At 45.1% G+C, this 287,657-nt stretch overlaps 7 protein-coding genes and 2 long non-coding RNA genes across 16 annotated transcripts in view; 2 read left to right on the forward strand and 7 right to left on the reverse strand.

Annotated features, from left to right (window-relative positions):
• Nucleotides 1-85,873, reverse strand: part of LOC110531049 (piezo-type mechanosensitive ion channel component 2) — a 220,057-nt gene extending 134,184 nt beyond the window's left edge. Inside the window, exons 1-7 of the mRNA XM_090182937.1 lie at nt 85,181-85,873; nt 64,152-64,247; nt 49,825-49,950; nt 36,872-36,914; nt 20,179-20,341; nt 14,509-14,764; nt 12,211-12,424 (exon numbers count right to left, since the gene is read on the reverse strand). Of these exons, the coding sequence (XP_090039063.1) occupies nt 12,211-12,424; nt 14,509-14,764; nt 20,179-20,341; nt 36,872-36,914; nt 49,825-49,950; nt 64,152-64,247; nt 85,181-85,244 (962 nt within the window). The 5' untranslated portion in view covers nt 85,245-85,873. The remainder of the gene's footprint in view (nt 1-12,210; nt 12,425-14,508; nt 14,765-20,178; nt 20,342-36,871; nt 36,915-49,824; nt 49,951-64,151; nt 64,248-85,180) is intronic.
• A 16,022-nt stretch (nt 85,874-101,895) lies between these two features.
• Nucleotides 101,896-125,870, forward strand: LOC110510807 (cathepsin Z). Of its 2 annotated transcripts, XM_036986671.2 has the most exons (6): nt 101,896-103,298; nt 117,611-117,774; nt 118,108-118,287; nt 119,517-119,664; nt 119,987-120,152; nt 123,766-125,870. In XM_036986671.2, exons 1-6 carry the CDS (start codon nt 103,159-103,161, stop codon nt 123,877-123,879), a joined length of 912 nt encoding a protein of 303 aa, XP_036842566.2. In that variant the 5' UTR covers nt 101,896-103,158; the 3' UTR covers nt 123,880-125,870. The 2 variants fall into 2 exon arrangements, with proteins under 2 accessions (XP_036842566.2, XP_090039072.1); XM_090182946.1 differs by lacking the exons at nt 119,517-119,664; nt 119,987-120,152; nt 123,766-125,870 and adding an exon at nt 118,571-118,660.
• A 2,237-nt stretch (nt 125,871-128,107) lies between these two features.
• LOC110510805 (metallophosphoesterase 1) lies at nt 128,108-145,340 on the forward strand. The gene is made up of 9 exons (XM_036986672.2): nt 128,108-128,626; nt 128,875-128,983; nt 130,309-130,412; nt 132,933-133,013; nt 133,864-133,975; nt 136,015-136,092; nt 138,931-139,053; nt 144,413-144,553; nt 145,028-145,340. Exons 1-9 carry the CDS (start codon nt 128,370-128,372, stop codon nt 145,214-145,216), a joined length of 1,194 nt encoding a protein of 397 aa, XP_036842567.2. The 5' UTR covers nt 128,108-128,369; the 3' UTR covers nt 145,217-145,340.
• Nucleotides 145,341-152,943: 7,603 nt separating this feature from the next.
• Nucleotides 152,944-232,159, reverse strand: LOC110530889 (guanine nucleotide-binding protein G(olf) subunit alpha). Of its 2 annotated transcripts, XM_036986677.2 has the most exons (11): nt 231,414-232,159; nt 231,079-231,151; nt 227,081-227,135; nt 226,613-226,732; nt 202,738-202,835; nt 175,047-175,175; nt 173,415-173,473; nt 167,919-168,039; nt 156,023-156,153; nt 153,448-153,518; nt 152,944-153,215 (listed from the first exon to the last, which is right to left on the reverse strand). In XM_036986677.2, exons 1-11 carry the CDS (start codon nt 231,559-231,561, stop codon nt 153,069-153,071), a joined length of 1,152 nt encoding a protein of 383 aa, XP_036842572.2. In that variant the 5' UTR covers nt 231,562-232,159; the 3' UTR covers nt 152,944-153,068. The 2 variants fall into 2 exon arrangements, 1 of the variants encoding a protein (XP_036842572.2); XR_016482713.1 differs by lacking the exons at nt 152,944-153,215; nt 153,448-153,518; nt 156,023-156,153 and having other exon boundaries at nt 167,959-168,039; nt 175,067-175,175.
• On the reverse strand, nt 188,810-197,600 carry LOC149982181 (uncharacterized). The gene is made up of 3 exons (XR_016482714.1): nt 197,486-197,600; nt 189,440-189,587; nt 188,810-189,116 (listed from the first exon to the last, which is right to left on the reverse strand). It is a non-coding gene; the product is annotated as an uncharacterized LOC149982181 (long non-coding RNA).
• Nucleotides 197,758-198,777, reverse strand: LOC149982182 (uncharacterized). Its single transcript, XR_016482715.1, has 2 exons — nt 198,699-198,777; nt 197,758-197,818 (listed from the first exon to the last, which is right to left on the reverse strand). It is a non-coding gene; the product is annotated as an uncharacterized LOC149982182 (long non-coding RNA).
• Nucleotides 232,160-238,715: 6,556 nt separating the features above from the next.
• On the reverse strand, nt 238,716-242,867 carry LOC110530888 (transmembrane protein 14C). 2 transcript variants are annotated; one of them, XM_036986688.2, is made up of 4 exons: nt 241,499-242,867; nt 241,256-241,357; nt 241,047-241,134; nt 238,716-238,961 (listed from the first exon to the last, which is right to left on the reverse strand). In XM_036986688.2, the coding sequence occupies exons 1-4, from the start codon at nt 241,572-241,574 to the stop codon at nt 238,904-238,906; spliced, it is 324 nt and encodes a 107-aa protein (XP_036842583.2). In that variant the 5' UTR covers nt 241,575-242,867; the 3' UTR covers nt 238,716-238,903. The 2 variants fall into 2 exon arrangements, with proteins under 2 accessions (XP_036842583.2, XP_036842586.2); XM_036986691.2 differs by having other exon boundaries at nt 241,256-241,312; nt 241,499-242,844.
• Nucleotides 242,868-251,380: 8,513 nt separating this feature from the next.
• pak1ip1 (PAK1 interacting protein 1) lies at nt 251,381-262,772 on the reverse strand. Of its 3 annotated transcripts, none has more exons than XM_090182950.1 (10): nt 262,431-262,772; nt 261,752-261,914; nt 260,995-261,115; nt 259,175-259,249; nt 259,024-259,076; nt 258,610-258,755; nt 257,595-257,692; nt 257,351-257,447; nt 255,938-256,067; nt 251,381-252,137 (listed from the first exon to the last, which is right to left on the reverse strand). In XM_090182950.1, the coding sequence occupies exons 1-10, from the start codon at nt 262,506-262,508 to the stop codon at nt 252,007-252,009; spliced, it is 1,092 nt and encodes a 363-aa protein (XP_090039076.1). In that variant the 5' UTR covers nt 262,509-262,772; the 3' UTR covers nt 251,381-252,006. The 3 variants fall into 3 exon arrangements, with proteins under 3 accessions (XP_090039076.1, XP_090039075.1, XP_036842588.2); XM_090182949.1 differs by having other exon boundaries at nt 261,695-261,914; nt 262,431-262,766; XM_036986693.2 differs by lacking the exons at nt 261,752-261,914; nt 262,431-262,772 and adding an exon at nt 261,638-261,717.
• Nucleotides 262,773-281,490: 18,718 nt separating this feature from the next.
• Nucleotides 281,491-287,657, reverse strand: part of LOC110530885 (uridylate-specific endoribonuclease C) — a 17,958-nt gene continuing 11,791 nt past the window's right edge. For all 3 annotated transcript variants that reach the window (XM_090182952.1, XM_090182951.1, XM_090182953.1), the window contains 2 exons: nt 284,408-284,548; nt 281,491-282,673 (listed from right to left, as the gene is read on the reverse strand). In XM_090182952.1, the coding sequence (XP_090039078.1) occupies nt 282,554-282,673; nt 284,408-284,548 (261 nt within the window). In that variant the 3' untranslated portion in view covers nt 281,491-282,553. The remainder of the gene's footprint in view (nt 282,674-284,407; nt 284,549-287,657) is intronic.

Consider the following 287,657-nt stretch of genomic DNA (forward strand, 5'->3'; position numbering starts at 1 on the left):
CTCTGTCTAGTACTGGTGTCAATATGAGAGCTTCTCTGCTCTGTCTAGTACTGCCAATATGAGAGCTCCTCTGCTCTGTCTAGTACTGCCAATATGAGAGCTTCTCTGCTCTGTCTAGTACTGTCAATATGAGAGCTTCTCTGCTCTGCCTAGTACTGTCAATATGAGAGCTTCTCTGCTCTGTCTAGTACTGTCAATATGAGAGCTTCTCTGCTCTGCCTAGTACTGTCAATATGAGAGCTTCTCTGCTCTGTCTAGTACTGCTGTCAATATGAGAGCTCCTCTTCTCTGTCTAGTACTGTCAATATGAGAGCTTCTCTGCTCTGTCTAGTACTGCCCATATGAGAGCTTCTCTGCTCTGTCTAGTACTGCCCATATGAGAGCTTCTCTGCTCTGTCTAGTACTGCTGTCAATATGAGAGCTCCTCTGCTCTGTCTAGTACTGTCAATATGAGAGCTCCTCTGCTCTGTCTAGTACTGCCAATATGAGAGCTTCTCTTCTCTATCTAGTACTGCCCATATGAGAGCTTCTCTTCTCTATCTAGTACTGCCCATATGAGAGCTTCTCTTCTCTGTCTAGTACTGTCAATATGAGAGCTTCTCTGCTCTGTCTAGTACTGCCCATATGAGAGCTTCTCTGCTCTGTCTAGTACTGCCCATATGAGAGCTTCTCTGCTCTGTCTAGTACTGCCAATATGAGAGCTTCTCTGCTCTGTCTAGTACTGGCCATATGAGAGCTTCTCTGCTCTGTCTAGTACTGCCCATATGAGAGCTTCTCTGCTCTGTCTAGTACTGCCAATATGAGAGCTCCTCTGCTCTGTCTAGTACTGCTGTCACTATGAGAGCTCCTCTGCTCTGTCTAGTACTGCCCATATGAGAGCTTCTCTGCTCTGTCTAGTACTGTCCATATGAGAGCTTCTCTTCTCTATCTAGTACTGCCCATATGAGAGCTCCTCTGCTCTGTCTAGTACTGCCCATATGAGAGCTTCTCTTCTCTATCTAGTACTGCCCATATGAGAGCTCCTCTGCTCTGTCTAGTACTGCCCATATGAGAGCTTCTCTTCTCTATCTAGTACTGCCCATATGAGAGCTCCTCTGCTCTGTCTAGTACTGCCCATATGAGAGCTTCTCTGCTCTGTCTAGTACTGCCCAAATGAGAGCTTCTCTTCTCTGTCTAGTACTGCCCATATGAGAGCTCCTCTGCTCTGTCTAGTACTGTCAATATGAGAGCTTCTCTGCTCTGTCTAGTACTGCCCATATGAGAGCTTCTCTGCTCTATCTAGTACTGTCAATATGAGAGCTTCTCTGCTCTGTCTAGTACTGCCCATATGAGAGCTTCTCTGCTCTGTCTAGTACTGCCCATATGAGAGCTTCTCTGCTCTGTCTAGTACTGCCCATATGAGAGCTCCTCTGCTCTGTCTAGTACTGTCAATATGAGAGCTTCTCTGCTCTGTCTAGTACTGCCCAAATGAGAGCTCCTCTTCTCTATCTAGTACTGCCCATATGAGAGCTCCTCTGCTCTGTCTAGTACTGCCCATATGAGAGCTTCTCTTCTCTATCTAGTACTGCCCATATGAGAGCTTCTCTTCTCTATCTAGTACTGCCAATATGAGAGCTTCTCTTCTCTGTCTAGTACTGTCAATATGAGAGCTTCTCTGCTCTGTCTAGTACTGCCCATATGAGAGCTCCTCTGCTCTGTCTAGTACTGTCAATATGAGAGCTCCTCTGCTCTGTCTAGTACTGTCAATATGAGAGCTTCTCTGCTCTGTCTAGTACTGCCAATATGAGAGCTCCTCTGCTCTGTCTAGTACTGTCAATATGAGAGCTTCTCTGCTCTGTCTAGTACTGCCCAAATGAGAGCTCCTCTTCTCTATCTAGTACTGCCAATATGAGAGCTTCTCTTCTCTATCTAGTACTGCCCATATGAGAGCTCCTCTGTTCTGTCTAGTACTGCCCATATGAGAGCTTCTCTGCTCTGTCTAGTACTGCCAATATGAGAGCTTCTCTTCTCTATCTAGTACTGCCCATATGAGAGCTTCTCTTCTCTATCTAGTACTGCCCATATGAGAGCTTCTCTTCTCTGTCTAGTACTGTCAATATGAGAGCTTCTCTGCTCTGTCTAGTACTGCCCATATGAGAGCTTCTCTGCTCTGTCTAGTACTGCCCATATGAGAGCTTCTCTGCTCTGTCTAGTACTGCCAATATGAGAGCTTCTCTGCTCTGTCTAGTACTGGCCATATGAGAGCTTCTCTGCTCTGTCTAGTACTGCCCATATGAGAGCTTCTCTGCTCTGTCTAGTACTGCCAATATGAGAGCTCCTCTGCTCTGTCTAGTACTGCTGTCACTATGAGAGCTCCTGCCCATATGAGAGCTCCTCTGCTCTGTCTAGTACTGCCCATATGAGAGCTTCTCTTCTCTATCTAGTACTGCCCATATGAGAGCTCCTCTGCTCTGTCTAGTACTGCCCATATGAGAGCTTCTCTTCTCTATCTAGTACTGCCCATATGAGAGCTCCTCTGCTCTGTCTAGTACTGCCCATATGAGAGCTTCTCTGCTCTGTCTAGTACTGCCCAAATGAGAGCTTCTCTTCTCTGTCTAGTACTGCCCATATGAGAGCTCCTCTGCTCTGTCTAGTACTGTCAATATGAGAGCTTCTCTGCTCTGTCTAGTACTGCCCATATGAGAGCTTCTCTGCTCTATCTAGTACTGTCAATATGAGAGCTTCTCTGCTCTGTCTAGTACTGCCCATATGAGAGCTTCTCTGCTCTGTCTAGTACTGCCCAAATGAGAGCTCCTCTTCTCTATCTAGTACTGCCCATATGAGAGCTCCTCTGCTCTGTCTAGTACTGCCCATATGAGAGCTTCTCTTCTCTATCTAGTACTGCCCATATGAGAGCTTCTCTTCTCTATCTAGTACTGCCAATATGAGAGCTTCTCTTCTCTGTCTAGTACTGTCAATATGAGAGCTTCTCTGCTCTGTCTAGTACTGCCCATATGAGAGCTTCTCTGCTCTGTCTAGTACTGCCCATATGAGAGCTTCTCTGCTCTGTCTAGTACTGCCAATATGAGAGCTTCTCTGCTCTGTCTAGTACTGGCCATATGAGAGCTTCTCTGCTCTGTCTAGTACTGCCCATATGAGAGCTTCTCTGCTCTGTCTAGTACTGGCCATATGAGAGCTTCTCTGCTCTGTCTAGTACTGCCAATATGAGAGCTTCTCTGCTCTGTCTAGTACTGGCCATATGAGAGCTTCTCTGCTCTGTCTAGTACTGCCCATATGAGAGCTTCTCTGCTCTGTCTAGTACTGCTGTCAATATCAGAGCTTCTCTTCTCTGTCTAGTACTGCCAATATGAGAGCTCCTCTGCTCTGTCTAGTACTGCCAATATGAGAGCTTCTCTGCTCTGTCTAGTACTGCTGCCAATATGAGAGCTTCTCTGCTCTGTCTAGTACTGGCCATATGAGAGCTTCTCTGCTCTGTCTAGTACTGCCCATATGAGAGCTTCTCTGCTCTGTCTAGTACTGGCCATATGAGAGCTTCTCTGCTCTGTCTAGTACTGGCCATATGAGAGCTTCTCTGCTCTGTCTAGTACTGCCCATATGAGAGCTCCTCTGCTCTGTCTAGTACTGCCCATATGAGAGCTTCTCTGCTCTGTCTAGTACTGCCAATATGAGAGCTCCTCTGCTCTGTCTAGTACTGCTGTCAATATGAGAGCTCCTCTGCTCTGTCTAGTACTGCCCATATGAGAGCTCCTCTGCTCTGTCTAGTACTGCCAATATGAGAGCTCCTCTGCTCTGTCTAGTACTGCCAATATGAGAGCTTCTCTGCTCTGTCTAGTACTGCCAATATGAGAGCTCCTCTGCTCTGTCTAGTACTGCCAATATGAGAGCTTCTCTGCTCTGTCTAGTACTGGTGTCAATATGAGAGCTTCTCTGCTCTGTCTAGTACTGTCAATATGAGAGCTTCTCTGCTCTGTCTAGTACTGCCCATATGAGAGCTTCTCTGCTCTGTCTAGTACTGGTGTCAATATGAGAGCTTCTCTGCTCTGTCTAGTACTGCCAATATGAGAGCTCCTCTGCTCTGTCTAGTACTGCCAATATGAGAGCTTCTCTGCTCTGTCTAGTACTGTCAATATGAGAGCTTCTCTGCTCTGCCTAGTACTGTCAATATGAGAGCTTCTCTGCTCTGTCTAGTACTGTCAATATGAGAGCTTCTCTGCTCTGCCTAGTACTGTCAATATGAGAGCTTCTCTGCTCTGTCTAGTACTGCTGTCAATATGAGAGCTCCTCTTCTCTGTCTAGTACTGTCAATATGAGAGCTTCTCTGCTCTGTCTAGTACTGCCCATATGAGAGCTTCTCTGCTCTGTCTAGTACTGCCCATATGAGAGCTTCTCTGCTCTGTCTAGTACTGCTGTCAATATGAGAGCTCCTCTGCTCTGTCTAGTACTGTCAATATGAGAGCTCCTCTGCTCTGTCTAGTACTGTCAATATGAGAGCTTCTCTGCTCTGTCTAGTACTGCCCATATGAGAGCTTCTCTGCTCTATCTAGTACTGTCAATATGAGAGCTTCTCTGCTCTGTCTAGTACTGCTGTCAATATGAGAGCTCCTCTGCTCTGTCTAGTACTGTCAATATGAGAGCTCCTCTGCTCTGTCTAGTACTGTCAATATGAGAGCTCCTCTGCTCTGTCTAGTACTGCCCATATGAGAGCTCCTCTGCTCTGTCTAGTACTGTCAATATGAGAGCTTCTCTGCTCTGTCTAGTACTGCCCATATGAGAGCTCCTCTGCTCTGTCTAGTACTGCCAATATGAGAGCTCCTCTGCTCTGTCTAGTACTGCCCATATGAGAGCTCCTCTGCTCTGTCTAGTACTGCCAATATGAGAGCTCCTCTGCTCTGTCTAGTACTGCCAATATGAGAGCTCCTCTGCTCTGTCTCGTACTGCCCATATGAGAGCTCCTCTGCTCTGTCTAGTACTGTCAATATGAGAGCTTCTCTGCTCTGTCTAGTACTGTCAATATGAGAGCTCCTCTGCTCTGTCTAGTACTGTCAATATGAGAGCTTCTCTGCTCTGCCCATATGAGAGCGTCGGTAGAGAATGTGTGAACAACAAATGGTATGAGAGTAGATATGGACATTATATTTTCTAAAACAGTTAGTCCCTGTTAAGATACTTTGATTGTAAAACCCTCTAGAGTCTAAGCAGTGGGGGGGGGGGTTAACATATGGGATTGTTTTAAAAAATGGTCACACCAAGGATCATTTAGCTACAGCATTTGATTAGGATTATTTTTTATTAACCCTTTAATGTATCGATTTGTTTTTTTAAAACTGCTACCTAACAGACTAGTCTTGTGAGGCTTGCTGAGAGTCCTACTGAGAGACTCAGCTTTCCACGGGAGCGAACGATGACGGTTCAAACGCCCCTGAAGTGTTGCAGACGTCGACAGATCAGATATAACCCGACTTTAAAAGTGTCCCCAAGACGCTTTGAGCGAAACGGAGAACCCCACCGTGTTCGTCTCATCTTTCATAATAGAGGTCATCATTTGTGGGGCCAAACCGTTCGCACGCTACGAAAGGTTTCTTTTTGTGAGAAGACCAATTTTCGAGATGTCTCACGGTCTGACAAACACCTCTCTCGTTCTGTCACCTTTCACCTCAGAAGTGGAAGTGCGACATCAGCAGATGAGGTGGAATCAATGGAAAACAACAGATATCTCCAGTTTAAACTGACAGATTTTAAATTGGGATATTTTTCATTATGCTAATTAGAACTCCGCGGTCCCGCGGACATTGTTTTTGTTGAAGGAGTTTATCTAGCTTAGCAACTTTGGTCATTTGACTTTTGTTTGACTGGCGTTATAGCGTTTGTGTTATTCTATGGCTGGGGTGCACTCTGTGCATCCTGAGAGTTTGGACAGGGATCTGTTTATTAACTTGGCTTTCGAAGACCTTAGAAAAACAGGGTAGGATAGATATAGGTCTGTAACAGTTTGGGTCTAGAGGCAGGGCAGGGCAGGGCAGGGCAGGGCAGGATGGATATAGGTCTGTAACAGTTTGGGTCTAGAGGCAGGGCAGGATGGATTTAGGTCTGTAACAGTTTGGGTTTAGAGGCAGGGCAGGATGGATATAGGTCTGTAACAGTTTGTGTCTAGAGGCAGGGCAGGATGGATATAGGTCTATAGCAGTTTGGGTCTAGAAGCAGGGCAGGGCAGGGTGGATATAGGTCTGTAACAGTTTGTGTCTAGAGGCAGGGCAGGATGGATATAGGTCTATAGCAGTTTGGGTCTAGAAGCAGGGCAGGGCAGGGTGGATATAGGTCTGTAACAGTTTGGGTCTAGAGGCAGGGCAGGATGGATATAGGTCTGTAACAGTTTGGGTCTAGAGGCAGGGCAGGATGGATATAGGTCTATAGCAGTTTGGGTCAAGAGGCAGGGCAGGGCAGGATGGATATAGGTCTGTAGCAGTTTGGGTCTAGAGTGCCAGCCCCCTTTGAAGAGAGGGATGACCGCGGCAGAGTGCTCTGTGTCCAGATAACCTACTGCTAAAATGCAATACATTTGCATGTTATTCATTTAGCAGATGCTATTATCCAGAACGACTTTACAGTCAGTGCATTCATCATTCATCGAGGAACACGGTAACGCTCTGAATTCATGACCGGCCTGATTTGCGTATTCATAACAATGTCATTGGCCACCAAAAGACAGTTACTTAGATCGTTACTACAATTCATTTGCTCTGAAAAACTTGACATATTTTGTTGCAGACAGGCCGACAAGGTGATGCAGAGCTCCCCCCTCTCTTATTTGGGGAGAACCCTGGCATATCTCGGTTTTAAACACTTTAAATGGACACCTCCAATATTCATTTTTTTTACATTTCCCAGAACTCCCTGGATAAATATGAATTATTCCCGGTAATTGAAACTTATAATTCACGAATACATCATCCTTAGTGCAGACAGGAGCTTTATGTAAATGTGTCGGGGGTCACACACAGTCATAACTCCTTTCACCTGCCCAGTTCTGTTACGTCAATGCAGATGAAGGACAGGAGACAAGGAGATGAAGTCACTCTAGAGTATTGAGATGCAGCCCCCTGTGGAATACGAGTTACCGGCAGCTATACCGCCTCACCACCTCCACGCTACTTCCTGCAGCTGGTAATAGCAGGTCACATGACCTGAGTGTCCCACTCCCTTCCTCCCCCTTTCCTCCCTGAAGTGTGCACACGTTCTCTCTCCCCTTTTCAAAACGATATATTAAAAAAGCTATGTGATTTGTTTGTAACTAAGCATTCACACCAATCCGTCTTTTTTTAAACCCATGAAGTGCACCAGTGTTCACTCCAGGGAGACGTGGGAAGGAATCAGAGGAAGAGGATTGGTCTATTGTAGTGTAGGGTTGGACAATATCCCCTAGGACACTGTTTCCCCACACTAATGGTTAGGGTAAGGTTTGGGGGAGGTAAAGCTGATCCTAGATCTGTAGCTAGGGGCATTTCACTCCAGATTGGTCTATTGTAAGCTGAGGAGGCAGGAAGCGATGTGAAAACTAAGTCTGTCACCACCCTTCACTCAGCACCGCCACACAGTCAGCCAGGCAGCAAGGCCAGGCCTCTGTCAACACACACAATTAGGACTCCCACAGGAGCCGGAGATGTTAGCCTATTGTATCATGGGGACCAAACAACACTATACCAGACCTGGGTTCAAATAGTATTCATAACAATTTGAAATACTTTATATGGGCATGATTCAGCTTAGCTTGCGCAATGGATCCAATAGAATTGTCGGGAAATTCCAAACCACGCCCATATGGTACTCCAGGAAGTAAACGTAACAGTATTTGAAAAATGTCAAATAGTATTTGAACCCAGGACTGCAAAGCACTTATTTAGGGGGTGGGTGAGTTTCCCTGGTAGGCTAGGACACGGAGGGCTGGGTGTAGGGTAGAGTACGGTACTGTAGTATTGTGCACTGTAGTGTACTGTACTGAAGTATAGTATAGTGTAGTGTACTGTAGTATTGTGCTGTGTAGTGTAGTGTACTCGACTGTACTGTACTGAAGTATAGTGTAGTGTACTGCAGTGTAGTATAGTGTAGTGTACTCTACTGTACTCTACTGAAGTATAGTGTACTGTACTGTGCTATGGTATAGTATAGTGTAGTGTACTCTACTGTACTCTACTGAAGTATAGTGTACTGTACTGTGCTATGGTATAGTGTAGTGTACTGTACAGTACTGAATTATAGTGTAGTGTACTGTACTGTACTGTACTGAAGTATAGTGTAGTGTAGTATCGTGTAGGGTAGAGTACTGTACTGTAGTGTAGTGTAGTGCGCTGTACTGTACTGTAGTGTACTGTGGTGTACTGTAGTGTACTGTAGAGAACTGTACTGTACTGTAGTGTACTGTACTGTAGTGTACTGTAGTGTAGTGTACTGTAGAGTACTGTACTGTACTGTACTGTAGTGTACTGTAGAGTACTGTACTGTACTGTACTATACTGTAGTGTAGTGTACTGTAGTGTACTGTACTGTAGTGTAGTGTACTGTACTGTACTGTACTGTACAGTAGTGTGGTGTAGTGTACTGTACTGTAGTATAGTGTAGTGTACTGTAGTATACTGTACTGTGCTGTAGTGTACTGTATTTTACTGTAGTGTAGTGTAGTATAGTGTAGTGTAGTGTACTGTAGTGTACTGTACTGTACTGTACTGTACTGTAGTATAGTGTAGTGTACTGTACTGTAGTGTAGTGCGCTGTACTGTACTGTGGTGTAGTGTAGTATAGTGTAGTGTACTGTAGTGTACTGTAGTATAGTCTACTGTAGTGTACTGTACTGTAGTGTAGTATAGTATACTGTACTGTACTGTAGTGTAGTGTAGTGTAGTGTAGTGTAGTATAGTGTACTGTAGTGCAGTGTAGTGTAGTGTATTGTAATGTAGTGTAGTGTAGTGCAGTATAGTGTACTGTGGTAAAGTGTACTGCAGTGTAGTGTACTGTAGTATAGTGTACTGTAGTATAGTGTAGTGTAGTGTGGTTTACTGTGGTGTACTGTAGTGTACTGTGGTGTAGTGTGGTGTCATGTAGTGTAGTGTACTGTAGTGTAGTGTACTGTACTGTTGTGTAGTGTAGTGTAATGTAGTATAGTGTACTGTACTGTCCTGTACTGTAGCGTAGTGTACTGTAGTGTAGTATAGTGTAGTATAGTGTACTGTAGTGTGGTGTACTGTAGTATAGTGTACTGTAGTGTAGTGTAGTGTACTGTACTGTAAATTGTGCACTATATAGGGAATAGGGTGCCAGCCCTGGTCTAAAGTAGTGCACTATATAGAGAATAGGGTGCCATTCTGACACAGCCATTGGTACTAGGCCTCTGTTATCAGCTCATTGGGGTGGCAACAATTTCGGCAGATAATTTTAGAAAGAAAGGATCCAAATTGTCTAGCCCGGCTGATTTGTAGGGGTCCAGATTTTGCAGCTTTTTCAGAACATCAGCTGACTGGATTTGGAAGAAGGAGAAATGGGGAAGGCTTGGGCGAGTTGCTGTGGGGAGCGCAGGGCTGTTGACCGGGGTAGGGGTAGCCAGGTGGAAAGCATGGCCAGCCGTAGAAAAATGCTTATTGAAATTCTCAATTATAGTGTATTTATCAGTGGTGACAGTGTTTCCTATCTTCAGTGCAGTGGGCAGCTGGGAGGAGGTGTTCTTATTTTCCATGGACTTTACAGTATCCCAGAACTTTTTTGAGTTAGTGTTGCAGGAAGCAAATTTCTGCTTGAAAAGGCTAGCCTTGGCTTTTCTAACTGCCTGTGTATAATGGTTTCTAGCTCCCTGAAAAGCTGCATATCACAGGGACTGTTCGATGCTAATGCAGAACACCATAGGATGTTTTTGTGTTGGTTAAGGGCAGTCAGGTCTGGGGAGAAGCAAGGGCTATATCTGTTCCTGGTTCTAAATTTCTTGAATGGGGCATGCTTATTTAAGATGGTTAGGAAGGCATTTCAAAAAAATAACCAGGCATCCTCTACTTTAGGGATGAGATCAATATCCTTCCAGGATACCCCGGCCAGGTCGATTAGAAAGGCCTGCTCGCTGAAGTGTTTCAGGGAGCGTTTTACAGTGATGAGTGGAGGTCGTTTGACCGCTGACCCATTACGGATGCAGGCAATGAGGCAGTGATCGCTGAGATCTTGGTTGAAAACAGCAGAGGTGTATTTGGAGGGGAAGTTGGTTAGGATGATATCTATGAGGGTGCCCATGTTTAAGGCTTTGGGGAGGTACCTGGTAGGTTCAATGATAATTTGTGTGAGATTGAGGGCATAAAGCTTAGATTGTAGGATGACTGGGGTGTTAAGCATGTTCCAGTTTAGGTCGCCTAGCAGCACGAGCTCTGAAGATAGATGGGGGGCAATCAGTTCACATATGGTGTCCAGAGCACAGCTGGGGGCAGAGGGTGGTCTATAGCAGGCGGCAACGGTGAGAGACTTGTTTTTAGAGAGGTGGATTTTTAAAAATAGAAGTTCAAATTGTTTGGGTACAGACCTGTATAGTCAGACAGAACTCTGCAGGCTATCTTTGCAGTAGATTGCAACACCGCCCCCTTTGGCAGTTCTATCTTGTCTGAAAATGTTGTAGTTAGGAATGAAAATTTCAGAATTTTTGGTGGCCTTCCTAAGCCAGGATTCAGACACAGCTAGAACATCCGGGTTGGCAGAGTGTGCTAAAGCAGTGAATAGAACAAACTTAGGGAGGAGGCTTCTAATGTTAACATGCATGAAACCAAGGCTATTACGGTTACAGAAGTCATCAAAAGAGAGCGCCTGGGGAATAGGAGTGGAGCTAGGCACTGCAGGGCCTGGATTCACCTCTACATCACCAGAGGAAAAGAGGAGGAGTAGGATAAGGGTACGGCTAAAAGCAATGAGAATTGGTCGTCTAGAACGTCTGGAACAGAGAGTAAAAGGAGGTTTCTGGGGGTGATAAAATAGCTTCAAGGTATAATGTACAGACAAAGGTATGGTAGGATGTGAATACAGTGGAGGTAAACCTAGGTATTGAGTGATGGTGAGAGAGATATTGTCTCTAGAAACATTGAAACCAGGAGATGTCATCGCATGTGTGGGTGTGGCCATTAGCTTATCCTCTCCATCCTTGTGCAAAGTGAGAGGAAGGAAATGGACCATCGAGGTGACAGTTGCAATATAAGGTGATGCTAATGGTATACAAGGTGATAGTTGCTATATAAGGTGATGCTAATGCTATTCAAGTTGATAGTCGCTATATAAGGTGATGCTAATGGTATACAAGGTGACCGTTGCTATATAAGGTGATGCTAATACTATTCAAGTTGATAGTCGCTATATAAGGTGATGCTAATGGTATACAAGGTGACAGTCGCTATATAAGGTGATGCTAATGGCATTCAAGGTGATAGTTGCTATATAAGGTGATGCTAATCGTATACAAGGTGACAGATGCTATATAAGGTGATGCTAATGGTATACAAGGTGACAGATGCTATATGAGGCGATGCTAATGCTATAGATAGCCATAATAGCATTGGACGTGACACACTGCTGTAATGCAAGGCCAGCAGACTAAAGACATTGGAATCAATAGTCTGCAGAAACACCAAGGCTATCTTGCCAGGGACATAGTGGCAAGGGCAACACTGCTAAAATACATTGTCTAAATAAGTAGTTATGTTATAATAGCAGCGAGGACAACACTGATGAGTAGCTTCTGCAATCATGGCACAGACTGGGTGGGAGTTTACTATATTGCTAACAGTGAACCAATTGTTTCAGATGTAAAGTGGGGGTTAAGGGGTGGATTAGGAATTCAACCTTAACACTTATCCACAACCTTCCACATAAACAACTAATGATCTCCCTATCCCATCCCTCCTCATACATGAATTAAAATGACAATCTATGTTACAGCCAGTAAGTATTGAGGAACGAGAATACACTACGTTTAAAAGCCTGATGGATTTCTACAAGTGGATTTTGGCTTCTGCTTGGATGTGGCGATACTGTACATATTTTGGATTAAAATGGTGAAAGTTCATATTTACTGAACGCACACAGTTAACTGGAGTTGAGCTGTATAGTAAACACCTAGCAGCCACAGTAACCAGGGTAACTAAATATCTGTCATCATAAAAGACAGACATAAAGAAAGAAAGACAGAAAGACAGATCTAACCTGATGTAGCTGTCCTCTGGAGGGATGCTCTCTTGGAAGAACTGAAACTGATAGAGGTAGAGGACGACCAGGTGTCCAGCGCTGAATATGGCCATGAGGACACACATACAGCTGAAGATGAGGGTGTCGAAGGTGCGGCAGAACGACCACCACGTACACAGGAACAGGAACACGAAGAAATAGACCGCCGACGTCAGGGAGGGCAGCGTGATACCTGGTGGAAACAGTACAATAAGCATTCCGATATATATAGATAGATGCAAACGGATACAGTGATATTTAAAGATCTATAGGAAGACAAAGAACTAGGCCGCAGATGTCAGCGAGAGCAGTATTACACCTGGTGGACACAGATACACTTAGATATCAATCAACCAATCAACCAATTAGAGAAGCAGATATATATATATACAGTGGGGAGAACAAGTATTTGATACACTGCCGATTTTGCAGGTTTTCCTACTTTCAAAGCATGTAGAGGTCTGTCATTTATATCATAGGTACACTTCAACTGTGAGAGACGGAATCTAAAACAAAAATCCAGAAAATCACATTGTATGATTAATTTGCATTTTATTGCATGACATAAGTATTTGATCACCTACCAACCAGTAAGAATTCTGTCTCTCACAGACCTGTTCGTTTTTCTTTAAGAAGCCCCCCTGTTCTCCACTCATTACCTGTATTAACTGCATCTGTTTTAACTCGTTACCTGTATAAAAGACACCTGTCCACACACTCGATCAAACAGACTCCAACCTCTCCACAATGGCCAAGACCAGAGAGCTGTGTAAGGACATCAGGGGTAAATTGTAGACCTGCACAAGGCTGGGATGGGCTACAGGACAATAGGCAAGCAGCTTGGTGAGAAGGCAACAACTGTTGGCGCAATTATTAGAAAATGGAAGAAGTTCAAGATGATGGTCAATCACACTCGGTCTGGGGCTCCATGCAAGATCTCACCTCGTGGGGCATCAATGATCATGAAGAAGGTGAGGGATCAGCCCAGAACTACACGGCAGGACCTGGTCAATGACCTGAAGAGAGTTGGGACCACAGTCTCAAAGAAAACCATTAGTAACACACTACGACGTCATGGATTAAAATCCTGCAGCGCCAGCAAGGTCCCCCTGCTCAAGCCAGCGCATGTCCAGGCCCGTCTAAAGTTTGCCAATGACCATCTGGATGATCCAGAGGAGGAATGGGAGAAGGTCATGTGGTCTGATGAGACAAAAATAGAACTTTTTGGTCTAAACTCCACTCGCGGTGTTTGGAGGATGAAGAAGGATGAGTACAACCCCAAGAACACCATCCCAGCCGTGAAGCATGGAGGTAGGAACATCATTCTTTGGGGATGCTTTTCTGCAAAGGGGACAGGACGACTGCACCGTATTGAGGGGAGGATGGATTGGGCCCTGTATCGCAAGATCTTGGCCAACAACCTCCTTCCCTCAGTAAGATCATTGAAGATGGGTCGTGGTTGGGTCTTCCAGCATGACAACGACCCAAAACACACAGCCAGGGCAACTAAGGAGTGGCTCCGTAAGAAGCATCTCAAGGTCTTGGAGTGGCCTAGCCAGTCTCCAGACCTGAACCCAATAGAAAATCTTTGGAGGGAGCTGAAAGTCCGTATTGCCCAGCGACAGCCCCGAAACTTGTATGGAGGAGTGGGCCAAAATCCCTGCTGCCGTGTGTGCAAACCTGGTCAAGAACTACAGGAAACGTATGATCTCTGTAATTACAAAGGTTTCTGTACCAAATATTAAGTTCTGCTTTTCTAATGTATCAAATACTTATGTCATGCAATAAAATGCAAATTAATTACTTAAATATTATACAATGTGATTTTCTGGATTTTTGCTTTAGATTCCGTCTCTCACAGTTGAAGTGTACCTATGATAAAAATGACAGACCTCTACATGCTTTGTAAGTAGGAAAACCTGCAAAATCGGCAGTGTATCAAATACTTGTTCTCCTCCCTGTATGTATATACAGTTGGCTACACAGTGGTTGAGATGGCAGCATTGAAGTATACTGTATTGGATAGGACCAGGAGTTTTTCCTGACAACCTGACCTGATCAAGAACATCTGTTGGCGCTAGTTTGGGTATGAGGTCATTCAATTCAGCAAGCCATGACACCCACCAACACCCACCATGTCAGATTTATCTGAAATCGTTTCTGTAGTTACAACGTTTTGTTTGTTTAGCTTTTTTTTGAGGTGGAACGACTCTACAGTCAATAATACATAAATAACAGTAAAAAAAAAAGTGTTTGTATACACTGGAAAATACTGACCTGTGACTCCTAACAGTATAGTGACCACCACTTTTCCCGCGGTGGTGATCAGATTCCCAATGATCTCCTTCACTTTAGACGCCACACCCGCAATGTGACGCAGAATCTTCATCTTGTTGCTCTCCTCCTCCTCTTCATCATCTTCCCCCTCTTCCTCCTCCATCTCTTCCTCCTCCTCTTCTCCAGCCTCGTACCCAGCCTCAAAGTCCTCATCCAACAGGACGTTGTCATCAAGGCTCAGCTTCTCCTCTTCCTCCTGGTTGGTAGAGAGAGGAGAGTCATTTATCACAAATAGTGATTAAACCATTTAAAGCCAACCATAGTTGTTCCTGCCAAAACCAGAGCCTGGTTCTAGACACACTGTCGTACGCAGGTTCTATTTTTCAACCTTTCAGTCTTCTAAGAAAGGGGTGGACAGCCGTCCTAATGGACATCTATCCTGATAGAGAGCTTGGACAGCCGTCCTAACGAAGAGCTAGGACAGCCGTTCTAACGGAGAGCTAGGACAGCCGTCCTGATAGAGAGCTAGGACAGCCGTCCTAACGGAGAGCTAGGACAGTCGTCCTAACAGAGAGCTAGGACAGTCGTCCTGATAGAGAGCTAGGACAGCCGTCCTAACGGAGAGCTAGGACAGCCGTCCTAACGGAGAGCTAGGACAGCCGTCCTAACGGAGAGCTAGGACAGCTGTCCTAATGGAGAGCTAGGACAGCCGTCCTAACAGAGAGCTAATGGTACAGTGGTACAAACCCACTGTGGTACAGTGGGTTTATTAACTGAGCCGTTGTCCATGGTTCTGAAACACGATCTGTCCATGGTTCTGAAACACGATCTGTTCATGGTTCTGAAACATGAGCTGTCCATGGTTCTGAAACATGAGCTGTCCATCATTCTGAAACATGAGCTGTCCATGGTTCTGAAACATGAGCTGTCCATCATTCTGAAACATGAGCTGTCCATGGTTCTGAAACATGAGCTGTCCATGGTTCTGAAACACAATCTGTCCATGGTTCTGAAACATGAGCTGTCCATGGTTCTGAAACTTGACTGAATCTGATGTCACCAGGAGAGGACAAATAGAATACAAAGGTCTATTATACAACCGTCAGTAAATCTATTTTATATGGCAGTAGTAGGTGTCATTACCATGTGTGTGAGGGTATCTCTACCATCTGTGCCAGTCTGTTTGTGGTTTTAATTAACTTAGAGTCGTAAAGAGAGAGCTGGACAGATGCCAGGGATGGGGCTTAATGGCAGGGGGCCTTCCAACTCTATCATCCCTCCTGAGGAATTTGGAGACACAGAGAACCCCCCAAAAAAATCAAGGCAACAATATAGAAACGAGGAGAGTGAAAAATTCTTGTTTAGCCCCTTAGGATCCACAGAGTCTCAGGAATGCTGTCAGAATGCCTCCCTTTGTTTAAGTTTACGTACGATGTCACTTCCTCTTGGTGAAATCTGAACGTGTTCTACGGCTACAAAGTGCAGAGAGGAATGCAGCCCTGGTTGGCTTCGATGCAGTGGCGTGAAGTAGCATGGGACATGTTTTTATTGCTAATTGCAGCCTTACGTCCTGCGATGCCAAGTTTCAATGCTTGTTTAGTTTGACCAATAGAAGCAGCCCTGCAGATGCATTTGAGAATGTATATTGCCATTTGTGGTGCTACAATTAATGAAGCTTTGGATTTAGTATTCTTTACCTCTTCTCGGGGTTTACCTCTTCTCGGGTTTACCTCTTCTCGGGTTTACCTCTTCTCGGGTTTACCTCTTCTCGGGTTTACCTCTTCTCGGGTTTACCTCTTCTCGGGTTTACCTCTTCTCGGGTTTACCTCTTCTCGGGTTTACCTCTTCTCAGGTTTACCTCTTCTCAGGTTTACCTCTTCTCAGGTTTACCTCTTCTCAGGGTTTACCTCTTCTCGGGTTTACCTCTTCTCGGGTTTACCTCTTCTCGGGTTTACCTCTTCTCGGGTTTACCTCTTCTCGGGTTTACCTCTTCTCGGGTTTACCTCTTCTCGGGTTTCCCTCTTCTCGGGTTTACCTCTTCTCGGGTTTACCTCTTCTCGGGTTTACCTCTTCTCGGGTTTACCACTTCTCGGGTTTACCTCTTCTCGGGTTTACCTCTTCTCGGGTTTACCACTTCTCGGGTTTACCACTTCTCGGGTTTACCCCTTCTCGGGTTTACCTCTTCTCGGGTTTACCACTTCTCGGGTTTACCTCTTCTCGGGTTTACCTCTTCTCGGGTTTACCTCTTCTCGGGTTTACCTCTTCTCGGGTTTACCTCTAAAAAAACGTGGTCATGTTGTCACAATGTACACAATGACCACACTTGTAATTGCCATTGGGCGGGCCTGGGAGCCAAGTGTCCTGCCTCTTGGGTAGCTGCGCGTAACGGAATAGGCTGAGATTGCTTGCAATGCGAAAACAAACGAGAGGGGGGCAATATTGTGAATTCTGGTAGATTTGGATCCCATTTGAGGATGTTCCAGTAGCGCTAAGCGATTAACCTTCATTTCTGTCATTATTCTGGATTTTAAACAACTAATTAACCCAGGTCAGTTGAATTATTTAAATTCCATTTCATTCTGTTTTTTTCTGTGAGCTCGATGCACACAACACCGGACACTTTCTGTAGAGATAAATCAGATCCAGTCGGAGGGGTGGAGAAAAGACGGAGAAAAAGGGGGAGTATATATCTTGTGTTTCGCCGAGACGCGGCGGAATGACGACATGGATAATATAGAGCTGGCTGGCTTCTCCGTGCTTCGGCAGGACAGAGCAGCTATGTCTGGTAAGACGAGGGGAGGGGGTCTGTGTCTATTTGTCAATAACTGCTGGTGCCCAATGTCTAATATTAAAGAAGTCTCGAGGTATTGCTCGCTTGAGGTAGAGTACCTCATGTTAAGCTGTAAACCACACTACCTACCAAGAGAGTTCTGATCTATATTATTCATAGCCGTCTATTTACCACCACAAACCGATGCTGGAACTAAGACTGCACTCATCAATCTGTATAAGGCCATAAGCAAACAAGAAAATGCTCATTCAGAAGTGGCGCTCCTAGTGGCCGGGGACATTAATGCAGGGAAACTTAAATCAGTTTTACCTCATTTCTACCAGAATGTTAAATGTGCAACCAGGGGAAAAAACTCTAGACCACCTTTACTCGACACACAGAGACGCATACAAAGCTATCCCTCACCCTCCATTTGGCAAATCTGAACATAATTCTATCCTCCCGATTCCTGCTTACAAGCAAAAAACTAAAGCAGGAAGTACCAGTGACTCGCTTAATACAGAAGTGGTCAGATGACGCGGATGCTAAGCTACAGGACTGTTTTGCTAGCACAGACTGGAATATGTTCTGGAATTCATCCAAGGGCATTGAGGAGTATACCACCTCAGTCAGGTGGCTTCATCAATAAGTGCATCGATGACATCGTCCCCATGTACATTTCCCAACCAGAAGCCATGGATTACAGGCAACATCCGCACCGAGCTAAAGGCCAGAGCTTCCGCTTTCAAGGAGCGGATCAGGGGCGAGGAGCATTAGTGAGAGTCTCTGGAGATTTGTTGATCACCGAAAGTTCTTGTTGTATTCTGATTGGACCTCCTCAGGCGGGCTGGCGGTGGACTTCCTCCCCCTCGAGTCCTGCCTCGTCTTCCTGCGGGTTGGCCCCTAAAAAAACGGAGTTGGTTTGGGAGGTTTCAGAGGTACTATTGCTCTGAAGAGTCTTGCTCGGTGGCAGAGGACTGCTCCCTTTTAACCAGACGTCATCTTGTCTGGTTAAAAGAGGGGCAGAACCTGGAGTTGAATCTCACTCGTCTGCCTTGCCAGTCATAGATGGCCAACCATGTCTACCTTCCTCCCTGTGCTTTGCATCCATAGAACATCATCCACATTTCACCAAGAGGAGATGACATCGTCCACATTTCACCAAGAGGAGATGACATCATCCACATTTCACCAAGAGGAGGTGACTTCGTCCACATTTCACCAAGAGGAGGTGACATCGTCCACATTTCACCAAGAGGAGGTGACTTCGTCACATTTCACCAAGAGGAGATGACATCATCCACATTTCACCAAGAGGAGATGAAATCATCCAGATTTCACCAAGAGGAGATGACATCATCCACATTTCACCAAGAGGAGGTGACTTCGTTCACATTTCACCAACAGGAGGTGACATCGTCCACCTTTCACCAAGAGGAGATGACATCATCCACAGTTCACCAAGAGGAGGTGACATCATGCACATTTCACCAAGAGGAGATGACTTCGTCCACATTTCACCAAAAGGAGGTGACATCGTCCACAGTTCACCAAGAGGAGGTGACATCATGCACATTTCACCAAGAGGAGATGACATCATCCACAGTTCACCAAGAGGAGATGACATCATCCACATTTCACCAAGAGGAGATGACATCATCCACATTTCACCAAGAGGAGATGACATCATGCACATTTCACCAAGAGGAGATGACATCATCCAGATTTCACCAAGAGGAGGTGACATCGTCCACATTTTCACCAAGAGGAGGTGACATCGTCCACATTTCACCAAGAGGAGGTGACTTCGTCCACATTTCACCAAAAGGAGGTGACATCGTCCACATTTCACCAAGAGGATATGACATCATCCAGATTTCACCAAGAAGAGGTGACATCATCCAGATTTCACCAAGAGGAGATGACATCATCCAGATTTCACCAAGAGGATATGACATCATCCAAATTTCACCAAGAAGAGATGACATCATCCAGATTTCACCAAGAGGAGATGACATCATCCAGATTTCACCAAGAAGAGATGACACATCATCCAGATTTCACCAAGAGGAGGTGACATCATCCAGATTTCATCAAGAAGAGATGACATCATCCAGATTTCATCAAGAAGAGATGACATCATCCAGATTTCACCAAGAGGAGATGACATCATCCAGATTTCACCAAGAGTAAGTGACGTAAACTAAAACAAAGAGAGGCATTCTGACAGTATTCCTGAGACTCTGTGGATCCTGAGGGGCTAAACTCTCCTCGTTTCTATATAGTTGATGCCTTGATTTTTTGGGGGGTTCTCTGTGTCTCGGGATTCACAGACATCAAAAAGATGAACTATGTATATTTCGACATGGCCTGTTGATTAACCAGACACACTATTTCCCTTGTATTTGTATTATCTGGTTCTATAATTTGCCATTTACCTTGAAACACATTATCATTATAATTTGTTTCAATTGTTGTGTCTCGAATGGGCCCCTAGGCTAGAAATCGGGTCTAAATGCAACGGTCAGGTCACTCTGAGGAAGACATGGAAACGCCAGTCACTTGTTCTCATCCTGTCTAATGGATTAAAGTGAGCTAATTAGTCCTTTTGGAAGTTTTTCTTGGGAAAGCCACTCTCATCCTTTCCTTTGGTTGCCGAAGCCAAGCCCCACCTGAACTAGTGAAGTCATTGTTAAGATAATCAATAAATGCAGATTAAATAGATAAACAGATTTTATAACAGAAAAGTAGGTTTTATTGAAATAAATAACTTTTTTCTCCCATTTTAACAAAAGTGTAAGTGTGTGTGTGTTAGCGCATGTTTTAGTCTGTGTATGTGTGAACACGTGTGTGTGTGTGTGTGTGTGTGTGTTTGTGTCTGTGTGTCTCCCTCCACTCACCTCTCCCTCCGGTTCGTAGTCAGTGTTATCCTGGGCCATGTCCTCTGGCGGTCTCTTCTGAAACAGACTACGACACAGCAGCCAGCAGGCCAGCCCTGCTAGGAACATCCCTATGTCAGGGAGGAACACACGGATACCGTTCCCTGCATCTGCACCTATCACACTGGACACAGAGAGACAGAGAGACAGAGAGACAGAGCGAGAGAGAGACAGAGAGACAGAGAGAGAGAGAGACAGAGAGAGCGAGAGAGAGAGAGACAGAGAGAGCGAGAGAGAGAGAAAGAGAGAGAGTGACAGAGAGACAGTGAGACAGTGAGAGAGAGAGACAGAGAGAGAGAGACAGAGAGACAGAAAGAGAGAGACAGAGACAAGAGGGAGAGAGAGAGAGAGAGAGAGACAGAGAGAGAGAGAGAGACAGAGAGACAGAAAGAGAGAGACGAGAGAGAGAGAGAGAGAGAGAGAGAGAGAGAGAAAGAGAGAAAGAGAGAGAGAGAGAGAGACAGAGAGAGAGAGACAGAGAGACAGACAGTCAGACAGAACTGGGAGAGACGACACAACGAGTCTCTCCAACCACAACCCAAAAGAGTTACCCTTCATTCATAATGTCTGTCTTTTATAACCTCTCTGGGACGTGTAGACAGTTCAACACAACAACAAAAAAACAATTACTCCTCATAATGTCTGTCTTTTACAACCTTTCTGGGATATGGAGACAGTTCACCAGGTTCATTGAAAGATTTATGACGGTTGCTTCCCTTTCTATAACATTCCAATGTGATTATCAAGTAGGGAGGCTTCATAATGGAGAATGGGGTGCTCTACCAAGCTAATACCCCTTTAACACTACTAAAAGCGCAATAGATATTTAAACTACAATGTTCCAGTGTTCGCCGAGACGGTAAACATTGCACATGTCGGCTCAATCGGGGGACAATGGACGCCTTTAAATTTCACTCGCGCTATAAAGCGTATCCTTCCGCGCTAAGATGGATTCTAGACCCTAAATAATAGACCCTAAAGTCTAACACTTTATTTGGGTGCTTCTCCACGTTTTTATGGTTTTGGGAGGTTGAGAAGAGAAAAGACTCGGGTGTCAGAGCATCTACCACGCCAGTAACACAGTAGGAAGAACACCTTAACCAGACCGTCAACATCATTATATGTGTTTAATTAGTATGTGTTACAATCCCCAACCCACCACCCGTTAGGTTGAATGCATGGTGGGAATCAGAAGACTTTTCCATATACAAGACATATGCTGTATGTTATATATATATATATATTTCCACAACCACTGTAATGAAATCAAGCCCCGTATCAAATACTCCTCATTAAAATGTCATTCATTAAATTCCAGATAAACAACGGACTAAAAGTCATGAGAAGAGAGCATATTATCTGTGCCATATGGCACCCTATTCTCTATGGGGGTCCTGGTCTAAAGTAGTGCACTATATATATAGGGAATAGGGTTCCATAGGGCTCTGGTCTAAAGTAGTGCACTATGTAGGGAATAGGGTTCCATAGGGCTCTGGTCCAAAGTAGTGCACTATATATAGGGAATAGGGTTCCATTAGGGCTCTGGTCTAAAGTAGTGCACTACATAGGGAATAGGGTTCCATTAGGGCTCTGGTCTAAAGTAGTGCACTATATAGGGAATAGGGTTCCATAGGGCTCTGGTCTAAAGTAGTGCACTATATAGGGAATAGGGTTCCATAGGGCTCTGGTCTAAAGTAGTGCACTATATAGGGAATAGGGTTCCATAGGGCTCTGGTCTAAAGTAGTGCACTATATAGGGAATAGGGTTCCATAGGACTCTGGTCTAAAGTAGTGCACTATATAGGGAATAGGGTTCCATAGGGCTCTGGTCTAAAGTAGTGCACTATATAGGGAATAGGGTTCCATAGGGCTCTGGTCTAAAGTAGTGCACTATATAGGGAATAGGGTTCCATAGGACTCTGGTCTAAAGTAGTGCACTATATAGGGAATAGGGTTCCATAGGACTCTGGTCAGAAGTAGTGCACTATATGATAGGGAATAGGGTTCCATAGGGCTCTGGTCTAAAGTAGTGCACTATATAGGGAATAGGGTTCCATAGGGCTCTGGTCTAAAGTAGTGCACTATGTAGGGAATAGGGTTCCATAGGGCTCTGGTCTAAAGTAGTGCACTATATAGGGAATAGGGCCCCATAGGACTCTGGTCTAAAGTAGTGCACTATGTAGGGAATAGGGTTCCATAGGGCTCTGGTCTAAAGTAGTGCACTATGTAGGGAATAGGGCCCCATAGGACTCTGGTCTAAAGTAGTGCACTACATAGGGAATAGGGTTCCATAGGGCTCTGGTCTAAAGTAGTGCACTATGTAGGGAATAGGATGCCATCTGGGATGCTGACATATGGTTTTTCCCTCTCAATGCAACAGCGAATGTAGAACTGGGCGAAACATGTTTATATTCCCTAAGGACTGAATCATTCCGTCGTAATCTTTGTTTATCTGGCAGACTCACCAGAGCCATACAACACACAACAAAGATTCCCTTATTTGTGTGAAATGGAGACATTTTAAATGGTTTTGGGGAATTACTGTTTTTATTTTCAATTATAAAAATATATATATATAAAAATATGCTCATAAATGTTATGACGAGTAATACCCATTTTCATGACTTAGTTGAAATATGGAATGGTCTAGAATTGAAATATGGAATGGTTTAAGAATTGAAATATGGAATGGTTTAAGAATTGAAATATGGAATGGTTTAAGAATTGAAATATGGAATGGTTTAAGAATTGAAATATGGAATGGTTTAAGAATTGAAATATGGAATGGTTTAAGAATTGAAATATGGAATGGTTTAAGAATTGAAATATGTGATATAATGGACATGTTCACGCCACCTTGAACTGATGAGGCTATTAGAACAACACATCTGTCCCTCACCTACACCAACACACACACTATAACACATACACTGAGCTCTATATCCGGTGGGGTAAACACTAGATCCGACAGGACAGGAAGTTCACCAAGAGGACCGTGGGTAATTGGTGCCCAGAAAGCTGTTGATCGAAGTAGAAGCAGGCCTCTAATGGTGTGTGTGTGTGCGTGCGTGCTCGTGCGTGCATGTGCGTGTGTGTGTGCGTGCACGTTGATCTAGGAAGCAGCAGGTCTCTAACAGACCTGGGTTCAAATAGTATTCTAAATCTTTCTTTAGCCTGCGCGGAGTGTTAGAAGGTTGGCGTTTACATTGTTTCCAACTAGTCTATTGGTTCCATTGCACCAGGCAAGCTCAATCAAGCCCAGGTAACGTTTTTGAAAAGATTCTGAATAGTACTTGAACCATGGTCTGGTCTCTAATGGTCCAGCCCAGTACTACTAGACTAGAGGACATGTCTGGTCTCTAATGGTCCAGTCCAGTCCAGTAATTCTAGACTAGAGGACAGGTCTGGTCTTTAATGGTCCAGCCCAGTCCAGTAATTCTAGACGAGAGGACAGGTCTGGTCTCTAATGGTCCAGCCCAGTCCAGTAATTCTAGACTAGAGGACAGGTCTGGTCTCTAATGGTCCAGCCCAGTCCAGTAATTCTAGACTAGAGGACAGGTCTGGTCTCTAATGGTCCAGCCCAGTCCAGTAATTCTAGACGAGAGGACAGGTCTGGTCTCTAATGGTCCAGCCCAGTCCAGTAATTCTAGACGAGATTACAGGTCTGGTCTCTAATGGTCCAGCCCAGTCCAGTAATTCTAGACGAGAGGACAGGTCTGGTCTCTAATGGTCCAGCCCAGTCCAGTAATTCTAGACTAGAGGACAGGTCTAGTCTCTAATGGTCCAGCCCAGTCCAGTAATTCTAGACTAGAGGACAGGTCTAGTCTCTAATGGTCCAGCCCAGTAGTGCTAGACGAGAGGACATGTCTAGTCTCTAATGGTCCAGCCCAGTCCAGTAATTCTAGACGAGAGGACAGGTCTGGTCTCTAATGGTCCAGCCCAGTACTGCTAGACTAGAGGACAGGTCTGGTCTCTAATGGTCCAGTCCAGTCCAGTAATTCTAGACGAGAGGACAGGTCTGGTCTCTAATGGTACAGTCCAGTCCAGTAATTCTAGACGAGAGGACAGGTCTGGTCTCTAATGGTCCAGTCCAGTCCAGTAATTCTAGACGAGAGGACAGGTCTGGTCTCTAATGGTCCAGCCCAGTCCAGTAATTCTAGACGAGAGGACAGGTCTGGTCTCTAATGGTCCAGCCCAGTCCAGTACTGCTAGACTAGAGGACAGGTCTGGTCTGTAATGGTCCAGCCCAGTACTGCTAGACGAGAGGACAGGTCTGGTCTCTAATGGTCCAGCCCAGTCCAGTAATTCTAGACGAGAGGACAGGTCTGGTCTCTAATGGTCCAGTCCAGTCCAGTAATTCTAGACGAGAGGACAGGTCTGGTCTCTAATGGTCCAGTCCAGTCCAGTAATTCTAGACGAGAGGACAGGTCTGGTCTCTAATGGCCCAGTCCAGTAATTCTAGACGAGAGGACAGGTCTGGTCTCTAATGGCCCAGTCCAGTAATTCTAGACGAGAGGACAGGTCTGGTCTCTAATGGTCCAGTCCAGTAATTCTAGACTAGAGGACAGGTCTGGTCTCTAATGGTCCAGCCCAGTCCAGTAATTCTAGACGAGAGGACAGGTCTGAAGAAGGGCTATATAAATACATTTCATTGATTGATTAATGGTCCAGTCCTACCCAGGCTATAGTGTTTGTTTAAATGTACTTTGTTTACAAATATTGTTATAAAACAAGCTTGTATTGTGGGTTGTGGTAGGGTACGACAGTTAAACTAAGCTCATGAGGCATTAATAAGTTGTATTCTACAAGAATCAATGGGAACATATCATTCATTTTCCTTCTAAAAAACATGTTGTTATCTCTTTCTTCACGCTGGGTTCTGAGTAGAATTAGTAAAGCTGTTGCAAAGGTCGTTGTCACACAGCTTTGCAGAGTAAATGTCAACGTAGTCTCGCTGGGGTATCCAACGGAAGGAATGTGAGGCTGGTTCTGAGTCTAATGGAGGAATGTGAGCCTGGGTCTGAGGCTAATGGAGGAATGTGAGCCTGGGTCTGAGGCTAATGGAGGAATGTGAGCCTGGGTCTGAGGCTAATGGAGAAATGTGAGCCTGGGTCTGAGACTAATGGAGGAATGTGAGCCTGGGTCTGAGGCTAATGGAGGAATGTGAGCCTGGGTATAAAGGCTAATGGAGGAATGTGAGCCTGGGTCTGAGGCTAATGGAGGAATGTGAGCCTGGGTATAAAGGATAATGAAGGAATGTGAGCCTGGGTCTGAGGTAATGAAGGAATGTGAACCTGGGTCTGAGGCTAATGGAGGAATGTGAGTCTGGGTCTGAGGCTAATGAAGGAATGTGAGTCTGGGTCTGAGGCTAATGGAGGAATGTGAGCCTGGGTCTGAGGCTAATGGAGGAATGTGAGTCTGGGTCTGAGGTAATGAAGGAATGTGAACCTGGGTCTGAGGTAATGAAGGAATGTGAACCTGGGTCTGAGGCTAATAAAGGAATGTGAGTCTGGGTCTGAGGTAATGAAGGAATGTGAACCTGGGTCTGAGGTAATGAAGGAATGTGAACCTGGGTCTGAGGCTAATGAAGGAATGTGAGTCTGGGTCTGAGGCTAATGGAGGAATGTGAGCCTGGGTCTGAGGCTAATGGAGGAATGTGAGCCTGGGTCTGAGGCTAATGGAGGAATGTGAGCCTGGGTCTGAGGCTAATGGAGGAATGTGAGCCTGGGTCTGAGGCTAATGGATGAATGTGAGCCTGGGTCTGAGGCTAATGGAGGAATGTGAACCTGGGTCTGAGGCTAATGGAGGAATGTGAGCCTGGGTATAAAGGCTAATGGAGGAATGTGAGCCTGGGTCTGAGGCTAATGGAGGAATGTGAGCCTGGGTATAAAGGCTAATGAAGGAATGTGAGCCTGGGTCTGAGGCTAATGAAGGAATGTGAGTCTGGGTCTGAGGTAATGAAGGAATGTGAACCTGGGTCTGAGGCTAATGAAGGAATGTGAGCCTGGGTCTGAGACTAATGGAGGAATGTGAGCCTGGGTCTGAGACTAATGAAGGAATGTGAGCCTGGGTCTGAGACTAATGGAGGAATGTGAGCCTGGGTATAAAGGCTAATGAAGGAATGTGAGCCTGGTTATAAAGGCTAATGGAGGAATGTGAGGATGGGTATAAAGGCTAATTAAGGAATGTGAACCTGGGTCTGAGACTAATGAAGGAATGTGAGCCTGGGTCTGAGACTAATGGAGGAATGTGAGCCTGGGTCTGAGACTAATGAAGGAATGTGAGCCTGGGTCTGAGACTAATGGAGGAATGTGAGCCTTGGTATAAAGGCTAATGGAGGAATGTGAGCCTGGGTCTGAGACTAATGGAGGAATGTGAGCCTGGGTATAAATGCTAATGGAGGAATGTGAACCTGGGTCTGAGGCTAATGAAGGAATGTGAGTTTGGGTCTGAGACTAATGAAGGAATGTGAGGCTGGGTCTGAGGCTAATGGAGGAATGTGAACCTGGGTCTGAGACTAATGAAGGAATGTGAGCCTGGGTCTGAGGCTAATGAAGGAATGTGAGCCTGGGTCTGAGGCTAATGAAGGAATGTGAGCCTGGGTCTGAGGCTAATGAAGGAATGTGAGCCTGGGTCTGAGGCTAATGAAGGAATGTGAGACTGGGTCTGAGACTAATGAAGGAATGTGAACCTGGGTCTGAGACTAATGAAGGAATGTGAGCCTGGGTCTGAGACTAATGGAGGAATGTGAACCTGGGTCTGAGGCTAATGAAGGAATGTGAACCTGGGTCTGAGACTAATGAAGGAATGTGAGCCTGGGTCTGAGACTAATGAAGGAATGTGAGGCTGCGTACGAGGCTAATGCAAAACGAATGTTTGGGTGTTATGCTGAGATGTGAATAAGTGCCCAAACACCCTCAAAGGTCAGTGAAAGCAAATACCAAACCTCGTCCTAAACTTGGCCCTCAGTGGATAGTCGCCTCGTTAAAGTTAACAAAGTTTAAAAAACAGAGTGCTAATCAAACACTATGGAAAATGCTCACTCAAATAAAATACAGTCTAAACTCTTGGCTCCTGTAGAAAAGCCTAATCTAATCAAGACTCCTATGGGTGAGTCTCAAAAGGTATTCTCCCTTTTCTCTATCCTGTGCACTGCGTAGGGCCCTGGTGAAAAGTAGGGCTTTATATAAGGAATAGGGTGCCACTCGGGACACGGTCTTTGTTTCCACTAGATGGAAGATGTTATTGTTTTGAAGCTCTGTTCATCACAAATGGATGAAAGAAACGGAAAGAAAAACTCTCATCCAACAACACCAAGTCAAGCCAACAACTTTCATTTTTATTTTTCCCTCTCCTGTTAAAAGAGAGTATTTATATTGTACCAGCAGTGGTGAGACCTTCCTGTTGAAAAGGCAACTGAAAACTACTGACATGCAACACATTTACATCTGTACACGCACACATTAAGGATCTATAAAATTCATTTAGGGTCTGTTTCCTGGACACAGACTCTACTGAGTCCACAGAAGCCTATTCATTCAACATCATTTTGAGTCCAGGTGTAGTGTTAATCTGGGTCAATATGTAGTGTTAATCTTGGTCCAGATGTAGGGTTAATCTGGGTCAACATGTAGTGTTAATCTGGGTCCAGGTGTAGGGTTAATCTGGGTCAACATGTAGTGTTAATCTGGGTCCAGATGTAGTGTTAATCTGGGTCAAAATGTAGTGTTAATCTGGGTCCAGATGTAGGGTTAATCTGGGTCAACATGTAGTGTTAATCTGGGTCAAGATATAGTGTTAATCTGGGTCCAGGTGTAGGGTTAATCTGGGTCAATATGGAGTGTTAATCTGGGTCCAGGTGTAGGGTTAATCTGGGTCAATATGTAGGGTTAATCTGGGTCCAGACGTAGGGTTAATCTGGGTCAAGATGTAGGGTTAATCTGGGTCAAGATGTAGGGTTAATCTGGGTCAATATGTAGGGTTAATCTGGGTCAACATGTAGTGTTAATATGGGTCCAGATATAGTGTTAATCTGTGTCAACATGTAGTGTTAATCTGGGTCAACATGTAGTGTTAATCTGGGTCCAGATGTAGGGTTAATCTGGGTCCAGATGTAGGGTTAATCAGGGTCCAGATGTAGTGTTAATCTGGGTCAACATGTAGTGCTAATCTGGGTCCATATGTAGTGTTAATCTGGGTCAATATGTAGTGTTAATCAGGGTCAATATGTATTGTTAATCAGGGTCCAGATATAGGGTTAATCTGGGTCAACATGTAGTGTTAATCTGGGTCCATATGCAGTGTTAATCTGGGTCAATATGTAGTGTTAATCAGGGTCCAGATGTAGGGTTAATCTGGGTCAACATGTAGGGTTAATCTGGGTCCAGATGTAGGGTTAATCTGGGTCAACATGTAGTGTTAATCTGGGTCAATGTGTAGTGTTAATCTGGGTCAATATGTAGTGTTAATCTGGGTCCAGATGTAGAGTTAATCCGGGTCAATATGTAGGGTTAATCTGGGTCAATATATAGGGTTAATCTGGGTCAATATATAGGATTAATCTGGGTCCAGATGTAGGATTAATCTGGGTCCAGATGTTCAGCTGTTAATATCATCAACACCTGTCCTGCACGTTCTGCTACTGTCTGTCTGTACAGCTGGGATCCACACTAGCCAGCCGGCAACCCACTGTCATTCTGACCGGATGTGTACATAATATGCTTTTCAGATCTCACACCTCTTTCTCCCCCATCACTCATTCAGATCTCACACCTCTTTCTCCGTCCATTCATTCCTCTTTCTCCCCATCACTCAATCAGATCTCACACCTCTTTCTCCCCCATCACTCATTCAGATCTCACACCTCTTTCTCCCCCATCACTCATTCAGATCTCACACCTCTTTCTCCCCCATCACTCATTCAGATCTCACACCTCTTTCTCCCCCATCACTCATTCAGACCTCACACCTCTTTCTCCTCTATCACTCGTTCAGATCTCACACCTCTTTCTCCGTTCATTCACTCCTCTTCTCCCCATCACTCGTTCAGACCTCACACCTCTTTCTCCCCATCCCTCGTTCAGACCTCACACCTCTTTCTCCCCATCACTCGTTCAGACCTCACACCTCTTTCTCCTCTATCACTCGTTCAGACCTCACACCTCTTTCTCCCCCATCTCTCTCTCTTTTCTCTCTTTCTCTCTCTCTTTCTCCCTCTCTTTCTCTCTCTCTTTCTCTCTCTCTTCTCTCGGAGGACCTGAGCCCTAGGACCATGCCTCAGGACTACCTGGCATGATGACTCCTTGCTGTCCCCAGTCCACCTGGTCATGCTGCTGCTTCAGTTTCAACTGTTCTGCCTGCGGCTATGGAACCCTGACCTGTTAACCGGACGTGCCACCTTGTAACGGAACTGCTGTTTTGGACTCTCTCTCTCTATCGCACCTGCTGTCTCTAACTCTGAATGATCGGCTATGAAAAGCCAACTGACATTTACTCCCGAGGTGCTGTCCTGTTGCATCCTGTGCAACTACTGTGATTATTATTATTTGACCATGCTGGTCATTTCTGAACATTTCAACATCTTGGCCATGTACTGTTATACTCTGCACCTGGCACAGCCAGAAGAGGACTGGCCACCCCTCAGAGCCTGGGTCCTCTCTAGGTTTCTTCCTAGGTTCCTACCTTTCTAGACAGACAAGCCTAATACAGACAGACAGGCCTTATCCACACAGACAGACATGCCTTACACAGACAGACAGACAGACAGACAGGCATTATCCAGGCATTATCCATGCAAACAGCCAGGCCTTATGCAAACAGACAGGCCTTATCCAGACAGACAGACAGACAGACAGACATATAGACAGGCCTTATCCAGACAGACAGACAGGCCTTATCCAGACAGACAGACAGACAGACAGACAGACAGACAGACAGACATATAGACAGGCTTTATGCAGACAGACAGACAGGCCTTATGCAGACAGACAGACAGGCCTTATCCAGACAGACAGACAGGCCTTATACTGACAGACAGACCGACAGACATGCCTTATGCAGACAGACAGACAGGCCTTATGCAGACAGACAGACAGGCCTTATCCAGACAGACAGACAAACAGGCCTTATCCAGACAGACAGACAGGCCTTATCCAGACAGACAGACAGACAGGCCTTATCCAGACAGACACAAACAGGAATTACCTAAGAGAGGCTTTAGACAGACAGACAGACAGACAGACAGACAGACAGACAGACAGACCAGACAGGACAGACAGACAGACAGGCCTTATCCAGACAGACAGGCCTTATCCAGACAGACAGACAGGCCTTATCCAGAGAGACAGACAGGCCTTATCCAGAGAGACAGACAGGCCTTATCCAGACAGACAGGCCTTATCCAGACAGACAGACAGGCCTTATCCAGACAGACAGACAGGCCTTATCCAGACAGACAGACAGGCCTTATCCAGACAGACAGACAGGCCTTATCCAGACAGACAGACAGGCCTTATCCAGACAGACAGACAGGCCTTACCCAGACAGACAGACATGCCTTATGCAGACAGACAGACAGGCCTTATGCAGACAGACAGACAGGCCTTATCCAGACAGACAGACAAACAGGCCTTATCCAGACAGACAGACAGGCCTTATCCAGACAGACAGACAGACAGGCCTTATCCAGACAGACACAAACAGGAATTACCTAAGAGAGGCTTTAGACAGACAGACAGACAGACAGACAGACAGACCAGACAGGCCAGACAGACAGACAGGCCTTATCCAGACAGACAGGCCTTATCCAGACAGACAGACAGGCCTTATCCAGAGAGACAGACAGGCCTTATCCAGAGAGACAGACAGGCCTTATCCAGACAGACAGGCCTTATCCAGACAGACAGACAGGCCTTATCCAGACAGACAGACAGGCCTTATCCAGACAGACAGACAGGCCTTATCCAGACAGACAGACAGGCCTTATCCAGACAGACAGACAGGCCTTATCCAGACAGACAGACAGGCCTTACCCAGACAGACAGACAGGCCTTATCCAGACAGACAGACAGGCCTTATCCAGACAGACAGACAGACAGGCCTTATCCAGACAGAAAGACAGACAGGCCTTATCCAGACAGACAGACAGGCCTTATCCAGACAGACAGACAGACAGGCCTTATCCAGACAGACAGACAGGCCTTATCCAGACAGACAGACAGGCCTTATCCAGACAGACAGACAGGCCTTATCCAGACAGACAGACAGACAGGCCTTATCCAGACAGAAAGACAGACAGGCCTTATCCAGACAGACAGACAGGCCTTATCCAGACAGACAGACAGACAGGCCTTATCCAGACAGACAGACAGGCCTTATCCAGACAGACAGACAGGCCTTACCCAGACAGCAGACATGGTAGGAGTAAAGGCATCAATAGGAGAACACACTCACTCACCTCTCTGGGATCTAATTATCTGTGGTACAGGAATGTCCAAATGCAGCCAACTTCTTTTGTCACTACTCTAATCTAAAGTGTGTGTGTGTGTGTGTGTGTGTGTGTGTGTGTGTGTGTGTGTGTGTGTGTGTGTGTGTGTGTGTGTGTGTGTGTGTGTGTGTGTGTGTGTGTGTGTGTGTGTGTGTGTGTGTGTGAGTACAGATAGACAGGGGCACTGGGCTGAGCAGTAAAGGCTGTGAGAGACGTTATGAGGTTAGCATCAGATAGGGCTTGTTGACAGACTGCAAGACACAATGAGGTTTAACATGCATCAGATAGGGCTTGTTGACAGACTGCCAGACATAATGAGGTTTAACATATATCAGATAGGGCTTGTTGACAGACTGCCAGACATAATGAGGTTTAACATGCATCAGATAGGGCTTGTTGACAGACTGCCAGACATAATGAGGTTTAACATATATCAGATAGGGCTTGTTGACAGACTGCTAGACATAATGAGGTTTAACATATATCAGATAGGGCTTGTTGACAGACTGCCAGACATAATGAGGTTTAACATATATCAGATAGGGCTTGTTGACAGACTGCTAGACATAATGAGGTTTAACATGCATCAGATAGGGCTTGTTGACAGACTGCCAGACATAATGAGGTTTAACATATATCAGATAGGGCTTGTTGACAGACTGCTAGACATAATGAGGTTTAACATATATCAGATAGGGCTTGTTGACAGACTGCCAGACATAATGAGGTTTAACATGCATTAACTGAAACCCCAAGTTGAGAAGTACAGGTCAGAACCATCAAGAGTCTTTAGAAACCTAGGGTTGCGTCCCAAATGGCACTCAATTCCCTACATATAGCACGACCAGAACCCAATCGGACCTGGTCAGAAGTAGTGCACTATGAAGGGAATAGGGTGCCGTTTGGGACATATAGCCTATGTCAGATCTATGGCCACACGTATACATTACATTAAGTGGTGTGTATTGGTACATATTGGAGAACCCGGCTCGCGCTACTTAAAGATATTTGGGAAGTGGACTGTATGCAAGCCTCCAAACTCAATCTGTGGTGGCTAGTGGCTGGAAAAACGGGAGGGTGGAATAATGGTTCGGGTGGAATCAAATGGAACGGTATCAAACACATTCCTCAGATTTAAAGGCACACCAGCCGCCACTGAATACACGGAATGGAGAAGAAATACGTGTGAGATCGTTCACTTGTATCACCCAGAATAAAACGAGAAGTGTGGGAATTTCTATGGGACAAATCGTTTACTGAACCCTAAACCTCAAATAAATCTTCTAATAGATAATGTGGGCATTGTGCAAGTTGAGGTGACTAAACTACTTGGAATAACCCTGGATTGTAAACTGTCATGGTCAACATATTGATACAACAGTAGCTGAGATGGGGAGAAGTCTGTCTATAATAAAGCGCTGCTCTACCTTAACAACACTATCAACAAGGCAGGTCCTACAGGACCTAGTTTCTACCTTCTTCACAACACTATCAATAAGGCAGGTTCTACAGGCCCTAGTTTCTACCATCTTAACAACACTATCAACAAGGCAGGTCCTACAGGCCCTAGTTTCTACCTTCTTAACAACACTATCAACAAGGCAGGTCCTACAGGACCTAGTTTCTACCTTCTTAACAACACTATCAACAAGGCAGGTCCTACAGGCCCTAGTTTCTACCTTCTTAACAACACTATCAACAAGGCAGGTCCTACAGGCCCTAGTTTCTACCTTCTTAACAGCACTATCAACAAGGCAGGTCCTACAGGCCCTAGTTTCTACCTTCTTAACAGCACTATCAACAAGGCAGGTCCTACAGGCCCTAGTTTCTACCTTCTTAACAACACTATCAACAAGGCAGGTCCTACAGGCTCTAGTTTCTACCTTCTTAACAACACTATCAACAAGGCAGGTCCTACAGGCCCTAGTTTCTACCTTCTTAACAACACTATCAACAAGGCAGGTCCTACAGGCCCTAGTTTCTACCTTCTTAACAACACTATCAACAAGGCAGGTCCTACAGGCCCTAGTTTCTACCTTCTTAACAACGCTATCAACAAGGCAGGTCCTACAGGCCCTAGTTTCTACCTTCTTAACAACACTATAAACAAGGCAGGTCCTACAGGCCCTAGTTTCTACCTTCTTAACAACACTATCAACAAGGCAGGTCCTACAGGCCCTAGTTTCTACCTTCTTAACAACACTATCAACAAGGCAGGTCCTACAGGCCCTAGTTTATACCTTCTTAACAACACTATCAACAAGGCAGGTCCTACAGGCCCTAGTTTCTACCTTCTTAACAACACTATCAACAAGGCAGGTCCTACAGGCCCTAGTTTCTACCTTCTTAACAACACTATCAACAAGGCAGGTCCTACAGGCCCTAGTTTCTACCTTCTTAACAACACTATCAACAAGGCAGGTCCTACAGGCCCTAGTTTCTACCTTCTTAACAACACTATCAACAAGGCAGGTCCTACAGGCCCTAGTTTATACCTTCTTAACAACACTATCAACAAGGCAGGTCCTACAGGCCCTAGTTTCTACCTTCTTAACAACACTATCAACAAGGCAGGTCCTACAGGCCCTAGTTTCTACCTTCTTAACAACACTATCAACAAGGCAGGTCCTACAGGCCCTAGTTTCTACCTTCTTAACAACACTATCAACAAGGCAGGTCCTACAGGCCCTAGTTTCTACCTTCTTAACAACGCTATCAACAAGGCAGGTCCTACAGGCCCTAGTTTCTACCTTCTTAACAGCACTATCAACAAGGCAGGTCCTACAGGCCCTAGTTTCTACCTTCTTAACAACACTATCAACAAGGCAGGTCCTACAGGCCCTAGTTTCTACCTTCTTAACAACACTATCAACAAAGCAGGTCCTACAGGCCCTAGTTTCTATCTTCTTAACAACACTATGAACAAGGCAGGTCCTACAGGCCCTAGTTTCTACCTTCTTAACAGCACTATCAACAAGGCAGGTCCTACAGGCCCTAGTTTCTACCTTCTTAACAACACTATCAACAAGGCAAGTCCTACAGGCCTACAGGCCCTAGTTTCTACCTTCTTAACAACGCTATCAACAAGGCAGGTTCTACAGGCCCTAGTTTCTACCTTCTTAACAACACTATCAACAAGGCAGGTCCTACAGGCCCTAGTTTCTACCTTCTTATTAACAACACTATCAACAAGGCAGGTCCTAGTTTCTACCTTCTTAACAACACTATCAACAAGGCAAGTCCTACAGGCCCTAGTTTCTACCTTCTTAACAACGCTATCAACAAGGCAGGTCCTACAGGCCCTAGTTTCTACCTTCTAAACAACACTATCAACAAGGCAGGTCCTACAGGCCCTAGTTTCTACCTTCTTAACAACACTATCAACAAGGCAAGTCCTACAGGCCCTAGTTTCTACCTTCTTAACAACACTATCAACAAGGTAGGTCCTACAGGTCCTAGTTTTGTCACACCTGGACTACTGTCCAGTTGTGTGGTCAGGTGCCACAAAGAAGGACTTAGGATAATAACAATTGGCTCAGAACAGAGCATCACGGCTGGCCCATGGATGTACACAGAGAGCTAATAATAATAATGTCAATCTCTCCTGGCTGAAAGTGGAGGAGAGATTAACTTCATCACTACTTTTATTTGTGAGAGGTATTGACATGTTGAATGCACCAAGCTGTCTGTCTAAACTACTGGAACACAGTTCACACACCCATGACTACCCCACAAGACATGCCACAAGAGGTCTCTTCACAGTCCCCAAGTCCAGAACAGACTATGGGAGCTGCTGCCTTGACAGGAACTAATGGGGATCCATAATAAACCCCAGGAAGAGTAGCTGCTGCCTTGACATAACTAATGGGGATCCATAATAAACCCAAGGAAGAGTAGCTGCTGCCTTGGCAGAACTAATGGGGATCCATAATAAACCCCAGGAAGAGTAGCTGCTGCCTTGACAGAACTAATGGGGATCCATAATAAACCCCAGGTAGAGTAGTTGCTGCCTTGGCAGAACTAATGGGGATCCATAATAAACCCCAGGAAGAGTAGCTGCTGCCTTGACAGAACTAATGGGGATCCATAATAAACCCCTGGAAGAGTAGCTGCTGCCTTGACAGGAACTAATGGTGATCCATAATAAACCCCAGGAAGAGTAGCTGCTGCCTTGGCAGGAACTAATGGGGATCCATAATAAACCCCAGGTAGAGTAGTTGCTGCCTTGGCAGAACTAATGGGGATACATAATAAACCCCAGGAAGAGTAGCTGCTGCCTTGACAGAACTAATGGGGATCCATAATAAACCCCTGGAAGAGTAGCTGCTGCCTTGACAGGAACTAATGGTGATCCATAATAAACCCCAGGAAGAGTAGCTGCTGCCTTGGCAGGAACTAATGGGGATCCATAATAAAACCCAGGAAGAGTAGCTGCTACCTTGGCAGGAACTAATGGGGATCCATAATAAACCCCAGGAAGAGTAGCTGCTGCCTTGGCAGAACTAATGGGGATCCATAATAAACCCCAGGAAGAGTAGCTGCTGCCTTGGCAGGAACTAATGGGGATCCATAATAAACCCCAGGAAGAGTAGCTTCTGTCTTGGCAGGAACTAATGGGGATCCATAATAAACCCCAGGAAGAGTAGCTTCTGTCTTGGCAGGAACTAATGGGGATCCATAATAAACCCCAGGAAGAGTAGCTGCTGCCATGGCAGGAACTAATGGGGGTCCATAATAAACCCCAGGAAGAGTAGCTGCTGTCTTGGCAGGAACTAATGGGGGTCCATAATAAACCCCAGGAAGAGTAGCTGCTGTCTTGACAGGAACTAATTCTGTTAGTTTAGTCTTATTAGTTGCACCTGTTCCTTTTGTGTTTCTTGATTTTTGGTCTATTTAAGCCTGTTAGGCCCGCTTAAGGTGTGTGCGGGATTATTTTGTGTTCTCTGTCGATTGTGGATGTGGTTTTGTTCTCTGGATCGTTTGCCCTGTGTTTTGGGTTGGTCAGTGTGTTTGGCGTGACTGGGTGTGAATACTTCCTGAAAGCCCTGTATTCTACATCTACAATATCTCTATAATATTAGGGTGTATAATAATAACTTAGTTTGTTAAATCTATATTATGTGTAGTGTACTGTAGGTTTGTATTTACAGTATGTTTGAATTGCCTTACCTTTCGAAGCCAATCTGACGTATAGATTTCTCCCACGTTGAACCTGAACAAAATCACAAGAGCATTTCATAAGGTCAGGTACAAACTAACAGCGTTTCATAAGGTCAGGTACAGACTAACAGCATTTATAAGAGCAGGTACAGATTAACAGCATTTCATAAGAGCAGGTACAGACTAACAGCATTTCATAAGATCAGGTACAGACTAACAGCGTTTCATAAGAGCAGGTACAGACTAACAGCATTTATAAGAGCAGGTACAGATTAAGAGCATATCATAAAATCAGGTACAGATTAAGAGCATATCATAATAGCAAGTACAGATTAACAGCATTTCATAAAAGCAGGTACAGATTAACATCATTTATAAGAGCAGATATAGCACTTGGTTGATTTAGACACTGGATTTAGCTACTTTCACTACTAGTTTGAAGTATTCCTGAGTACCATTGTGTGTAACTACTAGTTTGAAGTATTCCTGAGTACCATTGTGTGTAACTACTAGTTTGAAGTATTCTTGAGTAACATTGAGTGCTTAAAGACACATTTCCAGGTATTCTATTATTTTCTATTCACCTCATAGCGAAAATGATCCACAGTGGATAATACACAAAATGACCCACAGCGGATAATGCACAAAATGACCCACAGCGGATAACTCACAAAATGACCCACAGCAGATAATGCACAAAATGACCCACAGCGGATAATGCACAAAATGACCCACAGCGGATAATGCATAAAATGACCCACAGCGGATAATGCACAAAATGACCCACAGCGGATAATGCACAAAATGACCCACAGCGGATACCTCACAAAATGACCCACAGCGGATACTGCACAAAATGACTAACAGGGGATAATGCACAAAATGACCCACGGCTGATAACGCACAAAATTACCCACGGCTGATAACGCACAAAATGACCCACGGCTGATAACACACAAAATAACCCACGGCCAATAATGCACAAAATGACCCACGGCAAATTGTGCAAAATGACCCACGGCTGATAACGCACAAAATAACCCACAGCCAATAATGCACAAAATGACCCACGGCTGATACCGCACAAAATAACCCACCCCTGATAACACACAAAATTATCCATGGCTGATAATGCACAAAATAACCCACGGCTGATAACGCACAAAATGACCCACGGCTGATGACACACAAAATTATCCACGGCCAGGGCCTCCCGGGTGGCGCAGTGGTTAAGGGCGCTGTACTGCAGCGCCAGCTGTGCCATCAGAGTCCCTGGGTTCGCGCCCAGGCTCTGTCGTAACCGGCCGCGACCGGGAGGTCCGTGGGGCGACGCACAATTGGCCTAGCGTCGCCCGGGTTAGGGAGGGCTTGGTCGGTATGGGTGTCCTTGTCTCATCGCGCCCCAGCGACTCCTGTGGCGGGCTGGGCGCAGTGTACGCTAACCAAGGTGGCCAGGTGCACGGTGTTTCCTCCGGCGCATTGGTGCGGCTGGCTTCCGGGTTGGATGCGCGCTGTGTTAAGAAGCAGTACGGCTGGTTGGGTTGTGTATCGGAGGACGCATGACATTCAGCCTTCGTCTCTCCCGAGCCCGTACGGGAGTTGTAGCGATGAGACAAGATAGTAGTAGCCACAACAATTGGATACCACGAAATTGGGGAGAAAAAGGGGTAAAATTTAAAAAATAAAATAAAATAACCCACGGCTGATAACACACAAAATAACCCACGGCTGATAACACACAAAATTATCCACGGCTGATAATGCACAAAATAACCCACGGCTGATAACACACAAAATTATCCACGGCTTATAATGCACAAAATAACCACGGCTGATAACACACAAAATTATCCACGGCTGATAATGCACAAAATAACCCGCGGCTGATAACACACAAAATTATCCACGGCTGATAATGCACAAAATAACCCACGGCAATAAAACACAAAATTATCCACGACTGATAATGCACAAAATAACCCACGGCTGATAACACACAAAATTATCCACGGCTGATAATGCACAAAATAACCCACGGCTGATAACACACAAAATATTCCACGGCTGATAATGCACAAAATAACCCACGGCTGATAACACACAAAATATTCCACGGCTGATAATGGAAAACACATAATCACCTTGTGACTGGAGACTACAGACTAATCTAGAATAATGACAAATCAATTTAGAGCTGTGTGTATGTGTGTTTTGTCAATTCCTTAGCAGAGTATTTAGGTGTTGAATATCACACTGATGGAGGTTCAGTTGTTCTGATGGCCTTTGAAAGACAATCTGACTTCAGAGGCAGATGGTCTTATAACTAACTAAACCGGCCACGTCACAGACATCAACGTCTTGCTTCCAGACAAACTAAACACCATCTTGGCCCGCTTTGAGGATAATACAGTGCCACCGTCACGGCCCGCTAACAAGAACTGCGCCCCCCCCCCCCTAATCTGTGGCTGATGTGAGTAAGACATTTAAACGTGTTAACCCTTGCAAGGCTGCTGTCCCAGACGGCATCCCAAGCCGCGTCCTCAGAGCATGCACAGACCAGCTGGCTGGTGTGTTTATGGACATATTCAATCACTCCCTATCCCAGTCTGCAGTCCCCACATGCTTCAAGATGGCTACCATTGTTCCTGTACCCAAGAAGGCAAAGATAATTGAACTAAATGACTATCGCCCTGTAGCACTCACTTCTGTCATCATGAAGTGCTTTGAGAGACTAGTCAAGGACCATATCACCTCCACCTTACCCGCCACCCTAGGACCACTCCAATTTGCTTACCGCCCTAATAGGTCCACAAACGATGCAATCGCCTTCACACTGCACACTGCCCTAACACATCTGGACAAGAGGAATACCTATGTAAGAATGCTGTTCATTGACTACAGCTCAGCATTCAACACCATAGTGCCCTCCAAACTCATCATCAAGCTGGAGGCCCTGGGTCTCAACCACGCCCTGTGCAACTGGGTCCTGGACTTCCTGACGGGCCGCACCCAGGTGGTGAAGATAGGAAACAACATCTCCACCTCGCTGAACCTCAACACTGAGGCCCCACAGGGGTGCGTGCTCAGCCTCCTCCTGTACTCCCTGTTCACCCACGACTGCGTGGCCATGCACGCCTCCAACTCAATCATTAAGTTTGCAGAAGACACAATAGTTGTGGGCTTGATTACCAACAACGACAAGATGGCCTACAGGGAGGAGGTGAGGGCACTCAGAGTGTGGTGGCTGGAACCCTTACCCTAACCCTCTCACTCAACATTAACAAAACAAAGGAGATGATCATGGACTTCAGGAAACAGCAGAGGGAGCATCCCACTATCCACATTGAAGGGACAGCAGTGGAGAAAGTGGAACGTTTTAAGTTCCTCGGTGTACACATCACGGACAAACTGAAGTGGTCCACCCACACAGACGGTGTGGTGAAGAAGGTGCAACAGCACCTCTTCAACCTCAGTAGGCTGAAGAAATGTGGCTTGTCACCAAAAACACTCACAAAATTTTACAGAGCCACAATCGAGAGCATCCTGTCGAACTGTATCACAGCCTGGTACGGCAACTGCTCCGCCCTCAACCGCAAGGCTCTCCAGAGTGCGGTGCGGTCTGCACAACGCATCACCGGGGGCAAACTACCTGCCCTCCATGACACCTATAGCAGCCGATGTCACAGGAAGGCAAAATATATCATCAATATCACTTGAATAATGTATTCATATCTCATATTACTCATATCCCATGTATATACTGTATTTTGTACCATATATTGCACCTTGTCTATGCCGCTCGGCCATCGCTCATCCATATATTTATATGTACATATTCTCATTCACCCCTTTAGATTTGTGTGTATTAAGTAGTTGTTGTGGTATCGTTAGATTACTTGTTAGATATTACTGCACTGTCGGAAGTAGAAGCACAAGCATTTTGCCATTAACATCTGCTAACCGTGTGTATGTGACCAATAAAATGTGATTTGATTTGAACACAGGCCTAGAAACATCCATCAATGTTTGGTGGAACCCGAAAAGGCAGCTCAGACATTTATTTTTTTGGCGGAGGTGTTTAACGTTAACAGGAAGCCCAGCAGCTGTCCATACTAGAATAATACGTCTACTGGCTTTACCCTGTCAGACTACTGGCTTTACCCTGTCAGACTACTGGCTTTACCCTGTCTGACTACTGGCTTTACCCTGTCTGACTACTGGCTTGACCCTGTCTGACTACTGGCTTTACCCTGTCTGACTACTGGCTTGACCCTGTCAGACTACTGGCTTTACCCTGTCAGACTACTGGCTTGACCCTGTCTGACTACTGGCTTTACCCTGTCTGACTACTGGCTTTACCCTGTCTGACTACTGGCTTTACCCTGTCTGACTACTGGCTTTACCCTGTCAGACTACTGGCTTGACCCTGTCTGACTACTGGCTTGACCCTGTCAGACTACTGGCTTTACCCTGTCTGACTACTGGCTTTACCCTGTCAGACTACTGGCTTGACCCTGTCAGACTACTGGCTTTACCCTGTCAGACTACTGGCTTTACCCTGTCAGACTACTGGATTTACCCTGTCAGACTACTTTACCCTGTCAGACTACTGGCTTTACCCGGTCAGACTACTTGACACTGTCAGACTACTGGCTTTACCCGGTCAGACTACTTGACACTGTCAGACTACTGGCTTTACCCTGTCACAGTACTAGCTTTACCCTGTCAGACTACTTGACACTGTCAGACTACTGGCTTTACCCTGTCACAGTGCTGGCTTTATCCTGTCCGACTACTTTACCCTGTCAGACTACTTTACACTGTCAGACTACTTGACCCCGTCAGACTACTGCTGTAGACAGTTTCATTGCATTCTTCTCTCTCCCTTGATCCTGATAGTCTAGTGCTGCATGTTTTTCCACTGGCCCCATTTAAACGCTGTCACATTTACAGTGTGACTATAATATATTGATAAATAATATTACGTATTAATAACATCATGACTCTCTATCTGCCCAGGGAGGGAGGTGTCAAATTTAGCAGGAGGGCCTTGGTGGTGGTGGTGAATGTATATGTGGCTGGGGACGAGCTCTGTATTTAAACCTCAGCCCAAAGCAGTGAGGAGAGAGAGGAGAGAGAGAGAGAGAGAGAGAGAGAGAGAGAGAGAGAGAGTGAGAGAGAGAGAGAGAGAGAGAGAAGATCCAGAACAGGAGGAGGAACAGGAGGAACAGGAGGAGGAGCAGGTGGAGGAGCAGGAGGAGGAGCAGGAGGAGAAGGAGCAGGAGGAGGAACAGGAGGAGGAGGAGGAGGAAAAGGAGGAGGAGCAGGAGGAGGAGCAGGGGTAGGAACAGGAGGAGAAGGAGCAGGAAAAGGAGCAGGAGAAGGAGGAGGAGGAGCAGGAGAAGGAACAGGAGGAGGAGCAGGAACAGGAGGAGGAGCAGGAGGAGGAGAAGGTACAGGAGGAGGAGCGGGAAGAGGTACGGGAGGAGCGGGAGGAGGAGGAGCAAGAGGAGGAGGAGGAGGAACAGGAGGAGGAGCAGGAGAAGGAGGATGAAAAGGAGGAGGAGCAGGAGAAGGAGCAGGAGGAGCAGGAGGAGAAGCAGGAGGAGGAGCAGGAGGAGGTACATGGGGAGGAGCAGGAGGAGGAACAGGAGGACAAGGAGGACGAGGAGGAACAGGAGGAGGAGCAGGAGGAGGAGGAGGAGCAGGAGGAGCAGGAGGAAGAGGAACAGGAGAAGGAGGAGCAGGAGGAGGAGCAGGAGGAAGTACAGGAGGAGGAGCAGGAGAAGGAACAGGAGGAGGAGCAGGGGGAGGTACAGGAGGAGCGGGAGGAGGAGGAGCAAGAGGAGGAGGAGGAGGAGGAACAGGAGGAGGAGCAGGAGAAGGAGGAGGAAAAGGAGGAGGAGCAGGAGGAAGAACAGGAGGAGGAGGAGGAGCAGGAGGAGGAGGAGGAGGAGGAACAGGAGGAGGAGGAGGTACAGGAGGAGGAGCAGGAGGAGGTACAGGAGGAGCGGGAGGAGGAGGAGCAAGAGGAGGAGGAGGAGAAACAGGAGGAGGAGCAGGAGAAGGAGGAGGAAAAGGAGGAGGAGCAGGAGGAGGAGGAGGAGCAGTAGGCGATACAGGAGGAGGAGGAGGAACAGGAGAAGGAGGAGGAGGAGCGAGACAAGCAGGTCTGCTCCTGTCTGCTCCTGTCTATTAATCTCCGTTCTCCCTGCTCTGCTCTGTAGCAGCTGTCTGTCACCATGTTAGCTTAGTGAGGTAGCCCATTCATACATGTCAGGTTCTGACCCTAATGGCTTATTTGGCTCTGGCCAATGAAGAAGCACAGGAAATGATGTACACTATCCTGAGATAAGATCAGAACTGTTTCAGAATGAGGGAAAGCTTCTTGTCCATATCCCCGTGGTCTAGCCAAAAGGAAAGAGGTGTAGAGATGTTAGATCTGGATAGATGAATAAAAATTGATATTTGTTTTGACGGGCATTAGTAACGTACAGTACTAAGGAAATACCAACATCTTCCCCTATTATTTGGAAGACTCGAGTCCTGTATCTGAACTGAGACCTGTAATTCAGAACCAGCTATGCAGTGACGCGTCATGTGTACATCCGCGACCTACAGAGTTAATAAGAAAGTCTCCTACGTAATTATATCATTTTATAATTCCATTGTACAGTAAAAACATTTTTTTTAACTTGATCTGACTTTAAATTTATCTCGGAAATCTGGAACTAAAATCTTGCGGACATTTGGTCCGAATAAACAAAAAAACAACAACGTTCTGTTCAGATGTTAAAAGTCTTTCAGTCTAAAAAGAAGAACAAAAAGGAATATGGCTTCCTTCCTTCCTTCCTTCCTTCCTTCCTTCCTTCCTTCCTTCCTTCCTTCCTTCCTTCCTTCCTTCCTTCCTTCCTTCCTTCCTTCCTTCCTTCCTTCCTTCCTTCCTTCCTTCCTTCCTTCCTTCCTTCCTTCCTTCTATTCAACGTGTTAAATAAATAAAACCTCTAGACATTCATGCTGCAACGCAGAGCAATAAAGAAATGTACAGTTTCATATAGGTATTTCTGTTTAATGTTACGGGGTAATTATAAAGAGAGAAAAAATAAAAAATGTTTCTAATTGCCCACCTCCCCCTTCAATTCTTTCCCTCCCTTCACACCCATTGATTTCCTACCTTAAAGCTAATGTTGGCAGTTGGTGGCAGCTGCTAGTAGCTACCAACGCATACTGCCTACTGTGCTTGTACAGTGTTGCCCAAGGCGGTATGGTCATTATAGCCATCGGAGGAAGGAAAATTGAAATGGAAAATTTATTTAGCTCCTGTTAAAGCGTGAGAGGCCATTAGAACAAAGGGGGGGGGGCAGGGTTCTGCCTTGTCTAGACGCAGTGGAGTTTCACAACTGATAGGAAGTCTATTGAGTGTTCCAGATGTTCAGTGAAGTCCACAACTCCCAACACCTCCACAAAATTAATCCCTCACGTTGTTTTCCTGTTTCAGCCTGTAAAAGTTGTTCCCTTCGCTTTATTTTCCCTACGCGATGTGAGTTTTACATTACTAAACATCTCTGCCTCATCATCTCAACAACAAGAACAAAAAAGACATTGAATATCCCTTTGAGCATGATGAAGTTATTAATGACACTTTGGATGGTGTATCAATACACCCAGTCATTACAAAGATACAGGCGTCCTTCCTAACACAGTTGCCGGAGCGGAAGGAAACCTCTCAGGGATTTCACGGTAAAGCCAATGGTGACTTTAAAACAGTTACAGAGTTTACAAGCATTTCGCTACCCCTGCAATAACATCTGCTAAACACGTGTATGTGACCAATAAAATTTGATTTGGCTGTGATAGGAGAAAGCTGAGGATGGATCAACAACATTGTAGTTACTCCACAACACTAACCTAAATGACAAGAGTGAAAAGAAGGAAGCCTGTACAGAAAGAAAAGTATTCCAAAACATGCATCCTGTTTGCAACAAGGTACTAAAGTAATACTGCAAAAAATGTGTCCAAGCAATTCACTTTTTGTCCCGAATGCAACTTGTTGTTTGGGGCAAATCCAATACAACACATTACTGAGTACCACTCTCCATATGTTCAAGCATAGTAGTGGCTGCGTCATGTTATGGGTGTGCTTGTCATCGTTAAGGACTAGGGAGTTTTTCAGGATAAATAAGAAATGGGATGGAGTTAAGCACAGACAAAATTCTAGAGGAAAACCTGGTTCAGTCTGCTTTCCACATGACACTGGGTCATGAATTCACCTTTCAGCAGGACAATAACCTAAAACACAAGGCCAAATCTACACTGGAGTTGCTTAGCAAGAAGACAGAGAATGTTCCTGGTGGCTGAGGTACAGTTTTGACTTAAATCTGCTTGAAAATCTATGGCAAGACCTGAAAATGGTTGTCTAGCAATGATGAACAACCAATTTGGCAGTGCTTGAAGAATGTTGAATTCCCCCCTTCTGACACCCAGGTGGCGACACGCATCTCTGCGTGCCCGGCAGATATTTCAGGTTGGATGTCGGCCCACCACCTCAAGCTCAACCTGGACAAGACGGAGCTGCTCTTCCTCCCGGGGAAGGCCTGCCCCGCTTAAAGACCTCATCACGGTTGACAACTCCACAGTGTCGCCCTCCCAGAGTGCAAAGAACCTTGGTGTGACCCTGGACAACACCCTGTCGTTCTCTGCAAACACCATTCCTGCAGGTTCACGCTCTACAACATCCGTAGAGTACGGCCCTACCTCACACAGGAAGCTGCGCAGGTCCTAATCCAGGCACTTGTCATCTCCCGTCGTGGCTACTACAACCCTCTGCTGGCTGGGCTCCCTGCTTCTGCCATCAAACCCCTTCAACTTATCCAGAACACTGCAGCCCGCATGGTGTTCAAACATTCCCAAGTTCTCTCATGTCACCCCGCCCCTCCTCACACTACACTGGCTTCTAGTTGAAGCTCACGTCCACGTTGCTTACCTTTGGAGCAGCATGAGGAACTGTCCCTCCCTACTTTCAGGCTATGCTCAAACCCTACACCCCAACCCGATCACAACGTTCTGCTACCTCAGATCTCTTGGCCTGTTGTTGTCCCTCCTAGCTATCTTATTAAGATTAATACATTAACTTTAAGTCGCTCTGGATAAAAGTGTCTGCTAAATTACAAAAATGTTTTTAAAAAATATGTAAATGTTGAACAATCCTGGTGTGGAAAGCTCTTAAGAGACGTACCCAAAAAGACTCACAGCTGTAATCAATGCCAAATGTGATTCAAACATGTATAGATTCACAGGGTTGAAACCAAGATATATGAGTGTTTTATTTTTTCATAAATGTTTTATAAATGTTAGAATTTTTCTTACACTTTTACGGAGTATTTCGGGTAGATCGTTGACGAAAAATACAATAAATGGGTTCAGTAAGTCTATGTTGGAACATGTTAGTGGGTTCAGTAAGTCTATGTGAGAACATGTTAGTGGGTTCAGTAAGTCTATGTGAGAACATGTTAGTGGGTTCAGTAAGGATATGTGAGAACATGTTAGTGGGTTCAGTAAGTCTATGTGAGAACATGTTAGTGGGTTCAGTAAGTCTATGTTGGAACATGTTAGTGGGTTCAGTAAGTCTATGTTGGAACATGTTAGTGGGTTCAGTAAGTCTATGTTGGAACATGTTAGTGGGTTCAGTAAGTCTATGTGAGAACATGTTAGTGGGTTCAGTAAGTCTATGTGAGAACATGTTAGTGGGTTCAGTAAGTCTATGTGAGAACATGTTAGTGGGTTCAGTAAGTCTATGTGAGAACATGTTAGTGGGTTCAGTAAGTCTATGTTGGAACATGTTAGTGGGTTCAGTAAGTCTATGTTGGAACATGTTAGTGGGTTCAGTAAGTCTATGTGAGAACATGTTAGTGGGTTCAGTAAGTTTATGTGAGAACATGTTAGTGGGTTCAGTAAGGATATGTGAGAACATGTTAGTGGGTTCAGTAAGTCTATGTGAGAACATGTTAGTGGGTTCAGTAAGTCTATGTGAGAACCTGTTAGTGGGTTCAGTAAGTCTATGTGAGAACATGTTAGTGGGTTCAGTAAGGATATGTGAGAACATGTTAGTGGGTTCAGTAAGTCTATCTCCTAACTTAGCCCCCAGAACCAAAGTGGTACATCCCCTAACTTAGCCCCCAGACACCAAAGTGGTACATCTCCTAACTTAGCCCCCAGACACCAAAGTGGTACATCTCCTAACTTAGCCCCCAGAACCAAAGTGGTACATCCCCTAACTTAGCCCCCAGACACCAAAGTGGTACATCTCCTAACTTAGCCCCCAGAACCAAAGTGGTACATCCCCTAACTTAGCCCCCAGACACCAAAGTGGTACATCCCCTAACTTAGCCCCCAGACACCAAAGTGGTACATCCCCTAACTTAGCCCCCAGACACCAAAGTGGTACATCCCCTAACTTAGCCCCCAGAACCAAAGTGGTACATCCCCTAACTTAGCCCCCAGAACCAAAGTGGTACATCCCCTAACTTAGCCCCCAGAACCAAAGTGGTACATCCCCTAACTTAGCCCCCAGAACCAAAGTGGTACATCCCCTAACTTAGCCCCCAGAACCAAAGTGGTACATCCCCTAACTTAGCCCCCAGAACCAAAGTGGTACATCCCCTAACTTAGCCCCCAGAACCAAAGTGGTACATCCCCTAACTTAGCCCCCAGAACCAAAGTGGTACATCCCCTAACTTAGCCCCCAGAACCAAAGTGGTACATCCCCTAACTTAGCCCCCAGAACCAAAGTGGTACATCCCCTAACTTAGCCCCCAGAACCAAAGTGGTACATCCCCTAACTTAGCCCCCAGAACCAAAGTGGTACATCCCCTAACTTAGCCCCCAGAACCAAAGTGGTACATCCCCTAACTTAGCCCCCAGAACCAAAGTGGTACATCCCCTAACTTAGCCCCCAGAACCAAAGTGGTACATCCCCTAACTTAGCCCCCAGAACCAAAGTGGTACATCCCCTAACTTAGCCCCCAGAACCAAAGTGGTACATCCCCTAACTTAGCCCCCAGAACCAAAGTGGTACATCTCCTAACTTAGCCCCCAGAACCAAAGTGGTACATCCCCTAACTTAGCCCCCAGAACCAAAGTGGTACATCCCCTAACTTAGCCCCCAGAACCAAAGTGGTACATCCCCTAACTTAGCCCCCAGAACCAAAGTGGTACATCCCCTAACTTAGCCCCCAGAACCAAAGTGGTACATCCCCTAACTTAGCCCCCAGACACCAAAGTGGTACATCTCCTAACTTAGCCCCCAGAACCAAAGTGGTACATCCCCTAACTTAGCCCCCAGACACCAAAGTGGTACATCTCCTAACTTAGCCCCTAGACACAAAAAGTTGAACATCTCCTAACTTAGCCCCACCCAGACACCAAAGTGGTACATATACTGACTGAGCGGGTTGTGGAAACTAACCTAACCCTCAGGTGAGAGAGAGAGCTGAACTACACCTGTACTGGGGTGATCAACAACCCCTCTTTCAACACTGAGGGTCAAAGTTCAAGCACACATACAGTACACAACTACTTATTCCAGGGTATTCACTAGAATAATAGCGAAGACATCAAAACTATAAAATAACACACATGGAATCATGTAGTAACCAAAAAATTTTTAAACAAATCAAAATATATTTTAGACTTTAGATTCTTCAAAGTAGCCAGCTTTGCACACTCTTGGCACTCTTGGCATCACATGGAATGCTTTTCCACCTATGCTAAGCACTCGTTGGCTGCTTTTCCTTCCTCCACTCAACTCATCCCAAATCATCTCAATTGGGATGTGGTCGGTGATTGTGGAGGCCAGGTCATCTGATGCAGCACTCCATCACTCTCCTTCTTGGTCAAATAGTCCTGACACAGACTGGAGGTGTGATGGGTCATTGTCCTGTTGAAAAACAAATGATAGTCCCACTAAGTGCAAACCAGATGGGATGATGTATCGCTGCAGAATTCTGTGGTAGCCATGCTGGTTAAGTGTTCCTTGAATTCTAAACAAATCACTGACAGTGTCACCAGCAACAACAACAAAAAACACACCGTCACACCTCCTCCTCCATGCTTCACGGTGGAAACCACACATGCGGAAATAATCTGTTCACCTACTCTGCATCTCACAAAGACACGGCGGTTGGAACCAAAAATCTCAATGTGGACTCATCAGACCAAAGGACAGATTTCCTATGCTTATTTCAAGCCAGTTTCATCATTGCGCTTGATGGTTTTTGCGACTGCACTTGAAGAAACTTTCAAAGTTCTTGACATTTTCCGGATTGACTGACCTTCATGTCTTTTCTCTTTGCTTATTTGAGCTGTTCTTGCCATAATATGGACATGCTCTTTTAACAAATAGGGCTATCTTCTGTATACCACCCCTAACTTGTCACAACACAAATGATTTGCTCAAACACATTAAGAAGGTAAGAAATTACACAAATTAACAAGGCACACCTGTTAATTGAAACGCATTCCAGGTGACTACCTCATGAAGCTGGTTGAGAGAATGCCAAGAGTGTGCAAAGCTGTCACTAAGGCAAAGGGTGGCTACTTTGAAGAATCTAAAACATAAAATATATTTTGATTTGTTTAACACTTTTCTGGTTACTACATGATTCCATATGTGTTATTTCATTAGTTTTGATGTCTTCACTATTATTCTACAATGTGGAAAATAGTAAAAATAAAGAAAAACCCTTGAATGAGTCCAAACTTTTGACTGGTACCGTACATGTAACGAATGGAACAGGAACATGATCTGTACTCAAAGTTGAAGCGGGGGTCAACAGAGTTAGAGTTAAGTCAGGGTACAGACTCAGTAGAGGAGGTCAACAGAGTTAGAGTTAAGTCAGGGTACAGACTCAGTAGCGGAGGTCAACAGAGTTAGAGTTAAGTCAGGGTACAGACTCAGTACTCACAGTTGAAGGCGCGGTCTATGTTGTTCCCGGCCAGTAGACTGTTGACAGTGATTTGATAGATGATGTGGAAGAGCAGGAAGCTGAGACTGCTGAAGCACAGGGACATGAGCAGGCGCCCCGTGTGGCCTGGAGGACAAATAACAACAAGGAACTTTAATTTCTTACATTTATTGCACAGCAAGGGCCTCAGAACTGAACACTAAAGCACTTTCTCCCCCTCCCCCTTCCCTGCCAAACTCCCTCCAGCCTATGCTTATTTCAACCCAATTGAGGGGAAGTCAATGAGTATACACATTTGGAAGAAGGGGGATGAAGTTAATTAGTCTACATTGGGAAATTTTTAAATGCATTCACTAGTGCCTCTGGAACACAGAGACAGAGAGAGCGCCAGAGAGAGAGAGAGAGAGAGAGAGAGAGAGAGCAAGAGACACAAAAAGAGAGAGAGAAAGAGAGAGAGGGAGAAAGAGAGAGAGAGAGAGAGAGAGAGAGAGAGAGAGAGAGAGAGAGAGAGAGGGAGAGAGAGAGAGAGAGAGAGAGAAGCTCCACAGCTGCTCCACACATGAGCCAGGTTTTATTACACACCTACAGGTATTTGGGATAATTGTTGTTAATAGCTGTTATGGTGATAATAGAATACAGTAGGATGAACAGACCTCCCGTCACACAGAGGAAGTGAACATTCTCATCCTCAGGGGTCAAAAACGTTATTAAAATAATACCACCACCATTTTGACATTGATGTTGCAGTGAAGTGTAACCGGGGTGATTCAGCAAACCATGCTGGCATTATGAGTAACCTTGCCTGTAGACTTGTGATAGAATTCCTCAGTTCATGCATTTACTATAGTTTAGAGGGCACAGTATTGAGGCAGGGGATATGAACATGGGTTTATTCGCTTCGAGGCAAGCAACACTGAAGCATGCATGAGAGCACCAGCTGTTCCGGACGACTGTGTGATCACGCTCTCTGTAGCCGATGTGAGCAAGACCTTTAAACAGGTCAACATTCAAGTGTCTTCACTGACATTTTCAACCTCTCCCTGACTGAGTCTGTGATACCTACATGTTTCAAGCAGTCCACTATTGTCCCTGTGCCCAAGGAAGTGAAGGTAACCTGCCTAAATGATTATTGCCCCCATAGCACTCACGTCTGTAGCCATGAAGTGCTTTGAAAGGCTGGTCATGGCTCACATCAACGCCATTATCCCAGAAACCCTAGACCCACTCCAATTCGCTTACCGCTCCAACAGATCCACAGATGATGCAATCTCAATTGCACTCCACACTGCCCTTTCCCACCTGGACAAATGGAACACCTATGTGAGAATGCTATTCATTGACTACAGCTCAGCGTTCAACACCATAGTGCCCTCAAAGCTCATCACTAAGCTAAGGACCCTGGGACTAAACACCTCCCTCTGCAACTGTACTTCCTGATGGGCCGTCCCCAGGTGGTAAGGGTAGGCAACAACATCTGCCACGCTGATCATCAACATGGGGGCCCCTCAGGGGTGCGTGCTCAGTCCCCTCCTTTACTCCGTTCACCAACGACTGCGTGGCCACACACAACTACAACACCATCATTAAGTTTGCTGGCGACACGGTGGTGGTAGGCCTGATCACTGACAACGGTGAGACAACCTACAACCAGTTTGTCTAGCCCAGTTGATTTGTAGGGATTCTGATTTTTTAGCTCTTTCAGAACATCAGCTGTCTGGATTTGGGTGAAGGAGAAGCTGGGGTGGGGGTGTCTTGGGCTAGTTGCTGCAGGGGGTGCTGAGATGTTGGCCGGGGTAGGGGTAGCCAGGGTGAAAGCATGACCATCCGTAGAAAAATGCTCATTGAAATGATCAATTATTGTGGATTTATCTGTGGTGACAGTGTTTCCTAGCCTCAGTGCAGTGGGTAGCTGGGAGGAGGTGCTCTTGTGCTCCATGGACTTTACAGTGTCCCAGAACGTTTTGGAATTAGTGCTACAGGAAACAAATTTATGTTTGAAAAAGCTAGTATTTGCTTTCCTAACTGACTGTGTATATTGGTTCCTGACTTCCCTGAAAAGTTGCACATCGCGGGGGCCATTTGATGCTAATGCAGAATGCCACAGGATGTTTTTGTGCTGGTCAAGGGCAGTCAAGTCTGACCGTGGACCCATTACGCATGCAGGCAATGAGGCAGTGATCGCTGAGATCCCGGTTGAAAACAGCAGAGGTGTATTTAGGGGGCAAGTAGATCAGGATGATATCTAAGAGGGTGCCCATGGTTACGGATTTAGGGATGTACCTGGTAGGTTCCTTGATGATTTGTGTGAGATTGAGGGCAGCTAGCTTAGATTTTAGGACGACCGGGGTGTTAAGCATGTCCCAGTTTAGGTCACCTAACAGTATGAACTCTGAAGATAGATGGGGGGCGATCAATTCACATATGGTGTCCAGGGCACAGATGGGGGCTGAAGGGGGTTTATGGCAAGCTCGAATTGTTTGTATACTAGGCGGTACTGGAGCTCCAAGTCTAGGGCCAAGCCATAAGACTGCAGAACAATTAATCAATGGCCACTCTGACTTTTTACATTGATACACCCCTCCCCCCCTTTGTTTTTACACTGCTGCTACTCGCTGTTTATTATCTATGCATAGTCACTTTACCCCTACCTACATGTACAAATTCCCTTGACTAACCTGTACCCCCCGCACATTGACTCGGTACCAGTACCCCCTGTATATAGCCTCCACATTGACTCGGTACCAGTCCCCTTTATATAGCCTCCACATTGACTCTGTACCGTAACACCCTGTATATAGCCTCCACATTGACTCTGTACCGTAACACCCTGTATATAGCCTCCACATTGACTCGGTACCAGTCCCCTTTATATAGCCTCCACATTGACTCTGTACCGTAACACCCTGTATATAGCCTCCACATTGACTCTGTACCGTAACACCCTGTATATAGCCTCCACATTGACTCGGTACCAGTCCCCTTTACATAGCCTCCACATTGACTCTGTACCGTAACACCCTGTATATAGCCTCCACATTGACTCGGTACAGGTACCCCTTGTATATAGCCTCCACATTGACTCTGTACCGTAACACCCTGTATATAGCCTCCACATTGACTCGGTACCAGTCCCCTTTATATAGCCTCCACATTGACTCTGTACCGTAACACCCTGTATATAGCCTCCACATTGACTCGGTACCAGTCCCCTTTATATAGCCTCCACATTGACTCTGTACCGTAACACCCTGTATATAGCCTCCACATTGACTCTGTACCGTAACACCCTGTATATATCCTCCACATTGACTCTGTACCGTAACACCCTGTATATAGCCTCCACATTGACTCTGTACTGTAACACCCTGTATATAGCCTCCACATTGACTCTGTACCAGTACCCCCTGTATATAGCCTCCACATTGACTCTGTACCGTAACACCCTGTATATAGCCTCCACCTTGACTCTGTACCGGTACACCCTGTATATAGTCTCCACATTGACTCTGTACCGTAACACCCTGTATATAGCCTCCACCTTGACTCTGTACCAGTACCCCCTGTATATAGCCTCCACATTGACTCTGTATCGTAACACCCTGTATACAGCCTCCACCTTGACTCTGTACTGGTACCCCCTGTATATAGCCTCCACATTGACTCTGTACCGTAACACCCTGTATATAGCCTCCACATTGACTCTGTACCGTAACACCCTGTATATAACCTCCACCTTGACTCTGTACTGGTACCGCCTGTATATAGCCTCCACATTGACTCTGTACCGTAACACCCTGTATATAGCCTCCACATTGACTCTGTACCGTAACACCCTGTATATAGCCTTCACACTGACTCTGTACCAGTACCCCCTGTATATAGCCTCCACCTTGACTCTGTACCGGTACACCCTGTATATAGCCTCCAAGTTGACTCTGTACCGTAATACCCTGTATATAGCCTCCACATTGACTCTGTACCGTAACACCCTGTATATAGCCTCCACCTTGACTCTGTACCAGTATCCCCTCTATATAGCCTCCACATTGACTCTGTACCGTAACACCCTGTATATAGCCTCCACATTATTTTTTTAATTTAATTTAATTTTCATAAAAACTGCATTGTTGGTTAAGGGCTTGTAAGTAAGCATTTCACAGTCATGTTTACACCTGTGTTAGTCAGCAAATGTGACAAATAACATTTGAATTGTACAACAAAAAGTGTCCAGCCTACTTATCGGAACAGACTTCCTGACAGTAACAAGAGCAGCCACAGTCTCAAACGGTTCCTCTTCTGCCATTAAATATAATGTACCTTACTGGGAACACTTTGGCCTTTACTACGCTACGGCACCATACCCATATCGCTGGTCTGGTGTGTGTGTGTGTGTGTGTGTGTGTGTGTGTGTGTGTGTGTGTGTGTGTGTGTGTGTGTGTGTGTGTGTGTGTGTGTGTGTGTGTGTGTGTGTGTGTGTGTGTGTGTGTGTGTGTGGCACTACCACTGAGCAGCAACAGTGGACCATCATAAACTGCTAAATACTGCCTACCTACCAACATCTCTCCTAGCCAGCCTTATCAAATACTACCTACCAACAACTCTCCTAGCCAGCCTTATCAAATACTACCTACCAACATCTCTCCTAGCCAGCCTTATCAAACACTACCTACCAACATCTCTCCTAGCCAGCCTTATCAAATACTACCTACCAACATCTCTCCTAGCCAGCCTTATCAAACACTACCTACCAACATCTCTCCTAGCCAGCCTTATCAAATACTACCTACCAACATCTCTCCTAGCCAGCCTTATCAAATACTACCTACCAACATCTCTCCTAGCCAGCCTTATCAAACACTACCTACCAACATCTCTCCTAGCCAGCCTTATCAAATACTACCTACCAACATCTCTCCTAGCCAGCCTTATCAAACACTACCTACCAACATCTCTCCTAGCCAGCCTTATCAAATACTACCTACCAATATCTCTCCTAGGGTTTTTCTTTATTTTTACTATTTTCTACATTGTAGAATAATAGTGAAGACATAAAAACTGATGAAATAACACATATGGAATCATGTAGTAACCAGAAAAGTGTTAAACAAATCTAAATATATTTTACATTTGAGATTGTTCAAAATCGCCCCCCTTTGTCTTGGTGACAGCTTTGCACACTCTTAGCATTCTCTCAACCAGCTTCATGAGGTCGTCACCTGGAATGCATTTCAATTAACAGGTGTGCCTTGTTAAAAGTTCATGTGTAATTCCTTTCCTTCTTAATGCATTTGAGTCTATCTGTTGTGTTGTGACAAGATAGGGGTGGTATACAGAAGATAGCCCTATTTGGTAAAAGACCAAATCCATATTATGGCAAGAACAGCTCAAATAAGCAAAGACAAATGACAGTCCATTATTACTTAAGACATGAAGGTCAGTCAATCCGGAAAATGTCAAGAACTTTGAAAAGTTTCTTCAAGTGCAGTCGCAAAAACCATCAAGCACTATGATGAAACTGGCTCTCATCAACTGGCTCTCTCGCTGCAGAGGATAAGTTCATTAGAGTTACCACTACCACAGAAACTGCAGCCCAAATAAATGCTTCACAGAGTTCAAGTAACAGACACATCTCAACATTAACTGTTCAGAGGAGACTGCGTAAATCAGGCCTTCATGGTGTAATTGCTTCAGATGGGATGGTGTATCGCTGCAGAATGCTGTGGTAGTAGCCATGCTGTTTAAGTGTGCCTTGAATTCTAAATAAATCACTGAGTACGTCTCCTACTCCTACTTCGGAGGAATCCACGTTTCATTGGGTTCTCCAACTACTATCGCCGGTTCATTCAGAAACTTCAGTTCTACTGCCGCCCCGCTCACTGCCCTTACCAGACAAAAGACCCGGACCCTTCAATGGACTGATCGCACCCTAAGTGCTTTCAACAACTTGAAATGCCTCTTCACCTCAGCTCCCGTCCTTCTCCAACCTGATCCGACCCGTCCTTTCACCCTGGAGGTGGATTCCTCCGAAGTAGGAGTAGTAGACGTACTCTCTCAGCGGGTGGGAACACCTCCAAAATCACATCCCCGTGCCTTCTTCTCCAGGAAGTTATCCTCCGCTGAGATGAATTACGATGTGGGGAACAGAACTCCTTGCCATCCAGCTGGCCTTTCGAGTGGGTTGGCAGGGGCACAACATCCCTTTCTTGTCCTAACAGATCATCGTAATCTGGAATAAATCAGAGATTAAACTCCAGACAAGCCCGCTGGGCTCTCTTCACATGCTTCCATTTTCATGTTACTTACATCCCTGGAAAGAAAAACGTAAAAGCTGATGCTCTCTCTCACCAGTTTGACCTTCCGACCAGTAACTCAGACCCTACACCCATTCTTCCTTCCTCTTGCTTTATGGGACCAGTACAGTGGGAGGTTCACTCTGCCATAGAAGAAGTCCTAACCTCTGACCCGGATCCTCCTGAGACACCAGCTGGGAGGAGTTACATACCAGCAGCTGTTATACCCCAGACTGATGCAATGATGTCACACGTCCTTGGGGTCAGGACATCCGGGCATTACACGAACCACCGAACTTCTAGCCTGTAAGTTCAGGTGGTCCTCACTGGCATCCAACGTAAGGGATTACGTACTCTCCTGTTCAGTCTGCGCCCGAACCAAAAGCCCTCGCAATCCCCCTTCCAGGAAAACTTCAACCTTTGCCAATTCCTCACAGACTGTGATCCCACATAGCTGTTGACTTCATCACAGACCATCCTGAAACCTCTGGTTTCGACCTTCCACCACCCTTGTCATAGTAGCCCATTTTTCAAAAATGTATCGTCTGGTTCCTCTTCCTCATTTACGTAACGCCATGGAATTGGCAGAGTGTATGTTCCATCAGGTGTTCCGTCTGTATGGCATTCTGGAGGACATCGTCTCTGACCGCGGGCCCCAGTTTGTCTCCCGGGTGTGGCAAGCCTTCTGTGACCGACTGGGGGTTGCCCTCAGCCTCTCCTCTGGGTACCATCCCCAGACCAACGGGCAGACGGAACACCTGAAATAGGGAAGTACCTCCTCCAACAATGTTTTGCCTCTCCACACGACTGGAGTTGGTATATGGCCTGGGCCGAATACTCTCAGAACTCACACATGCATTCATTCCTCCGCCTTACTCCGTTTCAGTGTGTGCTTGGTTACCAACCCCCCACCATGTTTCCCTGGAAGGCAGAGCCAGGTACTGTCCCAGCTGTCGACGACTGGGTTCAGTGTAGTGAGCGGGTATGGGAGAGACCGCTCATCGGCATCTGCAGGAAGCCTCTAATACCCAGAAACGCTTTGCCGACAGACAACGCCAACCTACGCCACTGTTTCACCCCGGACAGCGTGTGACTCTCTACCAGAGACATCCGCCTCCCCTGCAAAAAGTTCTGTCCTCGCTTCATTGGTCCCTTCAAGATAACCCATCGCATCAACCCTGTCACCTACCGCCTCCAGTTACCCCGTCGGAATAAAATCTCCTCGTCCTTCCATGCGTCTCTTTTAAAACCAGTCCTCTTCATCCTCCAGTCCTCTTCATCCTCCAGTCCTCTTCATCCTCCAGTCCTCTTCATCCTCCAGTCCTCTTCATCCTCCTGTCCTCTTCATCCTCCAGTCCTCTTCATCCTCCAGTCCTCTTCATCCTCCAGTCCTCTTCATCCTCCAGTCCTCTTCATCCTCCTGTCCTCTTCATCCTCCAGTCCTCTTCATCCTCCAGTCCTCTTCATCCTCCAGTCCTCTTCATCCTCCAGTCTCAACCCGCAGTGCGCCCCCACCATTGGAATTCGGGGGGGAACCTGCCTACGCCATTCAGGCCATCCTTGATTCTAAATGCCTGAGGTCGCATCCACTATCCAGTGGACTGGGAAGGTTATGGGCCTGAAGACCGGTCCTGGGTCCCCGACTAGGACATCCTCGATCCAGAGATGATTCAGGCATTCCACCGTAACTGTCCGGATCGTCCCTCTCCCAAGGTAGGAGGCAGCCTCTTGGGTGGGGGGGGGGTTCTGTTTTTTTGTGTTCTTGAACGTAGCCCTGTCTTTCAAGGCAAAATTAACACGTGCCGTGCTCTGCGCGTGAATCTACACCGTTTTCTCCCAGAGTATTCATTACATAGCATCCAAACATTTGACTTATACTGTATATAAATAATTATACAGATTTTTTTTATTACTACAGTATTTACCCTATAGTAAACTTTAATACTACATTATTTACACTATAGTAAACTTTAATACTACAGTATTTACACTATAGTAAACTTTAATACTACAGTATACTACAGTCATGTCCGCAAAACTACAGTAAATATCACAGTATTCACTGTCGTGTTTTTGCTGACTTCAGTCCAGTGAATACTATAGTATTTAACCATAGTATACTATAGTATTTAACCATAGTACACTATAGTATTTAAACATAGTATACTATAGTATTTAAACATAGTATACTATATTATTTAACCATAGTATATTATAGTATTTAACCATATTATACTATAGTATGTAACCATAGTATATTATAGTATTTAAACATAGTATACAATCGTATTTAATGATAGTATACTATAGTATGTAACCATAGTATACTATCGTATTTAGCCATAGTATACTATAGTATTTAACCATAGTATACTATAGTATTTAACCATAGTCTACTATAGTATTTAACCATAGTATACTATAGTATTTAACCATAGTATACTATAGTATTTAACCATAGTATACTATGGTATTTAAACATAGTATACAATAGTATTTAACCATAGTATACTATAGTATTTAACAGTAGTATACTATAGTATTTAACCGTAGTATACTATAGTATTTAACCATAGTATACTATAGTATTTAACCACAGTACACTATATTATTTAACCATAGTATACTATAGTATTTAACCATAGTATACTATAGTATTTAACCATAGTATACTATAGTATTTAAACATAGTATACTATAGTATTTAACCATAGTATACTATCGTATTTAGCCATAGTATACTATAGTATTTAACCATAGTATACTATAGTATTTAAACATAGTATACTATAGTATTTAACCATAGTACACTATATTATTTAATCATAGTATACTATAGTATTTAACTATGGTATACAATAGTATTTAATCATGGTATACTATAGTATTTGACCATAGTATACTATAGTACTTAACCATAGTATACTATAGTATTTAACTATAGTATACAATATTATTTAACCATAGTATACTATAGTATTTAACCATAGTATACTATAGTATTTAACCATGGTATACTATAGTACTTAACCATAGTATACTATATAGTATTTAACCATAGTATACTATAGTATTTATTTCATGTGGATACCTCCAAACAACATCTCTCCTAGCCAGCCTTATTAAAATACTGGAGAGAAAGTTTTGGGTTCTTGTTTTCCCTAGAATTTCCCCTGACGGTCACCGGGAGAGAGAGAGAGAGGAATGCTCGTTAATAGGAAGTGGAGTTATAAGGTTCAAATTGGTTCTTAACTTCTGGACAAGGCACTACTTTGGCTCTTTCCTCACCCATAACGTCTCAGGAAAAAAATGTAATAATCGGACCACATATTCAGCAAGGGGCAAATAACAGCTTGGAAAAGGACTCTGTCTTTTACCAATAATTGTCCAACGGTGCCAGACAGAGAAATATTATCGAGAAATAGTATCTATTATCGAGAAATAAGACACTATTTAGATTCAACTAAAAATGGTACGTTTAAACTATGTAACCCCTTCCCCACCCCCCCACCCCAACAACAACAACAAAAAACGGTATAACTTTAAGCTTTGTTGGTGCAACGTTACGTTACTCAGGAAGTGGTACAGCTGGACCCTAAATGATTTGACACCCTTGATAAACATGAGTAATAATGACTGTAGAAAATAAAACAGCTAAAATACTGCGCTAATGGGGGAAATTATAACATTTTATACTGATACAATTGCTCAGAGAAAGTTAAAGTTGTCTGTGTCAAAACAGACAGACATGCTAAAGTTAAAGCAAACTACATTTTTGTTGGTGCTTATGTTCATCTGTACCTGTGTACATGAACGTACGTGTCTGTCTGCCTGTGTTTGTGTCTGTCATTGTGCGTGGTATCCTTTCAGTTGATCATTTCTCCCCAAGTCTGAACCTCTGCAGGCTCAACCCCCTAATACCACAGACAGTAGAAGCAGACAGACTAGTATATATGTAGAGGATGGGGGTAGGACCAGGATGTTCAATAGAGAGGATGTAGAGGATGAGGGTAGGACCAGGATGTTCAATAGAGTCTATATGTAGAGGATGAGGGTAGGACCAGGATGTTCAATAGAGTCTATATGTAGAGGATGAGGGTAGGACCAGGATGTTCAATAGAGTCTATATGTAGAGGATGAGGGTAGGACCAGGATGCTCAATAGAGTCTAAATGTAGAGGATGAGGGTAGGACCAGGATGTTCAATAGAGTCTATATGTGGTGGATGAGGGTAGGACCAGGATGTTCAATAGAGTCTATATGTAGAGGATGAGGGTAGGACCAGGATGTTCAATAGAGTCTATATGTAGAGGATGAGGGTAGGACCAGGATGTTCAATAGAGTCGTTGTGTAGAGGATGAGGGTAGGACCAGGATGTTCAATACAGTCTATATGTAGAGGATGAGGGTAGGACCAGGATGTTCAATAGAGTCTATATGTAGAGGATGAGGGTAGGACCAGGATGTTCAATAGAGTCTATATGTAGAGGATGAGGGTAGGACCAGAATGTTCAATAGAGTCTATATGTAGAGGATGAGGGTAGGACCAGGATGTTCAATAGAGTCTGTATGTAGAGGATGAGGGTAGGACCAGGATGTTCAATAGAGTCTGTATGTAGAGGATGAGGGTAGGACCAGGATGTTCAATAGAGTCTATATGTAGAGGATGAGGGTAGGACCAGGATGTTCAATAGAGTCTGTATGTAGAGGATGAGGGTAGGACCAGGATGTTCAATAGAGTCTATATGTAGAGGATGAGGGTAGGACCAGGATGTTCAATAGAGTCTATATGTAGAGGATGAGGGTAGGACCAGGATGTTCAATAGAGTCGTTGTGTAGAGGATGAGGGTAGGACCAGGATGTTCAATAGAGTCTGTATGTAGAGGATGAGGGTAGGACCAGGATGTTCAATAGAGTCTATATGTAGAGGATGGGGGTAGGACCAGGATGTTCAATAGAGTCTATATGTAGAGGATGAGGGTAGGACCAGGATGTTCAATAGAGTCAATATGTAGAGGATGAGGGTAGGACCAGGATGTTCAATAGAGTCGTTGTGTAGAGGATGAGGGTAGGACCAGGATGTTCAATAGAGTCTATATGTAGAGGATGAGGGTAGGACCAGGATGTTCAATAGAGTCAATATGTAGAGGATGAGGGTAGGACCAGGATGTTCAATAGAGTCTATATGTAGAGGATGAGGGTAGGACCAGGATGTTCAATAGAGTCTATATGTAGAGGATGAGGGTAGGACCAGGATGTTCAATAGAGTCTATGTGTTGAGGATGAGGGTAGGACCAGGATGTTCAATACAGTCTATATGTAGAGGATGAGGGTAGGACCAGGATGTTCAATAGAGTCTATATGTAGAGGATGGGTGTAGGACCAGGATGTTCAATAATAAACAGCAGCGTTGCAGTTCTTGACACAAACCGGTGCGCCTGGCAAAGGGCGTTAAATATTTAGTTTCACCCAGTCATCCCTCTGAATGGCACACGTACACAATCCATGCCTCAATTATCTCAAGGCTTAAAAATCCTTCTTTAACCACCTGTCTCCTCCCCTTCATCTACACTGATTTGAAGCGGATTTAACAGGTGACATCAATAAGGGATCATATCTTTCAACTGGATTCCGCTGGTCCGTCTATGTCGAAAGAGCAGGTGTTCCTAATGTTTTGTCCACTCGGTGTATGTGATATTATGTGATCCTGAAGTCAACCTGCTGTCAGCATCATACATTACATGACATTAACATTAAGAAGTCTTCTTCTCTCATTACCTATTGATGAAAGGGTAAGTGGTACACTTTAAAGACTCTCCTCTCCTTCCTCCATACCTCACTCTATCCCTTCCGCTCACTCCATCCCTTCATTCCATCAGCCCTTCCTCCAACTAGTCCTCCTTCCAACCTACTTCTATCCCTTCCTATCTTCTGTCCTCCCTCCATCCATCCATCCATTCCCTCCTTCCTACTCACCCTCCATTCCATCCTTCCTTCTCACCATCCAATCCCTCCTTCCTACTCACCCTCCAATCCCTCCTTCCTACTCACCCTCCAATCCCTCCTTCCTTCTCACCCTCCAATCCCTCCTTCCTACTCACCCTCCAATCCCTCCTTCCTTCTCACCCTCCAATCCCTCCTTCCTACTCACCCTCCAATCCCTCCTTCCTACTCACCCTCCAATCCCTCCTTCCTACTCACCCTCCAATCCCTCCTTCCTACTCACCCTCCAATCCCTCCTTCCTACTCACCCTCCAATCCCTCCTTCCTACTCACCCTTCATTCCCTCCTTCTTTCTCACCCTCCATTCCATCCTTCCTTCCCTACGTCCATCCATCCCTCCTTCCTTCTCACCCTCCGTCCCTCCATCCCTCCTTCCTTCTCACCCTCCGTCCATTAATCCATCCTTCCTTCTCACCCTCCATTCCATCCTTCCTTCGCTCCGTCCATCCATCCATCCTTCCTTCTCACCCTCCATTCCATCCTTCCTTCCTTCCCTCCGTAAATCCATCCATCCTTCCTTCTCACCCTCCATTCCATCCTTCCTTCCCTCTGTCCATTCATCCCTCCTTCCTTCTCACCATCCATCTCTTATCTCTTCTTCTTTACTTCCTGATTGACAGGCTGTTTTTTCCCTGTCTTCATCCCTTTCTCCCTGCATCTTTCCCTCCCTGCTCCCTTCCTTCCTTCATCCTTCCCTCTCTTCTCCCCCCTTCCCTCCCTCCATCCCTCCCTGCTCCCTTTCTCCCTCCATCCATCCCTCCCTGCTCCCTTTCTCCCTCCATCCTTCCCTCCCTGCTCCCTTCCTTCCTCCATCCATCCCTCCCTGCTCCCTTTCTCCCTCCATCCATCCCTCCCTGCTCCCTTTCTCCCTCCCTCCATCCCTCCCTGCTCCCTTTATCCCTCCATCTCTCCCTGCTCCCTTTCTCCCTCCATCCCTCCCTGCTCCCTTTCTCCCTCCCTCCATCCCTCCCTGCTCCCTTTATCCCTCCATCCCTCCCTGCTCCCTTTCTCCCTCCATCCCTCCCTGCTCCCTTTCTCCCTCCCTGCTCCCTTTCTCCCTCATCCTTCCCTCCCTGCTCCCTTTCTCCCTCCATCACTCCCTCCCTGCTCCCTTTCTCCCTCTATCACTCCCTGCTCCCTTTCTCACTCCATCCCTCCCTGCTCCCTTTCTCCCTCCCTCCTGCACTCCCTGCTCCCTTTCTCCCTCCATCCATCCCTCCCTGCTCCCTTTCTCCCTCCCTCCATCCCTCCCTGCTCCCTTTCTCCCTCCATCCCTCCCTGCTCCCTTTCTCCCTCCATCCCTCCCTCCATGTTCCCTTTCTCCCTCCCTCCATCCCTCCCTGCTCCCTTTCTCCCTCCATCCCTCCCTCCCTGCTCCCTTCCTCCCTCCATCCCTCCCTCACTTTCTCCCTCCATCCCTCCCTGCTCCCTTTCTCCCTCCATCCCTCCCTCCTTGCTCCCTTTCTCCCTCCATCCCTCCCTGCTCCCTTTCTCCCTCCATCCCTCCCTCCCTGCTCCCTTTCTCCCTCCATCCCTCCCTGCTCCCTTTCTCCCTTCATCCCTCCCTGCTCCCTTTCTCCCTCCATCCCTCCCTGCTCCCTTTCTCCCTCCATCCTTCCCGCCATCCCTCCCTGCTCCCTTTCTCCCTCTATCGCCCTTGTGTCTTTTATTCCTGGTGGACACCGTCAGAGTCCTCTCCTCCTCTCCTCTCCTCTCCTCTCCTCTCCTCTCCTCTTTTCTCCTCTCTTCTCTTCTCCTGAGCCAATCTAGCTATATGTATTATTAAACAGTGTACGTGGTCTGCTCCAGGAACCACAGTGTTGAGTGGTTTGGAAGAGGAGGAGGAGGAGGAACAGGAGGAGGAGGAGAAGGAGGAGGAGGAGAAGGAGGAGGAGGAGGAGGAAAAGGAGGAGGAGGAGGAGAAGGAAGAGGAGAAGGAAGAGGAGGAGGAGGAGGAGGAGGAGGAGGAGGAGGAAAATGAGGAGGAGAAGGAGGAAGAGGAAGAGGAAGAGGAGGAGGAGGAGGAGGAGACTTACCCTGCATGGTTGTGCTGGTGGGCTCAGCGAAGAGGGGGATAAGGAGGAGGTAGATGAGGTAGACGAATGATAGCCCATTGTACCGGAACAAGCAAGCTGTAACCACGCACACACACACACACACACACACACACACACACACACACACACACACACACACACACACACACACACACACACACACACACACACACACACACACACAGAGAGAGAGAGAGAGAGAGAGAGATTAGTAATTGAATCAAAAGTGACGATGATAGTAAAGTAAAACAACATACTGTATTTAACATCCTCTGGTTTAAGTTCCACACAGTATGGATCAGAGACATAAAGAGACATGCTGATATGGATTAGATATCTCTACATGGCTGTGGTGTTTGGTCTGAACACACACACACACACACACACACGTACCATACAGATATGTGGACATGGCTATGATGCTATTGATGTTTGGCCTGTACGATATCAGCCTCGCAATCCTCTTGATGTAGTTAAAATCACGCTGACAATCTCTGGATGTCAATGTGAACTCAGCAGATGAATTAACTGGCTGAGGTCTACCATGTCAACAATGCGAAGGGAGCCCAGCGTAGAGACGTGGCCATATCTGACCGTGTGCTGGGGAGTAGGATTTCAGCTCATAAAGGGTTCAAATAATAAAGTTGACAAGTGTGTTAGTGCTGGAATTGGCACATACTGTATATATGGAATGGACGAGGTCGGGAACACTGCACTAGTCTGATTAAATGTATTTTTAAAGACCGGGTTGGGAACACTGCCATAACCCTCAAACCTCTTGGTCTTTGACCTGACCGTAACTCTATCTAGACAGAGCAAAGCAGAGGTCTGGACTATAATCAACTGGGCTATCATCAACCTTTACTATAATCCACTGAGCTATCATCAACCTTTACTATAATCCACTGAGCTATCATCAACCTTTACTATAATCCACTGGGCTATAATCAACCTGACTATAATCAACCTGACTATAATCAACTGGGCTATCATCAACCTTTACTATAATCCACTGAGCTATAATCAACCTGACTATAATCCACTGGGCTATAATCAACCTTTACTATAATCAACTGGGCTATAATCAACCTTTACTATAATCCACTGGGCTATAATCAACCTTTACTATAATCAACTGGGCTATCATCAACCTGACTATAATCCACTGGGCTATAATCAACCTTTACTATAATCCACTGGGCTATAATTAACCTTTACTATAATCAACTGGGCTATCATCAACCTGACTATAATCCACTGAGCTATAATCAACCTGACTATAATCCACTGGGCTATAATCAACCTTTACTATAATCAACTGGGCTATAATCAACCTGACTATAATCCACTGGGCTATAATCAACCTTTACTATAATCAACTGGGCTATAATCAACCTGACTATAATCCACTGGGCTATAATCAACCTTTACTATAATCCACTGGGCTATAATCAACCTGACTATAATCAACCTGACTATAATCCACTGGGCTATAATCAACCTGACTATAATCAACCTTTACTATAATCCACTGGGCTATAATCAACTGGACTATAATCCACTGGGCTATAATCTACTGGGCTATCATCAACCTGACTATAATCCACTGGGCTATAATCTACTGGGCTATCATCAACCTGACTAAAATCCACTGGGCTATAATCCACTGAGCTATAATCCACTGGGCTATCATCAACTGAGCTATCATCAACTGAGCTATCATCCACTGAGCTATCATCAACTGAGCTATCATCAACTGGGCTATCATCAACTGAGATATCATCAACTGAGCTATCATCAACTGAGCTATCATCAATCTTTACTATAATCTACTGGGCTATAATCCACTGGGCTATAATCCACTGGGCTATCATCAACTGAGCTATCATCAACTGAGCTATCATCAACTGAGCTATCATCAACTGAGCTATCATCAACCTTTACTATAATCCACTGGGCTATAATCCACTGGGCTATCATCAACCTGACTATAATCAACCTGACTATAATCCACTGGGCTATCATCAACCTGACTATAATCAACCTGACTATAATCCACTGGGCTATCATCAACCTGACTATAATCAACCTGACTATAATCCACTGGGCTATCATCAACTGGGCTATCATCAACCTGACTATAATCCACTGGGCTATAATCTACTGGGCTATCATCAACTGAGCTATAATTCACTGGGCTATCATCAACTGAGCTATCATCAACTGAGCTATCATCCACTGAGCTATCATCAACTGAGCTAGCATCAACTGGGCTATCATCAACTGAGCTATCATCAACTGAGCTATCATCAACTGAGCTATCATCAACTGAGCTATCATCAATCTTTACTATAATCTACTGGGCTATAATCCACTGGGCTATAATCCACTGGGCTATCATCAACTGAGCTATCATCAACTGAGCTATCATCAACTGAGCTATCATCAACTGAGCTATCATCAACCTTTACTATAATCCACTGGGCTATAATCCACTGGGCTATCATCAACCTGACTATAATCAACCTGACTATAATCCACTGGGCTATCATCAACTGGACTATAATTCACTGGGCTATAATCTACTGGGCTATCATCAACCTGACTATAATCCACTGGGCTATAATCCACTGAGCTATAATCCACTGGGCTATCATCAACTGAGCTACCATCAACCTGACTATAATCCACTGGGCTATAATCCACTGGGCTATCATCAACTGAGCTATCATCCACTGAGCTATCATCCACTGAGCTATCATCAACTGAGCTATCATCAACTGAGCTATCATCAACTGAGCTATCATCAACTGGGCTAGCATCAACTGAGCTATCATCAACTGAGCTATCATCAACTGGGCTATCATCAACTGAGCTATCATCAACTGGGCTATCAACTATCAACTGTCAACTATTTTATTATATTATATTCTGTTCTATTCTATAAAATTCAATTATATTATCTTATTTTCTATCATATTCTATTCTGTTCTATTTTATCATATTATATTCTGTTATATTTTATCATATTCTATTCTATCATTTTATTCTATCATATTCTATTTTATTCTGTTCTATTCTATCATATTCTATTTTATCATATTCTATTCTATTCTGTTATATTCTATCATATTCTATTCTATCATATTATATTCTATCATATTCTATTCTATCATATTCTATTTTATTCCGTTCTATTCTATCATATTCTATTCTATCATATTCTATTTTATTCTGTTCTATTTTATTCTGTTCTATTCTATCATATTCTATTTTATTCTGTTATATTCTATCATATTCTATTTTATTCCGTTCTATTCTATCATATTCTATTTTATTCCGTTCTATTCTATCATATTCTATTCTATCATATTCTATTCTATCATATTCTATTCTATCATATTCTATTTTATCATATTCTATTTTATTCTGTTCTATTCTATCATATTCTATTCTATCATATTCTATTTTATTCCGTTCTATTCTATCATATTCTATTCTATCATATTCTATTTTATTCTGTTCTATTCTATCATATTCTATTTTATTCTGTTATATTCTATCATATTCTATTCTATCATATTCTATTTTATTCTGTTCTATTCTATCATATTCTATTGTACTCTGTTCTATTTTATTCTGTTCTATTCTATCATATTCTATTGTACTCTGTTCTATTTTATTTTGTTCTATTCTATCATATTCTATTCTATCATATTCTATTTTATTCTGTTCTATTCTATCATATTCTATTGTACTCTGTTCTATTTTATTTTGTTCTATTCTATCATATTCTATTTTATTCTGTTCTATTCTATCATATTCTATTCTATCATATTCTATTGTACTCTGTTCTAATTTATTCTGTTCTATTCTATCATATTCTATTTTATTCTGTTCTATTCTATCATATTCTATTCTGTTCTATCATATTTTATCATATCATATTCTATTCTGTTCTATTCTATCATATCATATTCTATTCTGTTCTATTCTGTCATATTCTATTCTGTTCTATTCTATTCTATCATATTCTATTTTATTCTGTTCTATTCTATCATATTCTATTGTACTCTGTTCTATTTTATTTTGTTCTATTCTATCATATTCTATTCTATCATATTCTATTTTATTTTGTTCTATTCTATCATATTCTATTCTATCATATTCTATTGTACTCTGTTCTATTTTATTTTGTTCTATTCTATCATATTCTATTCTATCATATTCTATTTTATTTTGTTATATTCTATCATATTCTATTCTATCATATTCTATTGTACTCTGTTCTATTTTATTTTGTTCTATTCTATCATATTCTATTCTATCATATTCTATTTTATTCTGTTCTATTCTATCATATTCTATTCTATCATATTCTATTGTACTCTGTTCTATTTTATTTTGTTCTATTCTATCATATTCTATTTTATTCTGTTCTATTCTATCATATTCTATTCTATCATATTCTATTGTACTCTGTTCTATTTTATTTTGTTCTATTCTATCATATTCTATTTTATTCTGTTCTATTCTATCATATTCTATTGTACTCTGTTCTATTTTATTCTGTTCTATTCTATCATATTCTATTTTATTTTGTTCTATTCTATCATATTCTATTGTACTCTGTTCTATTTGATTTTGTTCTATTCTATCATATTCTATTGTACTCTGTTCTATTTTATTTTGTTCTATTCTATCATATTCTATTGTACTCTGTTCTATTTTATTTTGTTCTATTCTATCATATTCTATTGTACTCTGTTCTATTTTATTTTGTTCTATTCTATCATATTCTATTGTACTCTGTTCTATTTTATTTTGTTCTATTCTATCATATTCTATTTTATTCCGTTCTATTCTATCATATTATATTCTATCATATTATATTCTATCATATTCTATTCTATCATATTCTATTTTATTCTGTTCTATTCTATCATATTCTATTTTATTCTGTTCTATTCTATCATATTCTATTTTATTCTGTTCTATTCTATCATATTCTTTTCTATCATATTCTATTCTGTTCTATTCTGTCATATTCTATTTTATTCCGTTCTATTCTATCATATTATATTCTATCATATTATATTCTATCATATTCTATTCTATCATATTCTATTTTATTCTGTTCTATTCTATCATATTCTATTCTATCATATTCTATTTTATTCTGTTCTATTCTATCATATTCTATTTTATTCTGTTCTATTCTATCATATTCTTTTCTATCATATTCTATTCTGTTCTATTCTGTCATATTCTATTCTATCATATTCTATTCTGTTCTATCATATTTTATCATATCATATTCTATTCTGTTCTATTCTGTAATATTCTCTTCTGTTCTATTCTATCATATTCTATTCTGTTCTATCATATTTTATCATATCATATTCTATTCCGTTCTATTCTATCATATTCTATTCTATCATATTCTATTTTATTCTGTTCTATTCTATCATATTCTATTCTATCATATTCTATTTTATTCTGTTCTATTCTATCATATTCTATTCTATCATATTCTATTTTATTCTGTTCTATTCTATCATATTCTATTGTACTCTGTTCTATTTTATTTTGTTCTATTCTATCATATTCTATTCTATCATATTCTATTCTGTTCTATCATATTTTATCATATCATATTCTATTCTGTTCTATTCTGTCATATTCTATTCTGTTCTATTCTATTCTGTTCTATTTTATTCTGTTCTTTTCAATTTTATTCTGTTCTATTCTATCATATTCTATTCTATCATATTCTATTCTGTTATATTCTATCATATTCTATTCTATCATATTCTATTCTGTTATATTCTATCATATTCTATTCTGTTATATTCTATCATATTCTATTCTATCATATACTATTCTATCATATTCTATTCTGTTATATTCTATCATATTCTATTCTGTTATATTTTTTTCTATTCTATTCTACCACCCAGCTGGATGAAAACAGAGCTGTCCGTCCTCTGGCCACTCTGTCTTTAAAGTCCCCATCTGAGGAGTTTAACTGGAGGAATTAAAATGACATGAACCAAGCTATTGACTCACAGTGAGAAGGATGATTAAACGGTGTGTTACTCACTGAGACAGTGTGTTGTTATGGTGTAACCCTGCCATTCACACATACACAGGGCTGAGACAGGGTGTTGTTATGGTGTAACCCTGCCATTCACACATACACAGGGCTGAGACAGGGTGTTGTTATGGTGTAACCCTGCCATTCACACATACACAGGGCTGAGACAGTGTGTTGTTATGGTGTAACCCTGCCATTCACACATACACAGGGCTGAGACAGTGTGTTGTTATGGTGTAACCCTGCCATTCACACATACACAGGGCTGAGACAGGGTGTTGTTATGGTGTAACCCTGCCATTCACACATACACAGGGCTGAGACAGGGTGTTGTTATGGTGTAACCCTGCCATTCACACATACACAGGGCTGAGACAGGGTGTTGTTATGGTGTAACCCTGCCATTCACACATACACAGGGCTGAGACAGTGTATTATTTACAGTGTAATATAAATATTAGATGGCGCTTACCCAAACACACTTGTCTAAATTGATGTGAAAGAAATGCTATAACCACTGGTGCAAAAAGTCATAAATTGTCATACTTGATTAAAAGTGTAAATCATTTCAAATTCCTTATATTAAACCAGACGGCACCATTTTATATTATTTATTTTTTATTATTGACGGATCGCCAGGGACACATTCCAGCAATCAGACGTAATTTACAAACAAAGCATTTGTGTTTAGTGAGTCCTCCAGATCAGAGGCAGTAGGGATGACCAGGGATATTCTCTGTTTAGTGAGTCCTCCAGATCAGAGGCTAGTAGGGATGACCAGGGATATTCTCTGTTTAGTGAGTCCTCCAGATCAGAGGCTAGTAGGGATGACCAGGGATGTTCTCTGTTTAGTGAGTCCTCCAGATCAGAGGCAGTAGGGATGACCAGGGGTGTTCTCTGTTTAGTGAGTCGTCCAGATCAGAGGCAGTAAGGATGACCAGGGATGTTCTCTGTTTAGTGAGTCCTCCAGATCAGAGCTAGTAGGGATGACCAGGGATGTTCTCTGTTTAGTGAGTCCTCCAGATCAGAGGCAGTAGGGATGACCAGGGATGTTCTCTGTTTAGTGAGTCCTCCAGATCAGAGGCAGTAGGGATGACCAGGGATGTTTTCTGTTTAGTGAGTCCTCCAGATCAGAGACAGTAGGGATGAACAGGGATGTTCTCTGTTTAGTGAGTCCTCCAGATCAGAGGCAGTAGGGCTGACCAGGGATGTTCTCTGTTTAGTGAGTCCTCCAGATCAGAGGCAGTAGAGATGACCAGGGATGTTCTCTGTTTAGTGAGTCCTCAAGATCAGAGGCAGTAGGGCTGACCAGGGATGTTCTCTGTTTAGTGAGTCCTCCAGATCAGAGGCTAGAAGGGATGACCAGGGATGTTCTCTGTTTAGTGAGTCCTCCAGATCAGAGGCAGTAGGGATGAGCAGGGATGTTCTCTGTTTAGTGAGTCCTCCAGATCAGAGGCAGTAGGGATGAGCAGGGATGTTCTCTGTTTAGTGTGTCCTCCAGATCAGAGGCAGTAGGGATGACAAGGGATGTTCTCTGTTTAGTGAGTCTTCCAGATCAGAGACAGTGGGGATGACCAGGGATGTTTTCTGTTTAGTGAGTCCTCCAGATCAGAGACAGTAGGGATGAACAGGGATGTTCTCTGTTTAGTGAGTCCTCCAGATCAGAGGCAGTAGGGATGACCAGGGATGTTCTCTGTTTAGTGAGTCCTCCAGATCAGAGGCAGTAGGGATGAGCAGGGATGTTCTCTGTTTAGTGTGTCCTCCAGATCAGAGGCAGTAGGGATGACCAGGGATGTTCTCTGTTTAGTGAGTCCTCCAGATCAGAGGCAGTAGGGATGACCAGGGATGTTCTCTGTTTAGTGAGTCCTCCAGATCAGAGACAGTAGGGATGACCAGGGATGTTCTCTGTTTAGTGAGTCCTCCAGATCAGAGGTAGTAGGGATGACCAGGGATGTTCTCTGTTTAGTGAGTCCTCCAGATCAGAGGTAGTAGGGATGACCAGGGATGTTCTCTGGTTAGTGAGTCCTCCAGATCAGAGGCTAGTAGGGATGACCAGGGATGTTCTCTGTTTAGTGAGTCCTCCAGATCAGAGATAGTAGGGATGACCAGGGATGTTCTCTGTTTAGTGAGTCCTCCAGATCAGAGGCAGTAGGGATGTTCTCTGTTTAGTGAGTCCTCCAGATAAGAGGCAGTAGGGATGACCAGGGGTGTTCTCTGTTTAGTGAGTCGTCCAGATCAGAGGCAGTAAGGATGACCAGGGATGTTCTCTGTTTAGTGAGTCTTCCAGATCAGAGGTAGTAGGGATGACCAGGGATGTTCTCTGGTTAGTGAGTCCTCCAGATCAGAGGCTAGTAGGGATGACCAGGGATGTTCTCTGTTTAGTGAGTCCTCCAGATCAGAGATAGTAGGGATGACCAGGGATGTTCTCTGTTTAGTGAGTCCTCCAGATAAGAGGCAGTAGGGATGACCAGGGGTGTTCTCTGTTTAGTGAGTCGTCCAGATCAGAGGCAGTAAGGATGACCAGGGATGTTCTCTGTTTAGTGAGTCCTCCAGATCAGAGGCAGTAGGGATGACCAGGGATGTTCTCTGTTTAGTGAGTCCTCCAGATCAGAGGCAGTAGGGATGACCAGGGATGTTCTCTGTTTAGTGAGTCCTCCAGATCAGAGGCTAGTAGGGATGACCAGGGATGTTCTCTGTTTAGTGAGTCCACCAGATCAGAGGCAGTAGGGATGACCAGGAATGTTCTCTGTTTAGTGAGTCTTCCAGATCAGAGGCAGTAGGGATGACCAGGGATGTTCTCTGTTTAGTGAGTCCTCCAGATCAGAGGCAGTAGGGATGACCAGGGATGTTCTCTGTTTAGTGAGTCCTCCAGATCAGAGGCAGTAGGGATGAGCAGGGATGTTCTCTGTTTAGAGTGTCCTCCAGATCAGAGGCAGTAGGGATGACCAGGGATGTTCTCTGTTTAGTGAGTCCTCCAGATCAGAGGCAGTAGGGATGACCAGGGATGTTCTCTGTTTAGTGAGTCCTCCAGATCAGAGACAGTAGGGATGAACAGGGATGTTCTCTGTTTAATGAGTCCTCCAGATCAGAGGCAGTAGGGATGACCAGGGATGTTCTCTGTTTAGTGAGTCCTCCAGATCAGAGACAGTAGGGATGAGCAGGGATGTTCTCTGTTTAGTGAGTCCTCCAGATCAGAGGCAGTAGGGATGACCAGGGATGTTCTCTGTTTAGTGAGTCCTCCAGATCAGAGGCAGTAGGGATGACCAGGGATGTTCTCTGTTTAGTGAGTCCTCCAGATCAGAGGCAGTAGGGATGACCAGGGATGTTCTCTGTTTAGTGAGTCCTCCAGATCAGAGACAGTAGGGATGACCAGGGATGTTCTCTGTTTAGTGAGTCCTCCAGATCAGAGGCAGTAGGGATGTTCTCTGTTTAGTGAGTCCTCCAGATCAGAGGCAGTAGGGATGACCAGGGATGTTCTCTGTTTAGTGAGTCCTCCAGATCAGAGGCAGTAGGGATGACCAGGGATGTTCTCTGTTTAGTGAGTCCTCCAGATCAGAGGCAGTAGGGAGGACCAGGGATGTTCTCTGTTTAGTGAGTCCTCCAGATCAGAGGCAGTAGGGATGACCAGGGATGTTCTCTGTTTAGTGAGTCCTCCAGATCAGAGGCTAGTAGGGATGACCAGGGATGTTCTCTGTTTAGTGAGTCCACCAGATCAGAGGCAGTAGGGATGACCAGGAATGTTCTCTGTTTAGTGAGTCTTCCAGATCAGAGGTAGTAGGGATGACCAGGGATGTTCTCTGTTTAGTGAGTCCTCCAGATCAGAGGCTAGTAGGGATGACCAGGGATGTTCTCTGTTTAGTGAGTCCTCCAGATCAGAGGCAGTAGGGATTATCAGGGATGTTTTCTGTTTAGTGAGTCCTCCAGATCAGAGATAGTAGGGATGACCAGGGATGTTCTCTGTTTAGTGAGTCCTCCAGATCAGAGGCAGTAGGGATGTTCTCTGTTTAGTGAGTCCTCCAGATCAGAGGCAGTAGGGATGACCAGGGATGTTCTCTGTTTAGTGAGTCCTCCAGATCAGAGGCTGTAAGGATGACCAGGGATGTTCTCTGTTTAGTGAGTCTTCCAGATCAGAGGTAGTAGGGATGACCAGGGATGTTCTCTGTTTAGTGAGTCCTCCAGATCAGAGACAGTAGGGATGACCAGGGATGTTCTCTGTTTAGTGAGTCATCCAGATCAGAGGCAGTAGGGATTATCAGGGATGTTTTCTGTTTAGTGAGTCCTCCAGATCAGAGATAGTAGGGATGACCAGGGATGTTCTCTGTTTAGTGAGTCCTCCAGATCAGAGGCAGTAGGGATGTTCTCTGTTTAGTGAGTCCTCCAGATCAGAGGCAGTAGGGATGACCAGGGATGTTCTCTGTTTAGTGAGTCCTCCAGATCAGAGGCTGTAAGGATGACCAGGGATGTTCTCTGTTTAGTGAGTCTTCCAGATCAGAGGCAGTAGGGATGACCAGGGATGTTCTCTGTTGAGTGAGTCCTCCAGATCAGAGGCAGTAGGGATGACCAGGGATGCTCTCTGTTTAGTGAGTCCTCCAGATCAGAGGCTAGTAGGGATGACCAGGGATGTTCTCTGTTTAGTGAGTCCACCAGATCAGAGGCAGTAGGGGTTACCAGGAATGTTCTCTGTTTAGTGAGTCTTCCAGATCAGAGGCAGTAGGGATGACCAGGGATGTTCTCTGTTTAGTGAGTCCTCCAGATCAGAGGCAGTAGGGATGACCAGGGATGTTCTCTGTTTAGTGAGTCCTCTAGATCAGAGGCAGTAGGGATGACCAGGGATGTTCTCTGTTTAGTGAGTCCTCCATATCAGAGACAGTAGGGATGACCAGGGATGTTCTCTGTTTAGTGAGTCCTCCAGATCAGAGGCAGAAGGGATGACCAGGGACGTTCTCTGTTTAGTGAGTCCTCCAGATCAGAGGCAGTAGGGATGACCAGGGATGTTCTCTGTTTAGTGAGTCCTCCAGATCAGAGGTAGTAGGGATGACCAGGGGTGTTCTCTGTTTAGTGAGTCCTCCAGATCATTGACAGTAGGGATGAGCAGGGATGTTCTCTGTTTAGTGAGTCCTCCAGATCAGAGGCAGTAGGGATGACCAGGGATGTTCTCTGTTTAGTGAGTCCTCCAGATCAGAGGCAGTAGGGATGACCAGGAATGTTCTCTGTTTAGTGAGTCCTCCAGATCAGAGGCAGTAGGGATGACCAGGGATGTTCTCTGTTTAGTGAGTCCTCCAAATCAGAGGCTGGTAGGGATGACCAGGGATGTTCTCTGTTTAGTGAGTCCTCCAAATCAGAGGCTGGTAGGGATGACCAGGGATGTTCTCTTGATAAATGTGTGAATTGAAAAATGTTCCTGTTAAAATGTAACTTTATAAAAAACTTTAGTAAAAGTAAAAGTTGCCAAAAAATATAAATAGTAATGTAATGTACAGATACAAAATAGTTGATAAATAATATAATATATTTTTACTAAAGTACTTCACGCCAATACATTAGCATACTTTATATACTGTTATACACATACTTATCACATAGCATTCCATACATAAATTAAGGCCATGCAACCTGAGTTGAGGCCATGCAAACCCGACTTACAGTCATGCTTGTATACATTTTTACGTACCGGTGGTCCCGGGAATCAAACCCACTATCCTTGGCATTGCATGCACCCTGCTATACCAACTGAGCTGTGATATAATAACTGTTGTGTTCCACATAATGGATTTCCACAAACAGCAAAGTAACCTTACAACCTTGAATCTAGTATGGAATAGAACTCAACCTGATTTAGATCGCCAGTCTAACTAACATAAAAGGTCCTAATAACAGATACAGAGATCCAAGCTCTGGTCTGGGCTGACGGGGACAGACAGAGATAACAGAGAGAATTGAAGACCCACTAACCTGTCGGCCTATAATAGAAACCCTTATACCAGTACATCACTACAGAGAAGAGATTTACTAGTTGAATAAACCTTTTGTCTCCTCTACAGCAGATACAATGGTGTAAGAAAAAAGGAGAGGCAGTAGAGTAAGGGACTGGAAGCAAATGATAGGAAGATAGCCGCTCTCAGTGGTGCTGCTCTCAGTGGTGCTGCTCTCAGTGGGTTAAACCCTCATAGTGGTGCTGCTCTCGGTGGGTTAAACCCTCATAGTGGTGCTGCTCTCAGTGGGTTAAACCCTCATAGTGGTGCTGCTCTCAGTGGGTTAAACCCTCATAGTGGTGCTGCTCTCAGTGGGTTAAACCCTCATAGTGGTGCTGCTCTCAGTGGTTTAACCCCTCATAGTGGTGCTGCTCTCGGTGGGTTAAACCCTCATAGTGGTGCTGCTCTCAGTGGGTTAAACCCTCATAGTGGTGCTGCTCTCAGTTGGTTAAACCCTCATAGTGGTGCTGCTCTCAGTGGGTTAAACCCTCATAGTGGTGCTGCTCTCAGTGGGTTAAACCCTCATAGTGGTGCTGCTCTCAGTGGGTTAAACCCTCATAGTGGTGCTGCTCTCAGTGGGTTAAACCCTCATAGTGGTGCTGCTCTCGGTGGGTTAAACCCTCATAGTGGTGCTGCTCTCGGTGGGTTAAACCCTCATAGTGGTGCTGCTCTCGGTGGGTTAAACCCTCATAGTGGTGCTGCTCTCAGTGGGTTAAACCCTCATAGTGGTGCTGCTCTCGGTGGGTTAAACCCTCATAGTGGTGCTGCTCTCAGTGGGTTAAACCCTCATAGTGGTGCTGCTCTCAGTGGGTTAAACCCTCATAGTGGTGGTCACACAGGCTGGACAGATGGATGAAGATATGGATAGCAAATAGTTTCTCTTGACAGTGAGTGAGAGAGAGAGAGAGAGAGAGAGAGAGAGAGAGAGAGAGAGAGAGAGAGAAAAAAAGAGAGAGAGAGAGTGAGGGAGTGAGAGAGAGAGACAGAGACAGAGAGAGACAGAGAGACAGACAGGGACAGAGGGACAGAGAGTGACAGAGAGAGACAGAGATAGACAAGTAAAGAGAGAGACAGAGAGACAGAGAGGGACAGAGAGAGACAGAGACAGAGAGAGACAGAGAGGGACAGAGGGACAGAGAGGGACAGAGAGGGACAGAGAGGGGCAGAGAGAGAGAGAGAGAGAGAGAGAGAGAGAGAGAGACAGACAGAGACAGAGACAGACAGGCAGTGAGAGGGGTAGAGAATCCTGTGGTCTGACAGTGTGTGTGGTAATGGGGACTGTGTCACTGTGTACACACTACTCCATTCAGACCTCTGTTTGCTCTCCTACAGGTGCTGTCAGATGGGCAACAGGAAACAGTCGCCATGTAACGTCATAGGGCCAGACACCTCTCTCTACCCCTTCACCTCTCTCTACCTCTTCTCCACCTCTCTCTACCTCTCTCTACCTCTTCTCTACCTCTTCACCTCTCTCTACCTCTTCTCCACCTCTCTGTACCTCTTCTACACCTCTCTACCTCTCTCTACCTCTTCTTCACCTCTCTCTACCTCTTCTCCACCTCTCTCTACCTCTTCTCCACCTCTCTATACCTCTCTCTACCTCTTCTCCGCCTCTCTCTACCTCTTCTTCACCTCTCTCTACCTCTTCTCCACCTCGCTCTACCTCTTCTCCACCTCTTCTCCACCTCTCTCTACCTCTTCTCCACCTCTCTCTACCTCTTCTCCACCTCTTCACCACCTCTTCACCACCTCTCTCTACCTCTCTCTACCTCTCTCTACTTCTTCTCCACCTCTCTCCACCTCTTCTCCACCTCTTCACCACCTCTCTCTAACTCTTCTCCACCTCTCTCTACCTCTTCTCCACCTCTCTCTACCTCTTCAGTACCTATCTCTACTTCTTCAGTACCTATCTCCACCTCTTCTCCACCTCTCTCTACCTCTTCTCCACCTCTTCACCACCTCTTCACCACCTCTCTCTACCTCTCTCTACCTCTCTCTACCTCTTCTCCACCTCTCTCTACCTCTTCTCCACCTCTTCACCACCTCTCTCTACCTCTTCTCCACCTCTCTCTACCTCTCTCTACCTCTTCTCTAACTCTCTCCACCGCTCTCTACCTTTCTCTACCTCTCTCCACCTCTCTCCACCTCTTCTCGATCTCTCTCTACCTCTCTCTACTTCTTCTCTACCTCAATCACTCTCTACCTCTCTCTACCTCTCTACTTCTTCTCTATCTCTCTCTACCTCTTCTCCACCTCTTCACCACCTCTCTCTAACACTTCTCCACCTCTCTCTACCTCTTCTCCACCTCTCTCTACCTCTTCAGTACCTATCTCTACTTCTTCAGTACCTATCTCCACCTCTTCTCCACCTCTCTCTACCTCTTCTCCACCTCTTCACCACCTCTTCACCACCTCTCTCTACCTCTCTCTACCTCTCTCCACCTCTTCACCACCTCTCTCTACCTCTTCTCCACCTCTCTCTACCTCTCTCTACCTCTTATCTGCCTCTATCTGCCTCTCTCTAACTATCTCTACCTCTCTCCACCTCTCTCCGCCTTTCTCTGCCTCTCTCTGCCTCTCTATTTCTCTCTCTGCCTCTCTTGCTGTCTCCCTCTACCTCTCTCTACCTCTCTCTGTCTCTCTTGTTGTCTTCCTCTGCCTCTAACCATCTCTACCTCTCTCTACTTGTCTCTGCCTCTCTACCTCACACACACTAACAAGCAGTAAAGGGAGACAGCGGGAAACACTTTACTGTTGTAACAGCAGATGACCACCCTTCCTGGAGTATCTCTATGCTGCTGTAACACCAGATGACCACCCTTCCTGGAGTATCTCTATACTGCTGTAACACCAGAGGAACACCAGGGAGTAACTCTATACTGTTGTAACACCAGGGAGTAACTCTATACTGTTGTAACACCAGAGGAACACCAGGGGGTATCTCTATACTGTTGTAACACCAGGGAGTAACTCTATACTGCTGTAACACCAGGGAGTACCTCTATACTGCTGTAACACCAGAGGAATACCAGGGAGTATCTCTATACTGTTGTAACACTAGGGAGTATCACTATACTGCTGTAACACCAGGGAGTAACTCTATACTGCTGTAACACCAGATGACCACCCTTCCTGGAGTATCTCTATACTGCTGTACCACCAGAGGAACACTAGGGAGTAACTGTAACACCAGGGAGTAACTCTATACTGTTGTAAAACCAGGGAGAAACTCTATACTGCTGTAACACCAGAGCAACACTAGGGAGTAACTCTATACAGTTGTAACACCAGGGAATATCACTATACTGCTGTAACACCAGGGAGAAACTCTATACTGCTGTAACACCAGAGCAACACAAGGGAGTACCTCTATACTGCTGTAACACCAGGGAGTATCTCTAAACTGCTGTAACACCAGGGAGTAACTCTATACTGTTGTAACACCAGGGAGTAACTCTATACTGTTGTAACACCAGGGAGTAACTCTATACTGCTGTAACTCTCAGTATACTGTTGTAATACCAGGGAGTAACTCTATACTGCTGTAACACCAGAGAGTACCTCTATACTGCTTTAACACCAGGGAGTATCTCTATACTGCTGTAACACCAGGGAGTAACTCTATACTGTTGTAACACCAGGGAGTAACTCTATACTGCTGTAACACCAGAGGAACACTAGGGAGTAACTCTATACTGTTGTAACACCAGGGAGTAACTCTATACTGCTGTAACACCAGGGAGTACCTCTATACTGTTGTAACACCCGGGAGTAACTCTATACTGTTGTAACACCAAAGGAACACTATGGAGTAACTCTATACTGTTGTAACACCAGGGAGTATCTCTATACTGCTGTAACAACAGGGATTATCTCTATACTGTTGTAACACCAGGGAGTATCTCTACACTGCTGTAACACCAGGGAGTATCTCTATACTGTTGTAACACCAGAGGAACACTAGGGAGTAACTCTATACTGTTGTAACACCAGGGAGTATCTCTATACTGTTGTAACACCAGGGAGTAACTCTATACTGTTGTAACACCAGGGAGTATCTCTATACTGCTGTAACACCAGGGAGTATCTCTATACTGCTGTAACACAAGGGAGTAACTCTATACTGCTGTAACACCAGGGAGTAACTCTATACTGTTGTAACAACCGGGAGTAACTCTTTACTGTTGTAACACCAGGGAGTAACTCTATACTGCTGTAACAATAGAGGAACACTAGGAAGTATCTCTATACTGTTGTAACACCAGAGGAACACCAGGGAGTATCTCTATACAGTTGTAACACCAGCGAGTATCTCTATACTGCTGTAACACCCGGGAGTAACTCTATACTGTTGTAACACCAGGGAGTAACTCTATACTGCTGTAACACCAGGGAGTAACTCTATACTGCTGTAACACCAGAGGAACACCAGGGAGTACCTCTATACTGCTTTAACACCAGGGAGTATCTCTATATTGTTGTAACACCAGGGAGTATCTCTATACTGCTGTAACACCAGGGAGTAACTCTATACTGCTGTAACACCAGGGAGTATCTCTATACTGCTGTAACACCAGGGAGTAACTCTATACTGTTGTAACACCAGGGAGTAACTCTATACAGCTGTAACACCAGGGCGTAACTCTATACTGTTGTAACACCAGGGAGTATCTCTATACTGCTGTAACACCAGGGAGTATCTCTATACTGCTGTACCACCAGGGAGTATCTCTATACTGTTGTAACACCAGAGAAACACTAGGGAGTAACTCTATACTGCTGTAACACCAGAGGAACACTAGGGAGTAACTCTATACTATTGTAACACCAGGGAGTATCTCTGTACCGTTGTAACACCAGGGAGTACCTCTATACTGCTTTAACACCAGGGAGTAACTCTATACTGCTGTAACACCAGAGGAACACTGGGGAGTAACTCCATACTGCTGTAACACCAGGGAGTAACTCTATACTGCTGTAACACCAGAGGAACACCAGGGAGTACCTCTATACTGCTTTAACACCAGGGAGTAACTCTATACTGCTGCAACACCAGGGAGTATCACTATACTGCTTTAACACCAGAGAAACACCAGGGAGTACCTCTATACTGTTGTAACACCAGGGAGTATCTCTATACCGTTGTAACACCAGGGAGTAACTCTATACTGCTGTAACACCAGAGGAATACTAGGGAGTAACTCTATACTGTTGTAACACCAGGGAGTATCTCTATACTGCTGTAACACCAGAGGAACACTAGGGAGTAACTCTATACTGCTGTAACACCAGAGGAATACTAGGGAGTAACTCTATACTGTTGTAACACCAGGGAGTACCTCTATACTGCTTTAACACCAGGGAGTAACTCTATACTGCTGTAACACCAGTGAGCAACTCTATACTACTGTAACACCAGGGAGTAACTCTATACTGCTGTAACACCAGAGGAATACTAGGGAGTAACTCTATACTGCTGTAACACCAGGGAGTATCTCTATACTGCTGTAACACCAGGGAGTATCTCTATACTGTTGTAACACCAGAGGAACACTAGGGAGTATCTCTATACTGTTGTAACACCAGGGAGTAACTCTATACTGCTGTAACACCAGGGAGTAACTCTATACTGCTGTAACACCAGAGGAACACTAGGGAGTATCTCTATACTGCTGTAACACCAGAGGAACACTAGGGAGTATCTCTATACTGTTGTAACACCAGGGAGTATCTCTATACTGCTGTAACACCAGAGGAACACTAGGGAGTAACTCCAAACAGTTGTAACACCAGGGAGTATCACTATACTGCTGTAACACCAGGGAGTAACACTAGGGAGTATCACTATACTGCTGTAACACCAGGGAGTAACTCTATACTGCTGTAACACCAGAGGAACACCAGGAAGTATCTCTATACTGCTGTAACACCAGGGAGTATCTCTATACTGTTGTAACACCAGGGAGTAACTCTATACTGCTGTAACACCAGGGAGTAACTCTATACTGCTGTAACACCAGAGGAACACTAGGGAGTATCTCTATACTGCTGTAACACCAGAGGAACACTAGGGAGTATCTCTATACTGTTGTAACACCAGGGAGTATCTCTATACTGCTGTAACACCAGAGGAACACTAGGGAGTAACTCCAAACAGTTGTAACACCAGGGAGTATCACAAATTGTTCGGGCAAAAAAAAAGTTGTATTGTGTTCAGCTTCATTGACATAAATCTCATCCTCGGGAAATCCCCTTTTTTACAGGCTAAAACATCTCTTCACATTACAACACACACCAACACCCCCCGTTTATGTTTCCATTAGCTACCCCCTTGTCTTTGCTTTGTCTCTTCTCTATCAGTTTTCCAGTTACTGTGAGTCGTCCCTGTTCCTGGGATTGACTCCTGATCATTGGCACTTTGTGAATAAACATCAAATATTAAAGGTACGTTTACGATAACAGGAAAGGCAGTTCTTCTCATCCCTCTACAACCGCATTATTAATTCATCCTGTTAAAACGACTTTCCACCAATTAACAGAGACGAGCCGTGGCCTCGCCGTGGCTTCTGGAAGAGACAGAAGGGGGGTTTCAACTTCAAGCCTGTCAAGAGGTGCATTATCGTCCTTAGGCTTGCATCCCAAAACTTGCATCCCAAAATGGTGCCCTATATCCACAGGGCTCTGGTCAAGAGAAGTGCACTTGCAGAGGGGATAGGGTGCAGTTTGGAACACTCTTCTCCATAGGGCTCTGGTCAAGAGTAGTGCACTTGCATAGGGGATAGGGTGCAGTTTGGAACACTCTTCTCCATAGGGCTCTGGTCAAGAGTAGTGCACTTGCATAGGGGATAGGGTGCAGTTTGGAACACTCTTCTCCATAGGGCTCTGGTCAAGAGTAGTGCACTTGCATAGGGGATAGGGTGCCGTTTGGAACAGTCATCTCTACTGATGGAGCTGGTCTATAGAAAGCCCCTGGTCTGGTTGGCGTGTCAGTGCTGTTATAGCCAGAAGAGCGGTTGGTCGTGGTCCTATATGGACACAGACAGACATTGTACTAGTGGACAGTTGTTAGTGGTTATGTCTTAATCGTTTTCCATTGTGGCCTACCACAGAATAGACTATTGCTGTACAGTACAATACACACACACACACACAGCAGACTTGGCCTACCTACAATGCAACACACAAACAGCAAACCTGAGTCACTGGAAGCTGTGTAAAAGGTGTGAATAGGACCAGCTCTGTTTTGACAAAGCAATAATAAGTAGACAAAGCTGTTGTGTTAACATGAATGTGTACAGTACATTAACTGGTGCCAGTTAAACCTTCAGCTGCGGGCCAAATGTATTTACAGGAAATGGAATATAGAATAGGATAGATATGTTATTGTCCATTTGGTTGGAATGGAAAATCGTCTTTTGCCTCGGTGACTTGGACCAGACAACTTTCAGGTTACTGGTTCACCTGTGTACCCACATAGCACCCTAGGCAATGCTGAAGAATGACTTCATGACTGCATATCACTTGACATAAGTGTGAATACAATTTATACTTGTGATAAACTAATACAATAATCCATGTTCCCGCTTCAAGTGTTTGAAACTGAACGATGGCTGTGACTTCTAATCTGCATTTCTCTCACCATGAAGATGTTTTTAAGCAAAAACATGGCAATAAATCGGCTATAACCCAATACCAAATGGGTTATAAATCGGCTATAACCCAATACCAAATGGGTTATAAATCGGCTATAACCCAATACCAAATGGGTTATAAATCGGCTATAACCCAATACCAAATGGGTTATAAATCGGCTATAACCCAATACCAAATGGGTTATAAATCGGCTATAACCCAATACCAAATGGGTTATAAATCGGCTAGAACCCAATACCAAATGGGTTATAAATCGGCTAGAACCCAATACCAAATGGGTTATAAATCGGCTATAACCCAATACCAAACGGGTTATAAATCGGCTATAACCCAATACCAAACGGGTTATAAATCGGCTATAACCCAATACCAAACGGGTTATAAATCGGCTATAACCCAATACCAAACGGGTTATAAATCGGCTATAACCCAATACCAAATGGGTTATAAATCGGCTATAACCCAATACCAAATGGGTTATAAATCGGCTATAACCCAATACCAAATGGGTTATAAATCGGCTATAACCCAATACCAAATGGGTTATAAATCGGCTATAACCCAATACCAAATGGGTAATAAATCGGCTATAACCCAATACCAAATAGGTAATAAATTGGCTATAACCCAATACCAGACGGGTAATAAATTGGCTATAACCCATTTTGGTTGCCTACTTTAAATACCACCTAAGAGAAAGGCATTACTTTTTTTTAGAAGCTAGACCAGCTACAAAAGGCAATGCGACTGTAACAAACAGGAAGTGAATGGGAAGAGAAGCGCTTTATGGAATAAGACACATTTTGTTGACCAGCTAATCAACAAACCAAGCTATTTCAGATATTAACTTGGAGCAGATAGGGTTTGGAATACGACTGAAAGGTGAAAGGTCATGAGAAGCGCAATCAACCAGTGTGAAATAATATGGGCACATCTTTTAGGCTTTTTCCCTAAATAAATTGATTTCAGTAAAAGACATGGTTAGTACAAATCACAGAGAACTGTATACTAGTGGCAAAACAAGAATCCCAACACACTACTCAGATCAGCCTTCTGTAAATGTTTAAGATATTTTAATTCCTTTATAAAAGTATAATAACTATTTTTATTAGGCTAATATACATTATTATTGTATTATTGTAGTCTGTCATCTGCAATGGCTGTGAGGTTTTTTTTCCCCCCCGACTATTTTCATGTCTATTTGGATGGCACATTCAGTGCACAAGAGATGCGGTATATTTTTCATGCGCAAAGAGATGCGGTAGCTTTTCATGTGTAAAACGTACCTGTTGCTAAACATATCGGAAGAAGCAATCTGAAGATCAGCCCGCAGACCACCTCGGACGCCATCGCTTTAGGGTAGCCAGTCTTACCACCAGGTAAACGGGGAGAGGATGGTCTCACGCACGGTGGGTGTCTGACATCCGTTCCGGTAAAGTCAAATCCTGCTCTCTTTCTAATCCCAGTAAAATCGGCATCAGTTTTCTTTTTGACAACCTGTCGAACTATAATTCCAAAATGAGAAATTGTACCTTGACCATCAGCAATTTCACTTGTTTTGTTTATAAAAACATGTATTTGAAATTGTTCAAGCTGTTGAAAAAGAACATTTTTACATTTTCAAGACATGTTGAGCTTGTAAAAATACTCCATAACGGTCCTCAGACTCAGGTGCGTGCGAGAGACGGGTTCTGCGTGAGCTACAAATGAATAACGCCAAACCGCGGGCAAGTTATCCGGTCCTGTGAAGCCGACCTTTTACGGGAAAATGAATCATTTTTAAGGAGAGAACGAAGTACCATAGAAATCACAACCGTCGTGGAAAACGGTAACGTTATAACGTAACTCTAGTTGATGAAGTTATGACTATAGTTCACTCTTCAGTTGACCGGTACCAGATTTTGACGCATTGGTGAAATGTAACTTTCCGACTTCTGGGTTGACTCTGGTTCCTCAATGGAACTCCGCAGGACCACCATATGATTGACAGGGGTTTCAGCCACTCAGAAGGCTTCTCTGAGTAAGTGGTTTGTCCCTTGTTAATTAGGCAGAGGGATGGGACACTTCCCCTCGTAATGACTGTAAACAGCGCCAAGCCATGGTGGGCTACCCTTATCACAAAAAGAAACGGAGTACTTTCCATGAACCACCAGTTGAGTTGAAAATGCCATGGAAACCAATTTAACTTGTTGTTTTTTTATTCCGTAGCGTACATGGGAATTTAACGGCAAAAGTTATATTATGGGCACTATGTCATCACGCACAGCCGTTTTATCTGCAACAAGTCAATTTTGATGGAAACACATCTCTTGTTTGGAAAAATGCGCGTATTGTTTTTTATGCAGATGTTAGAATATTCGCGAGAGAATCTGTCGCTAATTTGATGGAAACCAAGCTTCTGTAGCCTAATAAACTGCATGGTTTCCCAAGTCATAACGGGAGGACCACACACCTTATCATCACTTCACAAGTTTACTTCAATATGACGGTTATTTATTTAAATACTTGCGCATAAATGCGTTTTCACCGCCAATTTCTCGCATGATACATTTTACTGACACAAAAAAGATCCCACCATGTCAAACAAACGAATTATCTGTTAGCATTTATACAATTGTACTAAAACTTCCTGTTTCCATCACAGCTGTCTTGGTTTGTTGTTTTTTTTATTTATTTTTATATAGTGTGACTTTACTCACATAAAACTGTGGATGGAAACGTGGTTAGTGTTAAACTGTGTGTTGTGGCAAAAAAAAAACACACTTTTAAATCCCAGGATATTTAATCATCTCAACAGACCACCACTACAGACCACCACTACATTTACTGTATATATTTTTTTGCCTTTATAATTAAAAAAAAAAAGTAATCCAACTGTTGGTGCTTCAACCTATGCATCCACATAATGGCCCCAAAGATGATAGATTATTCAAACATAAACATTTTCTCCGTCTTGTTTTTTTCCTTGAACCTATTAAAGGAAGGTCCTAGAAGGTCTCCATGGCGACATTGTATGCATCCTGACTTTGGTGTATATACTGCCTAAAGGACACGCAGTGCCTTCAAAACTCTTAATTGATTCCTGGCTCAAAATAATATAGTGTAGAGAGAAACTGCATTAAATGGCTTTAAAGGTCAAGAGAATTTACGAGCGTAGAATTAATATGGAGTCCTGATCTTTTATTTACTCGTCTGCCGTTTTGGATCCATCCCACTGCCAAGGTATAACTCTAATGCAACATTAATGCAAACGTTGTTAAAAAAATTATATATATATATATATATATACAAAAACAAACAAAAAAACAGATCAATTATGAATTGGTTGCGTTCATCAATATGTATTAATAATTTTTATTGACGAGGAAATGATCCACGATGTTTCCTCCAAAGTATAGCTAGTGCATTAGGTCATCGCTAAGAGCAAACTAATCATCACCCTTGAAAGCCATTGAAATATAATCACTAGAATGGACCAAAAAAAAAAAAAAACAACCATCAGAACAAGGGAATTTTCCCTGGAATACTCATGGGTGATGAAGCAACTAGGAATGATAGGAGGCCATCTGTGCTCTTTAAAAAGGTACCAAAAAAGTATCAAAATGAGAACTAGACGATGCTGAAACTACGTATACGAAATAGAAAGCACTTACAGTGCCTTCAGAAAGTATTCATACCCTTTTACATATTCTACGTGTTGTTGTGTTACAGTTCTGAATTTAAAATGGGTTAAAACACTTTTTTTCTCTCTCACCCATCTACAGACAATACCCCATCAAGACGATGTGCAAACGTGTTTTTAGAAATGTTTGCAAATGTATTGAAAATGTATTCACACACTTTTGCTGTGACATGCTCATATAAGGTCCCACAGCTGACAGTACGTCTGAGCCGAAGCTACACTGCGTGTACAAAACATTTCTATGTTTCTATGACATAGACTGACCAGGTGAATCCAGGTAAAGCTATGATCCCTTATTGATGTCACTTGTTAAATCCACGCCAATGTGGATTGTGTATGTGGCCATTCGGAGGGTGAATGGACAAGACAATATTTAAGCGCCTTTTAACGCGGTATGGTAGTAGGTTATGGGCGCACTGGTTTGAGGAAAGAACTACAACTCTGCAACCTTTTTTTCACTCCCTTTCACTCCCTTTACCCCCTTTCACTCCCTTTACTCCCTTTACTCCCTTTACTCCCTTTCACTCCCTTTACTCCCTTTACTCCCTTTCACTCCCTTTACCCCCCTTCACTCCCTTCACTCCCTTCACTCCCTTTACCCCCTTTCACTCCCTTCACTCCCTTCACTCCCTTCACTCCCTTTACCCCCTTTCACTCCCTTTACTCCCTTTACTTCCTTTCACTCCCTTTACTCCCTTTACTCCCTTTCACTCCCTTTACTCCCTTTACTCCCTTTACTCCCTTTCACTCCCTTTACCCCCCTTCACTCCCTTCACTCCCTTTACTCCCTTTACCCCCTTTCACTCCCTTTCACTCCCTTTACCCCCCTTCACCCCCTTTACTCCCTTTACTCCCTTTCACTCCCTTCACTCCCTTTCACTCCCTTTCACTCCCTTTACCCCCTTTCACTCCCTTCACTCCCTTCACTCCCTTTACCCCCCTTCACTCCCTTTCACTCCCTTTACTCCCTTTCACTCCCTTTACCCCCTTTCACTCCCTTTACCCCCTTTACCCCCTTTCACTCCCTTCACTCCCTTCACTCCCTTTACTCCCTTTACTCCCTTCACTCCCTTTACTCCCTTTACCCCCTTTCACTCCCTTTACCCCCTTTCACTCCCTTTACCCCCCTTCACTCCCTTTACCCCCCCTTCACTCCCTTTACCCCCCTTCACTCCCTTTCACTCCCTTTACTCCCTTTCACTCCCTTTACCCCCCTTCACTCCCTTTACCCCCCTTCACTCCCTTTACCCCCCCTTCACTCCCTTTACCCCCCTTCACTCCCTTTCACTCCCTTTACCCCCCTTCACTCCCTTTCACTCCCTTTACTCCCTTTCACTCCCTTTACCCCCCTTCACTCCCTTTACCCCCCTTCACTCCCTTTACCCCCCCTTCACTCCCTTTACCCCCCTTCACTCCCTTTCACTCCCTTTACTCCCTTTCACTCCCTTTACCCCCCTTCACTCCCTTTACCCCCTTTCACTCCCTTCACTCCCTTTACTCCCTTCACTCCCTTTACTCCCTTTACCCCCTTTCACTCCCTTTACCCCCCTTCACTCCCTTTACCCCCTTTCACTCCCTTTACCCCCCTTCACTCCCTTTACCCCCCCTTCACTCCCTTTACCCCCCTTCACTCCCTTTACCCCCTTTCACTCCCTTTACCCCCTTTCACTCCCTTTACCCCCCTTCACTCCCTTTACCCCCCCTTCACTCCCTTTACCCCCCTTCACTCCCTTTCACTCCCTTTACTCCCTTTCACTCCCTTTACCCCCCTTCACTCCCTTTACCCCCTTTCACTCCCTTCACTCCCTTTACTCCCTTCACTCCCTTTACTCCCTTTACCCCCTTTCACTCCCTTTACCCCCCTTCACTCCCTTTACCCCCTTTCACTCCCTTTACCCCCCCTTCACTCCCTTTACCCCCCTTCACTCCCTTTACCCCCTTCACTCCCTTTCACTCCCTTTACTCCCTTTCACTCCCTTTACTCCCTTTCACTCCCTTTACCCCCTTTCACTCCCTTTACCCCCTTCACTCCCTTCACTCCCTTTACCCCCCTTCACTCCCTTCACTCCCTTTATCCCCCTTTACCCCCTTTCACTCCCTTTACCCCCCTTCACTCCCTTTACCCCCCTTCACTCCCTTTACCCCCCTTCACTCCCTTTCACTCCCTTTACTCCCTTTCACTCCCTTTACCCCCCTTCACTCCCTTTACCCCCTTCACTCCCTTTACCCCCTTTCACTCCCTCCACCCCCCTTCACTCCCTTTACCCCCTTTCACTCCCTTTACCCCCTTTCACTCCCTTTACCCCCTTTCACCCCCTTTACCCCCCTTCACTCCCTTTACCCCCTTTCACTCCCTTTACCCCCTTTCACCCCCTTTACCCCCCTTCACTCCCTTTACCCCCCTTCACTCCCTCCACCCCCCTTCACTCCCTTTACCCCCTTTCACCCCCTTTACCCCCCTTCACTCCCTTTACCCCCCTTCACTCCCTTTACCCCCTTTCACCCCCTTCACTCCCTTCACTCCCTTTACCCCCTTTCACTCCCTTTACCCCCTTTCACCCCCTTTACCCCCCTTCACTCCCTTTACCCCCCTTCACTCCCTCCACCCCCCTTCACTCCCTTTACCCCCTTTCACCCCCTTTACCCCCCTTCACTCCCTTTACCCCCCTTCACTCCCTTTACCCCCTTTCACCCCCTTTACCCCCCTTCACTCCCTTCACTCCCTTTACCCCCTTTCACTCCCTTTACCCCCTTTCATTACTAAGGGTTACCAGGTTTAGCCTGGGCATTACTAGGGGTTACCAGGTTTAGCCTGGACGTTACTAGGGGTTACCAGGTTTAGCCTGGGCGTTACTAGGGGTTACCAGGTTTAGCCTGGGCGTTACTAGGGGTTACCAGGTTTATCCTGGTCATAGATCTGTTTGTGCTGTGTAAGGCCATTGGAGTTGGCAAGACAACATAAACTGGTCTGGGACCAGGCTGAACATTTTTGGACAGGGCCCCAAAAGATGTTGTTCGGCAAAAAGAGTCAGCAAGCAACACGGTGCCTTAGGGCCTCTGTCCAACGAATCGATATATACTACACAGAAGTCATCCATCGATTTGTTCCCATACTAGTCTAAAGAGCAAACCTCAGAAACTTCAGTCCCTCACATAGATGGATAGATATCGTCCACTTGTCTTTGATACATTATTCATCCATTCCTTGAGAGGAAGGGAGGGAGGGAGGGAGGGAGGGAGGGAGGGAGGGAGGGAGGGTATTGATAAGTTCATGAACCAAATGGACGGAGCAGTTTTAAGTAGCCTGTATAGGACATTCTAGGAAGACGGTGGATATCTGGAACATTCTCTGGCCCTCCTGTACTACAAATCACAGTAGAGAAGTACTATTGAGACTTCATGTTAGAGTTGAAATGTAAACTGAAGTAGTCTACCTGTAGTCTACCTGTAGTCTACCTGTAGTCTACCTGTAGTCTACCAGTAGTCTACCTGTAGTCTACCTGTAGTCTACCCGTAGTCTACCTGTAGTCTACCTGTAAAACTGTACAGGATTTCTTGACCTGATTAGTCTTTTGCATGTGATGGCTGTAGGGCTATCTACATGGGTCACCGTGTTTTTAAGGTCTCTCAAACTTTTAAACAACATAATATACAGAACTTTTGATTTGTTTAATAGTGAAGTGGAGAGAAATGTACAGTGTCTTTATGTCCTTACTGTAAAGAAAACTGAATTAGGATTGAGGTAATGCACCTAAAGAAAACTGAATTAGGATTGAGGTAATGCACCTAAAGAAAACCGAATTAGGATTGAGGTAATGCACCTAAAGAAAACTGAAATAGGATTGAGGTAATGCACCTAAAGAAAACTGAAATAGGATTGAGGTAATGCACCTAAAGAAAACTGAATTAGGATTGAGGTAATGCACCTAAAGAAAACTGAATTAGGATTCAGGTAATGCACCTAAAGAAAACTGAAATAGGATTGAGGTAATGCACCTAAAGAAAACTGAAATAGGATTGAGGTAATGCACCTAAAGAAAACTGAATTAGGATTCAGGTAATGCACCTAAAGAAAACTGAAATAGAATTGAGGTAATGCACCTAAAGAAAACTGAATTAGGATTGAGGTAATGCACCTAAAGAAAACTGAATTAGGATTGAGGTAATGCACCTAAAGAAAACTGAATTAGGATTCAGGTAATGCACCTAAAGAAAACCGAATTAGGATTGAGGTAATGCACCTAAAGAAAACTGAATTAGGATTGAGGTAATGCACCTAAAGAAAACTGAAATAGGATTGAGGTAATGCCCCTAAAAAACTTTTTTTGTGCACCACAGGTAAATTCTATACATAGAACAGAGGGAATGGATTTGTAAAGACAGCAGGTGGATTCAGCTAGGATATCATATTCACGATTTACCACACGTTTGTTTTGTGTTTTTGTTGTTTTAAAATAAACCGTGTATTTCATTTCAGAAACAGGTCCGAACAGAATCATCACCACAACACATTCCTGCAGACCAATGACCAATGAAAACCACACCATGTTTTGTTGTTCAATATCCACAAGGATGTACTTTTTCATACAACATCTATTTAAGTGGCTCTTGTATGCTACTCCTGTCCGTGTGTTTACATGTGTGTGTGTGTGTGTGTGTGTGTGTGTGTGTGTGTGTGTGTGTGTGTGTGTGTGTGTGTGTGTGTGTGCGTGTGCGTGTGTGTGTGTGTGTGTGTGTGTGTATCCTACTGCGGCCTGTTTAAGTGGTCTTTACAGTGTCTCTCTTCTGTGGCTGTAGGCTGAAAACATGTTTGGATCTCAGAACAGAACCCTCTTAGCGTCAGGTATATGTTCTGGAACATTGAAAACAGTGCTATGATCCATAAACTGTAAGGAGGCCCGACATCTGATTTGAGACAATATCACACAACACATTTTGTTTGTACAATCACTTTACTGGAGACCTACAGTGCCAGTCAAATGTTTGGACACGCCTCCTCATTCAAGGGTTTTCCTAAACAATTTTCTACGTTGTAGAATAATAGTGACGACATCAAAACTATGAAAAACACAATATGGAATCATGTCAGTAACCAAAAAAAGTGTTAAACAAATCAAAATATAATTTAGATTTGCCTTGAGGACAGCTTTGAACACTCTTGGCATTCTCTCAACCAGCTTCACCTGGAATGCTTTCCCAACAGTTTTGAAGGAGTTCCGACATATTTGGCTGCTTTTCCTTCACTCTGCGGTTCAACTCCTCCCAAACAATCTCAATTGGGTTGAGGTCGGGTGATTGTGGAGGCCAGGTCATCTGAAACAGCACTCCATCACTCTCCTTCTTGGTCAAATAGCCCTTACACAGCCTGGAGGTGTGTTGGGTAATTGTCCCGTTGAAAAACAAATGATAGTCCCACTAAGCCCAAACCAGATGGGATGGCGTATCGCTGCAGAATGCTGTGGTAGCCATGCTGGTTAAGTGTGCCTTAAATTCTAAATAAATCACTGAGTGTCACCAGCAAAGCACCCCCACACCATCACACCTCCTCCACCATGCTTCACGAAGGGGACCACACATGCGAGATCATCCGTTCACCTACTCAGCATCTCACAAAGACACGGCGGTTGGAACCAAACATCTCAAATTTGGACTCATCAGACCAAAGGACAGATTTCCACTGGTATAATGTCCATTGCTCGTGTTTCTTGGCCCAAGCATGTCTCTTCTTCTTATGGCTATTTTGACCATGAAGGCCTGATTCACGTGATCTCCTCTGAAGAGTTGATGTTGAGATGTGTCTGTTATTTGAACTCTGAAGCATTTATTTGGGCTACAATTTCTGAGGCTGGTAACTGAGGCTGGTATCCTCTGCAGCAGAGGTAACTCTGGGTCTTCCTTTCCAGTGGTGGTCCTCATGAGAGACAGTTTCACCATAGCACTTGATGGTTTTTGCAACAGCACTTGAAGAAACGTTCAAAGTTCTTGAAATGTTTCAGATTGACTGACTTTCATGCCTTAAAGTAATGATGGAATGTTGTTTCTCTTTGCTTATTTGAGCTGTTCTTGCCATAATATGGACTTGGTCTTTTAACAAACAGGGCTATCTTCTGTACCACCCCTACCTTCTCACAACACAACTGATTGGCTCAAACACATTAAGAAGGAAAGAAATTCCACAAATGAACGTTTAGTAAGGCACACCTTATAATTAAAATGCATTCCAGGTGACTACCTCATGAAGCTGGTTGAGAGAATGCCAAGAGTGTGCAAAACTGTCAAGGCAAATGGTGGCTATTTTGAAAAACTTCATATATATACATTTTTATTTAACCAGGCAAGCCAGTTAAGAACAATTCTTATTTACAATGAAGGCCTACTCAAATCCTGACGACGCGGGGCCAATTGTGTGCCTCCCTATAGGACTTCCAATCACGGCCGGTTGTGATACAGCCTGGAATCAAACCAGGGTCTGTAGTGACGCGTCTAGCACTGACATGAAGTGCCTTAGACCGCTGCATTCACTTTGTTGGTTCCATATGTGTTATTTCATGGTTTTGATGTCTTCACTATTATTCTACAATGTAGAAAATAGTGAAAAATAAAGAAAAACCCTGGAAGGAGTAGGTGTGTTCAAACTTTTGACTAGTACTGTATATTCCAGCTCAGTTTTAGATGGACTGCCCTTTCACCTTTGCTAAATTGTAAATTGAAGAAAATGATATGGATGATGATGCACGGTTTTGTTTGTTAAGTAATGTCCTTTAGTATCATAGCATATTCAATTACCTATAAATCACCTTCAATATCCTTCATTATCACTCTGCCATCCAGGAGAATTATTTATTTATTTGTTTACCTAATCTCAAAGTGTTTCAGGAAGCATCTCTCCTATTACCACCTGGATGATGAGTAACATAAACAACATCCTATTTCCCTAAAACATTATCCTTGTCTGTCCATCTTTAGTACCACGTTGAGGCTGGGCTTTGCCCAGACAGACAGGCATTACCTTTACAGTGTCCAGCTGTGCCTACGGGACTTGGACTAATACACTGTGGAAGGGCTAATATATGAGAAAGCCCAGAAAGACATACATTATTGAAACCGTTTGCTCGTCGTAGGAAATTCTATTCTCACTGAGGTTTTAATGCACACGGTAATACAATTAAACCTTTTAAAACACACACTAATAATGATCTGAGATACCGTACCTGAGGCTAAGCGTACTTATAGAAACAAATACGCATGTCAGTCTCTCTCGGCTAACAGTTGAGGAGAGACCGACTGCATCACTTCTTGTTTTGATAATGGAAATTCCAAATTGTTTGCGTTGTAAACTTACACACAGCCCTGGCACACACACACACTTACCCTACCATGCGTGCCACCAGGGGTCTTTTCACAGTTCCCAAATCCAGAACAAATTCAAGAAAGCGTACCGTATTATATAGAGCCCTTCTTGCTTTGAACTCCCTTCCATCTCATATTGCTCAAATAAACAGCAAACAGATATAGCAACACCTCAGGACACAACGCATCTCCCCTATTTGACCTAGATAGTTTGTGTGTATACATTGATATGTAGGCTGTGTGTGCCATTTTTTAATTGATGTGGTTCTGTCCTTGAGTTGTTCTTGTCTATTAATGCTATTTGACATGCTAATGACAGTTGATTTAGTGGTCTATTTTCTCATGACAGTTGATTTAGTAGTCTATATTCTCATGACAGTTGATTTAGTCAAAATGATTCTCATGACAGTTGATTTAGTAGTCTACATTCTCATGACAGTTGATTTAGTAGTCTACATTCTCATGACAGTTGATTTAGTGGTCTATATTCTCATGACAGTTGATTTAGTAGTCTATATTATCATGACAGTTGATTTAGTAGTCTATATTATCATGACAGTTGATTTAGTAGTCTATATTCTCATGACAGTTGATTTAGTAGTCTACATTATCATGACAGTTGATTTAGTCAAAATTATTCTCATGACAGTTGATTTAGTCAAAATGATTCTCATGACAGTTGATTTAGTAGTCTATATTCTCATGACAGTTGATTTAGTAGACTATATTATCATGACAGTTGATTTAGTAGTCTATATTCTCATGACAGTTGATTTAGTAGTCTATATTCTCATGACAGTTGATTTAGTAGTCTATATTCTCATGACAGTTGATTTAGTAGTCTATATTCTCATGACAGTTGATTTAGTAGTCTATATTCTCATGACAGTTGATTTAGTAGTCTATTTTCTCATGACAGTTGATTTAGTAGTCTATATTCTCATGACAGTTGATTTAGTAGTCTATATTCTCATGACAGTTGATTTAGTCAAAATTATTCTCATGACAGTTGATTTAGTCAAAATTATTATCATGACAGTTGATTTAGTAGTCTATATTATCATGACAGTTGATTTAGTAGTCTATATTATCATGACAGTTGATTTAGTAGTCTATATTCTCATTACAGTTGATTTAGTAGTCTATATTCTCATGACAGTTGATTTAGTAGTCTATTTTCTCATGACAGTTGATTTAGTAGTCTATATTCTCATGACAGTTGATTTAGTAGTCTATATTCTCATGACAGTTGATTTAGTAGTCTATATTATCATGACAGTTGATTTAGTAATCTACATTCTCATGACAGTTGATTTAGTAGTCTATTTTCTCATGACAGTTGATTTAGTAGTCTATATTCTCATGACAGTTGATTTAGTAGTCTATATTCTCATGACAGTTGATTTAGTAGTCTATATTATCATGACAGTTGATTTAGTAATCTACATTCTCATGACAGTTGATTTAGTAGTCTATATTCTCATGACAGTTGATTTAGTCAAAATTATTATCATGACAGTTGATTTAGTAGTCTATATTCTCATGACAGTTGATTTAGTAGTCTATATTCTCATGACAGTTGATTTAGTAGTCTACATTCTCATGACAGTTGATTTAGTAGTCTATATTCTCATGACAGTTGATTTAGTAGTCTATATTCTCATGACAGTTGATTTAGTAGTCTACATTCTCATGACAGTTGATTTAGTAGTCTACATTCTCATTACAGTTGATTTAGTAGTCTATATTCTCATGACAGTTGATTTAGTAGTCTATATTCTCATGACAGTTGATTTAGTGGTCTATATTCTCATGACAGTTGATTTAGTGGTCTATATTCTCATGACAGTTGATTTAGTAGACTATATTCTCATGACAGTTGATTTAGTGGTCTATATTCTCATGACAGTTGATTTAGTAGTCTATATTCTCATGACAGTTGATTTAGTGGTCTATATTCTCATGACAGTTGATTTAGTGGTCTATATTCTCATGACAGTTGATTTAGTAGTCTATATTCTCATGACAGTTGATTTAGTAGTCTATATTCTCATGACAGTTGATTTAGTGGTCTATATTCTCATGACAGTTGATTTAGTAGTCTATATTCTCATGACAGTTGATTTAGTAGTCTATATTCTCATGACAGTTGATTTAGTAGTCTACATTCTCATGACAGTTGATTTAGTAGTCTACATTCTCATGACAGTTGATTTAGTAGTCTATATTCTCATGACAGTTGATTTAGTGGTCTATATTCTCATGACAGTTGATTTAGTAGTCTATATTCTCATGACAGTTGATTTAGTAGTCTATATTCTCATGACAGTTGATTTAGTAGTCTACATTATCATGACAGTTGATTTAGTAGTCTACATTCTCATGACAGTTGATTTAGTAGTCTATATTCTCATGACAGTTGATTTAGTAGTCTATATTCTCATGGCAGTTGATTTAGTAGTCTATATTCTCATGACAGTTGATTTAGTAGTCTATATTCTCATGACAGTTGATTTAGTAGTCTACATTATCATGACAGTTGATTTAGTAGTCTACATTCTCATGACAGTTGATTTAGTAGTCTATATTCTCATGACAGTTGATTTAGTAGTCTATATTCTCATGACAGTTGATTTAGTATGATTTAGAATGATTGTAAACGTCTTTACATTGTAGACGTTTAGCAGACGCTCTTACCCAGAGAGCCTTGCAGCTCATCTTAAGGTAGCTCAGAATGACAACCACCTCTTACAGTCAGTGTAAAAATAACAAAAAGAGTTATACTTTCCTCAAGCTGAACATAGTCCATCTGTAAACAGCCCACCCAATCTACCTACCTCATCCCCATACTGTTTTTATTTTATTTACTTTTCTGCTCTTTTTCACACCAGTATCTCTACTTGCACATGTTCATCTGCTCATTTATCACTCCAGTGTTAATCTGCTAAATTGTAATTATTCGCTCCTATGACCTATTTATTGCCTACCTCCTCATGCTTTTTGCACACACTGTATACAGACTTTCTTTTCTCTACTGTGTCATTGATTTGTTCATTGTGTTATTGGCTCGTTTATTGTTTACTCCATGTGTAACTCTGTTGTTGTTGTTGTTTGTGTCACACTGCTTTGCTTTATCTTGGCCAGGTCGCAGTTGCAAATGAGAACTTGTTCTCAACTGGCCTACCTGGTTAAATAAAGGTGTTCTCAACTGGCCTACCTGGTTAAATAAAGGTGTTCTCAACTAGCCTACCTGGTTAAATAAAGGTGTTCTCAACTAGCCTACCTGGTGAAATAAAGGTGAAATAAAATCAATAAAATAAAGCAGCTATCGGCAAAGTTATTGAGGAAAAGAGCCACGTGTTCATCTTTACATGGCTTTTCCTATACATCAGGAGATGGACCAACATTAGAAGATGGATGATAGTACAGCCCACAGTAATAACACTATTGACCACTGAGTGAACCGTGCCCTATAATGTTCCTGTAGTGCTTGTTAGCGACCTGATGCAAATGTACCTAATGCTTGTTTTTTTTTAAAATGTCATTAACAGAGACAGCCAATGTGCTTCCAAGACTCAGCAACAAAAACAAGCATACATCCCAAATTGCACCCTATTCCCTATATAGTGAACTACTTTGGACCAGAACCCAATAGAAACCCTAGTCAAAAGTAGTGCACTATATAGGGAATAGGGTGCCATAGGGCTCTGGTCTAAAGTAGTGCACTATCTAGGGACTAGGGTGCCATAGGGCTCCTGTCTAAAGTAGTGCACTATGTAGGGAATAGGGTTCCATAGGGCTCCTGTCTAAAGTAGTGCACTATGTAGGGAATAGGGTTCCATAGGGCTCTGGTCTGAAGTATTGCACTATATAGGGAATAGGGTTCCATAGGGCTCTGGTCTAAAGTAGTGCACTATATAGGGAATAGGGTTCCATAGGGCTCCTATCTAAAGTAGTGCACTATGTAGGGAATAGGGTTCCATAGGGCTCTGGTCTAAAGTAGTGCACTATATAGGGACTAGGGGTGCGATTCGGGACGCAAATCCCAAAGCCTTAATGGGAGTAGATGAGTTGAGGCTCCCATTTACCTACAGCCATAAGAGCTTTGTAATAGCCATATTAGCTGTGTATTATCCATGCAAACCTCACACTGATAACTTCTATTGGATTAACTGGTACCTTGATCATCCAGGCAATGGAACAGAATATGTTTAATGGTGTATTACATTCTCAACATCAAGCTTGATGGAAATCATTAAAAAAACTTTTCTGCTGAGTTATGAAGAATCTGTATGATTATAAGCGATCACACAAGTTTTGTTTGGAGAAGGAGTGTGTGTTTAACTGGACTGCTGGATCGTTGTACTGCTGGTGAAAGGGGGATATTGCAAATGTAATGATTGTTTCCGAGTCATCCTTATCAATGTCAGCTAAACAGTGCCCCCTAATGGTGCAGTAATAAATTACAGTTAGAAGGCCTAGTACCGTCAATGTTTTCCTCTGCTGGCCTCTGAGAAAGACTGTAGGTGTTCTGACCTTATCTCAATGAAACTAAACTGTAGTCTATAATGATGTATAATAATAATATAATGATGATGATGATTACAGAAACAGGGGCTAGGCAGGTGCTTAACGCGTTGGGCCAGTAACTTGAAGGTTTCTAGATCGAATCCCCGACCTGACAATGTAAAATAATAACTTTCATTCTGCCCCTGACCAAGGCAGTTGACCCACTCTGGCAGACCGTCATTGTAAATAAGAATTTGCCTAGTTTTTTTTTTTAAGTACAAAGAAAAAAAGAGAAGCAGGTTTAGAAAAAGAACCCAGTTGTCATACTTGAGTAAATGATAAGATACCTTCATACAAAAGGGCATACTTGAGTAAATGATAAGATTCCTTCATACAAAAGGGCATACTTGAGTAAATGATAAGATACCTTCATACAAAAGGGCATACTTGAGTAAATGATAAGATACCTTCATAGAAAAGGGCATACTTGAGTAAATGATAAGATTCCTTCATACAAAAGGGCATACTTGAGTAAATGATAAGATACCTTCATACAAAAGGGCATACTTGAGTAAATGATAAGATTCCTTCATACAAAAGGGCATACTTGAGTAAATGATAAGATACCTTCATACAAAAGGGCATACTTGAGTAAATGATAAGATACCTTCATAGAAAAGGGCATACTTGAGTAAATGATAAGATTCCTTCATACAAAAGGGCATACTTGAGTAAATGATAAGATACCTTCATACAAAAGGGCATACTTGAGTAAATGATAAGATACCTTCATACAAAAGGGCATACTTGAGTAAATGATAAGATTCCTTCATACAAAATTGCATACTTGAGTAAATTATAAGATACCTTCATACAAAAGGGCATACTTGAGTAAATGATAAGATTCCTTCATACAAAAGGGCATACTTGAGTAAATGATAAGATTCCTTCATACAAAATTGCATACTTGAGTAAATTATAAGATACCTTCATACAAAAGGGCTTACTTGAGTAAATGATAAGATTCCTTCATACAAAATGGCATACTTGAGTAAATTATAAGATACCTTCATACAAAAGGGCATACTTGAGTAAATGATAAGATTCCTTCATACAAAATGGCATACTTGAGTAAATGATAAGATACCTTCATACAAAATGGCATACTTGAGTAAATGATAAGATACCTTCATACAAAAGAGCATACTTGAGTAAATGATAAGATACCTTCATACAAAAGGGCATACTTGAGTAAATGATAAGATACCTTCATACAAAAGGGCATACTTGAGTAAATGATAAGATTCCTTCATACAAAATGGCATACTTGAGTAAATGATAAGATACCTTCATACAAAAGGGCATACTTGAGTAAATGATAAGATTCCTTCATACAAAATGGCATACTTGAGTAAATGATAAGATACCTTCATACAAAAGGGCATACTTGAGTAAATGATAAGATACCTTCATACAAAAGGGCATACTTGAGTAAATGATAAGATACCTTCATACAAAAGGGCATACTTGAGTAAATGATAAGATACCTTCATACAAAAGGGCATACTTGAGTAAATTATAAGATACCTTCATACAAAAGGGCATACTTGAGTAAATGATAAGATACCTTCATACAAAAGGGCATACGTGAGTAAATGATAAGATACCTTCATACAAAAGGGCATACTTGAGTAAATGATAAGATACCTTCATACAAAAGGGCATACTTGAGTAAATGATAAGATACCTTCATACAAAAGGGCATACTTGAGTAAATGATAAGATACCTTCATACAAAAGGGCATACTTGAGTAAATGATAAGATACCTTCATACAAAAGGGCATACTTGAGTAAATGATAAGATACCTTCATACAAAAGGGCATACTTGAGTAAATGATAAGATACCTTCATACAAAAGGGCATACTTGAGTAAATGATAAGATACCTTCATACAAAAGGGCATACTTGAGTAAATGATAAGATACCTTCATACAAAAGGGCATACTTGAGTAAATGATAAGATACCTTCATACAAAAGGGCATACTTGAGTAAATGATAAGATACCTTCATACAAAAGGGCATACTTGAGTAAATGATAAGATACCTTCCATACTACAAAAGGGAAAGTCACCCGGTAAAATACTACTTATCTAAAAGTATTTGGTTTTAAATATAAGTATCAAAAGTAAAAGTATAAATCATTTCCAAACCAGTCTGCACCCTTTACTTGTTAATGTATATATTTATGGATAGCCAGGGGCACACTGGGCACACTCCAACACTCAGACATCATTTACAAATAAAGCACTTGGGTTTAGTGAGTCCTCCAGATCAGAGGCTAGTAGGGATGACCAGGGATGTTCTCTGTTTAGTGAGTCCTCCAGATCAGAGGCAGTAGGGAGGACCAGGGATGTTCTCTGTTTAGTGAGTCCTCCAGATCAGAGACTAGTAGGGATGACCAGGGATGTTCTCTGTTTAGTGAGTCCTCCAGATCAGAGGCTAGTAGGGATGACCAGGGATGTTCTCTGTTTAGTGAGTCCTCCAGATCAGAGGCTAGTAGGGATGACCAGGGATGTTCTCTGTTTAGTGAGTCCTCCAGATCAGAGGCTAGTAGGGATGACCAGGGATGTTCTCTGTTTAGTGAGTCCTCCAGATCAGAGACAGTAGGGATGACCAGGGATGTTCTCTGTTTAGTGAGTCCTCCAGATCAGAGACAGTAGGGATGACCAGGGATGTTCTTTGTTTAGTGAGTCCTCCAGATCAGAGCTAGTAGGGATGACCAGGGATGTTCTCTGTTTAGTGGGTCCACCAGATCAGAGGCAGTAGGGATGGACCAGGGATGTTCTCTGTTTAGTGAGTCCTCCAGATCAGAGGCAGTAGAGATGACCAGGGATGTTCTCTGTTTAGTGAGTCCTCCAGATCAGAGACAGTAGGGATGACCAGGGATGTTCTCTGTTTAGTGAGTCCTCCAGATCAGAGACAGTAGGGATGACCAGGGATGTTCTCTGTTTAGTGAGTCCTCCAGATCAGAGGCAGTAGGGATGACCAGGGATGTTCTCTGTTTAGTGAGTCCTCCAGATCAGAGGCAGTAGGGATGACCAGGGATGTTCTCTGTTTAGTGAGTCCTCCAAATCAGAGGCAGTAGGGATGACCAGGGATGTTCTCTGTTTAGTGAGCCCTCCAGATCAGAGTCTAGAAGAGATGACCAGGGATGTTCTCTGTTTAGTGAGTCCTCCAGATCAGAGGAAGTAGGGATGACCAGGGATGTTCTCTGTTTAGTGAGTCCTCCAGATCAGAGGCAGTAGGGATGACCAGTGATGTTCTCTTCATAAGTGTGTGAATTGGACCATTTTCCTGTCCTGCTAAGCATTCAAAACGTAACGAGTACTTTTGGGTGTCAGGGAAAATGTATTAAGTAAAAAGTACATAATTTTAATTAGGAAAGTAGTGAAGTAAAAAGTAAAATCAGTCAATAAATATAAATAGTAATATAAAGTGCATATACCCCAAAAAACGATTTAAGTAGTACGTTAAATTATTTTTACTTAAGTCCTTTACACCACTGTGCACAATGAACAGTGTAAAAGTCTACTGAACGGTAATAGCACAGAAATAACACCGGAATAAGATTATTTACAAGCCGTGACGCTAGGTGGCACCCGTTCGCCTTTACAGCATAGACGCGCATTAAACATATGAACGAAGAAGAAGTACAGCAACATGGCGTCAGCTGTCACAGTGTTTTTGTTGTCATTTTTGTCCAACGTATTGTTTATTTTGGAAGCAGCGGACAGCGATTTCCTGAGTACGTTAGGCGCATGCTACAAACCTATCCGGGACGGTAGACCTACATCTGTCAAGTAAGTGGTCGTTGATCAGAGATATTTGTAGAAGAAAATCACCGCAAAGATTTTCCCAGTCGACTACTGTGAAGTTACACAAGGGAGTGAATGTTATTTATAGTAAGAGTTACATTGAGAAAATCGGACCCATTCAATTAAAATGAATGGCCATCCCTTTAGCAAAATATACACTGAACAAAAATATAACTGCAAAATGTAAGGTGTTGGTCCCATGTTTCATGAGCTGAAGTTATAGATCACAGAAATAAATAAATATGTATATGCTTGTGTTAGATCCTCCACCAAGTCACAATGCAGCTGTGTCAGATCCTGCACCAAGTCACAATGCAGCTTGTGTCAGATCCTGCACCAAGTCACAATGCAGCTTGTGTCAGATCCTGCACCAAGTCACAATGCAGCTTGTGTCAGATCCTGCACCAAGTCACAATGCAGCTTGTGTCAGATCCTGCACCAAGTCACAATGCAGCTTGTGTCAGATCCTGCACCAAGTCACAATGCAGCTTGTGTCAGATCCTGCACCAAGTCACAATGCAGCTTGTGTCAGATCCTCCACCAAGTCACAATGCAGCTTGTGTCAGATCCTGCACCAAGTCACAATGCAGCTTGTGTCAGATCCTGCACCAAGTCACAATGCAGCTTGTGTCAGATCCTGCACCAAGTCACAATGCAGCTTGTGTCAGATCCTGCACCAAGTCACAATGCAGCTTGTGTCAGATCCTCCACCAAGTCACAATGCAGCTTGTGTCAGATCCTCCACCAAGTCACAATGCAGCTTGTGTCAGATCCTCCACCAAGTCACAATGCAGCTTGTGTCAGATCCTGCACCAAGTCACAATGCAGCTTGTGTCAGATCCTCCACCAAGTCACAATGCAGCTTGTGTCAGATCCTCCACCAAGTCACAATGCAGCTTGTGTCAGATCCTCCACCAAGTCACAATGCAGCTTGTGTCAGATCCTCCACCAAGTCACAGTGCAGCTTGTGTCAGATCCTCCACCAAGTCACAATGCAGCTTGTGTCAGATCCTCCACCAAGTCACAATGCAGCTTGTGTCAGATCCTCCACCAAGTCACAATGCAGCTTGTGTCAGATCCTCCACCAAGTCACAACGCAGCTTGTGTCAGATCCTCCACCAAGTCACAACGCAGCTTGTGTCAGATCCTCCACCAAGTCACAATGCAGCTTGTGTCAGATCCTCCACCAAGTCACAATGCAGCTTGTGTCAGATCCTCCACCAAGTCACAATGCAGCTTGTGTCAGATCCTCCACCAAGTCACAATGCAGCTTGTGTCAGATCCTCCACCAAGTCACAACGCAGCTTGTGTCAGATCCTCCACCAAGTCACAACGCAGCTTGTGTCAGATCCTCCACCAAGTCACAATGCAGCTTGTGTCAGATCCTGCACCAAGTCACAATGCAGCTTGTGTCAGATCCTCCACCAAGTCACAACGCAGCTTGTGTCAGATCCTCCACCAAGTCACAATGCAGCTTGTGTCAGATCCTCCACCAAGTCACAATGCAGCTTGTGTCAGATCCTCCACCAAGTCACAATGCAGCTTGTGTCAGATCCTCCACCAAGTCACAATGCAGCTTGTGTCAGATCCTCCACCAAGTCACAATGCAGCTTGTGCCAGATCCTCCACCAAGTCACAATGCCTCAGTGTTGCCTTTTTATATCATTTAACAGGTTTAACTCAATTTCATCCAACTTTACATACCACTCTCTTTCTAATTCACTTTTATTATTAAATTAGGCTTAAATGGTGTTTCATGTTTATAGAATTCGATAGAAAACTAATAGTAGTTTTAAAATAAATAAAATATATAAAGTAAATACATGAATAAACTATTCATGTATTATATTTTTTCTTCATAGTTTTATTATTATTTGGTCCAGTATGTCAATCCTTTCTCTATTTTGGTGGATGGTATTTCACTATGCAGTTTGGCTTTTCACCCACAAGGTGGTGTGCGTACGCAGGGTCGAGAGGTGTGCTTCAATTTACACACATTCTCAAGTATAAGTACAAATTGATAAATCACACACTTTGCTTAGAAAGGATCGCACGCAGCATAAGTTTACCAACGACTTCTGTTCGTAGGCAACATGTATAAATGAGGTCCCTGGACCTCCACTTCCTGCTTCTTCACCTGCTCGTCTGAGACCAGCCACGCCAGTTTTTCGGTCTGTAATAAAGCCCTTTTTGTGGGGGAAAATGATTTCTAATTGGCTGGGCCTTCCCAGGCCCACCAATGGCTGCGTGCCTGCCCAGTTATGTGAAATCCATAGATTAGGGCCAAATGAATTCATTATATGAACTGTAACTCAGTAAAATCGGTGAAATTGGCGCATGTTGCGTTTTTAAATTTTTGTTTCAGCAAACGACCTGAACGCTTGAAAAAAATATATAAGAAAAGTGACCCTCCCCTATACTCATAATAATAATAATTAAAACAGGAAGTGGATAACATGTCTACCGTTTATCCTCACTTCTTGGACAGAGCAGAGCCTTAGATATGCCATTTTGTAAACTGTTCTTCCTCTTGTAATCATTACCAAGCAGGACTTTTGATCGTGCACAGGGCTGCTGGCCAGAGGGTTGTGGGTTCACAGACCGCAGAGGACAAGACTAGGAGTGGAAAGATCTTTATAGTAAAATCATCGTATTTGCAGATCCAAGAAAAAATTTGCCTTTTATGTACATTTCTTGCAAGTCTACATAATTTAACATATTAGCAGAATACATTTGAATACCATACAAATTACCTCAATTCCAGGCTAAGAATGGACCGAGAGATGGGCCTATGTGTTCATCTTATCCTGTTTCTCCAATGCCAAATCACTGTGTCTTGTTTGAAACAAAACTGTCCCTGTTTGAAAATAATTTTATCTGAGACGTCATTAGGAATCTGAGCATGGTACTTTCAAAAGTAGGGCCTACCTTTCCACCCCAGACAGAGTAGGACCTACCTTTCCACCCCAGACAGAGTAGGTCTACCTTTCCACCCCAGACAGAGTAGACCTACCTTTCCACCCCAGACAGAGTAGGGCCTACCTTTCCACCACAGACAGAGTAGGACCTACCTTTCCACCCCAGACAGAGTAGGGCCTACCTTTCCACCCCAGACAGAGTAGGGCCTACCTTTCCACCCCAGACAGAGTAGGCCTACCTTTCCACCCCAGACAGAGTAGGACCTACCTTTCCACCCCAGACAGAGTAGACCTACCTTTCCACCCCAGACAGAGTAGACCTACCTTTCCACCCCAGACAGAGTAGCGCCTACCTTTCCACCCCAGACAGAGTAGGGCCTACCTTTCCACCCCAGACAGAGTAGGGCCTACCTTTCCACCCCAGACAGAGTAGGGCCTACCTTTCCACCCCAGACAGAGTAGGGCCTACCTTTCCACCCCAGACAGAGTAGGTCTACCTTTCCACCCCAGACAGAGTAGGGCCTACCTTTCCACCCCAGACAGAGTAGGTCTACCTTTCCACCCCAGACAGAGTAGGCCTACCTTTCCACCCCAGACAGAGTAGGCCTACCTTTCCACCCCAGACAGAGTAGGCTTACCTTTCCACCCCAGACAGAGTAGGTCCTACCTTTCCACCCCAGACAGAGTAGACCTACCTTTCCACCCCAGACAGAGTAGACCTACCTTTCCACCCCAGACAGAGTAGACCTACCTTTCCACCCCAGACAGAGTAGACCTACCTTTCCACCCCAGACAGAGTAGGCCTACCTTTCCACCCCAGACAGAGTAGCGCCTACCTTTCCACCCCAGACAGAGTAGGGCCTACCTTTCCACCCCAGACAGAGTAGACCTACCTTTCCACCCCAGACAGAGTAGACCTACCTTTCCACCCCAGACAGAGTAGACCTACCTTTCCACCCCAGACAGAGTAGGACCTACCTTTCCACCCCAGACAGAGTAGACCTACCTTTCCACCCCAGACAGAGTAGGCCTACCTTTCCACCCCAGACAGAGTAGACCTACCTTTCCACCCCAGACAGAGTAGGACCTACCTTTCCACCCCAGACAGAGTAGACCTACCTTTCCACCCCAGACAGAGTAGACCTACCTTTCCACCCCAGACAGAGTAGACCTACCTTTCCACCCCAGACAGAGTAGACCTACCTTTCCACCCCAGACAGAGTAGACCTACCTTTCCACCCCAGACAGAGTAGGGCCTACCTTTCCACCCCAGACAGAGTAGGACCTACCTTTCCACCCCAGACAGAGTAGGACCTACCTTTCCACCCCAGACAGAGTAGACCTACCTTTCCACCCCAGACAGAGTAGACCTACCTTTCCACCCCAGACAGAGTAGACCTGCCTTTTCACCCCAGACAGAGTAGACCTACCTTTCCACCCCAGACAGAGTAGACCTACCTTTCCACCCCAGACAGAGTAGACCTGCCTTTTCACCCCAGACAGAGTAGACCTACCTTTCCACCCCAGACAGAGTAGACCTACCTTTCCACCCCAGACAGAGTAGGACCTACCTTTCCACCCCAGACAGAGTAGGGCCTACCTTTCCACCCCAGACAGAGTAGACCTGCCTTTTCACCCCAGACAGAGTAGACCTACCTTTCCACCCCAGACAGAGAATACCTACCTTTCCACCCCAGACAGAGTAGACCTACCTTTCCACCCCAGACAGAGTAGACCTACCTTTTCACCACAGACAGAGTAGGCCTACCTTTCCACCCCAGACAGAGAATACCTACCTTTCCACCCCAGACAGAGTAGGGCCTACCTTTCCACCCCAGACAGAGTAGACCTACCTTTCCACCCCAGACAGAGTAGACCTACCTTTTCACCACAGACAGAGTAGGCCTACCTTTCCACCCCAGACAGAGAATACCTACCTTTCCACCCCAGACAGAGTAGGGCCTACCTTTCCACCCCAGACAGAGTAGGGCCTACCTTTCCACCCCAGACAGAGAATACCTACCTTTCCACCCCAGACAGAGTAGACCTACCTTTCCACCCCAGACAGAGTAGGACCTACCTTTCCACCCCAGACAGAGTAGGCCTACCTTTCTACCCCAGACAGAGCAGGTCCTACCTTTCCACCCCAGACAGAGTAGACCTACCTTTCCACCCCAGACAGAGTAGACCTACCTTTCCACCCCAGACAGAGTAGACCTACCTTTCCACCCCAGACAGAGTAGGACCTACCTTTCCACCCCAGACAGAGTAGGGCCTACCTTTCTACCCCAGACAGAGCAGGTCCTACCTTTCCACCCCAGACAGAGTAGACCTACCTTTCCACCCCAGACAGAGTAGCGCCTACCTTTCCACCCCAGACAGAGTAGAACCTACCTTTCCACCCCAGACAGAGTAGGACCTACCTTTCCACCCCAGACAGAGTAGACCTACCTTTCCACCCCAGACAGAGTAGACCTACCTTTCCACCCCAGACAGAGTAGACCTACCTTTCCACCCCAGACAGAGTAGACCTACCTTTCCACCCCAGACAGAGTAGGACCTACCTTTCCACCCCAGACAGAGTAGCGCCTACCTTTCCACCCCAGACAGAGTAGAACCTACCTTTCCACCCCAGACAGAGTAGGACCTACCTTTCCACCCCAGACAGAGTAGACCTACCTTTCCACCCCAGACAGAGTAGGCCTACCTTTCCACCCCAGACAGAGTAGACCTACCTTTCCACCCCAGACAGAGTAGACCTACCTTTCCACCCCACACAGAGTAGACCTACCTTTCCACCCCAGACAGAGTATGACCTACCTTTCCACCCCAGACAGAGTAGGACCTACCTTTCCACCCCAGACAGAGTGGACCTACCTTTCCACCCCAGACAGAGTAGAACCTACCTTTCCACCCCAGACAGAGTAGACCTACCTTTCCACCCCTCTACCTTTCCACCCCAGACAGAGTAGACCTACCTTTCCACCCCTCTACCTTTCCACCCCAGACAGAGTAGACCTACCTTTCCACCCCAGACAGAGTAGGGCTTACCTTTCCACCCCAGACAGAGTAGGGCCTACCTTTCCACCCCACACAGAGTAGGCCTACCTTTCCTCCCCAGACAGAGTAGACCTACCTTTCCACCCCAGACAGAGTAGGACCTACCTTTCCACCCCAGACAGAGTAGGACCTACCTTTCCACCCCAGACAGAGTAGGCCTACCTTTCCACCCCAGACAGAGTAGATCTACCTTTCCACCCCAGACAGAGTAGGACCTACCTTTCCACCCCAGACAGAGTAGGACCTACCTTTCCACCCCAGACAGAGTAGGCCTACCTTTCCACCCCAGACAGAGTAGAACCTACCTTTCCACCCCAGACAGAGTAGACCTACCTTTCCACCCCTCTACCTTTCCACCCCAGACAGAGTAGACCTACCTTTCCACCCCAGACAGAGTAGGGCTTACCTTTCCACCCCAGACAGAGTAGGGCCTACCTTTCCACCCCACACAGAGTAGGCCTACCTTTCCTCCCCAGACAGAGTAGACCTACCTTTCCACCCCAGACAGAGTAGGACCTACCTTTCCACCCCAGACAGAGTAGGACCTACCTTTCCACCCCAGACAGAGTAGGCCTACCTTTCCACCCCAGACAGAGTAGATCTACCTTTCCACCCCAGACAGAGTAGGACCTACCTTTCCACCCCAGACAGAGTAGGACCTACCTTTCCACCCCAGACAGAGTAGGCCTACCTTTCCACCCCAGACAGAGTAGAACCTACCTTTCCACCCCAGACAGAGTAGACCTACCTTTCCACCCCTCTACCTTTCCACCCCAGACAGAGTAGACCTACCTTTCCACCCCTCTACCTTTCCACCCCAGACAGAGTAGACCTACCTTTCCACCCCAGACAGAGTAGGGCTTACCTTTCCACCCCAGACAGAGTAGGGCCTACCTTTCCACCCCACACAGAGTAGGGCCTACCTTTCCTCCCCAGACAGAGTAGGCCTACCTTTCCACCCCAGACAGAGTAGGCCTACCTTTCCACCCCAGACAGAGTAGACCTACCTTTCCACCCCAGACAGAGTAGGGCCTACCTTTCCACCCCAGACAGAGTAGGGCCTACCTTTCCACCCCAGACAGAGTAGACCTACCTTTCCACCCCAGACAGAGTAGGGCCTACCTTTCCACCCCAGACAGAGTAGACCTACCTTTCCACCCCAGACAGAGTAGACCTACCTTTCCACCCCAGACAGAGTAGGGCCTACCTTTCCACCCCAGACAGAGTAGACCTACCTTTCCACCCCAGACAGAGTAGACCTACCTTTCCACCCCAGACAGAGTAGGGCCTACCTTTCCACCCCAGACAGAGTAGGGCCTACCTTTCCACCCCAGACAGAGTAGGCCTACCTTCCCACCCCAGACAGAGTAGGGCCTACCTTTCCACCCCAGACAGAGTAGGGCCTACCTTTCCACCCCAGACAGAGAAGACCTACCTTTCCACCTCAGACAGAGTAGGACCTACCTTTCCACCCCAGACAGAGTAGGGCCTACCTTTCCACCCCAGACAGAGTAGGGCCTACCTTTCCACCCCAGACAGAGTAGGGCCTACCTTTCCACCCCAGACAGAGTAGGACCTACCTTTCCACCCCAGACAGAGTAGGCCTACCTTTCCACCCCAGACAGAGTAGGCCTACCAAAAAACGTAAGCTTTAATGAACTGCTGGCTATTCTTCTTCTGTGGTTTAACCCAATGAGAGAAGGTCACAAGTGTTTCCCTAAAAGCTGTCTGGGTTTAAACATCTTCTATTGGACAGAAAGTTAATGGCTTAATCAATTGATAGTGACAGATTTCGATTACTTCCCAAGCAAAGTCCATTTTTTTGTCTCCTCAGCTATCGAAGGCTGTAGTTCAGCCTCAATGTCAAATAAACTAAACAATGATATTCCCTTATGCATCGGAGTCATCGGAGTCTTTCCCAGCTTCACTATATAATACAGCAGTATGTGGACACCCCTTCAAATGAGTGGATTGACAGGCCCTGTCCTGTTTCAGCATGACAATGCCCCCGTGCACAAAGCGAGGTCCATACTGAAATGGTTTGTCGAGATCAGTGTGGAAGACCATTGAATGGCCTGCACAGAGCCCTGACCTCAACCCCATCGAACACTTTTGGGATGAATTGGAACGCTGACTGTGAGCCAGGCCTAATCACCCCCAACATCAGTGCCCGACCTCACTAATGCTCTTGTGGCTGAATGGAAGCAAGTCCCTGCAGCAATGTTCCAACATCTAGTGGAAAGCCTTCCCAGAAGAGTGGAGGCTGTTATAACAGCAATGTTCCAACATCTAGTGGAAAGCCTTCCCAGAAGAGTGGAGGCTGTTATAGCAGCAATGTTCCAACATCTAGTGGAAAGCCTTCCCAGAAGAGTGGAGGCTGTTATAGCAGCAATGTTCCAACATCTAGTGGAAAGCCTTCCCAGAAGAGTGGAGGCTGTTATAGCAGCAATGTTCCAACATCTAGTGGAAAGCCTTCCCAGAAGAGTGGAGGCTGTTATAGCAGCAATGTTCCAACATCTAGTGGAAAGCCTTCCCAGAAGAGTGGAGGCTGTTATAGCAGCAATGTTCCAACATCTAGTGGAAAGCCTTCCCAGAAGAGTGGAGGCTATTATAGCAGCAATGTTCCAACATCTAGTGGAAAGCCTTCCCAGAAGAGTGGAGGCTGTTATAGCAGCAATGTTCCAACATCTAGTGGAAGGCCTTCCCAGAAGAGTGGAGGCTGTTATAGCAGCAATGTTCCAACATCTAGTGGAAAACCTTCCCAGAAGAGTGGAGGCTGTTATAGCAGCAATGTTCCAACATCAAGTGGAAAGCCTTCCCAGAAGAGTGGAGGCTGTTATAGCAGCAATGTTCCAACATCTAGTGGAAAGCCTTCCCAGAAGAGTGGAGGCTGTTATAGCAGCAAAGGGTTGGACCAACTCCATATTAATGCCCATGATTTTGGAATGAGATGTTCTACGAACAGGTGTCCACATCTAGTCCTGGTTTTAACTTAACAGCCCTTCACTGACACAGAGGAAGGCTATTTAAAGAGTGTATGGTGGGTGGAGGAAATTACCTACAAATCTATGGATATAGCAGCTTATAGCCTAATGTCTGTCTAACAGGTAGGACCAACTCTTCTTTCTTAAATAGGAAGACAGAGGCTCAAACACAAAGCCCTCTTGTTGTTAGTAGAGTCTAATTAAAATGAAGATGGTTTCAAATTAATTGTACCTACTGGAATTTGCCTACTTTCAGCACCGTGAGCTGTCCATTTCCGATTGATTGTGGCTGCTGCTGCTTCAAGTTTCAGAACCACAATGTCAGTTACTAGAATCTGTCTTAATGTGAGGTCAATAACTCAATAACCCAAGTGCATGTTTTGGGACTAGGCCTAATCAAACATTATTTTCAGAAGAAACCTTTGACTCTCCTCCTGAACTACCACTGTAGACCTAGGCAGCACAGTCATTGGTTAATAAGGAGCACACAAAAAAAAACAACGTTTTTATCAGGAAGAGCAGAGCAGGCTGGGGATCAGGGTTGGAATATCCATTGCAGTGTGTAATGCAGACTAGTTTTATTCACACCATCCCAGCAGCACAAAAACACTCAGGAAGGAAGTACATTTTCATTTTCATAGTACATTTCATTTTCATAGATATAACTTTGCTATGTGCTTCTACGAGAATGTACTTTGTTAAGCCTGCTGTATAGCCTGCTGTATAACCTGCTGTATAACCTGCTGTATAACCTGCTGTATAACCTGCTGTATAACCTGCTGTATAACTATAACCTTCTGTATAACCTTCTGTATAACCTGCTGTATAACCTGCTGTATAACCTGCTGTATAACTATAACCTGCTGTATAACCTGCTGTATAGCCTGCTGTATAACCTGCTGTATAGCCTGCTGTATAACCTGCTGTATAACTATGACCTGCTGTATAGCCCGCTGTATAACTATAACCTGCTGTATAGCCTGCTGTATAACTATAACCTGCTGTATAGCCTGCTGTATAGCCTGCTGTATAACTATAACCTGCTGTATAACCTGCTGTATAGCCTGCTGTATAACCTGCTGTATAACTATAACCTGCTGTATAGCCCGCTGTATAACTATAACCTTCTGTATAACCTGCTGTATAACCTGCTGTATAGCCTGCTGTATAACTATAACCTGCTGTATAGCCCGCTGTATAACTGTAACCTGCTGTATAGCCTGCTGTATAACCTGCTGTATAACCTGCTGTATAGCCTGCTGTATAACCTGCTGTATAACTATAACCTGCTGTATAGCCCGCTGTATAACTGTAACCTGCTGTATAGCCTGCTGTATAACCTGCTGTATAACCTGCTGTATAGCCTGCTGTATAACCTGCTGTATAACTATAACCTGCTGTATAGCCCGCTGTATAACTGTAACCTGCTGTATAGCCTGCTGTATAACCTGCTGTATAACCTGCTGTATAGCCTGCTGTACAACCTGCTGTCTAACTATAACCTGCTGTATAGCCTGCTGTATAGCCTGCTGTATAACTATAACCTGCTGTATAGCCTGCTGTATAGCCTGCTGTATAACTATAACCTGCTGTATAGCCTGCTGTATAACCTGCTGTATAACTATAACCTGCTGTATAACCTGCTGTATAACCTGCTGTATAACCTGCTGTATAACCTGCTGTACAGCCTGCTGTATAACTATAACCTGCTGTATAGCCTGCTGTATAACTATAACCTGCTGTATAGCCTGTTTTATAACCTGCTGTATAACCTGCTGTATAACTATAACCTGCTGTATAGCCTGTTTTATAACCTGCTGTATAACCTGCTGTATAACCTGCTGTATAACTATAACCTGCTCTATAACTATAACCTGCTGTATAACCTGCAGTATAACCTGCTGTATAACCTGCTGTATAGCCTGCTGTATAGCCTGCTGTATAACTATAACCTGCTGTATAGCCTGCTGTATAACCTGCTGTATAACTATAACCTGCTGTATAGCCTGCTGTATAACTATAACCTGCTGTATAACCTGCTGTATAACTATAACCTGCTGTATAGCCTGCTGTATAGCCTGCTGTATAACTATAACCTGCTGTATAGCCTGCTGTATAACCTGCTGTATAACCTGCTGTATAGCCTGCTGTACAACCTGCTGTATAACTATAACCTGCTGTATAGCCTGTTTTATAACCTGCTGTATAGCCTGCTGTATAACCTGCTGTATAACTATAACCTGCTGTATAGCCTGTTTTATAACCTGCTGTATAGCCTGCTGTATAACCTGCTGTATAGCCTGCTGTATAGCCTGCTGTATAACTATAACCTGCTGTATAGCCTGTTTTATAACCTGCTGTATAACTATAACCTGCTGTATAGCCTGTTTTATAACCTGCTGTATAGCCTGCTGTATAACCTGCTGTATAGCCTGCTGTATAGCCTGTTTTATAACCTGCTGTATAACCTGCTGTATAACTATAACCTGCTGTATAACCTGCTGTATAGCCTGTTTTATAACCTGCTGTATAACCTGCTGTATAACCTGCTGTATAACTATAACCTGCTGTATAACCTGCTGTATAACTATAACCTGCTGTATAACCTGCTGTATAGCCTGTTTTATAACCTGCTGTATAACTATAACCTGCTGTATAACCTGCTGTATAGCCTGTTTTATAACCTGCTGTATAACCTGCTGTATAACCTGCTGTATAACTATAACCTGCTGTATAACCTGCTGTATAGCCTGTTTTATAACCTGCTGTATAACCTGCTGTATAACTATAACCTGCTGTATAGCCTGTTTTATAACCTGCTGTATAACTATAGCCTGCTGTATAACTATAACCTGCTGTATAGCCTGTTTTATAACCTGCTGTATAACCTGCTGTATAACTATAACCTGCTGTATAGCCTGTTTTATAACCTGCTGTATAACTATAACCTGCTGTATAACCTGCTGTATAACTATAACCTGCTGTATAACTATAACCTGCTGTATAACCTGCTGTATAACCTGCTGTATAGCCTGCTGTATAACCTGCTGTATAGCCTGCTGTATAACCTGCTGTATAACTATAACCTGCTGTATAGCCCGCTGTATAACTATAACCTTCTGTATAACCTGCTGTATAACCTGCTGTATAGCCTGCTGTATAACCTGCTGTATAACTATAACCTGCTGTATAGCCCGCTGTATAACTATAACCTTCTGTATAACCTGCTGTATAACCTGCTGTATAACCTGCTGTATAGCCTGCTGTATAACCTGCTGTATAGCCTGCTGTATAACTTGCTGTATAACTATAACCTGCTGTATAGCCCGCTGTATAACTATAACCTTCTGTATAACCTGCTGTATAACCTGCTGTATAGCCTGCTGTATAACCTGCTGTATAACTATAACCTGCTGTATAGCCCGCTGTATAACTATAACCTTCTGTATAACCTGCTGTATAACCTGCTGTATAACCTGCTGTATAGCCTGCTGTACAACCTGCTGTCTAACTATAACCTGCTGTATAGCCTGTTTTATAACCTGCTGTATAACTATAACCTGCTGTATAGCCTGTTTTATAACCTGCTGTATAACTATAACCTGCTGTATAGCCTGTTTTATAACCTGCTGTATAACCTGCTGTATAGCCTGCTGTATAGCCTGCTGTATAACCTGCTGTATAGCCTGTTTTATAACCTGCTGTATAACCTGCTGTATAACTATAACCTGCTGTATAACTATAACCTGCTGTATAACCTGCTGTATAACTATAACCTGCTGTATAACTATAACCTGCTGTATAGCCTGTTTTATAACCTGCTGTATAACCTGCTGTATAACCTGCTGTATAACCTGCTGTATAACCTGCTGTATAACTATAACCTGCTGTATAGCCTGTTTTATAACCTGCTGTATAACCTGCTGTATAACTATAACCTGCTGTATAGCCTGTTTTATAACCTGCTGTATAACCTGCTGTATAGCCTGTTTTATAACCTGCTGTATAACCTGCTGTATAACTATAACCTGCTGTATAACCTGCTGTATAACCTGCTGTATAACCTGCTGTATAACCTGCTGTATAACCTGCTGTATAACCTGCTGTATAACTATAACCTGCTGTATAACCTGCTGTATAACCTGCTGTATAACCTGCTGTATAACCTGCTGTATAACTATAACCTGCTGTATAACCTGCTGTATAACTATAACCTGCTGTATAACCTGCTGTATAACCTGCTGTATAACCTGCTGTATAACCCGCTGTATAACTATAACCTGCTGTATAGCCTGTTTTATAACCTGCTGTATAACCTGCTGTATAACTATAACCTGCTGTATAGCCTGTTTTATAACCTGCTGTATAACCTGCTGTATAACCTGCTGTATAACCTGCTGTATAACCTGCTGTATAACCTGCTGTATAACCTGCTGTATAGCCTGTTTTATAACCTGCTGTATAACTATAACCTGCTGTATAGCCTGCTGTATAACCTGCTGTATAACCTGCTGTATAACTATAACCTGCTGTATAACCTGCTGTATAGCCTGCTGTATAACCTGCTGTATAACTATAACCTGCTGTATAGCCTGCTGTATAGCCTGCTGTATAACCTGCTGTATAACCTGCTGTATAACCTGCTGTATAACCTGCTGTATAACTATAACCTGCTGTATAACCTGCTGTATAACCTGCTGTATAACCTGCTGTATAACTATAACCTGCTGTATAACCTGCTGTATAACCTGCTGTATAACTATAACCTGCTGTATAACCTGCTGTATAACCTGCTGTATAACCTGCTGTATAACCTGCTGTATAACCTGCTGTATAACCTGCTGTATAACCTGCTGTATAACTATAACCTGCTGTATAACCTGCTGTATAACTATAACCTGCTGTATAACCTGCTGTATAATCTGCTGTATAACCTGCTGTATAACTATAACCTGCTGTATAACTATAACCTGCTGTATAACCTTGAATCTGTATCTCCATAAATAGTGCAGGAAATGGAGATACATGCTGTTGTTCTGGACATATCCCAGACCACATGAACACCTTAATGTGTCTGAGCTGTTTGTTCAGGACATATCCCAGGACATATCCCAGACCACATGAATACCTTAATGTGTCTGAGCTGTTTGTTCTTGTCATTTCCCAGGACATATCCCCGACCACATGAACACCTTAATGTGTCTGAGCTGTTTGTTCAGGACATATCCCAGACCACATGAATACCTTAATGTATCTGAGCTGTTTGTTCAGGACATATCCCAGACCACATGAATACCTTAATGTGTCTGAGCTGTTTGTTCTTGTCATTTCCCAGGACATATCCCAGACCACATGAATACCTTAATGTATCTGAGCTGCCAGCAGTTTGGGACTGGAGAAACATTGAGGGGAAAAACTATGCCAGCATCACGAGGAACCAACACATTCCACAGTACTGCGGCTCGTGCTGGGCCATGGGATCTAGCAGTGCAATTGCCGGTAATTTCTCCTCCACATTGTTGCCAATAATACACATTTGACCATTTCTGGACTGATATAACTCACTAACTTGTTACAATGTAACAATGAACTTAACGTGAATTATTAACTAGTTACAATGTAACAACATTGTAACAATGAACTTAACGTGAACTATTAACTTGTTACAATGTAACAAATCCCAAGCTGTCATTATTGTTACAAATGTCACTCTGTATTATATTTTTACAGGCTAACATTGAGATAAAAGTGATCTAATAAACTTATTTACAGTCAAGCCTCTATCATATCAATACATTTGTTGACGTTTGTTGTTGTCCCCCCCCCCCCCAGACCGTATCAACATCAAGCGTGGTGGTACGTGGCCATCAGCCTATCTGTCTGTCCAGAACGTGATAGACTGTGGCCATGCTGGGTCCTGCTACGGAGGAGACCACACAGGGGTGTACCAATACGCTCACCAGAAGGGCATCCCCGACGAGACGTGCAACAACTATCAGGCTAAGAACCAAAGTAGGGCCTCTATAACATGGCTTTTAACATTTAGGTTTTTATCCTGCGTCTTGTTTTGATTTGTGCTAGTTCCTCATAACACCTGATTTGGGTGATAAGAGATTAGTTTTTCTAACTATTTTTCTGTACGCGCTAGTTTAAAGCAGTGCACTATGGGGGATAGGGTGCATGGGATTGTTACATTTGAATTTTGTCTCACAGCATCGTCACTCATCCATGTGCATCATTTCCATTCACAAATACACTTTCCATCACTCACTCTTGTGGTCTCTATGTTCTACAGAGTGTGAGCTGTTCAACCAGTGAGCTCTATGTTCTACAGAGTGTGAGCTGTTCAACCAGTGAGCTCTATGTTCTACAGAGTGTGAGCTGTTCAACCAGTGAGCTCTTTGTTCTACAGAGTGTGAGCTGTTCAACCAGTGAGCTCTATGTTCTACAGAGTGTGAGCTGTTCAACCAGTGAGCTCTATGTTCAACAGAGTGTGAGCTGTTCAACCAGTGAGCTCTATGTTCTACAGAGTGTGAGCTGTTCAACCAGTGAGCTCTGTTCTACAGAGTGTGAGCTGTTCAACCAGTGAGCTCCATGTTCTACAGAGTGTGAGCTGTTCAACCAGTGAGCTCTATGTTCTACAGAGTGTGAGCTGTTCAACCAGTGAGCTCTGTTCTACAGAGTGTGAGCTGTTCAACCAGTGAGCTCTATGTTCTACAGAGTGTGAGCTGTTCAACCAGTGAGCTCCATGTTCTACAGAGTGTGAGCAGTTCAACCAGTGAGCTCTGTTCTACATAGTGTGAGCTGTTCAACCAGTGAGCTCTATGTTCTACAGAGTGTGAGCTGTTCAACCAGTGAGCTCTGTTCTACAGAGTGTGAGCTGTTCAACCAGTGAGCTCCATGTTCTACAGAGTGTGAGCTGTTCAACCAGTGAGCTCTATGTTCTACAGAGTGTGAGCTGTTCAACCAGTGAGCGAGCTGTTCAACCAGTGAGCTCTATGTTCTACAGAGTGTGAGCTGTTCATCCAGTGAGCTCCATGTTCTACAGAGTGTGAGCTGTTCAACCAGTGAGCTCTATGTTCTACAGAGTGTGAGCTGTTCAACCAGTGAGCTCCATGTTCTACAGAGTGTGAGCTGTTCAACCAGTGAGCTCTATGTTCTACAGAGTGTGAGCTGTTCAACCAGTGAGCTCTGTTCTACAGAGTGTGAGCTGTTCAACCAGTGAGCTCTATGTTCTACAGAGTGTGAGCTGTTCAACCAGTGTGGGACCTGTTCCTCTGATGCGTGTGCTGTGGTGCAGAACTACACCCTGTGGAAGGTAGGAGACTACGGGGAGGTGTCAGGACGAAACCAGATGAAGGCTGAGATATACACCAACGGGCCAATCAGGTGAAATCTGTGTTCTTTGGTTCGTCATGTTAACATTTGAACGTCTGAAGAACAAAATCACAAGTAAAAGTTTTTTTTTTTAAATAATAATTTAAAAAATCAAGAAGTAGAAAATAGGATTTTCCCATTTTGATTCTCAAAATGATACAATATTTTTGATATCAACAAAATGCCCTTTTTTTAGCCTTGAGTGTTGAAATGTATAACGTTAGCAATCTGTACATGTAATACACGTAGTAAAATGTCCTTTGTAACATCTTGTGTTCTTGCTTTTGATAAACCTCATTCTCACATTGTGGCTGTTGTTCCGTCCTCTCCTCAGCTGCGGTGTGATGGCTACGAAGGGCCTGGAGGCGTATCGTGGTGGTGTGTTTGCCGAGTTCCACCCCTTGTCTCTAATGAACCATATCATCTCAGTAGCAGGCTGGGGGGTGGCGGAGGACGGGACGGAGTACTGGGTGGTCCGCAACTCCTGGGGAGAGCCTTGGGTTAGTCTCGCTTGTACAATACATTCATTATTTGACTTGTATGGAATATTTACTCATTGAAAGACTGGACAACATACACAATATGTACAAAAGTATGTGGACTCCCCTTCAAATTAGTGGATTCGGGCTATTTCAGCCTCACCCGTTGCTGACAGGTATATAATTTTGAGCACACAGCCATGCAATCTCCATAGACAAACCCTGGCAGTAGAATGGTCTTACTGAAGAGCTCAGTGACTTTCAACGTTCCAGAAAAGATGTCTGGGTTTAAACGTGTTCTATTGTACAGAAAGTGAATTGCTTAAGCGAGACGGTGCCGAGACGGTGCCGGCAGTCATGGCAGCTCTGCTTCTAGCTCCTAAGCAACTTTGCAGTAAGTGCAGTTTGTGCTCCATAACACCACCGGAGGAGTGGATCCTTTGTTCGTACCCCTTCGGGGAAATTGAACTTATTTCAGAAGCTCCAAGACTCCGCTGGAGGAGAGAAGAGGTATTCGGAGTGGACTTCTAGTCCGACTCAGGAGGCGTGCACACCATCCACCGCTTCCGAGTATATTACTCGCTAATGTTCAGTCCCTGGACAATAAAGTAGACGAGCTCAGGGCGAGGATCTCCTTCCAGAGAGACATCAGGGACTGTAACATACTCTGTTCTTCTGTCGCCGTCCATACAGCCAGCTGGGTTCTCAGTACATCACACAGACAGGAATAAAGAACTCTGGATATACTGTCCCCGTCCATACAGCCAGCTGGGTTCTTAGAACATCACACAGACAGGAATAAAGAACTCTCTGAGAAGAAGAAAGGCGGGGTGTATGTTTCATGATTAACTACTCATGGTGTGACTGTGACGTACAGAGTCCTTTTGTTCACCCGACCAAGAATACCTCATAATCAAATGTCGACCGTATTACCTCCCAAGAGAATTCTCTTTGGTTATAGTCACAGCCGTGTCTATTCCCCCTCAAGCCGATACCATGGCAGCCCTCAAAGAACTACACTGGACTATGCAAACTGGAAACCACATACAGTGGGGCAAAAAAGTATTTAGTCAGCCACCAATTGTGCAAGTTCTCCCACTTAAAAGATGAGAGAGGCCTGTAATTTTCATCATAGGTACACTTCAACTATGACTGACAAAATGAGAAAAAAAATCCAGAAAATCACGTAGGACTTTTAATGAATTTATTTGCAAATTATGGTGGAAAATAAGTCTTTGGTCACCTACAAACAAGCAAGATTTCTGGCTCTCACAGACCTGTAACTTCTTCTTTAAGAGGCTCCTCTGTCCTCCACTCATTACCTGTATTAAAGGCACCTGTTCTACCAACACATTGACTGTAGTACTCGCTCTGGAATAACATTGGACCACTGCTACTCAACTTTTCGAAATGCCAAGAAGGCATTGAACACTGAGGTCTTGCTTCCAGACAAGCTAAACACCTTCTTCGCCCGCTTTGAGGATAACACAGTGCCACTGACTCGGCCCGCTACCAAAGACTGTGCGCTCTCCTTCTCCGTGGCCGACGTGATCAAGACATTTCAACGTGTTAACCATCGCAAGGTTTCAGGCCCAGACGGCATCCCTAGCCGCATCCTCAGGGCATGCACAGACTAGCTGGCTGGTGTGTTTACGGACATATTCAATCTCTCCCTATCCCAGTCTGTTTTCCCCACTTGCTCCAAGATGGCCACAATTGTTCCTGTACCCAAGAAAGCAAAGGTAACTGAACTAAATGATTATCGCCCCATAGCACTCACTTCTGTCATCATGAAGTGCTTTGAGAGACTAGTCAAGGATCATATCACCTCCACCTTACCTGACACCCTAGACCCACTTCAATTTGCTTACCGCCCCAATAGATCCACAGATGATGCAATCGCCATCACACCGCCCTACCCCATCTGGACAAGAGGAATGCCAATGTTAGAATGCTGTCCATTGACTACAGCTCAGCATTTAACACCATAGTACCCTCCAAGCTCATCATTCAGCTCAGGGCCCTGGCTCTGAACCCTGCCCTGTGAAACTGGATCCTAGACTTCCTGTCGGGCCACCCCAGGTGGTGAAGGTAGGAAACAACATCTCCACTTCGCTGATCCTCAACACAGGGGCCCCACAAGGGTGCATGATCAGCCCCCTTCTGTAGTCCCTGTTCACCCATGACTGCGTGGCCACGCAAGACTCCAACTCATCAAATGGTCCACACAGACAACCTCAGGAGGCTGAAGAAATTTGGCTTGGCCCCTAAAACCCCCACAGACTTTTACAGATGCACAATTGAGAGCATCCTGTTGGGCTGTATTACCGCCTGGTACAGCAACTGCACTGCCTGCTACCGCAGGACTCTCCAGAGGCAACAGTCTAGAAGGAGATCCCACATATGCTGAGCACTTGTTGGCTGCTTTTCCTTCACTCTGCGGTCCAACTCATCCCAAACATAAACGTAAAATTTGACTTGATTTGTTTTCATCAATTGATAGACAGAGTTATATTACTCCCCAAGTAAAGTCAAAAATGTTTTGTCTCCTCGGCTATAGAAGGTTGTAGTTCAGCCTCGGAATGTCAAAGAAACTTAACAATGACGTCTGTCCTTGGTTGCAACACTCACTACCGAGTTCCAAACTGCTACTGGAAGCAACGCCAGCACAAGAACTATTCGTCGGGAGCTTCATGAAATGCGTTTCCATGGACGAGCAGCCGCACACAAGCCTAAAATCACCATGCGCAATGCCAAGTATCGGCCGGAGTGGTGTAAAGCTCACCGCCATTGGACTCTGGGGCAGTGGAAACACGTTCTCTGGAGTGATGAATCACGCTTCACCATCTGGCAGTCCGACGGACAAATCTGGGTTTGAGTTTGGAGCACGCTACCTGCCACAATGCATAGTGCCTGTAAAGTTTGGTGGAGGAGGAATAGTGGTCTGGGGCTGTTTTTCCTGGTTCAGGCTAGGCCCCTTAGTTCAAGTGAAATATTAACGCTACAGCATACAATTACATTCTAGACGATTCTGTGAATCCAACTTTGTGGCAACAGTTTGGGGAAGGCTCTTTCCTGTTTCAGCATGAACAATGCCCCCGTGCACAAAGTGAGGTTCCTACAGAAATGGTTTGTTGAGATCAGTGTGAAGGGATTTGAATGGCCTGCACAGAGCCCTGACCTCAATCCCATCGAACACCTTTGGGATGAATTGGAACGCCGACTGCGAGCCAGTCCTAATCTCCCAACATCAGAGCCCGACCTCACTGACGCTCTTGTGGCTGAATGGAAGCAAGTCCCCGCAGCAATGTTCCAACATCTAGTGGAAAACCTTCCCAGAAGAGTGGAGGCTATTATAGCAGCAATGTTCCAACATCTAGTGGAAGGCCTTCCCAGAAGAGTGGAGCCTGTTATAGCAGCAAAGGGGGAAACAACTCCATATTAATGCCCATGATTTTGGAATGCGATGTTCGACGAGCAGGTGTCTACATACTGTTGGTCATGTGGTGTCTGAGCTTCCCTTTCTGTTGTTCCTGTTTTGGATGATTTTATAGATCAACTGTGTCTTGTACTCATCTATACATCTATGATGTAAACATGGAGGGTGACGGTGTTTTGTTTTGTGTTTCTGCAGGGAGAGTACGGCTGGGCGAGGATCGTAACCAGTGCTTATAAAGGAGGGAAAGGTAACTGGTACAACCTGGCCATAGAGAAGAGCTGTGCTTACGGAGACCCCATCATTACGTAGAGGACAAGAGGAAACGAGTGTCATAACCATCAGCCGACTGACCTGATCACTGAATATTAATACTGGAGAATACCGTGCGTCACTCAAAACAGTTGATCGGTGCTGCCGTCAACAGGAAGTGGTGTCAAATGGTTCCCATTGTAGGGCGTTCAAGTTGATAGGGACATCGTTAAAAAAACATATTAGAGTCAAGATGCTGATCTAGGATCAGTTTATCCTTTTAGATTGTAGTGAATAAGAACTACATTGACAGAGAGGATCTGATCTGAGATCAGCACTCCTACGCTTTGTGAATATAGGACCTGGAGCCTACCTCGTCCTTCATTAGTAGCCTCTCTCCTCCTCTCCTACCTCCTTCTCTCCTACTGCCTTCTCTCCTCCTCTCCTACCTCCTCTCTCCTCCTCCCCCAACTCCTCTCTCCTCCTCTCTCCTCCTTTACTCCTCCTCCTACCTCCTCATCTCCTCCTCTCCTACCTTCTCCTTCATTAGTAGCCTCTCTCCTCCTCCTCTCCTACCTCCTCTCTCCTCCTTCTCTCCTCCTCTCCTACCTCCTCATCTCCTCCTCTCCTACCTCGTCCTTCATTAGTAGCCTCTCTCCTCCTCCTCTCCTAACTCCTCCTCTCTCCTCCTCGCCTACCTCTTCCTCTCTCCTCCTCTCCTACCTCCTCCTCCTCTCTCCTTCTCTCCTACCTCCTCCTCCTCTCTCCTCCTCTCCTACCTCCTTCTCTCCTCCTTCTCTCCTCCTCTCTCCTACCTCCTCCTCTCTCCTCCTCTCCTACCTCTTCCTCTCTCCTCCTCTCCTACCTCCTTCTTTCCTCCTTCTCTCCTCCTCTCTCCTACCTCCTCCTCTCTCCTCCTCTCCTACCTCCTCCTCTCCTCCTCCTCTCTCCTCCACTACCTCCTCCTCTCTCCTACTCTCCTCCCCTCTCCTCTCTCTTCCCCTCTCCTCCTCTACTACCTCCTCCTCTCTCCTCCTCTACTACCTCCTCCTCTCTCCTCCACTCTCCTCCTCTACTACCTCCTTCTCTCCTCCTCTACTACTACCTCCTTCTCTCCTCCTCTACTACCTCCTCCTCTCTCCTCCCCTCTCCTCCTCTACTACCTCCTCTCCTACCTCCTTCTCTCCTCCTCTACTACCTCCCCCTCTCTCCTCCCCTCTCCTCCTCTACTACCTCCTCCTCTCTCCTCCCCTCTCCTCTCTCCTCCCCTCTCCTCCTCTACTACCTCCTCCTCTACCTCCTCCTCTCTCCTCTCCCCTCTCCTCCTCTACTACCTCCTCCTCTCCTACTCTCCTCTCTCCTCCTCTCTCCTCTCCTCCTTTCCTACCTCCTTCTCTCCTCCTCTACTACTACCTCCTTCTCTCCTCCTCTACTACCTCCTCCTCCTCCTCTCTCCTCCCCTCTCCTCCTCTACTACCTCCTCTCCTACCTCCTTCTCTCTCCTCCTCTACTACCTCCTCCTCTCTCCTCCCCTCTCCTCCTCTACTACCTCCTCTCTCCTCCTCTCCTACCTCCTCCTCTCTCCTCCTCTCCTACCTCCTCCTCTCTCCTCTCACATCTAAGATGCTTTTCTATCATTTATAGGTCAGGGTTTGTATTCATAAAGCAACTGAGTAGGAGTGCTGATCTAGGATCAGTGTAGCCTTTTAGATTGTAGTGAATAAGAACTACATGGACAGAGAGGATCTGATCTGAGATCAGCACTCCTACTGTGAGACGCTTTGTAAATACGGGCAGTTCTCTGTAACTAATCGCTAACTTTCCACTGATATTAGGAGTTTAATCTGAACATCTGTTTCTCAGGCCATGGCTTTCAGCTCACTCAAGGTCCTGTGACGGACTACTTTCAACTCAATGTTTCAGTCTTGTGACAACACTGAAACACTGTCAAACACAACAACACTAAACCACACGACACACTAATTCTGTACAGGGCTATTTAACTGGTGTTTATTAACAAATGTCTTTGAAAGAATAAACAATGATTTTTTTTGTGCCTTTTTTTTCTCCTCCATTTGGTTTGTAGTTTGTACAGCAAAACATGGCTCTAAAGTAACCCGGTTTAAGCTGGTAATTGTACCTTAAAGCTGTTCATGGGTCAGGAAAGGTTAGGATGATCAGGATAATCTGGTTAGTTACATTACGCTCCTGATCTTTTCTTAGATTGGATAGTTTGCCAATCTGAGAGTCCAGTCCTGATGGTCAAATCCCAGATACAAACTAATCTCTACAGGCGAGGCTGTTGTCGTTAGTTTAGTAAATTAGATAGCCGCTCTAAAGACGTTAATCTCGTTTAAAGGCCCAGTTCAGTCAAAAATAGATATTTTTTTTATTATATATACTTCCACACTATGAGGTTGGAATGATACTGTGGAATGAAGGAAATTATGACAATGTTATTTTAGAGTAAGAGCTGTTTTGAAAAGGCTGCTTGAAATGCCAGCCTGTTTTCTGTGGGATGGAGTTTTCATTTGTTTGTCTCCCATCACAGCAGTACAGTCTTAACTGCTCACCAAACATGTCACGTTGCAAAATACTTATACACATACATTATTCAATCATTTCATCCAAACTGCTCGCGTACGTCAACAGAGATTTGCGTTGCCAGGGGCTAAAATAGAACGTGGTTCTATTGGAACTGAACTATTGGACCAGAACGTGGTTCTATTGGAACTGAACTATTGGACCAGAACGTGGTTCTATTTGAACCGAACTAATGGACCAGAACGTGGTTCTATTTGAACCGAACTAATGGACCAGAACGTGGTTCTATTTGAACCGAACTAATGGACCAGAACGTGGTTCTATTTGAACAGAACAGAAGTATTGGACCAGAACGTGGTTCTATTGAAACAGAACTATTGGACCAGAACGTGGTTCTATTTGAACCCAACTATTGGACAAGAACGTGGTTCTATTGGAACAGAACATGGTTCTATTTGAACAGAACCTGGTTCTATTTTAGAGGCTTGAGATGCTGCAACAAAACTGAAGGTGCACAGCTATGGGGCAACGGGGTTGGCTTAGATTGTTGACAACATGTAAACTATATTTAGTCTCCAATGTTGATTGAAAAAAATTAAGTTGCACAATGAGCCCTTGTTATCTCTCAAATACTTCGTAACAGTTGCTGGTTAGCTAGCTAGCTAAATGACATGAAATCCGCCAAAACACCTCAAGATAAAGATGAAACGAGCCACTTGTGATTCCCCTCATGGCAGTTTCTTGTTCATTGTTGGTAGCTGTCTGGCCATCCAGACTCACGACAACACACGGACTCCTGCCCCCCATTGAAGCGTACGCATCGTTTTCCTGATGTTGTCAGGTAATCCATCTACTGGTTTTTAGGAGGACAATGTGGGGGGGGGGGGGGTTCACACTCCAGTCCAGCTGGAAACGGTGATGCACCTTAAAGGTAGTTGCCAACTGCCATATAAAATCCACAGAAGAAGAAACGTGAAGATGAGAGATTAATAAGGGAAACGAACTCGGTTTCCCCTTTTATCTGTGGAGTAATGGTTGGGAGTAGAGAAACACACGATTTTGTATAATTCAAAAATGGGTCAAAATTCTATAATAAATCCAGATAAAAAGACCGTATAATTTCAGGTCAAATAAAAACACCATGTTTATCTCCCAGGACAAACGAGCTAGAAACAGCCAGCTAGCTAAATGTCCATGAATGTTTTGTGTGTTTCTGCATGTCCCCAAAAAAATGAATATAGTTGATTCACAGTTTTGGTATTTTAACTTGCATGTCATGAGGATAGAACAAATCAACACGCAGCACGATGGCCGACGCAGACGTACAGAGCAGAGCCAGTTTGGTCAGCGTGTTACATTAGGCCCATATTGACTATACAGTTTACACCAGACCGTATCATTGGCCTGCACAGTAAACGGCCTCAGTGTGTTTAACTCAAAACCTTTGTGTACCTTATTGACCAAAAATGAACTGAAGTATGTGTGAACTATATTATTGTAACGACCCTGGGTTTATAATTATTAGTTTATAATTATTATTATCCTACTATCAAGGAGTCGTTATGACCATTAGACCAGTGTGATGTAAATTCCGGGGAAACATCCTCAGGCATTACATAAGAAACTATATTACTGAATGAGCCCTGGTGATAATGCCATTTAAAAGACCGCAGAATCCACAAAGTCTCCCATCAATTATGTCCCCGGAAGTGGTGAAAATATACCCTTTAAAAAGCACCCCACCAGAACTCAACCGCTCACCAATCGACCGCTTGATTGGAGGAGATAAGGCTATCCGCCGCGGTCGGATCTTTGAATTTAAAAAAAAAAAAAATATTATAGGCCTATACGGTATTTATATTACATTTGCACAATGCGATGAGAACGTCACGCAGGCATTGATATTTAGGTTTGAAGATAATAATAAAAAAGACGATGCCTGGTGAAGCGCGGCTCCATCAGTGCGCCTCTATTGCAGGTCATCTGAAAACAACAATAGATATATCATGTCGTGTTTGAGCGTCGCATGCAGCGCTGTTATTGTCCTGTTCGGAGCGGTTTGCAGCGTTTTCATATTCTGTGAGTATCTGATTTATTACGCCGCGATATTACAGTGCGGTTGGCCTGGGATCGACCATGGTGCCCCGGCGAGTGAGAGGAGCGCAGACGGCCAACCAGAGCCGGAGGTTCTCCGCGCTATGGTGCTGTCAGACACGCACCTCCTCGGCGCTGTCGGAGGGCACTGGTTCGACAAACTGCGAAGGTAATTCATCCTCGTAAATCTATATGTTATTATGCATTTTATTTGATTGTGAAACAACAACAACAAAAAAGTATGTTTTGCATAGTTTCTAGGGAACGCATGACGCTCGGTGTCAGCCTATATCCACACTGTCTCTAAGCAGATTAGAGCAGTTCAGTCGTCAGCAATAACAACAGGCAAGGGTAATGCATGGTGCGCTGAGCTGACGGATGATTGACTGATGTGAGGTCTGTCTCTGTGCAACCCAGGGAATGGCAGATGGAACGAGCTTTCCAGACCGCCCTGGCCCTGCTCCGACCTGAGGTCGTCTTTATACTGGGGGATGTGTTCGATGAGGGGAAATGGAGCTCTCCGAAGGTATGTAGCCATAACAAGCACCTTGTAGGTCTACTGCAGTGAATTTGGTGGTGTGTGTGTGTGTGGGGGGGGGGGGGGGGGGGGTAATTTCGGTCAGAAACACTATTACATGTATCTGTAATAGTGTTTCTGTAATGGTGTATATATCTGCTGTATTTATAACTATTGTTCTACTCTATTCTACAACATGTATTCATATATATATATGTATGTACAGTTGAAGTCAGAAGTTTACATACACTTAGGTTGGAGTCATTAAAACTTGTTTTTCAACCACTCCACAAATTTCTTGTTAACAAATGATAGTTTTGGCAAGTCGGTTAGAACATCTACTTTGTGCATGACACAAGTAATTTGACCAACAATTGTTTACAGACAGATTATTTCACTTATAATTCACTGTATCACATTTCCAATGGGTCAGAAGTTTACATACACTAAGTTGACTGTGCCTTTAAACAACTTGGAAAATTCCAGAAATTGATGTCATGGCTTTAGAAGCTTCTGATTTGAGTCAATTGGAGGTGTACCTGTGGATGTATTTCAAGGCCTACCTTCAAAATCAGTGCCTCTTTGCTTGACATCATGGGAAAATCAAAAGAAATCAGCCAAGACTTCAGAAAAATAATTGTTGACCTCCAAGTCTGGTTCATCCTTGGGAGCAATTTCCAAACGCCTGAAGGTACCACGTTCATCTGTACAAACAATAGTACGCAAGTATAAACACCATGGGACCACACAGCCGTAATACCGCTCAGGAAGGAGACGCATTCTGTCTCCTAGAGATGAACGTACTTTGGTGAAAATCAACCTTGTGAAGATGCTGGAGGAAACAGGTACAAAAGTATCTATATCCACAGTCAAACAAGTCCTATATCGACATAACCTGAAAGGCCGTTCAGCAAGGAAGAAGCCACTGCTCCAAAACCGCCATAAAAAAGCCAGACTACAGTTTGCAACTGCACATGGGGACAAAGATTCACCCAACTTGTTGTGGGAAGATTGTGGAAGGCTACCCAAAATGTTTGACCCAAGTTAAACAATTTAAAGGCAATGCTACCAAATACTAATTGAGTGTATGTAAACTTCTGACCCACTGGGAATGTGATGAAATAAATAAAAGCTGAAATAAATCATTCTCTCTACTATTATTCTGACATTTCACATTCTTAAAATAAAGTGGTGATCCTAACTGACCTAAGACAGGGAATTTTTACTTTAAATGTCAGGAATTGTGAAAAACTGAGTTGAAATTTATTTGGCTAAGGTGAATGTAAACTTCCCAACTTCAACTGTACCATGGGTTTTATTTCCCCATCTAACAGAACTGGGAGGATGATGTCTGTCGTTTCCAGAAGATGTTTAGACATCCCAGTGACACAGAGCTGGTAGTTCTGGTTGGAAACCACGACATCGGCTTCCACTACGAGTAGGTGAACATCCACCATGAACTGATGGCACATTATACTGTAGAATTTAGACTGATGGCACATTATACTGTAGAATTTAGACTGATGGCACATTATACTGTAGAATCTATACTGAGGCACATTATACTGTATAATCTATACTGATGGCACATTATACTGTAGAATTTAGACTGATGGCACATTATACTGTAGAATCAATACTGATGGCACATTATACTGTAGAATCTATACTGATGGCACATTATACTGTAGAATCTATACTGATGGCACATTATGCTGTAGAATCAATACTGATGGCACATTATACTGTATAATCTAGACTGATGGCACATTATACTGTAGAATCTAGACTGATGGCACATTATACTGTAGAATCAATACTGATGGCACATTATACTGTAGAATCTAGACTGATGGCACATTATACTGTAGAATCTATACTGATGGCACATTATACTGTAGAATCTAGACTGATGGCGCATTACACTGTAGAATCTAGACTGATGGCACATTATACTGTAGAATCTAGACTGATGGCACATTATACTGTAGAATCTAGACTGATGGCACATTATACTGTAGAATCTAGACTGATGGCACATTATACTGTAGAATCTACACTGATGGCACATTATACTGTAGAATCTAGACTGAGGGCACATTATACTGTAGAATCTATACTGATGGCACATTATACTGTAGAATCTATACTGATGGCACATTATACTGTAGAATCTATACTGATGGCACATTATGCTGTAGAATCAATACTGATGGCACATTATACTGTATAATCTATACTGATGGCACATTATACTGTAGAATTTAGACTGATGGCACATTATACTGTAGAATCAATACTGATGGCACATTATACTGTAGAATCTATACTGATGGCACATTATACTGTAGAATCTATACTGATGGCACATTATACTGTAGAATTTAGACTGATGGCACATTATACTGTAGAATCTATACTGAGGCACATTATACTGTATAATCTATACTGATGGCACATTATACTGTAGAATTTAGACTGATGGCACATTATACTGTAGAATCAATACTGATGGCACATTATACTGTAGAATCTATACTGATGGCACATTATACTGTAGAATCTATACTGATGGCACATTATGCTGTAGAATCAATACTGATGGCACATTATACTGTATAATCTAGACTGATGGCACATTATACTGTAGAATCTAGACTGATGGCACATTATACTGTAGAATCAATACTGATGGCACATTATACTGTAGAATCTAGACTGATGGCACATTATACTGTAGAATCTATACTGATGGCACATTATACTGTAGAATCTAGACTGATGGCGCATTACACTGTAGAATCTAGACTGATGGCACATTATACTGTAGAATCTAGACTGATGGCACATTATACTGTAGAATCTAGACTGATGGCACATTATACTGTAGAATCTAGACTGATGGCACATTATACTGTAGAATCTACACTGATGGCACATTATACTGTAGAATCTAGACTGAGGGCACATTATACTGTAGAATCTATACTGATGGCACATTATACTGTAGAATCTATACTGATGGCACATTATACTGTAGAATTTAGACTGATGGCACAGTATACTGTAGAATCAATACTGATGGCACATTATACTGTAGAATCTATAATGATGGCACATTATCCTGTAGAATCTATACTGATGGCACATTATACTGTAGAATTTAGACTGATGGCACATTATACTGTAGAATCAATACTGATGTATTGTACATTCTAGTACCGTACGGTAACCTCTCTGTTACGTGAACATTCTAGTACCGTACGGTAACCTCTCTGTTACGTGAACATTCCGGTACGGTAACCTCTCTGTTACGTGAACATTCCGGTATGGTAACCTCTCTGTTACGTGAACATTCTAGTACTGTACGGTAACCTCTCTGTTACGTGAACATTCCGGTACGGTAACCTCTCTGTTACGTGAACATTCCGGTATGGTAACCTCTCTGTTACGTGAACATTCCGGTACGGTAACCTCTCTGTTACGTGAACATTCCGTTATGGTAACCTCTCTGTTACGTGAACATTCTAGTACCATACGGCTGCCTCTCTGTTACGTGAACATTCCGCTACGGTAACCTCTCTGTTACGTGAACATTCCGGTATGGTAACCTCTCTGTTACGTGAACATTACGGTACGGTAACCTCTGTTACGTGAACATTCCAGTACGGTAACCTCTCTGTTACGTGAACATTCCGCTACGGTAACCTCTCTGTTACGTGAACATTCCGGTACGGTAACCTCTCTGTTACGTGAACATTCCGGTACGGTAACCTCTCTGTTACGTGAACATTCCGGTATGGTAACCTCTCTGTTACGTGAACATTCGTGATAAATGATGAATTGAGTCAAACTGTTAACGAGATTAAAAGAAGCCCATAAAGTCTCACAAATAATCCACACAGCAGTTTGGACTTGGACTGAAGTCTAACTGGCTTGGTTCTTTGTCCTCCTGAAGAATGGACTGGTTCAAGTTACAACGCTTTGAGAAGGCCTTCAATACCACCTCCACCAGAATGGTCACCAAGAAAGGAGTGAAGTAAGTCACTGCGCTGTTTGACCTCCTTATGTAAATCTCTCTCCATCCCCACTCTATCATCTCTACCCTGTCTCTTTCTCTCTCCATCCCCACTCTATCATCTCTACCATGTCTCTCTTATCTCTGTCTTTCTCTCTCCATCCCCACTCTATCATCTCTACCCTGTTTCCCTTATCTCCGTCTCTTTCTTTCCATCCCCACTCTATCATCTCTACCCTGTCTCCCTTATCTCTGTCTCGCTTGTTCCCCTCTCTCTTCCTCTCTTTCCCCCTGTCTCTTTCTCTCTCCATTCCCACTCTATCATCTCTACCATGTCTCTCTTATCTCTGTCTTTCTCTCTCCATCCCCACTCTATCATCTCTACCCTGTTTCCCTTATCTCCGTCTCTTTCTTTCCATCCCCACTCTATCATCTCTACCATGTCTCTCTTTCCCCCTGTCTCTTTCTCTCTCCATCCCCACTCTATCATCTCTACCCTGCCTCTCTTTTCTCTGTCTCGCTTGCTCCCTTCTCTCTCACTCTCCCTCTGTCTTTCTCTCTCCATCCCACTCTATCATCTCTACCCTGTCTCCCTTATCTGTCTCGCTTGTTCCCCTCTCTCTTCCTCTCTTTCCCTCTGTCTCTTTCTCTCTCCATCCCCACTATCATCTCTACCCTGCCTCTCTTATCTCTGTCTCGCTTGCTACTGTATGAACCCTAAGGTGTTGTCTCTCTACTGTATGAACCCTAAGGTGTTGTCTCTCTCTCTACGGTATGAACCCTAAGGTATTGTCTCACTACGGTATGAACCCTAAGGTGTTGTCACTCTGCTGGTGAACAGGTTTGTGTCTCTCGTTGTTTTTTTCTCTAGCTTTCTGTTGGTCAACAGCGTGGCGTTGCATGGTGACGGTTGTCCTATCTGCCAATCAGTGGAGAAACAGCTTCACACACTGTCCAGGGACCTCAACTGTTCACTACTACAGGTGGGTCTTCTACCCACCCACACACACCCATACCCACAAACACACCCAGGGACCTAAACTGTTCTCAGTGAGTGCCCTCTACAACTCAGACATTTAAAGGAGTTAAAGCTGGAGTCTGATTCGTTACGACTTTCCTGAAGTGGATCCTTTGTTCGTACCCCCTCAGGGAAATTTAACTTATTCCAGAGTCCGCTCCAAGAAGTAGACAAGCTCAGGGCGAGGATCTCCTTCCAGAGAGACATCGGGGATTGTAACATACTCTGTTTCATGAGAGCATGGCTCTCTCTGGACATACTGTCCCTATCCAAACAGCCAGCTGGGATCTTAGTACATCGCAGACAGGAACAATGAACTCTCTGGTAAGAAGAAAGGTGGGGGGAGGGGGGGGGGGCAAAGATAACTGAAGAACCAAGAAATAAAAGATAACTGAACTAAATGACTTATGTACATAGAGTGTAGCACTCACATCCGTCATCATGAAGTGCTCCGAGAGACTAGTCAAGGATCATATCACCTCCACCCTACCTGACACCCTAGACCCACTTCAATTTGTTTACCGCCCCAATAGGTCCACTGACGATGCAATCGTCATCACGCGGCACACTGCCCTATCCCATCTGGACAAGAGGAATAGCTATGTGAGAATGCTGTTCATTGACTACAGCTCAGCATTCAACACCATAGTACCCTCCAAACTCGTCATCAAGCTCAAGACCCTGGGTCTCGACCCCGCCCTGTGCAACTGGGCACTGGACTTCCTGACAGGCCGCCCCCAGGTGGTGAGGGTAGGTAACATCTCCACTTCGCTGATCCTCAACACTGGGGCCCCACAAGGAAGCGTTCTCAGCCCTCTCCTGTACTCCCTGTTCACCCATGACTGCGTGGCCATGCACGCCTCCAACTCAATCATCAAGTTTGCAGACGACACAACAGTGGTAGGCTTGATTACCAACAATGACGAGACGGTCTACAGGGAGAAGGTGAGGTTCTTCACCGCCTGGTACTGCAACTGCACCACCCGCAACCGCAGGGCTCTCCAGAGGGTGGTGAGGTCTCTCCAACGCATCACCGGGGACAAACTACCTGCCCTCCAGGATACCTACACCACCCGATGTCACAGGAAGGCTGAAAAGATAATCAAGGACATCAACCACCCGAGCCACGTCCTGTTCACCCCGAGCTGGGACAGAGAGACTGAAAACAGCTTCTATCTCAAGGCCATCAGACTGTTAAATAGCCATCACTAGCCGGCTACAACCCGGTTACTCAACCCTGCACCTTAGAGACTGCACCACCCGGTTACTCAACCCTGCACCTTAGAGGATGCTGCCCAATACACATAGACCTGGAATCACTGGCCACTTTAATGTTTACATACTGTTTAACTCATAATTACATTACAGCCTTATTCTAAAATGGATTTTAAAAATGTTTTTCTTAAATCTACACACAATACCCCATCATGACAAAGAGAAAACAGGTTTTCCTAATTTATTCAAAATTAGAAACTGAAATACATTATGTACATAAAGTACATGAAAGTGTTTTGAGACTCGAAATGGAGCTCAGGTGCATCCTGTTTCCATTGATCATCCTTGATGTTTCTACAGCTTGATTGGAGTCCCCCTGTGGTAAATTCAATTGATTGGACATGATTTGGAAAGGCACACACCTGTCTATATAAGGTCCCACAGTTGACAGTGCATGTCAGAGCAAAAACCAAGCCATGAGGTCGAAGGAATTGTCCGTAGAGCTCAGAGACAGGATTGTGTCGAGGCACAGATCTGGGGAAGGGTACCAAAAAATGTCTGCGGCATTGAAGGTCCCCAAGAACACAGTGACCTCCATCATTCTTAAATGGAGGAAGTTTGGAACCACCAAGACTCTTCCTAGAGCTGGCTGCCCGGAAAAACTAAGCAATCGGGGGAGAAGGGCCTTGGAAAATATTGCACGCGCGATAAAACAGTGTGTATATTGCGACTGTATGTACCACAATGCTGCTCTCCTCTGTTTCACTTTAATGTTTTGTTATCTGCCAGAATTCTGAGTCCAGAATTCTAAGAGAATACTGCCAAGACGCGTGGACCTATCCTTCTACAACACCTATCATCCTGCAGGTAGATACAATCTTTATTACATAGTAACAACCACTATACTGTTACATAGTAACAACCACTACACTGTTACATAGTAACAACCACTACACTGTTACATAGTAACAACCACTACACTGTTACATAGTAACAACCACTACACTGTTACATAGTAACAACCACTATACTGTTACATAGTAACAACCACTATACTGTTACATAGTAACAACCACTACACTGTTACATAGTAACAACCACTACACCGTTACATAGTAATAACCACTACACTGTTACATAGTAACAACCACTACACTATTACATAGTAACAACCACTACACTGTTACATAGTAACAATGAAAATGAAATACTTACACATAATATAGTTTGTATCAGTAGTGTTAACCACTACACTGTTACATAGTAACAACCACTACACTGTTACATAGTAACAACCACTACACTGTTACATAGTAACAACCCCTACACCATTACATAGTAACAACCACTACACTGTTACATAGTAACAACCACTACATAGTAACAACCACCACACTGTTACATAGTAACAACCACCACACTGACATAGTAACAACCCCATTACACTGTTACAGAGTAATAACCACTACACTGTTACATAGTAACAACCACCACACTGTTACATAGTAACAACCACTACACTGTTACATAGTAATAACCACTACACTGTTACATAGTAACAACCACTACACTGTTACATAGTAATAACCACTACACTGTTACATAGTAATAACCACTACACTGTTACATAGTAATAACCACTACACTGTTACATAGTAATAACCACTACACTGTTACATAGTAACAACCCCTACACCATTACATAGTAACAACCACTACACTGTTACATAGTAACAACCACTACACTGTTACATAGTAACAACCACTACACTGTTACATAGTAACAACCACTACACTGTTACATAGTAATAACCACTACACTGTTACATAGTAACAACCCCTGTTACATAGTAATAACCACTACACTGTTACATAGTAACAACCACTACACTATTACATAGTAACAACCACTACAACCACTACACTGTTACATAGTAATAACCACCACACTGTTACATAGTACATAGTAACAACCACTACACTGTTACATAGTAATAACCACTACACTGTTACATAGTAGTAACCACTACACTGTTACATAGTAACAACCACTACACTGTTACATAGTAATACCCCCATTACACTGTTACATAGTAATAACCACTACACTGTTACATAGTAATGACCACTACACTGTTACATAGTAACAACCACTACACTGTTACATAGTAATACCCCCATTACACTGTTACATAGTAACAACCACTACACTGTTACATAGTAATACCCCCACTACACTGTTACATAGTAACAACCACTACACTGTTACATAGTAATAACCACTACACTGTTACATAGTAATAACCACTACACTGTTACATAGTAATAACCACTACACTGTTACATAGTAATAACCACTACACTGTTACATAGTAACAACCATTACACTGTTACATAGTAATACCCCCATTACACTGTTACATAGTAACAACCACTACACTGTTACATAGTAACAACCACTACACTGTTACATAGTAACAACCACTACACTGTTACATAGTAATAACCACTACACTATTAAGTCAAGGTCCTAAACGATAACAACCACTACACTGTTACATAGTAATAACCACTACACTATTAAGTCAAGGTCCTAAACGATATCTTAACCGCCATCGATAAGAAACATTACTGTGCAGCCGTATTCATTGATCTGGCCAAGGCTTTCGACTCTGTCATTCACCACATCCTCATCGGCAGACTCGACAGCCTTGGTTTCTCAAATGATTGCCTCGCCTGGTTCACCAACTACTTCTCTGATAGAGTTCAGTGTGTCAAATCGGAGGGTCTGTTGTCCGGACCTCTGGCAGTCTTTATGGGGGTGCCACAGGGTTCAATTCTTGGACCGACTCTCTTCTCTGTATACATCAATTATGTTGCTCTTGCTGCTGGTGAGTCTCTGATCCACCTCTATGCAGACGACACCATTCTGTATACTTATGCCCCTTCTTTGGACACTGTGTTAACAACCCTCCAGGCAAGCTTCAATGCCATACAACTCTCCTTCCGTGGCCTCCAATTGCTCTTAAATACAAGTAAAACTAAATGCATTCTCTTCAACCGATCGCGGCCTGCACCTGCCCGCCTGTCCAACATCACTACTCTGGACGGCTCTGACTTAGAATACGTGGACAACTACAAATACCTAGGTGTCTGGTTAGACTGTAAACTCTCCTTCCAGACCCACATCAAACATCTCCAATCCAAAGTTACATCTAGAATTGGCTTCCTATTTCGCAACAAAGCATCCTTCACTCATGCTGCCAAACATACCCTTGTAAAACTGACCATCCTACCAATCCTCGACTTCGGCGATGTCATTTACAAAATAGCCTCCAATATCCTACTCAACAAACTGGATGCAGTCTATCACAGTGCCATCCGTTTTATCACCAAAGCCCCATATACTACCCACCACTGCGACCTGTACGCTCTCGTTGGCTGGCCCTCGCTTCATACTCGTCGCCAAACCCCCGTCTCCATGTCATCTATGCCTCTTCATGCTTCAAGAGATAAAGTGAGGAGAGTTAGTGTCCTGCTTTTAAGACGCTGGTTGACGACACTGTTCGTTATAGCTGCAGTTGTTTCAAATTTTCAAATGTATCTGGAACTTGTGACATTGTCTTTTGTATTTTTCTGTACTATTTCATGTACCTGTTGGGAAGCCAGCTATTCAACAGCTTTTCCTGTCTGTTTCTCCCTCAGCATTACCCTCTGTACCGGGTGAGTGATGCGGGCTGTACGGGTCGGGATGCTGCTCCTCCTGAAGAGCGCCACCTGCTGTTCAGAGAGAAGTACGACGTGCTGTCTCAGGAGGCCTCTCACAGGGTACGTGGACCACTGATAGACTGGTCCCAGATCAGTGTGTGCTCTTGCCAACCTCCATTGCTGTTATTTTCAAGCGCAATATGTTTTGAATAATAACTGACAGGGAGATGACATGACAACATGAACAGACTGGCAGTCACTATGGTCATCATGTTTTTAGTTTTTAGTCATTAAGAACAAATTCTTATTTACAATGACGGCCTAGGATCAGTGCGTTAACTGCCTTGTTCAGGGGGCAGAACGACAGATTTTTACCTTGTCAACTTGGGGATTCAACCCAGCAACCTTTCGGTTACTGGCCCAACGCTCTAACCACTAGGTTACCTGCCTCTAACCACTAGGTTACCTGCCTCACTGCTAGGCTACCTGTCGCCCCGCTAGGCTACCTGCCGCCCCGCTAGGCTACCTGCCGCCCCACTAGGGTACCTGCCGCCCCACTAGGGTACCTGCCGCCCCACTAGGGTACCTGCCGCCCCACTAGGGTACCTGCCTCTAACCACTAGGCTACCTGCCGCCCCACTAGGCTACCTGCCTCTAACCACTAGGCTACTTGCCGCCCCACTAGGCTACCTGCCGCTAACCACTAGGCTACCTGCCTCTAACCACTAGGCTACCTGCCGCCCCACTAGGCTACCTGCCTCTAACGACTAGGGTACCTGCCGCCCCACTAGGGTACCTGCCGCCCCACTAGGCTACCTGCCGCCCCACTAGGCTACCTGCCGCCACACTAGGCTACCTGCCGGCCCACTAGGGTCCCTGCCGCCCCACTAGGGTCCCTGCCGCCCCACTAGGGTCCCTGCCGCCCCACTAGTCTACCTGCCGCCCCACTAGGGTACCTGTCGCCCCACTAGGGTACCTGCCTCCCCACTAGGGTACCTGCCTCCCCACTAGGTTACCTGCCTCCCCACTAGGTTACCTGCCGCCCCACTAGGGTCCCTGCCGCCCCACTAGGCTACCTGCCGCCCCACTAGGCTACCTGCCGCCCCACGAGGGTACCTGCCGCCCCACTAGACTACCTGCCTCTAACCACTAGGGTGACCTGCCGCCCCACTAGGGTACCTGCGGCCCCACTAGGCTACCTGCCGCCCCACTAGGTTACCTGCCACCCCACTAGTCTACCTGCCGCCCCACTAGTCTACCTGCCACCCCACTAGGGTCCCTGCCGCCCCACTAGGCTACCTGCCGCCCCACTAGGCTACCTGCCGCCCCACTAGGCTACCTGCCGCCCCACTAGACTACCTGCCTCTAACCACTAGGGTGACCTGCCGCCCCACTAGGGTACCTGCGGCCCCACTAGGGTACCTGCGGCCCCACTAGGGTCCCTGCCGCCCCACTAGGGTCCCTGCCGCCCCACTAGTCTACCTGCCGCCCCACTAGTCTACCTGCCGCCCCACTAGGGTACCTGTCGCCCCACTAGGGTACCTGCCTCCCCACTAGGCTACCTGCCGCCCCACTAGGGTACCTGCCGCCCCACTAGGGTACCTGCCGCCCCACTAGGGTACCTGCCGCCCCACTAGACTACCTGCCTCTAACCACTAGGGTGACCTGCCGCCCCACTAGGGTACCTGCGGCCCCACTAGGCTACCTGCCGCCCCACTAGGTTACCTGCCACCCCACTAGGGTACCTGCCGCCCACTAGGGTCCCTGCCGCCCCACTAGGCTACCTGCCGCCCCACTAGGCTACCTGCCGCCCCACTAGGGTACCTGCCGCCCCACTAGGGTACCTGCCGCCCCACTAGGCTACCTGCCGCCCCACTAGGCTACCTGCCTCTAACCACTAGGCTACTTGCCGCCCCACTAGGCTACCTGCCGCTAACCACTAGGCTACCTGCCTCTAACCACTAGGCTACCTGCCGCCCCACTAGGCTACCTGCCTCTAACGACTAGGGTACCTGCCGCCCCACTAGGCTACCTGCCGCCCCACTAGGCTACCTGCCGCCACACTAGGCTACCTGCCGGCCCACTAGGGTCCCTGCCGCCCCACTAGGGTCCCTGCCGCCCCACTAGGGTCCCTGCCGCCCCACTAGTCTACCTGCCGCCCCACTAGTCTACCTGCCGCCCCACTAGGGTACCTGTCGCCCCACTAGGGTACCTGCCTCCCCACTAGGTTACCTGCCACCCCACTAGGGTCCCTGCCGCCCCACTAGGCTACCTGCCGCCCCACTAGGCTACCTGCCGCCCCACTAGGGTACCTGCCGCCCCACTAGGGTACCTGCCGCCCCACTAGACTACCTGCCTCTAACCACTAGGGTGACCTGCCGCCCCACTAGGGTACCTGCGGCCCCACTAGGCTACCTGCCGCCCCACTAGGTTACCTGCCACCCCACTAGTCTACCTGCCGCCCCACTAGTCTACCTGCCACCCCACTAGGGTCCCTGCCGCCCCACTAGGCTACCTGCCGCCCCACTAGGCTACCTGCCGCCCCACTAGGCTACCTGCCGCCCCACTAGGGTACCTGCCGCCCCACTAGACTACCTGCCTCTAACCACTAGGGTGACCTGCCGCCCCACTAGGGTACCTGCGGCCCCACTAGGGTACCTGCGGCCCCACTAGGGTCCCTGCCGCCCCACTAGGGTCCCTGCCGCCCCACTAGTCTACCTGCCGCCCCACTAGTCTACCTGCCGCCCCACTAGGGTACCTGTCGCCCCACTAGGGTACCTGCCTCCCCACTAGGCTGCCTGCCGCCCCACTAGGGTACCTGCCGCCCCACTAGGGTACCTGCCGCCCCACTAGGGTACCTGCCGCCCCACTAGACTACCTGCCTCTAACCACTAGGGTGACCTGCCGCCCCACTAGGGTACCTGCGGCCCCACTAGGCTACCTGCCGCCCCACTAGGTTACCTGCCACCCCACTAGGGTACCTGCCGCCCACTAGGGTCCCTGCCGCCCCACTAGGCTACCTACCGCCCCACTAGGCTACCTGCCGCCCCACTAGGGTACCTGCCGCCCCACTAGGGTACCTGCCTCTAACCACTAGGCTACCTGCCGCCCCACTAGGCGACCTGTCTCTAACCACTAGGGTACCTGCCGCCCCACTAGGGTACCTGCCTCTAACCACTAGGCTACCTGCCGCCCCACTAGTCTACCTGCCGCCCCACTAGGGTCCCTGCCGCCCTACTAGGGTACCTGCCGCCCCACTAGTCTACCTGCCGCCCCACTAGGGTACCTGCCGCCCCACTAGTCTACCTGCCGCCCCACTAGGGTACCTGCCGCCCCACTAGGCTACCTGCCGCCCCACTAGGGTACCTGCCGCCCCACTAGAGTAACTGCTGCCCCACTAGGGTACCTGCCTCCAACCACTAGGCTACCTGCCGCTTTCCCCATCTATAGTGTGGTCATCATGTTAGCTTTCCCCATCTATAGTGTGGTCATCGTGTTAGCTTTCCCCATCTATAGTGTGGTCATCGTGTTAGCTTTCCCCATCTATAGTGTGGTCATCGTGTTAGCTTTCCCCATCTATAGTGTGGTCATCGTGTTAGCTTTCCCCATCTATAGTGTGGTCATCATGTTAGCTTTCCCCATCTATAGTGTGGTCATCGTGTTAGCTTTCCCCATCTATAGTGTGGTCATCGTGTTAGCTTTCCCCATCTATAGTGTGGTCATCGTGTTAGCTTTCCCCATCTATAGTGTGGTCATCGTGTTAGCTTTCCCCATCTATAGTGTGGTCATCGTGTTAGCTTTCCCCATCTATAGTGTGGTCATCGTGTTAGCTTTCCCCATCTATAGTGTGGTCATCGTGTTAGCTTTCCACATGTTGTTACGGTACAGCCTTATTCTAAAATTGATTAAATAGTTTTTTTCCTTCATCAATCTACACACAATACCCCACAATGACAGCAAAATACCCCACAATGACATCACAATACCCCATAATGACACCATAATATCCCACAATGACATCACAATACCCCATAATGACACCACAATATCCCACAATGACATCACAATATCCCACAATGACATCACAATACCCCACAATGACACCACAATATCCCACAATGACATCACAATACCCCACAATGACATCACAATACCCCACAATGACATCACAATACCCCACAATGACACCACAATATCCCACAATGACATCACAATACCCCACAATGACACCACAATATCCCACAATGACATCACAATACCCCACAATGAGATCACAATACCCCACAATGACACCACAATATCCCACAATGACATCACAATACCCCACAATGACATCACAATACCCCACAATGACATCACAATATCCCACAATGACATCACAATACCCCACAATGACATCACAATACCCCATAATGACATCACAATACCCCATAATGACATTTTTGAAAATGTATTTTAAGAACTATCACATTTACATAAGTATTCAGACCCTTTACTCAGTACTTTGTGGAAGCACCTTTGGCAGTGACGACAGCCTCGAGTCTTCTTGGGTACGACGCTACAAGCTAGGAACCTCCCATTCTTCTCTGCAGATCCTCTCAAGCTCTGTCAGGTTGGATAGGGAGTGTTGCTGCACAGCTATTTTCAGCTGTCTCCAGACATGTTCAATCGGGTTCAAGTCCGGGCTCTGGCTGCGCCACTCAAGGACAGAGCCTCTTCCCGAAGCCACTCCTGCATTGTCTTGGCTGTGTGCTTAGGATTGTTGTCCTATTGGAAGGTGATCGTTCATTTTTTGGTACCCTTCCCCAGATCTGTGCCTCGACACAATTCTGTCTCGGAGCTCTACGGACAATTCCTTCGACCTCATGGCTTGGTTTTTGCTCTGACAGTCACTGTCAGAGTGGGACCTTATATAGACAGGTGTGTGCCTTTCCAAATCATGTCCAATCAATTGAATTTACCCCAGGTGGACTCCAATCAAGTTGTAGAAACATCTCAAGGATGATCAATGGAAACAGGATGCACCTGAGCTCAATTTTGAGTCTCATAGTAAAGGGTCTGAATATTTATGTAAATAAGGTTTTTCAGTTTTTTTTATTTTTAATACAACCGGCAAAAATATCTAGAAACCTGTTTTCTCTTTGTCATTATGGGGTATTGTGATGTCATTATGGGGTATTGTGATGTCATAATGGGGTATTGTGTGTAGATTGGTGAGGGGGGGGGGAATAATTTGATCTATTTTAGAACGTAACAAAATGTGGAAAAAGGGAAGGGGTCTGAATACCTTCTGAATGTAAAGTCAGATTTTCATCTACTGATCTAAACACAGATACAGGAACTGGTTATCAAGAGTGTTTGATTGGTTCTCACCCTCCTTCCCAGCTGCTGCAGTGGTTTTCATTAGAGTGGTGATCTAAACACAGATACAGGAACTGGTTATCAAGAGTGTTTGATTGGTTCTCACCCTCCTACCCAGCTGCTGCAGTGGTTTAAGCCCCGCCTGGTTCTCAGTGGCCACACCCACAGTGGTTGTCAGGTTCTCCATGACAACAAGTACCCAGAGATCAGTGTTCCGTCCTTCAACTGGAGGAACCGCAACAACCCCAGTTTCATACTGGTAAGTCACTAACTCACAAATAAATGAACTAATTATACCTACTGTACCGCAACTCTAATAATGCCTTGGTACCTCAGCCTGATCCCACACCAGTTTGTGCTTCAGCCATCTCCTTTAATCCCAGGATGTACACACACATCTCTACCTCTACCTCTCCTCTCCCTCCATCACCTCTCCCTCCATCACCCCCCTCTCTCTCTTCTCCCTCCGTCACACCTCTCTCCATCACCCCCTCCTCTCTCTCTTCTCCCTCCGTCACCCCTCTGCCTCTCTTCTCCCTCCGTCACCCCCCCTCTCTCTCTTCTCCCTCCGTCACCCCTCTCTCTCTCTTCTCCCACCATCACCCCCCCTCTCTCTCTTCTCCCTCCGTCACCCCTCTCTCTCTCTTCTCCCACCGTCACCCCCCTCTCTCTCTCCCCCCTCCATCACACCCCTCTCTCTCTCTCCGTCACCCCTCTCTCTCTCCTCTCCAAGGGTTCGTTCTCCTCCAGTGGTTATGGCCTGTCTAAGTGTTTCCTTCCAGAGGAGAGTACAGTGATAGCCCTCTACTGCTCTACAGGAGCCAGCCTCCTCTTCCTTCTCCCTCTGGTCCACTGCCTGTGGATGCGAGGCCTTTTCCGGTGCCTCATCCTCTGTCCAATCAGCAAACACAAGTTTCTCTGACGGTCTCAGGTAGAGGTTGTCCCTGACTGCTGAATGATACAGGGTGAGATATGGGCTACATCCCATCTCAAATGGCACCCTATTCCCTATTAAGTGCACTACTTTTAACCAGGTTAGCCCCATAGGTGCTCTGGTAAGAAGTAGTGTACTACGTAGGGAATAGGGCGCAACTTGGGACGTAGCCACGCTGTCCTCCCCCTAAAGCAGGGGTGACTGGTGCTCCTGCCCTGGGAGGCTGCCGTGGGTTTGCAGGGTTGTGCTCCACCACAGCACTGACTGACATGTTCATGTGAACACAGGACCAAGTCTTGCTGGTTTGCTGACAGGTTTGTTAGAGTAGGGCTGAAACAAAAGCCTGCACACCCAGTAGCCTTCCAAAAGGAAAATTGGTCATCCTATTGGGAGGTAAAGTAATCTGACTCTAGATCTGTAGTTAAGGACAGCCTCTACCTGGAGAGAACCTGTGTGACCCCCTCCCCCCCACAGAGACTTGGACATTTTTGAAATTCTGTATTTTTCTTTCTTTAAAGCTGTGAAATTCCACATTCCAAAAAGAACAAAGAACAGAGTTCAGGATGGAGGTCAGGGGTCAGGATGGAGAATAGGGGTCAGGATGGAGATTAGGGGTCAAGATGGACAACAGGGGTCAAGATGGAGAACAGGGGTCAGGATGGAGAACAGGGGAGAAGATGGAGAACAGGGGTCAGGATAGAGGTCAGGGGTCAGGATGGAGAACAGGGGTCAGGATGGAGAACAGGGGTCAGGATGGGGAATAGGGGTCAAGATGGAGAATAGGGGTCAAGATGGACAACAGGGGTCAAGATGGAGAACAGGGGTCAAGATGGAGAATAGGGGTCAGGATAGAGAACAGGGGTCAGGATGGAGAATAGGGGTCAAGATGGAGAATAGGGGTCAAGATGGACAACAGGGGTCAAGATGGAGAACAGGGGTCAAGATGGAGAATAGGGGTCAGGATAGAGAACAGGGGTCAGGATGGAGAACAGAGGTCAGGATGGAGAATAGGGGTCAAGATGGAGAATAGGGGTCAAGATGGAGAATAGGGGTCAGGATGGAGAATAGGGGTCAAGATGGAGAATAGGGGTCAAGATGGAGAATAGGGGTCAAGATGGAGAATAGGGGTCAAGATGGAGAATAGGGGTCAGGATGGAGAATAGGGGTCAGGATGGAGAATAGGGGTCAAGATGGAGAATAGGGGTCAGGATGGAGAATAGGGGTCAAGATGGAGAATAGGGGTCAAGATGGAGAACAGGGGTCAAGATGGAGAACAGGGGTCAAGATGGAGAATAGGGGTCAAGATGGAGAATAGGGGTCAAGATGGAGAACAGGGGTCATGGTGGAGAATAGGGGTCAGGATGGAGAACAGAGGTCAGGACAGTGGATCAGGACAGAGAACAGAGGTCAGGATGGTGGATCAGGACAGAGAACAGGGGTCAGGATAGAGAACAGAGGTCAGGACAGTGGATCAGGACAGAGAACAGAGGTCAGGACAGTGGATCAGGACAGAGAACAGGGGTCAGGATGGAGAGCAGGGGTCAGGATAGAGAACAGGGGTCAAGATAGAGGTCAGGACAGTGGATCAGGATAGAGAACAGACAACCTGATCCACTATCCTGACCACTGTTCTCTATCCTGATCCACTATCCTGACAACGCCAGAGGCCCGAGCCAGTGTTTTCATACCCTCACCTTGTACAGAGAGTACTGGTCGTTGTCCTTGTTCTGGCGTTCGGAAAGGGACCATTCAACTACGATGAAGGACAACTTCACTGTCAGTCATCTAGATGTTCCTCTCTTCGCACCAGGAAGTACAAGGTTCACTGTCTCCCATCTTCCTCTGTGTGGCCCGTAACCATAAAGCAACTCAGAGGAGGAGTGCTGATCTAGGATCAGGCTGTTCCTGTCCAGGTCATCTTTAGGGGCTCCCGAGTGGCGCAGCGGTCTAAGGCACTGCATCTCAGTGCTTGAGGCGTCACTACAGACACCCCGGTTAGATTCCAGGCTGTATCACAACCGGCTGTGATTTGGAGACCCGTAAGGCGGCGCACAATTGGCCCCAGCGTCGTCCCGGGTTTGGCCGGTGTCGGCCGTCATTGTAAATAAGAATTTGTTCTTAAACTGACTTGCCTAGTTAAATATTATTATTATAAAAAATTTAAAAAATCTTGTTCAAAGACTAACCTGATTCTAGATCAGCAGTCCTACCCAGAGAGGCTTTGTGGGTAACGGGTCCTGATCTCTATTATACATACTGATACGTCTGATACGTCTCTCTGACAACGGTAATGGACTTTTATTACCGTTGTTTTCATTATTTAACAAATAAAAAAACTTTTTTTCCTCCTCCTGTATGCAAATGTATGTAAATCTATTTAAATTCCTGATGTAAATACCAATAAAGGAAATTGTGTCAACAGTTTTTAGAGTTCAGGTTGAATTTTGTCGTGAGTGTAGAATGCTGCGGAAGAACCCAGTTCATCTAGAGGTAGTAACCCTTTTCTGTTACGGTGGGTTGATAACCAGTTAACCTGTTGACCAGGAACTAACTAGGCCTGAACTGTTTTCTGAGGTTTAAATAGCGATCGGCTACTTTATTGACACAGTCATTTAGTTAAGAAAAGTGCCACACGAGTAGGTTGTTGTTGTTGTTGTTGTTGTTAAATGGGAACCATAGCGACCTGTTTATGAAAAGTATCACCATCTATACCAACAGATGACGTGACTTACCGAATGTGTTTAAAGGGGCCAGCTGCTTCCACCTAGACCACGCTATAACTCAGCAGAATTACAACATAACTGACTAGAGGAAATAGTCACACAATGAACACTGGCTGGGCTCTGAAAGGGAACCCATAGGACCCTGGTCTAAACAGTCAATGGAGACTACAGTATTACCTGGTCAGTCTATGTCATGGTGTTCCTAATGTTTTGAACAGTCAATGGAGACTACAGTATTACCTGGTCAGTCTGTGTCATGGTGTTCCTAATGTTTTGAACAGTCAATGGAGACTACAGTATTACCTGGTCAGTCTGTGTCATGGTGTTCCTAATGTTTTGAACAGTCAATGGAGACTACAGTATTACCTGGTCAGTCTGTGTCATGGTGTTCCTAATGTTTTGAACAGTCAATGGAGACTACAGTATTACCTGGTCAGTCTGTGTCATGGTGTTCCTAATGTTTTGAACAGTCAATGGAGACTACAGTATTACCTGGTCAGTCTATGTCATGGTGTTCCTAATGTTTTGAACAGTCAATGGAGACTACAGTATTACCTGGTCAGTCTATGTCATGGTGTTCCTAATGTTTTGAACAGTCAATGGAGACTACAGTATTACCTGGTCAGTCTGTGTCATGGTGTTCCTAATGTTTTGAACAGTCAATGGAGACTACAGTATTACCTGGTCAGTCTGTGTCATGGTGTTCCTAATGTTTTGAACAGTCAATGGAGACTACAGTATTACCTGGTCAGTCTGTGTCATGGTGTTCCTAATGTTTTGAACAGTCAATGGAGACTACAGTATTACCTGGTCAGTCTGTGTCATGGTGTTCCTAATGTTTTGAACAGTCAATGGAGACTACAGTATTACCTGGTCAGTCTGTGTCATGGTGTTCCTAATGTTTTGAACAGTCAATGGAGACTACAGTATTACCTGGTCAGTCTGTGTCATGGTGTTCCTAATGTTTTGAACAGTCAATGGAGACTACAGTATTACCTGGTCAGTCTGTGTCATGGTGTTCCTAATGTTTTGAACAGTCAATGGAGACTACAGTATTACCTGGTCAGTCTGTGTCATGGTGTTCCTAATGTTTTGAACAGTCAATGGAGACTACAGTATTACCTGGTCAGTCTGTGTCATGATGTTCCTAATGTTTTGAACAGTCAATGGAGACTACAGTATTACCTGGTCAGTCTGTGTCATGATGTTCCTAATGTTTTGAACAGTCAATGGAGACTACAGTATTACCTGGTCAGTCTGTGTCATGGTGTTCCTAATGTTTTGAACAGTCAATGGAGACTACAGTATTACCTGGTCAGTATGTGTCATGGTGTTCCTAATGTTTTGAACAGTCAATGGAGACTACAGTATTACCTGGTCAGTCTGTGTCATGGTGTTCCTAATGTTTTGAACAGTCAATGGAGACTACAGTATTACCTGGTCAGTCTGTGTCATGGTGTTCCTAATGTTTTGAACAGTCAATGGAGACTACAGTATTACCTGGTCAGTCTGTGTCATGGTGTTCCTAATGTTTTGAACAGTCAATGGAGACTAAAGTATTACCTGGTCAGCCGGTGTTCATAATGTTTTGTCCCCTCAGTGCATGTTTGTAATGTATAAAGATTTTACCATATACAGGTATGAATACCGACCGTACTCATAATACACACATAATTAAACATATATATTTATATATACCTGTACATGTACATCCCATGTATAAAAGGTAACACACACCAACTTTACAAGTACAGACTCGCTCTCCTTCATCATCATCATCTTCATCATTCACACACGTACAGATTCTCAGACATACATTCAAAAAAGTTGGGCTTCTATTATAAAAAAAGCTGTGGGAAGAATCCCCTCCCCCCCCAAAAAAAATGTTGGATAAGATGGGAGGGAAAAGGCTTGTGGCTCCCAAATGGTAGCCTACTTCCTGTGTAGTGCTATAGGGCCCCTATGGGCCCTGGTCAAAAGTATGTAGGGAATAGGCTACCGACAGGGTTCAATTACAGTGCCCGATAGGGCTCAATTACAGTGCCCGACAGGGTTCAATTACAGTGCCGATAGGGTTCAATTACAGTGCCCGATAGGGTTCAATTACAGTGCCCGATAGGGTTCAATTACAGTGCCCGATAGGGTTCAATTACAGTGCCCGATAGGCTGGCGGCAGGTAGACACGTTGTTAAGAGCGATGGACTAATAACCGAAAGGTTGCTAGATCGAATCCCTGAGCTGACAATGTAAAAATCTGGCGTTCTGCCCCTGAACAAGGCCGTCATTGAAAATAAGAATTTGTTCTTTAAACTAACTTACCTAGTTAAATAAAGGTTAAATAAAAAACAGGGTTCAATTACAGTGCCAACAGGGACACAAGTCATGGCGTTCATTCGCTACGCTACTTCTCCTCGCAGGTTGGTGGTTCATTTGCATAATATATTCAGGGTTCTATTTTTTATTTGTTTTGCTAAACATCATTTCCTTTTTATTATAAAGCAGAAACTCTGTAAAGAGAAAGGGGTGTCTCTACAACACCGCAGTCAGAGAGTCGCCTCACCAGTCTGATCTGTCACCTCAGTCAGAGAGTCGTCTCACCAGTCTGATCTGTCAGCGCAGTCAGAGAGTCGCCTCACCAGTCTGATCTGTCGTCTCACCAGTCTGATCTGTTCACCGCAGTCAGAGAGTCGTCTCACCAGTCTGATCTGTCGTCTCACCAGTCTGATCTGTTCACCGCAGTCAGAGAGTCGTCTCACCAGTCTGATCTGTCACCTCAGTCAGAGAGTCGCCTCACCAGTCTGATCTGTCACCGCAGTCAGAGAGTCGTCTCACCAGTCTGATCTGTCACCGCAGTCAGAGTCGCCTCACCAGTCTGATCTGTCGTCTCACCAGTCTGATCTGTCACCGCAGTCAGAGAGTCGTCTCACCAGTCTGATCTGTCGCCTCACCAGTCTGATCTGTCGCCTCACCAGTCTGATCTGTCGCCTCACCAGTCTGATCTGTCGCCTCACCAGTCTGATCTGTCGCCTCACCAGTCTGATCTGTCGCCTCACCAGTCTGATCTGTCGCCTCACCAGTCTGATCTGTCGCCTCACCAGTCTGATCTGTCGCCTCACCAGTCTGATCTGTCGCCTCACCAGTCTGATCTGTCGCCTCACCAGTCTGATCTGTCGCCTCACCAGTCTGATCTGTCGCCTCACCAGTCTGATCTGTCGGCACTGCATGTGCTTCTATAGACAGGGTTGTTGACATCAAGCTGTACAGCGCAGGTCAAGGGGTCAGGAAACATCCCAGCTCAATGTACAGGTACAGACATAATCAAGGCACAACGATCTACAAGTAGATTTGTTTCTTTCAATAAAGTAGTTATACAAAATACTATTACATTTTACAGTCTGTACAGGATAAATCAAGAAGCCTTGTTCAGTTCAGTACAAGTTTTTAAACTAACAAAAAACACAGAAAACAATAATAAAAGGAATCAATTCTGTCGCCGCCCGTCCCCCCTCTGTCTGTCTCCCCCCGCCCCTCTGTCTGTCCCCCGCCCCTCCCGTCCCCCCTCTGTCTGTCTCCCCCCCCCCTCTGTCTGTCCCCCGCCCCTCTGTCTGTCCCCCGCCCCTCCCGCCCCCCCTCTGTCTGTCCCCCGCCCGCCCATCCCGTCCCCCCTCTGTCTATCTCCCCCCGCCCCTCTGTCTGTCCCCCGCCCCTCCCTCGGTCATAGATGTTCTACGCTAAAACGATGGTTGTTGTTGCTGACAGACCAGTCAGTCAGTCAATGTGTCGGTTAGTTGTTCCCTCTAGGACGGCGTCACGCCAAGCAGAAAGCAGAGATAACAGGGCTTAGTCCCATTCTTTTCTTCATTCATTAGTTCGTTCATCTGTTCATTCCATTGTTTTCTTCCTGGCTCCCAGTTGTCCCTCCCTCCCTCCTCTCTCTCTTCCCCTGCTCTGTATCAGTCCTTTAGGGCCTCAAACAACAGGTGGCCTGAGTCCCTCCATCCCTCAGTCGACGTGGAACACTGGTACTGTGTAAGACAGAGTATTAAATATTGTGATGCTACATTGTGTTGATCCTTCCTCAACAACAAAAGGTATATAACAACCTGTGCATTAAAGCAAAGTGCATTTTCTGTTCTTCTTCCTCGTTTGTCTTCCTCCTCCCTCTCTCCATCTCTCCGTGATCACTCTCTCTTCGGGAAGTGATTCGGGGGGGGTGGGGGGGGGGGGGGTGACACACACACACACACACACACATTGATCCACACACCACCACCTCCCACCTAGCCAGCCAGCCAGCCAGCCAGCCAGCTAGCCAGTCAGTCAGTCCAGTACACACCACCACCCACCTAGCCAGCCTGCCAGCCAGTCAGCCAGCCAGCCAGCTAGCCTGTCAGTCAGTCAGTCAGTCCAGTACACACCACCACCTCCCACCTAGCAAGCCAGCCAGCCAGCTAGCCAGTCAGTCAGTCCAGTACACACCACCCACCTAGCAAGCCAGCCAGCCAGCCAGCCAGCCAGTCAGTCAGTCAGTCAGTCAGTCAGTCAGTCCAGTACACACCACCTCCCACCTAGGCAGCCAGCCAGCCAGCAAGAGTCAGTCCACTAGCCCAATCCAACAACATGTCCCGGCAGTACAGGAGGAGGAGGAGGAAACCTCAGGCTTCAGGAAACCTCAGGAAACTCCCCTTCCATTCCTTCATGTCTGTGAAAAGGAGGAATGACTCCTCAGTCAGTCTCCCAACAAGAGGAAGAGGATGTCACCTCAGTCAGTCTCCCAACAAGAGGAAGAGGATGTCACCTCAGTCAGTCTCCCAACAAGAGGAAGAGGATGTCACCTCAGTCAGTCTCCCAACAAGAGGAAGAGGATGTCAACTCAGTCAGTCTCCCAACAAGAGGAAGAGGATGTCACCCCAGTCAGTCTCCCAACAAGAGGAAGAGGATGTCAACCTCAGTAGTACTTAGTAGTCCCCATCAGGACAGAGGGACGGGACAGAGGGTGGGGTTAGGAAGGGGCAGGTCAGTTTTTTGGGGTCGAAGGATGCAAAATGGTTGAATAAAACCCCAGAAGGCTTGATGGGTGTGTGTGTATATATGTGTCTGTCTGTCTGTCCATTCCTTCACAAGAGTTCGTACTGCCTCAGATGCATCCTCTGAATCATATCTCGACAGTCGTTGAAGACTCTCCTGATGTTCTCCGTGTCCACGGCACAGGTGAAGTGGGGGTAGCAGTAGTGTCTGCCATCTCCACTGGCTGTGCTGATCCTCTGAGGACGGGAGAGGTGAGAGGGCATGTTTGATTAGTCTACATCAGGCCAGGGTTATCAACAAGAGTATGACAACAGGTGTTAAACAGGGACTTTTAAAGCTACAGTCTGTGATTGGTATATTACATTAACTTTTGGACATTTTGAAAAAAACGGCAGCCTATTTGTTTTTTTGTTTTTTTTAATCCCAGATTGTAGGTTTAAACATGAATTAGTAATACTGAATACTTACCAGGAACTCGTCTCGGATGAAAAACTTAGCTCTAGTCACTTTGGGGTCTTCACCAGGTTCACCAGGAGTTGCTGTAGAACAGAGACAGACAGAAACACACTGCGGGTTCAACTGCCTGATAAAACAAGAGAGGACATCCAAGGAGTTCAAATAGAGCATGATGTGGTATGGTGTAGTGAGCATGGTGTAGTATGGTGTGGTATGGTGTAGTATGGTGTAGTGAGCATGGTGTGGTATGGTGTGGTGAGCATGGTGTGGTATGGTGTGGTATGGTGTAGTGAGCATGGTGTGGTATGGTGTAGTATGGTGTGGTATGGTGTGGTATGGTGTAGTGAGCATGGTGTAGTATGGTGTAGTATGGCGTAGTGAGCATGGTGGGGTATGGTGTGGTATGGCGTGGTATGGTGTAGTGAGCATGATGTGGTATGGTGTGGTGAGCATGGTGTGGTATGGTGTGGTATGGTGTAGTATGGCGTAGTGAGCATGATGTGGTATGGTGTGGTGAGCATGGTGTAGTATGGCGTAGTGAGCATGGTGTGGTATGGTGTGGCATGGTGTAGTGAGCATGGTGTGGTATGGTGTGGTATGGTGTAGTGAGCATGGTGTGGTATGGTGTAGTATGGCGTAGTGAGCATGGTGTGGTATGGTGTGGTATGGTGTAGTATGGTGTGGTGAGCATGATGTGGTATGGTGTAGTATGGTGTGGTGAGCATGATGTGGTATGGTGTGGTATGGTGTAGTATGGTGTAGTATGGTGTGGTATGGTGTGGTATGGTGTGGTATGGTGTAGTATGGTGTGGTATGGTGTGGTATGGTGTGGTATGGTGTAGTATGGTGTAGTATGGTGTGGTATGGTGTAGTATGGTGTGGTATGGTGTAGTATGGTGTAGTGAGCATGATGTGGTATGGTGTAGTATGGTGTGGTGAGCATGATGTGGTATGGTGTGGTATGGTGGGGTATGGTGTGGTATGGCGTGGTATGGTGTAGTGAGCATGATGTGGTATGGTGTGGTGAGCATGGTGTGGTATGGTGTGGTATGGTGTGGTATGGTGTGGTATGGCGTGGTATGGTGTAGTGAGCATGATGTGGTATGGTGTGGTGAGCATGGTGTGGTATGGTGTGGTATGGCGTAGTGAGCATGGTGTGGTATGGTGTAGTGAGCATGATGTGGTATGGTGTGGTGAGCATGGTGTGGTATGGTGTGGTATGGTGTAGTGAGCATGGTGTGGTATGGTGTAGTATGGTGTAGTGAGCATGGTGTGGTATGGTGTAGTATGGTGTAGTATGGTGTAGTGAGCATGGTGTGGTATGGTGTGGTGAGCATGGTGTGGTATGGTGTAGTATGGTGTAGTATGGTGTAGTGAGCATGGTGTAGTATGGTGTGGTATGGTGTAGTATGGTGTAGTGAGCATGGTGTGGTATGGTGTAGTGAGCATGGTGTGGTATGGTGTGGTATGGTGTGGTATGGTGTAGTGAGCATGGTGTGGTATGGCATAGTGAGCATGGTGTGGTATGGTGTGGTATGGTGTGGTATGGTGAGCATGGTGTGGTGTAGTGAGCATGGTGTGGTGTAGTGAGCCTGGTGTGGTGTGGTGTAGTGAGGGGTTTGTGGTGAGGGGTGGTGTGGTGAGGTGTCGTGAGGGATGATGTGGTGTGGGATGGTGTGGGTTAATGTGATGTGGGTTCATGTGATGTGGTGTGGGATGGTGTGGGATAATGTGATGTGGTGTGGGATGGTGTGGGTTAATGTGGTGTGGTGTGGGATGGTGTGGGTTAATGTGATGTGGTGTGGGATGGTGTGGGTTAATGTGGTGTGGGATGGTGTGGGTTAATGTGGTGTGGGATGGTGTGGGTTAATGTGATGTGGGATGGTGTGGGTTAATGTGGTGTGGGATGGTGTGGGTTAATGTGATGTGGTGTGGGATGGTGTGGGTTAATGTGATGTGGTGTGGGTTAATGTGGTGTGGGATGGTGTGGGTTAATGTGATGTGGTGTGGGATGGTGTGGGTTAATGTGATGTGGTGTGGGTTAATGTGGTGTGGGATGGTGTGGGTTAATGTGATGTGGTGTGGGATGGTGTGGGTTAATGTGGTGTGGGATGGTGTGGGTTAATGTGGTGTGGGATGGTGTGGGTTAATGTGATGTGGTGTGGGTTAATGTGGTGTGGTGTGGGATGGTGTGGGTTAATGTGGTGTGGGATGGTGTGGGTTAATGTGATGTGGTGTGGGATGGTGTGGGTTAATGTGGTGTGGGATGGTGTGGGTTAATGTGGTGTGGGATGGTGTGGGGTGATGTGGTGTGGTGTGGGTTAATGTGGTGTGGTGTGGGATGGTGTGGGTTAATGTGGTGTGGGATGGTGTTTGTTAATGTGATGTGGTGTGGGATGGTGTGGGTTAATGTGGTGTGGGATGGTGTGGGTTAATGTGGTGTGGGATGGTGTGGGTTAATGTGATGTGGTGTGGGATGGTGTGGGTTAATGTGGTGTGGGATGGTGTGGGTTAATGTGATGTGGGATGGTGTGGGTTAATGTGGTGTGGGATGGTGTGGGTTAATGTGGTGTGGTGAGCTGCCTACCTTCATTGGGTAAGGTGTAGCGGGCATATTCAGGGAAGTAGTTTTCGATTTTGGATTTTCCAGCTAATACCTTCTCAGCCAACATGTCCTGCTTGTTCAGAAATAATATGACCGATATAGTGCGTAACCATCTGGAGATTAACAACAAACAAACAAACATTAAAAAATGTCAGGTCCAGGATAAAGACTTGACTGTGTGATTAAAATATAGAGTACCAGTCAAAAGTTTGGACACACGGACTCATTCCAGGGTTTTTCTTTATTTTTACTATTTTCTACATTGTAGAATAACAGGGAAGACATCAAACTATAAAATAACACATATGGAATCATGTAGTTACCAAAAAAAGTGTTAAACAAATCAAAATATATTTTGCATTTGAGATTGTTCAAAGTAGCCACCCTTTGCCTTCATGACAGCTTTGCACACTCTTGGCATTCTCTCAACCAGCTTCATGAGGTAGTCACCTGGAATGCATTTCAATTAACAGGTGTGCCTTGTTAAAAGTCAATTTGTTGAATTTATTTCCTTCTTAATGTGTTTGAGCCAATCAGTTGTGTTGTGACAAGGTAGGGGTGGTATACAGAAGACAGCCCTATTTGGTAAAAGACCAAGTCCATATTATGTTAAGAACAGCTCAAATAAGCAAAGAGAAACAACAGTTCATCATTACTTTAAGACATGAAGGTCAGTCACTGAGGAACATTTCAATAACTTTGAACGCTTCTTCAAGTGCAGTCTGGAAAACCATCAAGCGCTATGATGAAACTGGCTCTCATGAGGACCGCCACAGGAAAGAAAGACCCAGAGTTACCTCTGCTGCAGGGGATAAGTTCATTAGAGTTACCAGCCTCAGAAATTGCAGCCCAAATAAATGCTTCACAGGAAACTGAGTGAATCAGGCCTTCATGGTCGAATTGTTGCAAAGAAACCACAACTAAAGGACACCAATAATAAGAAGAGACTTGCTTAGAGCAAAAAACACAAGCAATGGACATTCAACCAGTGTGAATGTGTCCTTTGGTCTGATGAGTCCAAATGAGAGATATTTGGTTCCTACCACTGTGTCTTTGTAAGACGCAGAGTAGGTGAACGGATGATCTCCGCATGCGTGGTTTCCACCGTGAAGCATGGAGGAGGAGGTGTGATGGTGTGGGGGTGCTTTAGACTAGTCCTGTACTGTCAGTTCTAGCATAAAAATATAACTGTGTAAGATTCTTGGGCATATTCGGGTAGTCTAGTAACTTTAAATGATTCTGTAGATTCTAAAGCTGTACTGTTCTGTATCGTATAAGTCTTTAGTCTCACTCCGGGGGCTTTATCTTAACAAACCTAATGTGACTGTAAACCAAAGCGCTTGCAGTGCCACAGAAGGCTGCAAGGTGTGCTGCAGTACGACGCAACATTTAAAAGGAGGAAACCCACTGTAGGTCAAGGGTGTGTCAGAAATATTTTTGCTATTTTTCACAGCCATTATTATGAGTGTAATAGCTGGCGTTGGCGTGAAAAGGTTGGCTTTTAATGACTAATAGAGTTGTAAGGTGTGACGAAGGCTTGGCCACTCACTGGCCGATCAACGTGTTCCATGGCTGAAGACGGTTCATCTCCAGTTCTGTAGGTTATTGACGGCATTAGCATTGTCATCTCCAATTATTCTCGTCCTAGTCCATTGTGGATTGATACAGTAAAAAAAAAAATATCCAGTGTTTGCTCAATATGCTGACATTGGCTTCAACAAGTATAGATGTTTATGCGTCACACTTCTCCTCAGTATAAAATACTAGGCTCCTGTAAAGGGTATTGTATGTGTTAGGCATGTTTTCAATAAGCAAGATAAAGCCTAGGACTGCCGTTGATGTGGCCTTATAGGACTGAATAATGTTTGGAGGAGCGCGTCTTTGGTAAACGGACAAGATAGTCTACATGGAGGGGTTTATATTCCATGATGGACATATAGTCTACAAGGTTTATGTTCCATGATGGACATATAGTCTACATGGTGTATGTTCCATGATGGACATATAGTCTACATGGAGGGGTTTATGTTCCATGATGGACATATAGTCTACATGGTCTATGTTCCATGATGGACATATAGTCTACATGGTTTATGTTCCATGATGGACATATAGTCTACATGGTTTATGTTCCATGATGGGCATATAGTCTACATGGTCTATGTTCCATGATGGACATATAGTCTACATGGTTTATGTTCCATGATGGACATATAGTCTACATGGTTTATGTTCCATGATGGACATATAGTCTACATGGTTTATGTTCCATGATGGACATATAGTCTACATGGTTTATGTTCCATGATGGACATATAGTCTACATGGTTTATGTTCCATGATGGACATATAGTCTACATGGTTTATGTTCCATGATGGACATATAGTCTACATGGTTTATGTTCCATGATGGACATATAGTCTAAATGGTTTATGTTCCATATAGTCTACATGGTTTATGTTCCATGATGGACATATAGTCTACATGGTTTATGTTCCATGATGGACATATAGTCTGCATGGTTTATGTTCCATGATGGACATATAGTCTACATGGTTTATGTTCCATATAGTCTACATGGTTTATGTTCCATGATGGACATATAGTCTACATGGTTTATGTTCCATGATGGACATATAGTCTACATGGTTTATGTTCCATGCTGGACATATAGTCTACATGGTTTATGTTCCATGATGGACATATAGTCTACATGGTTTATGTTCCATGATGGACATATAGTCTACATGGTTTATGTTCCATGATGGACATATAGTCTAGTTGGAGGGGTTTTACACACATCACAGCCCGGTTGTGATACAGCCTGGATTTCGAACCAGGGTGTCTGTAGTGACGCCTCTAGCACTGAGATGCAGTGCGTTAGACCGCTGCGCCACTCGGGAGTGGCTACTTGGTGAATGCATTGGGCAGGACAAAACAAACAGCCTGTCATTGAGAGGAGAGGAGGCTAAGCTTGGTTGTTAATCAAATGAATCAGAATGGGAACAGAACCATTCATTTTTATGTTTCTAAATACGATGGGCAGAAAAAAGCACATCTCTCTTGTGCATTATGGGAAATGTGCATCAGGGCTGGATAGGCTGCTCTTCCGTTGTCAAAATCCCTGCCATAATCAACCACGTTGCCACTAAAACCAGATTTTGGTTGGTCTTAAATATCCCCAACGGCAGCATACTGAAATTGGCACCTTAGCGCATGTTTTTAAGGGCACGCCTCAGGTATTCCCACCTCAGTGCAAGCGAGCTCATATAAGACAGGTAATTAACCAATCCTGCAGCTCGGCTTTTAAACTAGAAGAGTGACGGCTTTAACAGGTCGAAATTGCAAACGAGCGTGCGTTTGACAATTGTGCCAGACGAAAAATGGAAGATTGGGAGTTCGATCCCTGGTCAAGTCATATCAAAGACTAAAAATGTGACCTGATCTTCTTGGCACTTAGTGTTAAGGAGATGGATTGGCTGATCTGCTTGGCACTTAGTGTTAAGGAGATGGATTGGCTGATCTGCTTGGCAGGAGATGGATTGGCTGATCTGCTTGGCAGGAGAGGGATTGGCTGATCTGCTTGGCAGGAGAGGGATTGGCTGATCTGCTTGGCAGGAGAGGGATTGGCTGATCTGCTTGGCAGGAGAGGGATTGGCTGATCTGCTTGGCAGGAGAGGGATTGGCTGATCTGCTTGGCAGGAGAGGGATTGGCTGATCTGCTTGGCTGGAGATGGATTGGCTGATCTGCTTGGCTGGAGATGGATTGGGGGTAAGGCCCTGCAGTAGACTAATGTCCTGTCCAGGGAGTGCACTTGTAATTCAAACAGGAGATACAGGTGGAGGACCTTCATTTGATCACTCTTTTGTTGCTGACAATGCTAATTTGTAGTATATTTGAGGTTTTAAAGGCTTCTAAAGGGGCCTCCTGAGTGGCGCAGCGGTCTAAGGCGCCACTACAGACCCGGGTTCGATCCCACAGGCTGTGTCACAACCGGCTGTGACCGGGAGTCCCATAGGGCGGTGCACAATTGGCCCAGCATCGTCCCGTGTTTGGGGAGGGTTTGGCCCGGGGGGGCTTTACTTGGCTCATCGCACTCTAGCGACACCTTGTGGCGGGCCGGATGCCTGCAGGCTGACTTCGGTCGTCAGTTGAACGTGTTTCCTCCGACACATTGGTGCGGCTGGCTTCCGGATTAAGGGGGTGGGTATTAAGAAGTGTGTTTTGGAGGACGCATGACGCGACATTCGCCTCTCCCAAGCCCATTGGTGAGTTGCAGTGATGAAACAAGATCGTAATTGGATATCACAAAATAGCTATCCAATTGAAAATTGTCAGACTTGATTTGCCCTAACGAAAAATGTATCAACCCCGACATAAAATGTCCATTAATTACAATCAACATAATAATTCACAATTCCTGTTGAGGCAAGATTATTTTCCTGCTACAGCAAACTGGCTCAAATGAAGATCCTACATCTGTAGGCTCCTCCCCTATGGACCATCCTGGCTTGGACAAGGCAACTTACTTACTTTATACAGCCTGTGTTGTATGGACATATGAAGGGTTATAAACGGACCTGTTATTCTAGATACTGTGGAAGAGGGTTAGGGTTATATCAGAATTTATAAATTGGGTGGTTCGAACTCTGCATGCTGATTGGCTGACAGCCGTGGTATATCAGACCGTATACCACGGGTAAGACGAAACACTTATTTTTACTGCTCTAATTACATTGGAAACCAGTTTATAATAGCAAAAAGGCGTTGCGTCGTACCTAAGAACAACCCTTAGCCGTGGTATATTGGCCACATATCACACCCCCTCGTGTCTTATTGCTTAAATATAGATCTAAACAGACCTGTTATTCCAGATATGGTGAAAGAAGCCCAGGGATAGAGGGTTAGGGTTATATCAGTACAGAACTGGTCAAAGGTTTTATAACACCTACTCATTCAAGGGTTTTTCTTTATTTTTACTATTTTCTACATTGTAGAATAATAGTGAAGGCATCAAAACTATGAAATAACACATATGGATTCATGTAGTATCCAAAAAAAGTGTTAAATCAAAATATATTTAAAATAACAACCCTTTGCCTTGATCACAGCTTTGCACTCTCTTCGCATTCTCTCAACCAGCTTAACCTGGAATGCTTTTCCAACAGTCTTGAGGGAGTTCCCACATATGCTGAGCACTTGTTGGCTGCTTTTCCTTCACTCTGCGGTCCAACTCATCCCAAACCATCTCAGTTGGGTTGTGGTCTAGTGATTGTGGAGGCCAGGTCTTCTGATGCAGCACTCCATCACTCTCCTTCTTGGTCAAATAGCACTTACACATCCTGGAGCTGATGGGATGGGCGTACTGCTGCAGAATGCTGTGGTAGCCATGCTGGTAAAGTGTGCCTTGAATTCTAAATAAATCACTGACAGTATCACCAGAAAAGCACCCCCACACCATCACACCTCCTCCTCCATGCTTTACGGCGGGAAATTCACATGCAGAGATCATCCGTTCACCCACACCGCGTCTCACCAAGACATGGAGGTTGGAAGCAAAAATCTCTAATTTGGACCAAAGCACAAATTTCCACCGGTCTAATGTCCATTGCTCGGGTTTCTTGGCCCAAGCAAGTCTCTTCTTATTATTGGTGTCCTTTAGTAATGGTTTCTTTGCAGCAATTCGACCATGAAGGCCTGATTCACACTGTCTCCTCTGAACAGTTACTTGAACTCTGTGAAGCGTTTATTTAGAATGCAATTTCTGAGGCTGGTAACTCTAATGAACTTATCCTCTGAAGCAGAGGTAACTCTGGATCTTCCTTTCCTGTGGCGGTCCTCATGAGAGACAGTTACATCATAGTGCTTGATGGTTTTTGCGACTGCACTTGAAGAAACTTTCACATTTCTTGAAAAGTTCTTGAAATGTTCCATATAGATTAACCTTAATCTCTTAAAGTAATGACGGACAGTCGTTTGTCTTTGCTCATTTGAGCTGTTCTTGCCATAATATGAACTTGGTCTTTTTGTTGTTGTTGAATGTTACATTATTTGACATTTTCCATATAAGAACATTCAAAACAAAAATGAGAAGATATTAGACAACAATATAACAAAGTGACAATAACAAATGTGTAAATGCAATCAAATAAAAAATATATATACAAGTCATAATAAAAAACTAATGAGTGTAATAAAATTACAAAATCATTTTAGACCCAAGCCACCCCCTGTACCCGGATTTTGAACTACTCCTCTCTGGGCGCCGGTAAAGGGCACCCCTCAGCAGGAAAAACACAACTAGACAGTCATTTGTGCCAGGTGTGAAATCCCTCCTAAATAGCTCGGGCTAATGTTCCTATCCACTCAGTAAGGCCAGCAGGCTAATGTTCCTATCCACTCAGTAAGGCCAGCAGGCTAATGTTCCTATCCACCCAGTAAGGCCAGCAGGCTAATGTTCCTATAGACCAGCAGGCTAATGTTCCTATCCACTCAGTAAGGCCAGCAGGCTAATGTTCCTATCCACTCAGTAAGGCCAGCAGGCTAATGTTCCTATCCACTCAGTAAGGCCAGCAGGCTAATGTTCCTATCCACCCAGTAAGGCCAGCAGGCTAATGTTCCTATAGACCAGCAGGCTAATGTTCCTATCCACTCAGTAAGGCCAGCAGGCTAATGTTCCTATCCACTCAGTAAGGCCAGCAGGCTAATGTTCCTATCCACCCAGTAAGGCCAGCAGGCTAATGTTCCTATCCACTCAGTAAGGCCAGCAGGCTAATGTTCCTATAGACTCAGTAAGACCAGCAGGCTAATGTTCCTATAGACTCAGTAAGGCCAGCAGGCTAATGTTCCTATCCACTCAGTAAGGTCAGCAGGCTAATGTTCCTATCCACTCAGTAAGGTCAGCAGGCTAATGTTCCTATCCACTCAGTAAGGCCAGCAGGCTAATGTTCCTATAGACTCAGTAAGACCAGCAGGCTAATGTTCCTATAGACTCAGTAAGGCCAGCAGGCTAATGTTCCTATACACTCAGTAAGGCCAGCAGGCTAATGTTCCTATCCACTCAGTAAGGCCAGCAGGCTAATGTTCCTATCAACCCAGTAAGGCCAGCAGGCTAATGTTCCTATCCACCCAGTAAGGCCAGCAGGTTAATGTTCCTATCGACCCAGTAAGGCCAGCAGGCTAATGTTCCTATCAACTCAGTAAGACCAGCAGGCTAATGTTCCTATAGACTCAGTAAGGCCAGCAGGCTAATGTTCCTATCAACTCAGTAAGACCAGCAGGCTAATGTTCCTATAGACTCAGTAAGGCCAGCAGGCTAATGTTCCTATAGACTCAGTAAGGCCAGCAGGCTAATATTCCTATAGACTCAGTAAGGCCAGCAGGCTAATATTCCTATAGACTCAGTAAGGCCAGCAGGCTAATGTTCCTATAGACTCAGTAAGGCCAGCAGGCTAATGTTCCTATAGACTCAGTAAGGCCAGCAGGCTAATGTTCCTATCCACCCAGTAAGGCCAGCAGGCTAATGTTCCTATCCACTCAGTAAGACCAGCAGGCTAATGTTCCTATCCACCCAGTAAGACCAGCAGGCTAATGTTCCTATCAACTCAGTAAGGCCAGCAGGCTAATGTTCCTATCCACTCAGTAAGGCCAGCAGGCTAATGTTCCTAACCACTCAGTAAGGCCAGCAGGCTAATGTTCCTATCCACCCAGTAAGGTCAGCAGGCTAATGTTCCTATCCACCCAGTAAGGCCAGCAGGCTAATGTTCCTATCCACCCAGTAAGGTCCGCAGGCTAATGTTCCTATCCACCCAGTAAGGCCAGCAGGCTAATGTTCCTATAGACTCAGCAAGACTAGCAGGCTAATGTTCCTATCCACCCAGTAAGGCCAGCAGGCTAATGTTCCTATAGACTCAGTAAGGCCAGCAGGCTAATGTTCCTATCCACCCAGTAAGACTAGCAGGCTAATGTTCCTATCCACCCAGTAAGACCAGCAGGCTAATGTTCCTATCCACTCAGTAAGGCCAGCAGGCTAATGTTCCTGTAAGGCCAGCAGGCTAATGTTCCTATAGACTCAGTAAGGCCAGCAGGCTAATGTTCCTATCCACTCAGTAAGGCCAGCAGGCTAATGTTCCTATCCACCCAGTAAGACCAGCAGGCTAATGTTCCTATCCACCCAGTAAGGCCAGCAGGCTAATGTTCCTATAGACTCAGTAAGGCCAGCAGGCTAATGTTCCTATCCACTCAGTAAGGCCAGCAGGCTAATGTTCCTATAGACTCAGTAAGGCCAGCAGGCTGATGTTCCTATAGACTCAGTAAGGCCAGCAGGCTAATGTTCCTATCCACTCAGTAAGGCCAGCAGGCTAATGTTCCTATCCACCCAGTAAGGCCAGCAGGCTAATGTGACATATCGACCCAGTAAGGCCAGCAGGCTGATGTTCCTATCCACCCAATAAGGCCAACAGGCTAATGTTCCTATCCACCCAGTAAGGCCAGCAGGCTAATGTTCCTATAGACTCAGTAAGACTAGCAGGCTAATGTTCCTATAGACCCAGTAAGGCCAGCAGGCTAATGTTCCTATAGACTCAGTAAGACCAGCAGGCTAATGTTCCTATCAACTCAATAAGGCCAGCAGTCTAATGTTCCTATCCACCCAGTAAGGCCAGCAGGCTGATGTTCCTATAGACTCAGTAAGGCCAGCAGGCTAATGTTCCTATCCACTCAGTAAGGCCAGCAGGCTAATGTTCCTATAGACTCAGTAAGGCCAGCAGGCTAATGTTCCTATCCACTCAGTAAGACTAGCAGGCTAATGTTCCTATAGACTCAGTAAGGCCAGCAGGTTAATGTTCCTATCCACCCAGTAAGGCCAGCAGGCTAATGTTCCTATCCACTCAGTAAGGCCAGCAGGCTAATGTTCCTATAGACTCAGTAAGGCCAGCAGGCTAATGTTCCTATCCACTCAGTAAGGCCAGCAGGTTAATGTTCCTATAGACTCAGTAAGGCCAGCAGGCTAATGTTCCTATCCACTCAGTAAGGCCAGCAGGCTAATGTTCCTATAGACTCAGTAAGGCCAGCAGGCTAATGTTCCTATAGACTCAGTAAGGTCAGCAGGCTAATGTTCCTATAGACTCAGTAAGGCCAGCAGGCTAATGTTCCTATAGACTCAGTAAGGTCAGCAGGCTAATGTTCCTATCCACCCAGTAAGTTCAGCAGGCTAATGTTCCTATAGACCCAGTAAGGCCAGCAGGCTAATGTTCCTATAGACTCAGCAAGGCCAGCAGGCTAATGTTCCTATAGACTCAGTAAGGCCAGCAGGCTAATGTTCCTATCCACTCAGTAAGGCCAGCAGGTTAATGTTCCTATCCACCCAGTAAGTTCAGCAGGCTCGTCTATGTTTTATATTTCATTGGTATGTAACTGTTATGAACGTTGTATTGTCAATTAGTTTTGTATTTACATGTCACTTTAAACATGTACATGACACTGCAACAACATGTCCCCATGCGGACAATAAGGGCAGTAAAGTGAAATAAACATTCAGTGAGGATTATATAGAGATGCTGTCAGTATGATGTGAGGGGAGATTCTCCATATAATCAATAACAGGTTGCCAAATAATGTAAAAATGTCTCTAACTTTTTCCTCAAGCCAACAAGTGATTTTCTCCAGTGGGATACAACTATTAACTTCTGATAGCCACATTGCAACTGGCAGGGGAGGAATCTGTTTTCCATTTCAAGGCAATACATTTCTTGGCCATCGCTAGCAATATTTATGTTATCTTTACAGCATGGCTTTGCCTAAGATTGGTGTTAGTAAAGTTACCCAGTAGACAGACCTCTGGGTCTAAAGGGAATGCAACCCCGTGAATTGAGGATATGGTATCTCATACCCCCTGCCAGAAACCGTGTAGTTTTGAACACTGCCAAGTGGAATGGAGGAAAGTTCCTTCATCTGAGCCACATCTAAAACACAGGGAGGAGATATCTGGGTTGAACTGGTGCAGTCTAGATGGGGTGATATAGAGCTGATGGAGTCTGATCTGTATCTGGATCAGTCTGTATCTGGAGTTCAATGTGGATGTAACACCATAGGGTTATGATGGTGAAGCCCATAGGGTTATGATGCTGAAGCCCATAGGGTTATGATGGTGAAACCCATAGGGTTATGATGGTGAAGCCCATAGGGTTATGATGGTGAAGCCCATAGGGTTATGATGCTGAAGCCCATAGGGTTATGATGCTGAAGCCCATAGGGTTATGATGGTGAAGCCCATAGGGTTATGATGCTGAAGCCCATAGGGTTATGATGCTGAAGCCCATAGGGTTATGATGCTGAAGCCCATAGGGTTATGATGGTGAAGCCCATAGGGTTATGATGGTGAAGCCCATAGGGTTATGATGGTGAAGCCCATAGGGTTATGATGCTGAAGCCCATAGGGTTATGATGGTGAAGCCCATAGGGTTATGATGGTGAAGCCCATAGGGTTATGATGGTGAAGCCCATAGGGTTATGATGCTGAAGCCCATAGGGTTATGATGGTGAAGCCCATAGGGTTATGATGGTGAAGCCCATAGGGTTATGATGGTGAAGCCCATAGGGTTATGATGGTGAAGCCCATAGGGTTATGATGCTGAAGCCCATAGGGTTATGATGGTGAAGCCCATAGGGTTATGATGGTGAAGCCCATAGGGTTATGATGATGAAGCCCATAGGCTTATGATGCTGAAGCCCATAGGGTTATGATGGTGAAGCCCATAGGGTTATGATGGTGAAGCCCATAGGGTTATGATGGTGAAGCCCATAGGGTTATGATGGTGAAGCCCATAGGTGACCATCTAAAAGGAAACTTATGCTTGGTCAAATACAGACAACGGTAAGATTTCACTTTTATCAAAATTGACCTAATATCCAGAGAAATAACTATTATACTGTAATAGGTTTTGTAAGTGAGAGAGGGAGGGAGTATTCTGGGTTTGTTAGAAATAAGATAAGGTCGTCCGCAAAGACTTATGGGTATGGGGGCCCGCCTCAAAGCCATGTATGTCAGAGAACGTTCTAATGGCCTCAGCCATGAGGGGCGAAGAGGTGGGGGATGGACTTGGTCTTTCACCAAATTGATCTATCTTCTGTATACCCCCCTTACATTGTCACAACACAAGTGATTGGCTCAAACGCATTATGAAGGAAATAAATTCCACAAATGAACTTTTAAGAAGGCACACCTGCTAATCTAAATGTATTACAGGTGAAGCTGGTTGTGAGATAGTCTCATGAAGCTGGTTGTGAGATAGCCAAGAGTGTGCAAAGCTGTCATCAAGGCAAACGGTGGCTATTTGAATAATTTTGATTTGTTTAACGCTTTTTTGGTTACTACATGATTCCATATGTGTTATTAAATTCCATTTTTCACTTCAGTTCCGACAAACAGCCCTGACGTTGCTTCAAGAGGCAGTTTGGAACTCGGTAGTGATGCAACCGAGGACAGACGATTTCTACAAGCTACGCGCTTCAGCACTCGGCGGTCCCGTTCTGTGAGCTTGTGTGGTCTACCACTTTGCAGGCTGAGCCGTTGTTGCTCCTAGACGTTTACACTTCACAATAACAGCACTTACAGTTGACCGGGGGAAGCTCTAGCAGGGCAGACATTTGACGAAACTGAGTTGTTGGAAAGCATGGCATCCTATAACAAGTGCCACGTTGAAAGTCACTGAGCTCTTCATTAAGGCCATTCTACAGCCAATCCTTGTCTATGGAGATTGCATGGCTGTGTGCTCGATTTGTATACACCTTGTCACCAATGGGTGTGGCTGAAATAGCCAAATCTCCTAATTTGAATGGGTGTCTACATACTTTCGTATATATGGTTCTACACAGACCTGTTATTCCAGATACTGCGGAAGAGATCCAGGGCTTCCCGTAGCCTGTTGGTGTTGTTGTCCTCTCTTATGACCATGTTGTAGCTGCTGCTGGCAACCACAAAGATGATAGCAGTCACATCTATAGGAGAGGAGAGGAGGAGATAAGATGATAGCAGTCACATCTATAGGAGAGGAGAGGAGGAGATAAGATGATAGCAGTCACATCTACAGGAGAGGAGAGGAGGAGATAAGATGATAGCAGTCACATCTATAGGAGAGGAGAGGAGGAGATAAGATGATAGCAGTCACATCTATAGGAGAGGAGAGGAGGAGATAAGATGATAGCAGTCACATCTACAGGAGAGGAGAGGAAGAGATAAGATGATAGCAGTCACATCTATAGGAGAGGAGAGGAGGAGATAAGATGATAGCAGTCACATCTATAGGAGAGGAGAGGAGGAGATAAGATGATAGCAGTCACATCTACAGGAGAGGAGAGGAAGAGATAAGATGATAGCAGTCACATCTACAGGAGAGGAGAGGAAGAGATAAGATGATAGCAGTCACATCTATAGGAGAGGAGAGGAGGAGATAAGATGATAGCAGTCACATCTATAGGAGAGGAGAGGAGGAGATAAGATGATAGCAGTCACATCTACAGGAGAGGAGAGGAAGAGATAAGATGATAGCAGTCACATCTACAGGAGAGGAGAGGAAGAGATAAGATGATAGCAGTCACATCTACAGGAGAGGAGAGGAAGAGATAAGATGATAGCAGTCACATCTATAGGAGAGGAGAGGAGGAGATAAGATGATAGCAGTCACATCTACAGGAGAGGAGAGGAGGAGATAAGATGATAGCAGTCACATCTATAGGAGAGGAGAGGAGGAGATAAGATGATAGCAGTCACATCTATAGGAGAGGAGAGGAGGAGTTAAGATGATAGCAGTCACATCTACAGGAGAGGAGAGGAGGAGATAAGATGATAGCAGTTACATCTATAGGAGAGGAGAGGAGGAGATAAGATGATAGCAATCACATCTACAGGAGAGGAGGAGATAAGATGATAAGATCCTTCTACAGCTGCACCATTGAGAGCACTGGTTGCATCACTGTCTGGTATGGCAACTACTCAGCCTCCGACCACAAGGCACTACAGAGGGTAGTGCGAACGGCCCAGTACATCACTGGGGCCAAACTTCCTGCCATCCAGGACATCTATGCCAGGCTGTGTCAGAGGAAGGCCCTAAAAATTGTCAAAGACTGCAGCCACCCTAGTCATAGACTGTTCTCTATGCAACAGCACAGCAAGCGGTACCGGAGCACCAAGTCTAGGACCAAGAGGCTTCTAAACAGCTTCTACCCCCCAAGCCATACGACTCCTGAACAGCTAATCAAAGGGCTACCCAGACCCCCCTTTTACGCTGCTGCTACTCTCTGTTTATTATCTATGCATAGTCACTTTAATAACTCTACCTACATCTACAGGGGCGGCAGGGTAGCCTAGTGGTTAGAGCATTGGACTAGTAACCGAAAGATTGAAAGATCAAATCCCCGAGCTGACAAGGTACAAAATCTGTCGTTCTGCCCCTGAACAAGGCAGTTAACCCCACTGTTCCTAAACCCGTCATTGAAAATAAGAATTTGTTCTTAACTGACTTGCCTAGTTAAATAAAGGTTAAATAAATATAAATATTACCTCGACTAACTGCTCTTTAACTATTTTTTTATAATTTTTTTTTACTTAAAACGGCATTGTTGGTTAAAGGGCTTGTAAGTCAGCGTTTCACTGTGAGGTCTACACCTGTTGTATTCAGCATTTAGCAAATCCAGGCGTTTGGATGACGTGAAGTAGGAGCTCTTTGGTCACACCCAGTGGTGGGTTTGGTGTCGACATGAGAATGCATAAGCAGCAAATAACACCAAAAAAAATGATTTTATAAAATATTGAACTTGGCCTTTACTCATTGTTCGTACAGATATTGGCAAGACTAATTCAAAGTACTTTTTCAAGCACTAATATTCATTTACAAGGACCATCAATTTGTAATAGTTACTGTTATGCAATTGTTTCTAGTCGCCACCAGGTGGCGGTATATCACCCCAGTATATCACCCCAACCAACTTGCTATTCATCACTACCTGACAAGTTCTACTCAATAACACGTTTCTTATTGACGTGAGTGATAAGTACTGATCGCTATAGCTACAAAAAAAAAACACATCTGGTTTCCGACTGGCAGTTTTAATGTCGCCAGTACGGTTGGGCTGTGTGAGGAAAACGTCAGATGAACGGCTGCTGCTTGAAAAAGACAGTTATTGAGAAAAAAACATTTCTAACTGGCGCCAATTCACCCATGTTGACACATTTTCGTTGCGCCTTACACGGTGTGGGTTGGTATGGTCCAGTGCTGCAGTGGTTTAAAAAAGGTAGGTCAACTTATACTTAACAAAAATATAAACGCAACATGTAAAGTGTTTTTCTAATATTTTTTTATATTAACATATTTGATCATTTTGTGTTCTCCTCTCATTTCAATTCTAGCACTTTTCAAGTACCAACTGGAGAAAATTGATGATGAATGATTTTCAAGGTATTCTAGGATTTGAATTTCAGAGTGATAAATTCAAGTACTTTAAGCATCTTAATCACCTTGTGTAATGTTATCTGGTTTCAATAAAGATAAAAGCACCGCTGAAAGTAGAAGACTGGGTTTAAAAGCTCTACTAGGGTGTCTCCTAGGGTGTCTCCTAGGGTGTCTCCTAGGATGTTTCCTAGGGTGTCTCCTATGGTGTCTCCTATGGTGTCTCCTATGGTGTCTCCTAGGATGTCTCCTAGGGTGTCTCCTAGGGTGTTTCCTATGATGTCTCCTAGGGTGTCTCCTAGGGTGTTTCCTATGATGTCTCCTAGGGTGTTTCCTATGATGTCTCCTAGGGTGTTTCCTATGATGTCTCCTAGGGTGTCTCCTATGATGTTTCCTAGGGTGTCTCCTAATATTTTCTGTTGCAGCTAATGGATTTAGGGATGTTTTCCCGGACCCAGAATGAGCCTAGTTTTAGTCTAAAAACAACTGTAAGACCCCCTTGAGGTATAAATGTTTCATTTATTGAATTTGGCCCATAGAAACACACTGAATGGCAAAAGGGCAGTCAAAAAAATAAATGATAAGAAACAAGGTTTTGAAGAGTCTGTTGTCCTATATATAGGAGATATAAGAAAGATCAGGAAATATTTTACACATATTTAACGTAAAACAACCTCCATATATTTAAAAAAAAAAAAACGGGACCAGTTATCTTCAGACGAGTCCCGTAACACTTGTGGTGATCGTAGAGCAGAACGGAGACCCCCACCGTGTTCGTGAGAGTCTTCCCCTTTTCACAGAGTGCTCAATAGGTAGGTAGGTCGTAGGTCAAACCCTTCGGACAATACACACGTTTTCGTGAGAAGACCTATTTTTGGGATGTCTCCTGGTCTGACAAACGCCTCTCTAGTTCTGTCACCTTTGACCTCAGATGGGATGTCTCCTGGTCTGACAAACGCCTCTCTAGTTCTGTCACCTTTGACCTCAGATGGGATGTCTCCTGGTCTGACAAACGCCTCTCTACTTCTGTCACCTTTCACCTCAGATGGGATGTCTCCTGGTCTGACAAACGCCTCTCTAGTTCTGTCACCTTTGACCTCAGATGGGATGTCTCCTGGTCTGACAAACACCTCTCTAGTTCTCTCACCTTTGACCTCAGATGGGATGTCTCCTGGTCTGACAAACGCCTCTCTAGTTCTGTCACCTTTGACCTCAGATGGGATGTCTCCTGGTCTGACAAACGCCTCTCTACTTCTGTCACCTTTCACCTCAGATGGGATGTCTCCTGGTCTGACAAACGCCTCTCTAGTTCTGTCACCTTTGACCTCAGATGGGATGTCTCCTGGTCTGACAAACACCTCTCTACTTCTGTCACCTTTCACCTCAGATGGGATGTCTCCTGGTCTGACAAACGCCTCTCTACTTCTGTCACCTTTCACCTCAGATGGGATGTCTCCTGGTCTGACAAACACCTCTCTACTTCTGTCACCTTTGACCTCAGATGGGATGTCTCCTGGTCTGACAAACGCCTCTCTACTTCTGTCACCTTTGACCTCAGATGGGATGTCTCCTGGTCTGACAAACGCCTCTCTACTTCTGTCACCTTTCACCTCAGATGGGATGTCTCCTGGTCTGACAAACGCCTCTCTACTTCTGTCACCTTTGACCTCAGATGGGATGTCTCCTGGTCTGACAAACGCCTCTCTACTTCTGTCACCTTTCACCTCAGATGGGATGTCTCCTGGTCTGACAAACGCCTCTCTACTTCTGTCACCTTTCACCTCAGATGGGATGTCTCCTGGTCTGACAAACGCCTCTCTAGTTCTGTCACCTTTGACCTCAGATGGGATGTCTCCTGGTCTGACAAACACCTCTCTACTTCTGTCACTTTTGACCTCAGATGGGATGTCTCCTGGTCTGACAAACACCTCTCTACTTCTGTCACCTTTCACCTCAGATGGGATGTCTCCTGGTCTGACAAACACCTCTCTAGTTCTGTCACCTTTCACCTCAGATGGGATGTCTCCTGGTCTGACAAACGCCTCTCTAGTTCTGTCACCTTTGACCTCAGATGGGATGTCTCCTGGTCTGACAAACGCCTATCTACTTCTGTCACCTTTCACCTCAGATGGGATGTCTCCTGGTCTGACAAACACCTCTCTAGTTCTGTCACCTTTCACCTCAGATGGGATGTCTCCTGGTCTGACAAACGCCTCTCTAGTTCTCTCACCTTTGACCTCAGATGGGATGTCTCCTGGTCTGACAAACGCCTCTCTAGTTCTGTCACCTTTCACCTCAGATGGGATGTCTCCTGGTCTGACAAACACCTCTCTGTCACCTTTCACCTCAGATGGGATGTCTCCTGGTCTGACAAACACCTCTCTAGTTCTGTCACCTTTGACCTCAGATGGGATGTCTCCTGGTCTGACAAACACCTCTCTAGTTCTGTCACCTTTGACCTCAGATGGGATGTCTCCTGGTCTGACAAACACCTCTCTAGTTCTGTCACCTTTGACCTCAGATGGGATGTCTCCTGGTCTGAAAAACACCTCTCTAGTTCTGTCACCTTTGACCCCAGATGTGGAAGAACGATATCAGCAGATGAGGTGGATTGAGATGCATTCAATGGAAAACAACAGATATCAGATATACTTAAACTGATGGATTTTAAACAAAATCTCTCTCCGAGCAATTGCATTAGTATAAAATAATATACTTTTGTTTTGAGCATACAATATAGCTCAGTCTTTAAATTATTTATCTTATATACACTCATTTTTGCTCATCTTCATCAAGGGTGTCAATTATTTCGGACCACACACACACACACACCACATACACACACACACCACATACACACACACACACACCACATACACACACACACTACATACACATACACACACACACACACCACATACAACGCACCATTAAAGCACTGGATCCATTTTCTCCTTTCGTCTCTCTGTCCGCCAACATCAAACATACTGAGAGAGAAGAGGGAGGTGAGAGCAGAGAGGGAGGAGGGAGGAGAGAGGGAGGAGAGAAACAGAAGGAGAGAATATATAATATTAGGTCACATAACCACATGTAACACTGGACTGGCTGACTGGACTGGCTGGACTGACTGACTGGACTGGACTGACTGGACTGGCTGACTGGACTGGACTGTCTGGACTGGCTGACTGGACTGGCTGGACTGACTGGACTGGACTGGCTGGACTGGCTGGACTGACTGACTGGACTGGCTGACTGGACTGACTGACTGGACTGGCTGGACTGACTGACCTGACTGACTGACTGACTGGACTGACTGACTGGACTGGCTGGACTGACTGACTGGACTGGCTGGCTGGACTGACTGGACTGGCTGGACTGGACTGGACTGGACTGGCTGACTGGATTGGACTGGCTGACTGGACTGGCTGACTGGACTGGACTGACCTGTCTGGACTGGACTGACTGGACTGACTGGACTGGACTGGCTGACTGACTGGACTGGACTGGCTGGACTGGTCTGGACTGGCTGGACTGGACTGGCTGGACTGGACTGGCTGACTGAACTGGACTGGACTGGCTGACTGGACTGGCTGGACTGGACTGGCTGACTGGACTGACTGACTGGACTGGCTGACTGGACTGGCTGGACTGGCTGACTGGACTGGCTGGACTGGCTGGACTGGACTGGACTGGCTGACTGGCTGGCTGGACTGGACTGGCTGACTGGACTGGACTGGCTGACTGACTGGACTGGCTGGACTGGACTGGACTGGCTGACTGACTGGCTGGACTGGACTGGCTGGACTGGACTGGACTGGCTGGCTGGCTGGACTGGACTGGACTGGACTGGCTGGCTGGACTGGCTGGACTGACTGGCTGGACTGACTGGCTGAACTGGACTGACAGAGTAGTGATGCTGATCTAGGATCTGGTGCCCCCTGTCCATCTAATCATATTCATTATGATCTGACAGGGGAACTGATCCTGGTTCAGCCCTCTTACCCTGTCTGAGATGCTTTATGAGTCCAAAATCTGCTTCAGTTAATCTTTTCACCAGAGCAGAGAGAGAGACAGACAGACAGATAGATAGAAAGAGAGAGAGAGAGACAGATAGATAGAGAGACGAACAGACCGAGAGAGAGAGATAGATGGAGAGACAGACAGATAGATGGAGAGACAGACAGATAGAGAGACAGACAGATAGATGGAGAGACAGAGAGACAGATAGAGAGACAGATAGAGAGAGAGACAGATAGAGAGACAGAGAGACAGAGAGACAGAGAGACAGACAGACAGACAGACAGACAGACAGACAGACAGACAGATAGAGAGAGAGAGAGAGAGACATATAGAGAGAGAGAGAGACAGAGACAGATAGAGAGAGACAGACAGACAGATAGAGAGAGAGACAGATAGAGAGATAGAGAGAGAGACAGATAGAGAGACAGACAGATACAGACAGACAGAGACAGACAGATAGAGCGAGAGAGAGAGAGAGACAGACAGATACAGACAGACAGAGAGAAATAGAGAGAGAGGCAGATAGGGAAAGATACTTACTGAAAGTTGACTTTGTCTACCTGGAATCGGGTCTCGAATATCCCTGAAGTTAACACTCTGCATCGTAGCAGGTCCTGGTCTGTGGGACTGTAGTCTCCTTGTCTTACTGAGTCAATTCTGTCCAGGAAACTGCAGAGACAAACACACACACACCGTTATCAATCGTGTCATTCTGTGTCACTAGGGTTGACTGTAGTCTCCTTGTCTTACTGAGTCAATTCTGTCCAGGAAACTGCAGAGACAAACACACACACACTGTTATCAATCATGTCATTCTGTGTCACTAGGGTTGACTGTAGTCTCCTTGTCTTACTGAGTCAACTCTGTCCAGGAAACTGCAGAGACACACACACCGTTATCAATCATGTCATTCTGTGTCACTAGGGTTGACTGTAGTCTCCTTGTCTTACTGAGTCAACTCTGTCCAGGAAACTGCAGAGACACACACACCGTTATCACTCATGTCATTCTGTGTCACTAGGGTTGACTGTGGGCTCTCGTCCTCCGTGGCCGGCGTGATCAAGACATTTAAACGTGTTAACCCTCGCAAGGCTGCCGGCCCAGGTGGCATCCCCAGCCGCGTCCTCAGAGCATGCTGGAGCTGGCTGGAGTGTTAATTAACAGACATATTAAATCTCTCCCTATCCCAGTCTGCTGTCCCCACATGCTTCAAGATGTCCACCATTGTTAATGTTCCCAATAAGGCAAAGGTAACTGAACTAAATGACTACCGCCCCGTAGCACTCACTTCTGTCATCCTGAAGTGCTTTGAGAGACTAGTTAAGGATCATATCACTTCCACCCTACCTGACACCCTAGACCCACTTCAATATGTTTACCGCCCCAATAGATCCACAGACGATGCAATCGCCATCACACTGCCCTACCCCATCTGGACAAGAGGAATACCTATGTGAGAATGCTGTGCATCGACTATAGCCTAGCATTCAACACCATAGTACTCATCATTATGCTTGAGGCCATGGGTCTGAACCCCGCCCTGTGCAACTGCGGTCTGCCCAACGCATCACCGGGGACAAACTGCCTACAATCCAGGACACCTACAGCACCCGATGTCACAGGAAGGCTGAAAAGGTAATCAAGAACATCAATCACCGAGCCACTGCCTGTTCACCCCGAGCTGGGACCGAGAGACTGAAAACAGATTATATCTCAAGGCCATCAGACTGTCAAAAAGCCATCACTAGCCGGCTACCACCCAGTACCCTGCCCTGAACCTAATCACTGTCATCAGCCGGCTACCACCCAGTACCCTGCCCTGAACCTAATCACTGTCACTAGCCGGCTACCACCCAGTACCCTGCCCTGAACCTAATCACTGTCACTAGCCGGCTACCACCCATCACCCTGCCCTGAACCTAATCACTGTCACTAACCGGCTACCACCCAGTACCCTGCCCTGAACCTAATCACTGTCACTAACCGGCTACCACACAGTACCCTGCCCTGAACCTAATCACTGTCACTAGCCGGCTACCACCCAGTACCCTGCCCTGAACCTAATCACTGTCACTAACCGGCTACCACCCAGTACCCTGCCCTGAACCTAATCACTGTCACTAGCCGGCTACCACTCAGTACCAGGCCCTGAACCTAATCACTGTCACTAGCCGGCTACCACCCAGTACCCTGCCCTGAACCTAATCACTGTCACTAGCCGGCTACCACCCAGCCCTGAACCTAATCACTGTCACTAACCGGCTACCACCCAGTACCCTGCCCTGAACCTAATCACTGTCACTAGCCGGCTACCACCCAGCACCCTGCCCTGAACCTAATCACTGTCACTAACCGGCTACCACCCAGTACCCTGCCCTGAACCTAATCACTGTCACTAACCGGCTACCACCCAGTACCCTGCCCTGAACTTAATCACTGTCATCAGCCGGCTACCACCCAGTACTCATCCCAGACACCTGGGAGATCCGTTTAAAGTCTTGATGAAAACCCCAGATGAGTTAGATTAGGAGGAAGCAGTGAAAATAACAAGAAATTGTTTGTTTTTCTGTTTTATATGTCCGAGGAGCAGAAGGAGCTTGTTTTGCACCTGAAAAAAAAAATGTGGATTTGAATGTGTCGTGTGAGGATCTGTGAAGCAGGGTGCCTGTCACGGGGGTTATCTCTGGAATGGAGCCAGAAGTCTGTAACTGAAGAAGTAGACGTAGGAGTTGGTTAACGCTGACTGACCCTTATGGTGGATGGAGTGGTTGGTTAACGCCGACTGACCCTTATGGTGGATGGAGTGGTTGGTTAACGCTGACTGACCCTTATGGTGGATGGAGTGGTTGGTTAACGCCGACTGACCCGTATGGTGGATGGAGTGGTTGGTTAACGCCGGCTGACCCGTATGGTGGATGGAGTGGTTGGTTAACGCCGACTGACCCGTATGGTGGATGGAGTGGCTGGTTAACGCTGACTGACCCGTATGGTGGATGGAGTGGTTGGTTAACACCGACTGACCCGTATGGTGGATGGAGTGGCTGGTTAACGCTGACTGACCCGTATGGTGGATGGAGTGGTTGGTTAACGCCGACTGACCCTTATGGTGGATGGAGTGGTTGGTTAACGCTGACTGACCCGTATGGTGGATGGAGTGGTTGGTTAACGCTGACTGACCCGTATGGTGGATGGAGTGGTTGGTTAACGCTGACTGACCCGTATGGTGGATGGAGTGAGGAAGGCCAGTAGTACAGTAGATGGACCCGTATGTATGGTGGATGGAGTGAGGAAGGCCAGTAGTACAGTAGATGGACCCGTATGTATGGTGGATGGAGTGAGGAAGGCCAGTAGTACAGTAGATGGACCCGTATGGTGGATGGAGTGAGGAAGGCCAGTGGTACAGTAGATGGACCCGTATGGTGGATGGAGTGAGGAAGGCCAGTAGTACAGTAGATGGACCCGTATGGTGGATGGCGTGAGGAAGGCCAGTAGTACAGTAGATGGACCCGTATGGTGGATGGAGTGAGGAAGGTCAGTAGTACAGTAGATGGACCCGTATGGAGTGAGGAAGGCCAGTAGTACAGTAGATGGACCCGTATGGTGGATGGAGTGAGGAAGGCCAGTGGTACAGTAGATGGACCCGTATGGTGGATGGAGTGAGGAAGGCCAGTGGTACAGTAGATGGACCCGTATGGTGGATGGAGTGAGGAAGGCCAGTAGTACAGTAGATGGACCCGTATGTATGGTGGATGGAGTGAGGAAGGCCAGTAGTACAGTAGATGGACCCGTTTGTATGGTGGATGGAGTGAGGAAGGCCAGTAGTACAGTAGATGGACCCGTATGGTGGATGGAGTGAGGAAGGCCAGTAGTACAGTAGATGGACCCGTATGGTGGATGGAGTGAGGAAGGCCAGTGGTACAGTAGATGGACCCGTATGGTGGATGGAGTGAGGAAGGCCAGTAGTACAGTAGATGGACCCGTATGGTGGCTGGAGTGAGGAAGGCCAGTGGTACAGTAGATGGACCCGTATGGTGGATGGAGTGAGGAAGGCCAGTGATACAGTAGATGGACCCGTATGGTGGCTGGAGTGAGGAAGGCCAGTGGTACAGTAGATGGACCCGTATGGTGGATGGAGTGAGGAAGGCCAGTGATACAGTAGATGGACCCGTATGGTGGATGGAGTGAGGAAGGCCAGTAGTACAGTAGATGGACCCGTATGGTGGATGGAGTTGTTGGTTAATGCTGACTGACCCGTATGGTGGATGGAGTGAGGAAGGCCAGTAGTACAGTAGATGGACCCATATGTATGGTGGATGGAGTGAGGAAGGCCAGTAGTACAGTAGATAGACCCGTATGGTGGATGGAGTGAGGAAGGCCAGTGATACAGTAGATGGACCCGTATGGTGGATGGAGTGAGGAAGGCCAGTGGTACAGTAGATGGACCCGTATGGTGGATGGAGTGAGGAAGGCCAGTGGTACAGTAGATGGACCCGTATGGTGGATGGAGTGAGGAAGGCCAGTGGTACAGTAGATGGACCCGTATGGTGGATGGAGTGAAGGCCAGTGGTACAGTAGATGGACCCGTATGGTGGATGGAGGGAGGAAGGCCAGTGGTACAGTAGATGGACCCGTATGTATGGTGGATGGAGTGAGGAAGGCCAGTAGTACAGTAGATGGACCCGTATGGTGGATGGAGTGAGGAAGGTCAGTAGTACAGTAGAGGGACCCGTATGGTGGATGGAGTGAGGAAGGCCAGTAGTACAGTAGATGGACCCGTATGGTGGATGGAGTGAGGAAGGCCAGTAGTACAGTAGATGGACCCGTATGGAGTGAGGAAGGCCAGTAGTACAGTAGATGGACCCGTATGTATGGTGGATGGAGTGAGGAAGGCCAGTAGTACAGTAGATGGACCCGTATGGAGTGAGGAAGGCCAGTGGTACAGTAGATGGACCCGTATGGTGGATGGAGTGAGGAAGGTCAGTAGTACAGTAGATGGACCCGTATGGTGGATGGAGTGAGGAAGGCCAGTAGTACAGTAGAGGGACCCGTATGTATGGTGGATGGAGTGAGGAAGGCCAGTAGTACAGTAGATGGACCCGTATGGTGGATGGAGTGAGGAAGGCCAGTGGTACAGTAGATGGACCCGTATGGTGGATGGAGTGAGGAAGGCCAGTAGTACAGTAGATGGACCCGTATGGTGGATGGCGTGAGGAAGGCCAGTAGTACAGTAGATGGACCCGTATGGTGGATGGAGTGAGGAAGGTCAGTAGTACAGTAGATGGACCCGTATGGAGTGAGGAAGGCCAGTAGTACAGTAGATGGACCCGTATGGTGGATGGAGTGAGGAAGGCCAGTGGTACAGTAGATGGACCCGTATGGTGGATGGAGTGAGGAAGGCCAGTGGTACAGTAGATGGACCCGTATGGTGGATGGAGTGAGGAAGGCCAGTAGTACAGTAGATGGACCCGTATGTATGGTGGATGGAGTGAGGAAGGCCAGTAGTACAGTAGATGGACCCGTTTGTATGGTGGATGGAGTGAGGAAGGCCAGTAGTACAGTAGATGGACCCGTATGGTGGATGGAGTGAGGAAGGCCAGTAGTACAGTAGATGGACCCGTATGGTGGATGGAGTGAGGAAGGCCAGTGGTACAGTAGATGGACCCGTATGGTGGATGGAGTGAGGAAGGCCAGTAGTACAGTAGATGGACCCGTATGGTGGCTGGAGTGAGGAAGGCCAGTGGTACAGTAGATGGACCCGTATGGTGGATGGAGTGAGGAAGGCCAGTGATACAGTAGATGGACCCGTATGGTGGCTGGAGTGAGGAAGGCCAGTGGTACAGTAGATGGACCCGTATGGTGGATGGAGTGAGGAAGGCCAGTGATACAGTAGATGGACCCGTATGGTGGATGGAGTGAGGAAGGCCAGTAGTACAGTAGATGGACCCGTATGGTGGATGGAGTTGTTGGTTAATGCTGACTGACCCGTATGGTGGATGGAGTGAGGAAGGCCAGTAGTACAGTAGATGGACCCATATGTATGGTGGATGGAGTGAGGAAGGCCAGTAGTACAGTAGATAGACCCGTATGGTGGATGGAGTGAGGAAGGCCAGTGATACAGTAGATGGACCCGTATGGTGGATGGAGTGAGGAAGGCCAGTGGTACAGTAGATGGACCCGTATGGTGGATGGAGTGAGGAAGGCCAGTGGTACAGTAGATGGACCCGTATGGTGGATGGAGTGAGGAAGGCCAGTGGTACAGTAGATGGACCCGTATGGTGGATGGAGTGAAGGCCAGTGGTACAGTAGATGGACCCGTATGGTGGATGGAGGGAGGAAGGCCAGTGGTACAGTAGATGGACCCGTATGTATGGTGGATGGAGTGAGGAAGGCCAGTAGTACAGTAGATGGACCCGTATGGTGGATGGAGTGAGGAAGGTCAGTAGTACAGTAGAGGGACCCGTATGGTGGATGGAGTGAGGAAGGCCAGTAGTACAGTAGATGGACCCGTATGGTGGATGGAGTGAGGAAGGCCAGTAGTACAGTAGATGGACCCGTATGGAGTGAGGAAGGCCAGTAGTACAGTAGATGGACCCGTATGTATGGTGGATGGAGTGAGGAAGGCCAGTAGTACAGTAGATGGACCCGTATGGAGTGAGGAAGGCCAGTGGTACAGTAGATGGACCCGTATGGTGGATGGAGTGAGGAAGGTCAGTAGTACAGTAGATGGACCCGTATGGTGGATGGAGTGAGGAAGGCCAGTAGTACAGTAGAGGGACCCGTATGTATGGTGGATGGAGTGAGGAAGGCCAGTAGTACAGTAGATAGACCCGTATGGTGGATGGAGTGAGGAAGGCCAGTGATACAGTAGATGGACCCGTATGGAGTGAGGAAGGCCAGTAGTACAGTAGATGGACCCGTATGGTGGATGGAGTGAGGAAGGCCAGTAGTACAGTAGATGGACCCGTATGTATGGTGGATGGAGTGAGGAAGGCCAGTAGTACAGTAGATGGACCCGTATGGTGAATGGAGTGAGGAAGGCCAGTGATACAGTAGATGGACCCGTATGTATGGTGGATGGAGTGAGGAAGGCCAGTAGTACAGTAGATGGACCCGTATGGTGAATGGAGTGAGGAAGGCCAGTGATACAGTAGATGGACCCGTATGGTGGATGGAGTGAGGAAGGCCAGTGGTACAGTAGATGGCAGGATAGTGTTGTTGATACTTCTACTATTGTTACAACCTCTCCTCTCAGACACAGACCAGGTATGTGTTCATTAAATACTGTTTTTAAAACACACACCACACCCCACCACTACCCCCAACACACCCCAACACACCCCACCACTACCCCCAACACACCCCACCACTACCCCCAACACACACCCCACCACTACCCCCAACACACACCCCACCACTACCCCCAACACACACCCCACCACTACCCCCAACACACCCCACCACACACCCCACCACTACCCCCACCACACCCCAACACTACCCCCAACACACCCCAACACTACCCCCAACACACCCCAAAACTACCCCCACCACTACCCCCAACACTACCCCAACACACCCCACAGCTACCCCCAACACACACCCCACCACTACCCCCAACACACACCCCACCACTACCCCCAACACACCCCACCACTGCCCCCAACACACACCCCACCACTATCCCCACCACACCCCAACACTACCCCCAACCACTATCCCCACCACACCCCAACACTACCCCCAACACACCCCACCACTGCCCCCAACACACACCCCACCACTACCCCCACCACACCCCAACACTACCCCCAACACACCCCAACACTACCCCCACCACTACCCCAACACACCCCAACATAACCCCCAACACTACCCCCAACACACACCAACACTACCCCCAACACACACCAACACTACCCCCAACACACACCCCACCATAACCCCCACCCCACCACTACCCCCAACACACTGCATTTCTGAACATTTGAACATCTTGGCCATGTTCTGTTATAATCTCCACCCGGCACAGCCAGAAGAGGACTGGCCCCCCCTCATAGCCTGGTTCCTCTCTAGGTTTCTTCCTAGGTTTTGGCCTTTCTAGGGAGTTTTTCCTAGCCACCGTGCTTCTACACCTGTATTGCTTGCTGTTTGGGGTTTTAGGCTGGGTTTCTGTACAGCACTTTGAGATATCAGCTGATGTAAAAAGGGCTTTATAAATACATTTGATTTGATTTTGTGACTGTGGTTCTGTGAGTGCCTTGTGACTGTGCTATTGCTGGAGTGGTGGTGAGTCAAATATAACCCTGCTGCTCTGAGCTTAGCCACAACACCCCCCCCCCCCCCCCCCCCCCCCCCACACACACACACACACACACACACACACACAGATCACATTGCTTATTCAGTGGCCTTAAGAGACATCAGCTTACAAAAAAGGCTTTGGAACAATGTGACCGATATTGTCTGTCTGTCTGTCTGTCTGTCTGTCTTTGTGTCTGTCTGTGTCTGTCTGCCTCTGTGTCTGTCTGCCTCTGTGTCTGTCTGCCTCTGTGTCTGTCTGCCTCTGTGTCTGTCTGCCTCTGTGTCTGTCTGCCTCTGTGTCTGTCTGCCTCTGTGTCTGTCTGCCTCTGTGTCTGTCTGCCTCTGTGTCTGTCTGCCTCTGTGTCTGTCTGCCTCTGTGTCTGTCTGCCTCTGTGTCTGTCTGCCTCTGTGTCTGTCTGCCTCTGTGTCTGTCTGCCTCTGTGTCTGTCTGCCTCTGTGTCTGTCTGCCTCTGTGTCTGTCTGTCTCTGTGTCTGTCTGTCTCTGTGTCTGTCTGTCTCTGTGTCTGACTGTCTCTGTGTCTGACTGTCTCTGTGTCTGACTGTCTCTGTGTCTGACTGTCTCTGTGTCTGACTGTCTCTGTGTCTGTCTGTCTGGTTACGGACCGGTTTCTCCATGTCTGTGCTTGAAGGCCAGTCTCTGTGGTTCTGCTTGTGGGCCAGTCTCTGTGGTTCTGCTTGTGGGCCAGTCTCTGTGGCTGTGCTTGTGGGCCAGTCTCTGTGGCTGTGCTTGTGGGCCAGTCTCTGTGGCTGTGCTTGTGGGCCAGTCTCTCTGTCTGTGTCTGATGTAGGATCCTCTCCCTCCATCTCTCTGTTTCTCTCTCCCTCCATCTCTCTCTTCTCTCTCCCTCCATCTCTCTCTTCTCTCTCCCTCCATCTCTCTCTGTTTACTACTTGAGTCGTCTCTCTCCCTTTTCTCCTGCTGTATGCCGCGTCCCACACCAAGCCCCGCCCCCTGCCACACCAAGGGCCGCCCCCTGCCACACCAAGCCCCACCCCCTGCCACACCAAGCCCTGCCCCCTCCCACACTAAGCCCTGCCCCCTCCCACACTAAGCCCCGCCCCTTGCCACACCAAGCCCCCTCCCACACCAAGCCCTGCCCCCTCCCACACCAAGCCCTGCCCCCTCCCACACCAAGCCCTGCCCCCTCCCACACCAAACCCTCCCCCTCCCACACCAATCCCCGCCCTCCCACAGCAAGCCCCGCCCCCTCCCGCCTTTCATTAACAGGACACACAGCACAGATCCATCTTTCATTAACAGGACACACAGCACAGATCCATCTTTCATTAACAGGACACACAGCACAGATCCATCTTTCATTAACAGGACACACAGCACAGATCCATCTTTCATTAACAGGACACACAGCACAGATCCATCTTTCATTAACAGGACACACAGCACAGACCCATATTGTCAGCAGCTGGTCTGTCTCAACTCAGAGTCCTGTTGTATTGGTCCAGTGCTAGGCTGGACAGAGCAGGGCAGAGACTCACTTTAACTAGGCCTAACTTACTACAGCACACAGGCTGCACTCAAACTAGACTTATCCATCACCATGTGTGAGAGTCCATCTTAAACAGAGCAGTTGAGAACACCTTGCTAAATATAGCATCCAAACACAGTGTAAAACACAGGTACGACTTTCTACATCAACTAACAAAACACTTTCCTGAACAGTTACTATACTGGCAGGCTCCGTTTGGAACAAGGTGCAGCAGCGTGGAGAAACGTCAAATGAGAGATTCTCTGGTTAATGTCTATGAGCATTACGCCAGCTATTATTCCCAGAATAATGGTGCATCAGCTCTGAATAAAAGTAACAGGTCCCAAATCAAGCTCTGTCTGAGCACGGGGAAATATCTTCAGTATGTCTTATTACACTATAGAATGATACTGTAGTCCGACTATTCACAAACCGGGGAACGCGCAATGCCGTCGGGGGGGGGTACGCCAAACAAAAATGTGATTCACATTTTCCAACAGTTCATTTATATTTTCATTTATATTTTCCAACAGGGCTATACATTTGGGTGAGTTTTTCGCCTGAGTAGCCTCATTTTACTACCAAAAATAAAAATGAAACCCTCTAGTGTTCAGCGAAATAACAACACAATGTCAAATACAGGAAGCCTAGTTGGACCATCGAAGAGGAGCAAATAGGATGAGAACTACATTGATTTGGGGTTCACTTATATTGGGAGTAGTGCCTTTCCTCATATGTGCTACAGTATTATCTCTCAACTCAATGAAACCTTCACCGTGCGAAATTAGAAACAAAACATGCCAATTTGAAAAATTGGAGCGAGAATAAAGACGACTTTCGAGTAGTAAGACATGTATAAAAGCAACAGAATCCATTAATAAGAAGTGGCTAGAAGCATCTTATATGGTGAGCTACCGAGTGGCTAGGACAGGGAAGCCCCATACTATTGTGGAGGAGTGGCTAGGACAGGCAAGCCCCATACTATTGTGGAGGAGTGGCTAGGACAGGCAAGCCCCATACTATTGTGGAGGAGTGGCTAGGACAGGCAAGCCCCATACTATTGTGGAGGAGTGGGTAGGACAGGCAAGCCCCACACTGTTGTGGAGGAGTAGCTAGGACAGGCAAGCCCCACACTATTGTGGAGGAGTGGCTGGGACAGACAAGCCCCATACTATTGTGGAGGAGTGGCTGGAACAATGCTGAGGGAAAAGGCCTTAAAAACAATACAGACAATGTCTTCATCAAACAACACTGTTTCACAACGCATCAGTGACATGGCAGGAGATGCTTTGAAACCATTACTGCTTCACATACAAGCCAGGGAATTATATGTCTGTTACAGCTGGATGAGTCAACAGATGTGCTGGGCCTGGCACAGCTCCTGGTATATGTCTGTTACAGCTGGATGAGTCAACAGACGTGGAACAGCTCCTGGTATATGTCTGTTACAGCTGGATGAGTCAACAGGCCTGGCACAGCTCCTGCTATATGTCTGTTACAGCTGGATGAGTCAACAGATGTGGTGGGCCTGGCACAGCTCCTGGTATATGTCTGTTACAGCTGGATGAGTCAACAGACGTGGTGGGCCTGGCACAGCTCCTGGTATATGTCTGTTACAGCTGGATCAGTCAACAGGCCTGGCACAGCTCCTGGTATATGTCTGTTACAGCTGGATGAGTCAACAGGCCTGGCACAGCTCCTGGTATATGTCTGTTACAGCTGGATGAGTCAACAGGCCTGGCACAGCTCCTGGTCTATGTCTGTTACAGCTGGATGAGTCAACAGGCCTGGCACAGCTCCTGGTATATGTCTGTTACAGCTGGATGAGTCAACAGGCCTGGCACAGCTCCTGGTATATGTCTGTTACAGCTGGATGAGTCAACAGGCCTGGCACAGCTCCTGGTATATGTCTGTTACAGCTGGATGAGTCAGATGTGGTGGGCCTGGCACAGCTCCTGGTATATGTCTGTTACAGCTGGATGAGTCAACAGGCCTGGCACAGCTCCTGGTATATGTCTGTTACAGTTGGATGAGTCAACAGACGTGGCACAGCTCCTGGTATATGTCTGTTACAGCTGGATGAGTCAACAGACGTGGCACAGCTCCTGGTATATGTCTGTTACAGCTGGATGAGTCAACAGACATGGTGGGCCTGGCACAGCTCCTGGTATATGTCTGTTACAGCTGGATGAGTCAACAGACGTGGCACAGCTCCTGGTATATGTCTGTTACAGCTGGATGAGTCAACAGACGTGGTGGGCCTGGTACAGCTCCTGGTATATGTCTGTTACAGCTGGATGAGTCAACAGACGTGGTGGGCCTGGCACAGCTCCTGGTATATGTCTGTTACAGCTGGATGAGTCAACAGACGTGGTGGGCCTGGTACAGCTCCTGGTATATGTCTGTTACAGCTGGATGAGTCAACAGGCCTGGCACAGCTCCTGGTATATGTCTGTTACAGCTGGATGAGTCAACAGGCCTGGCACAGCTCCTGGTATATGTCTGTTACAGCTGGATGAGTCAACAGATGTGGCACAGCTCCTGGTATATGTCTGTTACAGCTGGATGAGTCAACAGATGTGGCACAGCTCCTGGTCTATGTCTGTTACAGCTGGATGAGTCAACAGACGTGGCCTGGCACAGCTCCTGGTATATGTCTGTTACAGCTGGATGAGTCAACAGGGCCTGGCACAGCTCCTGGTATATGTCTGTTACAGCTGGATGAGTCAACAGACGTAGAGGGCCTGGCACAGCTCCTGGTATATGTCCATTACGTTTATGGGGGGTCTATTAAGGGAAGACATCCTCTTCTGCAAACCACTGGAAACCAGGACAACATGAGAGGATGACGAACCATCAAACAGGCAAAGCATCAATCATACGACACCGGCTCCAATGCTCGTCTTATGTGTCAGGGCTTGCAAACTATTACAGACTACAAAAGGGAAGCACAGACGCTAGATGCTCAGTGACACGAGCCTACCAGACGAGACGGCCAGACGGATTACCAGGACGTGTGCTCCGGGCATGTGCTGACCAACTGGCAGGTGTCTTCACTGACATTTTCAACATGTCCCTGATTGAGTCTGTAATACCAACATGTTTCAAGCAGACCTCCAAGAACACAATGGCAACCTGCCTAAATGACTACAGACCCGTAGCACTCACGTCCGTAGCCATGAAGTGCTTTGAAAGGCTGGTCATGGCTCACATCAACACCATTATCCCAGAAACCCTAGACCCAATCTAATTTGCAAACCGCCCAAACAGATCCACAGATGATGCAATCTCAATCACACTCCACACTGCCCTTTCCCACCTGGACAAAAGGAACACCTATGTGAGAATGCTGTTCATTGACTAAAGCTCAGCGTTCAACACCATAGTACCCTCAAAGCTCATCACTAAGCTCAGGATCCTGGGACTAAACCCCTCCCTCTGCAACTGGATCCTGGACTTCCTGACGGGCGGCCCCCAGGTGGTGAGGGTAGGTAGCAACACATCTGCCACGCTGATCCTCAACACTGGAGCTTCCCAGGGGTGCGTGCTCAGTCCCCTCCTGTACTCCCTGTTGACCCACGACTGCATGGCCAGGCACGACTCCAACACCATCATTAAATTTACAGACAACACAACAGTGGTAGGCCTGATCACAGACAACGATGAGACAGCCTATAAGGGAGGAGGTCAGAGACCTGGCCGTGCCAGGACAACAACCTCTCCCTCAATGTGATCAAGACAAAGGAGATGATTGTGGACTACATTTATTATGAGTAGCTGAAAACAAGTTGTTTTTGACGACGGGGGAAGTGTGAACCTGAAGGTCCCAAGCCTCAGCCAGAACTAAAATCTCTTGAACAACCACCACAGTCTCCCAAAAGGATGTTCATGTTCACATTGGTGAAGGTGGCCTGAGTTAATACATTTAATGTGGTACAGTTATATACTTCTATTCTGATGAGGGTTTTACCTCTCTCATGCAATTATTATCTTGGATCAGTTATTGTTTCTTGTGGACTTCATATTACCTGATAATATAAATACATAACATTCTGTATATGACAAATGACCAACTATTTTAGTTGGCTCTGTAGGTAAATAAATAAGCTAAATAAAAAAAATATTTAACTACAAATAAAAGTCAAAGAATTCTGAAATATAAAAAAATATTTATTAGTGACAAATGTGAAACGCACACACACACACGTGGGGCCCAAGGTAATAAACACATACAGCCACTAGGGGCCCAAGGTAATAAACCCATACAGCCACTAGGGGCCCAAGGTAATAAACACATACAGCCACTAGGGGCCCAAGGTAATAAACACATACAGCCACATGGGGCCCAAGGTAATAAACCCATACAGCCACTAGGGGCCCAAGGTAATAAACACATACAGCCACATGGGGCCCAAGGTAATAAACCCATACAGCCACTAGGGGCCCAAGGTAATAAACACATAGAGCCACTAGTGGCCCAAGGTAATGAGTGGGCATTGCAAGTGAGTGATTGAGTGAATGACAAAACCCTATCCAAACATAGGACAGCCTTCATCAAAACAGAGGGAAAAAAACTACTAATTGTTCTTGTTTCAGGAAGAATATAAAAAGGGGTGGAGTATGGCTATATGGAAACTAGTGACGAGTTGCCACTTAGCAAACCAATCAAGTGTTCTGCATGGGTGGGTTGGCTGGCAGTTGACAGGTAGTGGTGGCACTGAACGTGGTCTGGCCCTCCGTTCTCTTCATCAGAGGAATCTGGAGAGCTCCACGATTCATCAGTATCTCCCTCACGATGTTTCTGAGACAGACAGGACAGAAAGTGGATGTTCAATCTCAACAGCTACTGGAAAGAGAGAGAGATGACTGCCCTGAAGCTGTGTGAGTGTGTGAGTGTGTGAGTGTGTGAGTGTGTGAGTGTGTGAGTGAGTGAGTGACAGTGACAGTGAGAGACAGAGACAGAGACAGAGACACAGAGAGAGAGAGAGAGAGAGAGAGAGAGAGAGAGAGAGAGAGAGAGAGAGAGAGAGAGAGCTTCCCTGTAGCTACTGGACCTATTCACCATCTAAAATGGCACACAAACACAATCCGTGTCTCTATCGTCTCAAGGCTTAAAAACCGTACCTCTTTCAGGCCCTTGAGCCCTGCGGGGGTTCTCGGCAGCCCTGCGGGGGTTCTCGGCAGCCCTGCGGGGGTTCTCGGCAGTGGAGGCCCACAGTTAAACGTCATGATCCAGACCTGGGAGGTGAGGGTGGGGCTCCAGGCAGTTGCCCTGGCAACAGAGGATGAGATAAAGACTGAAGTCACAGATCAGATTAGTGAGAGAATAAAACTGGGAAACTGATATTATACAGCTTTGTTTACTTGTGTCTGTCCAGTTCCTCAAGCAACGAAGCTCTTTTATCATCATACACATTCCCCCACTCCTCCTCCTCCGTCTCCCTCCCCACTCTTCCTCCTCCTCCGTCTCCATCCCCACTCTTCCTCCTCCTCAGTCTCCCTCCCCACTCTTCCTCCTCCTCAGTCTCCCTCCCCACTCTTCCTCCTCCTCAGTCTCCCTCCCCACTCCTCCTCCGTCTCCCTCCCCACTCCTCCTCCTCCTCCGTCTCCCTCCCCACTCTTCCTCCTCCTCCGTCTCCCTCCCCACTCTTCCTCCTCCTCCGTCTCCATCCCCACTCTTCCTCCTCCTCAGTCTCCCTCCCCACTCTTCCTCCTCCTCAGTCTCCCTCCCCACTCTTCCTCCTCCTCAGTCTCCCTCCCCACTCTTCCTCCTCCTCCGTCTCCATCCCCACTCTTCCTCCTCCTCAGTCTCCCTCCCCACTCTTCCTCCTCCTCAGTCTCCCTCCCCACTCCTCCTCCTCCTCCGTCTCCCTCCCCACTCTTCCTCCTCCTCCGTCTCCCTCCCCACTCTTCCTCCTCCTCCGTCTCCATCCCCACTCTTCCTCCTCCTCAGTCTCCCTCCCCACTCTTCCTCCTCCTCAGTCTCCCTCCCCACTCTTCCTCCTCCGTCTCCCTCCCCACTCTTCCTCCTCCTCAGTCTCCCTCCCCACTCTTCCTCCTCCTCAGTCTCCCTCCCCACTCTTCCTCCTCCTCAGTCTCCCTCCCCACTCTTCCTCCTCCTCAGTCTCCCTCCCCACTCCTCCTCCTCCTCAGTCTCCCTCCCCACTCCTCCTCCTCCTCAGTCTCCCTCCCCACTCCTCCTCCTCCCTCCCCACTCCTCCTCCTCCCTCCCCACTCCTCCTCCTCCTCCTCCCTCCCTCCCTCCCCACTCCTCCTCCTCCTCAGTCTCCCTCCCCACTCCTCCTCCTCCCTCCCCCCCCACTCCTCCTCCTCCCTCCCCACTCCTCCTCCCTCCCTCCCCACTCCTCCTCCTCCCTCCCTCCCTCCCCACTCCTCCTCCGTCTCCCTCCCCACTCCCCCTCCGTCTCCCTCCGTCTCCCTCCCCACTCCGTCTCCCTCCCCACTCCCCCTCCCTCCTCCCTCCCCACTCCCCCACCCTCCCCACTCCCCCTCCCTCCCTCCCCACTCCGTCTCCCTCCCCACTCCTCCTCCGTCTCCCTCCCCACTCCGTCTCCCTCCCCACTCCTCCTCCGTCTCCCTCCCCACTCCTCCTCCCTACTCCTCCTCCCTCCCTACTCCTCCCTCCCCAGTCTCCCTCCCCACTCCTCCTCCTCAGTCTCCCTCACCACTCCTCCTCTTCCTCCTCCCCACCACTCCTCATCCCTCCCCCGCTTCCCTCCCCAACACTCCTCCTCCCTCTCTGATGCAGCACTCCATCACTCTCCTTGGTCAAATAACCCCTACACAGCCTGGAGATGTGTTGGGTCATTGTCCTGTTGAAAAACAAATGATAGTCCCACTAAGCCCAAACCAGATGGGATGGCGTACCGCTGCAGAATGCTGTGGTAGCCATGCTGGTTAAGTGTGCCTTGAATTCTAAAACAAAATCTCTGACAGTGTCACCAGCAAAGCACCCCCACACCATCACACCTCCTCCTCCATGCTTCACAGTGGGAAGCACACATACAGAGATCATCCGTTCACCTACTCTGTCTCACAAAGACACAGCGGTTGGAACCAAACATCTCTAATTTGGACTCATCAGACCAAAGGACAAATTTCCACCGGTCTAATGTCCATTGCTCAGGTTTCTTGGCCCAAGCAAGTCTCTTCTTCTCATGAGAGCCAGTTTCATCATTGCGCTTGATGGTTTTTGCGACTGCACTTGAAGAAGCGTTCAAAGTTCTTGAAATGTTCCGCAGTGACTGACCTTCATGTCTCAAAGTAATGATGGACTGTTGTTTCTCTTTGCTTATTTGAGCTGTTCTTGCTGTAATATGGACTTGGTCTTTTACCAAATTGGGCGACCATTTTTTGGTTACTACATGATTCCAAATAAAAAAAATATAAAAAACACGGATCGTTATTTGATTAAAACACCTGGTTTCTCTGAGTAATATTTCAAATTGATTAGGACATGTAAACACCTTAAAATGGGAGATCCAGAAGTGTGTTTGATCATAGCATGTGTCAGCACCAGCGGAGAGAGACCCTGTGTGTGTGTGTGTGTGTGTGTGTGTGTGTGTGTGTGTGTGTGTTCGGAAAACAACTGAACGTAGTAATCTTTTTTACAAGTCATTTTCAGGATTAAAATATGCTTCTCAACAGTAACCCGTTGGCTGCATTTCATCAGGTAGCCGGATTACAGCCATCAGGTAGCCGGATTACAGCCATCAGGTAGCCGGATTACAGCCATCAGGTAGCCGGATTACAGCCATCAGGTAGCCGGATTACAGCCATCAGGTAGCCGGATTACAGCCATCAGGTAGCCGGATTACAGCCATCAGGTAGCCGGATTACAGCCATCAGGTAGCCGGATTACAGCCATCAGGTAGCCGGATTACAGATGTGTCCATGTAAAAGAAAAAACAGATTATTAACGAAATGATTCTTCTTCTAGCCGAGCATGTTTTAATTTAACTATTATATCGATCTGATTATCAACAATAAATCGCATAATTATGTAACCACACTCGTTGTGAGTGGGAAGCGGCTACGGTACGAGCAGGCATATGGGGCTCAGCCAGGAATGTTACTTCAGTAACTGAAATAAAAACATTTTAACAACGTCATTTAAAACCCATTGATGTTGGGAAAACAGGTGGCAAAAAAAGAAAATGCAGAATGGTGTTTAAAGACGGAGTAAAATAATTTCACAGACTAAAATCGTGTAACATTAAAGTCTATTGATTATTTATCCGTGTCTACTTTGGGAGCTACTCATTGACTTGCAGTTTTCCTGCTTAGGTACAACCTTTGGTGAGCTGGTGACGTTGACTGCCGTAGAGTCAGAGAGAAGCCTAAATCAGACGTGCTTCATCACGGTCGATAGGGAAGGGGAAATTACAATGAAAGGGAAATTACAAGGGGAAATTACAATGAAAGGGAAATTACAAGGGAAATTACAATGAAAGGGAAATTACAAGGGAAATTACAATGAAAGGGAAATTACAATGAAAGGGAAATTACAAGGGAAATTACAATGAAAGGGAAATTACAAGGGAAATTACAATGAAAGGGAAATTACAAGGGAAATTACAATGAAAGGGAAATTACAAGGGAAATTACAATGAAAGGGAAATTACAAGGGAAATTACAATGAAAGGGAAATTACAAGGGAAATTACAATGAAAGGGAAATTACAAGGGAAATTACAATGAAAGGGAAATTACAAGGGGAAATTACAATGAAAGGGAAATTACAAGGGGAAATTACAATGAATTTGGTGCCACGCCGCATACGCCCCGAGTGCATCGGACATGAAACAACGACACAAATGTAACAGCGCGTCAAAATAGATAAAATACCTTTTCTTTCCAGGTGCCTTTGTCATTTTAAAAACACCAGTCTTCTTCCTGCACTGAACCAACACAGTGGTCAAAACCATTCATCCTGGGGCGATTATTACAACTATTATCCCTATTGTTTTTAAAACAAAACTAGCTCAAAATATTACTAATCATTGAAAATGTTCAATTATCAATCAGGATCATTTTAAAGTAATTTTTAAAAAAGCAGTAGTTATTATGAAAGTGGGGATGCTCCTTTTGTTCTGGAGGGACTTCGTTTGAGAGGACAACCAGTCAATGTTCATGTCAGACAGAAAATAGACCTCTGTTAATAACATCACACACTATCAAGCTTAGCAACTCATTTTGTCCTGATAGTGACAGTCTACACTTGGTGGTCTATAGCAACTCATATTCTCCTGATAGTGGTACTCTACACCTGGTGGTCTATAGCAACTCATATCCTCCTGATAGTGACAGTGCCAGTCTACACCTGGTGGTCTATAGCAACTCATATTCTCCTGATAGTGACAGTCTACACTTGGTGGTCTATAGCAACTCATATCCTCCTGATAGTGACAGTGCCAGTCTACACCTGGTGGTCTATAGCAACTCATATCCTCCTGATAGTGACAGTGCCAGTCTACACCTGGTGGTCTATAGCAACTCATATCCTCCTGATAGTGACAGTCTACACTTGGTAGTCTATAGCAACTCATATCCTCCTGATAGTGCCAGTCTACACTTGGTGGTCTACAGCAACTCATATTCTCCTGATAGTGGTAGTCTACACCTGGTGGTCTATAGCAACTCATATTCTCCTGATAGTGACAGTCTACACCTGGTGGTCTATAGCAACTCATATCCTCCTGATAGTGACAGTGCCAGTCTACACCTGGTGGTCTATAGCAACTCATATCCTCCTGATAGTGACAGTGCCAGTCTACACCTGGTGGTCTATAGCAACTCATATCCTCCTGATAGTGACAGTCTACACTTGGTAGTCTATAGCAACTCATATCCTCCTGATAGTGCCAGTGCCAGTCTACACCTGGTAGTCTATAGCAACTCATATCCTCCTGATAGTGACAGTCTACACTTGGTGGTCTACAGCAACTCATATTCTCCTGATAGTGGTAGTCTACACCTGGTGGTCTATAGCAACTCATATTCTCCTGATAGTGACAGTCTACACCTGGTGGTCTATAGCAACTCATATCCTCCTGATAGTGACAGTGACAGTCTACACCTGGTGGTCTATAGTGTAGAGGCTTTAGATGAGGCAGATGAACCTGCAACCACAACACTTCAACAACCTGACGTCTTCACAGTGGATAACATATGAATGTAATCCGATGTTAATCGAGTTATTGATTTCAGTAACCTTGGTCCTGCATGGTCCTTTCCTGGGTAGCCAATCAGAGACAAGGAGGATAAAATGTAGATACTTTTTGGGGGCAAATAGAGTCAGTCAATAAGGCACTTGGTAGTGTCAGTGTGTGTGTCAGTTTGTGTGTTTGTCAGTTTGTGTGCGTGTCAGTTTGTGTGCGTGTCAGTTTGTGTGCGTGTCAGTTTGTGTGCGTGTCAGTTTGTGTGCGTGTCAGTTTGTGTGCGTGTCAGTTTGTGTGTGTGTGTCAGTGTGTCAATATGTGTGTGTGTCAGTTTGTCAATATGTGAGTGTGTCAGTTTGTGTGTGTGTGTCAATGTGTGTGTGTGTCAATGTGTGTGTGTGTCAGTTTGTGTGTGTGTCAATGTGTGTGTGTGTCAGTTTGTGTGTGTTAGTGTGTGTGTGTTAGTTTGTGTGTGTCAGTGTGTGTGATGGTGGATTGAAGCTACTGACCATGGAGCTTGGCTATCTCACTCCTCCCAGGCTTTTGGGAGGGAGGACAATGAGCTTGTCGTAGTGGATGTACACTGCATGAATGTATTCAGACCCCTTCACTTTTTCCACATTTTCTTAGTTACAGCCTTATTCTAAAATGTATTAAAGAAAATAAAATCCTCATCAATCTACATACAATACCCCATGATGACGTCACAATACCCCATGATGACGTCACAATACCCCATGATGACGTCACAATACCCCATGATGACGTCACAATACCCCATGATGACGTCACAATACCCCATGATGACGTCACAATACCCCATGATGACATCACAATACCCCATGATGACGTCACAATACCCCATGATGACATCACAATACCCCATGATGACGTCACAATGCCCCATGACGACATCACAATACCCCATGATGACGTCACAATACCCCATGATGACATCACAATACCCCATGACGACGTCACAATACCCCATGATGACATCACAATACCCCATGATGACAATGCAAAAACAGGTTATACATTTTTGAACATTTTTTAAATAAATAAAAAACGAAATAGCTAATTTAAATAGGTATTCAGACCCTTTACTATGAGACTTGAAATTGAGCTCAGATGCATCCTGTTTCCATTGATCATCCTGTTTCTACAACTTGATTGGAGTCCACCTGCGGTAAATTCAATTGATTGGACATGATTTGGAAAGGCACAAAACCAAGCCATGAGGTTGAAGGAATTGTCCGTAGAGCTCAGATACAGGATTGTGTCGAGGCACAGATCTGGGGAAAGGTACCAAAACATTTCTGCAGCATTGAAGGTCCCCAAGAACACAGTGGCCTCCCCCTTCCATTCTTAAATGGAAGAAGTTTGGAACCACCAAGACTCTTCATAGAGCTGGCCGCCCTGCCAAACTGAACAATCGAAAAAGAAGGGCCTTGGTCAGGGAGGTGACCAAGAACCCAATGGTCACTCTGACATCTCTTAGTGGAGATGCGAGAGCCTTCCAGAAGGACAACCATCTCTGCAGCACTCCACCAATCAGGACTTTATGGTAAAGAGGTCAGACGGAAGCCACTCCTCAGTAAAAGGCACCTAAAGGACTCTGAGGCCATGAGAAACAAGATTCTCTGGTCTGATGAAACCAAGATTGAACTCTTTTGCCTGAATGCCAAGTGTCACGTCTGAAACCTGGAAACCTGGCACCATCCCTACGGTGAAGCATGGTGGTGGCAGCATTATGCTGTGGGGATGTTTTTCAGAGGCTTCGGGACAAGTCTCTGAATGTACTTGAGTGGCCCAGCCGGAGCCCAGACTTGAACCCAATCAAATCTCTCTGGATAGACCTGAAAATAGCTGTGCAGCGACACTACCCATTCAACCTGACAGAGCTTGAGAGGATCTGCACAGAAGAATGGGAGAAACTCCCCAAATACAGGTGTGCCAAGCTTGTAGCGTCATACCCAAGAAGACTTGAGGCAGTAATCACTGCCAAAGGTGCTTCAACAAAATACTGAGTAAAGTGTCTTTTCACGGGGTTTGTTTTCTATACATTTGCAAAAATGTCTAAAAACCTGTTTTTGTTTGTGATTTTGGGGTATTGTGACGTCATTATGGGGTATTGTGACGTCATTATGGGGTATTCTGATGTCATTATGTGTATCGTGTGTAGATTGATTGGGGGGACAATGTAATCCATTTTAGAATAAGGCTGTAACGTAACAAAATGTGGAAAAAGTCGAAGGGTCTGAATACTTCCAAATGCACTGTAAGCAATGTCCTCACGCTCTTCTGCAGCTTTCATAGTTCTTGGCTCTCTCCAGAACAGTCATCTGGTCCTTGAACCTTAGGAACTTTACTACTACCGGCCTTGTCACCTGGGCTGTTTACAGGTTTCTCCACCTCAATCTTCCTACGATCCTAAACGCAGCTTTTCTGTGATAACAATTCCCACTTTCTCCTCAGACTCCATCAACGTGGAGAGACTCTGGGGTGCCGTCCACATCGACGTGGAGACTCTGGGATGCCGTCCACATCGACGTGGAGACTCTGGGATGCCGTCCACATCAACGTGGAGACTCTGGGATGCCGTCCACATCAACGTGGAGACTCTGGGATGCCGTCCACATCAACGTGGAGACTCTGGGATGCCGTCCACATCAACGTGGAGACTCTGGGATGCCGTCCACATCAACGTGGAGACTCTGGGATGCCGTCCACATCAACGTGGAGACTCTGGGATGCCGTCCACATCAACGTGGAGACTCTGGGATGCCGTCCACATCAACGTGGAGACTCTGGGATGCCATCCACATCAACGTGGAGACTCTGGGATGCCATCCACATCAACGTGGAGACTCTGGGATGCCATCCACATCAACGTTATTAACTCCTGGAAGTCCCTGGAGAAAATAATCTATAACCATTTTGTAATAATTATTCACAGACAGTGATGATGTCATCACAAGTGGACTTACAGTTTGTAGTCATCTTGCTGCAAGGCTCTTTTCAGGACATCCACCTCTCCCAGGTGCCTACGCTGATGGCCCTTTGTATCTGCTGTGGCAATCTGCACCGTCAGAGCAGATAGACAGACAGACAGACATGGTCACTGATGGGAAGGACAGAGACAGACAGCTACAGACAGACAGACAAATTATACAAGTAAAGAGTCAGAGCAATTAAGACATGAATAAAAGTGTTTGCCTCCTTGTATTTTACCTGTGCCGTGTACACTCCACAGGTAATGTTTGTTTTTAGACTAGCTGGACAACAGGTGAGCTGGACAGAACTGCCTCTGGCCAACGATCCTACAGAGAAACAAGGTAAGGAGAGGTAAGAGACGGTAGAAAGTCTATCGTCTTTCCATTCTGTCTTAACAACACAACTGTAAGAGGGATTGGAGTGTCAGCTGACTTACTGATCTGTCCCACCCACGAAGAACGATAAGCAGTGCCTACATGGAACCCAGGCTAATACGGCCAGCCTACAAGAACAAAGGCTGTTATTGGATAATTAGTCAGTAGTCAAGCAATTAGACTAATCAAGTATCATGGTAATTGAGTCAACTTAGACTACATCAGCTATGGGAGGCTATATCCTGGACTGATTTTAATTCATAAACAAAAACATTGGTAGCTATGGCTAGACGTGGTTTATAAAGAGGTATACAAGTTTGTCCCCTGGATATCAAAGCAAACGATGGCCACAGTAGCTAGCTTCAACACCTGTATGTGTAGCTTTCAACTACAGTTTTAGCCGGCTTGACATGTCAAAATTAATGCCGTTTTCGTTTACATCCGACAGCTGTCAGTGTCACTGAAACACTATTTCTAGCTTCAACTTGTGTCATGACAAATCGACTAGCTAGCTAGCAAAGCTAACTAGAGTGCTACTGTCTAACTAGCGAACTCATTAGCTAGATATAGCAACTTGATAGAAGTGAAAAAAACAACCTTAACTAGCTGGCTTAATATTTTATCTTGTCGTGAAATCGAAATGCAGATGTCAATTGGAATGGTACCTAACATTGGCTAGCTAGCTAGCAACCCCCACAACTCCTGGCTATCTATCCATCTTCCTGGTAAATTGTCTATGACAATGGCTATCGGTTAGTTAAATCAGCAATTATTAGCATGCAACATAATTAATTACAGGTGTAATTCATAAGCTATTATTCTCGGATCTTACCTTGTAATTTGAAAAGTGAAATTCGCCCCGACTTTTTCGATCAGGATTGTTGTTGACCAGCTTTCTTTTTTTCTTCTTGTCACGTCATCCATAATTCAAAGACGGAGGGGTTGAGACGCAATTGGCTGTGTCTTCCTGCCAAAGAACGAGAAGCTATACATGATTGGCTTATGAAACATGAACAACTGGATGGTGATTGGACATGTTTGACAGCCTTAGGTGAGTTAAGTGGCACCATGCTTTACCAACTGAGCTACAGAGAAGAAGAGACTCTTCTCTTCAAGTACAAAGTGATACACGGAGCTGGAATAGAAAACTTCCTGAATTGAAAAACATTTAAAAGCTGTGATTGTGCTTGGTCATAACATACACTAGGGCTGTTTCCCAATGCCAGTATCCCCACCAGTCCAACTCTGGTCCTCCAGTACCCCCACCAGCCCAACTCTGGTCCTCCAGTACCCCCGCCAGCCCAACTCTGGTCCTCCGGTACCCCCGCCAGCCCAACTCTGGTCCTCCGGTACCCCCGCCAGCCCAACTCTGGTCCTCCGGTACCCCCAACAGCCCAACTCCGGTCTTCCAGTACCCCCAACAGCCCAACTCCGGCCCTCTAGTACCCCAACAGCCCAACTCCGGTCCTCCAGTACCCCCTACAGCCCAACTCCGGTCCTCCAGTACCCCCTACATCCCAACTCCGGTCCTCCGGTACCCCCAACAGCCCAACTCCGGTCCTCCAGTACCCCCAATAACCCAATGATGGGAGGAGGTGTGATGGTGTTTTGATGGTGACACTGTCAGAGATTTATTTAGAATTCAGGGCTCCCTTAACCCGAGTATTTAGAATTCAGGGCTCCCTTAACCCGAGCCCAACTCTGGTCCTCCGGTACCCCCGCCAGCCCAACTCTGGTCCTCCGGTACCCCCGCCAGCCCAACTCTGGTCCTCCGGTACCCCCGCCAGCCCAACTCTGGTCCTCCGGTACCCTCGCCAGCCCAACTCTGGTCCTCCGGTACCCCCGCCAGCCCAACTCTGGTCCTAAGGTACCCCCAACAGCCCAACTCCAGTACCCCCAACAGCCCAACTCCAGTACCCCAACTCCAGTACCCCCAACAGCCCAACTCCAGTACCCCCAACAGCCCAACTCTGGTCCTCCAGTACCCCCAACAGCCCAACTCCGGTACCCCCAACAGCCCAACTCCGGTCCTCCAGTACCCCCAACAGCCCAACTCCGGTCCTCCAGTACCCCCAACAGCCCAACTCCGGTACCCCCAACAGCCCAACTCCGGTACCCCCAACAGCCCAACTCCGGTCCTCCAGTACCCCCAACAGCCCAACTCCGGTCCTCCAGTACCCCCAACAGCCCAACTCCGGTCTTCCAGAACCCCCAACAGCCCAACTCCAGTCCTCCAGTACCCCCGCCAGCCCAACTCCGGTCCTAAGGTACCCCCGCCAGCCCAACTCCGGTCCTAAGGTACCCCCGCCAGCCCAACTCTGGTCCTCCGGTACCCCCGCCAGCCCAACTCTGGTCCTCCGGTACCCCCGCCAGCCCAACTCTGGTCCCCCGGTCCCCCCGCCAGCCCAACTCTGGTCCCCCCAACAGCCCAACTCTGGTCCCCCCAACAGCCCAACTCTGGTCCCCCCAACAGCCCAACTCTGGTCCCCCCAACAGCCCAACTCCAGTACCCCTACCAGCCCAACTCCAGTACCCCTACCAGCCCAACTCCAGTACCCCTACCAGCCCAACTCTGGTCCTCCAGTACCCCCGCCAGCCCAACTCCGGTCCTCCCAACAGCCCCACTCCGGTACCCCCAACAGCCCAACTCCGGTCCTCCAGTACCCCCAACAGCCCAACTCCGGTACCCCCAACAGCCCAACTCCGGTCCTCCAGTACCCCCAACAGCCCAACTCCGGTACCCCCAACAGCCCAACTCCGGTACCCCCAACAGCCCAACTCCGGTACCCCCAACAGCCCAACTCCGGTACCCCCAACAGCCCAACTCCGGTCCTCCAGTACCCCCAACAGCCCAACTCCGGTAACCCCAACAGCCCAACTCCGGTACCCCCAACAGCCCAACTTCGGTACCCCCAACAGCCCAACTTCGGTACCCCCAACAGCCCAACTCCGGTCCTCCGGTACCCCCAACAGCCCAACTCCGGCACCCCCAACAGCCCAACTCCGGTCCTCCGGTACCCCCAACAGCCCAACTCCGGTCCTCCGGTACCCCCAACAGCCCAACTCCGGTCCTCCGGTACCCCCAACAGCCCAACTCCGGTCCTCCGGTACCCCCAACAGCCCAACTCCGGTCCTCCGGTACCCCCAACAGCCCAACTCCGGTCCTCCGGTACCCCCAACATCCCAACTCCGGTCCTCCGGTACCCCCAACAGCCCAACTCCGGTCCTCCGGTACCCCCAACAGCCCAACTCCGGTCCTCCGGTACCCCCAACAGCCCAACTCCGGTAACCCCAACAGCCCAACTCCGGTAACCCCAACAGCCCAACTCCGGTACCCCCAACAGCCCAACTCCGGTCCTCCGGTACCCCCAACAGCCCAACTCCGGCACCCCCAACAGCCCAACTCCGGTCCTCCGGTACCCCCAACAGCCCAACTCCGGCACCCCCAACAGCCCAACTCCGGTCCTCCGGTACCCCCAACAGCCCAACTCCGGTCCTCCGGTACCCCCAACAGCCCAACTCCGGTCCTCCGGTACCCCCAACAGCCCAACTCCGGTCCTCCGGTACCCCCAACAGCCCAACTCCGGTCCTCCGGTACCCCCAACAGCCCAACTCCGGTCCTCCGGTACCCCCAACAGCCCAACTCCGGTCCTCCGGTACCCCCAACAGCCCAACTCCGGTCCTCCGGTACCCCCAACAGCCCAACTCCGGTCTTCCAGTACCCCCAACAGCCCAACTCCGGCCCTCTAGTACCCCAACAGCCCAACTCCGGTCCTCCAGTACCCCCTACAGCCCAACTCCGGTCCTCCAGTACCCCCTACATCCCAACTCCGGTCCTCCGGTACCCCCAACAGCCCAACTCCGGTCCTCCAGTACCCCCAATAACCCAATGATGGGAGGAGGTGTGATGGTGTTTTGATGGTGACACTGTCAGAGATTTATTTAGAATTCAGGGCTCCCTTAACCCGAGTATTTAGAATTCAGGGCTCCCTTAACCCGAGTATTTAGAATTCAGGGCTCCCGAGTGGCGCAGCGGTCTAAGACACAGCATTTAAGGGCAAGAGGCGTCACTGCAGTACCTGGTTCGAATCCAGGTTGTATCACATCCGAGTCGCATAGGGCGGTGCACAATTGGCCCAGCGTCGTCCGGGTTTGGCCGTTATTGTAAATAAAAACGTGTTCTTAACTGACTTACCTGGTTAAATAAAAATGTAAAATACAAAAATAACCAGCATGGTTACCACAGCATTCTGCAGTGGAACGCCATCCCATCTAGTTTGGGCTTAGTGGAACCATCATTTGTTTTTCAACAGGACACTGACCCAACACACCTCCAGGCTGTGTTGACCAAGAAGGAGAGTGATGGAGTGCTACATCAGATGACCTGGCTTCCACAAATCACCTGACCTCAACCCAATTGCGATAAATGATGCACATGAATCCGCTTTAAAAAGGGATGTAGAACCAGCTGATAAGCTAGGCTTAAGTTAAGGAACAGCTCCCACAACCAGCTGATAAACTAGGCTTAAGTTTAGGAACAGCTCCCACAACCAGCTGATAAGCTAGGCTTAACTTTAGGAACAGCTCCCACAACAAGCTGATAAGCTAGGCTTAAGTTTAGGAACAGGTCCCACAACAAGCTGATAAGCTAGGCTTAAGTTTAGGAACAGCTCCCACAACCAGCTGATAAGCTAGGCTTAACTTTAGGAACAGCTCCCACAACAAGCTGATAAGCTTGGCTTAAGTTTAGGAACAGCTCCCACAACCAGCTGATAAGCTAGGCTTAACTTTAGGAACAGCTCCCACAACCAACAATGCTTTGTGTAGTAGGTGGAAGATGGGAGGTAAACTGCCATGGAGACAGAACTTACTATTGTGCACAGTCGATGAGCTGGTACTCGTTGGACCTTTCGAAGCACGCCTTCACTCCTTCGTCATCCCACAGCTTCTTGGCATGATCAAAGAACTCCTGGACAGAAGGTAGAGAGAGAGAGGACAGAAGGTTAGGAGCAGACCAGAAACCACAATCAAATCGGGACGTAGTCTAGCAGTGAAGAGTGTTGGGTCAGTAACCGAAAAGGTGTCTGGTTGAAATCCCCAAGACGTCAAATAACCATCATTTCTCCTATAAGTCGCTCTGGATAAATGACTAAAATGTCAAATCAATCACATCGTATTAATGGTATATACAGGTTGTAGCCTAGTCGCTCTCCTAACGCACAAAAGAAGACCTTTGGAAAGTCAGTCAGTCTCACACAAACACCAGTGGAGGCTCCTCAGAGGAGGAAGGGCAGGACCATCCTCCACAGTGAATTTCATTGAAATAGGGAGAAAAAAAAAATATATATATATATATATATATATTTTACATAAAAAATAACTAATTTGTAGATAAAACTACACTCAATATTTTCACATCACTAAATAATTGATTAAAATACACTGTTTTGTAATGAAGGTCTACAGTAGCCTCAACAGCACTCTCTAGGGTAGAACCATGTTGTAGCTGGAGGACAGCTAGCTTCCGTCCTCCTCTGGGTACATTGACTTCAATACAAAACCTAGGAGGTTCCTACAGTACCATGTCTCCAACCCCAGCCTCTCCTACAGTACAGTACCATGTCTCCAACCCCAGCCTCTCCTACAGTACCATGCCTCCAACCCCAGCCTCTCCTACAGTACAGTATCATGTCTCCAACCCCAGCCTCTCCTACAGTACCATGCCTCCAACCCCAGCCTCTCCTACAGTACAGTATCATGTCTCCAACCCCAGCCTCTCCTACAGTATCATGTCTCCAACCCAAGCCTCTCCTACAGTACCATGTCTCCAACCCCAGCCTCTCCTACAGTATCATGTCTCCAACCCCAGCCTCTCCTACAGTACCATGCCTCCAACCCCAGCCTCTCCTACAGTACAGTATCATGTCTCCAACCCCAGCCTCTCCTACAGTACAGTATCATGTCTCCAACCCCAGCCTCTCCTACAGTACCATGCCTCCAACCCCAGCCTCTCCTACAGTACCATGCCTCCAACCCCAGCCTCTCCTACAGTACAGTATCATGTCTCCAACCCCAGCCTCTCCTACAGTACAGTATCATGTCTCCAACCCCAGCCTCTCCTCCAGTACAGTACCATGTCTCCAACCACAGCCTCTCCTACAGTACCATGCCTCCAACCCCAGCCTTTCCTACAGTATCATGTCTCCAACCCCAGCCTCTCCTACAGTATCATGTCTCCAACCCCAGCCTCTCCTACAGTATCATGTCTCCAACCCCAGCCTCTCCTACAGTATCATGTCTCCAACCCCAGCCTCTCCTATAGTAGAGTATCATGTCTCCAACCCCAGCCTCTCCTACAGTAGAGTATCATGTCTCCAACCCCAGCCTCTCCTACAGTACCATGTCTCCAACCCCAGCCTCTCCTACAGTACAGTACCATGTCTCCAACCCCAGCCACTCCTACAGTACAGTACCATGTCTCCAACCCCAGCCTCTCCTACAGTACCATGTCTCCAACCCCAGCCTCTCCTACAGTACAGTACCATGTCTCCAACCCCAGCCACTCCTACAGTACCATGTCTCCAACCCCAGCCTCTCCTACAGTACAGTACCATGTCTCCAACCCCAGCCACTCCTACAGTACCATGTCTCCAACCCCAACCTCTCCTACAGTACAGTATCATGTCTCCAACCCCAGCCTCTCCTACAGTACCATGTCTCCAACCCCAACCTCTCCTACAGTACAGTATCATGTCTCCAACCCCAGCCTCTCCTACAGTACCATGTCTCCAACCCCAGCCTCTCCTACAGTATCATGTCTCCAACCCCAACCTCTCCTACAGTACAGTATCATGTCTCCAACCCCAGCCTCTCCTACAGTACCATGTCTCCAACCCCAGCCTCTCCTACAGTATCATGTCTCCAACCCCAGCCTCTACTACACCAGAATAGAGCTCCTTCTGGGGGAGCCTGATGGAACCACGTCATTAGAATGTACCAGAGAACACCAGAATAGAGCTCCTTCTGGGGAGCCTGGCTGTCTACAATTTCTATTTGGCTGGCTACTCTCCTACAGTACAGTATCACGCATTCCAAACTAAAACTGGGGGATATGTCAACTTTGATTAATTTGAATGTATGTTTTGTGGCGATATTCTAAATGCCTGTATCGAAAGAATCACATTTTTAATTTGTTTTGTTTATTTGTTTTAGTTTAGTTTAGTTTTAGTCTGCTTGTTCTCATGCTATCTATTTGGTCTCGTCTCCTTTGCTCCTTCTGTGCGGTGGGCACCATCCCATTTACACCAGAGATCTGTATATAATGATGAGACGCACATTCGTCCACCCAAACAAGTCGCTGTCCCAAAAGGCCAGGGAACCGGGCTTTGGCGGTCATGACATTTTGTCAGTTGGTGATTTGTCATTCAAATAACTGCCAGTCTCACGGTAATTAACATGAACACGTTTAGCATTTTCAGCTTCCACCCAATAGCCGACAAGCCACTGACGCAGAGCTTTGGGAAAAAAGTCTAGTAAATGTACTTAATATAGTCTACCTACACCATCACAATAAATCCATGTAATATAGTCTACACCATCACAATAAATCCATGTAATATAGTCTACCTATACCATCACAATAAATCCATGTAATATAGTCTACCTACACCATCACAATAAATCCATGTAATATAGTCTACCTACACCATCACAATAAATCCATGTAATATAGTCTACCTACACCATCACAATAAATCCATGTAATATAGTCTACCTACACCATCACAATAAATTCATGTAATATAGTCTACACCATCACAATAAATCCATGTAATATAGTCTACCTACACCATCACAATACATCCATGTAATATAGTCTACCTACACCATCACAATAAATCCATGTAATATAGTCTACACCATCACAATAAATCCATGTAATATAGTCTACCTACACCATCACAATAAATTCATGTAATATAGTCTACACCTTCACAATAAATCCATGTAATATAGTCTACACCATCACAATAAATCCATGTAATATAGTCTACCTATACCATCACAATAAATCCATGTAATATAGTCTACACCATCACAATAAATCCATGTAATATAGTCTACACCATCACAATAAATCCATGTAATATAGTCTACCTACACCATCACAATAAATCCATGTAATAGTCTACCTACACCATCACAATAAATCCATGTAATATAGTCTACCTACACCATCACAATAAATCCATGTAATATAGTCTACCTACACCATCACAATAAATCCATGTAATATAGTCTACCTACACCATCACAATAAATCCATGTAATATAGTCTACCTACACCATCACAATAAATCCATGTAATAGTCTACCTATACCATCACAATAAATCCATGTAATATAGTCTACCTACACCATCACAATAAATCCATGTAATATAGTCTACACCATCACAATAAATCCATGTAATATAGTCTACCTACACCATCACAATAAATCCATGTAATATAGTCTACCTACACCATCACAATAAATCCATGTAATATAGTCTACCTACACCATCACAATAAATTCATGTAATATAGTCTACACCATCACAATAAATCCATGTAATATAGTCTACCTACACCATCACAATACATCCATGTAATATAGTCTACCTACACCATCACAATAAATCCATGTAATATAGTCTACACCATCACAATAAATCCATGTAATATAGTCTACCTACACCATCACAATAAATTCATGTAATATAGTCTACACCTTCACAATAAATCCATGTAATATAGTCTACACCATCACAATAAATCCATGTAATATAGTCTACCTATACCATCACAATAAATCCATGTAATATAGTCTACACCATCACAATAAATCCATGTAATATAGTCTACACCATCACAATAAATCCATGTAATATAGTCTACCTACACCATCACAATAAATCCATGTAATAGTCTACCTACACCATCACAATAAATCCATGTAATATAGTCTACCTACACCATCACAATAAATCCATGTAATATAGTCTACCTACACCATCACAATAAATCCATGTAATATAGTCTACCTACACCATCACAATAAATCCATGTAATATAGTCTACCTACACCATCACAATAAATCCATGTAATAGTCTACCTATACCATCACAATAAATCCATGTAATATAGTCTACCTACACCATCACAATAAATCCATGTAATATAGTCTACACCATCACAATAAATCCATGTAATATAGTCTACCTACACCATCACAATAAATCCATGTAATATAGTCTACCTACACCATCACAATAAATCCATGTAATATAGTCTACCTACACCATCACAATAAATCCATGTAATATAGTCTACACCATCACAATAAATCCATGTAATATAGTCTACCTACACCATCACAATAAATCCATGTAATATAGTCTACCTACACCATCACAATAAATCCATGTAATATAGTCTACACCATCACAATAAATCCATGTAATATAGTCTACCTACACTGTCACAATAAATAAAGTATTTATTTTAGACAGGTCTAAAGAAACATAATATGAAGAAAATGTAGTCTATTTCAGAAGATCAGAATAACATCCTCTGAGTTGTCCTCATGTTAGGCCCAGATCTGGCTGTGCCAAATGGCTGTGGGCGACACTAGTTAATTTAGCCGACATGATTTCCTTATAATTCCTGTGGCATTATTTTTATATTATTTTATACTAAGAACAATACAATTGAACGTAGCTGAATAAAATAGAAAGGATATTTTTCCACAAACGATTTCCCAGGGAGTGACGCAAATGCGGCTATTCTGTGTTGAGCAGTAAAACAGAAGAAAACAGGAGCTGCGACACGTTTATTCAACTGTGATTCAAACGTTAAGAATGTATTAGAAATCAAAACAACCTGATTGGCCACCAGACAGCCTGGGTGAAAGTTGAATACATTTTTTTTTTTTTTTTTTTAATTTAAAGGCATGAGCTTCTCTCAAATCACAATTTGACAAGCACTTGATAATATTCTCACCCATCAATTTGATCTGGTCTTTACACACAGACTACTAATATATGTGTAGAATTATTATGTAGACTGGCCCACAATTTTTTATATATATATATATATATATGTACTTATATAGGAAGTCATCCGTAGCCTGCACTCGAATAGCGAAGGGCGCTTACATAAGATTACGTTATTAATATTCCAGGTAGGATATAGATATAACGGTTGTAAAGGGGATTCATGTGCTTCATTGTAAGAATTGAGAAATAAATATAGCAGCATGAGAAAGCTGAAATCATTTATATTTAAATAGAGTCCAGTCAAAAGTCGGTTTTGAGACGCGGTTGCACAACGACTGGGGTTAGAAGAACACAGGCTTCTCTAGGCTCTGGATTCTCTAAGTATCTTCCAGGGGTCCTACATGTTGAGTTATTTGGTCACTTTAGGTGTGATACTAACCTTATCAAAACATATAGGACTATGGACTAGACTACATGAGGTGTGATACTAACCTTATAGGACTATGGACTAGACTACATGAGGTGTGATACTAACCTTATAGGACTATGGGCTAGACTACATGAGGTGTGATACTAACCTTATTAAAACATATAGGACTATGGACTAGACTACATGAGGTGTGATACTAACCTTACAGGACTATGGGCTAGACTACATGAGGTGTGATACTAACCTTATTAAAACATATAGGACTATGGGCTAGACTACATGAGGTGTGATACTAACCTTATAGGACTATGGACTAGACTACATGAGGTGTGATACTAACCTTACAGGACTATGGACTAGACTACATGAGGTGTGATACTAACCTTATTAAAACATATAGGACTATGGACTAGACTACATGAGGTGTGATACTAACCTTACAGGACTATGGACTAGACTACATGAGGTGTGATACTAACCTTATTAAAACATATAGGACTATGGGCTAGACTACATGAGGTGTGATACTAACCTTATTAAAACATATAGGACTATGGGCAAGACTACATGATGTGTGATACTAACCTTATTAAAACATATAGGACTATGGGCAAGACTACATGATGTGTGATACTAACCTTATTAAAACATATAGGACTATGGACTAGACTACATGAGGTGTGATACTAACCTTATTAAAACATATAGGACTATGGACTAGACTACATGATGCTACTATGATTTGAAAAAGCGGCAGAGAAAATAAGGCACGGGATGTTTCTGGACGACACGCGGTGGCCGTCGTTCACTCGTGATATTGGCACCCATTAGACTATTCTTGATTTAATCTAGTCTTTACATATGCAAAATAATATATGCGTGAAATTAGTTTTGATTTACAAATGGGCCATTTTCATGCCGATGTCAGGACTAAAAATACATTTAAAGAAGACATTGAATAGCAAATGGTGGATGCTTTTCCCCCCAGTTAATTTCCATGCCAGTTAGGCAGGCTATTCTGGCTGTGAAGTGAAAGAATACGATTAATATTAAGAAAGTTGATAAATAAATTGAGAGAAAGAGAGAGAAAGAGAGACAGAGAGAGAGAGAAAGAGACAGAAACAGAGAGAAAGAGAGAGACAGTGAGAGACAGAGAGAAAGAGACAGAAACATAGAGAGAGAGAGAGAGAGAGAAAGAAACAGAAAGCGAGAGCAAAAGAGAGAGAGAGAAAGAGATGGAAAGAACGCGTGGTCTGACTCCTAGAGGCTCTTTTCCACAGAGGCGTGTGACATTGGGCTGCTGACCAAATGTAGTGTTGCTGCTGTGCCCTAAAGAGCTACTGATCACACAGAGAGAGAGAGAGTTCACTGTTGCCGCTCATCTCCAACATCATCCTTTTCAATACTAGGGCCCAGTTTGGGGTGACCTCCACTCTCCCCTTGGAGAAAGCCATAGGCTTCAGCAGGGGGGGGGGCTACATACGAGCCCATTCAATCCAGCCCACAGGAGGTTCGGGTAACAAACAAAAAAACATTAAGGAGAAATTATTTTTTGGGGTAAAACAAAACTCCAGACCACCCATAAATGTCTAGAACCAGATGGAAAGGAAGTAGAAACTAGGAATGTTGTTTGAAAATCCGAACGGACATTACAATTCAAATACTTATTTTTTTATATTTTTTATATTATATTTATATTTATATTTTTAACACTGAAAAGGTATTTTTCTACATTTTATAAAAATATCCATGGAACATTGTTACCATGACAATTCAAATGAGTCGTTTAATAAAACAAAACTTTTCATGACATACTTTTCATAACGTACACGGTGCGCCACATAAACCGACCTTCAGGGGTGTAGCTTGTCGGACAATCAAACCGGCACAACGTGTAACAAGTGGAGTGAGAGTTCCCTGATGCAATGCAAGACGTTATACATTTACGGAATTCAAAGTTAGCGAAATGATTAGGGAGTAGGATACAACGAGCAACCAACAAGTAAGAGTTTTATCTGAATGGCGAGAAAGCGCAGCGTGTGGCCTCAATTAGCCAAGCTAGCTGTTAGCTTCTCTACGCTACTCCAGACAAGACAGACACTTATTTTGGATGATAAATAACATCGTGGCTGCTACAAGTTAGCTAGTCAAGGCTGTAGCCGTTGCCTTGGCCGTCTCTCTCGCTCCCATCTCATGCAACAGCCTCTCTCTCAGCAGTGCTCAGGTTAAAAACAACAACAAAAAACACATGTATTTCGAATATCTGACAAAGACTTACAGTATTATTTGAAAAGTGAAATAATTTCCAACTCCCATCCCTAGTAGCCATTATAATGGACTTACAGTATTTTAAGCGAAACTTCAATCTTTGGATTCAATATGTTGTTTTAAAAATGTTCCAACCAATTCATCTGGTTGTTCTATCCATTAGTTTTATTTTAGGCCAATCAAATATGTTATTATGAAGTTAATGACAGTTGTGTTAGTTCCCACTAGTGGCCAATTTCAAAGCCGAAAAAAACGTGTGTGTTGAGGCAACCCTCGGATAACCAATATAGGATTAACACATTTTCTGATATTTGTAGTACTTTCTCAGATACAGTACCAGTCAAAAGATTGGACACAACTACTCATTCAAGGGTTTGTCTTTATTTTTACTATTTTCCACATTGTAGAATAATATTGAAGACATCAAAACTATGAAATAACACATATGGAATCATGTAGTAACCAAAAGAGTTAAATAAAAATATATTTTATATTTGAGATTCTTCCAAGTAGCCACCCTTTGCCTTGATCACAGCTTTGCACACTCTTGGCATTCTCTCAACCAGATTCACCTGGAATGCTTTTCCAACAGTCTTGAAGGAGTTCCCACATATGCTGGGCACTTGTTGGCTGCTTTTCCTTCACTCTGTGGTCCAACTCATCACAAACCATCTCAATTTGGTTGCGGTCGGGTGATTGTGGAGGCCAGGTCATCTGATGCAGCACTCCATCACTCTCCATCTTGTTCAAATAGCCCTTGCACAGCCTTGAGGTGTGTTGGGTCATTGTCCTTTTGAAAAACAAATGATAGTGGGACTAAGCCCAAACCAGATGGGATGGCGTATCGCTGCGGTCGTCATGCTGGTTGTGTGTGCCTTGAATTCTAAATAAATCACAGACAGTGTCACCAGCAACGCACCCCCACACCTCCTCCTCCATGCTTCACGGTGGGAACAACACATGCAGAGATCATACGTTCACCTACTCTGTGTCTTACAAAGACACGGTGGATGGAATCCAAAATCTTTAATTTAAACTCATCAGAAGGAAGGACAGATTTCCACCGGTCTAATGTCCATTGCTCGTGTTTCTTGGCCCAAGCAAGTCTCTTCTTCTTATTGGTGTCCTTTAGTAGTGGTTTCTTTACAGCAATTCAACCATGAAGACCTGATTCACGCAGTCTCCTCTGAACAGTTGATGTTGAGATGTGTCTGTTAACTGAACTCTGTGAAGCATTTATTTGGGCTGCAATTTCTGAGGCTGGTAACTCTAATGAACTTATCCTCTGCAGCAGAGGTAACTCTGGGTCTTCCTTTCCTGTGGCGGTCCTCATGAGAGTCAGTTTCATCATAGTGCTTGATGGTTTTCCAGACTGCACTTGAATACATTTTCAAAGTTCCGCATTGACTGATCTTCATGTCTTAAAGTAATGAACTGTTGTTTCTCTCTGCTCATTTGAGCTGTTCTTGCCATAATATGGACTTGGTATTTTACCAAATAGGGCTATCTTCTGTATACCACCCCTACCTTGTCACAACACAACTGATTGGCTAGAAAGCATTAAGATGAGAAATTCCACAAATTAACAAGGCACACCTGTTAATTGAAATGCATTCCAGGTGACTACCTCATTATGGCTATTTGAAGAATCTCAAATATAAATATATTTTTAACTGTTTTATCCCTTTTTTGGTTACTACATGATTTCATATGTTTTATTTCATAGTTTTGAGGTCTTCACTATTATTCTACGATGTAGAAAATAATAAAACAAAGAAAAACCCTGGAATGTGTAGTTGTGTCCCAACTTTAGATGAATATGAATTTTTATTTCCAATTTAAAATGTTTTTTTTCTATCAGTCGAGTCACAGTCACACAGTAGAGTTCAGAAAATATTTACTACATGAAGTAAAATTAAAAAGTAACATAAAATAACAAATCAGGCACAGAGTCAATGTGGAGGCTATATACAGGGTGTTACGGTACAGAGTCAATGTGGAGGCTATATACAGGGTGTTACGGTACAGAGTCAATGTGGAGGCTATATACAGGGGGTACCGGTACAGAGTCAATGTGGAGGCTATATACAGGGTATTACGGTACAGAGTCAATGTGGAGGCTATATACAGGGGGTACCGGTACAGAGTCAATGTGGAGGCTATATACAGGGTGTTACGGTACAGAGTCAATGTGGAGGCTATATACAGGGTGTTACGGTACAGAGTCAATGTGGAGGCTATATACAGGGTGTTACGGTACAGAGTCAATGTGGAGGCTATATAAAGGGTATTACGGCACAGAGTCAATGTGGAGGCTATATACAGGGTATTACGGTACAGAGTCAATGTGGAGGCTATATACAGGGTATTACGGTACAGAGTCAATGTGGAGGCTATATACAGGGTATTACGGTACAGAGTCAATGTGGAGGCTATATACAGGGTATTACGGTACAGAGTCAATGTGGAGGCTATATACAGGGTATTACGGTACAGAGTCAATGTGGAGGCTATATACAGGGTATTACGGTACAGAGTCAATGTGGAGGCTATATACAGGGTATTACGGTACAGAGTCAATGTGGAGGCTATATACAGGGTATTACGGTACAGAGTCAATGTGGAGGCTATATACAGGGTATTACGGTACAGAGTCAATGTGGAGGCTATATACAGGGTATTACGGTACAGAGTCAATGTGGAGGCTATATACAGGGTATTACGGTACAGAGTCAATGTGGAGGCTATATACAGGGTATTACGGTACAGAGTCAATGTGGAGGCTATATACAGGGTATTACGGTACAGAGTCAATGTGGAGGCTATATACAGGGTATTACGGTACAGAGTCAATGTGGAGGCTATATACAGGGTATTACGGTACAGAGTCAATGTGGAGGCTATATACAGGGTATTACGGTACAGAGTCAATGTGGAGGCTATATACACGGGGTACCGGTCAGAGTCAATGTGGAGGCTATATACAGGGTATTACGGTACAGAGTCAATGTGGAGGCTATATACACGGGGTACCGGTACAGAGTCAATGTGGAGGCTATATACAGGGTATTACGGTACAGAGTCAATGTGGAGGCTATATACAGGGTATTACGGTACAGAGTCAATGTGGAGGCTATATACAGGGTATTACGGTACAGAGTCAATGTGGAGGCTATATACACGGGGTACCGGTCAGAGTCAATGTGGAGGCTATATACAGCGTATTACGGTACAGAGTCAATGTGGAGGCTATATACAGGGGGTACCAGTACAGAGTCAATGTGGAGGCTATATACAGGGGGTACCGGTACAGAGTCCATGTGGAGGTTATATACAGGGTGTACCGGTACAGAGTCAATGTGGAGGCTATATACAGGGGGTACCGGTACAGAGTCAATGTGGAGGCTATATACAGGGGGTACCGGTACAGAGTCAATGTGGAGGCTATATACAGGGTGTTACGGTACAGAGTCAATGTGGAGGTTATATACAGGGGGTACCGGTACAGAGTCAATGTGGAGGCTATATACAGGGTATTACGGTACAGAGTCAATGTGGAGGCTATATACAGGGTATTACGGTACAGAGTCAATGTGGAGGCTATATACAGGGTATTACGGTACAGAGTCAATGTGGAGGCTATATACACGGGGTACCGGTCAGAGTCAATGTGGAGGCTATATACAGGGTATTACGGTACAGAGTCAATGTGGAGGCTATATACAGGGGGTACCAGTACAGAGTCAATGTGGAGGCTATATACAGGGGGTACCGGTACAGAGTCAATGTGGAGGCTATATACAGGGTGTTACGGTACAGAGTCAATGTGGAGGTTATATACAGGGTGTACCGGTACAGAGTCAATGTGGAGGCTATATACAGGGGGTACCGGTACAGAGTCAATGTGGAGGCTATACACAGGGGGTACCGGTACAGAGTCAATGTGGAGGCTATATACAGGGGGTACCGGTACAGAGTCAATGTGGAGGCTATATACAGGGGGTACCGGTACAGAGTCAATGTGGAGGCTATATACAGGGGGTACCAGTACAGAGTCAATGTGGAGGCTATATACAGGGTGTTACGGTACAGAGTCAATGTGGAGGTTATATACAGGGGGTACCGGTACAGAGTCAATGTGGAGGCTATATACAGGGTGTTACGGTACAGAGTCAATGTGGAGGTTATATACAGGGTGTACCGGTACAGAGTCAATGTGGAGGCTATATACAGGGGGTACCGGTACAGAGTCAATGTGGAGGCTATATACAGGGTGTTACGGTACAGAGTCAATGTGGAGGCTATATACAGGGTGTTACGGTACAGAGTCAATGTGGAGGCTATATACAGGGGGTACCGGTACAGAGTCAATGTGGAGGCTATACACAGGGGGTACCGGTACAGAGTCAATGTGGAGGCTATATACAGGGGGTACCGGTACAGAGTCAATGTGGAGGCTATATACAGGGGGTACCAGTACAGAGTCAATGTGGTGGCTATATACAGGGGGTACCAGTACAGAGTCAATGTGGAGGCTATATACAGGGTGTTACGGTACAGAGTCAATGTGGAGGCTATATACAGGGGGTACCGGTACAGAGTCAATGTGGAGGCTATATACAGGGTGTTACAGTACAGAGTCAATGTGGAGGCTATATACAGGGTGTTACGGTACAGAGTCAATGTGGAGGCTATACACAGGGGGTACCGGTACAGAGTCAATGTGGAGGCTATATACAGGGGGTACCGGTACAGAGTCAATGTGGAGGCTATATACAGGGGGTACCAGTACAGAGTCAATGTGGAGGCTATATACAGGGTGTTACGGTACAGAGTCAATGTGGAGGCTATATACAGGGGGTACCGGTACAGAGTCAATGTGGAGGCTATATACAGGGTGTTACAGTACAGAGTCAATGTGGAGGCTATATACAGGGTGTTACGGTACAGAGTCAATGTGGAGGCTATATACAGGGGGAACCGGTACAGAGTCAATGTGGAGGCTATATACAGGGTGTTACAGTACAGAGTCAATGTGGAGGCTATATACAGGGGGAACCGGTACAGAGTCAATGTAGAGGCTATATACAGGGGGAACCGGTACAGAGTCAATGTGTAGGCTATATACAGGGGGTACCAGTACAGAGTCAATGTGGAGGCTATATACAGGGGGAACCGGTACAGAGTCAATGTGGAGGCTATATACAGGGGGTACCAGTACAGAGTCAATGTGGAGGCTTTATACAGGGGGTACCAGTACAGAGTCAATGTGGAGGCTATATACAGGGTGTACCGGTACAGAGTCAATGTGGAGGCTATATACAGGGTGTACCGGTACAGAGTCAATGTGGAGGCTATATACAGGGTGTACCGGTACAGAGTCAATGTGGAGGCTATATACAGGGGGTACCGGTACTGAGTCAATGTGGAGGCTATATACAGGGTGTACCGGTACAGAGTCAATGTGGAGGCTATATACAGGGGGTACCGGTACAGAGTCAATGTGGAGGCTATATACAGGGTGTACCGGTACAGAGTCAATGTGGAGGCTATATACAGGGGGTACCAGTACCGAGTCAATGTGGAGGCTATATACAGGGTGTACCGGTACAGAGTCAATGTGGAGGCTATATACGGGGGTACCGGTACAGAGTCAATGTGGAGGCTATATACAGGGTGTACCGGTACAGAGTCAATGTGGAGGCTATATACAGGGGGTACCGGTACTGAGTCAATGTGGAGGCTATATACAGGGTGTACCGGTACAGAGTCAATGTGGAGGCTATATACAGGGGGTACCGGTACAGAGTCAATGTGGAGGCTATATACAGGGTGTACCGGTACAGAGTCAATGTGGAGGCTATATACAGGGGGTACCAGTACCGAGTCAATGTGCGGGGGTACATGTTAGTCGAGGTAATTTGTACATGAAGGTAGGGGTAAATGTAACCCGGAAGCTAGCCGCTCCCATGGGTTCGGAGGAAACACCATACACCTGGCAACCGTGTCAGCGTGCATGCGCCTGTGCCCGCCACGGGAGTCACCAGAGTGCGATGGGATAAGGACATCCCGGCCAGCCAAACCCTCCCCCGACCCGTACAACGCGAATCGTGAACCGCCTCATGGGTCTACTGGTCGCGGCACCGAACACGGGTCAACAAAACTGAAATTTGACCAAACAATTCTCAAGTGTAATTTTTCATGAAATTTCCTCTTGGATCACTGAGATTTGGATCTTTACTTATATTTTTTGACATTTTACCACATTTTCCATTTTACCTCAACAGTCCAAAAAAAGTTATAAATAAAAAATTTTTTTTTTAACATTGCTCCCCTAATGAAAATGCTTAAGTTAATCATAACACTGAAAATACAAATGTAAAAAAGGTAATTATGAAATGAATAATAATCTGACTGAGCTTTTTAGTCATTTCGGTAATGAGAAGACCAAGTGGGGTGAAGGGGGTGCTGGAGAATAAACGTCTACTACTCTAGATGATGCATCATGGGAGAATAAACATCTACTACTCTAGATGATGCATCATGGGAGAATAAACATCTACTACTCTAGATGATGCATCATGGGAGAATAAACGTCTACTACTCTAGACGATGCATCATGGGAGAATAAACGTCTACTACTCTAGACGATGCATCATGGGAGAATAAACGTCTACTACTCTAGATGATGCATCATGGGAGAATAAACGTCTACTACTCTAGACGATGCATCATGGGAGAATAAACGTCTACTACTCTAGACGATGCATCATGGGAGAATAAACGTCTACTACTCTAGACGATGCATCATGGGAGAATAAACGTCTACTACTCTAGACGATGCATCATGGGAGAATAAACGTCTACTACTCTAGATGATGCATCATGGGAGAATAAACGTCTACTACTCTAGATGATGCATCATGGGAGAATAAACGTCTACTACTCTAGATGATGCATCATGGGAGAATAAACATCTACTACTCTAGATGATGCATCATGGGAGAATAAACGTCTACTACTCTAGATGATGCATCATGGGAGAATAAACATCTACTACTCTAGATGATGCATCATGGGAGAATAAACGTCTACTACTCTAGACGATGCATCATGGGAGAATAAACGTCTACTACTCTAGATGATGCATCATGGGAGAATAAACGTCTACTACTCTAGACGATGCATCATGGGAGAATAAACGTCTACTACTCTAGACGATGCATCATGGGAGAATAAACGTCTACTACTCTAGACGATGCATCATGGGAGAATAAACGTCTACTACTCTAGACGATGCATCATGGGAGAATAAACGTCTACTACTCTAGACGATGCATCATGGGAGAATAAACGTCTACTACTCTAGATGATGCATCATGGGAGAATAAACGTCTACTACTCTAGACGATGCATCATGGGAGAATAAACGTCTACTACTCTAGATGATGCATCATGGGAGAATAAACGTCTACTACTCTAGATGATGCATCATGGGAGAATAAACATCTATTACTCTAGATGATGCATCATGGGAGAATAAACATCTATTACTCTAGATGATGCATCATGGGAGAATAAACATCTACTACTCTAGATGATGCATCATGGGAGAATAAACATCTACTACTCTAGATGATGCATCATGGGAGAATAAAACTTGATTTAAAAACTGTTTTTACAAGAACTAGAAAAAAGTGTTATGGTAATGAGACACGCCTACAGACACTGTACGTATAAATATTATAGTTTAATGTAAACTTCAACTAGTTCCTGTAAAAAAAAAAAACATTTTTATGATTTATGGACAAACTACACCAACAGTGTTTTATTCAAATAAATACATTTGGTTTTTTTTCTCAAATAAAATCGTATAAAATGACCTGAGAATTGAATCCGGATGTATTTCAGTAATGAGAATTTGGCGTGAAAATGTGAAATGTATTTAAAATAAGACTCTTTGCCAGACATCTTAGTCCTCAGTATGATTCAGTTTTGCAGATGCATTGTGGTTTTGTAGTTTTGGTACAGACATGTTTAAAAGTGGTTTCATGGAAATCACCCAACCAGCCAGTCAGTCCTCCCTACAGAAACCCATGATAGACATCCTCCCTACTTCTATTAGATTGCAAAAGATCTACATTGGATAACAGTCACACAGAGCACGTGCTTGAACACACAGACACGCTCATGTGTTGCACCAATAATAAATCCACAATGAGTAACAATAACTTGGCTACATACAGAGAGAACAGTCTATGGCTTGGGTGGCTGGAGTCTTCCTCAGACACCGCCTGGTATAGAGGACTAGTTTATAGACAGAGAGAACAGTATGGCTTGGGTGGCTGGAGTCTTCCTCAGACACCGCCTGGTATAGAGGACTAGTTTATAGACAGAGAGAACAGTCTACTAGGACTAGTTTAGTTAGAATACTGTTAATCATTAATTTATAGATTCTTTATGAATCAGTGATAAACAGATATAACATACTTCCTTCAAAAGTGGAGGGAACCCAGCCTACATACTTCCTTCCTTCAAAGTGGAGGGAACCCAGCCTACATACTTCCTTCAAAGTAGAGGGCACCTAGCCTACATACTTCCTTCAAAGTAGAGGGCACCTAGCCTACATACTTCCTTCAAAGTGGAGGGAACCCAGCCTACATACTTCCTTCAAAGTGGAGGGAACCCAGCCTACATACTTCCTTCAAAGTGGAGGGAACCCAGCATACATACTTCCTTCAAAGTGGAGGGCACCCAGCCTACATACTTCCTTCCTTCCTTCAAAGTGGAGGGAACCCAGCATACATACTTCCTTCAAAGTGGAGGGCACCCAGCCTACATACTTCCTTCCTTCCTTCAAAGTGGAGGGAACCCAGCCTACATACTTCCTTCAAAGTAGAGGGCACCTAGCCTACATACTTCCTTCCTTCCTTCAAAGTGGAGGGAACCCAGCCTACATACTTCCTTCAAAGTAGAGGGCACCTAGCCTACATACTTCCTTCAAAGTAGAGGGCACCTAGCCTACATACTTCCTTCAAAGTGGAGGGCACCTAGCCTACATTCAATAGTTCCTTAAACGTTTACTTGAGATTACAACGTGGGAAGTTAACATCCAAGTTACTTTGAATACGTTAAATCATTTGTCCATGTTTTGAGAACATATCTCCACCTAAAATCATGATTACTTACATGAAGTTGTTTCACATACTTGTGTACTGTATTTGTATGTTGTAGCCCATCTAACTTAGGACTAGGCCCATTTTGTTTCTCAATATCTGCCTGAATGACGTGCCCAAAGTAAACTGCCTATTGCTCAGGCCCTGAAGCCAGGATATTGCATATAAATTGGTACCATTGGAAAGAAAACACTTTGAAGTTAGTAGAAATGTTAAGATAATGTAGGAGAATATAACGCAATAGATATGGTCGGAGAAAATCCAAAAGAAAAAAACTTGAATAACTTTTTTTGAGAGATCATCCTCTTACAATGGCCAGTATAACACCCTGACTACACCACTCACGTCGCGTGCTTTGCAAAACAAATTTAGAAATCTATATTATTAAATGATTGTACCCACACTGCTCACGTGTGTCATCATTGCCTCGCCCGGGGCTAAAATAGAAATCAGTTCTATGTGACGCAAATCACGCTGCAAGTCCTGCCTCTCCCATCTCCTCATTGGTTTAAAGAAGCAGATACCCGCGTGCCATCTCCTCATTGGTTATGCCCACGTGGGTGATTGAAAGACGAACTGTTTTGCCGGTAGTCGTGGTAATACTATGAACGTTTAGTAGCCAATCACCATATAAGGTCAAAGAAGAAAAGGCCTTTCACTGTAATAGCTACTGCAATTCGGACAGTGCAGTTACATTAACAAGAATTTAAGCTTTCAACCGATATAAGACACTTGTATGTACCTACATGTTTAATAGCCATAATTTGTATGATTATTTATTTCAATTGCGCGCCCTCCAGCATCACCGGAAGTTGTCGCGCTAGCGGGACGCCTAGCCTTAAGAATTAAATCACCACGTAGCCTAAAACGGAGGGAAGTACATTGGGAGGAAGGCGATTAGATCAGATTCAAGCACCATCTGAAAGGAAATGATGACCAGCATCGTGAGAGAGGCTGAGAAGTGTCTCTTTCTGTGGATATGAACCCCGGTGGCACGAGGTGACAATGTAGTGGTGACACCCGAGGACTGAGCTAAGTGATGTGGTGATGAGGATGATGACGAGCTGAGACACATTAACACAGATACATGTTGTTCAGCAAGGCCTGGGAACTGGCCTGTCTCTGTCCCCCACGGCAGGGCCACTAGCTCACACAGAGACAGGACCAGTCAAACACACAGAGAGACAGGACCAGTCACACACACACACACAGGGAGAGACACACACACAGAGAGAGACAGGACCAGTCACACACACAGAGAGAGACAGGACCAGTCACACACACACACACAGGACCAGTCACACACACACACACACACACACAGGACTAGTCACACACACACACACACACAGGACTAGTCACACACACACACACACACACAGAGACCGAGAGAAACAAGAGAGAGAAAGACCGACACACTGGCCCTCCCATAACTGCCGAAACGTAACCTCACAGTACACATCTCAATGGAGTTGAGAGTACCTCTGACTACATCGAGTCGGTATCAGCATCCCGTCAGCCACTGGTCCTGTGTAACTACTTCCTCTTCTTTGGGTGCTGCAATCCAACGTTTTGGATCCACTTTATTCTATGTGACCTCCGTCAAACGTTTCTAAATATCAACGATTAAATCCTTACTGGGTACCTGTGCTTGTCCTGGTTGTTATATAGTTGAGTGTGCAGTTTCTGCAACAACAACAACAACAACAACATGCAATCTATGCATCCCCTGTAAACAGAGGGGTCAATGGGGTCGTGTCAAAGTTTATTTATGTGTATGTTCTTATTCAAGTTTTACAAAAATTGACATCACAGGGGGTACCCTTACGGAGTCAATGTGCGGGTGTACAGGCTAGTCGAGGTCATTTGTACAGTGACTATGCTATAGATAATAAACAGCGAGTAGCAGCAGTGTAAAAGACTTAGCGCTACGGTACCGCTTGCAGAGAAAACAGTCTATGACTTGGGTTTGACTGGAGTCTATGACCATTTTTTGGGCCGTTCCTATGACACCGCCTGGTATATATATATATAGGATGTCAGGAAGCTCGGCCCCAGGGATGTCCCGGGTCGTACGCTCTACCCTCTGTAGCACCGTACGGTCAAGATGCTGAGCAGTTGCCATACCAAGCGGTGATGAAACCAGTCAGGATGCTCTCGATGGTGCAGCTGTAGAACATGATATTGACAGTTGAAATGAACAACGTCATCTTGTAACGTATTACACAAGTTGACTGCAGGTATTCATTTTTTTTTTAAAGTAGCTACAAATATTAAAGAAATAGTTTCAACAGTATTGAAAAAGCATCCCAGTACACAGTATACCGTCCAAGCCTAAACCACCAACACAGATTGTCAGTATGAGTATGAGGCCTCTCATGTTGTCATCACTAGGCCGCTGGCAGAGGAAGGAAACATCCCACAAGGAAAGTTGTGGATTACAACGGGTTAGGTTATGATGACATTAGAGTTGAATATTTTCCCGGGACCAAGGTTCCATCCCGAGAATTAAATCGTTTTTTCTCCCGGGTAACCTGGTATTTCCCGCCAAAATAGAAGTGTTATTTCAAAAGCATTTTAAAGCTTTGATCGGCATGAAAATTGAAACCTGATACTACCTGATGAGCCCTACATTAACCACATTTAATGAGCCCTACATTAACCACATTTAATGAGCCCTACATTAACCACATTTAATGAGCCCTACATTAACCACATTTAATGAGCCCTACATTAACCACATATAATGAGCCCTACATTAACCACATTTAATGAGCCCTACATTAACCACATTTAATGAGCCCTACATTAACCACATTTAATGAGCCCTACATTAACCACATATAATGAGCCCTACATTAACCACATATAATGAGCCCTACATTAACCACATATAATGAGCCCTACATTAACCACATATAATGAGCCCTACATTAACCACATTTAATGAGCCCTACATTAACCACATTTAATGAGCCCTACATTAACCACATTTAATGAGCCCTACATTAACCACATTTAATGAGCCCTACATTAACCACATTTAATGAGCCCTACATTAACCACATTTAATGAGCCCTACATTAACCACATATAATGAGCCCTACATTAACCACATATAATGAGCCCTACATTAACCACATATAATGAGCCCTACATTAACCACATATAATGAGCCCTACATTAACCACATTTAATGAGCCCTACATTAACCACATTTAATGAGCCCTGCATTAACCACATTTAATGAGCCCTACATTAACCACATTTAATGAGCCCTACATTAACCACATTTAATGAGCCCTACATTAACCACATTTAATGAGCCATGCATTAACCACATTTAATGAGCCATGCATTAACCACATTTAATGAGCCCTACATTAACCACATTTAATGAGCCCTGCATTAACCACATTTAATGAGCCCTACATTAACCACATTTAATGAGCCCTACATTAATAACCACATAATGAGCCCAAGACCCAAATAATTGTGCTGTTATCCAATACATATATATGATATAGTGCACTGCACATTACGCACGACTGTAAAACACAACAGCCCATAGGATGTAGCTAGCTGTATGCTCTCTGGGGTAAATGGAATGAAACTAGCTCCAGTAGGCTAATCTTTTTGAGTGTCCACTGTATTATACTGTATTATATGGACTGGAATTACACACGACGTTCAAACCGGGATAAAGCAGAAGAGATCATGTGATTCTGGTGCAGCACATTCTGCCTACAACATTACAAGTATAGACTAGCAAATTTGTCAAAGCAAACATTTCTAAAAAAAACACGTTTTTTTGTTTTTGTTTTGTTTTTTGCTTTGTCATTGTGGGGTATTGTGATGTCATTGTGGGGTATTGTGATGTCATTGTGGGGTATTGTGATGTCATTGTGGGGTATTGTGATGTCATTGTGGGGTATTGTGATGTCATTGTGGGGTATTGTGATGTCATTGTGGGGTATTGTGTATTGACTGATGAGGGGGGGGGAACGATTTAATAAATTTTTAGTAAAAGGATGTAAAAAAAAAAAGTCAAGGGGTCTGAATACTTTCCGAATATATTCCGTATATTAATCTAGAACAGGATTATCTATTTTGGATGCAATGGAGTTGATGACGAGAGAGAAAGATACTGCGAGAAAGACTGCGAGAGAGAGAGACTATGAGAGAGACTGCGAGAGAGAGAGAGAGACTGCGAGAGAGAGAGAGACAGAGAGAGAGAGAGACAGAGAGACAGAGAGACAGAGAGACAGAGAGAGAGAGAGAGAGAGAGACAGAGAGAGACAGAGAGACAGAGAGACAGAGAGACAGAGAGAGAGAGAGAGAGAGAGACAGAGAGAGAGCTCATGCGTGCACTGATTTAAAACAACAAGTGGCAGGCTGTTTTAAAACTCTGCAGCTGCTATAAAAATATAAAAAATCTCTATAATTACAAAACAAGGTGACCCCTGTAAACCAGATGGAGATGGTACATTAGATAGGCATTCTGGCTTTATATTACCGTAACATGGACTATGCTGCAGCAAATGTAGGTGTACCTGTCACTAGAAAACAAGTTACCATGAGGAGATGATTGGTCTACAGGCATTGTGAGACGGCCCGTCTGTCCCCCGCCCCGAGACGGGGCCCGTCTGTCCCCCCGTCTGTCCCCCGCCCCGAGACGGGGCCCGTCTGTCCCCCGCCCCGAGCGTTGATTGAACCAGACTGTAGAGAAGACCGATGTCGACATAATTTACCAGTTCCATGTTCAGGCCTCAGTTCATACAAATAATATATATATATATATACAAATAATAATAATAATAATAATAAATATAAATATATATATATATATATATATAAAATCAGTATTTCGCAGTTATTTATCCCAGTAACAGGGTTCCCGCCATTCAAACCAGACCTAACCCTCTGTTCCCCTGACAGGAACCAGACCTAACCCCTGACAGGAACCAGGCCTAACCCCTGACAGGAACCAGGCCTAACCCCTTGACAGGAACCAGGCCTAACCCCTTGACAGGAACCAGCCCTAACCCTCTGTTCCCCTTGACAGGAACCAGGCCTAACCCTCTGTTCCCCTGACAGGAACCAGGCCTAACCCTCTGTTCCCCTGACAGGAACCAGGCCTAACCCTCTGTTCCCCTGACAGGAACCAACTGAGTAACTGTGCATGTCTTAACAGAGTAAATCCGTGACCCCAGCTTTAAAACAGACGTCATCTGCTACAGTCCTGACCGCTCTCAGGTTGGTAACCAGTACAGAAACACCTGATCATTCACAACACCGCTCTCAGGTTGGTAACCAGTACAGAAACACCTGGTCAACACTGCTCTAAGGTTGGTAACCAGTACAGAAACACCTGGTCATGCTCTCAGGTTGGTAACCAGTACAGAAACACCTGGTCAACACTGCTCTCAGGTTGGTAACCAGTACAGAAACACCTGGTCAACACTGCTCTCAGGTTGGTAACCAGTACAGAAACAAGTGGTCAACACTACTCTCAGGTTGGTAACCAGTACAGAAACACATTCACAACACTGCTCTCAGGTTGGTAACCAGTACAGAAACACCTGGTCATTCACAACACTGCTCTCAGGTTGGTAACCAGTACAGAAACACCTGGTCATTCACAACACTGCTCTCAGGTTGGTAACCAGAACAGAAACACATTCACAACACTGCTCTCAGGTTGGTAACCAGTACAGAAACACCTGGTCAACACTGCTCTCAGGTTGGTAACCAGAACAGAAACACATTCACAACACCGCTCTCAGGTTGGTAACCAGAACAGAAACACCTGGTCAACACTGCTCTCAGGTTGGTAACCAGAACAGAAACACATTCACAACACTGCTCTCAGGTTGGTAACCAGAACAGAAACACCTGGTCAACACCGCTCTCAGGTTGGTAACCAGAACAGAAACACATTCACAACACTGCTCTCAGGTTGGTAACCAGAACAGAAACACATTCACAACACTACTCTCAGGTTGGTAACCAGAACAGAAACACCTGGTCAACACTGCTCTCAGGTTGGTAACCAGAACAGAAACACCTGGTCAACACCGCTCTCAGGTTGGTAACCAGAACAGAAACACATTCACAACACTGCTCTCAGGTTGGTAACCAGAACAGAAACACATTCACAACACTACTCTCAGGTTGGTAACCAGAACAGAAACACCTGGTCATCACTGCAGCGACTGAAAGAGGACACGGGAAAACATGATGTTTAGACTATTCCATTTGGTCATGTGACAAGACCTGATCAGAGCCCGGATCAAAAAACAGCAGATGTGTGTCCTAAAGGGACCCTATTCCCTATAGAGGGCACTACTTATGACCTACAGCTCTATTGGCCCAGGTCAAAGTAGTGTCCTATGTAGGAAATAGGGTCCCTTCAGGACACGGCCATAGGGAACTAAAACGGAGAGGCAACTCCCATCGATAAACCGACAAAAGTTTATTTTATTTTTATTTATTTTTACGTTTAATCTGTTATATTTGATATATTTTTCCGTTGATTAAGGAGGAGCAAAAGTCCAACAACTTTTCCAATCTTTCCTCACAGCTAAATTATAGCGCAGGTAGCAAAAGACTCATTTAAAAAAAGGAAAATGAATGACTAACAAAATGGCATTGAGAATAACAGTATAAAATGCATCATTCTAAGTTACTGCATAGTTGGCCATCACAACTGTTGACCACAGGGCCTCCCGAGGAAAAACGGGTCAACAAAAATATTCTTTACATTCAAAGAACAACTGTTGACCGCACCAGGCTCACACACACACACACACACCTTAAACAGCTATCTTACCTGTGTGTAGTCAAAATCCGAGAGAGGAGCTATGCTTTTGATGTATTCGATTCTGAACTGGTCTTCGGGGTTGGCGAGAGAGACTGGGGGCTTCAAGGTGCTCATGGCTGACACTATCGTCTAGAAAGAGGAGACACACGCCAGCGGTAAGATGGATGAATACAGGATAAATGAGCTCGTAAACCCTATCTATAAGGGAAATAGGATTGGGGTCTCCCATCTAACACTGATGATGCGTCCCAAATTCTACCCTTACTCCCCAAACAGGCCTAGTGCTGGTCAACAGTAATGCACTATCTATCTATCTATATATAGTGCATTACGGTTGACCATAACCCAGGGCACTAGGCCTGTTTGTTTGTTTGTTTGTTTGTGTGTATGTATGGAATAGGGTGCTATTTGGGACACAGAATACACTGGTAAACCACTTGTTTACATAAAACAGGACACAGATTAATACCTACTCACCACTATGGCATCCTTCACGTTTTTCAGAATATCTTGGATTTTCTGTTTCTTTTCTCTGGTGAGGAACAGAACAGGACACAGGAATCAGGAGATAGTAACTAACGAAGATAACTTCATCACAATATTCCTCGTCTGTGAACCTAAACATCCCACTATGGAGACTGAGTAGTTCCTCTCCAGTTCTAGGCACTGATGTGAACACACTAGTCAGTGTATGTGTTCAGGCCAGACAGGCAGTAAGATATCTCTACCAGTTCAACTGTAGTCCTATGTAACTCAGTCAGACATGGACCGCTGTCCCCTTCAAAGGCACAGAAGGCCTTGCAGCAAAACACATTATCCATAGACCCTAAGCCTAGCTCCATTATCCATAGACCCTAAGCCTAGCTCCATTATCCATAGACCCTAAGCCCAGCTCCATTATCCATAGACCCTAAGCCCAGCTTCATTATCCATAGACCCTAAGCCTAGCTCCATTATCCATAGACCCTAAGCCTAGCTCCATTATCCATAGACCCTAAGCCCAGCTCCATTATCCATAGACCCTAAGCCCAGCTTCATTATCCATAGACCCTAAGCCTAGCTCCATTACCCATAGACCCTAAGCCTAGCTCCATTACCCATAGACCCTAAGCCTAGCTCCATTATCCATAGACCCTAAGCCTAGCTCCATTATCCATAGACCCTAAGCCTAGCTCCATTATCCATAGACCCTAAGCCCAGCTTCATTATCCATAGACCCTAAGCCTAGCTCCAAAAATAGTCAATATAGCTATGACATACATAAGTACATAACAGTAAACAATGTGTCTGCAGTAATAAGGCAGTCGGTCAGGGGAGATGTCATGCCTCACGTACGGAAGCCTATACAGCCGATATGTGACTGCTGTAAGCAGAGAGAGAGTCTTAAGTTGCTTTAGGGGAAACCAGAATCACTGACAGAGCTAGTCGCCTGGCTGTACAGTACATTGTGTGTTGGAGCTAGTCGCCTGGCTGTACAGTACATTGTGTGTTGGAGCTAGTCGCCTGGCTGTACAGTACATTGTGTGTTGGAGCTAGTCGCCTGGCTGTACAGTACATTGTGTGTTGGAGCTAGTCGCCTGGCTGTACAGTACATTGTGTGTTGGAGCTAGTCGCCTGGCTGTACAGCACATTGTGTGTTGGTCGCTGACAGAGCTAGTCGCCTGGCTGTACAGTTCATTGTGTGTTGGTCGCTGATAGAGCTAGTCGCCTGGCTGTACAGTTCATTGTGTGTTGGTCGCTGATAGAGCTAGTCGCCTGGCTGTACAGTTCATTGTGTGTTGGAGCTAGTCGCCTGGCTATACAGTACATTGTGTGTTGGTCGCTGATAGGGCTAGTCGCCTGGCTGTACAGTACATTGTGTGTTGGTCGCTGATAGAGCTAGTCGCCTGGCTGTACAGTTCATTGTGTGTTGGTCGCTGATAGAGCTAGTCGCCTGGCTGTAAAGTTCATTGTGTGTTGGAGCTAGTCGCCTGGCTATACAGTACATTGTGTGTTGGTCGCTGATAGAGCTAGTCGCCTGGCTGTACAGTACATTGTGTGTTGGTCGCTGATAGAGGGGGGCCTAGGCTGTACAGTACATTGTGTGTTGGTCGCTGATAGAGTGGGGCATAGGCTGTACAGTACATTGTGTGTTGGTCGCTGATAGAGCTAGTCGCCTGGCTGTACAGTACATTGTGTGTTGGTCGCTGATAGAGGGGGGCCTAGGCTGTACAGTACATTGTGTGTTGGTCGCTGATAGAGGGGGGCCTAGGCTGTACAGTACATTGTGTGTTGGTCGCTGATAGAGGGGGGCCTAGGCTGTACAGTACATTGTGTGTTGGTCGCTGATAGAGGGGGGCCTAGGCTGTACAGTACATTGTGTGTTGGTCGCTGATAGAGGGGGGCCTAGGCTGTACAGTACATTGTGTGTTGGTCTCTGATAAAGGGGGGCCTAGGCTGTACAGTACATTGTGTGTTGGTCGCTGATAGAGTGGGGCCTAGGCTGTACAGTACATTGTGTGTTGGTCGCTGATAGAGCTAGTCGCCTGGCTGTACAGTACATTGTGTGTTGGTCGCTGATAGAGGGGGGCCTAGGCTGTACAGTACATTGTGTGTTGGTCGCTGATAGAGGGGGGCCTAGGCTGTACAGTACATTGTGTGTTGGTCGCTGATAGAGGGGGGCCTAGGCTGTACAGTACATTGTGTGTTGGTCGCTGATAGAGTGGGGCCTAGGCTGTACAGTACATTGTGTGTTGGTCGCTGATAGAGGGGGGCCTAGGCTGTACAGTACATTGTGTGTTGGTCGCTGATAGAGGGGGGCCTAGGCTGTACAGTACATTGTGTGTTGGTCGCTGATAGAGGGGGGCCTAGGCTGTACAGTACATTGTGTGTTGGTCGCTGATAGAGGGGGGCCTAGGCTGTACAGTACATTGTGTGTTGGTCGCTGATAGAGGGGGGCCTAGGCTGTACAGTACATTGTGTGTTGGTCGCTGATAGAGGGGGGCCTAGGCTGTACAGTACATTGTGTGTTGGTCGCTGATAGAGGGGGGCCTAGGCTGTACAGTACATTGTGTGTTGGTCGCTGATAGAGGGGGGCCTAGGCTGTACAGTACATTGTGTGTTGGTCGCTGATAGAGCTAGTCGCCTGGCTGTACAGTACATTGTGTGTTGGTCGCTGATAGAGCTAGTCGCCTGGCTGTACAGTACATTGTGTGTTGGTCGCTGATAGAGCTAGTCGCCTGGCTGTACAGTACATTGTGTGTTGGTCGCTGATAGAGGGGGGCCTAGGCTGTACAGTACATTGTGTGTTGGTCGCTGATAGAGGGGGGCCTAGGCTGTACAGTACATTGTGTGTTGGTCGCTGATAGAGGGGGGCCTAGGCTGTACAGTACATTGTGTGTTGGTCGCTGATAGAGGGGGGCCTAGGCTGTACAGTACATTGTGTGTTGGTCGCTGATAGAGGGGGGCCTAGGCTGTACAGTACATTGTGTGTTGGTCGCTGATAGAGGGGGGCCTAGGCTGTACAGTACATTGTGTGTTGGTCGCTGATAGAGGGGGGCCTAGGCTGTACAGTACATTGTGTGTTGGTCGCTGATAGAGGGGGGCCTAGGCTGTACAGTACATTGTGTGTTGGTCGCTGATAGAGGGGGGCCTAGGCTGTACAGTACATTGTGTGTTGGTCGCTGATAGAGGGGGGCCTAGGCTGTACAGTACATTGTGTGTTGGTCGCTGATAGAGCTAGTCGCCTGGCTGTACAGTACATTGTGTGTTGGTCGCTGATAGAGCTAGTCGCCTGGCTGTACAGTACATTGTGTGTTGGTCGCTGATAGAGCTAGTCGCCTGGCTGTACAGTACATTGTGTGTTGGTCGCTGATAGAGGGGGGCCTAGGCTGTACAGTACATTGTGTGTTGGTCGCTGATAGAGGGGGGCCTAGGCTGTACAGTACATTGTGTGTTGGTCGCTGATAGAGGGGGGCCTAGGCTGTACAGTACATTGTGTGTTGGTCGCTGATAGAGGGGGGCCTAGGCTGTACAGTACATTGTGTGTTGGTCGCTGATAGAGGGGGGCCTAGGCTGTACAGTACATTGTGTGTTGGTCGCTGATAGAGGGGGGCCTAGGCTGTACAGTACATTGTGTGTTGGTCGCTGATAGAGGGGGGCCTAGGCTGTACAGTACATTGTGTGTTGGTCGCTGATAGAGGGGGGCCTAGGCTGTACAGTACATTGTGTGTTGGTCGCTGATAGAGGGGGGCCTAGGCTGTACAGTACATTGTGTGTTGGTCGCTGATAGAGGGGGGCCTAGGCTATGCAGTAGTGCCGGAATCCAGGCAGTTCTCTAATACCTATTCTCGGGCAGTCTCACTCACAGTCTCTGATGATAACAAAATATGGTTATGAAATATATATATATATATATATATATATATATATGAACCTACATGTCAAATGGAGATTCAGTATGGGCTTTCTCATAACAGTGGATAACATGTACTCACTCTGCGTTAAAACCATTGACGTGTAGAATCCTCATCTGCTTCACAACGGTACTTTTCCCGGACTCTCCAGCACCTTCGGAAATGAAGCGAACAAGAGGACTTGAATGTTACAATATGTTGCTGATAACGGGACGATTAAAGGAGTCATCTTGTTACCGTTCAAAAAATGAATAAGAATGTTATCGAAATGTATTTATTTGCTAGGCTTCGCTTCCATTAATATCCACCAGCATGACATATTGCGATAGCTGTCCAAAAAAATAAATGTGTTAGGGGTAAACGAATGATATTTAGATCACACCGTGTTCGGGCCAAGCCGTTTAATAAAACCGTACCCAATAATAACAGCCGGTGCGTCGCTTTATACGCTCGTCTTTCTTTTTGTAACTGTTTTTCTATTTTTTTATTCGCTTCTTGTTGTGCCTTTTCGTCGATGCGTTGATCTTCAGTCTTGCTGTTGCCCAAACAACTCATATCTTCCATTGAACTTCCTCGTCTATCGAAAATACGAAATAATAGCCAAAGAAGTTGTCATGAAAAACCCTAAATGGTGCGACGCTTCTCCGCCGTTGGGAGGGCTGTGTTCTCCCCGCTACGGTTCCTTTTTATCCGCAACCAACCGGACCTTCCTTCGGCATCCACACTAAATTTTGATTCGCGCCCCCCCCGCCCAAAAAAAAACCTCGAATCGTTGAAATAACAAGAGGATACATACACAAGAGAACGAAGGTTTTCTGGAAACAGACCAAGTGTTTCCCTCTCAGTATTTGATCTAAATGTCTATTCGGTCTCTTTAACTCAGCACTGCCTCTTTCTGTTTTACCAGGAAGTAGCGGTGCACCGAGCCACAAAAACCTTTCATCGCCACAATGTAACAACGCTGCTGCTCGCTCACACACCTACAATCCGCTTACATATCATTTGATCATTTCTGTGAGAAGGGTAGGAGGGCCATTATAATCACATTACCCCCACACCACCACCACCACCAGACCTTCCAGTGGCTAGCTATAAGTCCTGAAAACGACGAGAGGGAAGAGACTTATCCGCCTGCACAGGTTGGGGAAGGAGAGTTGGCAAGTCCGTTGAATTGACCCTGACCTCGGGGTTAGGTTCTCAATCGTAGCCTACAAAACGAAATAATAACCCACCATAAAACAGGTTATCAGTCACCTACACAAAAACAACACAATCTAAAAAACCTGGGAGCAGCAACATGATCATTTCTAGCCTTTCACAACAAAACTTTTACCAACTCATATCACTTCTTCCATTTGAATTCAGTATAGTCCTGTCATCTGATAAATGAACCATTTGCATTCAGTATAGTCCTGTCATCTGATCAATGATCCATTTGCATTCAGTATAGTCCTGTCATCTGATAAATGATCCATTTGCATTCAGTATAGTCCTGTCATCTGATAAATGATATATTTGCATTCAGTATAGTCCTGTCATCTGATAAATGATCCATTTGCATTCAGTATAGTCCTGTCATCTGATCAATGATCCATTTGCATTCAGTATAGTCCTGTCATCTAATAAATGATCCATTTGCATTCAGTATAGTCCTGTCATCTGATAAATGATCCATTTGCATTCAGTATAGTCCTGTCATCTGATAAATGATCCATTTGCATTCAGTATAGTCCTGTCATCTGATCAATGATCCATTTGCATTCAGTATAGTCCTGTCATTTGCATTCAGTATAGTCCTGTCATCTGATCAATGAGTAATTTGCATTCAGTATAGTCCTGTCATCTGATAAATGAACCATTTGCATTCAGTATAGTCCTGTCATCTGATAAATGAACCATTTGCATTCAGTATAGTCCTGTCATCTGATAAATGATTCATTTGCATTCAGTATAGTCCTGTCATCTGATCAATGAGTCATTTGCATTCAGTATAGTCCTGTCATTTGCATTCAGTATAGTCCTGTCATCTGATCAATGAGTCATTTGCATTCAGTATAGTCCTGTCATCTGATCAATGAGTCATTTGCATTCAGTATAGTCCTGTCATCTGATCAATGAGTAATTTGCATTCAGTATAGTCCTGTCATCTGATCAATGATCCGTTTGCATTCAGTATAGTCCTGTCATCTGATCAATGATCCATTTTCATTCAGTATAGTCCTGTCATCTGATAAATGAAAGCGGGTTCTCAGCACCGAGGTTATTCTCCACACTGGCGCGCAAACTGACAGTTCAGCCCCTATACTATAGAACCGGAGGAGAGCACTGCACATAGTCACAGATGTTTACTGCAACGGCCGGTTCACATGGTTGCTGCGTAGCGCGGAATGATAGAAACCTGCTAAAACAAACACTCTATTTTAATAGATGTTACATTCTATCTCATAATAAAGAATAATTATAATTTTAACTGATGTCATTTTAACTGTAGCAATAGATATGGATAAAATCAAATATCAGACACAGGACTGAAGGGAGAAATAGTAAAAACATCTGGCTACATCCTCCACGTTACTACATCCTCCACGTTACTACATTCTCCACGTTACTACATCCTCCACGTTACTACATCCTCCACGTTACTACATCCTCCACGTTACCGTTACTACATCCTCCACGTTACTACATCCTCCACGTTACCGTTACTACATCCTCCACGTTACTACATCCTCCACATTACTACATCCTCCACGTTACTACATCCTCCACGTTACTACATCCTCCACGTTACCGTTACTACATCCTCCACATTACTACATCCTCCATTGCTACATCCTCCACATTACTACATCCTCCACGTTACTACATCCTCCACGTTACTACATCCTCCACGTTACTACATCCTCCACGTTACCGTTACTACATCCTCCACGTTACTACATCCTCCACGTTACTACATCCTCCACGTTACTACATCCTCCACGTTACTACATCCTCCACGTTACCGTTACTACATCCTCCACGTTACTACATCCTCCACGTTACTACATCCTCCACGTTACTACATCCTCCACGTTACCGTTACTACATCCTCCACGTTACTACATCCTCCACGTTACCGTTACTACATCCTCCACGTTACCGTTACTACATCCTCCACGTTACCGTTACTACATCCTCCACGTTACCGTTACTACATCCTCCACGTTACTACATCCTCCACATTACTACATCCTCCACGTTACCGTTACTACATCCTCCACGTTACTACATCCTCCACATTACTACATCCTCCACGTTACCGTTACTACATCCTCCACGTTACTACATCCTCCACGTTACCATTACTACATCATCCACGTTACTGTTACTACATCCTCCACATTACTACATCCTCCACGTTACCGTTACTACATCCTCCACGTTACTACATCCTCCACGTTACCATTACTACATCCTCCACATTACCGTTACTACATCCTCCACATTACTACATCCTCCACGTTACCGTTACTACATCCTCCACGTTACTACATCCTCCACGTTACCATTACTACATCCTCCACCGTTACTACATCCTCCACCGTCACTACATCCTCCACCGTTACTACATCCTCCACCGTTACCGTCACTACATCCTCCACCGTTACCATTGCTACATCCTCCACGATTACTACATCCTCCACCATTACTACATCCTCCACCGTTACTACATCCTCCACCGTTACCATTGCTACATCCTCCACGATTACTACATCCTCCACCGTTACTACATCCTCCACCGTTACTACATCCTCCACCGTTACTACATCCTCCACCGTTACCGTCACTACATCCTCCACCATTACTACATCCTCCACGTTACCGTCACTACATCCTCCACCATTCTACATCCTCCACGTTACTACATCCTCCACCGTTACTACATCCTCCACGTTACTACATCCTCCACGTTACTACATCCTCCACCATTGCTACATCCTCCACCATTACTACATCCTCCACGTTACTACATCCTCCACGATTACTACATCCTCCACATTACTACATCCTCCACCGTTCCTACATCCTCCACCATTACTACATCCTCCACGTTACCGTCACTACATCCTCCACCATTACTACATCCTCCACCATTACTACATCCTCCACCGTTACCGTCACTACATCCTCCACCATTACTACATCCTCCACCATTACTACATCCTCCACCGTTACCGTCACTACATCCTCCACGATTACTACATCCTCCACATTACTACATCCTCCACCGTTACTACATCCTCCACCATTACTACATCCTCCATGTTACCGTCACTACATCCTCCACCATTACTACATCCTCCACCATTACTACATCCTCCACCGTTACCGTCACTACATCCTCCACCATTACTACATCCTCCACCATTACTACATCCTCCACCGTTACCGTCACTACATCCGCCACCATTACTACATCCTTCACGTTACCATTACTACATCCTCCACCGTTACCGTCACTACATCCTCCACGATTACTACATCCTCCACATTACTACATCCTCCACCGTCACTACATCCTCCACCATTACTACATCCTCCACGTTACCATTACTACATCCTCCACCGTCACTACATCCTCCACCGTTACTACATCCTCCACCGTTTCGAGTCTGGTTCCTCTCGATGTTCCTTATGGAGATTTTCCTTGCCGCTGTAGTGTTACTTTGTCTTGTTGTAGTCTAGTAGTACTCTAGGGGTTACAGTGAAGCCCTGTGGCAACTGTTGTTGTAAAAATATATATATATAAATAACATTTGATTAGATCCATTCCATTGATTAACTTCTTCGGGGTAGGGGGCAGTATTCAGAAGTTTGGATGACTGAGGTGCCCAAAGTAAACTGCCTGCTACTCAGGCCTAGAAGTTAGGATATGCATATAATTAGTACATTTGGATAGAAAACACGCTGAAGTTTCTAAAACTGTTTGAATGATGTCTGTGAGTATAACATAACTTATTTGGCAGGTGAAATCCCGAGGACAAACCACCCAGGAAAAAAAATGTTGAGGTGTTTAATCGATTGGTTGCTTACTGTGTAATCTGCATTGCCATTGGCTAGTTATGACTGGTTAATCACTTTGTTTTTGTCATGATTTGTATTTGTCGTTGATATATCTTCACTCTTTTCAATTAGTTTTCTATGGGGATCTAGATTTCTAAGGCACTTGCTTGCAGTTCCTATCGCTTCCACTGGATGTCAACAGTCTTTAGAAATTGGTTGATGTTTTTCCTTTGAGAAATAAAGAAGTAGCCCTGTTCAGAATGAGGGTCGAGTCTAGTATACTCTTGTGGTTGGGGCGCATGACCTGAAAGGTTCCTACACTTTGTTTTCATCCTGTGTTGAATGAAGTTTATCCAGTCTTAAATTTTATTGATTATTTACGTAAAAAAATACCTCAAGTTGTATTAGGAAAGTTGTTTGAAATGTTTGGACAAAGATTACAGGTAACTTATTAGGTATTTTGTAGTCATGTTGCGCGAGTTGGAACCGGTGTTTTTCTGGATCAAAAGCGCCAAATAATTGGACATTTTGGAGATATAACGACAGAATTAATCGAACAAAAGGACCATTTGTGATGTTTATGGGACATATTGGAGTGCCAACAGAAGAAGCTTTTCAAAGGCATGAATTAAATCGTTATTTCTGAGTTTTGTGTCGAGCCTGGCGGGATGAAATATGATTGTCTGTGTTTGTTTCATGGGGAGATGTCCTCAGATAGTCGCATGGTGTGCTTTCGCCGTAAAGCCTTTTTGAAATCTGATACCGTGGATGAAATACCAAGAAGTCAAGCTTTAATTTGACATATTGCATGTGTATTTTCAAGAATGTTAAATATTTACAATTCTGTAGTTTGAATTTCGCGCTCTGCAATTTCACTGGATGTAGGCCAGATGGGACGCTACCTTCCCACGTACCCTAGAGAGTTAACGTACTGACAATTTCTACAAATAATTCATAGAAAATGAGTGTCTGGTATTCATTGTATTTGTTCACAGCCAGTTCAGATGTTAAACTATGGAAGAAAGACTGGATCAGCAGCTAAAATTCAAGTTGTCAAGTTGAAATCCCAGGGTTTCCGTTATCTTCACTGCTACTACAACTCCTCTTGATCGAGTGTCACAGAAGCCATTGAGACCAGACCACTGTCTTGGTATCCATGGATATTTGAATCTTCACGTAGTGCTCTGGAGTTTAGACAGCACTCTTCAAGCTTCACTACCACACTCTGTCCCCCCTCCAGGGGACAGCAGCAACCTTGTCCATTTAAGTAGTGTTGAGGGAGATACTCTGGCAATGTAGGTTACTAGCATACGAGCTATTCTTAATTGGAATTATAGAAGATCCAGCCAAGTACAGGAAGGAAGCAAACAGCCAGAAGAGGACTGGCCACCCCTCATATCCTGGTTCCTCTGGTCTACCCGGCACAGCCAGAAGAGGACTGGCCACCCCTCATATCCTGGTTCCTCTCTAGGTTTCTTCCTAGGTTTTGGCCTTTCTAGGGAGTTTTTCCTAGCTACCGTGCTTCTACACCTGCATTGCTTGCTGTTTGGGGTTTTAGGCTGGGTTTCTGTACAGCACTTTGAGACATCAGCTGATGTAAGAAGGGCTATATAAATACATTTGATTTGAAACAAAGTACAGTAACTTCCTTGTATAGGTCTGTGTACAGTAGATCTAATGAATGTTCACTTTGAGCCATACTATGTTAAACTGAAAGTTAGAAACGTTCTCTTCTTAAATCTGTTAATATCATCACATTTTGTTTAAATAACTATAATAAAAGTAGCTAGAACTGATTAGAAACATCCTGAACTGAACTTACTGTCCCAAATGGCACCCTATTCCCCTATATAGTGCACTACCATAGGGCGCTGGTCTAAAGTAGTGCACTATATAGGGAATAGGGCCCCATAGGGCGCTGGTCAAAAGTAGTGCACTATATAGGGGATTAGGGTGCAATTTGGGACGCAAGGCTGTCTGCCATGGTGGGGGTGTTACCACATCTGAGCAGTTACAGTCCAACCCCCCCCCCCCATCTGAACAGTAACAGTCTAACCCCCCCCCCCCAGATACTGTTCAGATGGGGGGGGTTGGACTGCAACTGTTCAGATGGGGGGGGGGGGGGGGGGGGTTGGACTGTAACTGTTCAGATGGGGGGGGTTGGACTGTTACTGTTCAGATGGGGGGGGTTGGACTGTAACATCTTGACTCTCCAAGCCCCCTTTTTAGAGGAAAGACATACTACGTCATATTTAGGCTGGCCATTTCGAGAGTGCTGGACATTGATTTCTATTTCACACAAGAAGACAACACTGTGATTGCCCGAAGTAGTCTTTTTGACCACGATTAAGGCTAATCCTGAATGAATCGTGAATAATTATGATTGAGAAAGTTAAACGGTCAAAGATCATACCCCCAAGACATGCTAACGTCGCACCATTACCAACAACGGGAGGTTATCATGTCTTGGGTATGATCTTTGACCCTCGAACTTTTACACATCATTATTCACGATTCATTCATGATTATCCGTAGTCATGGTAACATACACAGGAATTGAGATTATTGTATTGGTATTTACAATAGGCAGAATGTACCACAGACTCAGAGCTGATTTGTGAAGGAGCTGAAGGCAAAACTGAAGAACCAAAATAGTCTCTGTACACTTCCAATCAGATGCACATTTCTTTAATTGTGGGTCAGCTTTCGGTCACTCGACCTTCATCAGAGCCTTTCCCGGTAAAAAGCCACACGGTGAATCTGGGGTAATGGCAGACACCTGTGATCATCTAAAGTACCCAGAAAGGGCCACTAGATGTCATCAGATAGAAAAACAGTGACATTCCTATATTCTTCACATTTAAGAATCATGTGGTCTCTTGAACATCCCCATTGCAGTCTTCCCCAGCATCAGGAAACTAGAAAAAAAAAAAAGAGAGGAACATTTTGTTCTGGGATTAGTGTAAGAACAGTCAGCTCATTTACAAACATTGAAATGTCTGCCATGTTGGGGGTGTTCCCAGTCCCTCTACCTGTCTGCCATGGTGGGGGTGTTACCAGTCCCTCTACCTGTCTGTCATGGTGGGGGTGTTACCATTCCCTCTACCTGTCTGTCATTCCCTCTACCTGTCTACCATGGTGGGGGTGTTACCATTCCCTCTACCTGTCTGCCATGGTGGGGGTGTTACCAGTCCCTCTACCTGTCTGTCATGGTGGGGGTGTCAACATTCCCTCTACCTGTCTGTCATGGTGGGGGTGTTACCATTCCCTCTACCTGTCTACCATGGTGGGGGTGTTACCAGTCCCTCTACCTGTCTGTCATGGTGGGGGTGTTACCATTCCCTCTACCTGTCTGTCATGGTGGGGGTGTTACCATTCCCTCTACCTGTCTACCATGGTGGGGGTGTTACCATTCCCTCTACCTGTCTGCCATGGTGGGGGTGTTACCAGTCTCTCTACCTGTCTGTCATTCCCTCTACCTGTCTACCATGGTGGGGATGTTACCATTCCCTCTACCTGTCTACCATGGTGGGGGTGTTACCATTCCCTCTACCTGTCTGCCATGGTGGGGGTGTTACCAGTCTCTCTACCTGTCTACCATGGTGGGGGTGTTACCATTACATCTACCTGTCTGTCATGGTGGGTTTGACCATTCCCTCTACCTGTCTGTCATGGTGGGTGTGACCATTCCCTCTACCTGTCTACCATGGTGGGGGTGTTACCATTCCCTCTACCTGTCTACCATGGTGGGGGTGTTACCATTCCCTCTACCTGTCTACAATGGTGGGGGTGTTACCATTCCATCTACCTGTCTACCATGGTGGGGATGTTACCATTCCCTCTACCTGTCTACCATGGTGGGGGTGTTACCATTCCCTCTACCTGTCTACCATGGTGGGGGTGTTACCATTCCCTCTACCTGTCTGTCATGGTGGGGGTGTTACCATTCCCTCTACCTGTCTGTCATTCCCTCTACCTGTCTACCATGGTGGGGGTGTTACCATTCCCTCTACCTGTCTGCCATGGTGGGGGGTGTTACCAGTCCCTCTACCTGTCTACCATGGTGTGGGTGTTACCAGTCCCTCTACCTGTCTGTCATGGTGGGTGTGACCATTCCTTCTACCTGTCTACCGTGGTGGGGGTGTTACCAGTCCCTCTACCTGTCATAGTGTCCCATTCCACCAGGGGTGCCAAATCTATTTTATCCACAGAGGGCATGTGTGGGTGCAGGTTTGTGTTCCAACAAAAGCATTAACATGCCTAATTCAATACAAAACCAACTCTCTCTGACCTAAACATCATACTGTTAACATGGTTACTCCATGGATTTTAAGTCTGACCGAAGTCGCCCTGAAGAACGACGCCAATATTCTCTACAGAATGTTGAATACAATGATATGTACAGGGTGTACATGCTGTAGGTCCTTCTGATGACAGGAGGTGGAGATAAGGAGATAGGGTATCCACATTAGTGTTGTTTGCCTACCTTTTTCCACTCTCAGGTAGGTTCTGTTGCTTGTATTTTCAATCTCTTGATGTGATGCACAATATGTAAACAATAGCCGAATGTAACCAAAGCACGTTTCCTCGCAATCAGCAGGAATTGTTTGCCTTTCGGTCTGTGGTTAGATTAGTCTCAGCCATATTGGGCAAGTGTTTGTCACATGCGAATTGCATCAGTATTGAAAATTTTAAAAACGGAAATAAAAACCGATGAACAGGCCAGCATACTGAAGGTCGGATTGATAGCATTTCCCTGTGGATATTTTGTATCAGATTATCTCCGATATAGGGGTAAAATCATCAGGACAACAGGTCAAGTAAGTTGAAGGTAAGTTTGTTCAACATTCTGACTGATAATGGGACTGTTTGGTAATGCTGAGCCTACATGTTAGAGACGAGTGTGAAAGTATTTCACTCTCAGATTCTAAAAAAGGGGTTTATCTATTCCAAGGTTTAGTAACAGAAGCCTTAAATGAGACATGATGTCCCATCCACAGTACCTTGCTATTGTCATCAGACCAGCTGGCATGAACTTCCAGGAATTTAGAAACCTCATTCCCATGACAATGGCCAGTGTTCCTGAGGTACCTAATTTACACAACGAGAAGACATGTTACTGTAGTGTAGCTGTTCGAAACACTCACTAACATCAACTAGCCTACGCGTAAGGTCATGTTATTGATAACAAGGCATAGTTTGGCTCACTCACCGAGAGAAAGCCTGACATCTTTAGGATTCTGAGACATCAGGTAGGCACCAAGTCCAGCTAGGAACCCAAAGAAAAGTCCCGCAACCAATGAAGTTACACTTCCTGGTACGGGAACCAATCACAGAGCATATTGAAGAATAACTACTTACATGCAAAATTCTATCAATATTTCTTGACAGCTGACTTTAAAATAAATACTTGGTAAAGTCAACAAACATTTGGGAAATGTGTAATCATCCTTACCTGCTTTTACATAACCCATGATTCCTCCTACCGAGACCAATGCAGCATAGCTATAACCGATCCAATCTTGAGACATTGTCACGTCTTGTCTAAAACTAATAAGGAAAAGTATTGTCAAAACTCACGGTAAATCTTAATCGGAGACAATTCGACTACAATATAGCATTTCAGTGCCACAAGTCGAATTTCGCTGTTCCAGTCCCGGAAGTGTTATGGATTTCAAAATAAAAGTGCCAACACTTTGAGATTCTTCTTCTTCTCTGAAACGTTATGGCATACCACAACTATTGTTGTATTGCCGCCACCAACTGCTCCATTACGGAGAAAGGGAAAAAAACAACATTAATCCACACGTATTATAAAAAAAACGTAATAAACATCCCACTCCTTCAGTCATTCAAAAAACTCTACAACTCCCCGTTATGGCTCAGGGGCCTGCGAAGGTAGGTAGGACCGCAACGGAAACAGAACTCGGATGTTAAGTCTTTTCATTTATGTCAACATTCCTATACTTCACTTCCCCCATTTGAGCAGTGTCCGTTTACCACCACTGCTATAAAAGTAACAGAGTCCTCCTTCTTCACATGAAGAATGTCTGTGTCCGGCTGGTGATAGGAACTCTCCGCAGGTTGCGGTGTATGCTTAGCCCCTAGCATGAGACCTCTAGAGCTACTCGTTCTTTCTACCCTTTAACTAAACAGCCTCCGCACGGGAGTTTCTTAACTGCCCAGATTTTGGCAACCTCGGTCTCTTTCATCCTCCTGGTACATTTATCTGATTTCGTTTCATGATCTCCACCACAGTTATAACATTTTCCTCCTTGTTAAATTCTCTTCTGCCAAACAATCTCCTTCCTAATGATCTTTCCCACATCTCGGCTTCTCCTGTCTGCATACACTAGATACATGCTCCACACATTGTACAGCTGGTAGCCTGCATTGCCAAAGGTCTGGGAATAAACGCGCTGACAGGGTAGTTGACGTATCCTAGCTGCACTCGGATAGTGAGGAAACTTCTCAAAACACAAGAAACGACGAGAACTCTTCTAGTTCTTGTCATTTCCCATGCGATTCATTCCTCGCGCGTCGACCACTCCATACATGTTCTTCAGTAGAGCAACGTTGAATTCTTCCGCTACTGCAGAAATGACTCATTTGACAGGTGCGCTGCATCGTAAATCAAAGCACACAACATCCTATCCATCAGTTTGCGTGAGATCCAACACACATTTCTTCTGATCAACAGATACATACAAATAAAAAACAAGTTCACTTCTCGTGATTTTCACATATTTAACTTTCCCATGGAGGAAGAGAAGAAGCGAAAGGGTTATTATATAAGCATGTGCACAAAACCTGTTTTCTCCAACAGGTGGTGTATTTTAATCTCACCAAGCGAGGAGTTTTTGTATGGAGGTCAATGAGTGTCGAATTTGGTTAACAAAAACATGGTATGGTTTATTTGCAACGTGTGATTTATTTGATCGAGTAGAAGTTTCGTACTGCTTAAATTGTTTCAAGTTTACTGATATAAGTAGCGCCAAACGAGAACGCAACAAAATATAGTCACTCTTAATGATTATGTTCGTCAAGGCATTATTCCACCGGGACTAAATGACCATCATTGGGACAGAGCACAGATGATTTTTCTGGGAGCGCTGGTGTGCCATCCTGAACAAATGCCCTACTGATTTTAATGACATTAATTGCTGACCAGTTGAGAAAGGATTTTATTGAAATGGATAACACGATTGAAGAGAAACGCACAGCTCTACAAGGAGCTGTTAATGATGATGGCATATTCAATGAACTGATGAAAACTAACCAAGCGCTCCAGGACAAGTTGTCTACAGAAATAAAGGAGCTTAAAATCAAGAAATTTAACCAAGACAAAAAAGACAAGGCCGAGGACAAAGTCTACTTCTGGAGAAACCCTGACAAGATGTCCTGCTCCTCCTCTCCATGACCGACGCAGGAGGGAGGCCGCTTCCTTCTATCCACCACCGTCTGACCAACGCTCTACAACCAGCGTCTCATCCGTTTCCAGTGGCAGTTTTTTTTATCCAACGAGAGACTGGGCCGAACGAAGCGCGGGGGTGGCCGCGGTCACGCGTACCGATGAGATGTCGTACCCGATGGGGTAAGAAGAAACGTTCACTCGGTCCCAGAACCCACGGGACTGAGTGTTTTTAATTTATCAAGCAAGATATTGAGCCCTGCCCATGTCTCCTTGCTTAATAAAGGGTTATATTTTCTGCCTACAACTCAGTGCAATTATTTAGATGTTAAGGTAGACATGTTGAAGTTTTTTAGAAACATCCGTTTAAGGGAATACTTTAGCTCCCCTAATCGGGATGTTTCAACTGAACATGTAGGCTGCTCACCTGTACACATTTTGTACCTCCCGCCAATCACAATCACTCTATTGAGACATGTTGCCGACTTGTTGAAAAATATGTTGCCCATCTCCTTAAGAACAAACAGGAGTCCAAATCTTTCCATCATTTACCAGAGAATGAAAACAAGCTTTGCTTGATAAGGGTGGGTCGGTTGTACAATCCGATAGGTCAGTCCTTACCTGCTCTGCTGATAAGGCTGGGTCAGTTGTACTCTTGGATAGGACAGTTTATGTAAACAAGTGTCATAGACAACACCTTTTACAAGAAACTCAGAAGTGACCCCACTTCCCAATTCCATAACATTCTTTACGGTCTTAGATGGCCATTTAAGTTCTGGTCAAATCACCAAAAAAGAAACACTACTTTTTGTCTATTCAACAACATAAAATGACCACTTTCTATACTTTGCCGAAATTACACAAGAATGTTACAAAACCTCCAGGGCGCCCTATTGTAGCGGGCAATGATGCAGTAACGACCCCTCTATCATTGGTGCAGTAACGGCCCCTCTATCATTGATGCAGTAACAGGCCCCTCTATCATTGGTGCAGTAACAGGCCCCTCTATCATTGGTGCAGTAACGGCCCCTCTATCATTGGTGCAGTAACGGCCCCTCTATCATTGGTGCAGTAACGGCCCCTCTATCATTGATGCAGTAACAGGCCCCTCTATCATTGGTGCAGTAACAGGCCCCTCTATCATTGATGCAGTAACAGGCCCCTCTATCATTGGTCCAGTAACAGGCCCCTCTATCATTGGTGCAGTAACAGGCCCCTCTATCATTGGTGCAGTAACAGGCCCCTCTATCATTGATGCAGTAACAGGCCCCTCTATCATTGATGCAGTAACGGCCCCTCTATCATTGGTGCAGTAACGGCCCCTCTATCATTGATGCAGTAACAGGCCCCTCTATCATTGGTGCGGTAACAGGCCCCTCTATCATTGATGCAGTAACGGCCCCTCTATCATTGGTGCAGTAACAGGCCCCTCTATCATTGATGCAGTAACGGCCGTCCTGTCATTGATGCAGTAACGGCTCCCCTCCTTTGTAAATTACACCAGCAGTATGGTCTCAGAACTGATGAGGGGCAATGAGATGTTTAACCAGGTACTGATGAGGGGCAATGAGATGTCTAACCAGGTACTGATGAGGGGCAATGAGATGTCTAACCAGGTACTGATGAGGGGCAACGAGATGTCTAACCGGGTACTGATGAGGGGCAATGAGATGTCTAACCAGGTACTGATGAGGGGCAATGAGATGTCTAACCGGGTACTGATGAAGGGCAATGAGATGTTTAACCGGGTACTGATGAGGGGCAATGAGATGTCTAACCAGGTACTGATGAGGGGCAATGAGATGTCTAACCAGGTACTGATGAGGGGCAATGAGATGTCTAACCAGGTACTGATGAGGGGCAATGAGATGTTTAACCGGGTACTGATGAGGGGCAATGAGATGTCTAACCAGGTACTGATGAGGGGCAATGAGATGTTTAACCGGGTACTGATGAGGGGCAATGAGATGTCTAACCAGGTACTGATGAGGGGCAATGAGATGTCTAACCGGGTACTGATGAGGGGCAATGAGATGTCTAACCAGGTACTGATGAGGGGCAATGAGATGTCTAACCAGGTACTGGTCTATGGATGTATGGTCTATGGATGTATGGCCTGTGGATGTATGGCCTGTGGATGTATGGCCTGTGGATGTATGGTCTGTGGATGTATGGCCTGTGGATGTATGGTCTATGGATGTTTGGTCTATGGATGTATGGCCTGTAGATGTATGGCCTGTGGATGTATGGTCTATGGATGTATGGCCTGTAGATGTATGGCCTGTGGATGTATGGTCTATGGATGTATGGCCTATGGATGTATGGCCTGTGGATGTATGGCCTGTGGATGTATGGTCTGTGGATGTATGGCCTGTGGATGTATGGCCTGTGGATGTATGGTCTGTGGATGTATGGCCTGTGGATGTATGGTCCATGGATGTATGGTCCATGGATGTACCCCTACCTTTGGTGCAACCCTAGCTCGACACCACCAAAAGTAGATTTCATCAACTGGAGATGATTCTGGAAGGAGATGATGAAGGGACAGTAGAACTTCTGACAGCAGGGTATGTAAAGTCAATACCACGTCACAACACATTTACTGGCTCCAAGGACCCAGTGACAGGACACGGCTCAGCAGCCTTCACTATCCCAGAAACACGGCTCAGCAGCCTTCACTATCCCAGAAACACGTCTCAGCAGCCTTCACTATCCCAGAAACACGTCTCAGCAGCCTTCACTATCCCAGAAACACGTCTCAGCAGCCTTCACTATCCCAGAAACACGTTTCAGCAGCCTTCACTATCCCAGAAACACGGCTCAGCAGCCTTCACTATCCCAGAAACACGATTCAGCAGCCTTCACTATCCCAGAAACATGTCTCAGCAGCCTTCACTATCCCAGAAACACATCTCAGCAGCCTTCACTATCCCAGAAACACGTCTCAGCAGCCTTCACTATCCCAGAAACACGGCTCAGCAGCCTTCACTATCCCAGAAACACGTCTCAGCAGCCTTCACTATCCCAGAAACACGGCTCAGCAGCCTTCACTATCCCAGAAACACGGCTCAGCAGCCTTCGCTATCCCAGAAACACGTCTCAGCAGCCTTCACTATCCCAGAAACACGTCTCAGCAGCCTTCACTATCCCAGAAACACGTTTCAGCAGCCTTCACTATCCCAGAAACACGTCTCAGCAGCCTTCACTATCCCAGAAACACGTCTCAGCAGCCTTCACTATCCCAGAAACACGTTTCAGCAGCCTTCACTATCCCAGAAACACGACTCAGCAGCATCCACTATCCCAGAAACACGACTCAGCAGCCTTCACTATCCCAGAAACACGGCTCAGCAGCCTTCACTATCCCAGAAACACGTCTCAGCAGCCTTCACTATCCCAGAAACACGTCTCAGCAGCCTTCACTATCCCAGAAACACGGCTCAGCAGCCTTCACTATCCCAGAAACACGTTTCAGCAGCCTTCACTATCCCAGAAACACAGCTCAGCAGCCTTCACTATCCCAGAAACACGTCTCAGCAGCCTTCACTATCCCAGAAACACGTCTCAGCAGCCTTCACTATCCCAGAAACACGTCTCAGCAGCCTTCACTATCCCAGAAACACGGCTCAGCAGCCTTCACTATCCCAGAAACACGTTTCAGACTCTAGCCTGGTAGTACAGAATCTAATACACCTCCATAGTCTTATCAGACTCTAGCCTGGTAGTACAGAATCTAGAACCTCCATAGTCTCATCAGACTCTAGCCTGGTAGTACAGAATCTAATACACCTCCATAGTCTTATCAGACTCTAGCCTGGTAGTACAGAATCTAGAACCTCCATAGTCTCATCAGACTCTAGCCTGGTAGTACAGAATCTAGAACCTCCATAGTCTCATCAGACTCTAGCCTGGTAGTACAGAATCTAGAACCTCCATAGTCTCATCAGACTCTAGCCTGGTAGTACAGAATCTAGCACTTCCATAGTCTCATCAGACTCTAGCCTGGTAGTACAGAATCTAGAACTTCCATAGTCTCATCAGACTCCTGGTAGTACAGAATCTAGAACTTCCATAGTCTCATCAGACTCCTGGTAGTACAGAATCTAGAACTTCCATAGTCTCATCAGACTCCTGGTAGTACAGAATCTAGAACTTCCATAGTCTCATCAGACTCCTGGTAGTACAGAATCTAGAACTTCCATAGTCTCATCAGACTCCTGGTAGTACAGAATCTAGAACTTCCATAGTCTCATCAGACTCCTGGTAGTACAGAATCTAGAACTTCCATAGTCTCATCAGACTCCTGGTAGTACAGAATCTAGAACTTCCATAGTCTCATCAGACTCTAGCCTGGTAGTACAGAATCTAGAACCTCCAATCAATCAATCAATCAAATTTATTTTATATAGCCCTTCGTACATCAGCTGATATCTCAAAGTGCTGTACAGAAACCCAGCCTAAAACCCCAAACAGCAAGCAATGCAGGTGAAGAAGCACGGTGGCTAGGAAAAACTCCCTAGAAAGGCCAAAACCTAGGAAGAAACCTAGAGAGGAACCAGGCTATGTGGGGTGGCCAGTCCTCTTCTGGCTGTGCCGGGTGGAGATTATAACAAAACATGGTCAAGATGTTCAAATGTTCATAAATGACCAGCATGGTCGAATAATAATAAGGCAGAATAGTTGAAACTGGAGCAGCAGCACAGTCAGGTGGACTGGGGACAGCAAGGAGTCATCATGTCAGGTATTCCTGGGGCATGGTCCTAGGGCTCAGGTCCTCCGAGAGAGAGAAAGAAAGAGAGAATTAGAGAGAGCATATGTGGGATGGCCAGTCCTCTTCTGGCTGTGCCGGGTGGAGATTATAACAGAACATGGCCAAGATGTTCAAATGTTCATAAATGATCAGCATGGTCGAATAATAATAAGGCAGAACAGTTGAAACTGGAGCAGCAGCACAGCCAGGTGGACTGGGGACAGCAAGGAGTCATCATGTCAGGTAGTCCTGGGGCATGGTCCTAGGGATCAGGTCCTCCGAGAGAGAGAAAGAGAGGAGAGAATTAGAGAACGCACACTTAGATTCGAATAGGACAGGAGAAGTACTCCAGATATAACAAACTGACCCTAGCCCCCCGACACATAAACTACTGCAGCATAAATACTGGAGGCTGAGATCAGAATCTAGAACCTCCATAGTCTCAGACTCCACCTCGGTAGGTAGGTGGCAGTAATTTACCTGATACTAGTACGCACACCGTCATAAATCCCCAACGGAGAATAATATTATATTTCAACCCAAACCAGCATGGACTACTGGAGAATTACATGATTGACTGTTTTGCATGAGTGTGGTGGCCAAGGTATTTATCATCTACATTTAGATCGTTTGATTGTTGTGCATACAAGTGCACTTCCCTGATTTGTGAATTGTTTCTGTTTGTACCCAGACATCTTGTTTTATAGTAACATTGTTTCTGTTTGTACCCAGACATCTTGTTTTATAGTAACATTGTTTCTGTTTGTACCCAGACATCTTGTTTTATAGTAACATTGTGTTTCTGTTTGTACCCAGTCATCTTGTTTTATAGTAACATCGTGTTTCTGTTTGTACCCAGACATCTTGTTTTATAGTAACATCGTGTTTCTGTTTGTACCCAGTCATCTTGTTTTATAGTAACATCGTGTTTCTGTTTGTACCCAGACATCTTGTTTTATAGTAACATCGTGTTTCTGTTTGTACCCAGACATCTTGTTTTATAGTAACATCGTGTTTCTGTTTGTACCCAGACATCTTGTTTTATAGTAACATCGTGTTTCTGTTTGTACCCAGACATCTTGTTTTATAGTAACATCGTGTTTCTGTTTGTACCCAGACATCTTGTTTTATAGTAACATCGTGTTTATGTTTGTACCCAGACATCGTGTTTCTGTTTGTACCCAGTCATCTTGTTTTATAGTAACATCGTGTTTCTGTTTGTACCCAGACATCTTGTTTTATAGTAACATCGTGTTTCTGTTTGTACCCAGACATCTTGTTTTATAGTAACATCGTGTTTCTGTTTGTACCCAGACATCTTGTTTTATAGTAACATCGTGTTTCTGTTTGTACCCAGACATCTTGTTTTATAGTAACATCGTGTTTCTGTTTGTACCCAGACATCTTGTTTTATAGTAACATCGTGTTTCTGTTTGTACCCAGACATCTTGTTTTATAGTAACATCGTGTTTCTGTTTGTACCCAGACATCTTGTTTTATAGTAACATTGTTTCTGTTTGTACCCAGACATCTTGTTTTATAGTAACATTGTTTCTGTTTGTACCCAGACATCGTGTTTCTGTTTGTACCCAGTCATCTTGTTTTATAGTAACATTGTGTTTCTGTTTGTACCCAGACATCTTGTTTTATAGTAACATCGTGTTTCTGTTTGTACCCAGACATCTTGTTTTATAGTAACATCGTGTTTCTGTTTGTACCCAGACATCGTGTTTCTGTTTGTACCCAGTCATCTTGTTTTATAGTAACATTGTTTCTGTTTGTACCCAGACATCACCATCTTTCATCACCTGTCAGTTTTGACATTTGAAGCCTACAAAAGATTAACAAATCTGTTCTATACTGAATCAAAACATAAAAACGCAACATGTAAAGTGTTGGTCCCATGTTTCATACGCACAAAAAGCTTATTTCTCTCCAGTTTTGTGCACAAATGTGTTTACATCCCTGTTAGTGAGCATCCCTCCTTCACCAAGATAATCCATCCACCTGACAGGTGTGGCATATCAAGAAGTCGGTTAAATGGCATGATCATTACACAGGTGCACCTTGTGCAGGGGGCAATAAAAGGCCACTAAAATGTGCAGTTGTGTCACGCAACACAATGCCACAGATGTCTCAAGTTGAGGGAGTGTGCAATTGGCATGCTGACTACAGAGCTGTTAGTAGAGAATAGAATGTTAATTTCTCTACCATAAGCCACTGTCATTTTAGAGAATTTGACAGTATGTTCAACCAGCCTCACAACCGCAGACCACGTCAATGGCATCGTGTGGGCGAGCGGTTTTGCTGATGTCAACGTTGTCAGAGTCCCATGATGGCAGTGGAGTAATGGTATGGGCAAGCATAAGCTACGGACAATGAACACAATTGCATTTTAAATCGATTGCAATTTGAATGCACTGAGATATCCTGAAGAGATCCTGAGGCCCATCGCTGTGCCATTCATCCATCACCTCATGTTTCAGCATGATAATGCACAGCCCCATGTTGCAAGGATCTGTACACAATTCCTGGAAGCTGAACATGTCCCAGTTCTTCCATGGCCTGCATACAGACAGACATGTCACCCATTAAGCATGTTTGGGATGCTCTGGATTGACGTGTACGACAGCGTGTTCCAGTTCCCGCCAATACCCAGCGACTTCACACAGCCATTGAAGAGTGGGACAACGTGCCACAGGCCACAATCAACAGCCTGATCATCTCTATGTGAAGGAGATGTGTCACACTGCATGAGGCAAATGGTCACACCAGATACTGACTGGTTTTCTGATCCACGCTCCTACTTAAAATATATATATATATGTGACCGACAGATGTACATCTGTATTCCCAGTCGTGAAATCCATAGATTAGGACCAAATTAATTTATTTCAATTGACCGTTTTCCTAATATGAACTGTAACTCAGTAAAAACTTAATTGTTGCATGTTGCATTTATTTTTGTTCAGTAAAACGTTTTTAAAAAAGGCCCAAAAGGCAATGCACTCTCTTCCTCGTGTTCTTGGACAATCCAACTGCCATCCACTCACCTACAGACTAAGCTATTTTCACTTTGGATTATAACTTATTGTTGTTATGTTTCGATAGGAACATTTAGATTGATAAGAGTCCATTGGTATTGGGATCATAAATAACTTGACTACAACAGACAGTAAAAGGACATACAAGCTGTTTATAAAGTAGGTCTGTCACCTCCTAGTGGCCAAATGTCATTGTCACATAGATCTCTATAAGACCACATCATATCCACACCAAAAATACCAGCCTGGTCTCAGACTAGGCGTAACATAGTAAATTTAAATCCGGGACACTCAAATTAGTATTATAATGTTACGGTTACATAAGACGGATCGTTACTTAAGGCAAAAAACAAAAGTAGGGTGGTTGATCAAGGTAGATGGGTGGGCATATAACGCAAACATCTAGCAACCCAAAGGTTGTGAGCTTGAATCTCATCCTGGACAACTTTAGCAACTACTTTCTAGCTACTTAGCATGTTAGCTAACCCTTCCCCTAAACCTTTAACCTAACTCCTAAACATAACCCTAACCCCTAGACTAGCTAATGTTAGCCATCTAGCTAGAATGTAACATATAATTTATTTAGCAAATTCATAACATATACAAAATGGGTGATGGACATCCACAAATTAATACATCACTTACTTACATAGTAACATATCATACTAAAAGGTGCAGCTCGGATTTACGTACAGAATAATACGAAATGACCTGACACCAGGTTGAAACTACAATTTTAAAAAATATTTATTTTTTTATTAAGTTTTCAGCTTTTTTTTCCCACCATCTTTTTTCTTCTTGGGTGAAGCATCTTCCTCTTGGACCACTTCTACAGTCGAGATCCTGACCCTCTTCCTCTTCTTCTCAAGCTCCAGTACATCCTTGACATCTGTTGGGGATGAAGGAAAACAACCACATGATATTCTCATGCGTATGTTTTTCTGGCAATATAGCATTTTAAAACCACCCGAAATATTTTTGTACATAACTTTCTATAAAAAGAGACCTTAATGTTAAGGGTTTCTCTAGTATTCAAGACGTTTACATCCAGCAATTCCACATATTAGATCTTGTCCAACATAATATAATAGAAACAGAATAACTTTCGTTGTGGCAAGTCACGCAGCAACATTCACACAAATGCCATACGAGACAAACATATGTCACAAGAACCAATTTATCATTCAAAATTGGTTGTAGAACCAAGCCATATTAGACTAGCAGGGCACCTCCACCCAGTAGAACCAAGCCATATTAGACTAGCAGGGCACCTCCACCCAGTAGAACCAAGACATATTAGACTAGCAGGGCTCCTCCACCCAGTAGAACCAAGCCATATTAGACTAGCAGGGCTCCTCCACCCAGTAGAACCAAGCCATATTAGACTAGCAGGGCACCTCCACCCAGTAGAACCAAGCCATATTAGACTAGCAGGGCACCTCCACCCAGTAGAACCAAGCCATATTAGACTAGCAGGGCACCTCCACCCAGTAGAACCAAGCCATATTAGACTAGCAGGGCTCCTCCACCCAGTAGGACCAAGCCATATTAGACTAGCAGGGCTCCTCCACCCAGTAGAACCAAGCCATATTAGACTAGCAGGGCTCCTCCACCCAGTAGAACAAAGCCATATTAGACTAGCAGGGCACCTCCACCCAGTAGAACCAAGCCATATTAGACTAGCAGGGCTCCTCCACCCAGTAGGACCAAGCCATATTAGACTAGCAGGGCTCCTCCACCCAGTAGAACCAAGCCATATTAGACTAGCAGGGCTCCTCCACCCAGTAGGACCAAGCCATATTAGACTAGCAGGGCACCTCTACCCAGTAGAACCAAGCCATATTAGACTAGCAGGGCTCCTCCACCCAGTAGAACCAAGCCATATTAGACTAGCAGGGCTCCTCCACCCAGTAGGACCAAGCCATATTAGACTAGCAGGGCTCCTCCACCCAGTAGAACCAAGCCATATTAGACTAGCAGGGCACCTCCACCCAGAAGAACCAAGCCATATTAGACTAGCAGGGCACCTCCACCCAGTAGAACCAAGCCATATTAGACTAGCAGGGCACCGCCACCCAGTAGAACCAAGCCATATTAGACTAGCAGGGCACCTCCACCCAGTAGAACCAAGCCATATTAGACTAGCAGGGCTCCTCCACCCAGTAGAACCAAGCCATATTAGACTAGCAGGGCTCCTCCACCAAGTAGAACCAAGCCATATTAGACTAGCAGGGCTCCTCCACCCAGTAGAACCAAGCCATATTAGACTAGCAGGGCTCCTCCACCCAGTAGAACCAAGCCATATTAGACTAGCAGGGCTCCTCCACCCAGTAGAACCAAGCCATATTAGACTAGCAGGGCTCCTCCACCCAGTAGGACCAAGCCATATTAGACTAGCAGGGCTCCTCCACCCAGTAGAACCAAGCCATATTAGACTAGCAGGGCACCTCCACCCAGTAGAACCAAGCCATATTAGACTAGCAGGGCACCTCCACCCAGTAGAACCAAGCCATATTAGACTAGCAGGGCACCGCCACCCAGTAGAACCAAGCCATATTAGACTAGCAGGGCACCTCCACCCAGTAGGACCAAGCCATATTAGACTAGCAGGGCTCCTCCACCCAGTAGAACCAAGCCATATTAGACTAGCAGGGCACCTCCACCCAGTAGGACCAAGCCATATTAGACTAGCAGGGCTCCTCCACCCAGTAGAACCAAGCCATATTAGACTAGCAGGGCACCTCCACCCAGTAGAACCAAGCCATATTAGACTAGCAGGGCTCCTCCACCCAGTAGAACCAAGCCATATTAGACTAGCAGGGCACCTCCACCCAGTAGGACCAAGCCATATTAGACTAGCAGGGCTCCTCCACCCAGTAGAACCAAGCCATATTAGACTAGCAGGGCACCTCCACCCAGTAGAACCAAGCCATATTAGACTAGCAGGGCTCCTCCACCCAGTAGAACCAAGCCATATTAGACTAGCAGGGCTCCTCCACCCAGATTGACTCAGGTGTGAATTCTTATGTAAATGACATATTTTTGTATTTAATTCTTTCAATACATTTTCTAAAAACATGTTTTCACTTTGTCACTATGGGGTATCGTGTGCAGAAAATATAGATATTTAATCCATTTTGAATTTTGTAACAACAAAATGTGGAATAAATCAAGAGGTCTGAATGCTTTTCTGAAGGCACCGGAGCCATGAGGGGAACCCCCTAGTATAACTTAGCGTTTGCTTTTAGTTCCCCCCCCCCCTTAAAAGTGTCACAGCTCGTAAACGTATCAATATTTATCTTCTAAAAGGAGCTATGACATAGCCAATAAATATTTGGCACAACTTTGGATTTCACCCGTCTCATTATCGAATGGTTTACACTGTTTGGAAGTTGACGGCCTGAGGTTATCTTCTTCTCCAGCTGGAACATGTTCCAGGACTCGTTCTGCCCCTGAACAAGGCAGTTAACCCACTGTTCCTAGACCAGTTAACCCACTGTTCCTAGACCAGTTAACCCACTGTTCCTAGACCAGTTAACCCACTGTTCCTAGGCCAGGTTAACCCACTGTTCCTAGACCAGTTAACCCACTGTCCCTAGACCAGTTAACCCACTGTTCCTAGACCAGTTAACCCACTGTTCCTAGACCAGTTAACCCACTGTTCCTAGACCAGTTAACCCACTGTTCCTAGACCAGTTAACCCACTGTTCCTAGACCAGTTAACCCACTGTTCCTAGACCAGTTAACCCACTGTTCCTAGACCAGTTAACCCACTGTTCCTAGACCAGTTAACCCACTGTTCCTAGACCAGTTAACCCACTGTTCCTAGACCAGTTAACCCACTGTTCCTAGGCCGCCATTGAAAATAAGAATTTGGGCCTCCCGGGTGGCGCAGTGGTTAAGGGCGCTGTACTGCAGCGCCAGCTGTGCCATCAGAGTCCCTGGGTTCGCGCTGGGCTCGCGCTGGGCTCTGTCGTAACCGGCCGCGACTGGGAGGTCCGTGGGGCGACGCACAATTGGCCTAGCGTCGTCCGGGTTAGGGAGGGATTGGTCGGTAGGGGTGTCCTTGTCTCATCGCGCACCAGCGACTCCTGTGGCGGGCCGGGCGCAGTGCGCGCTAGCCAAGGTTGCCAGGTGCACGGTGTAGCCTCCGACACATTGGTGCGGCTGGCTTCCGGGTTGGATGCGCGCTGTGTTAAGAAGCAGTGCGGCTTGGTTGGGTTGTGTATCGGAGGACGCATGACTTTCAACCTTCGTCTCTCCCGAGCCCGTACGAGACAAGATAGTAGCTACTACAACAATTGGATACCATGAAAAAGGGGTAAAATTCAACAAAAAAATAAAATTAAAATAAAATAAAAAAATAAGAATTTGTTCTTAACTTTCTTATAATAAAATTAAAAAATAAATATATAAATAAATGTATAACACTAACACTAATAATGATGAAAAGCCAAACCAGGACTGGGGTAATTTGTGGTTCTTCATTCACCCTGGTGACCCAAAATGTTGTTTATTTTTCTACTACATAACTGATTAATAGAATCAGGTGTTTAGTACTGGTGCAAAAACTACCATGTGCGCCATTTTGGCACCGGGACCAGGATGCGTGTGCATGACAGTCACTTTGGGAAAAAATGCTAAAATGGCATATTATTATTATTGATTAAGAATTAGACAGTCCAGTACCGTGAGACGTGGTAGGTTCTGTTTTGACCTCTGGGGGAGGCTCCTGTAGAGTGGTGGGCTTCCACACGGCCAGACAGGTCAACCGAGCTGTAGTATTCACCTTCCCCAGGAGGACCGGAGGCTCCAAGGACTGGAACACAACAGACGACCACCGGATCAGAGAAGAGAACACAGCGTTTAGTGCCATCGTGTCAACTCTTGGAATCGTCATGGTTACTTAAAAAGACGAGTAGCAACACAGACAACCGTGAATATAGATGACATCACTGATGAATGATACAATGTCATCCTCTTTAGAGCAACATTACTGTTCATCAACCCTGGGAACCCTCTAGTCCTACCAGAGACAGTGTGTAAATGCTTGGTCCTACCAGAGACAGTGTGTAAATGCTTGGTCCTACCAGAGACAGTGTGTAAATGCTTGGTCTGGTCCTACCAGAGAGTGTGTAAATGCTTGGTCTAGTCCTACCAGAGACAGTGTGTAAATGCTTGGTCTAGTCCTACCAGAGACAGTGTGTAAATGCTTGGTCTAGTCCTACCAGAGACAGTGTGTAAATGCTTGGTCCTACCAGAGACAGTGTGTAAATGCTTGGTCTAGTCCTACCAGAGACAGTGTGTAAATGCTTGGTCCTACCAGAGACAGTGTGTAAATGCTTGGTCTAGTCCTACCAGAGACAGTGTGTAAATGCTTGGTCTAGTCCTACCAGAGACAGTGTGTAAATGCTTGGTCCTACCAGAGACAGTGTGTAAATGCTTGGTCTAGTCCTACCAGAGACAGTGTGTAAATGCTTGGTCTAGTCCTACAGAGACGGTGTGTAAATGCTTGGTACTACCAGAGACAGTGTGTAAATGCTTGGTCTAGTCCTACCAGAGACAGTGTGTAAATGCTTGGTCCTACCAGAGACAGTGTGTAAATGCTTGGTCTAGTCCTACCAGAGACAGTGTGTAAATGCTTGGTCCTACCAGAGACAGTGTGTAAATGCTTGGTCTAGTCCTACCAGAGACAGTGTGTAAATGCTTGGTCTAGTCCTACCAGAGACAGTGTGTAAATGCTTGGTCCTACCAGAGACAGTGTGTAAATGCTTGGTCTAGTCCTACCAGAGACAGTGTGTAAATGCTTGGTCCTACCAGAGACAGTGTGTAAATGCTTGGTCCTACCAGAGACAGTGTATAAATGCTTGGTCTTGTCATGCAGGGCTCTCATGGAAGACCACTTGGTCTCAATGGGACACCCCCTGCCTAAATAAAATACAAATTCCACCTACAGGCCGTTGAGGGTCACAGTGAACGAAAGCAGAGGACAGGTAGACAGGTGGTACACACCTCAAGGACAGGTAGACAGGTGGTACACACCTCAAGGACAGGTAGACAGGTGATACACACCTCAAGGACAGGTAGACAGGTGGTACACACCTCAAGGTTAAGTTTCCACATTTTGATGAAGCCATCGTTTGACGCCGTCACCAGAACACAGAAGTCATCCACGGTGAAACTGTCCACCGATTTCACCCTGACAGAGGTGAAGACAATATTCAGCACAACTTTTTCACAAAATTACCAAGAAAACATCCAAGGATTCTATTAAATCATACAATTAAAATGTACATAATGATTACAGGAAGGAAACAGCGAAACCATAGATATTAATTCTACGTACCTGGTTTCATGAGCCTCGAACTCACAGAGCACCTTCTGAGTGTTGATGTCACACAGCCTGACTGTCTCGTCGTCCCCAGCTATGGCCAGGATGGAATTCTGATGACAAACAAACCAATTACTCCATACAAAAAGGGACAACAAAACTAACGGCTACTTCTAAGTGGACAAAGGTCGCTTCCCTTCTCACATTCATCCATCCTGTTTCTTTACTGTTCTGCGTGTGTGTGTGTGTTCTACGTGTGTATCAAGTCTAGTGACCACCATTAACCTGCATCTTGACTGACACAAATATACCATGTGTATTAAGCATTACTCTAAATATTGCTCACCATTGTGTTGATCACTCTGAACTAAATATAAAACTTTAGTGATCTTACATTATCCTTAACAAAAGCCCAGAACCCCTAGCCTTCTGGATAAGAGCCCAGAACCCCTAGCCTTCTGGATAAGAGCCCAGAACCCCTAGCCTTCTGGATAAGAGCCCAGAACCCCTAGCCTTCTGGATAAGAGCCCAGAACCCCTAGCCTTCTGGATAAGAGCCCAGAACCCCTAGCCTTCTGGATAAGAGCCCAGAACCCCTAGCCTTCTGGATAAGAGCCCAGAACCCCTAGCCTTCTGGATAAGAGCCCAGAACCCCTAGCCTTCTGGATAAGAGCCCAGAACCCCTAGCCTTCTGGATAAGAGCCCAGAACCCCTAGCCTTCTGGATAAGAGCCCATAACCCCTAGCCTTCTGGATAAGAGCCCAGAACCCCTAGCCTTCTGGATAAGAGCCCAGAACCCCTAGCCTTCTGGATAAGAGCCCAGAACCCCTAGCCTTCTGGATAAGAGCCCAGAACCCCTAGCCTTCTGCATAAGAGCCCAGAACCCCTAGCCTTCTGGATAAGAGCCCAGAACCCCTAGCCTTCTGGATAAGAGCCCAGAACCCCTAGACTTTTCGATAAGAGCCCAGAACCCCTAGCCTTCTCGATAAGAGCCCAGAACCCTAGCCTTCTGAGTAAAGCCCAGAACTCACAGTGAGGAACTTGATGGATGAGATCCTCTTGGGGTTGATGATGGTTGATGTCAGAGTCGCTGTTTCCAGGTCATAAACGTCCACCTTGTCGCCGATCACGACCACATACTTATCCCCCTCGGGAGACCACTTCACTATCACCGCATCTAGAGGAGAGGGAGTTAGAGACAAAATGGCCGTGACTATTTTACATATACAAAATGTGTCAAATACTGAAGCTTGGGGCGGCAGGGTAGCCTAGTGGTTAGAGCGTTGGACTAGTAACCGGAAGGTTGCGAGTTCAAATCCCCGAGCTGACAAGGTACAAATCTGTCGTTCTGCCCCTTCTTAACTGACTTGCCTAGTAAAATAAAAGGTCAAATTAAAAACATTAAATGTGTAATGGGTACATGGTCAGATTGAGTGATAACTTACTCTGTTTAATGTTTTTGATGAAAGCCGATCTTCCGTCGATTAGATTCCACGTTCTGCAACCACAAAAACCATCAGTCAACTTTAGTTCCTCGAGAATGTTTCGAACACCTACAACAAGAACCGAAAATGTACTCAAAAACAGAAAGCAAACCGGAGTGTCTTGTCTGTGCCGACAGTCAGGGCCAGTTTCCCTGAGGGATGGACGGACAGTGACGTAACTTGACCTCTGAGGAGAAGAAATAAAACACGTACGTTAGTGCTGGGATGGAACAAAGACCTGCACATTATTCCCTTAGCTTCCCATGACCCCTTAGAGTTGGCGACCTTAATGGATTGACGTGTTAATCCCGTAGGTCATTAGGTTTCCATCCAATAGTATCTGTATTATAAATACACTGAACCAGAATAGAAACGCAACATGTTAAGTGTTTTATGAGCTGAAATAAAACATCCCAGAAATGTTCCATACGGCACAAATGTGTTATTTCTCTGAAACGTTGGGCACAAATGTGTGATTTCTCTGAAATGTTGGGCACAAATGTGTTATTTCTCTGAAACGTTGGGCACAAATGTGTTATTTCTCTGAAACGTTGGGCACAAATGTGTGATTTCTCTGAAACGTTGGGCACAAATGTGTGATTTCTCTGAAATGTTGGGCACAAATGTGTTATTTCTCTGAAATGTTGGTCACAAATGTGTTATTTCTCTGAAATGTTGGGCACAAATGTGTTTACATCCCTGTTGGTGAGCATTTCACCCTTTGTCAAGATAATCCACCCACCTGACAGGTGTGGCATATCAAGAATCTGATTAAACAGCATGATCATTAATTACACACCTTCTTCTAGGGACAATAAAAGGCAACTAAAATGTGCAGTTTTGTCACACAACACAATGCCACAGATGTCCTAAGTTTTGTTGGAGCGTGCAATTGGCATGCTGAATGCAGGAATGTCCATCAGAGCTGTTGCCAGAGAATTGAATAGTAATTTCTCGACCATAAGCTGCATCCAACGTTGTTTTAGAGAATTTGGCAGAACGTTCAACCAGCCTCGCATCCACAGACCACGGCCTCGCATCCACAGACCACGGCCTCGCATCCACAGACCACGGCCTCGCATCCACAGACCACGCATCCACAGACCACGCATCCACAGACCACGGCATCCTGACCGGTTGCATCACCGCCTGGTATGGCAACTGCTCAGCATCTGACCGTAAGGCGTTACAGGGGGTAGTGCATACGGCCCAGTACATCACTGGGGCCAAGCTTCCTGCCATCCAGAACCTATATACTCGGCGGTGTCAGACTCCAGTCCCCCAAGTCAGAGACTGTTCTCTCTGCTTCCGCTAAGGCAAATGGTACCGGAGCATCAAGTCTAGGTCCAAAAGGCTTCTTAACAGCTTCTACCACCAAGACATAAGACTGCTGAACACTTAATGAAATGTCCACCCGGACTATTTACATTGACAATTCCCCCCTTTATTTTTACACTGCTGCTGCTCGCTGTTAATCTATGCATAGTCACTTCACCCCTACCTATATGTACAAATCACCTCAACTCACCTGTACCCCCGCACACTGACTCTGTACCCCCTGTATATATAGCCTCGTTGTTATTTTATTACTTTTGTTTATTTAGTAAATAACCAACTGCACTGTTGGTTCAGGGCTTGTCTGTTGTATTCGGCCCATGTGACAAATAAAATGGCATTTGACGTGATTATTTTATATATGTCATGACTTTACGCACATTAATAAAAACATAAAAAACTGTGGATGGAAACATGCTTAGTTTGACACTATATTGAGAATCATGTCTGTCGGTGGGGGTTGCAAAATTCTGCTGACTTCCCAGAAATCCCGGTTTCGAAGATTCCAGGACTCAGAAGGGAATAAGCAGACATGCGGAATCTTCCAACCGGGATTTCTGGAAAAACCTAATCATTTCTGTGAGAGTGACAACTTACTTGTGTGCTCTGATGGACTTAAGACACTCCCAGTTCCTGGTGCTCCAAACACACAGCAGCCCGTCCTGTCCTCCACTCAGCAGGTGGGAGGAGCCATAGAACTCCAGACATGAAATGGTACCTGAACAAAGATCATAACAATGAAAACTGGGTCAGAGGTACTAAAGTCCTCTTACAGCAGCCGCAACACTTAGGGGAACAATATTTCAATCGATATTAGTGGCTTGCCATGCCTAAAGACCATGGGCCACACAATAATGTGTCAGTGACTTAATCAAACCTGCATGTCGAAAGAATAGACAGTCAAAACTTAGCCATTGAAGTCATAAATTAATGTTGGATGCAGTTAGTGAGGTACCTTCAAGATCGTCAGATTGGGAACCGATTGTTGCTGTAGCAGGTGAGATTCTGCAGCTCTCAAAACCTGAACATTACTAGACTGATTTCCAAAAAGTGGTTTTCCTGAACTCACCGTCACGATGCAGAAACATTTTCTATGCTCTTTCTCTTACAAAAATGTTTTTCCCTACTGGAGTAAATGGTTCCATTGCTAAACATTTTGCTACAGTGTTCGACTAATGAATACACCCCTGACGCAGCAGAGTTCCATGTTCAACCCTCTTCTTCATGTCATCTCTCGTACCGTCGTGATGCAGCAGAGCTCCATGTTCAACCCTCTTCTTCATGTCATATCTCTTACCGTCGTGATGCAGCAGAGCGCCATGTTCAACCCTCTTCTTCATGTCATATCTCTTACCGTCGTGATGCAGCAGAGCTCCATGTTCAACCCTCTTCTTCATGTCGTAGATCTGGATGGTCTCGTCTCTGCTTCCTGTAGCGATATACCTCTCGCTGGTGGCCACCGCGGACACTGAGGCAGTGTGGGCATGGTGGGTGAAGTCTGCTGTGGCTGTCCACTCCTGCAGATAGACAATACAGCAATGAGACCTGCTTCCAAACATATGGCAATGGAGGTTTGATCAATAGAGGCAATACAGGTCATTCATTATATTAGCAGTTTAGCGGTGGAAGCTAACACCTTTATCAAATGGGCAATAGAGTGATGAATAACATTACCATTAGGTTGACAGTGAGTTTGGATTAAACTGAAAAACTGTCTAAAGATCAACACCCCCCCCCTCCCAATGTTACTGGAAGAGTCATGGGACTTGTAACGTTACAGCCACACCAACATTCTTAATTTAAAATGAATCCTAGAAGTATTGGTTTACTTCTTTTTTTTAAGTATTTGTAATCTTATTACAACATGTTTGCTGGTAACGTCACGGATTAGTTCGTTTCGGTGTCATCCGTTACATACTCCCCGACTCTGTTAACTAACGTTAATCGGTTCGCAAAAGGTAAACAGTATAGTTTGTCATATATACAGGACAATCAGGTATCAAAATCCAAGCTGAGAAACTAAAGCAACATACCTCTTCACCTGTAGACACCCGGTAACCAAAGGCGATCTGCTCGTAACTTCCAGCAATGAGCTCTATTACGGGCCCCATGCTGTCCTAACGATGAATGCTACAGTAACTAACAAATAACCTTTCTCACGTGTTTCTGTTGAGATTATTCCGACTCTGTCACCGGAAACAATCAAAACCAGTAAAGGGTAACTGTTGTAACTTGCGTGCAAAACATGAGCTGAAAGAAATATGATTTTAACTAGCTAGAAACAGTTGCTAGAAAAACGATTTCGTGCTTGAAAACACATGTCCCCCAGATTGACGGTACGCGCATGCGTGAGGGTAATATTCACTTCCGAGTTCGACATTCTGGGATTTCAAAATATAAGTCCAAATCACGTTGGGTGCGTCTCTTCTCAGTGATGTTTCATGCAGTCCTAATTTCGTTTGCCTACAAGTAAATCAGGCCTATAATAATGAAATAATACAATACATAGAATAAAATATAATGAAGTGAATGTAATAATAATTTATTTATTTCACCTTTATTTAACCAAGTAGGCTAGTTGAGAACACCTTTATTTAACCAGGTAGGCTAGTTGAGAACAAGTTCTCATTTACAACTGCGACCTGGCCAAGATAAAGCAAAGCAGTGTGACACAGACAACGACACAGAGTTACACATGGAATAAACAAACGTACAGTCAATAACACAGTTGACAAACTGCAAATGGCGTGAGGAGGTAAGGCAATAAATAGGCCATGGTAGCGTAGTAATTACAATTTATACAGACTTCTGACTCAGATATCATGTGCAATCTCATGACTGGAATTGACAGCAGGATTTTACTCACGAAGAAAATGATACAAAAGCCTAACTCAGCTTTGGTTAAACGGGCTTAAAGTCGTCTGAGTCATCTCACGGTCCTTGCTGTTCTGGATCCTTGTGACATCGCTACCCCGCATTGAAGAAGGGCTGGTATTATGTATGGGCTGGTGTTATGGGCTGGTATTATGGGATGGTGTTATGTGGCCTTGTCCGCTCTACCATACCTCGTTGCCTGTCCAAATAAAATATTCACAATAACCCCGTTTCTACCCAACCTTTTTATACGAGTAAAGTACGTGGGATAATACATGTCATGACAGACCTGTTGGTGAACAGAACATTTGCGGGTAAACTTTATAAATGTCATAAAACAAAATAAGTTAGACAATGTGGGTTATTTTTGTGTCGGTAAAATGAATTATATGATATCCCACTCTTAACGAATTAAAAAAGGAAGGTTTGCTGGTACACTGTTCAGGTCCCTGCTTCCACTAAACTAAATTCATGTTTTTGCCAAAATTATATGATTACACCTGTCTAAATAAAACCATTCAAAATACTGCACCAAAAAACACAGAGGATCATTAGCTTCTGTAAGAACATAGGTGTGGATTCAAATCACAAGGGCGGGTCTATGCCTATATTGGGAAGCCCACAATTTGGGCAATGTGTGGCAATAGGCCAAGCTGATTATTGAGCTGTGGCTGTCATTGAAAAGCATCTAAAATACGTGTTCATTAAGTTTTATATAACCAGGGGAGCCCAACTGAGACCAGGGTCTCATTTGCAATGGTGCCCTGAGGACATCAAATAAAAGATCATTCGACAAGATACAAGACAGAATAACAAGATACAATAACGAGGACATTACATTAGAACATCATAAAAACAAATTATTCAAGTCAATCAATCAAAACAATTGCACAACTAGGTCAACTAATTTATCATCAGGGTTTTAAACTGCCCCAGTGGGACCAGGGAATCCAAATGTAATGAATTTTAAAAAACAAATTCAAAAATGTGGAGTATTAAAACTAAAAACACATTTTCCTACAGTACCAGTCAAAAAATGTGGACACACCTGCTCATTCAAGGGTTTTTCTTTATTTTTACTATTTTCAGTGAAGACATAAAAACTAAAAATAACACATATGGAATCATGAAGTGTTAAACAAATCTAAATATATTTTATATTTGAGATTCTTGAAAGTAGCCACCCTTTGCCTTGATGACAGCATTGTACACTCTTAGCATTCTCTCAACCAGCTTCATGAGGTCGTCACCTGGAATGAATTTGAATTTACAGGTGTGCCTTGTTAATTTGTGTAATTTCTTTCCTTCTTAATGCATTTGAGCCAATCAGTTGTATTGTGACAAGGTAGGGGGGGGGGGGGGTATACAGAAGATAGCCCTATTTGGTAAAAGACCAAGTCCATATTATGGGAAGAACAGCTCAAATGAGCAAAGAGAAACAACAGTCCATCATTACTTTAAGACATGAAGGTCAATGCGGAAAATTTCAAGAACTTTTAAAGTTTCTTCAAGTGCAGTCTGGAAAACCATCAAGCACTATGATGAAACTGGCTCTCATGAGGACCACCACAGGAAAGGAAGATCCAGAGTTACCTCTGCTGCAGAGGATAAGTTCATTAGAGTTACCAGCCTCTGAAATTGCAGCTCAAATAAATGCTTCACAGAGTTCAAGTAACAGACACATCTCAACATCAACTGTTCAGAGGAGACTGCGTGAATCAGGCCTTCATGGTTGAATTGCTGTAAAGAAACCAATACTAAAGGACACCAATAAGAAGAAGAGACTTGCTTGGGCCAAGAAACACGAGTAATGGACATTAGACCGGTGGAAAGCTGTCCTTTGATCTGATGAGTCCACAATTAGAGATTTTTGGTTCCAAACACCGTGTCTTTGTGAGAAGCAGAGTAGGTGAACGGATGATCTCCACATGAGTGGTTCCCACCGTGAAGCAAGGAGGAGGAGGTGTGATGGTGCTTTGCTGGTGACACTGTTGGTGATTTATTTAGAATTCAAGGCACACTTAACCAGCATGTCTACCACAGCATTCTGCAGTGATACACCATCCCATCTGGTTTGCGCTTAGTAGTAATAGTGGTAGTGGTGGTTAGTATTGGGCTTAAACTGTCAAACTATCAATCAAATATTGTGGTTGATGAGGGGGTGCGACTTCCGACCTAGGATTTGAATATCACACCCACTATTCTGAGTGGCTGGGGCATTACCACATGTTGAATGTAAATATCACACCCACTATTCTGAATGTCTGGGGCATTACCACATGTTGAATGTAAATATCACACCCACTATTCTGAGTGGCTGGGGCATTACCACATGTTGAATGTAAATATCACACCCACTGTTCTGAGTGACTGGGGCATTACCACATGTTGAATGTAAATATCACACCCACTATTCTGAATGTCTGGGGCATTACCACATGTTGAATGTAAATATCACACCCACTATTCTGAGTGGCTGGGGCATTACCACATGTTGAATGTAAATATCACACCCACTATTCTGAGTGGCTGGGGCATTACCACATGTTGAATGTAAATATCACACCCACTATTCTGAGTGGCTGGGGCATTACCACATGTTGAATGTAAATATCACACCCACTATTCTGAGTGGCTGGGGCATTACCACATGTTGAATGTAAATATCACACCCACTGTTCTGAGTGGCTGGGGCATTACCACATGTTGAATGTAAATATCACACCCACTATTCTGATTACAGTGTTGTAGATGGGAGGAGGGATCCTAGTGTCTGTGTGCAGACATGTTGTGAAAGGTGTTGGTTGGAGTGACAGAGACTATTGTGTTGATCAAGGGGCTTGTACTGTGACCTATGGTGACACAGTGGGGGTTGATGTGATGAGTCAGTTAGGATGGGAGTTCCATGTCTGGGCATAACTCCTATACAATTCAATTCAATTCAATTCAAGGGCTTTATTGGCATGGGAAACATGTGTTAACATTGCCAAAGCAAGTGAGGTAGACAACATACAAAGTGAAAATATAAAGTGAAAAACAACAAAAATTAACAGTAAACATTACACATACAGAGGTTTCAAAACAGTAAAGACATTACAAATGTCATATTATATATATATATATATATATATATATATATATACAGTGTTTTAACAATGTACAAATGGTTAAAGGACACAAGATAAAATAAATAAGCATAAATATGGGTTGTATTTACAATGGTGTGTGTTCTTCACTGGTTGCCCTTTTCTCGTGGCAACAGGTCACAAATCTTGCTGCTGTGATGGCACACTGTGGAATTTCACCCAGTAGATATGGGAGTTTTTCAAATTTGGATTTGTTTTCGAATTCTTTGTGGATCTGTGTAATCTGAGGGAAATATGTCTCTCTAATATGGTCATACATTGGGCAGGAGGTTAGGAAGTGCAGCTCAGTTTCCACCTCATTTTGTGGGCAGTGAGCACATAGCCTGTCTTCTCTTGAGAGCCATGTCTGCCTACGGCGGCCTTTCTCAATAGCAAGGCTATGCTCACTGAGTCTGTACATAGTCAAATCTTTCCTTAATTTTGGGTCAGTCACAGTGGTCAGGTATTCTGCCGCTGTGTACTCTCTGTTTAGGGCCAAATAGCATTCTAGTTTGCTCTGTTTTTTTGTTAATTCTTTCCAATGTGTCAAGTAATTATCTTTTTGTTTTCTCATGATTTGGTTGGGTCTAATTGTGCTGTTGTCCAGGACCAGCTTGCTTAGGGGACTCTTCTCCAGGGTTATCTCTCTGTAGGTGATGGCTTTGTTATGGAAGGTTTGTGAATCACTTCCTTTTAGGTGGTTGTAGAATTTAACGGCTCTTTTCTGGATTTTGATAATTAGTGGGCATCTGCCTAATTCTGCTCTGCATGCATTATTTGGTGTTCTACGTTGTACACGGAGGATATTTTTGCAGAATTCTGCGTGCAGAGTCTCAATTTGGTGTTTGTCCCATTTTGTGAAGTCTTGGTTGGTGAGCGGACCCCAGACCTCACAACCATAAAGGGCAATGGGCTCTATGACTGATTCAAGTATTTTTAGCCAAATCCTAATTGGTATGTTGAAATTTATCGTTCACAGCTTTGTGGAAGTTACCTGTGGCGCTGATGTTTAGGCCAAGGTATGTATAGTTTTTTGTGTGCTCTAGGGCAACAGTGTCTAGATTGAATTTGTATTTGTGGTCCTGGTGACTGGACCTTTTTTGGAACACCATTATTTTGGTCTTACTGAGATTTACGGTCAGGGCCCAGGTCTGACAGAATCTGTGCATAAGATCTAGGTGCTGCTGTAGGCCCTCCTTGGTTGGTGACAGAAGCACCAGATCATCGGCAAACAGCAGACATTTGACTTCGGATTCTAGCAGGGGGAGGCCGGGTGCTGCAGACTTTTCTAGTGCCCGCGCCAATTCGTTGATATATATGTTGAAGAGGGTGGGGCTTAAGCTGCATCCCTGTCTAACCCCACGACCCTGTGTGAAGAAATGTGTGTGTTTTAGCCAATTTTAACCGCACACTTGTTGTTTGTGTACATGGATTTTATAATGTCGTATGTTTTACCCCCAACACCACTTTCCATCAGTTTGTATAGCAGACCCTCATGCCAGATTGAGTCGAAGGCTTTTTTGAAATCAACAAAGCATGAGAAGACTTTGCCTTTGTTTTGGTTTGTTTGGTTGTCAATTAGGGTGTGCAGGGTGAATACATGGTCTGTTGTACGGTAATTTGGTAAAAAGCCAATTTGACATTTGCTCAGTACATTGTTTTCATTGAGGAAATGTACGAGTCTGCTGTTAATAATAATGCAGAGGATTTTCCCAAGGTTACTGTTGACACATATTCCACGGTAGTTATTGGGGTCAAATTTGTCTCCACTTTTGTGGATTGGGGTGATCAGTCCTTGGTTCCAAATATTGGGGAAGATGCCAGAGCTAAGTATGATGTTAAAGAGTTTTAGTATAGCCTATTGGAATTTGTTGTCTGTATATTTGATCATTTCATTGAGGATACCATCAACCCCAAAGGCCTTTTTGGGTTGGAGGGTTTTTATTTTGTCCTGTAACTCATTCAATGTAATTGGATAATCCAGTGGGTTCTGGTAGTCTTTAATAGATGATTCTAAAATTTGTATTTGATCATGTTTATGTTTTGGCTGTTTGTTGTTTGTTATAGAGCCAAAAAGATTGGAGAAGTGGTTTACCCATACATCTCCATTTTGGATAGATAATTCTTCTTGTTGTTGTTTGTTTAGTGTTTTCCAATTTTCCCAGAAGTGGTTAGAGTCTATGGATTCTTCAATTGCATTGAGCTGATTTCTGACATGCTGTTCCTTCTTTTTCCGTAGTGTATTTCTGTATTGTTTTAGTGATTCACCATAGTGAAGGCGTAGACTCAGGTTTTCCGGGTCTCTATGTTTTTGGTTGGACAGGTTTCTCAATTTCTTTCTTAGATTTTTGCATTCTTCATCAAACCATTTGTCATTATTGTTAATTTTCTTCGGTTTTCTATTTGAGATTTTTAGATTTGATAGGGAAGCTGAGAGGTCAAATATACTGTTAAGATTTTCTACTGCCAAGTTTACACCTTCACTATTACAGCGGAACGTTTTACCCAGGAAATTGTCTAAAAGGGATTGAATTTGTTGTTGCCTAATTGTTTTTTGGTAGGTTTCCAAACTGCATTCCTTCCATCTATAGCATTTCTTAATATTACTCAGTTCCTTTGGCTTTGATGCCTCATGATTGAGTATTGCTCTGTTTAAGTAGACTGTGATTTTGCTGTGGTCTGATAGGGGTGTCAGTGGGCTGACTGTGAACGCTCTGAGAGACTCTGGGTTGAGGTCGGTGATAAAGTAGTCTACTCCATTGTCCAATTTCATTAACCAGTGAGAATGTTTACATTTGTGATGGGCTCGCCAGGAGGGTGTGTGGTTGTGTGTCAATGTGTATTGGTGGGGAGGGGCTGATGATGTGGGTCCGGACAGTTCAACTTTTAAAAAAATGCTAATCTTGTGATTTATGAGTGGGCGGGACTTCACACCAGGATGTAAATATCACACCCACTGTCCTGATTGGCTTAGAGTTCAAACCACACATACTGGTTTTTCACATTCCACCGTGGTGATACTCAGGGTCTGACTGAAACTAGGTCAATCAATCAATCAATCAAATTTATTTATAAAGCCCTTCTTACATCAGCTGATATCTCAAAGTGCTGTATACAAACCCAGCCTAAAACCCCAAACAGCAAGCAATGCAGGTGTAGAAGCACGGTGGCTAGGAAAAACTCCCTAGAAAGGCCAGAACCTAGGAAGAAACTTAGAGAGAAACCAGGCTATGAGGGGTGGCCAGTCCTCTTCTGGCTGTGCCGGGTGGAGATTATAAGGTATACCCAGTCGGTCAAGCATCCGCTATGGAGGTTAAAGGTCGAAGCACCTGAGAGATCTATCAACAGGTCTGGTCTACTCAGTACCACCAAGCGGGTCAACAGGTCTGGTCTACTCAGTACCACCAAGCGGGTCAACAGGTCTGGTCTACTCAGTACCACCAAGCGGGTCAACAGGTCTGGTCTACTCAGTACCACCAAGCGGGTCAACAGGTCTGGTCCACCCAGTACCACCAAGCGGGTCAACAGGTCTGGTCCACCCAGTACCACCAAGCGGGTCAACAGGTCTGGTCCACCCAGTACCACCAAGCGGGTCAACAGGTCTGGTCCACCCAGTACCACCAAGCGGGTCAGACCAAATGAAGAAGACATGAAGTTTGCCAGGAGTTCTTCAGTTATATCCAGACATGTTGGGGCACGAGGGCATAGTTTCAGACAGCTGAGTCTGTGGTTATTTTTTCTGACCCAGGTGACATGTATGAGGGCTTGTTGTATAATCCTGTGTAGTGGGCTATATGGAAAAACAAAATACAAAATCAATTTTGGATCAAGTAGAGTCCTTGGTCAATTGTGGGACAAAAAAAAAATGTGTTACGCTCTTGATCAGTGGTGTTTGGGGAGGCTAAGGACTATTGTGACTTTTGATCAAGTTTGTAGGTGGAGAGGATGGGGGGTTTGGTTGGGCATGTTGACACACGTTTGGTGTTTAGGGTAGGATTTTGGTTGGTGGCCTGTTGCAACTGTTTTTGAAAGGGGTGTATTTTGGGGGGGGGGTTGAAATCCAACATTGTAATCAAACTGGTTGGGGGTAGACTTACGCCTCCCAGAGCATTCACACCTGGCCCAGTGGGGAATCAACAAGCAGTTCCCAGAGCATTTACACCTGGACCAGTGGGGAATCAACAAGCAGTTCCCAGAGCATTTACACCTGGCCCAGTGGGGAATCACAACTCTTTCACAACTCTAAGCACATCAAGTTTCACAACTCTAAGCACATTTTCAATTGACTGAGTACATCAAACCGAGTGATCAAAAACACTGACACATGACATGAATTTTATATGGAATTGCATATTTGGACAGTAGTTCACCCCCAGAAGACTTGCAAGGGTTAACATGTATCAGTATTGTTGTTTTCACTGTCACTAAGACAGCCCCCCTCTAGAGCTTTTGTAATTGGAGGAAAGGTGTGTCTGGACTGGTTGCTGTAGTAACCTTGGTTAGAGTACTATGAACACGATAAGATTCGATGGTCCGGAAGGTTCTCTCACACCCCCCCAGAATGTTTTACCCCTTTCCATTGGATGTTACAGACCAACAATAGTAACCTGCCTGACTATCAGAAACTTGTCCATACTGGTGTATTAATTCAATACAATACCAACCGACCTCTTGACCTTGTGGGTGGTTTATATATTTAATGGATTATACTGCCGTTGTAGCATGTTAACACATTTAAGATGGTACCATGTAGTTATTGCTACCATTTATCATGATTGTATGTTACCAGGATAGAATGTTTAATGCAGGTTTAAAACCATGGTATTTCCATAAGCCATATCTACCATGGTACCACGGTATGATGCAATACCATGTTATTTAGGTGCATGGCAGTACCATCATACGCCAAGGCTAAAACCATGGCACATTTCCGTGAGTCCTACAATACCGCCGTATAAGTGAAAGTGCCATGGTACGTTTTTGTAAGAGTCAAAAGTGGGATTCCTATAGGCCTAATGGAAGACTGAACTACAGTACCAGTCAAAAGTGGGATTCCTATAGGCCTAATGGAAGACTGAACTACAGTACCAGTCAAACGTGGGATTCCTATAGGCCTAATGGAAGACTGAACTACAGTACCAGTCAAACGTGGGATTCCTATAGGCCTAATGGAAGACTGAACTACAGTACCAGTCAAACGTTAACACCTTCAAGGTTGTTTTTAAAAAAGAAACTAAATTGTAGAATAATAGTGAAGACATCAACCATGAAATAACATATGGAATCATGTAGTAACCAAAAAAGTGTTAAACAAATAAAAATATGTTTTAGTTTAGTTTCTTCAAAGTAGCCACCCTTTGCATCGACGACAGCTTTGCACACTCTTGGCATTCTCTCAACCAGCTTCACCGGGAATGCTTTTCCAACAGTCTTGAAGGAGCTCCTGCATATGCTTGAGTACTTGTTGGCTGAATTTCCTTCACTCTGCGGTCCATCTCCTCCCAAACCATCTCAATTGGGTTGAGGTCGGGTGATTGTGGAGGCCAGGTCATCTGACACAGCACTCCATCACTCTCCTTCTTGGTCAAATAGCCCTGACACAGTCTGGAGATGTGTTGGTCATGGTCCTGTTGAAAAAACAAATATAGTCAAATGACACTGGGTGTAACATTTTTACGTCCTGGTGTGAAATTCAAATCCTAGGCGGAAGTCCCACCCCCTCAATCACAATATTTGATTGATAGAAGTTGGGCTTAAACCACCGCCACTGCTTCTACCATCACTAGTAGTCGTCATAGCCTCACGTGGTCAATCCTGTCATTGCTATGCGGACGACACAAGTACTTTCCTTCTTCCCCTGTTCTGACACCCAGGTGGCGACACGCATCTCTACGTGCCCGGCAGATATCTCAGGTTGGATGTCGGCCCACCACCTCAAGCTCAACCTGGACAAGATGGAGCTGCTCTTCCTCCCGGGGAAGGCCTGCCGCTTAAAGACAACCGAGATCACGGTTGACAACTCCACAGTGTCGCCCTCCCAGAGTGCAAAGAACCTCGGCGTGACCCTGGACAACACCCTGTCGTTCTCTGCAAACATCGTTCCTGCAGGTTCACGCTCTACAACAGCCGTAGAGTACGACCCTACCTCACACAGGAAGCAGCGCAGGTCCTAATCCAGGCACTTGTCATCTCCCGTCTGGAGATGACCGGCTTGGTGGTACAGACCAGAAGGTAGACCAGAACTGCAACTCTGTTGGCCTGCAACTTATCCAGAACACTGCAGCCTGCCTGGTTTTCAACCTTCCCAAGTTCTCTCATGTCACCCCGCTCCTCCTCACACTCTACTGGCCTCCAGTCAAAACTCGCATCCACTACAAAACCATGGTGTTTATCTACAGAACAGTGTCCGTAGTGATGGGTTGCCAGGTGTACGTAGTGATGGGTTGCCAGGTGTGCGTAGTGATGGGTTGCCAGGTGTGCGTAGTGATGGGTTGCCAGGTGTACGTAGTGATGGGTTGCCAGGTGTGCGTAGTGATGGGTTGCCAGGTGTGCGTAGTGATGGGTTGCCAGGTGTGCGTAGTGATGGGTTGCCAGGTGTGCGTAGTGATGGGTTGCCAGGTGTACGTAGTGATGGGTTGCCAGGTGTGCGTAGTGATGGGTTGCCAGGTGTACGTAGTGATGGGTTGCCAGGTGTACGTAGTGATGGGTTGTCAGGTGTGCGTAGTGATGGGTTGTCAGGTGTACGTAGTGATGGGTTGCCAGGTGTACGTAGTGATGGGTTGTCAGGTGTGCGTAGTGATGGGTTGTCAGGTGTACGTAGTGATGGGTTGCCAGGTGTACGTAGTGATGGGTTGCCAGGTGTACGTAGTGATGGGTTGTCAGGTGTGCGTAGTGATGGGTTGTCAGGTGTACGTAGTGATGGGTTGTCAGGTGTACGTAGTGATGGGTTGTCAGGTGTGCGTAGTGATGGGTTGCCAGGTGTACGTAGTGATGGGTTGCCAGGTGTGCGTAGTGATGGGTTGCCAGGTGTACGTAGTGATGGGTTGCCAGGTGTGCGTAGTGATGGGTTGCCAGGTGTGCGTAGTGATGGGTTGCCAGGTGTACGTAGTGATGGGTTGCCAGGTGTGCGTAGTGATGGGTTGCCAGGTGTGCGTAGTGATGGGTTGCCAGGTGTGCGTAGTGATGGGTTGCCAGGTGTGCGTAGTGATGGGTTGCCAGGTGTGCGTAGTGATGGGTTGCCAGGTGTGCGTAGTGATGGGTTGCCAGGTGTGCGTAGTGATGGGTTGCCAGGTGTGCGTAGTGATGGGTTGCCAGGTGTGCGTAGTGATGGGTTGCCAGGTGTGCGTAGTGATGGGTTGCCAGGTGTGCGTAGTGATGGGTTGCCAGGTGTGCGTAGTGATGGGTTGCCAGGTGTGCGTAGTGATGGGTTGCCAGGTGTGCGTAGTGATGGGTTGCCAGGTGTGCGTAGTGATGGGTTGCCAGGTGTGCGTAGTGATGGGTTGCCAGGTGTGCGTAGTGATGGGTTGCCAGGTGTGCGTAGTGATGGGTTGCCAGGTGTGCGTAGTGATGGGTTGCCAGGTGTGCGTAGTGATGGGTTGCCAGGTGTGCGTAGTGATGGGTTGCCAGGTGTGCGTAGTGATGGGTTGCCAGGTGTGCGTAGTGATGGGTTGCCAGGTGTGCGTAGTGATGGGTTGCCAGGTGTGCGTAGTGATGGGTTGCCAGGTGTGCGTAGTGATGGGTTGCCAGGTGTGCGTAGTGATGGGTTGCCAGGTGTGCGTAGTGATGGGTTGTCAGGTGTGCGTAGTGATGGGTTGCCAGGTGTGCGTAGTGATGGGTTGCCAGGTGTGCGTAGTGATGGGTTGCCAGGTGTGCGTAGTGATGGGTTGCCAGGTGTGCGTAGTGATGGGTTGCCAGGTGTGCGTAGTGATGGGTTGCCAGGTGTGCGTAGTGATGGGTTGCCAGGTGTGCGTAGTGATGGGTTGCCAGGTGTGCGTAGTGATACGGTCCAGGTGTGCGTAGTGATGGGTTGCCAGGTGTGCGTAGTGATGGGTTGCCAGGTGTGCGTAGTGATGGGTTGCCAGGTGTGCGTAGTGATGGGTTGCCAGGTGTGCGTAGTGATGGGTTGCCAGGTGTGCGTAGTGATGGGTTGCCAGGTGTGCGTAGTGATGGGTTGCCAGGTGTGCGTAGTGATGGGTTGCCAGGTGTGCGTAGTGATGGGTTGCCAGGTGTGCGTAGTGATGGGTTGCCAGGTGTGCGTAGTGATGGGTTGCCAGGTGTGCGTAGTGATGGGTTGCCAGGTGTGCGTAGTGATGGGTTGCCAGGTGTGCGTAGTGATGGGTTGCCAGGTGTGCGTAGTGATGGGTTGCCAGGTGTGCGTAGTGATGGGTTGCCAGGTGTGCGTAGTGATGGGTTGCCAGGTGTGCGTAGTGATGGGTTGCCAGGTGTGCGTAGTGATGGGTTGCCAGGTGTGCGTAGTGATGGGTTGCCAGGTGTGCGTAGTGATGGGTTGCCAGGACCGGTGGTTTGAAGAAAGGCGACGTTGAGCGCCGGACAGAGGGACTAGGAGTAGATGTGTGACACTAACATGTACAGTACCCGTCAAGAGTTTGGACACACGGACTCATTCCAGAGTTATTCTTTATGTTTTACTTTTTTCTCAATTTAAATAAATAACAGTGAAGACCTCAAAACTATGAAATAACACATATGGAATCATGTAGTAACCAAAACCAAAAAAAAATCTAAATACATTTAAAGTTTTATATTCTTTGCAGCAATTCGACCATGAAGGCCTGATTCACGCAGTCTCCTCTGAACAGTTGATGTTGAGATGTGTCTGTTACTTGAACTCTGTGAAGCATTTATTTGAGCTGCAATTTCTGAGGCTGGTAACTCTAATGAACTTGTCCCCTGCAGCAGAGGTAACTCTGGGTCTTCCTTTCCTGTGGTGGTCCTCATGAGAGACAGTTAACTCTAATGAACTGATCCTCTGCAGCAGAGGTAACTCTGGGTCTTCCTTTCCTGTGGTGGTCCTCATGAGAGACAGGTAACTCTAATGAACTGATCCTCTGCAGCAGAGGTAACTCTGGGTCTTTCTTTCCTGTGGTGGTCCTCATGAGAGACAGGTAACTCTAATGAACTTATCCTCTGTAGCAGAGGTAACTCTGGGTCTTCCTTTCCTGTGGTGGTCCTCATGAGAGACAGGTAACTCTAATGAACTGATCCTCTGCAGCAGAGGTAACTCTGGGTCTTCCTTTCCTGTGGTGGTCCTCATGAGAGACAGGTAACTCTAATGAACTGATCCTCTGCAGCAGAGGTAACTCTGGGTCTTCCTTTCCTGTGGTGGTCCTCATGAGAGACAGGTAACTCTAATGAACTGATCCTCTGCAGCAGAGGTAACTCTGGGTCTTCCTTTCCTGTGGTGGTCCTCATGAGAGCCAGTTAACTCTAATGAACTGATCCTCTGCAGCAGAGGGAACTCTGGGTCTTCCTTTCCTGTGGCGGTCCTCATGAGAGCCAGTTAACTCTAATGAACTGATCCTCTGCAGCAGAGGTAACTCTGGGTCTTCCTTTCCTGTGGCGGTCCTCATGAGAGACAGGTAACTCTAATGAACTGATCCTCTGCAGCAGAGGGAACTCTGGGTCTTCCTTTCCTGTGGCGGTCCTCATGAGAGCCAGTTAACTCTAATGAACTGATCCTCTGCAGCAGAGGTAACTCTGGGTCTTCCTTTCCTGTGGCGGTCCTCATGAGAGACAGGTAACTCTAATGAACTGATCCTCTGCAGCAGAGGTAACTCTGGGTCTTCCTTTCCTGTGGCGGTCCTCATGAGAGACAGGTAACTCTAATGAACTGATCCTCTGCAGCAGAGGTAACTCTGGGTCTTCCTTTCCTGTGGCGGTCCTCATGAGAGTCAGTTAACTCTAATGAACTTATCCTCTGCAGCAGAGGTAACTCTGGGTCTTCCTTTCCTGTGGCGGTCCTCATGAGAGTCAGGTAACTCTAATGAACTTGTCCTCTGTAGCAGAGGTAACTCTGGGTCTTCCTTTCCTGTGGTGGTCCTCATGAGAGTCAGTTAACTCTAATGAACTGATCCTCTGCAGCAGAGGTAACTCTGGGTCTTCCTTTCCTGTGGCGGTCCTCATGAGAGACAGGTAACTCTAATGAACTTGTCCTCTGTAGCAGAGGTAACTCTGGGTCTTCCTTTCCTGTGGTGGTCCTCATGAGAGTCAGTTAACTCTAATGAACTGATCCTCTGTAGCAGAGGTAACTCTGGGTCTTCCTTTCCTGTGGTGGTCCTCATGAGAGTCAGTTAACTCTAATGAACTTATCCTCTACAGCAGAGGTAACTCTGGGTCTTCCTTTCCTGTGGCGGTCCTCATGAGAGCCAGTTAACTCTAATGAACTGATCCTCTGCAGCAGAGGTAACTCTGGGTCTTCCTTTCCTGTGGTGGTCCTCATGAGAGCCAGTTAACTCTAATGAACTGATCCTCTGCAGCAGAGGTAACTCTGGGTCTTCCTTTCCTGTGGTGGTCCTCATGAGAGCCAGTTTCATCATAGTGCTTGATGGTTTTTGTGACTGCACTTGAATACATTTTCAAAGTTCTTGAAATGTTCCTCAGTGACTGACCTTCATGTCTTAAAGTAATGATGGACTGTCGTTTTTCTTTGCTCATTTAAGCGGTTCTTGCCATCATATGGACTTGGTCTTTTATCAAATAGGGCTATCTTCTGTATACCACCCCTCCCTTGTCACAACACAACTGATTGGCTCAAATGCATTAAGAAGGAAAGAAATTCCACAAATGAACTTTTAACAAGTCACACTTGTTAATTGAAATGCATTCCAGGTGACTACCTCATGAAGCTGGTTGAGAGAATGCCAAGAGTGTGTGCAAAGATGTCATCAGGGCTACCGGATGAACTGAACACCATTTTCTCAACGAAGGTTGTGAACTGCCGAGGAGAGCCACTGAAGATGAAGTGGGCTGTGTACTTCCTGTCTCCACGGAAGATGTATGTAAGTCATTCCAACGCGTTAAACCTCGGCAAAGCTGCCGCATCCCTAGCCGCACCCTTCAGAGCATGTGCAGACCAGCTGGCTGTTGTGTTTTCAGACATTTTTCTCCTCAGAGTCCTACCACAACAGACACCGTTAAAACACAGTCAAAAGAGGCAGGAAAAGATGGTAGTTCTCTGGTAGTGAAGCAAAAAAGGCAAGAGATTCCAAACTCTAAAGAGATCCTAAGCATCCTGCGTTCCCAATATGCAGGTTTGGTAGATCAGTTGAAAGAGAGAGAGAATTTGAAAAAGCCTTCAGACGTGCAACAATTCTTGAGAGTAGAGTTTGGAAAGAAAACACAGAGCTTCCAAGAGGTGAAGAAAGTGAAGAAACTAATGGAGCTGAGTGCTTCTGTTTGTCAGGTGAGAATTGAAGGGACACCAAAAGGAACTGGCTTCCTTCTGTTTAAAAAGTTCATCCTTACAAACGCCCATGTTGTCCATCAAATCTATGAGCCGATAACTAACAAGCTGCAACAATCGGTAACAGTCACGTTTGACTTTGAAGACCTGGGTGAGAGAACGCAGCAGATACCAGTGCAAAGTGAGGTTGTAGCCTATGGAAAAGTTGATTCTGGGAATCTTGACTTTGCTTTGCTGGAGCTTAGCTCAGATCCTGACATCACCTTGCCTTCAAGCTTGCTTGACAGCTTCAGCTTTCCGTCTCTAGAGGGTGGAATCTGCATCGTCGGCCACCCCGAGGGCGGGGTGAAAAAGACAGACCCCTGCTTTATCATTCAATATGGAGATCGTAAACAAGCTGTAGAAAAACATGGAACAGAAAATTAGGAATTCTTACATGTTATAAACAACAGATATTTTGAGGAGAACTGGGACATCGACACACGTCTACCGAGGGACACAGAAATTATTATATACACTGAGTGGACAAAAGATTAGGAACACCTTTTGTCCTCCCTTTTGCCCCCTGAACAGCCTCAATTAGTCGGGGCATGGACTCTACAAGGTGTTGAAAGCGTTCCACAGGGATGCTGGCCCATGTTGACTCCAATGCTTTCCACAGTTGTGTCAAGTTCGCTGGATGTCCTTTGTGTGGTGGATCATTCTGGATACACACAGGGGAAACTGTTGAGTGTGGAAAAACCCCCAGCATCGTTGCAGTTCTTGACACAAACCGTTGCGCCTGGCACCTACTACCACACCCAGTTCAAAGGCACTTAAATCTTTAGTCTTACCCAGTCATCCCTCTGAATGGTACACATACACAATCTATGTCTCAATGGTCTCAAGGCTGAAATCCTATTTTAAATCCGTCTCCTCGCCTTCATCTACACTGATTGAAGTGGATTTAACAAGAAATTAACATTAATAAGGGATTATAGCTTTCACCTGGTCAATCTGTCATGGAAAGAGCAGGTGTTCCTAATGTTTTGTCCACTCAGTAAAAGTAAAATATAAATAGTAAAGTAAGCTACAGGTATCCCAGAAAACTACTTAAGTAGTATTTTAAAGTATTTTTTACTAAAGTACTTTACACCACTGATGATAATGATTAATGAAATTAGTGACGTGTATATTATTAAAATCCATACTTTTAATCTAAACTGTAATTACTACGTTTTCATATATTAATTAGTTTATATTTCATGATTACATTCCTCCATACAGACCTGTTCTTAGGCAGATCCTGATTACATTCCTCAATACAGACCTGTTCTTAGGCAGATCCTGATTACATTCCTCAATACAGACCTGTTCTTAGGCAGATCATGATTACATTCCTCAATACAGACCTGTTCTTAGGCAGATCATGATTACATTCCTCAATACAGACATGTTCTTAGGCAGATCATGATTACATTCCTCAATACAGACCTGTTCTTAGGCAGATCATGATTACATTCCTCCATACAGACCTGTTCTTAGGCAGATCATGATTACATTCCTCAATACAGACCTGTTCTTAGGCAGATCATGATTACATTCCTCAATACAGACCTGTTCTTAGGCAGATCATGATTACATTCCTCAATACAGACCTGTTCTTAGGCAGATCATGATTACATTCCTCAATACAGACCTGTTCTTAGGCAGATCATGATTACATTCCTCCATACAGACCTGTTCTTAGGCAGATCATGATTACATTCCTCAATACAGACCTGTTCTTAGGCAGATCATGATTACATTCCTCAATACAGACCTGTTCTTAGGCAGATCATGATTACATTCCTCAATACAGACCTGTTCTTAGGCAGATCATGATTACATTCCTCAATACAGACCTGTTCTTAGGCAGATCATGATTACATTCCTCAATACAGACCTGTTCTTAGGCAGATCATGATTACATTCCTCCATACAGACCTGTTCTTAGGCAGATCATGATTACATTCCTCAATACAGACCTGTTCTTAGGCAGATCATGATTACATTCCTCAATACAGACCTGTTCTTAGGCAGATCATGATTACATTCCTCAATACAGACCTGTTCTTAGGCAGATCATGATTACATTCCTCCATACAGACCTGTTCTTAGGCAGATCATGATTACATTCCTCCATACAGACCTGTTCTTAGGCAGATCATGATTACATTCCTCAATACAGACCTGTTCTTAGGCAGATCATGATTACATTCCTCAATACAGACCTGTTCTTAGGCAGATCATGATTACATTCCTCAATACAGACCTGTTCTTAGGCAGATCATGATTACATTCCTCAATACAGACCTGTTCTTAGGCAGATCATGATTACATTCCTCAATACAGACCTGTTCTTAGGCAGATCATGATTACATTCTTCCATACAGACCTGTTCTTAGGCAGATCATGATTACATTCCTCAATACAGACCTGTTCTTAGGCAGATCATGATTACATTCCTCAATACAGACCTGTTCTTAGGCAGATCATGATTACATTCCTCCATACAGACCTGTTCTTAGGCAGATCATGATTACATTCCTCAATACAGACCTGTTCTTAGGCAGATCATGATTACATTCCTCAATACAGACCTGTTCTTAGGCAGATCATGATTACATTCCTCAATACAGACCTGTTCTTAGGCAGATCATGATTACATTCCTCAATACAGACCTGTTCTTAGGCAGATCATGATTACATTCCTCAATACAGACCTGTTCTTAGGCAGATCATGATTACATTCCTCCATACAGACCTGTTCTTAGGCAGATCATGATTACATTCCTCAATACAGACCTGTTCTTAGGCAGATCATGATTACATTCCTCAATACAGACCTGTTCTTAGGCAGATCATGATTACATTCCTCAATACAGACCTGTTCTTAGGCAGATCATGATTACATTCCTCAATACAGACCTGTTCTTAGGCAGATCATGATTACATTCCTCCATACAGACCTGTTCTTAGGCAGATCATGATTACATTCCTCAATACAGACCTGTTCTTAGGCAGATCATGATTACATTCCTCAATACAGACCTGTTCTTAGGCAGATCATGATTACATTCCTCCATACAGACCTGTTCTTAGGCAGATCATGATTACATTCCTCAATACAGACCTGTTCTTAGGCAGATCATGATTACATTCCTCAATACAGACCTGTTCTTAGGCAGATCATGATTACATTCCTCCATACAGACCTGTTCTTAGGCAGATCATGATTACATTCCTCAATACAGACCTGTTCTTAGGCAGATCATGATTACATTCCTCAATACAGACCTGTTCTTAGGCAGATCATGATTACGTCCGATGCATCATTCATGTAACCTTCTACTATTGAGTGAAATAAACCTGAGATCTTTCCATGGAAATTGTAGTTTAACATACTCTAGTCTGACATGATTGTATTGTTTTCTGCCGAGGAGACGTACTGTAACCATTGTTTGTTTTAATCTTCAAAATACAATCACAGGAGAAGCTTTTCTACTGTATTATTGACTGCATGTTTGTTTATTCCATGTGTAACTCTGTGTTGTTGTTTGTGTCGCACTGCTTTGCTTTATCTTGGCCAGGTCTCAGTTGTAAATGAGTTGTTCTCAACTGGTCTACCTGGTTAAATAAAGGGGAAGTAAATAAGATAGTATACTTGTAAACATGTTTTATTTTCTTCAAGCAGAAATTAAACTTAATAATCATAAGTAATATGTAAAAAACAAGAGTACAACACTGTTAATATAATGTTAGACAATCAGGTTCCTATCATAGTAAATCTTGGTTTTAATGGATTGTCAAAATGCTTTAGTAGTTTTCTTAACAGGAAATAAAAACAGCCCTCTGCTTTGTGAAAGACCAAGGACCAGAGCAGAATATTCAGGACAGAAAGGAGAGCTGGTAGCAGAGAGAGACACAATCCTGGTCCTGGATCAACTGTAATCTCTAATATAATAGTTCAGAGCAAATGATGAATGATCCAGGATCTGTAATTAGTAATTGAACCTGGCAACGAGGTTAAGGATTTGATGGAGGAGGACACAACCTAATAACAAAATGATGAATGATCCAGGATCTGTAATTAGTAATTGAACCTGGCAACGAGGTTAAGGATTTGATGGAGGAGGACACAACCTAATAACAATATGGAGTCAAAAACACAGTACACGACATGACAGATGATTCTGACTAGGCCCCAAATGGCACCCTATTCCCTATATAGTGCACTACTTTAGACCAGAGTCCTATGGAACCCTATTCCCTATGTAGTGCACTACTTTAGACCAGAGCCCTATGGAACCCTATTCCCTATATAGTGCACTACTTTAGACCAGAGCCCTATGGAACCCTATTCCCTATATAGTGCACTACTTTAGACCAGAGCCCTATGGCACCCTATTCCCTATATATAGTGCACTACTTTAGACCAGAGCCCTATGGCACCCTATTCCCTATATATAGTGCACTACTGTAGACCAGAGCCCTATGGCACCCTATTCCCTACATAGTGCACTATTTTAGACCAGAGCCATATGGAACCCTATTCCCTATATAGTGCACTACTTTAGACCAAAGCCCTATGGAACCCTATTCCCTATATAGTGCACTCCTAGCCCTATGGGCCCTGGTTGAAAGCAGTGCACTACATAGGGAATAGGGTTCCATTTGGGCCTGATTTCAGAATCGGGGTGCGTAGATCTCCCCACTACAGGTCCCTGTTGTTGCTGCTAAGTAGTTTGGGGTAGGAGGTTCCGATGGATCGCCCCTGACGATACACCACCATCTCTAGCAGGTACTCGTCCACCTTCACCACGGCCGTGGTCACCTGTACATAAACCACAAGGCTAACGTTAGCCAATACATCCACCCATTTATATACTGGCTAGGGTTCTCCTCATCAACACCAACGTTGGGCTGCATCCAAATTCACAACCCTTTTCCAGAACTGTGCTGATTCAGACTGGAGGGGTCATGTTATGGCTGGTCAGAACAGTAGTTTATTCAGTCTGGAGGGGTCATGTTATGTATTCAGTCTGGAGGGGTCATGTTATGTATTCAGTCTGGAGGGGTCATGTTATGTATTCAGTCTGGAGGGGTCCTGTTATACTGGTCAGAACAGTAGTTTATTCAGTCTGGAGGGGTCATGTTATGTATTCAGTCTGGAGGGGTCATGTTATGTATTCAGTCTGGAGGGGTCATGTTATGTATTCAGTCTGGAGGGGTCCTGTTATACTGGTCAGAACAGTAGTTTATTCAGCCTGGAGGGGTCCTGTTATACTGGTGAACAGTAGTTTATTTAGTCTGGAGGGGTCATGTTATGTATTCAGTCTGGAGGGGTCATGTTATACTGGTCAGAACAGTAGTTTATTCAGTCTGGAGGGGTCATGTTATGTATTCAGTCTGGAGGGGTCATGTTATACTGGTGAACAGTAGTTTATTCAGTCTGGAGGGGTCCTGTTATACTGGTCAGAACAGTAGTTTATTCAGCCTGGAGGGGTCCTGTTATACTGGTCAGAACAGTAGTTTATTCAGCCTGGAGGGGTCATGTTATGGCTGGTCAGAACAGTAGTTTATTCAGTCTGGAGGGGTCATGTTATGTATTCAGTCTGGAGGGGTCATGTTATGCTGGTCAGAACAGTAGTTTATTCAGTCTGGAGGGGTCATGTTATGTATTCAGTCTGGAGGGGTCATGTTATGTATTCAGTCTGGAGGGGTCATGTTATACTGGTCAGAACAGTAGTTTATTCAGTCTGGAGGGGTAATGTTATACTGGTCAGAACAGTAGTTTATTCAGCCTGGAGGGGTCATGTTATACTGGTCAGAACAGTAGTTTATTCAGTCTGGAGGGGTCATGTTATACTGGTGAACAGTAGTTTATTCAGCCTGGAGGGGTCATGTTATACTGGTCAGAACAGTAGTTTATTCAGTCTGGAGGGGTCATGTTATGTATTCAGTCTGGAGGGGTCCTGTTATGTATTCAGTCTGGAGGGGTCATGTCATGTATTCAGTCTTAAGGGGTCATGTTATGCTGGTCAGAACAGTAGTTTATTCAGCCTGGAGGGGTCCTGTTATACTGGTGAACAGTAGTTTATTCAGTCTGGAGGGGTCATGTTATACTGGTGAACAGTAGTTTATTCAGTCTGGAGGGGTAATGTTATACTGGTCAGAACAGTAGTTTATTCAGCCTGGAGGGGTCATGTTATACTGGTGAACAGTAGTTTATTCAGACTGGAGGGGTCAGGTTATGTATTCAGTCTGGAGGGGTCCTGTTATACTGGTCAGAACAGTAGTTTATTCAGTCTGGAGGGGTCATGTTATGCTGGTCAGAACAGTAGTTTATTCAGTCTGGAGGGGTCATGTTAGCTATGATGACTTCAGGTTGATAAGACGTGTCATCAGGGTGGTTCAGGGAACCATGAGTAACCCAGCCTGAGATCTGAGATCGAGCACTAGCTCCCCAAGCTAATGTCTTCTAGGGCCTAGGCTTCAGCACTACTGGCCAACACAGTCTCATAGACCCAGGTTTGAACCCCGTGTGGTCAATCACGCAACCGCTCACCTTCTCAGTCGACGCGAGGAAGAGAATGGTGAAGAGGGCGACCTCGAACTCTGGGCTGACCCCAATGAAGGAGCTTCCCACAGGCTTGACCAGGCCCTTCCAGCTGAATTGAAGGTTCAGAACGTGGTCATCCTCATCTGGCTGCACAGAGAGGTCAAAACAACAGTTTTTTTTTTTTACCTTGTCGGCTCGGGGATTCTATCGGCCCAACTCTCTACCCACAAGGCTACCTGCCACCCCTATAATAAAAGGTGTTATTCATGTGTAATATGGTATTTCAGGACGTGGACTTCCTCATCTGACTGACACACATAGTGTAGAGTTATTAAAGGTAACAGATGTGATATAATGACTATAATAAACATGCCGTGTGGTGTACATAACATTTTTAAATATAATGTATGATTTGGGAAGTTTACAGCCATGTGGTGTACATGTTTTACATTTTTATTTAACTAGTTAAGAACAAATTCTTATTTTCAATGACGGCCTAGGAACAGTGGGTTAACTGGTCTAGGAACAGTGGGTTAACCTGGTCTAGGAACAGTGGGTTAACTGGTCTAGGAACAGTGTGTTAACTGGTCTAGGAACAGTGTGTTAACTGGTCTAGGAACAGTGTGTTAACTGGTCTAGGAACAGTGGGTTAACTGGTCTAGGAACAGTGGGTTAACTGGTCTAGGAACAGTGGGTTAACTGGTCTAGGAACAGTGGGTTAACCTGGTCTAGGAACAGTGGGTTAACCTGGTCTAGGAACAGTGGGTTAACCTGGTCTAGGAACAGTGGGTTAACTGGTCTAGGAACAGTGGGTTAACTGGTCTAGGAACAGTGGGTTAACTGGTCTAGGAACAGTGGGTTAACTGGTCTAGGAACAGTGGGTTAACTGGTCTAGGAACAGTGGGTTAACTGGTCTAGGAACAGTGGGTTAACTGGTCTAGGAACAGTGGGTTAACTGGTCTAGGGACAGTGGGTTAACTGGTCTAGGAACAGTGGGTTAACTGGTCTAGGAACAGTGGGTTAACTGGTCTAGGAACAGTGGGTTAACTGGTCTAGGAACAGTGGGTTAACTGGTCTAGGAACAGTGGGTTAACCTGGTCTAGGAACAGTGGGTTAACTGGTCTAGGAACAGTGTGTTAACTGGTCTAGGAACAGTGTGTTAACTGGTCTAGGAACAGTGTGTTAACTGGTCTAGGAACAGTGGGTTAACTGGTCTAGGAACAGTGGGTTAACTGGTCTAGGAACAGTGGGTTAACCTGGTCTAGGAACAGTGGGTTAACCTGGTCTAGGAACAGTGGGTTAACCTGGTCTAGGAACAGTGGGTTAACTGGTCTAGGAACAGTGGGTTAACTGGTCTAGGAACAGTGGGTTAACTGGTCTAGGAACAGTGGGTTAACTGGTCTAGGAACAGTGGGTTAACTGGTCTAGGAACAGTGGGTTAACTGGTCTAGGAACAGTGGGTTAACTGGTCTAGGAACAGTGGGTTAACTGGTCTAGGGACAGTGGGTTAACTGGTCTAGGAACAGTGGGTTAACTGGTCTAGGAACAGTGGGTTAACTGGTCTAGGAACAGTGGGTTAACTGGTCTAGGAACAGTGGGTTAACTGGTCTAGGAACAGTGGGTTAACTGGTCTAGGAACAGTGGGTTAACTGGTCTAGGAACAGTGTGTTAACTGGTCTAGGAACAGTGGGTTAACTGGTCTAGGAACAGTGTGTTAACTGGTCTAGGAACAGTGGGTTAACTGGTCTAGGAACAGTGGGTTAACTGGTCTAGGAACAGTGGGTTAACTGGTCTAGGAACAGTGGGTTAACTGGTCTAGGAACAGTGGGTTAACTGGTCTAGGAACAGTGGGTTAACTGGTCTAGGAACAGTGGGTTAACTGGTCTAGGGACAGTGGGTTAACTGGTCTAGGAACAGTGGGTTAACTGGTCTAGGAACAGTGGGTTAACTGGTCTAGGAACAGTGGGTTAACTGGTCTAGGAACAGTGGGTTAACTGGTCTAGGGACAGTGGGTTAACTGGTCTAGGAACAGTGGGTTAACTGGTCTAGGAACAGTGGGTTAACCTGGTCTAGGAACAGTGGGTTAACTGGTCTAGGAACAGTGGGTTAACTGGTCTAGGAACAGTGGGTTAACTGGTCTAGGAACAGTGGGTTAACCTGGTCTAGGAACAGTGGGTTAACTGGTCTAGGAACAGTGGGTTAACTGGTCTAGGAACAGTGGGTTAACTGGTCTAGGAACAGTGGGTTAACCTGGTCTAGGAACAGTGGGTTAACTGGTCTAGGAACAGTGGGTTAACTGGTCTAGGAACAGTGTGTTAACTGGTCTAGGAACAGTGGGTTAACTGGTCTAGGAACAGTGTGTTAACTGGTCTAGGAACAGTGGGTTAACTGGTCTAGGAACAGTGGGTTAACCTGGTCTAGGAACAGTGGGTTAACTGGTCTAGGAACAGTGTGTTAACTGGTCTAGGAACAGTGGGTTAACTGGTCTAGGAACAGTGTGTTAACTGGTCTAGGAACAGTGGGTTAACTGGTCTAGGAACAGTGGGTTAACTGGTCTAGGAACAGTGGGTTAACTGGTCTAGGAACAGTGGGTTAACTGGTCTAGGAACAGTGGGTTAACTGGTCTAGGAACAGTGGGTTAACTGGTCTAGGGACAGTGGGTTAACTGGTCTAGGAACAGTGGGTTAACTGGTCTAGGAACAGTGGGTTAACTGGTCTAGGAACAGTGGGTTAACTGGTCTAGGAACAGTGGGTTAACTGGTCTAGGAACAGTGGGTTAACTGGTCTAGGGACAGTGGGTTAACTGGTCTAGGAACAGTGGGTTAACTGGTCTAGGAACAGTGGGTTAACCTGGTCTAGGAACAGTGGGTTAACTGGTCTAGGAACAGTGGGTTAACTGGTCTAGGAACAGTGGGTTAACTGGTCTAGGAACAGTGGGTTAACCTGGTCTAGGAACAGTGGGTTAACTGGTCTAGGAACAGTGGGTTAACTGGTCTAGGAACAGTGGGTTAACTGGTCTAGGAACAGTGGGTTAACCTGGTCTAGGAACAGTGGGTTAACTGGTCTAGGAACAGTGGGTTAACTGGTCTAGGAACAGTGGGTTAACTGGTCTAGGAACAGTGGGTTAACTGGTCTAGGAACAGTGGGTTAACTGGTCTAGGGACAGTGGGTTAACTGGTCTAGGAACAGTGGGTTAACTGGTCTAGGAACAGTGGGTTAACTGGTCTAGGAACAGTGGGTTAACCTGGTCTAGGAA

This window comes from Oncorhynchus mykiss, chromosome 8, assembly GCF_057628025.1.
Source record: "Oncorhynchus mykiss isolate SJ-2025 chromosome 8, ASM5762802v1, whole genome shotgun sequence".
Taxonomy (NCBI): domain Eukaryota; kingdom Metazoa; phylum Chordata; class Actinopteri; order Salmoniformes; family Salmonidae; genus Oncorhynchus; species Oncorhynchus mykiss.

Coding starts and splice junctions, on each gene's coding strand:
- LOC110510807 (XM_036986671.2), top strand. CDS start 103,159: ATGGCGTCAGCTGTCACAGTGTTTTTGTTGTCATTTTTGTCCAACGTA. Junction 103,299..117,610: donor GGTAGACCTACATCTGTCAA/GTAAGTGGTCGT, acceptor GTCATTTCCCAG/GACATATCCCAGACCACATG. Junction 117,775..118,107: donor ATCTAGCAGTGCAATTGCCG/GTAATTTCTCCT, acceptor CCCCCCCCCCAG/ACCGTATCAACATCAAGCGT.
- LOC110510805 (XM_036986672.2), top strand. CDS start 128,370: ATGTCGTGTTTGAGCGTCGCATGCAGCGCTGTTATTGTCCTGTTCGGA. Junction 128,984..130,308: donor GGAAATGGAGCTCTCCGAAG/GTATGTAGCCAT, acceptor CCCATCTAACAG/AACTGGGAGGATGATGTCTG. Junction 144,554..145,027: donor ACAACCCCAGTTTCATACTG/GTAAGTCACTAA, acceptor CTCCTCTCCAAG/GGTTCGTTCTCCTCCAGTGG.
- LOC110530889 (XM_036986677.2), bottom strand. CDS start 231,561: ATGGAAGATATGAGTTGTTTGGGCAACAGCAAGACTGAAGATCAACGC. Junction 227,136..231,078: donor GTCAATGGTTTTAACGCAGA/GTGAGTACATGT, acceptor GTTCCTCACCAG/AGAAAAGAAACAGAAAATCC. Junction 173,474..175,046: donor GTAGACAAAGTCAACTTTCA/GTAAGTATCTTT, acceptor CTTCTCTCTCAG/TATGTTTGATGTTGGCGGAC.
- LOC110530888 (XM_036986688.2), bottom strand. CDS start 241,574: ATGTCTCAAGATTGGATCGGTTATAGCTATGCTGCATTGGTCTCGGTA. Junction 241,358..241,498: donor CATGGGTTATGTAAAAGCAG/GTAAGGATGATT, acceptor TTCCCGTACCAG/GAAGTGTAACTTCATTGGTT. Junction 238,962..241,046: donor GGTCTGATGACAATAGCAAG/GTACTGTGGATG, acceptor TTTTTTTTCTAG/TTTCCTGATGCTGGGGAAGA.
- pak1ip1 (XM_090182949.1), bottom strand. CDS start 262,508: ATGGGGCCCGTAATAGAGCTCATTGCTGGAAGTTACGAGCAGATCGCC. Junction 261,915..262,430: donor GGGTGTCTACAGGTGAAGAG/GTATGTTGCTTT, acceptor GTCTATCTGCAG/GAGTGGACAGCCACAGCAGA. Junction 257,693..258,609: donor CATCCATCAAGTTCCTCACT/GTGAGTTCTGGG, acceptor GTTTGTCATCAG/AATTCCATCCTGGCCATAGC.